General features: G+C 42.8%; 3 protein-coding genes and 1 long non-coding RNA gene across 6 annotated transcripts; 3 read left to right on the top strand and 1 right to left on the bottom strand.

Annotated features, from left to right (window-relative positions):
• The first annotated feature begins 10490 nt into the window (after positions 1 to 10490).
• FAM185A (family with sequence similarity 185 member A) lies at positions 10491 to 87600 on the top strand. Of its 2 annotated transcripts, XM_077835951.1 has the most exons (8): positions 10491 to 11240; positions 13261 to 13370; positions 18643 to 18735; positions 32838 to 32976; positions 45530 to 45571; positions 72769 to 72864; positions 75223 to 75357; positions 87121 to 87600. In XM_077835951.1, the coding sequence occupies exons 1-8, from the start codon at positions 10769 to 10771 to the stop codon at positions 87234 to 87236; spliced, it is 1203 nt and encodes a 400-aa protein (XP_077692077.1). In that variant the 5' UTR covers positions 10491 to 10768; the 3' UTR covers positions 87237 to 87600. The 2 variants fall into 2 exon arrangements, with proteins under 2 accessions (XP_077692077.1, XP_077692085.1); XM_077835959.1 differs by lacking the exons at positions 72769 to 72864; positions 75223 to 75357.
• A 111-nt stretch (positions 87601 to 87711) lies between these two features.
• Positions 87712 to 95976, top strand: LOC144259582 (uncharacterized). Of its 2 annotated transcripts, XR_013344862.1 has the most exons (4): positions 87712 to 88049; positions 93027 to 93173; positions 93315 to 93425; positions 93547 to 95976. It is a non-coding gene; the product is annotated as an uncharacterized LOC144259582 (long non-coding RNA). The 2 variants fall into 2 exon arrangements; XR_013344861.1 differs by having other exon boundaries at positions 93315 to 95976.
• An 11188-nt stretch (positions 95977 to 107164) lies between these two features.
• On the bottom strand, positions 107165 to 284651 carry FBXL13 (F-box and leucine rich repeat protein 13). Its single transcript, XM_077807867.1, has 21 exons — positions 284538 to 284651; positions 275689 to 275792; positions 267410 to 267503; positions 266222 to 266289; positions 261651 to 261805; positions 259799 to 259908; positions 258154 to 258273; positions 239677 to 239772; positions 228308 to 228440; positions 193655 to 193707; positions 190219 to 190319; positions 183476 to 183605; positions 165389 to 165487; positions 164408 to 164525; positions 164078 to 164240; positions 157102 to 157221; positions 155277 to 155403; positions 127907 to 127990; positions 117239 to 117373; positions 112456 to 112619; positions 107165 to 107378 (listed from the first exon to the last, which is right to left on the bottom strand). The coding sequence occupies exons 1-21, from the start codon at positions 284610 to 284612 to the stop codon at positions 107201 to 107203; spliced, it is 2427 nt and encodes an 808-aa protein (XP_077663993.1). The 5' UTR covers positions 284613 to 284651; the 3' UTR covers positions 107165 to 107200.
• On the top strand, positions 199241 to 207935 carry LRRC17 (leucine rich repeat containing 17). Its single transcript, XM_077807866.1, has 3 exons — positions 199241 to 200006; positions 205384 to 205539; positions 207532 to 207935. Exons 1-3 carry the CDS (start codon positions 199241 to 199243, stop codon positions 207933 to 207935), a joined length of 1326 nt encoding a protein of 441 aa, XP_077663992.1.
• Positions 284652 to 288358: the final 3707 nt, after the last annotated feature.

Raw genomic sequence — 288358 nt, 5'->3', positions numbered from 1 at the left:
GATCTAGGGTCAGGTTCAAGGACATATGCAAGAAGGACTTGAAAACTTTCAACGCTGACAGCACAATCTGGGAAGACGCTGCTAGTAATAGGCTATCCTGGAGGACTGTGCTGCACCAGGGAGTCAAAGAGGTTGAAGAGAGGTGGTGAAAAAAAGAGAAGAGAGCAAAGAAGAAGAGGCAGCAGGTCTCGAGAGCTAGTAGTAACTTGGCTTCAACCTCTGGCCCTGCACTTTACATGTGCATTATCTATGGCAAGGACTGTCACTTGGGTACTGGACTTTTTAGCCACTCATGATGCTGTAGCACAGGGGTGGCCAATCTGAGCCTGGGAAGGAGCCAGAATTTACCAGTGTACATTGCCAAAGAGCCACAGTAATATGTCAGCAGCTCCCCATCTGCTCCCACCATCCGCTCCCAGCGTCTCCCACCCACCAGCAGCCCCGCCAATCAGCGCCTCCCCCTCCCTCCTTGCACCTATCGATCAGCTGTTTTGTGGTGTCCAGGAGGCTCTGGGGGGGAGGGGAAGGAGCGAGGGCATGGCAGGCTCAGGGGAGGGGGTGGGAAGGGCTGGAGTGGGGGCAGGGCCTGTGGCAGAGCCAGGGGTCGAGCAGTGAGCGCCCCCCGGCACATTGGAAAGTTGGCGCCTGTAGCTCCAGCCCCGGAGTCGGTGCCTAGACAAGGAGCCGCAAATTAACGTCTGAAGAGCCGCATGTGGCTCCGGAGCCACAGGTTTGCCACCCCTGCTGTAGCATGACACACAGTAACTGAACTGCTTTGATGCTTACACCATCATCTTTTGAGATGAACAGTTAGCATTCAATTCAATGTAAGTGATCTTTTGTAACACAGTCAAACTTTATATGTAAACTATAATTTCATGTTTTCATGTTTTGTAACTAGCTACAGAATGTGGCTTTAGGATGCAGCTGCTGTTCTCCACACTCTCAATGACATAGCATATTATCTCAGCTGTTGACCCACTGATTGCCAGCCTGCTGTAGTTTTACCACCATTTTGTCTTTTATAGCGCCAAACATTCTCAAGGGCAGATTGTGGCCTTCTGTAAAGGTTCACTTTGTGCTCTGTCCTCTTGTACATCTTTCTGTGTTTTGTCAACAACAGAAGTAAATTCAGGTAAGACTATCTTTTCATCTGCTTCTCGATGGCAGTAATGGCTATGCAGAGTACTTAACATTCTGTTGCAGCACTGAGTACTAGTACAGGCCAAATTCGTTGTGCTAGGTGGAACCCACCCACAAATTAGCTGAGCTTGCCATCCCCTCAAACCTATATTGTAGTATGTAATGAATTTTTTCCCCCCTAACCTAAAACTGTTTATAATAAATGACAGAAGTCAGGATTAAATTGAAGTGAAATAGATAAACACACTTTTCTTTCAGAGTGGGTTCCAAATCAGTATTTGAAATAGCATAATTCAGATCTCTCAGATAAAAATTCCAGTATCTTCCAACTCAAAAACCAGAGTGCCAAGTCTTGAGATAATGGTCCCCGCCCTTTTTTTTAGAACTGTTGTCGGGGAAAAAAAACAAACACAAAAGTGTTGTATAATTTACATTTGGCTAATGAAAGGTATGGTGGTCTCTTAGGGCAGTGAAATCTTTGAATGGTAAAATTTAAGCCTGCTTTTAGTGCTGTTTGGAATTCCTTCAAGGATGTTTTGACATTTACAGATAGCTTTAAGCAGCTATATTTGCTAATGGAAAAAAACAATTTGCTTGCCTCCTAGAGGAGTCAAAACATTGTGAGCCCAATGTAAACAGCACAGATGCCAAGACTGAATCCAGGAAGTATTGTACATAAACATGTACACATATTGATAAATAAAATAATTTTCATCTACAAAATGTTAAAATTGCTAAAATATTTATTATCTTCAATGTTGCTGCTGTTCTGTTCAGGTCTCTAAGCCATGCTGAAAGATTTTAAGAAAAAGGAACAAAGGATACATGGAAGAAATTCTAAACAGAGGTGAAGTATCCATGTGTGTGGGAGTGTGTGTGGATATACGGCATTCACACTGTAGGTTGCAGTTACACTATCTATACCAGGGGTTCTCAACCGTTTTCTTTCTGAGGCCCCCTGAATATGCTATAAAAACTCCACAGCCTATCTGTGCCACAACAACTCTTTTTCTGCATATAAAAGCCAGGGCCAGTGTTAAGGGGTAGCAAGCAGGGCAGTTCCCTGGGGCCCCATGCCTGTGGAGCTAAGCTGCTCACGCTTCGGCTTCAGCTCTGGGTGACAAGGCTCGGGGCAGCGGGGCTTCAGCTTTCTGCCCCAGGCCCCAGTGAGTCGAATGCCAGCCCTGCTTGGTGGACCCCCTGAAATCTGCTTGCAGCCCCCCAGGGGGTGTCGGACCCCTGGTTGAGAACTGCTGATCTAAACTATTCAGGGGGGAAGAACATAACAAAGCTATGTTGTTCTTAAAATGGAAAAAGTTTGTACTGTAGTAAAGGCATATGCCATTCTCCATGGGCCTAATATAAATTTATAATTAATATATCAATTGCCTCCCAAATACCAGAATTAAAAAGTATCTTGGGAGATACTAGACTTTAAGGGTCACAATGCAAAGCAGAGGTCCAGCCAGTGGAGCAGTTTGCACTAGTGAGTCATAAGTGACTTACCCAAGGCCACATAGAAAGGTCTGTAGCAGTCAAGAACTGAACCCAGATCCTGAGTCCAAGTCCAGTGCCTTAATCACAAGACTTCTTTAGAAAAGAGTTCTGTGGATGAATCAGAATAGAATCAAGGTCTTTCTCTCCTAGCTGTGTTAATTTTTGCAGGACTAACAGGAGTGAAAAACAGTGAAATCTTATTGCAGTTACTCAAATAAGATAAGACCCTGTATATGCAGATGAAGCAGATCTGCTGCTTAAGAAGGTACCATATTTATACATTCTCTCTTCATAGAATTGCCAAATTAAATAGAATTGACAGTCCCTTTAAACTTTCATTCTTCAAATTTAGAAACTGAATTACAGAAAGATGTATGCTGAGAAGCACATTTTATTGAATTATTAATAACTGCCAGTCACCTGCACTTGTTGTCTCATAGTAGTAGGAACACAGATTCTTTGCCAGAGTAATACCACATTGTAAATTTTTAGTACTGAAGTAGCACACTAAAGAGATGTCCTCTTTTACTAACTTAAGCTTGTTTAACAATTATGCATTCAAGTTAAATTATATTTGCATAAATTGAGAACACAGAGCCAGATGGTGGAACCATTTACTCATAATGATAAGCAGTTACCATGCAAGCAATCCAGTGGATTTAAATGGGACTACTCATGCAAGTAACTAACTACTCACCAGTATGAGTAAGCAGAGGCGCCAAGGCCCAGGCCCCGCCCCCACTCCATCCCTTCCCCCAAGCCCCGAGCCCACCTCTTCCCAACCCCGCCACTTCCTGCCCCTCCCCCTGCCTCTTCCTGCCCTCGCTCTTCCCCCTCCCCCAAGCGCATCCTGCATGCCACTGAACAGCTGATTGTGATAGGCAGGAGGTGCTGGGAGGGAGGGGAAGGAGCTGATTGGCAAGGCCTGAAACATAGAAAGCAATCCAAATCACACAGATGGCAATACAACATCTAAAGACTTCAATCCTCAGTACACCAAGAGAATTTCCAAACACTTCTCAGTGAAAAACCGGCCATATGCACACCTGGAAATGACAACATAAGTGTCAAAGAAGACTGGGAAGCCCTAAAACAGACCATCCATGAGGTTTGCAAGGAATCCATTGGCCTTGCTACCCGCCACCATCAGGACTGGTTTGACAACAACACTGAGATTATAGCCCTTTTGGACCAGAAAAGAAGCTTTCTGTGACTGGCAAAACCAACCACTATCCAGTCAGAAGCAAAGCTTTTTCCATCAGTTCAAAGCTGAAGTTCAAAGAAGGATTCAAGAAATCAAAAAACAAATGGTAGGAAGACAAAGCAAAAGAATTCCAAACATTTGCTGACAGACATGATCTGCAGAGCTTTTTTTGTGAGACAAAGACCCTGTACAGATCAAGCTCATGTGGCCTCATACCTCTGATATCCGAAGATGGTAGTACTCATCTTAAAGATAATGAATCAATCAAAGAGCGCTGGAAGGAACACTACCAAAAGCTTCTAAATCGAGAATCGACTGTGACTGACGACACCATTGACTCCATCCCTCAACACCCAATCATGGAAACTCTTGCCAACCTCCCAACACCTGAGGAGGTCTGCAAAGCAATTAAACAAATTAACATAAGAATGGCCATACTGGGTCAGACCAAAGGTCCATCAAGCCCAGTATCCTGTCTACTGACAGTGGCCAATGCTAGGTGCCCCAGAGGAAGTGAACCTAACAGGTAATGATCAAGTGATCTCTCTCCTGCCATGCATCTCCACCCTCTGACAAACAAAGGCTAGGCACACCATTCCTTACCCATCCTGGCTAATAGCCATTAATGGACTTAACCTCATCTGTACGCAGTATTCAAGATGTGGGCATACCATGGATTTATATAAGGGCAATAAGTTATTCTCAGTCTTACGCTCTATCCCTTTTTTAATAATTTCTAACATCCTGTTTTGACTGCTGCTGCACACTGCGTGGATGTCTTCAGAGAACTATCCACGATGACTCCAAGATCTTTTTCCTGATTAGTTAGTTGTAGCTAAATTAGCCCCCATCATATTGTATGTATAGTTGAGGTTATTTTTTCCATTGTGCATTACTTTACATTTATCCACATTAAATTTCATTTGCCATTTTATTGCCCAATCACTTAGTTTTTTGAGATCTTTTTGAAGTTCTTCAGTCTGCTTTGGCCTTAACTATCTGGAGCAGTTTAGTGTCATCTGCAAACTTTGCCACCTCACTGTTTACCCCTTTCTCCAGATCACTTATGAATAAGTTGAATAGGATTGGTCCTAGGACTGACCCTTGGGGAACACTACTAGTTACCCCCAGTGCCAAAATCTTAACAACGGGTTCCCTCCTAACCCCACGAGGGGGTCATTGCCCACCCCTGCCCCGTGGGACTCCTGCCACATCTAACCCCCCACGTTCCTTGACGCCCCCCGCCAGGACCCCTGCCCCATCCACCCCCATCCCCTGACTGCCCCCAGAACCGTGCCCATCCCACCCCTAAGAGCCAGAGGCACCTGCTGGGGGGCGAGGTGGGGAGTCCCGGAGGTGCTTACCTGGGGCAGCTCCCAGGAAGCATCCAGCAGGTCCCTCTGGCTCCTAGGGGCAGGGGAGTGTAGCTGGGGGGGAGCAGAGGGAGCAGCCGTTCCCCCACAGATCACATCAAAAGTGGCGCCTTAGGCGCTGACTCCCTGGGTGCTCCAGGGCTGGAGCACCCACGGGGAAAATTTGGTGGGTGCAGAGCACCCACTGGCAGCTCCCCGCCCTGCGCCCGGCCCCAGCTCACCTCACCTCCGTTGGCTTCCCGCTCAGGCCCAGGGAGGCGGAGGTGAGCTGGGGCGGGGAGCGGTTCCCCTGCGTGCCCCCCCCAGGTTACCTGCTGCGTTGCGGGCGGCCCTCCTCGCACCCCCTCCCCTCCCGCCCCAGCTCACCTCCGCCTCCCTGGGCCTGAGCGGGAAACCACGGCCTGCTTCTCAGCCTGTCCCAGCTTCCCGCGCTGAACAGCTGATTGGGGAGCGGAGAAGCAGAATGGGGCAGCGCATTCAGGGGAGGAGGTGGTGGCGGAGTGGAGGTGAGCTGGGGGTGGGGCGGGGAGCTGCCGGTGGGTGCTCTGCACCCACCAAATTTTCCCCTTGGGCGCTCCAGCCCTGGAGCACCCATGGAGTTGGTTCTAAAAGGGCTTCTAAGTTTAACAACCGGTTCTAGCGAACCGGTGCGAACTGGCTCCAGTTCACCACTGGTTACCCCTCTCCATTCTGAAAATTTACCATTCACCCAGTTTTGTGAGATCACTTTGTAACTCTTCACAGTCTGCTTTCGACTTAACTGTCTTGCATAGTTTTGTATCACCTGTAAATTTTGCAACCTCATTGTTTACCCCTTTTTCCAGATCATTTATGAATATGTTGAATGGTACTGGTCCCAGTACAGACCCCTGGGGGACACCACTATTTATCTGTCTCCATTCTGAAACTGACCATTTATTCCTACCTTTTGTTCCCTGTCTTTTAACCAGTTCTCAATCCATGAAAGGATCTTCCCTCTTATCCCATGACAACTTAATTTACATAAGAGTCTTTGGTGAGGGACCTTGTCAAAGGCTTTCTGAAAATCTAAGTACACTATGTCCACTGGATCCCCCTTGTCCACATGTTTGTTAACCCCTTCAAAGAACTCTAATAGATTAGTAAGACATGATTTCCCTTTACAAAAACCATGTTGACTTTTGCCCAACAATTTATGTTCTTCTATGTGTCTGACAATCTTATTCTTTACTATTGTTTCAACTAATTTGCCTAGTACTGACATTCAACTTACTGGTCTGTAATTGGCAGGATCACCTCTAGAGCCCTTTTTAAATATTGGTGTTACATTAGCTATCTTCCAGTCACTGGGTACAGAAGCTGATTTAAAGGACAGGTTACAAACTATAGTTAACAGTTCCGCAATTTCACATTTGAGTTCTTTCAGAACTCTTGGGTGAATGCCATCTGGTCCTGGTGACTTGTTACTGTTAAGTTTCTCAATTAATTCCAAAACCTCCTCTACTGACACTTCAGTCTGTGACAATTCCTCAGAACTGTCACCTACAAAAGACGGCTCAGGTTGGGGAATCTCCCTAACATCCTCAGCCATGAAGACTGAAGCGAAGAATTCATTTTGTTTCTTTGCAATGACTTTATCGTCTTTAAGTGTTCCTTTTGTATCTTGATCGTCCAGGGGCCCCACTGGTTGTTTCACAGTCTTCCTGCTTCTGGTATACTTAAAAAACATTTTGTTATTACCTTTTGAGTTTTTGGCTAGCTGTTCTTCAGCTCCTTATTGGCTTTTCTTATTACATTTTTACACTTAATTTGGCAGTGTTTATGCTCCTTTCTATTTACCTCACTAGGATTTGACTTCCACTTTTTAAAAGATGCCTTTTTATCTCTCACTGCTTCTTTTACATGGTTGTTAAGCCACGGTGGCTCTTTTTTAGTTCTTTTACTGAGTTTTTTAATTTGGGGTAAACATTTAAGTTGAGACTCTATCATGGTGTCTTTGAAAAGTGTCCATGCAGCTTGCTGGGATTTCACTCTAGTCACTGTATCTTTTAATTTCTGTTTAACTAACCTCCTCATTTTTGCATAGTTCCCCTTTCTGAAATTAAATGCCACAGTGTTGGGCCATTGAGGTGTTCTTTCCACCACAGGAGTGTTAAATGTTATTATATTATGTCACTATTTCCAATCGGTCCTGCTATAGTTACCTTTTGGATCAGATCCTGCACTCCACTCAGGACTAAATCAAGAGCTGCCTCTCCCCTTGTGGGTTCCTATACCAGCTGCTCCAAGAAGCAGTCATTTAAAGTATCGAGAAATTTTGAAGAACAATGAAGAACAATAAAGCACCAGGTCCTGATGGCATACCAGCTGAAATACTGAAAGTGCGGGGAGAAACACTGACTAACAAGCTTCAGTTTCTGCTCCTCAAAATCTGGCGCACTGAAGAAATCCCTGCTGATTTACGTAATGCTAACATCATTGCCATTTTCAAAAAGGGAGACAGGGCTGACTGCACCAACTATGGAGGCATTGCCCTCCTCTCCATCGCTGTGAAGATTCTTGCTAGAATCTTACTGAGTCGCCTGCTCCCTCTTGCAGACGAAGTACTTCCAGAGTCCCAGTGTTGCTTCAGACCATCACGAGGCACAACCGACATGATTTTCGCAGAGAGGCAGGAAAAATGTCAAGAACAACACCAGGAGCTGTATACGGCCTTTATCAATCTGACCAAAGCCTTCGACTCTGTGAACCATGAGGCTCTATGGAAAATTATGTCAAAGTTTGGCAAATTTATCACCACTGTAAGCCTCCTCCATGACCAGATGACTGCCTCCATCCTGTGCAGTGGCTCTACCTCTGAGCCCTTTGTCATCCAAACTGGCGTAAAACAAGGTTGTGTACTGGCACCCCCCCTTTTCTCCATTTTCTTAGCAGCTATGAAAACATTAACCCAAGATCGTCTACCACAGGGCATTGGCATCCAACGCTGGATTCACAGCAACCTCTTCAACCTTTCTTATCTCCATGCCAGAACTAAAGTAATATTGGCAAAAATAACTGAACTCCAGTACGCAGATGACTGTGCTGTAGTTGCACACTCAAAGGAGGATCTTCAAACAGCCCTTAATTGCTTCTCTGAAGCTTACAAAAGCCTAGGGCTAACTCTGAACAATGGCCAAACAAAAATTCTCCACCTGCCAGTCCCCAGTCAATCATCAGACCCAGCAAGGAAGATCTATATCGACAAAGAAGAATTGGAAAATGTAGAATACTTTGCTTATCTTGGCAGCCATCTCTCAAAGAGGGCAGACATAGACGTCGAGATTCAGCACAGAATTCGCTGTGCCAGCCTTGCCTTTGGCAGACTGTCTCGCCAGGTGTTCAACAATCACAACATTAGAACACATATTAGAATTTGTTTATAAAGCAGTGGTAATCCCAACTCTCCTCTATGACTGTGAGACTTGGGTGACCTACACAAAACACCTGAAAAACCTGGAACACCAGCACTTTCTTTGGAAGATACTCAACATAAAGTGGGAGGAATCATTGCATTAATGTCGGTGTCCTCACAGAGGCCAACATCTTCAGTGCTGAGGCCCTGATTATCTAGCACCAGCTGAGGTGGAGCAAGCACTGTGTGCGCATGCCTGATGTACGCTTACCAAAACAACTGCTGTATGCCCAACTCATGAAAGGAAATGGGGAGGCCAAAAGAAATGTTTTAAAGACACCCTCAGGATAAACAGCAAGAGATGTGGCATCAACACCAAACACTGGGAGACAGCAGCCAAGGACAGGGATAATTGGCGAAGATTTGTCAGAGAGGGAATGTCCACTTTTGAGGAAAATCGCCTTGCCCTGGTCGCAGAAAAATGCCAGAAAAGAAAGGAAAGACAACTGTTACGCAGCAATCGTGGCCCAACCCTGTCTTCCAACACCACCTGCAATGTCTGCCAACGAGCCTGTGGCTCAAGAATCAGACTCCTCAGTCACCAAAGGACCCATGAAAAATAAACCTCTGAAAGAGGCAAAGAGTCCTATGGCACCTTATAGACTAACAGACGTATTGGAGCATGAGCTTTCGTGGGTGAATACCCACTTCGTCGGATGCATCTGTTAGTCTATAAGGTGCCACAGGACTCTTTGCTGCTTTTACAGATCCAGACTAACACGGCTACCCCTCTGAAGTTGTGAAAGAGATCATCCTCGATCTCGAGGGATCGCCTACGAATTTAAGTATCACTAACAATGGGTAAATCCAGAAGTTACACCTATACCTATTATTAATAGTATTAAGCCCCTTAACCCCCCAAAATAGAAGTCAAACGTGCCTCTGCTCCAGGCTGAGTAATGGTTTATCTCCCTACCACAACTCCAGCTCTGCCCCCTGATTTCGCTGCGGCATCTAGGACAGACTCCTGCTCTGACCACTAGTTGTCACTGTAATCCACACACCTTCGGGGTGTGCTGTTCTGCCCCATCTACTGGTACCGAGATCACTTAAAGAAAGAGATAAAATGAGTCTGCTACCAGCCACTTAACTTGCGGCTCATGCTTTAAGCTGCAGGTTCGATCCCGCCTGCCGACGACTGGGGTCTGTCAGTGTTACATCATGTATGTTGGCATGTAACACCACCCCCGGTGCGCCCCCCAGGAAATTCGTACCCTCACCGAGCTACCCATGGTGCCCACCCTATGCATCTCACCACACTGCCAGGGCGTGCGCCCCCTTGCACAGTGCACCTCTCCACGCGTGCCCCACACAGTGCGATCCCCCCCCGCAAATACCTCACGGCTCCCGCAGCCCAGCCCCCGCTTCTTTTTAGCCAGCGTCTCTCCCCCTCGCGGGCCCAGCCGCTGGGCTGAGGCGTCTGTGCCACCCGGGGCTCCTCTTGCCTGATGTTTCCTACCCAGTCAGGTTCCTCCTCCGGGGCGTTTTGTTCCCCCTAGCAGCTGCCTCGCAGCCTCGAGCCGCGTGTTCACCACCCCCAGAGCGTCTCGGGTCGCCATGGAGACACAGCCACCTCCCCCCCACACCCGCCGCACAGCCTCGCTACCTTCTTTCTCCCTCACTTCTGATTGGTGACAACGTCTCCCCCTCTGTCCAATAGGAGCAGAACACGGAAAGACCTCCCCCTCCCCCGTGGTTCGTGGACAGAGAACTAAGGGGCGCTGAGGGGTTGTGATGTAGCCCGCTGGGATTTGTAGTTCATCCTTCTTCCTTTCTCTATGAAGTTGCTGTGGCTCCGAACTACAAGTCCCAGCAGCCACATCGGCTAAAGGGAGGTGGGGAGCACCAGGCGGCGGCACCCACCACGCTGCCAGCCTAGACCCTGGCCGGGGACCTGTTCGCCACCCCCTCCGCCCGCTGCGAGTTATGTGCGGGAGCTGCGGGTGGGGTCCCCTCCTATGAGCTGTGCGCCCCAGCCCTCGGCCAGGGCGGGCCCCATAGCCCGTCCCTGCGGTGCCCGGTGGGGGGCAGACCCCACCCCCGCCCGCGGTGCCCCGTTCCCATAAGCCGCACCCCGCGCGGAGAAGGGCGCCATCGCCGGCATCAAAGCTGGGCAATATGCGGCCCCCCTGCCCGGGCTGGTGGCACCTGGGGGTGAGGGTGGCAGGTGTCCCGCGAGGGCTGTTGAGCAGCGGCGGCCCCTGGCGAGGGGCGAGGGGCGGCAGCTGGTCGCGCTCTGCCCTGTTCGTGACGGGCCCCTCCAGCGGCTGCGGGAGCCCGGCGGGCCCCGAGGCGGGCAAGAAGAGGGGCAATAAGCCCCTCAAGGAGTGGACGCTGATTGTCAGCCCGTTCGGCCAGCTGAAGGTGCGGCTGCCCTGCCACGTTACCGTGCGCCCCCTGGACCCGCTCCGCTACCCGGCCGCGGACAGAGCGCTGGTCACTGTCAGCGGGGTGGACAGCAGCCTGCCCCAGGGTGTGGACCTGGATCGCCTGCAGGTGAAGTACGACGAGGCGCTGAAGGAGATGACGATTGTCTCCGACCACGTGGACAGCAAGGCCGCTGTTGTTGTGAAGACACCTGTGAAGTTTGGTATGTGAGGTGTAGCTGGTTCAGATGTAGTATTCTGTTGTAGCTGAGGTGTGGGTATGTGCGCTGTGTGTCCAATCCCTGTTCTCCGCACAGTGAGACATGCACCTGTGTCTCCCTGGGTTCAGGCCTCTCCTGACCTCCCTTTTTGTAAGACTGACAGTGCTGTTGCAATAGTGCCAACCTCAGGCACTCAAAAACCATGAGTCAGGTTCTCCACAAAATCATGAAACTTTTTTTTTAAAGGGTTCCTTTTCTTTTCCTGTTGGTTTCATGGAATCACAGAATCATAGAAGATTAGGGTTGGAAGAGAGGCTTTAGGGTACACTGACTTCTTATTTTCAAACTTTTCTGTGCAACCATAGGGGCTAGAAATGTACATTTTTATTTGAATGAAAACGGAGATATACATGCCATCTTTTGATTCCAGCAGCTGAAGCTGTAAGAAAAACACCAGGTATTCTGAGAGTTGGCAACACATCAGCAGGGGTTGTTGTTGTTTTCTAGTTGAACTGGCGATACTACTGATAGTTGGCTGTGCACACTTGCAGTTCACGGATTTTTCGCACCAGATGTGGTACATGCAACCAACCCTCCAACACAACCTCCAATGGAGTCAGAGTCATGAGCTCTACTAGCTTGTGTTCTTTTGGGTGTCCCATCTCACCGGTTACAAAAACTGGAAGACAACAGTGTTTGCAGTCATAGAGACAGGAATGCCAGGAGAGGCCTCTTCTTTTCCAGTACAATTCCTATGTCATCCCTTAGCAGTGAGAAACTCCCTCTGAATCCAGACAGTGCTGTGAGTACAAATCCTACAGACAGCTCAGCTGTACTGCCCAGTCTTGCTGGAATATGTTTAATAGTGGTGGTGCTGAAAGCCAGATCCCTTACCCCCTGTCCGCGCCCCCTCCCCCAGAGCTGGGGCCGGGAGCAGGGCCGTGTCTCCGGGAAGGGGGGACCCGGACAGGGCTAAGGGGGCCAAGGCTGTGGTCACAGCAGAGGGGTGAGGGGGTGTGGTAGCTGCATGCAGGGCCAGAAGCAGAGGCGCGGGTCCAGTGGCCAGGACCCTCAGGCACAGGGCGAGTAGCTGTGTGCAGGGCCAGAAGCGGAGGCGCGGGGCCAGTGGCTGCATGGGGGGCCAGAAAAGGAGCCGTGGGGCCAGTGGCCAGGACCCCCGGGCATGGGGCCAGGACCCAGTGTGCGGGGCCAGGAGCGGAGCCCCATGTAAAACCTGGTGGGTGCTGCAGCACCCCCACCCCCCCCCGCCCGCACCTCTAGTGTCCGTGCCTATGGTACTACCACCAAATGTGGTAGTTGCTAACCAGGCTTGGGCCAATAGCCATATTATTCCTTAACTGCTTTGCACCAGAGATGAACCCCAAATTTCAGCTAGGCCCAAGGGCTGTTATGTGCCTAAATTCATAAATGTTTGAGGCGCTCACACTACTGAAATAAGTACCATAAATGCCTGTTAAACAATATGCAAACATCTTTTTCATAGGCTAATACCTTCTCCCTATACTTACTCTGCAGATACGTTAGTCAATGTACTGATTTCCCTGTGCCCCTTCTGCCGCACGTACACACACTGTATATATAGACAATATTTGTTATCTGAAATTTGAAGTGTACTTTTGAGATCATAGGAATGGCATATTTTGAGATGATTGAAAATTTCAGATGGAGGCATACTCTGTGGATTATTCCCTCTTCCCCAGGAGGCTATAATCCTGTATTGGCTATACTGCCTCTTTTAACAATCTCAGAAGTTGGAAGGTATTTAGGCTTGCAATATTATCAGTTTATCAAGGAAAATCATGTAAAATAACTCTGGGCTAACAGTGAAACAGAAAGTGACCGAGCTTTGGAAGATGTGGTTGTAGAGTATTTTCAGTGACTGCTCTGTTTTTCTTCTACGTGTAATTATTGTAGATTGAGACCAGATATTACAGTGTTTTAGAACTGTTATTTGTTTCTCTTTAGCACTAAGAGAGCCCCATTTTTGCTTTCACTATTCTAGATTTGGATATCAAGACATCAGGAACTGGCTGTGTGAAGATTCAGAAAATAGACTGTGATAGCTGCAGAGTAGAAACTGAGAAGGGGACTAGCATTTTACAGTCAATAAAGGTACAAAGAGCTCTTCTTCCTCTATACTCATTATTTTAAAGGCAACTGTTTATTATGGAATACAATATTATAAGGCCAGAATCTAGTCTTGAAGACATGGTATGCAGCGCACATGCAAGAACACTTGCAGATGATACAATAGCTGATTTCATTGTTTTTTAGTGCACTGATTACAATATGCAAGTTAATAATCATAGATTGCTTGAGATAATGAAGTGCTGAGCACCCTCAACAACAATTCAAGCCAGTAGGCCAAAATCTGTTCTCCCAAAAGTCAATGTCAAAATTGGCCTTGACTTCAGTGAGTGAAGGCTAAACCCGGTTGTGAGTTAAGGGTGTGCAGCATCTTCCAGGAGGAGCTTGGTCCCTCCCAGGATCAGCCTATGATGTTTTTGTTTAAATTAGTAACAAGGAGAGTTTTCTTTTGGATCCTTAGTTTTTGGTGTTGAGATCATTATATTTCTCTTGACTTTTCAAGTTAATTCAATTAATCACTATCACACACATGCCCTCTAGATAAGTTTTCAGCCATAGATTTGTATATAACTTTCCAGCTAAATTGCTGACATTAATATTACCGATAAATACCATACATTGTGTTGACCCCTTTTTACCCCAAAGATTTCAGACTTCTCTGCACAGTACGCTTTTGAACTCATAGTGGGTCCAACTCTGCTGTAAATCAGGATTAATTTCACTTAAATCAATTGAATAGTATAATTCATAGTATAAAATAGTATACAAATTAATGTAATTCAAGGGAGAATTGGTCCCAGAATGTGTTTTCAGACACATTCACTTCTACCTATTTTTGGTAGCCAAAAATGCAAAAAAGAGAGAGTTACTTTAATTTCAGTGGTAGACAGTCAGGCCCTTAATGGGAGATTTGTCATTAACTTCAAACGGGATCGGGTCCTACACTGACCAAGCTTTTTAAAAGCTGTGTACCATTTTCCCTCCAGATTCTGCACTATCAGTACTGGACCAGAACCCAATTGTGCTTGGTGCTATACAAACACAGAAAAAAGAGAAGGCCCCTGCCCCAAAGAGCTTATAATCTAACTATAAGACAAGAGACAACAGATGGGTACAAACAGACAGAGAGGGAACTACATGGAAACAACACAACAGTATTGGTCAGCGTGATGGGCAGTGGTCTCAGCATGCCAGCAGCCTAACAATTGTGAAGATTTTTGTAGGCATCATGGAAAAGAAGAGTTTTAAAGAAGGATAATGAGTTAATTTTGCGTATGTTTACAGGGAGCTTCTCCCAAGTGTGAGAGGCAGTATATGTCTAAAACAAACATTTCAGTTTACTAGAATACAGGAAAACTATAAAGCACTAAATAATATATGAAGCAGGATCTGAATGAGCGCTCCCCTTGATATCTAGTGATGCAATGGGGGAAAAGACTTTAGGAGCAAACCATGTTTGTGTAGACGTGCCTAGTCTGCCTAAGTGCGCAGCATGATGGAGCTGCTTTGCCAGAATGATCAATTTTGGCTGGTCTTGGATTACAAATTACTCAAGTATTTGAATGTAGGGGTAATGAAATCTTGTAATCCTTATTGTACAAGTAAAGGGTAGCAGAACTGTTCTTAGCATGCCCTGATTGAGGGTTTCCCCTAAACTGAACCTCACTCGCTAAGCAGAGGGTAGGGATGTCAAATCCCAGTGAAGAAGAAAATGGGTCGGGACAGATGTTCCTACTTGATGATATGGATGCTGCTCAAAGAGTGCTAATGACAGAGCTGATTAGACTCAATAGAGAGTCCTTGTTTCTGGTTGGTGATTCCTAGAGCTGTCAGGTCTGGGAGCTAAGCTTGAGGGCAGGTCTACACTACAGGCCGAATCCACACTCTGACCCGCCAAAATGACAGTAGATCACTCTCCAATCGACACCTGTACTCAACTCCCGACAAGAAGAGTAAGGTGCCGTCGACTCTCCATCATAGTTTAGAGTAGCCTTGGGATTTCTCTAATCTGTACCAGCTGACTGAATTCCCCTTGCCATACCTCCCTGGGGGCAAGATGACAATCACTGGAGTATAACACGGGATCCCTCCCCTCTGGACGTGCTTCTGGAATGCACCCTGTGCTAGGACCTCACTGGAAGAACCTTCAACTGGGGAGATCTGGCTCCTTCATACCACCGTAGCACAGATGGGCCACAGTAGGGGAGAGAACTTGACCTGGAATGTTTTGGTTTTTTTTGTTTTTTGGGGGTTTTTTTTTTGGTGGAGTTAATTTAGTAAGAACATAAGAAGGAATCCAAGGACTGGATTCAAACATTTGCTAGAATGAAATGTCACTGGACATTTTTATATGACTTTCCTTTTTTAAAAAAAACGTAGCACTAGTTGCATTTACTCTTGCACTACTATGTGTCAACATGGGCACACTCATGCAGACACTAAAGTCCATGGGGCTACTCATGTGAGTAAAATTATTCATGTAAGTGTATGCAGGATCGGGGCTTATGATCCTAGTAAAATTACAACATCTCATTACTTAGTCAAACCACGAATTTAGCTTTTAGCCAATTTTTTAAAGTAGTATTCTGGCAATTAGAAAAAACTTACAAAGTTATATAAGTCTACTGTATTTATGCTGCTGATTTAGAAAATGTCCTATTATAGCAGTTGGAAGAAAGATGATTAGAAGAGTGATAAAGCGATCTTAACTACTTAGAAGTGCATAGTCTACAAGTAACTGAAGTTTAAATTACATTCTAAGACCGCAGCCCTTCAAAATGATCTACAGAGTCTGAGCTGTATTCCTGCATAGTGTTCCCTTGACATATGTGGGACTTTGTATCCATGTTCTATTGCCCTCTACTGGATGGAATCGGGAAGTACTTGACTGTGCATTATAGAAATCTTCTGTCTCACTTCAGTGGTCACATCCTATCTACACACCATTGTGATCGTGGAGTGTCATGTTCCTGTTCTAGAAATGGACTAGTTACAGAGCTTGTTTATACACACCAGATATGTTCATCATAAGATCTTTTAATGCTTTGTGAGGTATGGTTGCGGTTTGTTTAAAAAAGATATTTTACACAAAATGTCACCTAGTGGCTAAACAGTATAATACAGGTTTCAGAGTAGCAGCCGTGTTAGTCTGTATTCGCAAAAAGAAAAGGAGTACTTGTGGCACCTTAGAGACTAACACATTTATTTGAGCATAAGCTTTCGTGAGCTACAGCTCACTTCATCGGATGTGCTCAAATAAATTTGTTAATCTCTAAGGTGCCACAAGTCCTCCTCTTCTTTTTGTAGTATAATACAGTTTAGCATTCCAGTTCAGGGAGGAAGGAGGCCCCTTCCCGCTAGATGAGAACAAAATATTATGCAGTCATTCCAAACCATTGATAGGGTGGTCTATTAGAGGAAATGATTGTGTGTGTATTCAAGAACACCAGCGAAGGCAGATTTTCACAGTCACTAGTTCTCAGATTCATAGTTATAGGTCTCAGCAAGTTATGCATTGTTCTTTTTAATCTTCTTCAGAAGATGAGCTGCTGCTCAGTGCTGTCACATCTGAAATATATAATGTCTTTAGAGCTCATTCTACATTCAGCAAGAAATAACGGCTGTTTTGATTTCTTCTTCTCCCAGTTTTTCTTTGGTCAGCAGAGTCCTTCCTGCATTGAGAAATAGGGCTCAAATCAGGAAAGATTAGACTTATGAATTTTTTTTGGAGTACAGTAACACTCTCAGTGTGTGATGCGATGCTCAGATACAGTGAGATTATACAGAGGTTGCTTACCCCTCTCATCAAGTGCACAGCCATACCTCAGGTTACCCTGCAGACTAATTGAACAAGAATTTTAAAATAGAATCTCATCTCCTGGGGTATGGTTTATTAATATAGGTTATAGCCCAATATGTGCTAAGGAAGCCATCTATACTCGTCAGTTTCCCACAGGTCTTCCTGTCAGTTTCTCACTAGGTTCTGCAAATAGTCCTTCATCCCTTGTGGCAGGGTTCACAATTGTTTTATATCTGGCTAAAATGCAGGAGAGTTTGATCTGAGTAAAAACTGCAGGATATACTCCCTATATAATAATCTGCATGTCCAAGCTAAAGTCCTATTTCATCTAGGTCCCAGGATGCAATGCAAACAAACCCCAAAGCCCATCCTCTTTTAAATATTACCTTTGTATATTCAGAACTCAATGCTTTTTTCATATTTTCTGCAGGTGATTCATTCATTCAACCATCCATTGGTTCTACCCTAAATAATGAAATAAGCATGGCATAATAGCCTGAATTTGTTAGCCAAACATCTTTACTTTCCTTCGCATGCCTTTAGTATGCGTTTCATCAACAGTTAACATATAAAGCTACCTTGTGGATATGATTTCTGATCAGGTTGGGAGCCAAAAATGCATGATTTGTAGAGAGGAGGGTAAGAAGTCTTGGTGGGTCTTTCACACGCCCGAGTAAGATATTACATAGTGACACTTCCATCTCGGGAGAAGCTGTGTGTCCTTAAAGCTGCTGAGTAAGTAGAGTGATCATATCAATTTCTGAGGAAGGGGTGAGAGAAAAGAGGGTCACAAATATGAATGATATTTACACTCACTTTTGCTGAAGACTTATTTGTTCTCAAGCTTTAGACCCTCAGCTGCCTCCGACCCTAATATGCTGAGCATTTTACTGGTCTCACTCTCCTGGCTAGTATTTACCAATAGAAAGTGAAATTGGTAAAACTTGGTAGTGGTAGATTTTAGGACTTGGGGCAAAAATTACCCAACTTCTATCAATGAAAATTACCAAGTGACTTTCTCATGCTTGATATCTGTACAACATAACATTTTAGCACAAGCTTGGTATTATTGGAAACCTCACATTACAGGCTTTCAAGGGACATGAACCACAAAATATTGCAAAATTATTGGCATTAAAATGGTATTTTTTGTTTTAAAAAAGAGAAATCATGTTGCCATGTATTATTTCCACATTTAAGTTAGTGTGACCATTTGGCTCCAAAATAGTTGCTTTCAGAAGAAGAGAGCTGGGCAGAGTGATCCATTTGTGTATATCTTGAATCATAAGAAAAAATGAATTTGTTTTTAGTCATAGTGGAAAGATGTTTACTTCAAAATTACTTAGCGCACTTGGCAGTTTTCCAGAAGAAGCTCAATAAGTGGAATTGCTGAGGTTTGCAGATCAAGAGTGATTTGAACAGTGGAGTTTGAAAGAACAAAGATAAACAGAATCTGAAACTAAACTATTTTGATACATACGTATAATTATTTTTCAGAGTCATAAAATCCATGTACGAACTAAAGGAGGCAAAGTGATCGGTCTGGGAACTCTTCATGGAAATGCAGATATTCATGCAGCAGAAAAAAGTGTAAGCAAAAAGTGAAGTCTTCGGTTTTGGGGATTGTTATATTTATAATTCAAGTTGTCTGATGTAAAGTAGTAAATGCTGAGGAATGTTTATGTACTGCAACTTGATTCTGATCAGCTAATCTTCATCTCATTCTTACCTTGTCTACCCTCCATCTGGTTGTTGAGTCTTTTTCATATACTTATGGCTTGTCCACGCAATGCATTAGTCCACACCAGAGGGATGTAAATTCTAATGCACACTAATATATTGCGCACTAATTGGCCTGTGAGGACCCAGCTGATGTGCACTAAAAGTTCCCTAGTGCATGTTAATGTACTGTAGTCCTGTTTGAAACACGATTACTTTAACACACACTAGGGAACTTTTAGTGAATGCTAGTAGTGTCCACCCTGGCCAGTTAGTGCACAGTATGCTTGTGCAGTGGTTCTCAACCAGGGGTACCATACCCCTGCGGGTGCACAGAGGTGTTCAATAAAATAAAACCCAGCAGGATCTTCTTAAAGGGGATAAGGCAAAATGCCACATTTATTGTGAATACAGAAAGAATCATAGTAAGCAGTTAGTTATAACTATAACATTCTATTCAAGTTCATATTTATTCACACATTCATTCATACACACACACACAGGTTCTGCAAGGTTGTTATCATAGTTACCAGCCTTACAGTTGCTCATGCCAAGCCACTGGCCAGGTGGCCTGGACACAAGGAGGGAACAGGGCCTTGTCAGAGGCACATCTGATGCTCCTGGAAGTTGGTTTGCAGAATCAGACCCCAAAGCTCTCACTTTCTAGAGTCCGTTTTTATAGGAATTTATTCCTATGCCAGTCTATGGGAATTGCTTCATCATGCTGTTGCTGAATCAATCAGCAGATGGCACATTCCTGACGGCTCCATGCTGCCAGATGTTATCTTGTTCTTCAGTTCTCCCATCCTTGAGGCTGTTGGGTGGATTCCAGTCTGTCCTCAGGGGGTCCTCTGGTTGTTTCCAGTTGACGCCTTCTTCAGCCAATCGACACTGGATTCTTAGGCTGGCACCTCCCTGGTCATTCATTTATTATCCACACCAAGCATCCATCCACATCCTCTATCTCTATTTTAATCCCAATTGTTAACAAAGCGAGATAAATACAACAAAAGGCGGGGGGGTCTCTGGGTGCTGGTTTCTGTTGTTACAAAGTATCGCTTTGAGTCTCTCTCTGTGTGAGTAGTTGTTATTACAAAGTATTGCTTTGAGAACAGACTCTGTTTTAGGGTGTACTAACACAATTAGCAGCTTGCAACATTCACGTAGAGGGAGAGAAACAGTAAACACAAGAGACCAAAAACCAAGAGACCTCTTAATTAGTAATACCCTGGAACTTAAACTATGGGGAATCAAACTCATTTGTGATTTTAATACAGAACTTCTTTAATATGATCCAACATAACAGAGGTTTTTCAGGGGGTACATAAACTCATCTAGATGTTTGCCTAGTTTTACAACAAGCCACATAAAAAGCACTAGCGAAGTCAATACAAATTAAAATTTCATACAGACAATGACTTTAGACTGCTCTATATACTGTACACTGAAATGTAAGTACAATATTCATATTCAACTTGATTTATGTTATAATTATATGGTAAGAATGAGAAAGTCAGCAATTTTTCAGTGAGTGTCCTGTGACGCTTTTGTATTTTGATGTCTGATTTTGTAAGCAAGTAGTTTTTAAGTGAGGTGTACCTTGGGTGTACATAAGACAAGTCAGGCTCCTGAGAGGGGTACAGTAGTCTGGAAAGGTTGAGAACTACTGTGCTAGTGCACATTAGAATTTATACTCCTCTGGTGTGGACTAATGCACCATGTAGACAAGCCCTTAGACTGTTAGCTCCTCAGGGCAAAGACTGTCTTTTTCTTATATATGTGTACACTGCCGAGCACAGTGGAGCACCAGTCCTGATTGGGGGCTCTAGTCACTACACCAGTACAAATAATAATAATAATGAATAAAGCCTCTCTCACTTGTGGAGAGATTAGAGGCTGGAACTCAAGATTTCTTATTTTGTCTTTTATAAAGTATGTCAGTTAAATTACTAAACTAAAATTCAAATCTGGTATCTTGCTGACAAGACTACTTTTTGTATCTTTTTAACTTGCTTCATTTTAAATTTTGCATGCGAGGTCAGTCTATAAATATGAATTCTACCATAGTAGATTTAATTTCTAGTTTTTGTTAATATTAAATAAAAATAGAAATCAATCTCCTTTTATTCTAACAGGAACAAATTAGCTATGGAATAAGTAGATGCAACTCTGTCAGTTCCAGCTTAGTTGTGACTCCTTTCATTAGGAGTAAATTGTCCAACATTTTCAAATATGGGTGCCTAAAATAGTCATCTGAATCCATATATAAGCACCCAGTTAAAAGTGGCTTGATATTCAAAAGTGCTGACCACCCACAGCTTCTATTGAAGTTAATGGGAGTTAAGCATCTCTGAAAATCAGTAGATTTATTTAGGTTCTTTAATATGGATTTAGGTGCCTAACTCTAGGCAACCAAGTTTGAACATGTTGACCATAACATTTTAACAAAAATTGTGTACGAGATAGTGTACAATGGATCATAATCATATCTAATAATTTCAGGGCTGTAAGGTCAACAAAACTAAAGCAGAAAATGGTTTGTGTATATCTGGGTAGTTGTTTAGGTAAAATGCTGAATGGGAGTATGTAATACTAATCATACAATGTGAACTGAAGAGAGTGGTTAATACAAACCTTTTTTAAAGTAGAAATAGTTCATATTTTCCAGCAGATGGCATCATAAGGCAAGTTTCATGCCACTGTGCTTTGTCTGTCTGTCTTAATGGTAAGAGAGATAAGAGTATTCTGTACAGCTGCCATTCCTTGGACCAGATCTGGACCCCTGCTTCAGTGGTGCAAAGGGACTTTAAAGCTGCCCTAACCAAACAGCTGAGAATTCCTCTGGCTATGCTGGCACTATGGTACCCCAGCCTGGCCTTTTAGCATACAGTCATCTGGAGGAAGGATGTGACTGGACCTTGCTGTGGTGCTGTCATCCTTGGCTGGTGTCATGATTCCTCTGAGGCCAGGTTAGAGCGCGCCAGGGACTGGGGGAGCACAAAGATGGTTTACAGCCACCATGGTGCCAGCTCTTCGTGTTCCTATGCTGAGCTCACCTGGGCCTGACCTGAGGATTGGGGCCCTTGTTTTTTCATATTGAGTAAGACTCAGAGTAGTGCAGGGGGCCATATGTCAAAGCAGATTCACTTGTTTTACAACATGCTAGCTTGGCTCTCTTCTCATATATGTTGGTGTAAATTAGGTTTAACATAAAGAAGTCATTTGTCATAATCTACTCTCATTTACATCCATTAATGTTACTCCAAATTTACACTGGTTTAACCAAGAGTAGAATTTAGCTATGGAGTTACAACAGTATAAAGCCAGTATCAGAGCAGAACTAGACACATAGGTATTTCATGTGTTAGAATGTGACAATTGTATTGTAAATACAAACTATAGCCTATCTAAAGATACTCTAATGTAGTGGATGCATTTAAACCTTGGAAATATTACTATTTTTTTACATAAATGTTCTGCTAAAATGGGATTTGGAAGCAATAAAACATTCAAATAAATTTCATACGTCTTTTAATATTTGGAAATGTACTTTTCTAAAAGCCCATAATAATTTACACAATATAGTTAAGGACTACTCTGCTCTCAGTAACACCTTTGTAAATCTACAGTAACTTTACATAGGTCAGTGGAGTAACTTTGAATTTACAGCCATGGCACTGGGAACAGAATTTGGCTGATCATGTTTATCTACAGAGTAAAATTTCTTAATGCAGTATTTGGGCAGCCAGTTTTTAGAGTGTGATATTCGGCTTTTCTCAAATAGCAGTTTCTGTTAGTAATCAGGCTGCATTATATCTGCCATGTGTGCTGTTGTTACACTTTTGTTCCATTAGTGGTAGTCATCATTATGTAGTTATGGGTTTGTCAGCATTTCCATTATAAACCAGGAATATGAGGGGTTTCTAGCTATGCTCTATAATTTCTTCTGGGCTGAAATTGGACACCCAAGATTTCAGCCGCAAAGGGAGTTGTTTTCTAAAACACTAGACAAAATGAAGAAAAATGAAGAAATGGTCAAGGTACTTATAAAACAAAGAATAAGAGCAAATAAATAAATAAGAAAGTGTGCTTTGCTTCTTACTTCAAGTATTTTTTATTGAGACTCAGAAATTAATGCTCTATTGCAAACTTGTCATGAAAACTTGCCAAGTCACAAAATCTACTCACTCCCATTTAATATACTGATGAATGAACTGATGATATTTTACTTGCCCACCTAAAGAAAATTAATGACCCTGTGCATGTAGGCGAAATGAGTTTTGCAAGGCTGAACTAATGCATCTAAAAAAGTATAACTGAGTTAAAAAAAGAATTAGATATGTTCATGGAGCATAAGTGCATAAGTGGCTACAAGCCAAGATGGAATGAGACACCCCCATGTTCCAGGTGTCCCTATATTTCTGACTGCCAGAAGCTGGGAATAGACAACAGGGGATGGATCTCTTGATAATTGCACTGTTCTGTTCATTCCCTCTGAAGCAAGTGGTACTAGCCACTGTCAAAAAACAGGATACTGGGCTAGATGGACCATTGGTCTAACCCAGTATGACCATTCTGATGTTCTGATCTTCACAGGAGGGAATGGAATTCCCCAAGAATTTCTGGCGGATAGATTGGTGAAAACATCCCACTTATTTCAGTGGGGAGTCATTAGCGAATCTACACTTGTAGGATCTTATATAACACTTACTTAACAAAACCAAACCATTCAGATTCTGCCAAAAATCCATAAAAGATAAACAATTCAACATGAAAAATAGTCACAGTTAGGAGCCACCCTGTTTTACCCATCTTCTTCTGTTTACAGTACGTGTCTTAACTGTGTATCCTGCACTTGTGGGTGAGATCTGAGGTGATTTTAGAATTCTGAGGTGCCTTGAAATGCTCATTCCTCACCTCAGTAACTTTCAGTAGTAACTAGCTGCCTCATTGCACTTCACCTCAATATCAACCCCTGCATCCAGTAACAAGTAAGCACATTAGCTGGATATCACTGTTAAAAATGTTAAGCAGTGAAATTATTAATAATGTTAATATTTAAATTGTCATCAGCAAGAGCCCGAGTTAATACCCCATGAGGATAAATGGGGTATTTCACACCTCTCAGAACTATTGTTTCAGGCTTTCTTTGCATATTCAGGAGAGCAGCTCTGCAGCTGTACACTTAGGGCTGTGTCTACGCTAGGATGTCTTTTTGCTAGAATTTTGCTGCCTATATTTCCATTGCACTGATAGTAACAGTGATGACTTCACTAATGTAGATGGGGCTCCAGGAGGTCACCACCATTTTAAACAACATGGCATCTAATCTTATGCTGAGTAGGTCTTGATAACCTGATGCTTAAAATGCCAAGCGCCACCAGTGCCATGGCTACACTAGCACTGCAACAAGAAGAAACTAAGGCCCTGTCTACTCTACAGAGTTAAGTTGACTTAAGTTAGATCAGTGATCATAAGCTGCTTTAATTACATCGGTTGTGCCCGACCACACAATTTTCCTTGCATTGGCGGAGCACGTGCACATTCAGTGCTCGTGATTGACTCAGAGAGCATTGCATTGTGGGAAGCTATCCCACGGTGCAACTCACTGAGCTCTGGGAGTGTGCTCACCATCCCATGATGCAGTTTGTTTTGTCCCATCATTTCGTGGGCTTCCCACTTCGTGTTGCACTGTTTTTTAGCAGCCCTTGTAAACTGTGTGCCCGCCATCATCTCTGCCTGAAAGCGTGGATCCTGCACTGCTGACCAGTCTAGTGATGAGCGTTATGAATACAACAGGACTGGTCCTGCTGTATTTCATAAGCTGTGAATCAGAAAATGAATCAGTGGTGCCTGCCCTGCTGTGTGCCATGTAAAGAAATAATTCAAGGTTGCTGCTGACATTCATGGAGCAGCTGCACATGGTGGACTGTCAGTACTGGGCTCGGGAAACAAGCACTGTGTGGTGGGATTGCGTTGTGATACACATAGGGGATGATGAGCAGTGGCTACAGAACTTTTGGATGCACAAATCCACCTTCCTGGAACTGTGTGGGGAGCTCGACCCAGCACTGCTGCACAAAGACACCAGAATGAGAGCTGCCCTCACTGTGGAAAAGCGAGTGGCAATCGCTGTGTGGAAGCTGTGGAAGCCAGACTGCTACCCGTCAGTCACGAATCCACCATGGGGGTTCTGGTGATGCATGTGTGCAGGGCTATGAATCGCCTCCTCCTACGAAGGACTGTGACTCTCGGTAATGTGCAAGAAATACTTGATGGCTTCAAGGCAATGGGATTCCCTAACTGCAGCAGGGCAATAGATGCTACACATATTCTTCTTTTGACCCCAGACCATCTTGAGAAGGAGTACATCAACTGAAAGGGCTACTTCTACATTGTCTTGCAGGCACTGGTGGATCACTGGGGCTGTTTCACTGACATCAGTGCGGGATGGTCCGGGAAGGTGCATGATGCACACTTCTTTAGGAGCACTGGACTGTATAGAAAGCTGCATGCTGGGACTTTCTTCCAGACCAGAAGCTTCCAGTGGGGGATGTGGAAGTGCCCAGAGTGATCCTGGGAGACCTGCCTATCCCTTGCTCCCATGGCTCATGAAGCCTTGCACCGGGAACCTAAACAGCAGCAAGTAGTGCTTCAACAACTAGGACCTCCCGGTGTACGTTAACAAACTTTTCTGCCGGGTCCCCACTGTATATCTGCATATACTGTTGTTAATTTCTTTCCCTTATCCGTCCCCTACCATATAACAAAATACATGAGAGCTCAATCTCCTCTCCCCATGAAGTATCAAAGCAAAATGCGTGCTTACCCATCCTCGTGTCCCCTGCTTCAGGCATGCCAGAGCCGGAGTGTTGGGACTGGCTTAGACCCCTCTGGAGTCAAAAAGACTCACTGTACTACCAGATGATCCTATTGTGTGTTCCACCTCCTCCTCCAATGCCATTTCCGTATCTACATTTCATCCTCTGAGTTGACTCCACTAGCCCCTGCCTCTAGTCCCCCCCGAAGTATCCACGCGGCTGTTGATGGTAGAGGTGAAGTTGCCACCAAGGATGGCGTGCAGCTCCTTGTAGAAGCAGCATGTCTTCAATGCTGCACCAGAGCAACGGTTGGCCTCCCTTGTCTTCTGGTACGCCTGCCTCAGCGCCTTGATTTTAGCACGGCACTGCTGCGTGTCCCTTTCGTGCCCCTTCTCCTGCATGCCACTAGCAATCAACCCATAGGTATCAAAGTTCCTAAGGCTAGAACAAAGCTGCAACTGCACAGCCTTCTCTCCCCACAGACCCAGTAGATCCAACAGCTCTGGTGTATTTTATGGGGGAGCACGTCTGTTGCAGAAAGCCGGCATGATCAGCTGGGAAGATGCTGTGTGAACTGTCTAGGCCGAGCAAACAGGAAGAGGAATTTCAAAAATTCCCAGGCCTTTAAAAGGGGGAGGGGTACATACATGTGTATCTTCAGGGCAGAGGAGTTCAAACTGATGACCAGACCGGTCAGGTCAGGGCATTGTGGGACACCTCCTGTAGGCCAGTTAGGGTGACATACAAAAGCGCAGTGTCTACATTGCAGCTATGTCACTCCAACTATGTCACAAAAAGCCCTATGTCTTTTGTCAAGGTGGTTTTATTATGTCAGCATAGCAGGGAAGTTACGTTGGTGGGAGGAGCATTTCAGTGTGTACACCTCCATTGTTTTGTCAGTGAAAGCTGACTTTTGTTGACAAAACTGTGTAGTGTACACAAGGCCTTAGAGGGAAAGTTTTCAGAGGCATAAAGAGCAGTTAGGCACCGAAATTCCATTCACTTTCCATCCTAACTGGAGTGCCTTTGAAAATCTCTCCCTCAACTTTTTTAAAAATGAAAGCTTAAATTCTGGAACATAATTTTGAGGGAAGTGCTGGTTTGTGTGGCGACTGCCACAGCTTTGGAATTGCTGAATACATGGAATCTTGATTGTAACAGAGAAGTTTAGTTTTAAATGAAATGATATTTAAATTACTTTTCAAAAGTTGGCAGCAATCCGTGAACATTATTGAATTATATGAGGTCTGAGACCAAATATCACTCTCGCTGTGCACTGTGTATGAAATATAGGGTTAGAGTCTGGACTGTGCTTCTAAAGGCTAAGCTATAAACCATCTTTGTGCCTTCCTGATCTTAGGCTGTCTGGGGGTTGGAGAGGCCCAGGTCTAAGGCAGCCTCCCCAGACTGCCCTATGGGTTGCAATGTTGCCCAAAATCTCTGTAGTGCTGTGACCCTGCCTCCAACATGCCTCTCCTTCCTTACACCATCTCTGCTCCCAGCATGCCCCTATGCCAGGGCTTGTAAGGATGTCCTCAAGAGCTGTCTTCCACTCTGCATGCACCAGTGCAGTACCCCCAGTGAGGTACAGGGCTCTTAAGGCCCCTTTATGCTGCATTGGCTGTTTTATGTGTTTTCTTCTTCGACCACGGGATGGTGTTCCAAGAAGAAGGAGTGCTAGGCAGAGATGGGCTCCACTTAACAAAGAGAGGGAAGAGCATCTTCGCAAGCAGGCTGGCTAACCTAGTGAGGAGGGCTTTAAACTAGGTTCACCGGGGGAAGGAGACCAAAGCCCTGAGGTAAGTGGGGAAGCTGGGTACCGGGAGGAAGCACGAGCAGGAGCGTGTGAGAGGGGAGGGCTCCTGCCTCATACTGAGAACAAGGGGCGATCAGCAGGTTGTCTCAAGTGCCTATATACAAATGCACAAAGCCTGGGAAACAAGCGGGGAGAACTGGAGGTCCTGGCAAAGTCAGGGAATTATGATGTGATTGGAATAATGGAGACTTGGTGGGATAACTCGCATGACTGGAGTACTGTCATGGATGGGTATAAACTGTTCAGGAAGGATAGGGAGGCCAGAAAAGGTGGGGGAGTTGCACTGTATGTAAGGGAGCAGTATGACTGCTCAGAGCTCAAGTATGAAACTGCAGAAAAACCTGAGAGTCTCTGGATTAAGTTTAGAAGCCTGAGCAACAAGGGTGATGTGGTGGTGGGAGTCTGCTATAGACCACCGGACCAGGGGGATGAGGTGGACAAGGCTTTCTTCCGGCAAGTTGCAGAAGCTACTAGATCGCACGCCCTGGTTCTCATGGGCAACTTCAATCATCCTGATATCTGCTTGGAGAGCAATACAGCAGTGCACAGTCAATCCAGGAAGATTTTGGAAACTGTAGGGGACGATTTCCTGGTGCAAGTGCTGGAGGAACCAACTAGGAGTGGAGTTCTTCTTGACCTGCTGCTCACAAACTGGGAAGAATTAGTAGGGGAAGCAAAAGTGGATGGGAACCTGGGAGGCAGTGACCATGAGATGGTCGAGTTCAGGATCCTGACACAAGGAAGAAAGGAAAGCAGCAGATTACGGACCCTGGACTTCAGAAAAGCAGACTTTGACTCCCTCAGGGAACTGATGGGCAAGATCCCCTGGGAGAATAACATGAGGGGGAAAGGAGTCCAGGAGAGCTGGCTGTATTTTAAAGAATCCTTATTGAGGTTACAGGGACAAACCATCCCGATGTGTCGAAAGAATAGTAAATATGGCAGGCGACCAGCTTGGCTTAACAGTGAAATCCTTGCTGATCTTAAACACAAAAAAGAGGCTTACAAGAAGTGGAAGATTGGACAGATGACCAGGGATGAGTATATAAATATTGCTCGGGCATGTAGGAATGGAATCAGGAAGGCTAAATCACACCTGGAGTTGCAGCTAGCGAGGGATGGTAAGAGTAACAAGAAGGGTTTCTTCAGGTTTGTTGGCAATAAGAAGAAAGCCAAGGAAAGTGTGGGCCCCTTACTAAATGAGGGAGGCAACCTAGTGACAGAGGATGTGGAAAAAGCTAATGTATTCAATGCTTTTTTTGCCTCTGTCTTCACGAACAAGGTCAGCTCCCAGACTACTGCACTGGGCAGCACAGCATGGGGAGGAGGTGGCCAGCCCTGTGTGAAGGAAGAAGTGATTCGGGACTATTTAGAAAAACTGGACGTGCACAAGTCCATGGGGCCGGATGCGTTGCATCCGAGAGTGCTAAAGGAATTGGCGGATGTGATTGCAGAGTCATTGGCCATTATCTTTGAAAACTCATGGCGATCGGGGGAAGTCCCGGAAGATTGGAAAAAGGCTAATGTAGTGCCCATCTTTAAAAAAGGGAAGAAGGATGATCCTGGGAACTACAGGCCGGTCAGCCTCACCTCAGTCCCCGGAAAAATCATGGAGCATGTCCTCAAGGAATCAATTCTGAAGCACTTAGAGGAGAGGAAAGTGATCAGGAACAGTCAGCATGGATTCACCAAGGGCAAGTCATGCCTGACTAATCTAATTGCCTTCTATGATGAGATAACTGGCTCTGTGGATGAAGGGAAGGGAAAGCAGTGTTATTCCTCGACTTTAGCAAAGCTTTTGACACGGTCTCCCACAGTATTCTTGTCAGCAAGTTAAAGAAATATGGGCTGGATGAATGGATTATAAGGTGGATAGAAAGCTGGCTAGATTGTCGGGCTCAACATGTAGAGATCAATGGCTCCGTGTCTAGTTGGCAGCCGGTATCTAGTGGAATGCCCCAAGGGTCGGTCCTGGGGCCGGTTTTGTTCAATATCTTCATTAATGATGTGGAGGATGGTGTGGATTGCACCCTCAGCAAGTTTGCGGATGACACTAAACTGGGAGGAGTGGTAGATACGCTGGAGGGTAGGGATAGGATACAGAGGGACCTAGACAAATTGGAGGATTGGGCCAAAAGAAATGTGATGAGGTTCAACAAGGACAAGTGCAGAGTCCTGCACTTAGGACGGAAGAATCCAGTGCACCGCTACAGACTAGGGACCGAATGGCTCGGCAGCAGTTTCTGCAGAGAAGGACCTAGGGGTGACAGTGGACGAGAAGCTGGATATGAGTCAACAGTGTGCCCTTCTTGACAAGAAGGCCAATGGCATTTTGGGGTGTATAAGTAGGGGCATTGCCAGCAGATCGAGGGACGTGATCGTTCCCCTCTATTCGTCACTGGTGAGGCCTCATCTGGAGTACTGTGTCCAGTTTTGGGCCCCACACTACAAGAAGGATGTGGATAAATTGGAGAGAGTCCAGTGAAGGGCAACAAAAATGATTAGGGGCCTGGAACACATGAGTTATGAGGAGAGGCTGAGGGAGCTGGGATTGTTTAGTCTACGGAAGAGAAGAATGAGGGGGGATTTGATAGCTGTTTTTAACTACCTGAAAGGTGGATCCAAAGAGGATGGATCTAGACTATTCTCAGTGATAGCAGATGACAGGACAAGGAGTAATGGTCTCAAGTTGCAGTGGGGGAGGTTTCGGTTGGATATTAGGAAAAACTTTTTCACTAGGAGGGTGGTGAAACACTGGAATGCGTTACCTAGGGAGATGGTGGAATCCCCTTCCTTAGAAGTTTTTAAGGTCAGGCTTGACAAAGCCCTGGCTGGGATGATTTAGTTGGGATTGGCCCTGCTCTGGGCAGGGGATTGGACTAGATGGCCTCCAGAGGTCCCTTCCAACTCTGTTATTCTATGATTCTATGAAAGGGGCTATAATGGGAGCACAGATTTCACTCCCAAACTTAGTTGACTGTAAACTCACATAGCAGGGTTGGAGAGAGAGAACCTTAGACAAAAGATTTTGATGACATATCCTTATATTTATAAGAACTTTTCTACATCACATCCTTTCCAGAGGATTGTATGAGATGGGAGATTGGTTTTTTCTCATGAATTTGTTCATCTTATAAGGCGAAGATAGAATTAAAATGCCAAAGTGGATTTTAAGATGACCTGATGTACACCCCAAGGCTGTAAATCATTTCATAGGGTGGATAATGATTTTGCACAATACATTTCATTAAGAACAAAGGCAAAGCTGGCAAATTTAAAACATGCTGGACAGGAGTGTAACTTGAATTATTATATAATTACAACACAGATCATGCTGAACTTGTAAGTATTGGATCATTTGGTAAATTGGGCCCAAGCAAACAATATGCATTTTAATATTGCCAAATGTAAAGTTATACTTCTAGGAACAAAAGATGTAGGCTATACTTATAGGATGGAGAACTCTTTCCTGGGAAGCAGCAATTTGTATAAAGTCTTGGGGGTCATGGTGGATAATCAGCTGAATGTGAGCTCCCAGTGTGATACACTGGCCAAAAAATCTAATGTGATCCTTGGATGTATAAAAACAGAGGAATATGTAGTAGGAGTAGGGAGCTTATATTACTTTTGTATTTAGCACTCGTGTGACTACTGGAATACTGTGTCCAGTTCTGATGTCAACAATACAGGAAGGATGCTGATAAATTGGAGAGGGTTCAGAGAAGAGCCATGATAATGATTAAAGGATAGGAAAACACAATTTATAACGATAGGCTTAAGGAAGCTCAATCTATTTAGAGTAGAACCTCAGAGTTATGAATACCAGAGTGATGAACTGGCCAGTCAACCACACACCTCATTTGGAACTGCAAGTACACAATCAGCAGCAGCAGAGACCAAAAAAAAAAAAAAAGAAAATACAGTACAGTACTGTGTTAAAAGTAAACTAGTAAAAAATAAAATAAAGGGAAAACAGCATTTTTCTTCTGCATAGTAAAGTTTCAAAGCTGTATTACATCAATGTTCAGTTGTAAACTTTTGAAAGAACAACCATAACATTTTGTTCAGAGTTACAAACATTTCAGAATTACAAACAACCTCCATTCCTGAGGTGTTCGTAACTCTGAGGTTCTACTGAAGTTTAACAAAGAGAAGGTTAAAAGGAGACTTGATCACAGTCTATAAGCACCCAGATCGGGAACAAAAATTTGATAATGGACACTTCAGTCTAGCAGAGAAAAGTATAACGTAATCCAATGGCTAGAGGTTGAAGTTAGAGCCATTCAGACTGGAAGTAAGGTACAAATTTTTAACAGTGAAGTAACTGTTGGAACAGTTTACCAAGGATTGTGGTGGATTTTCCATCACTGCCAATTTTAAAATCAAAATTGGATGTTTTTCTACAAGTTGTGCTCTAGTTCAAACAGGAATTAATTTAGGGAATCCTATGGTCTCTTTCATACAGGAGGTCAGTCGAGATGATCTTAGTGGTCCTTCTGATATTATAATCTATGAATCTATAAGAATTTAATTCTTTTCTGTGTAATCACATGAGAATGTATCTCCTCTGTGTATGTCCAAATCGTCATAAGTCTGACTATTTGCACAAAGGCCAAGTTCTACTTACCCCCACTCTGTACCCCTCCAGTCTGTCCAAGATGATACCTTCAAATTCCTTTCCTGTCTCTCCAGCCATATTGGATTTAAACCCCTTGCCTTCACCTTTAAGGCTCTGCTTAGCTTGGGGTCCTGGTCTATGGATTAGGCACGACAGTAATACAGTAAACTACTTCCTATCAAAGCACGCCATCTTAACTTCATCTCTTAAATATCTACAAAAGTCTGTCTCAAGATCACTAACCCTCAGTTATTAATTTTGATCATATTCAGTAACTTATTTTGAAACAGATTAAACTTCATTTTGTAGGTTCTGGCTGAGATCTTTAACTTCCCTTGTTTGGGATCATGTGAATAAAACACAGGACTGGAACCTTATTGTTGGATGTGCCAAAGACTCCATTGTGTTGCCTTTAAAAATCCTTTTAACCTCTTTGTTCCTCAGGTTCTCCACCTATAAAATGAGTATAATAATACTTCCTTTCCACATAGGGATGTTGTAAAGATTAATTCAGTTTGTACTTATAAAGTGCTTTAAAGTCCTTGAATGGAAGTGCAAAATATGATGATTTATTTTGTGTGTTACTTAGCTTCTAGCTGGGATCTGACACACCACTTGTGTTTTGCATCTGGGTAAATGTGTGCCATGTAGTTCTGTTGCCCCTCAAAGAGCCTGGGCATATTTCCATGGTTCTTATTTCAGCTTGTTTCTCTTACAGAGTGTGAATATAGAGAAACTACAGGGGACATCCATCAAAATTTCTACTGAAGATGGTTTGTTGAAAACCAAATATCTTTATGCAGAATCTTCATTTCTATCTTCAACAGCTGGTGATATTCTATTGGGAAGCATTCATGGTAAGACAGGAAAGGCAAAATACAGTCTGGAATTTAGCAGACGTGCAGGTATCTCTAGTGTTAATAATAAAAACAAAATGACTGCTCCCATGAGGCTGGGGCCCTAAATAATCAACTGCAGACGCAGCAGCTGAGCAAACCAGACTCAAACAGTTCAATACTGGCAAATACTAAAATGATGAGATCGCCATATATAAGACAAGTTAATTAATTCTTCCTCTGCTATAAATAATATTGTATTTTAAAGATACTTCCATAAGGAAGCTTGTTATAGTAAAGAAAAAGCATATAAGGAAGAAACATACCACATTTTTAGGGATATAAATTAACAATTTGCTATAGAGTTAAATAGTGGAAAATACAACAAATAAAAGGAACATCAGTGGTAAAACTATACTTTGTTTTTAAATATCTGTTTTTATCTCTTTACAGAAATCAAGGGGGTTAACCTGTTTAACAAGACTTCTGGGTAGAATTTGGTTATGATGACTTAGTGATACTATTTTTATTAGAAGTATTTTCTCTGTGTTTGTGCTGGCTCCCTGTATAGCTAGTACACTGCCAATTTACAATTTTCCAGGTCAAATGTCATATTTTTCCCCCAAATGTTTTTCATCCAGACTTGGAAGGATGGCTAACATGGGTCTCTTTCATATTAGTAGTAGTGGTGGTTGGAACCTGGTCCCCAGTAAGAATTCAGTAAGAATTCCCCTTGAGCACCTCCTCTCTGTTCTTGATGTGTTTATAGTGATTTTGAAGCTAAGTTAGGCAAACTGGAGCATGTACCAACAGTGAAAATTACTCACGTTGGCACAACTTCCAATCTTTAGCTATAGGCCACCAAAACAACTTGCTGCAATTTCATGAAGGCTGCAGATTTTTACCTCACTCCAGAAATACTGCGTCTCCCTTTAATCCTTATAAAAAAAGCACACCCCTTTGTCAATTATAGAAAACTGATTCATAAACTTCCTGGCTAAAGTTCTAGCCTTTAGAATGGAACCAGCCTCTCCAACAGATGAGGCATAAATAAATTTAATTACATAAATACTATATTTAGTTGCTGTTCAGTATGCTAAGCGAATATGCTGACTTTTACTAAGTAATCTTCTAAGAACTAAATTCTTAATGTGAAATGGGAGGTTGGGGAGGGGACGGGTCTCTGTGAAAAGCATATTTTGGCTTATTTCAACCCAAAAATCAAACAGTAACAATCGTACTTGAAGGTAAATCACTTTCATAATCCACATATCTACAGCTGTTTTGTAATTTCAGTCAGGGAACTGCATGAATGCAAATAGAGCTGTATCCAGATTAAACAAATAGTTCTTACCTTACTTCATGTTTATTTTCATAAAGCTCTACATTAAATGGTTCTGGAACTCTGTAACACTTGCTCTTTTAACATACGCTTCTTTTAAAAATGTTGCTTTTAAAAACAGAAGCAAAAGTAGATCTAAGTTTATTTAGTACTTTGAGTGCCTTTTTATGGAACAGTAATTCTTTGTAAACACAGCAGACAAGTATAAGGATCTATTCATGATTATATAGTGCACATGTTATAACACGTGTTTTTAACCTGATGGTGAAACTTTAAGGTAAATCTTATTTTAAAATCATATATTTCTCTATTTTAGTAATAACACCATCGATTATTAAAAATGACAATTTTTACATTTGAATTTACTCTTTTGCCATTCGTTTATTTTTGCATTTCCCTTAGCTTGAAAATTGAAATTATTTATTTTTATTTTTAGTTCTAGTGTATTTTACTTCCTGGGTCTCCTGAATGAGCACAAAGCTGCAACATTTAGATTGCAAACCCATCAGGAGAGTGTTTATTTGTTAATTAAACCCACTGATACCTTGTAGCTAACATATATGGCTAGGACCCTACCAAATTCATGGCCCTGAAAAACGCGTCATGGACCGTGAAATCTGGTCTTTGGTGTGCTTTTACCCTATACGATACAGATTTCATGGGGGAGACCAGTGTTTCTCAAATTGAGGGTCCTGACCCAAAAGGGAGTTGCAGGGGAGTCACAAGGTTATTTTAGGGGGATCACAGTATTGCCACCCTTACTTCTGTGCTGCCTTCAGAGCTGGGCAGCCGGAGGGCAGTGGCTGTTGGCCGGGCACCCAGTTCTGAAGGCAGCGCCCCACCAGCATCAGCACAGAAGTAAGGATGGAAATCCGTAGCATGCCACCCTTACTTCAGCGCTGCTGCCTTCAGAGCTGGGCGGCCAGAGAGCGGTGGCTGGTGACTGAGGGCCCAGCTCTGCAGGCAGCAGCACAGAAGTAAGGGTGGCAATACCATACCGTGCCAGTCTTTATTCTGCACTGCTGCTGGCAGTGGCTCTGCCTTCAGAACTGGGCTCCTGGTCAGCAGCCACCGCTCTCCAGCTGCGAAGCTCTGCAGGCGGCGCTGCCCCAGCAGCTGCGCAGAAGTGAGGGAAGCAGTATTACAACCCCGCCTACAGTAACCTTGCAACCCCCACACAACTCCTTTTTAGGTCAGAACCCCTACAGTTACATCACCGTGAGATTTCAGATTTAAATAGCTGAAATCATGAAATTTACAATTTTAAAATCCTATGACCATGAAATTGATCCAAATGGACTGTGAATTTGGTAGGGCCCTATATATGGCAAATACCTCCGGCCTGGCTCCAGCTAAGATGGCAAAGTTTACTCCTTCCAGGCCAAACCTAGGATCAAAGGGGATGCTAGCCTAGAGAAGAAGGGGGGCAGTGAGGGGTTTGAGTGAGTAGCCAGGGGCTCCCCAGGGAGTGTCAGTGAGCATTGATGGGGATTCAAAGAAAGAGAGAGCACACTGCAGCAAGGCACACTATTGCTCCCAACCCAGAGATGGAGGTAACTGGGCTGAATGGAACTTACTAAAGCTTGCAAGGAAAGATAAGGTTTTGGTAAGGGGAAATGTAAATAGGTCTTCTTTGTTATATACATTTGCTCTGCTTACTGAGTAGGTAGAGTGAATAAATAATGCTTTGTTTTGAAGAAGTTGTTTTTGAGTCACTTTAATCAGCTGCTGTCATAGGCTCCTGGAGGTAAAGAGCTTACAGGTGCTAAATGCAGTTGAGCCTGTTGGGTTAACACAGATGGTAAAGAGGGGGCCTGCAGCCCAGAAATCCAGTTTAGAACCACATTGTTGCTCCCAGAGAAGGAGGGGTGATGGTGGCAAAATCTGTCCCCAGAAAGGTACACCTGAGAGAGATTAAAAGGTATCTGAGTGCAGCTTGCCTTGTAACCATCTCACAAAGCCTCAACCTGATTTAAATAAATTATTTTTTTAAATCGAGTGATTTAAATTAATTATTTAAATTCCCTGAATATAAACCACAATGCCTTGGCCTGTTATTTGTTTACTTTATCTGATAGACTAGGACTACACTACGAAATTAGGTCGATTTTTAGAAATCGATTTTATACTGTCGATTGTGTATGTCCCCACTAAGCGCATTAAGTCGGCGGAGTGCGTCCTCACTACCGTGGCTAGCATCGACTCACGGAGTGGTGCACTGTGGAAAGCTATCCCACAGTTCCCACGGTCTCTGCTGCCCATTGGAATTCTGGGTTAAGCTCCCAATGCCTAATGGGGCAAAAAACATTGTCGTGGTTTGGGGTACATGTTGTCAGTCTCCGTTCCCTCCCTCCCTCTGTAAAAGCAATTGCAGACAATCATTTTGCGCCATTTTTCCTGGGTTACCCGTGGAGACGCCATAGCACGGCAAGCATGGAGTCCGCTCAGCTCTCTGCTGCTGTTGCGAGCATTGTAAACACCTCGCACATTATACTACAGAACCTGGCTAAGAGATGGCAGCGTGAGGACGATTGTGAAGAGGACATGGACACAGACATTCCTGAAAGCATGGGCTGTGGCAATTGGGACATCATGGCAGCAGTGGGGCTGGATGATACAGTGGAACACCGATTCTGGGCCAGGCAAACAAGCACAGACTGGTGGGACCGCATAGTCTTGCAGGTATGGGATGATTCCCAGTGGCTGCAAAACTTTCGCATACGTAAGGCCACTTTCCTGGAACTCTGTGAGTTGCTTTTCCTCATCCTGAAGCACAGGAATACCAAGATGAGAACTGCCCTGACAGTTGCGAGTGGCAATAGCCCTGTGGAAGCTTGCAACGCCTGACTGCTACCAGTCAGTCGGGAATCAATTTGGAGTGGGCAAATCTACTGTGGGGACTGCTGTGATCCAAGTAGCTAATGCAATCACTGAAGTTCTGCTATCAAGGGTAGTGACTCTGAGAAATGTGCAGGTCATAGTGGATGGCTTTACTGCAATGGGTTTCCCTAACTGTGGTGGGGTGATAGAAGGAACATATCCCTATCTTGGCACTGGACCACCTTGCCAACCAGTACATAAACTGCAAGGGGTACTTCTCAATGGTACTACAAGCAATGGTGGATCACAAGGGATGTTTCACCAACATCAATGTGGGATGGCCCAGAAAGGGGCATGATACTCACATCTTTAGGAACTCCTGGCTGTTTGAGCAGCTGCAAGAAGGGACTTACTTCCCAGACCAGAAAATTACTGTTGGGGATGTTAAAAAGTTAATAGTTATCCTTGGGGACTCAGCCTACCCCTTGTTCCCATGGCTCATGAAGCCATACACAGGTAGCCTGGACAGTAGTAAGGAGCAGTTCAACTATAGGCTGAGCAAGTGCAGAATGGTTGTAGAATGTGCCTTTGGACATTTAAAAGTTCACTGGTGCTGTTTGCTGACTAGGTTTGACCTCAGTGCAACCAATATTCCCAATGTTATTACTGCTTGCTGTGTGCTCCATAATATCTGTGAGAGTAAGGGGGAGATGTTTATGGTGTGGTGGGCATCTAGGTGAGGAAGATATGGAACTTGGGGAGGAGGACAGGGGGTTGTACAGTGGATGCAGTGGCAGTCTGTGCTCTTGTTGGCTTTCCTGCAGCTGCACCAGACTGCATGAGCTTGGAAAACATGTCATCGCGCGTGCGTTTTTTTTCGCCTTCTAATCTGCGGTAACCTCAGGGATGGAGATGATAGGGGGAGCATAGAAACATTTGCACCTGCGGGGAGATAAAAAGGGAGAGTAAAATTTAAGACGATACATTTCTGAGAACAAAAGGGAGACTCTTTCACAGTGAATCAAGCAATTCGCAGCAGACAGCACATGTGCTTTAGGTACAAGGTCGCATTTTGTCTTTTATATTGAGCGCCTGCCGGTATGGTGACACATCACAAACGGCTGGGCAACAGAATTTGGTTTCCAGGCAGCCATGGTAAGCCAAAGGGTACGCAGGTTTGGCTTCTAACACCTTCATAACATGTGGGAATGTTTTCAAACTGCAGCGTCCTCCTTTCCCATAGGAAGTAATGCCGGTTGGGTTTGCCATTTAAAAGGAGGGGCTGCGGTTTTCGGGTGGATGTGCAGCACACACCTCCCCCCTCTCCTCTGCATGGCTATTTGGGATGATCCCTTCACCCCTCCTTCTGCCACATGGCTATGGGATGATCCCTTGTAGCCAAGCACAAACAGCGCGGCATGAACGGGGTCCTTTTACTGTTTCCATACAAAAATTCCCCTATTTCAACCAGGTGACCATGAATGATATCACTCTCCTGAGGCTAACACAGAAAGATAAAGACTGAATGTGCTTGAATGCGACCAAAACCCAGGACCATTCGCTGCCATGCTTTGTGCTGCAGTGATTCCAGATTGCGTGCTCTTGGCTTGGCATGGTAAAGTGTCCTACCATGGAGGACAAAATAAGGCAGCCCTCCCCAGAAACCTGCAGAGTACTTTCAGGCTTTCAGAATACCTCCAGGAGAGCTTCATGGAGATGTCCATGGAGGGTTCCTGCTCCATCCCCAGACACATTAACAGACTTTTCCAGTAGCTGTACTGGCCGCAAATGCACCCCAAGTCTTCAGGGCAAATCAAACATTAAACACTATTGCTTTTAAACCCTATACTGTAGTTACAAATGTGCACTCACCAGAGGTGCCTTCGCCTTCAGGGTCGGGGATCCCACTTTGGGAGGGTATTGGCTCCAGGGTGATGAAAAGGTCCTGGCTAATGGGGAGAATAGATTCACCACTTGCCTGCTGCACATTCTCCTCCTGCTCCTGCTCCTCCTCCTCATCCACAAAATCCTCCTCCGTGTTGTGTTAGACTCCCCCCTTGCAGGTGTCCATGGACAGTGGTGGGGTAGTGGTAGGGTCCCCCACTAGAATGCCATGCAGCTGATCATAGAAGCAGCATGTATGGGGATCTGACCCTGAGCGACCGTTTGCCTCCTTTGTCTTTTGGCAGGCTTGCCTGAGCTCCTTGACTTTCACGTGGCACTGCTGTGTGTCCCTGTTGTAGCCTCTGTCCATCATGCCCTGTGCAATTTTGGCATATATATTAGCATTTCTTCTTTTTGACTGGAGTTCTGCCTGCACAGATTCTTCTCCCTATACAGAAGTCAGATCTAGTGTCTCCCATTCGCTCCATGCTGGAGCTTGTTTGCAATTCTGGGGGGACTGCATGGTCATCTGTGCTGCTGAGCTCACCATGCTCACCAAACAGGAAATGAAATTCAAAATCTCCCAGGGCTTTTCCTGTGTATCTGGTTAGTGCATCGGAGTTGAAAGTGCTGTCCAGAGCAGTCACATTAGAGCACTCTGGGATAGCTCCTGGGAGCCAATAATGTCGATTTGCATCCGCACTACCCCAAATTTGACCCAGCAAGGTCGATTTTAGCGCTACTCCCCTCGCCGGGGAGGAATACAGAAGTCGATTTTAAGAGCCCTTTAGGTCGATGGAATGGGGTTGCTTGTGTAGACACATTCATTATAAAATCAACCTAACACGGCTAAATTTGACCTAACCCTGTAGTGTAGACTAGGGCTTACTTACGTGACCACAATGCATTAAAAAGCAACTGGTATTAAATTATGTAAGAGTTACTACACTTGGTAGGAGTTAGCATGCAGAGTAGACTCATAGACTTTAAGGCCAGAAGGGACCATCATGATTATCTAGTTCAGGGATTGGCAACCTATGGCATGTGTGCCAAAGACGGCACACAAGCCCATTTTTAATGGCATGCTGCTGCCTGCTGGGGCAGCAGCAGCATGCCATTAAAAATCCTGCCCAGTCTGGCCTGCTCTTCTCCACCCCCCACTCCCTCCCGTGGGGGTAGGGAACAAGGGGCAGAAGCTTGGTCCTGCCGGCTCCCCTGCCTCTTCCCGCAGTATGCAGGGTTCCTGCCCCTCCTCCTCCTCTCCGTCCCTCCCTGCCAGCCGATCAGCTGATGGCCCTTGCAAGGGGGGGGGGGAGGAGCGGGGTCATCGTGCTTGCTGCTCCCGGCAGAGCCAAAGAAGATGCGGGGGCCAGGGCCTTGGAGAAGGGCGGGGTGGAAGCGGGGCATACCCCCTCCAGCCCCCTACCGTGAGCACCCCACGACCCCAGCCCACACCCTCAGCCCTCTTCCCTGACCCCCCCACACACACACCCAGCCCTCTGCTCCGAGCCCTGCACGCCCCCCAGGCCTCTGCCCTGTACCCCTCTCACACACATCCAGCACTCTGCTTGACTCCTTCACCCCCCCCACGACCCCAGCCCTGACTCTTGTACCCCCCTACATACCCAGCCCCCCCACACCCCATGCACCCCCCACATCACCACCCCCACCCTGAGCACTAAATGGGAGCTCCTGCACACACACACCCCCACATTCCCACCTGCACCCCTCCTACCAAATGGGAGCTCCCCAGGTAAGCGCTCCACACCCAAACCTCCTGCCCCAACCCTGAGCCCCCTCCCTCATTTTAGCTCCTGGCCAGACCCTACACCCCAACCCCCAGCCTGCTCCTTCACCCCCAGCCCTGTGCTTAGTGCACTCCCACCCCCAGCTCAGTGCAGACAGAGAGGAAGAGAAGGGGCTAGAACCAGGGAGAAGGTAGGTACCCAATGTATGTGGGCAGGGCCAGGACCCCAGACCGGCAGCGGGCTGAGTGGGTCCAGCAGCCGGGATCCCAGCTGGCAGGAGCCGGCAGATGGAACCCCTGAGTGGCAGCGGGCTGAGCCACTCAGCCCACTGCCGGTCTGGGGTCCCGGCTGCCGGCCCCGCACAGCCCACTGCCGGTCTGGGGTCCCGGCTGCTGGCCCCTTGCCAGCCGGAGTCCCGGCCGCAGGCCCCACTCAGCCTGCTGCTGGCCTAGGTGAACGGAACCCCAGACCAGCAGCGGGCTGAGCGGGCTGGCCGCATAAGATCAACATTTTAATTTAATTTTCAATGAAGCTTCTTAAACATTTTGAAAACCTTGTTTATTTTACATACAACAATAGTTTAGTTATATAATATATAGACTTTTATAGGGAGAGAGATCTTCTAAAAAAATATTAAGATGTATTACCGGCATGTGAACCTTAAATTAAAGTGAATAAATGAAGACTCGGCACACCACTTCTGAAAGGTTGCCAGCCCCTGATCTAGTTTGACCTCCTGCATATTGCAGGCCACAGAAACTTCCTGTAATAGTCCCTAACCTCTGACTGAATTACATGATTTAAAGACTTCAAGTTACAGAGGAGCCACCATTTACCCTAGTCTAAACCTGCAAGTCACCTGTGCCCCATACTGCAGAGGAAGGCGAAAGCCCCGCACTCCAGGGTCTGTGCAATCTGACCCAGAGGAAAATTCCTTCCCAACCCCAAACATGGCAGTAAGTTAGACCCTGAGCATGTGGGCAAGACCCACTAGCCAGACACCTAGGAAAGAATTCTCTGTAGTAACTCAGAGCCCTCCCCATCTAATGTCCCATCACTGGGTAGTGGAGATATTTGCTGTTAGCAGTCATAAATCAGCTACATGCCATTGTAGGCAGTGTCATCTTACCATCCCCTCCATAAAATTATCAAGATCAGTCTTAAAGCCAGTTAAGTTTTTTGCCTCCACTGCTCCCCTTATAAGACTGTTCCAAAACTTCACTTCTCTGATGGTTAGAAACCTTTGTCTAATTTCAGGCCTACGTTTGTTGATATCTATCTAGTTTATATCTATTTGTTCTTGTGTCCACATTGGTACTGAGCTTAAATAATTCCTCTCCCTCTCCGGTATTTATCCCTCTGATATATTTATAGAGAGCAATTATATCTCCCCTCAGCCTTCTTTTGGTTAGGCTAAACAAGCCAAGCTCTTTGAGTCTCCTCTCACAAGGTAGGTTTTCCATTTCTCGGATCATCTTAGTAGCCCTTCTCTACACCTGTTCCAGTTTGAATTTATCTTTCTTAAACATGGGAGACCAGAATTGCACACAGTATTCCAGATGAAGTCTCACCAGTGCCTTGTATAATGGTAACAGATATTTCCTGTCTCGATCGGAAATACCTCGCCTGTGCCAGCCTAGAACTGCATTAGCCTTTTTCACATCTGCATCATGTTGGCGTGATTCTGTGATCAACCAATACAGTCAGACCTTTGTCCTCCTCTGTCACATAATCTTTTGAAATGAACTTCTGATTTAAAAGATCTTGGCTATGTGCAGCGCGGAGAAAGGTTAAAATGGGAACTCTCTTATGCTATCATTAACTTATCACCTCGATATTATAAAGAAGCTATGACATGTGGAAAGGCTTGTTATTCCTTGAGCTTGGCACTGTAAAAGCACATGAAAACATGGTCCCTGCACAAAAATGAGTCTTTTACATTTTTAATGGCAGATTATGACTTCATTTCAAAAGTCTACGTATTTTAGCAGTCTGGTGTTAGCTCCTTCATAGGCATAGGTCTGAATAGCATCAACTTCACAATAGAAAACCAAAGCTAAGGAGAAGTGCAAGGATATGAACTCTATCCCTTCCCATGCATGCCTTGTCCCCTTATGGGCCTAAGTCAGGAATTCACAGGGAAAGCAATACAATACAAGAGAAATATGATGACACTGTTCACATCCCAGAAGCCACATCTTGAGTTTGGCCTCAAACTGACCTTGATGCTGAGACTTACAATATCTATAGATAAACAAAACTTAGGAAAGCAGGAAAAGGTTCTAATTAATGTTCAGAAAAAACAGAAAGCGACACAGTAAGCCACCACCATCAGTGATCTATTAAAGCTGCTAGGGTGCAGTATTTATAGTACTTCACCCCAGCATAACATCTAGTAGTGCAGAATAAACCAACCAATATTTAAATATAGTCAGCTCTCCTCTGTTCCACCCCTAATATATTTAGGCTGAAGGATTAGTTAGCTGAAAAATTGTAAGTTTAACTAACTATTGGTATTAATGGAATAATTGCATGACTTTAAAGTTAGTTTTATATATACTCTATGGACATTTCACAATACAGCACAGAAAAAATTCATCTCTGCCTTCCAAACAACTTGTCAAATTGGCTGAGTTAATGATCTCCAAATGTTTAATGTTCTTCAGGGATCTCTTTGATAATTTATAAACTAGGGGCTAATTTCAAAGCTGGTGTAAGTGGCTGAAGTTCTGTTTGAGTCACCTGATCACAACAGGTCTGAATCTGGCCCTATGTCTCTTTTTGTTGTGTTGAAATAAGTATTAATAACAAATTGGAGGAAAAGAGGAGACCTATATATAGGTTGTATATCTGAGGCTGGAAAGGGCAAGGGAGGGGAAACCTCTTTCAAGTCGATAGAACATATAAAAACGGCCTGATTCCGTCCTTAGTAATGCCTGTTGTCTTCGAAAATTGCTCAGTTTGACCTCTGATGTGAAAATTTTCAGTCTTGTTCTGAGGAGCTTGAAAATTGTAAATTTCTTTCATCATATTGTTGCCAACTTCCGAATCATGGAAACCATTTTTAAACTGTATTTTCCAGTATACTACTTTCCTGTGCAGTTCTACTTTGCATTTTGAATGTATTTTGTGTGTGAATGTTGCTCCATATATATGATGTATGTGTATAATACCTTCTACCAGCTATTGAGAGACTATTAATTGCATTTTTTTTTAATTAGGTAGATCGTAAGCCTTAGGCACTGACCTTGCAAACTCTGCAAGCTCTGTAATTGAACAGGAAGAGTACAGTACATGGATTTAGTATGTCTGAAGGTATCTGCGTATAATACGATGTGGTACTGTCTGATCAGAAATTGACAAGTACAACAAGAGATGATTTTACATGCTCCAGATCTCTTGCACTATTCTATACTTATTCTCTTTAATCTCTTGGGGCCAGATTGTGTGAGGTGTTTAGCACTATCAAATCCCAATAAAGTCCATGAAAATTGAGGATGTTTGGTATGTCTAGTGGGACCCGCCAAGCCACTGGTTCTCAACCTTTTTTCATTTGTGGACCCCTAAAAAATTTCTAATGGAAGTGCAGACCTCTTTGGAAATCTTAGACATAGTCTGAGGATCCCCAGGGGTTTGGGGACCACAGGTTAAGAACCACTGCTCTACACTTTGCAACACCAGCCCTTTCTTTGTCAAATAGATTGCTCTGGTGTCTATAAGAAATTAATATGATACAGTAGTACAGCTGAACAGAATCATGTTTTGCTAAACAAATTAAAAACTGATAAATTATTTACTACTTTCCACGATGTTGATATGTATCAATATTTTTGAGCAAGCATAAACTACATAAGGCAGTTTACAATAAACTGATTCCTTTAGCAGATTTATGACTTTGTCAAATCCTCATTTCATTGAATTCTTTCAAAACAGGGCTGCAGATGCTAATGTGATTACTTGCACAGATTGACATTGGAGTCTGACATGAAGAGAGGTTTGAAAGGAATAGCATGGTAATGTGCAATGACTCCACAGGAATTTTTTAAGAAGCAGCCTTGTAGAATGAAACAGAAAAACCCCTCCTGGAAAAAAATATTATTGTAATCCCCCACGCTCAGCTTGGAAAATATATCCCTGTTGGAAGATGGAAACTTTTTTTGGTTAGCTATCTGCATGCCATTTTTGTTACACATACAATTAAACCAGTTTAGTCAACCAAATGGCTGATGTAGTTAGCTGCACACTAAAAAAACAACTCTGGCACAAAGTAATAATAAAAAAGTATTGTTTGATACCCATGAAATGCTTTTGGCTTTTTTTGTTCGTCTATATGTTCATAAAGTTTTACACATGAAGTTTAGATTGTTTCCCATATCTACATATTTTTAAACTTTATTTCCACATTTGTTAAGAATTTTCATAGAATGAAACTCTGTGAATATAAAGTAATATATTTTGTATTGATTTATTTTGTTAATTTTTATGTGCAACCCAAATAAAAATATGTTTCCCATATCTACATATTTTTAAACTTTATTTCCACATTTGTTAAGAATTTTCATAGAATGAAACTCTGTGAATATAAAGTAATATATTTTGTATTGATTTATTTTGTTAATTTTTATGTGCAACCCAAATAAAAATATGTAGACTATCAGTTGTATTATGGTCATTGAAGCAGGACTCTCAGATATGCAGATAATCTGTGCAGTCTCTGAATGGACTGTATAAAATAAGTTTCTCTTATCATTAAAACATCGACTCTGTTTTTCTCTTATAGGTGACACAACCCTTCAGACTGAAACAGGGAACATCACAGTAGGTAGGTTCTATTTTCTCTTTAAATAGGATAGCATTCTTGTATTTTTTTCCAGATAGTATTTAGGTGAAATACATAGATTATTTGTAACTTCAGTAACATATTTTGTTTGTTTTACTGATGTGATTAAAATGTTTTCTAGGATTTGTAATAAAGAATTGGTTTAGTACAGGATCATTTCATTTTGGTTTTGCAAACTGCAAGGAAATATTATAATGCTGGGAAAGATAAAGCTATACATTTAGAAAGACATCCATTCTTGTTTTAAAAATTCCCAAGTAAGGAACATTTACCACAGCACTTGGTAATCTGTTCCAATGCTGAATTACGCTTGCTATAAAAAATTTACCTCTCTTTTCCAGTCTGAATTTTACTGACCTCAGCTTTCAGCCTTTGGATATTGTTATGCCTTTATCTGCTAGATAAAAGAGCTCTGAAGTATCTGATATCTTCTTTCTCTGTAGATAATTATAGAACATGATCAAGTGTCTTCTTAACCTTTTATTTTGTCTTATGTTTGATGATTAAAACTGAATGGCTGGGATTTTGTCACTTACAAGTAATATTAAATCATTGTTTTATTATTTTGTCATCCACAAAGATGCTAGGAGCTTCTCTAGAAAATAGAAGACAAAATGTTTACAGTCTAAGTGCCACTTTAATCAGCGTGCTCTTAAGTTAAAGAAAAAAGACCGGGGTTAGTCTTGTCTCTGTTTCAACAAAGTGATTTTTCTTTGTGAATGGTAAAACACTGCTGAATTATCTCAATGTTCTCTTGTGATTTTGTACTGAGTTCAGGGGTTGTTGTGACTCCCTCTTTTTTACTTCAAATCAAAATGTACTGGGCCTGATTCATCACTGAGTTACTCTAGTTTTTATGCCAATGTAATTCTAATAATTTCAGTGAAGTAAAACGGGAGTAACGCAGTGGTGAATCAGGTGGACTGTCTCTTTTGGAGGTACAATGTGAGCACTCAAGGAATTACATTTTTTCTAAAGAATACAATTATGGAGCTAATTCTGAAAGGTTCTGAGTGTTTTCTGGGAGCACCAGCTGACCTCAGTGATCCTACCACAGCAAGCTCCTTGCAGGATTGAGGCCTGTTAGAAATATCAAAACCTGAAAACAATAGTAACTAAAAAATCAACATAAACATTTCTTAAAAATAAATGCAACAAATCTCCTCAAAAAAGTCAGTCATGGAAACCACAAACCTAAACTCAGCTTTCCAGACTCTGCTTTTCCTTCTGTCAAATGAACTGATTGATGATGACGGTGTTGGAAGACTATAGTTTCTTAACCCAGGAGGTATCCCTGTCTACTAACACATGATGAATAGTTTCCATAATTAACTGGGCTCAGTTCTAAATGTTAAGAAGTGTCTGACAGTTGAGAGCCATTTTATCTTTCAGATTTATGTGCCTTAGTGATTAGTTACGTTTGACTTTTTCCTCAGGAGATCACAAAGCCATTTGTATTCATTTTCAGGTTTTTTTATGGACTTTTTCAAAGGAAAAAATAACTTTTTAAAGAATCATATACACTTAGGGAACACTGGGTCAGATATGATAATACCTTGCACTTTCATAGTTTCACCTCAAACTCTTAAAGTGCTTTACACAAGTGGATAAGTATTTTCTCCGTTTTGTAGATGGGGAAACTGAGGCACAAAGTTGTTAAGTGGATTGCTAGAGCTCATATAGCAACTCTGGTCTTCTAGTGCTTAGTGCCTTCTTATAACCACTGTGCTATGTTACCTGCCTGGAGGTACATATATTTTCAAATTTTAGCAACTGAATATTATTCCTGTTTATATAAAGTTAGTAATAGTAAATAATATGATTTTGCACAAACAGGAATGCCATTCATTAGGTAAAACTAGTTAATTGAATAATATACCCATTATATCTCTCAATGACTCTCTAGTGTCTTGCTACTTCGTATATCCTTATTTTTTATATCTATCTATCTATCTATCTATCTATCTATTGATATATCGATATATCGTAGGAGACCGGCTAACACAGAGGTGAGATGTTGAATTTATTTTCAAGGTATTAATCTGTGAGACAACAGGAAATCATGCTAATCAACGATTCCTTATTCTTGCAAAATTCTGCTTTAATAGTCAGTAGGAACCAAGCAACACTTGTATTGATTTATTTTCGCTCCCTTTGAATTCTTCTTATACTTCTATCTTCTTGCCTTCAGCCATTCTTTCCACTGTGTCTGGAATAATACCTGGCCATCCCTTCTGAGTTATGTTTGAAATATATTGTATACTTGGTGATCCAATCATAAATTCAACAGGAATTGAGGTGGTTCAACTATGTTCCCTGTAAGCTGCCCAGCCTGCTCTCAAGGGCCAAGCAGGCAGGTGGGGAGAGATGCCCCTTCTCCAGCCTGGTCCAGGCCCGCTGGAGCTGCTGGGGAGAGGAGTCCCTCCCTCAGCCTGCTCCCCAACCCTCTGCCCCAGCCCTGAACCCCCTCCCACACTCCGAACCCCTCATCTCCCCCCATGAATTTTGTTACGTGCAGTAATATGAGGTAATATGATGTGTCACACATCACCTCCATATTAGTGTACATATCAAAATTCATTCCGCACATGGATGTAAAAAATTAGAGGGAATGCTGGTGTTCAACTTCTTGCAGGACTGGGGGTTTAAAATAAGCATACTGAAGCAGGAAGCATGCTTTTCTCTACAGCAAGTGTTTATACATGCCAAGTACACTGTTAGCGATTAACAAATGTGAAATAATTTTGATGTGTTTTGAAAGTACTTTACTGGAAACTTTCAACGTGGACCAAATAATATGCAGCTTTTAAATGACCTGTTAATGTAGATCAACCCAGCCTTGTTTTATTTCTGATTTGATTAAATCACTGCTGAAATGGTCCCTAAGCTACTACCAGAATTCTTAACAGTTTCACAAAGGACAACGGAGATGGCTTTGTGTTCAGTACCAATCCTATCTTTCCAATTTATAGTTGTCATAGTCCTGCTAGTAATCACTCATTCCTTGCTGTTATTCCTTGTTCCCATGAGGTGTTCTCTGCTGCCAGGACAAATTTCTTTCTACCATCCTACAGATGTTTTAAAAATAACATTCAAGTCCTGCTTCCCTGCATGGTAATGTTTACATTTCAGCTTCAAAATGTTCTGAAATAGCAAATCTTTACTTTGAGTTTGGTCTGTTGGAAATGTGAGAAAAATGGGGAGTTCTGTGCCAGCCATGCTATTTCAAATAAGAGGGAATGACCCCAGATTTTTTGTGGGATTGAAGGCAGAGTTTATTTTCAACTGCCAGCTTTATGGATTGTATTTATAGGAAGTGGGTCCTGCTTGTGAAAGCAAGACTTGGCACACAGAGCACAAGGAAACTCGGGAAAGAACAGATTTGTCAGGCTCATTTTCTTACATGTTTCATTGCCAATTTTTTCACCATCCTCCAAATATTGAAAGACACAAAGTGATTCTGTCCCACTTCCTCACATCATGACCCTCTGTCTGTACAGGACCTGGAGTCACTTATTGCCTTGGATTTGTTGTACCTGAAATATTAATTTCCAGTTAAGTGTTAAACATCTGTCAAAACTCAGATATCTGTTACTCGAAATTGGGGTACAGTCCTAAAGTGAACTGAGCAATCTGCAGGTGTCCAAAGTGATGTGAGAAGGTTGCTATATGTGACCGTTGCTTGGAAGTTACCCAGGACTGAAAGACAATACCAAGAATTCGGGTGCAATTTCTCTCTCCTATGAAGTTTTGTTGTTTGTGGAAAACAAAAAAAAGATGCTCAAAATATTTTTAGCGTAATTGTGTGAGGAAACACCCCAGATGTAACCTGCATAGCTCCAACAACATACTCAGACTGTGTATGTGTCAGGATGCCCATTTCACTTCTGGGGGTTCAGATCAACATTTGGGTGCTTATGCACTGATATGAGTACCCAGGTGTAGAACTCGATGCCTATCTTAAGCTTTCAAGTGTTTAAAATTAGACCCAAGGTTTTTAATTTGGTATTTTCCCTCTAATAAGGATGGAAGTGCCTCCTCAGCAACTGTTCCTAAGTATTTTATATCATTCATGTCCACTCCTTCACTTCATCCAAATACTACTACCAAAATAGTCTTTATCACCTTCTTCCTCTTCCCTCCTTTGTCAGATACCCTCCCTTGTTGCGTCATGTTGAATTTAGACTGTGTGGTCTGGGCAGAGACCATGCATTGAAGAGCACAGCAATACCAAAAACAAATGTATCTGAAAGCAAAAACACAGCTTCTGCCATAGAAAAATAATAATAAACGCATGTAAGAACATAAGAATGGCAATATTGAGTCAGACCAATTGTCCTTCTAGCTCACTATCCTGTCTCTGACAGTGGCCGGTGCCAGATGCTTCAGGGAAATGAACAGAACAGGGCACTTTTGAATGATCCATCTCCTGTTGTCCAGTCCCAGTTTCTGGCAGTCAGAGGCAGTCTAGCAGTCTGACTGGAGCATGGGGTTGTGTCCCTTTCCATCTTGGCTAATAGCTATTGTTAGATGAGTTCATAGAGGATAGGTCTATTCTTTTTTGAACCCAGTTATACTTTTGGCCTTCAGAACATCCCTTGGCAACAAGTTCCACAGGTTGACTTTGCATTGTGTGAAGAAATACTTCCTCTTGTTTGTTTTTAATCTGCTGCCTATTAATTTCATTGGGTGACCTCTCGTTCTTGTGTTACATGAAGGGGTAAATAACACTTCCCTATGCACTTTGTTTATACCATTCATGAATTTATAAACCTTTATCATATCCCCCCTCAGTCATCTCTTTTCTAAACTGAACAGTTCCAGTTTTTTTAATCTCTCCTCTTATGAAAGCTGTTCCATACACCTAATCATTTTTGTTTCCTTTCTCTGTACTTTTTCCAATTCTAATATATCTTTTTTTGAGATGGGATGACCAGAACTCCACGCAGTATCCAAGATGTGGGCGTACCATGGATTTATATAGTGGCATTATGATATTTTCTGTCTTATTAGCTATCCCTTTCCAAATGGTTCCTAACATTCTGTCAGCGTTTTTGATCGCCATTGCACATTGAGTGGATGTTTTCAGAGAACTATCCATGATGATTCCAAGGTCTCTTTCTTGAGTGGTGTGATGGGGGTATACAAATAAGGAGTAGGGAATTACTCTGGGCTCAGCCAGCACCACCCCACCACACTTGTAAGAAATGCACCAACTGGAGAAGGAATTAAAAGGCAGGGAAACAGCTCACTTGCTGGGAGATCAGGGAAGAGAGCAGACCTGTATCCTGCAGCTCCAGCATAGAAGAGCTGAGGAAAGGCAGAATCTCTCCCTAAAACAACTGCCCAAAGGTCCCTCCCTGAGGGAAGGGAGGACCTGCTGCAGAGACCACCTTAGATGGAAGAATTCCCCTCTCCCCCTTATATGAATTCCCTATTTTGTTAATCCCCTTTGTTTTGTTTTGGACTACCCAGCAGGGGAAAGCATTAGGACTGACATGGCCCAGGAGGAGACAGTTGCCACCCTGAGAGAGAGGGAGCTATTATGCTGTGTGCAGCTGGCAGACGGTGCCTCATGTTGGGCAGACACCCTTCACACTGTCTTAACCCAGACAGCAACCTTGGGACAATTGTGGGGTGTGTGTTAGGAAGTGGCCCATGGAGGGCACCTTAGGTGCCCCAGCTGTCAGATCACTGATAGCCCTCAACGGGCCCTGGGATAGAGCTCAGTGGACTGGGAGGCCCGGACTCCTCTACCAACATCCACTGGCAAGTCACGGGTCAAAGCCCCTGACTAGTAGGTGCTGCTTCCCTACCAACCACCCCCGGAGCGAGGGACATCACAAAGGGTAACAGCTAATTTAGAACTAATTTAGAATCATTTTATGTATATAGTTGGGATTACTTTTTCCTTTGTGGATTAATTAACATTTATCAACACTGAATTTCATATGCCATATGGCTGCCCTGTCAGCCAGTGTTGTGAGATCCCTTGGTAACTCTTCACAGTCAGCTTTGGACTTAATGATATTGAGTAAATTTGTATCATCTGCAAACTTTGCCACCTCACTGTTCACACCTTTTTTTCTGATCATTTATGAATATGTTGAACAGCACAGGTCCCAGTACAGATCCTTGGGAAACTCTATGTATTTCTATTGTGAAAATTGACTGTTTATTCCTACCCTTTGTTTCTTGTCTTTCAACCAGTTACTGATCCATGAGAGGATCTTTCCTCTTATCTCATGACTCTATAGTTTGCTTAAGAGCCTTTGATGTGGAACGTCGTTAAAGGCTTTTTGAAAGTCCAGGTATGCTATATCTAGTGGATCACCCTTGTTCACACGCTTGTTGACACCCTCAAAGAACTCTAACAGATTGGTGAGGCATGAGTACCATTTACAAAAGCAGTGTTGAATCTTCCCCAGTATACTGTGTTTACCTATGTATCTGATAATTTTGTTCTTTACTATAGTTTTAAACAATTTGTCTGGTACTGACATTAGGCTTAATGGCCTGTAATTGCCAGGATCACCTCTGGAGCCTTTTACATTACATTAGCTATCCTCCAATCATTTGATACAGAGGCTGATTTAAGCTATAGATTACATAGCGCAGTTAGAAGTTCTGCAATTTCGTATTTGATTTCTGTCAGAACTCTTGGGTGAGTACCATCTGATCCTGGGGATTTATTTCTATTTAATTTATCAATTTGTTCCAAAACCTCCTCTAATGACATCTCAATCTGAGACAGTTCCTCAGATTTGTCACCTAAAAAGAATGGCACAGTTGTGGGTTTCTACCCCTAACTGTCTGCAGTGAAGAGGGATGCAAATTATTAATGTAGCTTCTTCACAACAGCCTTGTCTTCCTTGAGTACTCCTGTCATAAATATAAAGGGAAGGGTAAACACTTTTAAAATCCCTCCTGGCCAGAGGAAAAATCCTTTCACCTGTAAAGGGTTAAGAAACTAGGATAACCTCGCTGGCACCTGACCAAAATGACCAGTGAGGAGACAAGATACTTTCAAAAGCTGGGAGGAGGGAGAAAAACAAAGGGTCTGTGTCTGTCTGTGTGATGCTTTTGCCGGGGACAGAACAGGAATGGAGTCTTAGAACTTAGTAAGTAATCTAGCTAGATATGCGTTAGATTATGATTTCTTTAAATGGCTGAGAAATTAAGTTGTGCTGAGTAGAATGAATATTCCTATCTGTGAGTCTTTTTGTAACTTAAGGTTTTGCCTAGAGGGATTCTCTGTTTTGAATCTAATTACCCTGTAAGGTATTTACCATCCTGATTTTACATAGGTGATTCTTTTTACTGTTTCTTCTATTAAAATGTTTCTTTTCAAGAACTGAATGCTTTTTTCATTGTTCTAAGATCCAAGGGTTTGGGTCTGTGGTCACTTATGCAAATTGGTGAGGATTTTTACCAAACCTTCCCCAGGAGGTGGGGTGCAAAGGTTGGGAGGATTTTTGGGGGAAAGACGTTTCCAAACAACATTTTCCCAATAAACCCAGATAAATGTTTGGTGGTGGCAGTGAAAGTCCAAGGGCAAAGGGTAAAATAGTTTGTACCTTGGGGAAGTTTTAACCTAAACTGGTAAAAGTAAGCTTAGGAGGTTTTCATGCAGGTCCCCACATCTGTACCCCAGAGTTCAGAGTGGGGAAGGAACCTTGACAGCTACGTAATCACTTCAATTGTCCAGTGGCCCTGCTAACTTTTTGGCAGGCTTCCAGCTTCTGATGTACCAAAACATTTTTTGCTGTTAATTTTTGTGTCCTTGGCTAGTTGCAAATTCTGTCTTGGCCTGCCTTATTATACTTTACTTGCCAGAGTTTATACTCCTTTCTTTTCTTTTTATAATCCTTTTCTTAGGATTTGATTTCCAATTTTTAAAGGATGCTTTTTGCCTTCAATTGCCTCTTTTATTCTGCTGTTTAGTCATGGTGGTATTTTTTTGGTCCTCTTACTGTCTTTTTTTAATTGGGATATATATTTAGTCTGAACCTCTATTATGGTATTTTTAAATAGTCTCCATGCAGTTTGCAGGCATTTCTTCCTTGTGACTGTTTTTTTTTAATTTCTGTTTAACTAGCTTATTCATTTTTGTGTAGTTCCCCTTTTTGAAGTTAGATGCTACTGTGGTGGGTTTATCTGGCACTTTTCCTCCTACAAGGATGTTAAATTTAATTACATTATGTGCTATTACTGAGTGGTTCAGCTATATTCACCTTTTGGACCAGATCCTGTGCTCCACGTAGGACTAAATCAAGAATTGTCTCCCCACTTTGTGGGTTCTAGGACATGCTGCTCCAAGAAGCAGTCTTTAATGCTATCTAGAAATTTTCTCTCTGCATTCCTTCCTGAGGTGACATATACCCTGTAAATGTGAGAATAGTTGAAATCCTCCATTGTTATTGCATTTTTCTGCCTTTGTAACCTCTCTAATCTCCCTAAGCATTTCACAGTCACCATCCTGATGAGGGGGTTGGTAATATATTCCTACTGCTATACTCCTATTGTTCAAGCATGGATTATCTATCCATAGATATTCTGTGGTACAGTATAAGTCATTTAAGATATTTACTCTGTTTGACTCTGTGCTTGCTTTCACGTATAGTGCCACTTCCTCACCAGCGTGACCTGCTTTATCATTCCTATGTATTTTGTACCCTGATATTACTGTGTCCTATTGACTATCCTCTTTCCGCTAAGTTTCCATGATGCCTGTTATAGCCATATCCTCATTTAATACCAGGCACTCTAGTTCACCCTTCACTTGTACATTTTGTCAATATTCAGTTGCTTGCCTTCACATGTTTATATTTAAATGGGACTCTTTTACTTTTCACCATTGCTCACTAGTGCATTCTTGTACTTTACCAACTTCTTTCTTGTCCTCTTTACTATGATATAGAGTTCTTCCTTTAATAAATTCGTCGCTAAGGGATGTCTCTGCCCAAATCATGTGGTTCTTCATACCTGTCAGCTTTCTTTCAGCCCTGAGTCACAACATGAGTTTTCTTGCCACTCAAAAGGATAAATAGTTTTTTTCTTCTGTACATAATCTCATTCTTTTTATAGTACACATCTGTCCATTGTAAGGTTTTGATCTTATACAGTATGTGTTTTATAGTGCTTAGCATGACGGAGCCACTGTCCTGACTGAGACCTCTGCACATTACTGTTACTTAATAGCTGTATTACAGTAATCATTTAAAAAACTTTCACCTCTAGAAGTTTTTAATAGTTCTGTTCCTGTCCTAGAGATTTATAGACCTTTTAAAAACTGCCAACAGGCATTTTATAATGAGAAAGCAACAAATTCATGTAGATAAACATTTAATCCACAGACAGACCCTTCAGTTCTTCAGATCCAAAAAGTGAGAAAGTACTCCCACATAGTATACATTTCAGACAGTGGATATGTAATCAGACACTCAGATATAATCCTATCCAAATTAACTCCACCAGGCAATATTTCCATTCAAGGATGGTATACGAAAATGTTTTATCATACATGCTGCCTGAATCAAAAAATGTATTTTGGTTTCCATGTCTAGCGTAGTGGCTTGGATGAACCGATACCTGATAATAAAAGAGCATTTGGATTAATTTATGGTTCCTTAAATACCAACATTTAAACTACTGTTTAGCTCTACAAGACTGATATATTGTATTCAGAAAGCATGTTCATTATGTTTCAAACATAGAAACAAATTCTGCATTCCATTATATCAGTAAAAAGAAAAGGAGTGCTTGTGGCACCTTAGAGACTAACCAATTTATTTGAGCATGAGCTTTCGTGAGCTACAGCTCACTTCATCGGATGCATATCGTGGAAACTGCAGCAGACTTTATATACACACAGAGATCATATCATTATGATCTCTGTGTGTATATAAAGTCTGCTGCAGTTTCCACGGTATGCATCCGATGAAGTGAGCTGTAGCTCACGAAAGCTCATGCTCAAATAAATTGGTTAGTCTCTAAGGTGCCACAAGTACTCCTTTTCTTTTTGCGAATACAGACTAACACGGCTGTTACTCTGAAACCTGTCATTATATCAGTGTAAATCCAGAGTAACTACTGTTGTGAATTAAACTACTTTCAGAGAAGAATTTGATTCATAGAGTTGATCCAGATTAATTAATTCATCCTTCCTAGAAGGAAGAAGCTATGAAGTAAGAGAGAGCTGCATTTGTTCATTGTAAATACATGATAAAATGCAGGCTCACCTATAACTCTGTAAAGGATTAATTTCCTTTTAAAAATACACTATCAAGTTGTAAATAAAGATTACAGTTGTAAAGATGAAATTAAATCCTGAGAAGTTCAAAAGTTTAAAAAGAATACCAGAAGACGGTTGTGATGCAGCAGACTCCTTTATGCGTCATAATCTTATCTTTAGAACTTCCCTTGAATTAAAGAACATGTCATAGTGTTTAATGGTCCAGACTGCATAGACAAACCCTCTCACATAACTGTACCAGGGAGTCTTACATAACTCTTTACTTGCATTTAACTACTGACAGTAGCATCCCTGACAGAACGCTGTATATCTTCTTAAGAATCTGTCCCATGTTAAAAAAATGAGCCAGAAGTCTCTTCCTTCCCATTAATCTTCAGGGCTGGCAACCTCCCACATTTTAAGCAAGCCTATAGTGTTAAGCTGCTTGGGTCAGATGACTGGCTAAAGTGAAAAAGATTATAAAAGTCTGGACATCTAATAGCACCAGGACAATATTAGGTGAACATCTGTGGATAGGAGCTATAGTTATATGAGGCAACCCCTAAAATCCTTTCTCGAGTCCAGATCCTCCAGACTGGTTGAGCTGTGATTGGTACACAGCCAGGGAGAGGGGCAAATGCAGCCTCATTCTTGACCTGATGCCAGCAGATACCAGCCTGGTCCCTAGCACGAAGTAGAGCAGTTTTAGTGCTTCTCTGTGTTATGATTGCTGCAGACAAGGCTGTTCTGGTAGATGGGCACCCTGGCCATGCTCTCTCTCCATCCTCCATTTAGGTTCAACAGAATAGGTGGCATAAAAACTGCTACAGAGGCCCTATGCCACTGTAGGATTCCCTTACACCAGGGAAGTCTTCCACTGGCCAGTTAAGTAGGGCTTAAATCATCTGCTTTGCACCTCCAGAGTCATGACATTTAATTAATTTCCTTCCATCGTTGCTGTGTGTCCTTAACCAAATCTTAATCAAAGCATGATCTTCCTTCTATTGAAATCATAGAGAGTTTTGCCATTGATTTTAATGGGAACAGAATCCATTAGTGCTCCTGGGAAAACTAAAGTTTTGCTGGAAATACTCAGATTTAAGCCAAGAACAATTTCTGTCAACATTTTTCTTTATTATTTCCACTTGTTAAGTGTCAGTATGAAGAGAAATAATTGATTGTCAAGCTATGGAACTGTTCTACCCTATTCTGATGTGCTTAGTGTTTTACTGGGATATATCAAGTTCCAGTTTTTTTGTAAATATATTGTTGTAACTTATATTGGTATTTACTTGTGTATGTTTCCTGTAGCTGTGTGATTTATATGGGTCACTACTTTATACAATACTTTGCAAGTAAGAGAGAGTGAATTGTTTCGGAAAAATTCTGGTTGCTAGATCTCGGAGGTAAATCTTTGTGTGATGTCTTAATTTCTTTCATGTTTTTTAGTTTTCTGTGATACCTTCTGTTCCACACCTAGTTCAAAAATAGGAAAAAATGCCATGCAGCACCAACAAAAGTGAAGCTGTGTTTTGGTTGGTTTCAGAGTAACAGCCGTGTTAGTTTGTATTCGCAAAAAGAAAAGGAGTACTTGTGGCACCTTAGAGATTAACCAATTTATTTGAACATAAGCTTTCGTGAGCTACAGCTCACTTCATCGGATGCAATTTGTGATTACAATTACTTTTTTTTCCCGCTCTTATGATGGCAACTGTACCCAGTAAGTAGCTACAGCTCACTTCATTGGATGCAATTTGTGCTTTGTGATTACAATTACTTTTTTTTCCCGCTCTTACAGTTGCCATCATAAGAGCGGGAAAAAAAAGCAATTGTAATCACAAAGCACAAATTGCATCCGATGAAGTGAGCTGTAGCTCATGAAAGCTTATGCTCAAATAAATTGGTTAGTCTCTAAGGTGCCACAAGTACTCCTTTTCTTTTTGTGTTTTGGTTGTGATTGTCCTCCATCTTAACCTTGTTTCCTTTTGACCCTTACAAAGAACACCTTTTTAAGACTCCCCCTTCCTCCAGCTATCTATTTAATCTTAGGGTATGTCTACACTACAGAATAAGGTCGAATTTATAGAAGTCGGTTTTTTAGAAATCGGTTTTATATATTCGAGTGCGTGTGTCCCCACAGAAAATGCTCTAAGTGCATTAAGTGCATTAACTCAGCGGAGTGCTTCCACAGTACTGAGGCTAGAGTCGACTTCCGGAGCGTTGCACTGTGGGTAGCTATCCCACAGTTCCCGCAGTCTCCGCTGCCCATTGGAATTCTGGGTTGAGATCCCAATGCCTGATGGGGCTAAAACATTGTCGCGGGTGGTTCTGGGTACATATCGTCAGGCCCCCGTTCCCTCCCTCCCTCCGTGAAAGCAAGGGCAGACAATTGTTTCGCGCCTTTTTTTCATGAGTTACCTGTGCAGACGCCATACCACGGCAAGCATGGAGCCCGCTCAGGTAACCGTCACCGTATGTCTCCTGGGTGCTGGCAGACGCGGTACGGCATTGCTACACAGTAGCAGCAACCCACTGCCTTGTGGCAGCAGACGGTGCAGTACGACTGGTAGCCGTCCTCGTTGTGTCCGAGGTGCTCCTGGCCACATCGGCTGGGAGCGCCTGGGCAGACATGGGCGCAGGGACTAAATTTGGAGTGACTTGACCAGGTCATTCTCTTTAGTCCTGCAGTCAGTCCTATTGAACCATCTTATGGTGAGCAGGCAGGCAATACGGATTGCTAGCAGTCGTACTGTACCATCTTCTGCCAAGCAGCCATGAGATGCGGATGGCATGCAGTCCTTCTGCACCGTCTGCTGCCAGCCAAAGATGTAAAAGATAGATGGATTGGATCAAAACAAGAAATAGACCAGATTTGTTTTGTACTCATTTGCTTCCCGCCCTCCCCTGTCTAGGGGACTCATTCCTCTGGGTCACACTGCAGTCACTCCCAGAGAAGGTGCAGCGAGGTAAATCTAGCCATGTATCAATCAGAGGCCAGGCTAACCTCCTTGTTCCAATAAGAACAATAACTTAGGTGCACCATTTCTTATTGGAACTCTCCGTGAAGTCCTGTCTGAAATACTACTTGATGTAAAGCCACCCCCTTTGTTGATTTTAGCTCCCTGAAGCCAACCCTGTAAGCCGTGTCGTCAGTCGCCCCTCCCTCTGTCAGAGCAACGGCAGACAATCGTTCCGCGCCTTTTTTCTGTGCGGACGCCATACCAAGGCAAGCATGGAGGCCGGTCAGCTCACTTTGGCAATTAGGAGCACATTAAACACCACACGCATTATCCAGCAGTATATGCAGCACCAGAACCTGGCAAAGCGATACCAGGCGAGGAGGCGACGTCAGCGAAGTCACGTGAGTGATCAGGACATGGACACAGATTTCTCTGAAAGCATGGGCCCTGCCAATGCATGCATCATGGTGCTAATGGGGCAGGTTCATGCTGTGGAACGCCGATTCTGGGCTCGGGAAACAAGCACAGACTGGTGGGACAGCATAGTGTTGTAGGTCTGGGACGATTCCCAGTGGCTGCGAAACTTTTGCATGCGTAAGGGCACTTTCATGGAACTTTGTGACTTGCTTTGCCCTGCCCTGAGGCGCATGAATACCAAGATGAGAGCAGCCCTCACAGCTGAGAAGCGAGTGGTGATAGCCCTGTGGAAGCTTGCAACGCCAGACAGCTACCGGTCAGTTGGGAATCAATTTGGAGTGGGCAAATCTACTGTGGGGGCTGCTGTGATGCAAGTAGCCCATGCAATCAAAGATCTGCTGATATCAAGGAAATGTGCAGGTCATAGTGGATGGCTTTGCTGCAATAGGATTCCCTAACTGTGGTGGGGCCATAGACGGAACCCATATCCCTATCTTGGCACCGGAGCACCAAGCCGCCGAGTACATAAACCGCAAGGGGTACTTTTCGATAGTGCTGCAAGCTCTGGTGGATCACAAGGGACGTTTCACCAACATCAACGTAGGATGGCTGGGAAAGATACATGACACTCGCATCTTCAGGAACTCTGGTCTGTTTCAAAAGCTGCAGGAAAGGACTTTATTCCCAGACCAGAAAATAACTGTTGGGGATGTTGAAATGCCTATATGTATCCTTGGGGACCCAGCCTACCCCTTAATGCCATGGCTCATGAAGCCGTACACAGGCAGCCTGGACAGTAGTCAGGAGCTGTTCAACTACAGGCTGAGCAAGTGCAGAATGGTGGTAGAATGTGCATTTGGACGTTTAAAGGCGCGCTGGCGCAGTTTACTGACTCGCTTAGACCTCAGCGAAACCAATATTCCCACTGTTATTACTGCTTGCTGTGTGCTCCACAATATCTGTGAGAGTAAGGGGGAGACGTTTGTGGCGGGGTGGGAGGTTGAGGCAAATCGCCTGGCTGCTGGTTACGCGCAGCCAGACACCAGGGCGGTTAGGAGAGCACAGGAGGGCACGGTATGCATCAGAGAAGCTTTGAAAACCAGTTTCATGACTGACCAGGCTACAGTGTGAAAGTTCTGTTTGTTTCTCCTTGATGAACCCCCCCGCCCCTTGGTTCATTCTACTTCCCTGTAAGCTAACCACCCTCCTCTCCTCCCTTTGATCACCGCTTGCAGAGGCAATAAAGTCATTGTTGCTTCACATTCATGCATTCTTTATTCATTCATCACACAAATAGGGGGATGACTACCAAGGTAGCCCAGGAGGGGTGGTGGAGGAGGGAAGGAAAATGCCACACAGCACTTTAAAAGTTTACAACTTTAAAATTTATTGAATGCCAGCCTTCTTTTTTTTGGGCAATCCTCTGTGGCGGAGTGGCTGGTTGGCCGGTGGCCCCCCCACCGCGTTCTTGGGCGTCTGGGTGTGGAGGCTATGGAACTTGGGGAGGAGGGCAGTTGGTTACACAGGGGCTGTAGTGGCAGTCTGTGCTCCAGCTGCCTTTGCTGCAGCTCAACCATACACTGGAACATACTGGTTTGGTCCTCCAGCAGCCTCAGCATTGAATCCTGCCTCCTCTCATCATGCTGCCGCCACATTTGAGCTTCAGCCCTGTCTTCAGCCCGCCACTTACTCTCTTCAGCCCGCCACCTCTCCTCCCGGTCATTTTGTGCTTTCCTGCACTCTGACATTATTTGCCTCCACACTTTCGTCTGTTCTCTGTCAGTGTGGGAGGACAGCATGAGCTCGGAGAACATTTCATCTCGAGTGCGTTTTTTTTTCTTTCTAAGCTTCACTAGCCTCTGGGAAGAAGAAGATCCTGTGATCATTGAAACACATGCAGCTGGTGGAGAAAAAAAAAGGGACAGCGGTATTTAAAAAGACACATTTTATAAAACAGTGGCTACACTCTTTCAGGGTAAACCTTGCTGTTAACATTACATACATAGCACATGTGCTTTCGTTACAAGGTCGCATTTTGCCTCCTTCCACCGCATGGCTACCCCCTCAACCCTCCTCCCTCCCTGTGGCTAACAGCGGGGAACATTTCTGTTTAGCCACAGGCAAACAGCCCAGCAGGAATGGGCTCCTCTGAGTGTCCCCTGAAGAAAAGCACTCTATTTCAACCAGGTGACCATAATTATATCTCACTCTCCTGAGGATAACACAGAGAGATAAAGAATGGATGTTGTTTGAACGCCAGCAAACATACACTGCAATGCTTTGTTGTACAATGATTCCCGAGTACGTGTTACTGGCCTGGAGTGGTAAAGTGTCCTACCATGAAGGACGCAATAAGGCTGCCCTCCCCAGAAACCTTTTGCAAAGGCTTTGGGAGTACATCCAGGAGAGCCGCGAATGCCAGGGCAAAGTAATCCTTTCACATGCTTGCTTTTAAACCATGTATAGTATTTTAAAAGTTACACTCACCGGAGGTCCCTTCTCCGCCTGCTGGGTCCAGGAGGCAGCCTTGGGTGGGTTCGGGGGGTACTGGCTCCAGGTCCAGGGTGGGAAACAGTTTCTGGCTGTCGGGAAAACCGGTTTCTCCGCTTGCTTGCTGTGAGCTATCTACAACCTCATCATCATCATCATCGTCCCCAAAACCTGCTTCCGTATTGCCTCCATCTCCATTGAAGGAGTCAAACAACACGGCTGGGGTAGTGGTGGCTGAACCCCCTAAAATGGCATGCAGCTCATCATAGAAGCGGCATGTTTGGGGCTCTGACCCGGAGCAGCCATTTGCCTCTCTGGTTTTCTGGTAGGCTTGCCTCAGCTCCTTCAGTTTAACGTGGCACTGCTTCGGGTCCCTGTTATGGCCTCTGTCCTTCATGCCCTGGGAGATTTTGACAAAGGTTTTGGCATTTCAAAAACTGGAACGGAGTTCTGATAGCACGGATTCCTCTCCCCATACAGCGATCAGATCCCGTACCTCCCGTTCGGTCCATGCTGGAGCTCTTTTGCGATTCTGGGACTCCATCATGGTCACCTCTGCTGATGAGCTCTGCATGGTCACCTGCAGCTTGCCACGCTGGCCAAACAGGAAATGAGATTCAAAAGTTCGCGGTTCTTTTCCTGTCTACCTGGCCAGTGCATCTGAGTTGAGAGTGCTGTCCAGAGCGGTCACAATGGAGCACTTTGGGATAGCTCCCGGAGGCCATTACCGTCGAATTGTGTCCACAGTACCCCAAATTTGAGCCGGCAAGGCCGATTTAAGCACTAATCCACTTGTCAGGGGTGGAATAAGGAAATCGATTTTAAGAGCCCTTTAAGTCAAAATAAAGGGCTTCATTGTGTGGACGGGTGCAGGTTTACATCGATTTAATGCTGCTAAATTCGACCTAAAGTCCTAGTGTAGACCAGGGCTTAGGCCTGGTCTGTACTTAAAATTTACGTTGACAGAGCTACGGCACTCTGGAGTGTGAAAGTCCACAACCCTGAGCGCCATCGCTGTGCCGACTTAACCCCGTTTATATGCAGTTAGATCAACGGAAGAATTCTTCCATCAACCTAGTTCTGTCACTTGGGGAGGTGGAGTTCCTACAGCAGCAGATAAATCTCTTCCATGTCTGTGGCCTGCGGCAACATTACAGGGTTACAGGAGAATAGCTCCAGTGCCATAACTTTGCCTCCATAGCGCACATAGTGTAGACGTGACCTTAGGCATCTCTAGTGTACCCATTAACATAGTATCTTTGCACCAATTGATTCATATGTCAACCATATCTCATTTTCCCAGTCACTCTTTCAGTTTGACATTCTCTCTCACTGATACTTAATATCTCCAGGGCTTCTCCTCCTCCTCCAATTTGATCCTGATCAGTGGATTCCAGCGGCAAAGAGTCCTGTGGCACCTTATAGACTAACAGACGTATTGGAGCATAAGCTTTTGTGGGTGAATACCCACTATTCACCCATGAAAGCTTATGTTCCCATATGTCTGTTAGCCTATAAGGTGCCATAGGACTCTTTGCCGCTTTTACAGATCCAGAATAACACGGCTACCCCTCTGATAGTGGATTCCAGGTTTCACCATCTTTAGTATCCCCATCTGTCAAGGCTGAATCCCAGCTCTGGCACTTCGAGTGCAGAAGTGGGGCCCGCAAGGATTTTAAAAATTAATACTGGCCACTCCAGGCTTGTATTAAACTCCCAAGGTTACAGCTTCTCTCTGACCTTGGAGGGGTAGATGCTGCCACCACCCAAATGCAAAAAAAAAAAACACCTTTGAACCCAGGAAGGAGCACTTGGGAATTCCTCCCTGTGGGGTACCCTCAAGCCCTTTCATCCCCACTACGAGGAAGAGCTGAGAAAGAAAACAAAGGAAATTAGCTGTGGCTAGCAGCTAATCAAACAACATACACAAACCTTTTAGGACACCAAAAATCCAATCCTGTTCTTAAAAAAGGTAAATTTTATTAAAAACAAAAAGGAAAAATTACATCTGGAATTTAGGCTTTTTGCTAGATCTTAAAAGAAACAATTACAAAAATTAAGCACCCAAAATAGCTTTCTTGGGGGTTCAGTTTAAAGGTTACTAGCAAACAAAAGCATCTGGGGTTAGCACAGAGGAGTCCACAAGCCAATAAGAAATAAAAGAAATAACCCTAATCGTGTCTAGCTAAACATTCTGATCTACTTACACATTTAGAGTTCAGATAAGTAGTTCTAGGCATGATCTGCTAATTTATGATCAGACCTGGCTTAAGCTGCTGATAGCATGGCTGCTCTGTCCCTCCAGTCCAGAGAACAACCGACAAAGGGAAAGTTTATTTCCCAATTTTAAAAAGTTCTACCTTCCCATTGGCTCTTTTGGTCAGGTGCCCACTTTTTTTTTTCTATACCTGGGGGACTTTTTAACCCTTTACAGGTAAAGCAAGTAAAGAACAGCTACCAAGAGGGATTTTACAGCTAATTGGCTGGCTTGGTGTCCATCAAAGGGAGCTATTCCCTACTTTATTTATCACACCATCTTTCCATTTTCATTTCTGGTGAAGTATAAACTCTAACCAAGCTGGTCTCCCCACTGATTGCCTTTATTTCTAGAAAACTATTATCCATAAAATTAAACAAAGAACGTATCAAGGACATTTTGCATCACTGCATTTTTGTACTAGTAAATACCTAGATCATTGGAGTTACTCAAGAATACCAGTCATTTGTTCTAGCAATCTGTTCCATTTCCTTTAGAATGATTCATCTTTATTTCCCTTTCAGTTGTCTGTTCATAACAGATTCTGAATGTAAAATATCCTCTACTTTCTCTCTATCTTTTAACCTCAATAGTTCATTCATATTAGCACCATCTAGAACTAGGTAAGTATTTATATATAAAATAACCCCGTCCCATTTCATCTCCTTTTTTCTATTTTCTGTATAGGATGTATCTTCTCTATTAACATTTCAGTTGTGTACTTTGTCCCACCAAGCTTCATTAACTGTTGCAAGACCATACTTTTCCTGAAGCATTATTCATTTAAATTTCAGACCGTTTTGTTATCCAAGCTTTTCCAGCCTCTGTTTTTTAACCCATTGTTATATTTCCTTCTCTAACTTGTTTAAGAGAAATAGAAGACAAAAGAAGACTTAAACACAAATATCAACTTCAACAGCCTTTTCAAAAAGAAAGATGTTGACTTTTTAACTATTAACGTAGTACTGTATATGTTCTGTCTAATCTACCATTTAGGCATTTATATCTCATTCATTACCTAACATCAAAGATATAGTCTAATAATTATTACAGTATCATTTCCAAAAGCCCAATTCCACGGTTAAACATGGATTGTAGTGTTGTATTATTGTTTGTTTAAATCTGACAGAGTGCTCAGTGTTTTCCAAAATAGATATAATCTCTGTCCACCCCCAGGAGCATTTAGTGCCTGCCCTAACTCAATAAAGGTGTACTGTGCATGGGAAAGTGTGGAGAGGTAGAAGTCATGCAGAGGGTACAAAGGGGCAGGCCAGTACAACTGTGCATTGACTAGTACAACTGCTGATCAAAGCATGCACAGAGGAGGCTGGGGCCTGACCCTTTCAGTTGGAGGTATGGTACCTTTTCAGCATCATAGATGTCAAAAAAACACTAGATCCACATCGTTGGTCCAATAAAATATATTCCCTCACCCACCTTGTCTCTCAAGAGCCACAAAGGTATTCTGGCACTTAACTGCCACTTTAGGTGCCTCAGTTCAAAATTTAGATCCTAAAACTAGGGCTGTCAAGCAGTTAAAAAAATTAATTGCGTGATAAGTCGCGTGATTAAAAAATTAATTGCATGATTAATCATGCTGTTAAACAATAATAGAATACAATTTATTTAAATGTTTTTGGACGTTTTCTACATTTTCAAATATATTGATTTCAGTTACAACACAGAATACAAAGTCTACAGTGCTCACTTTATATTTATTTTTATTACAAATGTTTGCACTGTAAAAAAACAAAAGAAATAGTATTTTTCAATTCACCTAATACAAGTGCTGTAGTGAAATCTCTTTATCATTAAAGTTGAATTTAGAAATGTAGAATTATGTACCAAAAAAAACTGCATTAAAAAATAAAACAATGTAAAACTTCAGAGCCTACAAGTCCGCTCAGTCCTACTTCTTGTTCAGCCAATGCTAAGACAAACAAGTTTGTTTACATTTACAGGAGACACTGCTGCCTGCTTCTTATTTACAATGTCACCTGAAAGTGAGAACAGGCATTCACATGGCACTTTTGTAGCCGGTGTTGCAAGGTATTTAAGTACCAGATATGCTAAACATTTGTATGCCCCTTCATGCTTTGGCCACCATTCCAGAGGACATGCTTCCATGCTGATGATGCTTTTAAAAAAAATAATGTGTTAATTAAATTTGTGACTGAAGTCCTTGGGGGGAGAATTGTATGTCTCCTGTTCTGTTTTCCCTGCATTCTGCCATATATTTCATGTTCACAGCAGTCTCGGACGATGACCCAGCACATGTTTGTTTTAAGAACCTTTCACTGCAGATTTCACAAAACACAAAGAAAGTACCAATCTGAGATTTCTGAAAATAGCTACAGCACTCCACCCAAGGTCTAAGAATCTGAAGTGCCATCCCAAATCTTGAGAGGGACGGGGTGTGGAGCACAGTGGCGTAGCTAGGTGGAGCGAACAGGGGAGTGGACATAAAAAAAGGTGCCACCCGCTTGTACTCACCGGGCGGCGCTCCAGGTCCTCGGCGGCACTGAAGGCCCCCACCGCCAAAATGCCACCGAGAACCCAGAGCGCGCGAAGGCCCCCGCTGCCGAAGACCTGGAGCGCTGCCAGGTGAGTAAAAATTTAAAAAGGCACCTATAAATTAAAAAGGCACCACTTGTGCTCAGAGGGGGAGCGGCTGCTCCCCCCGCTTCCTCCCTGGCTAGGCTACTGGTGGAGCATGATTTCAGAAGTCTTCAAAGAACAACACTCAGGGGCAGAACCTACAGAACCCGAACCACCAAAAAGAAAATCAACCTTCTGCTGGTGGCATCTGACTCAGATTATGAAAATGAACATGAGTCGGTCTGCTCTGTTTTGGATCATTATCGAGCAGAACCCGTCATCAGCATGTCTTCTGGAATGGTGGTTGAAGCATGAAGGGACATATGAATCTTTAGTGCATCTGACACATAAATATCTTGTGACACCAGCTACAACAGTGCCATGCGAACACCTGTTCTTACTTTCAGGTGACCTTGTAAACAAGAAGCGTGCAGCATTATCTCCTGCAAATTGTAACCAAACTTGTTTATCTGAGTGATTAGCTGAAGTAGGAGTCAGTGGACAGGCAGGCTCTAAAGTTTTACATTGTTTTGTTTTTGAGTACAAGTATGTAACAAAAAAATCTACATTTGTAAGTTACACTTTCAGGATAGAGATTGCACTACAGTACTTGTATGAGGTGAATTGAAAAAATGCTATTTCTTTTATCACTTTTACAGTGCAAATATTTGTAATCAAAAATAATATAAAGTGAGCATTGTACACTTTGTATTCTGTGTTGTAATTGAAATCAATATATTTGAAAATGTAGATTAAAAAGCCAAAAATATTTAATAAATTTCAATTGGTATTCTATTGCTTATCAGTGCAATTAATCGTGATTAATTTTTTTGAGTTAATCGCGTGAGTTAACTGCGATTAATTGACAGCCCTACCTCACACCCATGCTTACCTGTTGCCTAAATTCCCACGTGCCTACATTTCTGCTAGTAAAGTTCCTAGGTACCTAAATTTCTGTCAGCAGGCATGTACAAAGCTGCCTAAGTCCTGACACCCTGATCTGCTCAGTTTCAAACTTGTGCTGGTCTCCTCAAACTAGGTATTCCCCCACTTATTGTCCATGATCTGACTGGCATTCTCAGAAGCCTCCTTAGAGCTGGCCTACTGTATTGGGTCCTGCATGAAACACCACAATGATGACAGCAACAGTGGGGCTGCCCTTATACCATGTACAGCAGTGGTTAGAGCACTCGTCTGGGACATGGGAGACCCATATTCATAGTCCCTACTCTGCCTGTTTCAGAGCAGCAACTTGAACCCAGGTCTCCCACTCCAGGTGAGTGCCCTAACCACCAGACTATGGGGTATTCTGGGGTGGATCTCTCTCTCTCTTCTATTGAAGCTGTTCCACTTTGTATGAAATACTGAGGTATTCACTGGAGCAGAGAGACCGCGAGAATCTATAGCCCAATAGTTAGGTCAGTTACCTGAGAGACCCATATTACAGTCCTGCTCCACTGAATATTTAAGTATTTTATGCAGAGTGGAACAGCTGAGTGCACTTGCATCACACAGGGTTTTGCCTCAAATATAGAATTATTTTTTAAATGGAGTGTCTCTATTTGAATTGGAAGCCTGGCAAATTTCTAACTGTCAGCCTTTTAAAATTTTTATTAAAGCTATTGTTAAAAAAACTATATAATACATAGGTTGAGAAAAGAGTATCTGTACATCTGGGTATAGTGCTTAGATTATCCACAAATACAAAGTTTGTTTTTAAAGTCATATGATACATGGAGTACATAATCAGCAATAACGCAAACATAGGTGAATAGATTTAACAATACAGTTTAGATATTAGAATCTGAATACTCGGGTATTGTCATGATAAGAGATTTGGTTGTGGAAAGCGAAATATAACAATGAGTGGAGATTGTCCCTCAGTAATTGAGAATTGGGTAGGTTGTCCATTTAGAAAATACAATCCACAAGGAAAGTATTTCAGTTACAATTGCTCTGATGTTAGGAAGAAGCAGCTGCCCATGGTGGAGAATCCCAGCAGAGCTTTTTTTCAAGAGCGTTTCACTGAAGAATTGGCCATAGAAACACTGTATTTGAGGACTGGGATTTACTGTACTATACAGGCTGTTAGTAGCGGTTCTCCTGAGCAGTCTGGTTAGTGTGTCACTCTCCCGTGAAGCATCCAGGCAGGTAAAAATGGACTTGTACTGAGCCAATTGTTTGTTTGATCATGGTCCAGTTCCAGCAAAATCCCTTTCAGAATTCTGTGGAGGCTACTGTTACTGCTGTTTTAAATGAGCCAAAAGATGCTGTCAGTTTCCCAGCTGACTACAGCTGGATTGGCCACACTTATTTTTCTTCCTAATATTTTCCCCTCTAAGAAAGCAGCTTTAGCTGTGAGAAAACATTCCCTTCCCATGTTGTTACTCTTAAAATTGGTGTGTTGGTCTGTCACATCTGTGGGTTGAGAGCCCAGTTAAAACAAAAAACTGCAGACCAGTTCAGAGTAGCAGCCGTGTTAGTCTGTATTCACAAAAAGAAAAGGAGTACTGTAGCTCACGAAAGCTTATGCTCAAATAAATTGGTTAGTCTCTAAGATGCCACAAGTACTCCTTTTCTTTTTGCAGACCAGTTCAGTAATTGCTTATTGCTAAAGACAACAGAAGAGCTTAGAGCATTATGCTTGGATTCTTCTTTTCTTCCCCATTACTAATCAAGCATGTTGTTCTCCAGAAATCTTCCCCATGTCAAATTGCCAGGTCAGCTCTAATTAGCTTCAGTCAGACTCATGTATGTAGTTTTAGACATTTCTGGCTGATTATCTTTTTTATGCACATGCAAAACATCAGAAAAAGGGAATGGTTTCTGTCAACCTTTCACATTCCTTGCCAATACATCCTTTGGATAAAAGAAATCCACAGTGGAAAGATTTGTTCATTCCAACCACTGTCTGGACAAAAGATTTTTAGTTCACTTACCATTGATCATGCTGCTTGATATTTTTTCAGATTTGTTCAAATCTCTGGCGTTTCTGTATACTTCTTAAATTAAGATTGGGATTTAGAATCTTTATCTACAGGGGAAAAATCTCTTAGTTTGTTCAACAGTTAATTCTGCAGACTTTCAGTATAACATTGTTGAAACTTGTTTATCTGAAGCCTGAATGAATTGCAAGTACAATGACAGGAAATGGAGACAATTGTAGAATGTGTTGTCTCCATCTCTGGTTTGCCCTTTTTGAAGCATTGTATTTGTGTAGTCATTCCTTTAGAGAGTCTTCAGTTGTCATAGATGAAAACTGATAATATATGAAGGAAAATATATGTATGCTGCTTTCTAAGCCAGTAGTGAGGTATCAGACAGTTATCTGTATGTGTCGGTTTTCTATAAATATCAAAATTCAGTAATTCTGTCTCCAGTTAAGTAAACTTCAAATGTAGGGAGAATATCCTGTCCCTCTATACTCTACAACAATGTTTCTCAACCCATTGGGTTGTACCCAAAATTGGGGCGCCAGATTGTTTCAAAGGGTCATGTGGTGGCTCCTGTCCCACGGGTTTGCTTGGCTCACCTCCCTGTTCCAGGCAGTGCAGCCTCTGGGGTCCCAGCGCCACTCACGATTGGCCCAGCCAACAGTATGATGGGAGTCTGGGTAGGTCAAATTTGAGTGAGTGGCACCTGCAACCCCATGAGCCAGGTCACAACTCCACTCACACAAATTTGTTCAGGTCACGGGTGCAAGGCCAAGTCTGAGCAGTGCTGCAACCCCGGAGGTTGCAACACCCAGAGTGGAGAGTAGGGTTACCACCTTTGAAATGCAAAAAACCTGGCACCTCCTTCCCTCAAGGCAAGCCTGCCACAACCCCAACCCCAAAGCAACTCCACAATCCCCCATTAACAGCCACTTATAGTATTTAGAGAGAGAACACACATAGATAAGACTAATAACATCATTTTCTTACTTAAACTTCAGAAGTGGGAACACTTTCAGCATCTTTAGCTGGACATAGAAACTTTTAACATTAGATATCCCAGTGTACTGTAATAATAATGCAAATCTTTAGACCCACATAAAAAATAATACTTGTCAGATTAAATTATCTTTCTGGCAACTGGTAAATCCATTAAAAAAACCCAGCCATGCCGGTCAAATACCAGCCAGGTGGCAACCCTAGTGGAGAGCCAAGCCCAGCCATCCTAACAGGAGCTGCAGGAGCTGATACTGTGGGGTGAGTGCCAGGCAGGGCCCAACCCCCTCAGAGGCAGGACCTGACTGAAACCATCCCAGGGCCTCCAGCCCCAGACTATTAACTGGGTTATGATAGTTCATAAACATTTACAAATGGGTTCTGAGCCCAAAAAGGTTGAGAAACACTGTTCTACAATGCCTAAAAATTAGTAAAATCATCTCAGTTGTGCTGTATGGGAGATGGGAGGTCGTTATGCTAAACTCCATACTGCCTATGTATGTAGGGTTACCAACTTTCTAATCACACAAAACCGAATGCCCCTGCCCCGCCCCTTCACTGAGGCCCTGCCCATGCCTCGCCCCTTCTCCAAGGCCCCGCCCCACTCATTCCATCCCCCTCCCTCTGTCACTTGCTCTTCCCTACCCTCACTCACTTGCACCTGGCTGGGTCAGGGGTTGGCGTGTGGGAGGGGGTATGGGCTGGGGATGAGGAGTTTGGCATGTGGGCTCTGGGGTGGGGCCAGGGATGAGGGGTTTGGGGTGTGGGAGAGGACTCCGGGCTGAGGCAGGGGGTTGGAGTGGATGTGGGGGGGGTGTAAGGGTCCGGCTGGGGGTGGGGCTGGGGATGAGGGGTTTGAGGTGCAGGAGGGGGCTTCGGGCTGGGCCAGGGGGTTGGTGTGCAGGGGGTGAGGGCTTTGGGGTGGGGCCAGGGATGGGGGTTTGCGGCAGGAGGGTACTCTGGGCTGGTGCAGAGGGTTGGAGTGCAGGGAGGCGAGGGCTCCGGCTGGGTGTGTGGGCTCTGGGGTGGGGGTTTGGGGTGTGGAAGAGGACTCCGGGCTGAGGCAGGGGGTTGGAGTGGGTGGGGGGGGGTGTAAGGGTCCGGCTGGGAATGAGGGGTTTGAGGTGCAGGAGGGGGCTTCGGGCTGGGCCAGGGGGTTGGTGTGCGGGGGGGTGAGGGCTCTGGGATGGGGCCAGGGATGGAGGTTTGGGGCAGTAGGGTACTCTGGGCTGGTGCAGAGGGTTGGAGTGCAGGGAGGCGAGGGCTCCGGCTGGGTGTGTGGGCTCTGGGATGTGGCTGGGGATGAGGAGTTTGGGGTGCAGGAGGGGACACTGGGCTGGGGCAGGGGGTTGGAGTGTGGGGGAGGGGCGAGAGAGGGTCCCAGCGGTGCTTACCGCCACTCTGAGAAAGCGGCCGCCAGATCCCTGCGGCCTCTAGGCGCATGGACAGCCAGGGAGGCTCTGTGTGCTTTCTCCGTGCTGGCAGATGCTGCCCCCCACAGCTCCCATTGGTTGTGGTTCCTGGCCAATGTGAGCTGCGGAACCGGCATTGGGGTGGGGGCAGCTCATGGAGCCTCCCAGTCCCTGGCCACCCCAGCGCCAAAGGGTCGCAGAGACCTGGCATCTGCTTATCAGAGCCATGTGGAGCTGGGGCAGGTAGGGAGCCTGCCTTAGCCCTGGCCCCCCACTGCGCCGCTGACCGGACTTCTAACGGCCCAGTCGGCGGTGCCAACCGGAGCCACCAGAGTCCCTTTTTGACTGGGCATTCTGGTCGAAAACTGGACACCTGGCAACCTTATATGTATAGTGGCTTTCTCTGAGTGAAATGTACCCCACAGAGAGGTTCAGTGCAGGCCTCATTTGAAGGCTTAAGTGGTGCTTAGGCCTTGTGCTGGCTGTCTGCACAGGGATGAAGTTCCCCCTCTATAGTGAGCTAGAGATGTTATGATTGGGCCAGCGAAGCAGTGATGTTAAGGGCAATGATGCAGAATGGTAAAACTTCCACCTCAGGAAGATGGAGTAGGCCATGGCCGCTTCCACAACCCCAGAAATAAGGTGGCAGCTCTGAGCTCAATCAAAGAGAAAGGTTTCCTGCATAAAGCCTGTGTACTCTGACACTGCACATAGGACAGGAGTCTGGTCCGAGCTAGATGAGGGAAAGCTATATCACAGAAAATACCAATTCATTATCCCAGTGGCTGAATCCAGCTCAGAGTTTAATATTTTGAAAATTACTTCAAAAATCCTAGAGCAAATGTCGTTCAGACTTAATCCTTTTATTCTCTCATTTTTCAGATTCCTCGGATGGATGTCTAAAAGCTTCTACACATCAGGGGGCAATAGATGTTTATGTTAGTCAAGTGAGAAAAGTGGATCTGAAAAGCCAGAAAGGTTAGCAAATTGCAACATTTTATGGCATCCTTTGATATAAGAGATGGTAAAACTACCCACTCTCTTATATTTAAATAATTACAGTAAAATAGTTATTCTTACCTAATTCATCATTAGAAAATGTATATTGGCTCTTAGCACAGTAGGCACTGCAGATGACAATGGTATTTAAAATAGACCCCACAAGATCATCTGGGGCTTTCATTTCAGTAAGAATCTTACACTTTCCACCTTTCTTCCAGTGATCTTCCGCACCAAACCAGTAGAATCCTGCAGAACTGACTAGGATTGTAATCCCCCTTTGCCTCATCAATGCAGTTTACTCCATGCTGTTGGCAGGCGTGTGGAACTGATGAGGCTTGTATTTCATTTCTCCATGCCCATTTCCCATGAAAAGAATTACTGTGTGTGGAGACCCTGCAATTAAAATGGCAAAGCAGCAACACAAGGGAAGGCAGAGCCAGAGAGATGACACATGCCCCAGCACATGGACATGTTGTTAAATGAGCTAATTACTCCCCTAACTTCTGCTATCTACTTATTTACTTATCACAGCTTTAGTTGTTAAAACATCATCCTTCAAAAGCTGGATTCACCCCTTTGCCATTTGAAAGAGCACAGACCTAAAGGTCCTGTTATAGTAAAAACATTCATGCCTTGCAGGTGTTTTGTGTTACAATATTGAGTAATGCATTTGCAAAAGCCATTATACAGTACTCTTCATTCTCATTTCTGTTATGCCTTTGCACTCTCCCAGTGTTTCTATGTGGTCATTTGTCTTTGGATAAACCTCCCCTGTTATCCCTGAAATGGGGAGTAGGTCCTGTAGGAATGCAGTGTTCAGCAAGAGAGGAAAGAAAGGTACTGAATTAATTCCTGTGTGCTATCTTTTATTGTCTTGCACTAGCCACTCCATCTCCTGTAGTGGGAAGAACTATCTTTACATTACTGTCTAACCAGGTGTGGAATTACTTCCAATAACTCACATTAATGTTTAACCATCAAGAGAGGGAAATGTGTTTCATAAGTGTTATAAAGAAAAAAAATATTAAACTGATGTTCAAAACATACTCTGACATCTGTACCAGTGAAGACAAAGATAAAACAGGACAAATTCTGCTCTCAGTTACACCAATGTAAATCCAGAATAACTGTTGACATCAGTGGAGCAGAACCTGGCCTGTAATGTCAAAATAACTGAGTGTTTGTCAGGTTTTATGGGCTAGATCATTGAATCTGACCAGCCAGGACATGACGATGGAGAAAAAGTGTCTGTGAGCCATCTTTCCATTCCCCTGATCTGGCTGGTTCTTCTGTGCCCATCATAATTTATGGCAGCCTGAATTATGCTGTTAGTTGTGGTCCTCTAGGGAGGGTGAGGAACCAAAGACATAGAGCTGAGGATATACCACCCCGGGATTCCCATGCACCAGGGGAATCCCCAGCAGCCTTATTAGGGTAGCTTTCTGACTGTCTTGTGCTGTGTGGAGTAGGGATAGTATCAGGCCCTATATGTCTATTGTTTGCGTTTTCTTGTACAGGTAGCATCATAGATATTACTTTGGAGGACTGATATATAAATAGTGTAGTAAAGTACTAGTTATGTTCTGAGTTGGACCTACAGTATATATGTAGCTATATAAAAATGAAAAATTTTGCTAAGCAAAAGCAGGAATCAGGCTGAAAATAAAAAACCTTTATTCAGAAAATGTGTGTGAGTTTTTTTGTTTTTTGCCATCATGCACAGAGCATAGGTACTGAAGATCCTTGATCTAACTAGTTCAAATATGTCTAAGACTGGTAACTGGATGGCTCAGCTATTAGCTGCAACCCAACAGGAGGCCCATATTTAGGGAAAGTACTTCAGGATTGCTGTTCCAGTAGAGGCCAGACTTCCAGTTTTTAATCTCAAGGTTGTGGTAGTGCAGATTACTGAAGCTGTTGTGATTTTGCTAACAGATCATCTGTAAAACGTAATTCACAATAGCTGTGGAGTAGACAGCAATTTATACCCCAAGCTAGAATCAACTGTGGGGCCACATCTTCTCAATGGATGTGAAGTGCTAGCTCTATGCTGTAAGGGGAACATATCTCAGAAAACAGCTGTTTGTATTGATGGTGTATACTGCTGCACAGTCTTCTGGTTGCAGTAAATGAGAGTCCGTGTGTCCACAGGAGTGCTCTTTATCCTCCTGGAGGCAAGAAAAGAAACCAGCATCTCTGAAGATTCTTGAGCAAAAATAGGACTCTCTCTCCCATCTAAGCTCAGAAAAGAGTAGAATAGCAGAGGCCCTCTCTCTGTTTGCATGCTTTGTCTTGGATAGTAACATTCATGTCTTTCATTTTAATTTATAACAGGCTCTATTACAGTCAAGGTACCTGCCTCTCTTAAAGCTTATTTACAGTTATCTGGAAGCAAGGTTGATGTGAGCTCAGAGATCCAGTTACAGGAAACCCAGTGTGCTCCTAAAGAGGGTCACATAACTATTACTGGTAAGACTTGCTTTTAATAAATTTATCTGGCCTAAATAAAATGTAGATATGTTTGATTATGGTTTTATTGTTCTTGGCTTCTTCCTGTTCCATCTGTTTCAACTTCAAATGTTTGCTTATGCCAATGGCCTCCACATCTGTTATTAGATGCCTTTTTTATTTCATGCCTTCGTAAATGACATGTGAATGCCAATCAGCTGATTCAGTAGTTAGAGTTGTAGGGCCAAATTCATCCCCAACGTAACTTCATTGACTTTTGTGGAGCTACACTGGGCAAGAATTTGGCCCACTGATTTTTAGAGAGAGAGAGAGTATGTTGTTGGTTTTTAGACAGCTGAGTATAATTAAATAGGTGACGAGCAAATATGTATTAAAATATAACACAAGAATCTTTACAAATGTGTTCTGAGTGCCTCTGATAACCAGGGTAAAAGGGGAATGCAGCGTATTTTCGAAAAATACATTTATATATTTTATATGTGATGCTCCCTCTGTTGGGGCCCAGCCAGTAAGAAAGGTAAGGATGTAGCAGGCACACTGGAATTCAGAGGGGTGAAAAATGGGGGGAGAGGGGGCGAAAGGATGTTGCAGGAGCCAAAGGGAAACAGGAACCAGGGTGGGCAGGAGCTAGGGGATAGTGGATAGGAACAGAAAGGGACAGTGTCAGGAGCCAGGGAGCAGGGATGCATACGGGAGGGTGGATAGGACTATGTGGGGAGGGGCTGGAGCTGGGATGAGGGAGTTGATAGGAGCAGAGGGGACAAAGACAAGCTCGGGGCACAAAGAAGCATCTGTAACCACTAGAGCACAGAACCTAGAACTGAACCTTGGAGTCCTGAGTCTCTACGTTCCTCTGCTATCAAGATATAGCTGTGAAATCCACTGGCAAAACATGTGTCTCATCCCCCCTTTAGTGACTGCTCCACATAGAGGATAACAGTCTATCATTGCTGCCAGTCACTCCGTTTAGCTTAGGTCTGTGTGATGGAACTGAAGGTTATCTACCCTGCTGATGATCCATGATGGAGTTTCTTTTTTTCATTTTGCTTTTTTAAAACCATAAGAAAACACACACACAAATCTATATTAAAAGAATATTAAGGTTGCAAAGTCAAGCACTCAAAATGCAAGGAATTAAGGGTGCCTGTGCAGTCTTAATTTGGCTGCCTTTTGCATGTGCATCATGATGCCGTCTTTAGTTACATGATCACCACCTACTATTTTTCCCTCCCTCATTCAGTGCACAGTGTGTGATAAGATATATAGAGGATATGAAATTAGAATTTTTAAAAAGCAATGTTAAAGGTCCTCAGAGTGACATAACCCCTGCAGGCAGACTCACTTCTCCAGCCTGGATTAAATTAAACAACATGTCACAATGAGTGGGGAGCTGGTGATTGGCCAGTGGTCTGGATCTCATGGACTTTAAAAACAACAAACCATACCCTTGCACTATAAAATGTACATGTGAGCTGAGTGGCCCCTCTTCTATCCTGGGGTTGATCCTTCTGATACCTGGATCAGGCCCATGGGCGGTTTTTTGTTTCTTTTAGGGGGAGGTGGTCAGCATCTGCTTCTAACATTCTGTGATTTTTGTGGGGGAGGGATGGGGGCGAATCATCTTTGAAACAGAAATGACCCACAAACCTACCATTCTGCATACAAACCGTTCAGCAGTTTAGACTGAAAGTGTCTCCTGATCAGTCAGCCCTCAAATGTACACATCCAGAGGCCACTGAAGGCAGCATTTAGCCACTAGTTTTCACTTCCCTTAAAGAGCCCATGGCATTCCAATAAGACACCCAATGACTATGGATATAAAATTCAGTAAGATTTTCGGATGATCTGTCCTTGCATCACATGTTGCTTTATTTCTATCCGTGTCACATTTAAATCATTTTAATATTGATTGACTTCAATAATCCTAATGCAGATAGTTTAGAGGAAATAACAGTTCATGTTTACAGGTAGGGTGGCCATCTCTACCTTATTTAGTGCCTAATATCCCACATTCTAGGAACAAATCAATATACTTTGTCCATATTTTAGCAGTAATTGGGTAAAGGATCATACCCTGTGATTCTGTACAAATGTATGATTCAAACAGTGTGTGACTTCATAGTCTGAATATAACATTTTGGGGAGCTGTGCTTTAAAAATAAACCTTATCCAATTCTGTATTTTTTATACAGTTTTCCTTTATTTCCTTTAAATGTAGGCTGGCTTCTTTTCACTTCAACTAATTTAACAATGTCTTATATTAAATGTCAAGATTCTCTTTGTAACAGAAAGTATTATTTTTCCAGTAAGATAGTTTTCTAATATAAATAGACTCTGAAATAATTACAAATAATTTAATAAAATTAACAGATAGGGTACATGGTGAAAAATGTTCCTCCCCTTGGGAACCTTAGGGACAGCGTGGCAGCAATTTCATTTGCGTTTTAGCTGAAGCACATATAAAGCAGATGAAAAAAGTCCCGGTGTTTGCCAAACCATAAAAAACCCCACATCACAAGGGGATATCAATTTAGACTTTTAAGTCTGTAAGCTAAGAGGTTAGTACAAAAATAGTTAACCCTTCAAAAGCTGGCTGGTTTCCAGGTGGTTAATGCTGGGAATGGTCTGTTTTGAATGGATTTTCCATATCTCTTGGGAATTCTAGTGTGAGAGGTCAATGAAGAGTTCTTCCAGGGCAGAGTGGGTGTATGTGATGTTCTGTACCTCGGGGGAATACCCAGCATCCCCATGTTCATCCTTATAATATGATTGTGTGGTATCCAATGCAAAGTTTGTCATGTCGGGTGTTTTCGGAAGGCTCATGATGCAGTGAGCATTGTTGTTATGGGAATGTTACAGTAATCGTTGTTATAGTAATGGTATAGGTTGTAATTTCATATATATAGTTAAGAGGCTGAAAATGTGTCCTCGTGACTTAAAGCAAGCCCAGGCAAAAACTCTCTAAGAGCAGAGAGGCAGTTCACAGCTCATCAGAGCATGTATGGGACAAACCCAGCCCAGCCTCACAGAAACAAAGGACACTGGCCTTGGCAACAACAAAGGATCTGTTGGACTCTCGAGTGAGTCACCCCCCTTCCTTTGGTCAGTTTGGGACTGCAATGAGGTAATGCTTACTTGACCCTGAAGGGGGAGGGGGAAAAGCCAAGAGGAAAGAAAGAACATGATAAAAGGGAGAGACATTTGCCATGCTCTTCCTCTCTCTTCCAACTCCATCTACAGACACCACACCAAGCGACTGAAGTGCTGAACAAAGGGGAGAGCCTGGCTGATGGCAGCCAGCCAGCCTGTGGTGAGAAGCATCTAAGTTTGTAAGGGCATTGAAAGTATTAAGATCGGTTTAGAATGCATTTTGCTTTTATTTCTTTTGACCAAATCCGACTTGTTATGCTTTGACTTATAATCACTTAAAATCTATCTTTGTAGTTAAGAACTCTGTTTGTTTATTCTACGTGAAACAGTGCATTTGGTTTGAAGGGTGACAGAGACTCCCCTTGGGATAACAAGGCTGTTATATATCAATTTCTTTGTTAAATTGACGAACTTATATAAGCTCGCAGCGACCAGCGGGCATAACTGGATACTGCAAGATGGAAGTTCCTAGGGTTCTGTCTGGGACCGGAGATATTGGTTAGTATCATTCGGTTGCACAATCCAAGCAGTGGCTGGCCAAAAGCGCCCGTTCATGTAGCTGGGAGCAGCTTACATGCCAAAGGCTGTGCATGAACATCCCGGGAGTGGGGGTTCTCACAGCAGATCAGGGTAAGGCCGGCTCCCAGAGCCGAGGATTGGAGTGGCCTGGCACATCACCAGTCCAGATAACACCAGGGGAATGTGAGAAAGTAGAATTCTTGCATCAAGTGAGTTCTGATCCAGTCCACCTCCAGCTACAGGAAACTCTCACTGAACCCTGAAGTTTGGTGTAACACTCATGGGACTAGTCCTCTCTCTGCTACTAGGTACAATATTGGTCAAGGGAGTAGCAGGATTGCGAGTTCATTGGTGATGCACATCCAGGGGAGTTGGGAGGCTACCAAAGAATGGAACTGATTTCGAACATAGCATGAAGACAAGAGGGAAACAGCCTAGGGTGAGTAGTAGGTGGCGCGTGCTGGGAGGAGAGGTGATGGGAAAGTTAGAGAAGTGGGAAGGCATTTGTTCTCTCCAGAAATAGAGGATCAGTTCAGAGGAATTGGGGCATTTGCTGTAGGAGGGAGGGAAATAGGAAACATGGAAGGAGAGTTTACTCTTGAGCGCTTCAGTGTAATTAACAAGGATGAGCCCTCAGTTCTCTAAGAAGTCAGTGGGTACTTTAAGGAAATCTAAAAATAGGTTTTAAGAGTTGATTTGCAAACTCTATGGCCCAATTTCCTTCTTAGTATTGTCAGGCTGCATAGCTGGAAAGTGCTAGTATAACTCCATCCCTGGTGCTGATCCTACTAGGCAGACACTCCTATCTTTTTCTTTGGCAATAGGGAAGAAGGGCCTGTGGCCTAACCCGTGGTCCATCCCCACTCACTCAAGATCAGGAGGTAAGATCAGGAGGTATCTGCGAACTGAACTCTGTGTGGAACTACATGGGCAATGGGAAGGGCACAGGACATACAGCAAGGACCATGTAATTAAAGTGAAGGATGCTTGGCAGAATTCTGGGAGGAGCCTGATTGGCCAAGAGCTTACCTGGCCACCTGCTCCTACCTGCTGTAAGGTGACTGAAAGGAAGATCATGAAGGTACAGGCAGGAACCATTTGGGAGCAAGACAGTCAATGGACAGGTTCCCCTACACTCGCATTACCTGCTCGTGTGCCAAAGAACACAGACTCAGTGAGAATAGAGGCTTGCTGTTGTGAAGAGATCTTCAAAGGGAAAGGGGGCTGGTCTCAGGGAACTGGCAGTTAGCCCAGCAATTTCCCAACACCCCAGCCATGAATTTTCTTTTGCTCATCTGGTCAGTTTTAGTGAAATAATCTATTATCATTAAGTGGTTTCTATGGCCTTTCTAACCCAACTCCACTTTGGGTCTTCACTCAAACTAGAGGATCCTGGGACATGAGAATAGCTCTTTCTAATCCATCTTTTGTATTTCCAGCATGCCCATCATTGCAATACCTAGCAGATGGCTAGTAAACAACCTTGAAGTTTAAGTCCTTCTGAAACAATACATCTTTAAGAGTTAGCAAGGAAGCATCATCTCCCTCACCAGCAGTATATGTGGGGAAAGTGAGGCTACTCGGTTTCCTATATATCAGCAAAGAGAAACAGCCACTGAGTTTTTGATTTGGAAAATAAAAGAAGCAAACTAGACAATAAACCTTTTGCAAGAGAAAATCCCAGTGACTGAAGTTTCTCAGGCGCAGAGACAAGAAATTAATCAGGCATTCTATATTCTATTTCCCAGCAGATCTCGGGTAGAGATACTGCATCTGAACGTGGAGACAGGCTGAGTAAATTGCATGCTTGGCAGCTTAGTTTGGAATGGGCAGAGAAAGCAATTTACAGCAGTTTTTATGGAGTCTTATAAACCATGGTGCCTTGTTTTAATCTCAAATTAAAAAAAAAAAGCCATATCTTTTGAGAAGCATCCTGCTCACCCATCCCAGAAGGGAGGAAAAGTTTCACCTAAGCAATCTATTTTCTGGAAGGTCAGAGTTATTGCTCATGTCCAAGGGGGAAGTAAAGTATTGGGGAATAATGAGAACCGGGCAGACTTTTATAAAATCATTCAGCATATGGCTCTCACTTTATTCACCAAATTGAATTATATGGTATTTTGGCTGGTGTGTGTCAAATGCTTTTAACTTTGCACATAATGTTTTCAGTATGTACTGCACCAGCTAATAGATCATATAACTCTCATATTTTGGGGTCAAATGGGCTCTTCTTTAGGTGTTATTTCGGGGGTTGCCTGTTAAAGATCAAGGGGTCAGTGCGTCATTTCTAGTCCCCAAGGCCATCTAGCCTCTAATTTGGTGGTGAGGTTTATGGGGAGGAAAAAAAGTATAGTAATCTTTTTTATAACTTCAAGGAAAACAAGTAACTGGAGAAACAAGGGAGCAGAGTGCCATCCCTGGTGGAGTTTGGCCCAGTACCACAGATTATGGTTCTGAAGACTGTAGGGGAAGCCACTTCTAAGACTTTTCACTGGTGGAACTTGGCACTGGTGATCCTTCCAGCTTCCATCCTGTCGTCAACCTCTCCTTCTGTGGCAAAAATCATTGAGAGTGGGATGGATGACATGGCCAGTAACACCCAACATCCTTCAGTATCCTGGAGCTTTTCCAGCCAGGTTTCAGGCTCCCTCTTGATGCAGAGACAGCCTTGGTAGCTTTTGGAGCCTGCTTCCTACTGGCCACATACAGTGGTGGCTCCTCCATGATAATACTGCTTGACCTGTCAGTGGTATTGACATGATCGACCATGAGGTGCTGCTGACTCACCTTTAAGAAATTTGCAAGGGCCAAAGCAATCTGTTTGTGCTCCGCTCTTCCCTCTCCAATAGGTCCCAGAGAGTCAGGGCTCATCTTAGAGGACTTTCTCTTCTCATAGCCCTCATTGCTCAGTGCCACTTCTCCCCCACATCTTGAAGGCAATTGGAAAGCCTCTGCTGCATTTTAAGTTTGAGCCCTGATCCCAACAAAGGAGATCAACCCAATAATTTTCTGTATTCTCAAGGTACTTCTTCAAGAATTTCCTTCTTTCCTAGAATCAAATGCTGCAAAAATCCATGTCACCCAACCTGAGTCGGAAGAGACTTTCTTACAGTTTCACAATGTCCATTTGCACATCTTGGTGAAGTTTTGTTCCTTAAAGCAAGAAGTTAATAAAAATCTGCAAAAGATTAAATTCCTTGGAGTCAAATAGAAAGTTAACCCAGCTTTTTAATAACACATTAGATCAGCTTGTGTCCAACAGATCGATTTTTGATTGGTTTCAGCTTGCATTTAACTCAAGAAAGTCAAAAACTTGTGAGACTCGTCAAGATTCATTTAAACTAGAGCCTTGCACTGTCAGCCAACCTTTGGTCATGTACTACTCACAAGGTGAGAATAAAAAGCTACCATTGGCATGGCATTTCTCCATCTGTTCTTGCCTTAACAGAGAGCAATCCAAGGTCTGGACTCTGACTGCAGAGATTGATTTCCTAATTTTCCACATCATCATATGAAAATGGTTTGGGTAGGGTGGCCATATTTCCCTAACTGAAAACAGGACACCGGCCCGAGCCACCAGTTGTCACTCAGGGAGATTCTCCCTGAGCTCTGCTTGGTGTCGCCATTGGCCCCAGCCCTGCCTGGCGCTGCGACAGGCTGTCTGAGCCTTTCCATACAGGGCTGCCCACCCAAGCTGCCTGGTGTCAGGCCTGAGCTATCTAGTGTCATTACTTGCCTGAGCTGCCTGGTGTCACTGTTCACCCCCCTCAACATTCCTCCATGCCCCCCTGGGGGCAATTTGAAAACTCAGCATTTGTCCCTAATGATCAGTTGGCAAAAGCAAATAGGACAAATGGCAAGTTTTGCCAAAAATGTCATGATATCCGGGACAGAGCTTAAAAAGAGGGACTGTCCTGGCCAAAACAGGTCATATGGTTACCTTAGGTTTGGGTTTTAATGTGAATCACAGCTCTCATTTTTATCCGTAGCTTGCATGCATATGATTTTTTTGTAGATTTTTTAGGTTTGGAATGGTTATTCTCCTATTAATTCACATTAAAATAAATAAGTAAATTCTGTGTCTTGTAACTTAGGAAGGGATCATTTTAGCTTCTCCATTCTCCGGGAAGGCTTGTGCATACTTGCCTTTGTCTAGAGAACAATTGTTTTGACTATCAAAACATGGAAAGTTACTATTTTCTAGGTGTTAAGTTGAAAGGGATGGCTAATGGTTAGATGCAGAATGTTTGGTGCATAGTCCTGATAGCGTGAATGGTGTGCTTTAAAAGTAAATCCCTGTCCACACTGACAAAAACCTGAATGGCTTTTGCTATCATAGTTTAAACGTTTTAGCAAAGCAGTCTTCAAAACCTACTTAGAGTCTCCTTATTCAGAGCACAAGCACAAGACAAAACTGTGTTCAAGAACTACTCCGGCAGGACTCCAACACGGTTTTATAAAATTATTTATAGCTTAGTTGGAAAGTTTTCATGTGCATTAAATTATGTTATGCTCCTGTGCCTGATTTAAACTGCTAATGGGGATGGGCTCGGGAATCTGTTCCCCCAGGAGCTCTTGGTGCCATGTCCCAGGGAAGTGGAACTTTAAACACTGGACTCTGGTTACAGGGAAGTTGGTCTTGTATTCCCCACCAGTGTGGCCGAGACAAAACTCCAAAGGAAGCAAAAGGAATTAATCGTTTTTGTTAATACAGCAAATACAAAACTAGAGGCTGAGGCCAGACAACTTTAGAACTTTGAAACATCTCAGATATTTTTTCTGTTAGTTTTGTTAAAAGATTTTCTCCAGCTCTATAGCAATAATTTAATAAGAGGTAAATGATGCATGAAATCTCATCAACGCATATGCAGTGGCGCTTACTGGAGACTATGAAAACACACCAGAGAGATTCACACTTGGCATAAAATGCTTATTACGGCCAGGCATCTTCAACTCTCACTTCCATCTCCTGGCATATATTTCTATGCCCCACCTATTTGCTCTGTCCCCTCTTCTTACAGCCTAGAAAAATGCCTGCATTCTAGATATCATACAACATTACTAAGGGAACAGCTGAAATCCTTCATATTTTTGTCAGCTCATTTTTTTGACACTTCGAGGTTATTTCCTGTTTAAAATTCAGTCCATTTTCATGTTTTAAGGGCTGTCTCTACTTAGAAGGTAGATTCCTTTTTCATTTCTATTCTTCATTCTCCTACACAGAGCTATGGCAAATGAAAAGTAATAGGGATTCCGATAAAATTTCTGAAGAACTTGAAACTTCAGCAATGACAAATATTCTGCACACCCCATCAGTCCTACATTGTCATGAACTCCACTTTTGTTCTTAAATGTTTTTCAAAGACAGACATTCGAAGTGTTTGGGCAGATGGAGTTGAGAAACCTGGGTTTTGGCCCAAATGCAGGAAGGGAACCAATAGGAGCAAAACTTCAGTGGGACCCATGTTGCAATGGGGACTGAGGAGTAAGCACTGGAGCATCTACATGAAGATCCCCAAAGCGTTTTCGCCATCTGTAGGTTAGGAAACTCACATCCCTGCCTGCTCTGTGGGAGAGCTGGGTAAACAAACTGTCTTCTTAGTTGCTTTGAAATAGTTTCCCAGCACTCTTGTGGGTTGACATGATTTTGTCCAGAGTCTCACAGTAGCCACCACTTATCAACATATAGAACTGCAGTAGCAGTGTCAGCCTCTTCTCAAGAAGACTTGGATTCTAGGGATGAAAACTGGCCAATTGAAGTCATGGCAGGGTTCGTCTTGGACTTCATTGGGGCCAGGACTTCACGTTCTGTGTGTTGCAGGTTTGAACCGAGGCGCATTTGCAAAGTTGTTCTAGAATGCTGATTCAGTACCTGCCCCAGGCCATGCCAGGCTCAGCGCTAAACTTACAAATTACACACTTACGTAAGCACTAAAGTCATCAAAAATTTAAACAAAACAAAAGGTTGTTTAGAAAAGAGTTCAAGATGAAAGCTGATCTTGTGACTGGCATGGGACTGGTACTCAGGAAATCTGGGTTTAATTCCTAGATGTGCCACGGATTATCTATGTAACCTTGGGCAAATCACTTAATCCCCCTGGGCTAGATTCACAAAGAAATTTAGGCACCAAGAAAATAACTGGCATTCACAAAGCCTGAGTTAGGTGCCTAGGCTCCTTGTACAATGAATGGGGAGAGACAGGCATAGGCGCAGGAACTAGGAGTGTGAGGGGTGCTGCAGCACCCTCGGGCTCCCAGCTGACAGTCCCATGCCCGGGGTCTCAGCTGCCAGCCCCACGCCCGGGGCTCTGCTGCCACCCTGCACCCAGGGCTTTGCTCCTGGCCTCGGCTGGGGGAGAGGGGTTGGACACGGGTAAGGGCGCTGGTTTTCAGCACTCCCACTATTAAAAATGTTCCAGCGCACTGGAGACGGATGCCTGAGAATGGGACTCATAACAGCCAGCATGGGAAGGGGCTCCTCACCTAAGCTAACCAATGGGAGATGCCAAATTGCGGGGGGTGTGCTAAACCCTGGTCCTTTCTCAGAGATAGGCACCTCCCTGCAGCCTGGATTTAGGTGCCTATCTCTGCATGGGATTCTCTGCTGCAAAACCTCTTTGGGGTTAGGTGCCTACACTGTTTTAGCAAGAAGCTGCAGGAGGGGGAGTGACAGTGCTTCCTCATTACTTCTGGCCCAGTGGTTGGAGCACTCACTTGGGAGACACCCCTCCCCTCCCCCCCGGTTCAGCTACCTCCCTCAGTCTCTCCTGTTGAAGCTTTTCCACTGTGGCTAAATCTTTTTTTTTTTTTAAATCGTTGATGCAGGGGGCTGGGTCCTGGGTCTCCCACCTGAGTGCTCTAGTCACCAGGCTACAGAATCATTCTCATGCTGGCACATTCTCTCTCTCTCTCGTCCAATAGTGGAACAGCTTCGACAGGAGAGATGGAGGGACTCTCCTCCCTCCATCAGACTATCCCATAGCCAACTGATTAGGGCACTCTTCAAAGAAGTGGCAGATCCCAGTTCAAATTCCTTTTCTCCCTCAGATGGAGAGGGACTTGAACTGGGAGGTCTCCTACATTCTAGGTGAGTACCCTGATCACTGGGCTAAAAGTTATAAAGGAGGTCCTAATTCTCCCTCCCCCTGATCCCCAGCCATTTTGTGTAAGATCATCTCTAGGGGCCTGATCCGGTAAGCAGGCTCTGAGCATGCCTCCCGGATCAGATCTTTCAGGTGACTTAGGCAGAATGCCTATCTTCCTTCCCCAGTTTGTGAATCACTCCAGGCTTCAGGCCGGTGGGGCTGCAGTGCGCTTGCTCAGAGGCAGAAACATAGGTACCTAGGAACTTCTTCAGCAAAAATTTAGGTACCAAGTGATTTTAGCAAGTTATTGAATTTGGGGGCAGCAGAGCGGGAGTTTTGTGAATCCCAGTGGGGCCTGATTTGGATTTAGGCACCTAAGGCTTTTTGTGACTCTAGTCCTCTGTGTCTCAGCCCCCCATCTGTAAAATGATATTGACTTTCTCCCTTGTTGTGTCCATTTAGACTGCAAGCTTTTCAGGGCAAGGACTGTTGCTTACCATGTGAATATAAAGCACCTAACATAACAGAGCCCCAGTCTCAGTCATGTTCTCTATGCACTGCTGTAATAAGAATAACATTTCCACAGGTAGCAAACTGGTCCCAGTAAATCAGCACTATAGTGCATGGCATTCACCCATGTTTCTTAGACTAGTTTGCAGCTGAGATGAAAGCTTCTTGCTTCCATGACAGATGCGTTTTGAAAACTTCTCTCTTTCACTAACAGAAGTTGGTCCAATGAAAGATATTACCTCATCCACCTTGTCTCTTTTCCCACTGCAATTCTAATCTACATGATTTTATGCAATAGAAAATATGATGAGTCTCCAGATTCATTCCACTGGCATATTACTAAAAGACTTAGAGAACAAATGATGTCATGTCAGCAAGGAAACACAAAGCATCAATCAAATCCTCTTGCAGAATGTTTCCAGGAAGCTCTGAATAAGCTTATACTGAAGAAACTTTTAATGTGTCAGAATAGCAAACTGAATGCAGTTTTGTTTTTCAGGTCATATGAATCAAATGAATGAAAGAGACAAATGGATAAAGGCTAACACACAGGATGGCACAGTGCATCTTAAAAGCCAAAGCTGGTTCCAGTCCATCAAGCTGCAGGTTCCTTGAGGATGGAATAGGCCAAAGGTATTCAAAATCAAGGAACAGTGAAGAAAGATTACTGTACAGTGGTGGTGAATGCTACTTATTAAAATACAGTAAACAATATATTAAGTGAGGACTTTTTTGCCCAACCTTTTTATATGTGAAATGACTGCTTTTATTTGACTACTGTATGAAACAGGTTTTACTGTTAGTGCCTTCTACAGTTGCACAATCCAGTGTAAAACTTGATTTGTGTAAAACTCGACCCGCACACCCTGCCTATTCTGAAAGCTAGTGAATTTCAAGTAAAAGTATAAAGCCACTGCAAAGAACATTTTCAACACAGGTTGATGCCTGAAAATACAAGAATTTGAGTTAAGCTTTGTGATGGTGCCATATTCTGTATGCTGCTTTTAAATGAATTGTTATCATTTGAAATTTGTGGTTTGTGCATAATGCTGAGCATTTCCTTTTACTGAATTATGTATATAATGTGTGGGATAAAACCACGTTTAGGGTTGCAGTTTACATTTGATCATAAGTAGGCATTTTGGCTGCTAAGTAATCAGTCTACAATTCACAGACAGCTGCCGCGGCACAGAAGCTAGCAAACAGAGCTGTAAACAGGGGAGTTTGAGTGGGAGTTTGAAAGGCGAGTTTGTCTTGTGGTGCTTGTTTGGGGTTTGTTTTTGCTCTGGGTGGTGGTGTTTTGGTGTGGTTTGTGTTTCCCAGATTAACAGGATTTCAGTGGGAAGGTGATGACAGATACAGAGGCAGCAGTGGGAGTGACCCATGTAGCAGAAGACACAATGAAGATGACTGGTTGTGGAAGCTGTGGTATGTACATGATCCTGGAGGGGGCACCTGGTAAGAGTTTTGTCTGTATGAAGTGCCGTCTGATAAAGCTGATGGAGGAAAAGATCCGAGGTTTGGAGATGCAGGTGGAAAGTCTGGTTGAGTTTAGGAAGGGGTTTGAGCAGATTATGGAGCAAAGACATGAGGTATCTGAAGGGAAAAGCTCAGACTTGCAGATGGAAGCAGGACGGGGGAATTCTGAGGGGAGACTGGGTGAGGAAAGTGGTCAGTGGAAACATGTGACTAAAAAAACCAGGCAGAGGAAAAGACGGGCTAGTGAAGCAGAAATAGAGCTCAAGAATAGGTTTGCAGAGTTGGAAAATGAAGAAGGGGCTCAGCAGGTAATCACTGAAGATGGAAGGGCAAGGAAGAGAAGAGTGGCTAGTCCTATAGGAAAAGGGGAAGAGTTAATGGAGACTACACCAAATATGAGCCCCAGGAGAATACAGGATGGGTTGAAGAGGATTACAAGGGAGAATAGGAATGGAAAGAACTTGCAGCCAGAGGGAACAGGGGATAGACTGGAGAATAGCACTGTCACCAGGAAAAGGCAGGTCTATGTGATCGGGCACTCTTTACTGAGAAGAATAGACAGACCTGTAACCAGAGCTGATCCAGAGAATAGGAGGGTGTGCTGTCTTCCAGGTGCTAAGATACGGGATGTAGACCTGAGGTTGAAAAGGATTCTAAAGGGAGCAGGAAAGAATCCCCTAATTATCTTTCATGTGGGAACCAATGATACGGCTAGATTCTCACTAGAAAGTATTAAGGAAGACTATGCTAGGCTGGGGAAGACGCTTAAGGAAATCGAGGCTCAGGTGATCTTTAGTGGGATTCTGCCTGTTCCTAGAGAAGGGCAACAAAGGTGTGACAAGATTATGACTATCAACAGATGGCTTAGGCAGTGGTGCTATAAGGAGGGCTTTGGGATGTATGGCTACTGGGAGGCATTTATGGACAGAGGACAGTTCTCTCGGGATGGACTTCATCTGAGTAGGGAAGGAAATAGACTTCTAGGATGGAGGCTGGCACAACTGATTAAGAGAGCTTTAAACTAGGAATTTGGGGGAGATGGTTGGGAGATGTCCAGGTAATCTCCACGCCAGATTTTAGCATTGAGAGGAAAGAAAACGAAGTAAGAGAGGATACAGCCGTGGGTAGGAGGAAGGGCAGTGTAGATACCAGTCTAATAGGTCATACTGGCTGTAGAATGACCGTGCCTAATAGGGTACAGAATGTGAGTGAGGCCAAACAGCAAAAATTAAGATGTTTGTACACCAGTGCAAGGAGCCTAGGTAACAAAATGGAGGAACTAGAGCTACTGATGCAGGAAGTGAAACCAGATATTTTAGGGATAACAGACACATGGTGGAACAGTAGTCATGACTGGACTACAGGTATTGAAGGGTATGTGCTGTTTAGGAAAGACCAAAATAAAGGTAAAGGTGGTGGAGTAGCATTATATATCAATGATGAGGTAGAATGTAAAGAAATAAGAAGCAATGAAATGGATAAGACAGAGTCCGTCTGGGCAAAAATTCCATTGGGGAAGAAAACTATTAGAGCCTCCCCTGGGATAGTGCTTGGGGTGTGCTATAGACCGCCAGGATCTAATTTGGATATGAATAGAGCCCTTTTTAATGTTTTTAATAAAGTAAATACTAATGGAAACTGTGTGATCATGGGAGATTTTAACTTCCCAGATATAGACTGGAGGATGAGTGCTAGTAATAATAATAGGGCTCAGATTTTCCTAGATGCGATAGCTGATGGATTCCTTCATCAAGTAGATGCTGAACCGACTAGAGGGGATGCCATTTTAGATTTGGTTTTGGTGAGTAGTGAGGACCTCATAGAAGAAATGGTTGTAGGGGATAATCTTGGCTCAAGTGATCATGAGCTAATTCAGTTCAAACTGAATGGAAGGATTAACAAAAATAGATCTGCAACTAGGGTTTTTGATTTCAAAAGGGCTGACTTTCAAAAATTAAGGAAATTAGTTAGGGAAGTGGATTGGACTGAAGAATTTATGGATCTAAAGGTAGAGGAGGCCTGGGATTATTTTAAATCAAAGCTGCAGAAGCTATTGGAAGCCTGCATCCCAAGAAAGGGGAAAAAATTCATAGGCAGGAGTTGTAGACCAAGCTGGATGAGCAAGCATCTCAGAGAGGTGATTAAGAAAAAGCAGAAAGCATACAGGGAGTGGAAGAAGGGAGTGATCAGAAAGGAAAGCTACCTTATTGAGGTCAGAACATGTAGGGATAAAGTGAGACAGGCTAAAAATCAAATAGAGTTGGACCTTGTAAAGGGAATTAAAACCAATAGTAAAAGGTTCTATAGCCATATAAATAAGAAGAAAACAAAGAAAGAAGAAGTGGGACCGCTAAACACTGAGGATGGAGTGGAGGTCAAGGATAATCTAGGCATGGCCCAATATCTAAACCAATACTTTGCCTCAGTCTTTAATAAGACTAAAGAGGATTTTAGGGATAATGGTAGCATGACAAATGGGAATGAGGATATGGAGGTAGACATTACCATATTTGAGGTAGAAGCAAAACTCAAACAGCTTAATGGGACTAAATCGGGGGGCCCAGATAATTTTCATCCAAGCATATTAAAGGAATTGGCACATGAAATTGGAAGCCCATTAGCAAAATTTTTTAATGAATCTGTAAACTCAGGTGTTGTACCGTATGATTGGAGAATTGCTAACATAGTTCCTATTTTTAAGAAAGGGGGAAAAAATGATCTGGGTAATTATAGGCCTGTTAGTTTGACATCTGTAGTATGCAAGTCTTGGAAAAAATTTTGAAGGAGAAGGTAGTTAAGGACATTGAAGTCAATGGTAAATGGGACAAAATACAACATGGTTTTACAAAAGGTAGATCGTGCCAAACCAACCTGATCTCCTTCTTTGAGAAAGTAACGGATTTTTTTAGACAAAGGAAACGCAGTGGATCTAATTTACCTAGATTTCAGTAAGGCATTTGATACCGTGCCACATGGGGAATTATTAGTTAAATTGGATAAGATGGGGATCAATAGGAAAATTGAAAGGTGGATAAGGAATTGGTTAAAGGGGAGACTACAACGGGTCCTACTGGAAGGTGAACTGTCAGGCTGGAGGGAGGTTACCAGTGGAGTTCCTCAAGGATCGGTTTTGGGACCAATCTTATTTATTTTTTATTTTTTATTGCTGACCTCGGCACAAAAAATGGGAGTGTGCTAATAAAGTTTGCGGATGATACAAAGCTGGGAGGTATTGCCAATTTAGAGAAGGACAGAGATATCCTACAGAAGGGTCTGGATGACCTTGTAAACAGGAGTAATAGTAATAGGATGAAATTTAATAGTGAGAAGTGTAAGGTCATGCATTTAGGGATTAATAACAAGAATTTTAGTTATAAGATAGGGACGCATCAATTAGAAGTAACGGAGGAGGAGAAGGACCTTGGAGTATTGGTTGATCATAGGATGACTATGAGCCGCCAATGTGATATGGCCATGAAAAAAGCTAATGCTGTCTTGGGATGCATCAGGAGAGGTATTTCCAGTAGGGTTAAGGAGGTTTTAGTACCGCTATACAAGGCACTGGGGAGATCTCATCTGGAATACTGTGTGCAGTTCTGGTCTCCTATGTTTAAGAAGGATGAATTCAAACTGGAACAGGTACAGAGAAGGGCCACTAGGATGATCCGAGGAATGGAAAACTTGTCTTATGAAAGGAGACTCAAGGAGCTTGGCTTGTTTAGCCTAACTAAAAGAAGGTTGAGGGGAGATATGATTGCTCTCTATAAATATATCAGAGGGATAAATACCGGAGAGGGAGAGGAATTATTTAAGCTCAGTACCAATGTGGACACAAGAACAAATGGATATAAACTGGCCACCAGGAAATTTAGACTAGAAATTAGACGAAGGTTTCTAACCATCAGAGGAGTGAAGTTTTGGAATGGCCTTCCAAGGGAAGCAGTGGGGGCAAAAGATCTATCTGGCTTTAAGATTAAACTTGATAAGTTTATGGAGGAGATGGTATGATGGGATAACATGATTTTGGTAATTAAATATTCATGGTAAATAGGCCCAATGGCCTGTGATGGGATATTAGATGGGGTGGGATCTGAGTTACCCAGGAAAGAATTTTCTGTAGTATCTGGCTGGTGAATCTTGCCCATATGCTCAGGGTTTAGCTGATCGCCACATTTGGGGTCAGGAAGGAATTTTCCTCCAGGGCAGATTGGAAGAGGGTTTTTCACCTTCCTCTGTAGCATGGGGCACGGGTCACTTGCTGGAGGATTCTCTGCTCCTTGAAGTCTTTAAACTACAATTTGAGGACTTCAATAGCACAGATATAGGTGTGAGGTTTTTTGCAGGAGTGGTGGGTGAAATTCTGTGGCCTGCGTTGTGCAGGAGCTCAGACTAGATGATCATTATGGTCCCTTCTGACCTAAATATCTATGAATCTATGACTTATTATACTGTGCTATGTGTAAAACTGGTCACCAAGCTCCTGCACATCGAAAGCTTGAGAGCTTATTTTATGCCCTCATGAACCTCTCTCATCTGTGGCTTCACTGTCGGTAGGGGCAGCAACCCCAGAGAACCCCTTCTTTATTATACCACTGGGGATGGTAGTAGGGTGCTACCAGAACATGCCCCCTTCAGTTTCCTCCTGGTCCTCCCACTAATTCACAGCCCAGAGAACTTAAAATAACATTCCTGCTCCAGGGGGTCTGGGTTATTAAGTCCCTACAGAATATGGTCTCCTTGGGCCCTTCAGCTTCAAATCTTCTTGAGGCTTCTAATTCACTTTTGTCCAGAACTTCAAGTCCCAGCTCTCCCTTAGTCCCCTCTGAGCCAGGGAGCCCTGCCAATCACTGGTCTCCCTGGATAATTTTTTTCCAGGTTTCCTTTTGCCCTGGTCCTTGGACTCAAACTTCTTCCTTTTGGTTCCAGGGGCTCCACAGCCTCCTTCCTGGGGCTGTGTTGCAATTCATGGCAGGCTTCCTCAGTCCAGCAGCATCCAGGGTCCGATCCCGGTCCAAGGAGCCTCCCTTGGTGCCTGCACTGCTACGTCTCCTCGGGACTGTGGTGTAATTCATGGTAAACTTCCTCAGCTCACCAAAGCCAGGTTTTGGTTCCATGCCACAGAGTCTCCCTCCTGACTCTGTGTTCCCTTCAGTTCTCACTTTCCAGACTACCTGCCTTGGAGCCACCTAACCATTGCACTCCTTCTCTCTGCAGTTACAACTCATCTGAGCTCTTCCTGGCTTTTATGAAGGCCATGTGTTCTTCACATTCTCACCTGAACCTGAGCCCCACAGCCTCAGGTGGGAGGCAGAGGGTCAGTCACAGGTAGGGACTGGATCCATCTCCCCTTAAAGGGCCAATCACCCTGTGATAGGCACTTTAGGACTAGTTATCTCTGCTTGTTCTCTTTCCCTACCATGGCAGTTTAAATTCTTTCATCTTCCAGGATGCCATCAGCACCACGTTAACAGCCAGCTCTGAGTTATACCTGCAGTTGAACAAGATATTATTTGTTTAAGAAAGAGTGAAGAAACACACACTCAGAAAAGCATCTGAACTTACATAGCCCACAGCTAGAAGAGTTTCTGAGGCTTACTTGCATAAAGGTTGGGAATTATGGATCTTACCTATCCGTGTACAGTCTCCTATTCTCTCCATCTGTAGCTTTAGCCTGTCAATGACAGAATCCCATGCATACTAAGTGTCACAATTCAGGACAACTGCCTCTGTATTCCCCTCCATGGTCGAGCAAGAGTCCCCATTCTTAGGCTCTCGGCTCCTTGGCCATCACCTCTCCTGGGCAGACACCCACGTCTCTCCCTCCTGACTGGGTTTTTTCTAGGCTGCATAGTTCCCTGCCTATACTTTGTTATTCCTAGCAAGCCAGACTGCCTAAACAGGCCGGTGGCTGCACTTTGCTCTCTCTTAGACGCTGTAAACAGCAAGATTGCGCACAGGTATACATCACCACACAGTCATTTCTAAACAAGCACATTTATTCTTAAGGTGAAAGCATTAGAGAGAAAACATGTTAAAAACAATAAAAGAATCTACATGCATGCTAATAAGCTTACCAGAGATCACACAGCAGGAGCTTTGGTAGGAGTCCTTCAGACCCTCTGCACAGAGGGGGGTTTCTGTGGTAACAAGTTCATAGCTCAGAACAAGCCCTCCCTATGAATAGCTTAGCTTTTCCTTTCTACAGCTTGGGCCTTTGATCTTCAGATTCCAGGATCAGGTAATCAGCTCATGCGGGTGTAGCTTTAAAAGGCTGGGTTTCTGCATAACTAGAGGTGGGGAATTTACATTCTCCTCCCACTAGAGATTTCTCAGGAGATACATGACACTGTTTGTCCAAAAGTCCATTCTTGTCTGATCCATTGTTCAATACAGTCCTCTGGCATTTATAACTTTTGCATTTAAACAATGGGCTCCAAAACTACTTAAAGGTAGTTCAGTAAGGTGTTTTTTCAAGAATATTGCAAGAAATTGCCATATCTGTCACTTTAAGCCTACACAATCCATGTCTATTCCTTGGCTTCCTGAGAGACACCTTTTCTGGACCCCCTCTTCTGACCTTCAAACAATCCCCTAATCTGTCCAACCTCATCATCAGAAGCAAGCTCCCCATAGACCGAGGGTATGTCTACACTACATTATTATGTCGATCTAAGTTACGTGGCTGCTCAGCCACCGCAGTAATTAAATCACTTTTGCATGTCCACATTATGCTTCTTGTGTCAGCGATGCGAGTCCTCGCCAGGTGCGCTTGCACCGATTTAACTGTCAGTGTGGGGCATTGTGGGATGGCTTCTGAGAACCAGCAACTGACACTCCACTACATCGAGCTAAGCATTCTCGTGGAAGTGGAGTTATTAAATTGGCAGAGCAGGTGAGGTATGTTGGCAGGAGCGACATTTTTGTGTCGATGGTTACAGAGTTAGGTCAATGTAAGCTGTCTTGCATTGACCCAACTCTGTAGTGTAGACGAGGGCCAAGACACAGCAACTCAGGCCAGCACCAGACCCTGCCAGAACAACAGATGCAAAACCTGCAGACATATCTCCACTGCTACAGTGATCAGCACTCCTCACAACACACCTTTCGAGATTGGCAAAAAGAAAAGGAGTACTTGTGGCACCTTAGAGACTAACAAATTTATTTGAGCATAAGCTTTCGTGAGCTACAGCTCACTTCATCAGATGCATTCAGTGGAAAATACAGTGGGGATCTTTATATACACAGAAAACATGAAACAATGGGTGTTAACATATACACTGTAAGGAGAGTGATCACTTAAGATGAGCTAATACCAGCAGGAGAGCGGGGGAGGGGGAAGAAAACCTTTTGTAGTGATAATCAAGATTGATGAGTCCTACACATGCCTATCATATGTAGTGTACCTCATCTAGTGCACTAAATGCCCCAATAGCAACTATCTGGGTGAAACCAGACAATCACTACTATCATAAATATAAAGGGAAGGGTAAACACCTTTAAAATCCCTCCTGGCCAGAGGAAAAATCCTCTCACCTGTAAGGGGTTAAGAAGCTAAAGGTAACCTCGCTGGCATCTGACCAAAATGACCAATGAGGAGACAAGATACTTTCAAAAGCTGGGGGGGAACAAAACTCTCTCTGTCTGGGTGATGTTTTTGCCAGGGACAGAACAGGAATGGAGTCTTAGAACTTAGTAAGTAATCTAGCTAGATATGCGTTACATTCTGATTTCTTTAAATGGCTGAGAAAATAAGCTGTTCTGAATGGAATGTAGATTCCTGTTTGTGTCTTTTTGTAACTTAAGGTTTTGCCTAGAGGGATTCTCTGTGTTTTGAATCTGATTACCCAGTAAGATATTTACCATCCTGATTTTACAAGAGGTGATTCTTTTTACTTTTTCTTCTATTAAAATTCTTCTTTAAAGAAACTGAATGCTTTTTCATTGTTCTTAAGATCTAAGGGTTTGGGTCTCTGTTCGCCTATGCAAATTGGTGAGGATTTTTATCAAACCTTCCCCAGGAAAGGGGGTGTAAGGTTTGGGAGGATTTTGGGGGGAAAGACGTTTCCAAACGGGCTCTTTCCCCGTTATATACCTGTTAGATGTTTGGTGGTGGCAGCGATAAAGTACAAGGGCAAAAGGTAAAATAGTTTGTACCTTGGGGAAGTTTTAACCTAAGCTGGTAAAAGTAAGCTTAGGAGGTGTTCATGCAGGTCCCCACATCTGTACCCTAGAGTTCAGAGTGGGGAAGGAACCTTGACAACTATGCTCTAGAATAAACTCTCACAGTAAAATTATAAAAGACAAACACACCATATCACCTGTGGGTGAACACTGTTCACAAAATGATCACTCTGTATCTACCCTATCAGTCCTCAGCCTCAAAGGAAAGGTTGCACAACACTTTCAAAAGATGAGCCTGGAAGCTTAAATTCATAACTCTGACAGACTCTAAAAATCATGGACTGAACAGAAACACTGGATTTATGGCTTATTGCAACAATCTGTAACTCACTAACTCCCCACCCCCAGCTGCTTCCCCCCCCCCTTCTTTCTTCATATAGCTGGAGTGGTGTTAATTGGCCACTTCACGTTCAATGGTCTCTTGAAATATCTGTTAACTACTTATGCTGAACAGTCTGTTCCATCTTGTATTGAACTGTGACACTCTGGCTCTGGGTATGTTTCCCAGACCTGAAGAAGAGCTCTATGTAAGCCTGAAAGCTTGTCTCTGGGGCAAGTCGACACTACAAAATTAAGTTGACCTAAGTTAAGTCAACATACACAGCTGCCACAGTAATTAAATCGCCTTTGCATGTCCACACTATGCTCCTTGTGTCCGCAATATGCATCCTCACTAGCAGCACTTGCATTGATTCAGAGAGCAGTGCATCGTCTAGTGCAGGGTGTTTTGGCAAGGGTTTCCAATGCCTCATGGGGGCAAACAAGTTATGCAGAGACAACTGGGAACATGGGTTCAATGTCCCAAGATGCAGTCTTCTCCATCCCATAATTTTATCTGCATCCCATAATGTTTCAAAAGCCCCCAAACCCATGCATCCACCATCTGTGTGAGAAGCATGGGTCCTGTACAGCTCTGCACGATCGTGATGAGCGTTGTGAGCATGGTGTGCCTCATCCTGCAGTATTTGCAGAACAGCCAGCGGAGCCTCGGAGAACTTGACTATTCCTTGGAGGCTAGCTTGCTGTGGGACATAAAAAGAAACAATTCAAGGTTGTTGTAGGCATTCACAGAACAGCTGCAGGTGATGGAGTGCCGGTTCTGGGGCTGAGAAACAAGCACTGATTGGTGGGATTGCATTGTTATGTAGGTACAGCCTGACAGGGACTGCAGAACTTTCAGCTGTGCAAGGCCACATTCCTGGGTGTATGTGCAGAGCTTGCTCTAGAGCTGTGACACCAAAATGAGAGCTGCACTGACAGTGGAGAAGCAAGTGACGATCGCGTGGAAGCTTGCAATGCCAGACTACTACCGGTCAGTGGGGAATCGATCTGGAGTTGGGAAATCCACCATGGGCATTGATGTGATGCAAGTGTGCAGGGCCATTAATCGCCTCCTGCTACACAGGACTGTGACTCTGGGCAATCTGCAGGACATACTGGATAGTTTTGCAGCAATGGGGTTCCCGAACTGCCTGAGGGCAATAGATGGCACACATATCCCTATTTTGGTACCAGACCACCTTGCCACAGAGTACATCAATAGAAAGGGCTACTTTTCTATGGTATATTGCAAGCGCTCGTGGATCACCAGAGATGTTTTACTGACATCAATCCGGGATGGTCAGGGAAGGTGCAAGACACGAGCATCTATAAGAACACAGGACTGTTCAGAAAGCTGCAAGCAGGGACTTTCTTTCCAGACCAGCAGATTATCATTGGGGATGTTGAAATGCCAGTAATGATCCGGGGCGACCCAGCCTATCCCCTTACTCCCATGGCTCATGAAGCCATACACTGGCCGCCTCAACAGCAGCAAAGAACACTTCAACCACAGGCTCAGCAGGTGCAGAATGACAGTTAAATGTGCCATTTGAAAGGCCGCTGGCTCTGTCTACTCATGAGATTAGACCTCAGTGAAAAAATATCCCAATGGTTATAGCTGCCTGCTGTGCACTTTGTAAAAGCTGTGAAGCAAAGGTGGGAAGTTTACGCCAGGGTGGAGGGCGGAGGTGGAATGGCTGTCCACTGATTTTGAGCAGCCAGATACCAGGGCTATAAGAAGAGCTCAGTGGGAAGCAATAAGTCTCAGGGGAGCTTTGAAAGACCACTTTAATAGCGAGCCAGAGTAGTATGTTGCTGTAGTGCACTCTGCCTGGCATTGGCTTTTTGCACCCCGGTACGAACCTTGTAATGAGTGCTGTGCGTAGTAATATAACATTGTAAATGCACCTCTTGCTGTTATTTCTGAATGATGTCAGCCCCAGCCTGCATATGTTGTGAACTAATAAAGATGAATTAATTTTCCATAAATAGACTTTTATTCCAAATCCAGGCAAACAGACGTATTTATAACTTAATGAAACTTTATAAATGCTTTATAAATGCTGTGATTGCAGAGCCATTGGCCATTATCTTTGAAAACTCGTGGCGAACGGGGGAAGTCCCGGATGACTGGAAAAAGGCTAATGTAGTGCCAATCTTTAAAAAAGGGAAGAAGGAGGATCCTGGGAACTACAGGCCAGTCAGCCTCACCTCAGTCCCTGGAAAAATCATGGAGCAGGTCCTCAAAGAATCAATCCTGAAGCACTTACATGAGAGGAAAGTGATCAGGAACAGTCAGCATGGATTCACCAAGGGAAGGTCATGCCTGAGTAATCTAATCGCCTTCTATGATGAGATTACTGGTTCTGTGGATGAAGGGAAAGCAGTGGATGTATTGTTTCTTGACTTTAGCAAAGCTTTTGACACGGTCTCCCACAGTATTCTTGTCAGCAAGTTAAAGAAGTATGGGCTGGATGAATGCACTATAAGGTGGGTAGAAAGTTGGCTAGATTGTCGGGCGCAATGGGTAGTGATCAATGGCTCCATGTCTAGTTGGCAGCCGGTGTCAAGTGGAGTGCCCCAGGGGTCGGTCCTTGGGCCGGTTTTGTTCAATATCTTCATAAATGATGTGGAGGATGGTGTGGATTGCACTCTCAGCAAATTTGCGGATGATACTAAACTGGGAGGAGTGGTAGATACGCTGGAGGGCAGGGATAGGATACAGAGGGACCTAGACAAATTGGAGGATTGGGCCAAAAGAAATCTGATGAGGTTCAATAAGGATAAGTGCAGGGTCCTGCACTTAGGACGGAAGAACCCAATGCACAGCTACAGACTAGGGACCAAATGGCTAGGCAGCAGTTCTGCGGAAAAGGACCTAGGGGTGACAGTGGACGAGAAGCTGGATATGAGTCAGCCATTGTTGCCAAGAAGGCCAATGGCATTTTGGGATGTATAAGCAGGGGCAGCGAGCAGATCGAGGGACGTGATTGTCCCCCTCTATTCGACATTGGTGAGGCCTCATCTGGAGTACTGTGTCCAGTTTTGGGCCCCACACTACAAGAAGGATGTGGATAAATTGGAGAGAGTCCAGCGAAGGGCAACAAAAATGATTAGGGGTCTGGAACACATGACTTATGAGGAGAGGCTGAGGGAAGTGGGATTGTTTAGTCTGCAGAAGAGAAGAATGAGGGGGGATTTGATAGCTGCTTTCAACTACCTGAGAGGTGGTTCCAGAGAGGATGGTTCTAGACTATTCTCAGTGGTAGAAGAGGACAGGACAAGGAGTAATGGTCTCAAGTTGCAGTGGGGGAGGTTTAGGTTGGATATTAGGAAAAACTTTTTCACTAGGAGGGTGGTGAAACACTGGAATGCGTTACCTAGGGAGGTGGTAGAATCTCCTTCCTTAGAAGTTTTTAAGATCAGGCTTGACAAAGCCCTGGCTGGGATGATTTAATTGGGGATTGGTCCTGCTTTGAGCAGGGGGTTGGACTAGATGACCTCCTGAGGTCCCTTCCAACCCTGATATTCTATAATTCTATGATTCTATAAATGCAGGGACAAGAACCTTTGAAGGGGAAAGAACAGTCATTTTCATTTCACAAACCCATACACCAATCATGTCTCTCAAATTTCAAAAATTTGTGGGGATTTAGAGGAGAGGGGCGTATACCTGTGTATCTTGCTGCCAGGCAGTGGAGTTCAAAATGGTGACCAGAGTGGTCACAGTGGGGCATTGTGGGACACCTCCTGGAGGCCATTAAAGTTGACATATGTGCAGCTGTGATTATCTATGATTGTCTCCCTTGGGGTGGAGTGGTAGTGCAATGGCTCTGGATGCCATGTGCAATGTGGGGAGTGAGTGTAGAGAGGTCCCGAAATGCAGTTCTCTATAGGCTATAGAGGGAGGCAAGCATGGGTCTTTTGAACCTGAAGGTGAACAAGAGTCTCCAGCACTTCTGTTTGCTGCTTGAGAAGCTCTAGCATCTCCTGCAGCACGTCTCTCTCCTTTTCCTGTGCTTTTCTCCTCTCCGCTCTATATCTGTCCATTCTGTCCATGAGTGTGATCCGCCAAGCCCTGTGCTTGGTATCCGAAGCACCAGAGACTTGCAGAATCTCTTGGAACATGTCATCCTGCATCCTCTTCCTTATCCTCCTTATCTGGCTGAGCCGCTCCGCTGGTGTGGATGAAGAGATCCTCAAGGCCACATTTCCAGCTGCAAAGGATACAATGCACAGAGGTACTATTGTGAGTGTATTCACAAGATAAATGGGAAGTTTGTATACTGAACTCACTCCCCTGGATCCACACAAGGTACAAGCACTACATTCTCACTTCTCCTTGGGATTCATAGAGCATGGTGGCACTCACAGCCATGGTGAGTATGGCCCGGGGGAGGGAGCGACTTGGGAAAATAATGGTGTGGGGGGAGGGGGGTAGCTCGTGGGCATGAGTATATGCGGATAGGGCAATTGAACTGAATGCTGGCACCATTTTCCACAGGCGGTGGTGATTGTAGCTGATATCTCACTTCTGAGGGTAATGGAGGCTGAAAGGGAACAGCTCCTGCCTGCGTCCAGCTGCAGACCGGGTCCACATGTTGCTAGCCTGTGTGCTGCAATGGTGCTTGCTGAACTAATTGCTGACCAGCGTGGGAAAGTGTTCTACTGCGGCGGAAGAAACAAGGCAATCCTCCCCAGAGACTTTCGGCAGACAATTGCAGAGCACCTCCTGGAACATTTTCTCAAGATCTGTATGGAGGATTCATAGGACATCCTGGTGCACATAAACAAGCTGCTCCGCATGTCTCCTTCTGCCTGACTGTACAGGGAAATGAGCAGCAGATAGCAACTCTGCCTCTATTGGTTATTTCACTACCTCTTCTACCTCGATTAAATGTATAGATGTGTCCCTGTAATATCAAAGCAAACGGCATACTGACCAGAGGTTCCTTCCCCTGCATCAGGCTCACCTGGGCTGGACTGTCGGGACTGGCTCAACTGCTCTGGAGTCAAAAACAGGTCCTGGCTCACTGTGCCACTATTCACCTGTCATTCCCCCCTCCCCCCACTTCCTTGTCCAACACCTGCTCCCCACTGTTCTCTGACTTCTCCTAAGCATCCACAGATAGCATGCAGATCTTCGTAAAAGCAACGTCTGTGGTTTTGCACTAGTGAGACTGTTGGACTCCCTGGCCTCCTTGGCTTTCATGCGTCACTGCTGCAGGTCCCTCTTGTAGCCCTTCTTCCCCATGCCATGAGTGATCTCCTCGTAGATATTGACGTTTCTATGCCTGGATTGGAGCTGTGCCTGCCCAGCCTCTTCTCCCCACAGCGATCCACCACCTCCTGTATACTCCAGGCAGGAGCGCGTCTGCAGTGTGAAGCAGGCATGGTCAGCTGGGCAGTTGCTAGGTGAGCTCTCCATGCCAAGCAAACAGGAAATGGAATTTCAAAAATTTGTGGGGATTTAGAGGAGGGGCTGTATACCTGTGTATCTTGCTGCTGGGCAGTAGAGTTCAAAATGGTGACCAGAGTGGTCACAGTGGGGCATTGTGGGACACCTCCTGGAGGCTATTAAAGTTGACTTAAGTAATGCAGTGTTTATACTGATGTAACTCTTCTGCCCATCAGAGTTGGCAGCAACAAGGGCTGGGTTCAGTATCTTGGGGTTCCATTCAAATAACACAATGCAAAACCGGCTCAAGCCCCCCCACCCCCCCATGACCTGGGACAAATATATACCACCCCCGCTAGGCGCCTCTAAGAGGCAATACTTCCGCTCTCGCAAGCACAGAGTCTGAGTGTAGCAAAAGCCTTTTCATAACAGAGAGAAACAATGTGGCGTTACGTTGGGGAAACACCACCAACAGGATTCATAACACAACCCATGAGCAAAAAATCAACCCCAAGCAAATTGGGGCGTGTCCTTTCTCTTTGGTTCTTGAGTCCAGCAACCCGAAGTCACCCAAAGTCCAACAACCCCAAAGTCTCTGTCCCTGGTCAGTGCAGCACCAGAGTTTGAAAGTCTATCTGCAGAGTTTTACCTCCCGAGATGGGGGGAGGAGTTAAGGGGCACCTTATGTGGCCCAAAGCTGATTGCCCCACCTCTCCATGGGGCTCTGCTCTGCTCCACCAGCCATCCCACAAATCGCTCCCCTCTGCCAGCTGTCCCATGAGCTGCTCCAGCCATCCTGTGAACTGTTCTGTTCCAAGAGTCTCTCTATTCTGCTCCAGCTGTCCCACAAACTGCTCCACAATATATCTTTAGGCTCCCCTAGTACTTAACACAACACTCAGTGATTTCAGCTCTTAGTAAGATTAGCTCTTTTGTGATTTCAGCTTGTAGTAGGGGAGCCTCGGTGCTGGTGCACCATTAGACAAAGTGAATTCAGCTCAGCAGTCTGTAACTAGACTGCTAATAGAATCAAAATTAACTCCAATATTCTACAGTAGCGAGAGAAGAAAATGCAATTAGCACATAAGACCCTCAGGGGGGATACCACCAGATATTAATACCCATCCCCAACCTCTCTCCCTTCACTGTGTTTTGGAACCCATGTCCCTTGCCTAGCGGGTGCTACTTAGTTGATGGCGAGTCCCTCCATCATAACCAAAGGCCAAGTACAGTTCCACTGTCCTTGATTCACATAATCAGGATAATAACAATTTGTTTTTCCTGCCCCAATAACAGAGACACTGGGGATCCCACAGCAGCCAAAGTGACAATTTGGGCAGCTATGGGCTCATGCTAGGCAGGGTGGGTGTGCCTATGCAAATGAGATCAGCCCCTGAAGTTCTTTTCTACAACTTGCCACACCTCACCACCAGATGTCAGGGTGGCGCTCATCTTGACTCTGCTTACATCGACACTGCGTCAACCTGACTATGTTGACTAAACGCTACGCCTCTCATGGCGGTGGAGTTAAGTCAGTGTATTTGGTGAGTTACATCAGTGGGTGCAACATTTTAGTGTAGACAGTTACGGAGCTAGGTTGACGTAAACTGCCTTATGTCAATCTAACTCTGTAGTGTAGACCTGGCCTCTCTCACCAAGAGCAGTTGGTCCAATAAACGATGTGACCTCACCCATCGTGTCTCGCTAATATCCTGGACCAACATGGCTACACCAACACTGTATACGTGTTCCTTGGCTTGTCTTTGCTCTCCCGCTCCCTCAAGTTCAGTGTCCTGATGTGTAAAGACAGGACTTTCTTTGCTCTTAGCAGAGGCAAGTGGGCAAAGTTTCATTAGCATTAGGAACCATAACGTCCCATTATGCCATTGCCACCAATATATAATCTTCAAATTTCCTTCACATTAACCTGGTTGTCTGTGACCCACTTCAAAGCGTTATTTTCTACCAGGGTGCGGTTAGATACCTGGTGAAAGGAAATGCCTTCCTTGCTGTAACCCAGGCAAAAGGCCCTTCTTTGGCAAGAGTCTTTTCACGTGTAAATTGACTTACACCTCGGGAGGCGTTAGTCAGAGCCAAGGTGGGCTTGCTGGTTCAGGCTGGCTTATCTTGTAGGCAGTTATATTTAGATTGCAGATGCACTAAAACCACACAAAGGTAGGCCTCAGTGAACAGGCAGTCACTTGTCATGTCACCATTAATGTGACACTGTACCTTCTTTTCTGTTGTTTCTTATAAGGTTCTTAGTAGCCTAGTAGGAGGCAATGATGCTGTGTCTTGTCCCTGGAGCCCTCCCCAGGGCTGGGGAGCAGCAAGAGGAACGCTTCACTATGTGGGGCGCAGGCATGGAGAAGCAACAGCATACCTGGGAGTGGGTACCGTAAAACAGAGGCAGGCACAGGCATGCCAGGTAGAGAGGGGGAGACTTGGCCCTCAGCACATCTCTTCATGGTGCTTTCAGGTCTGCATGTGCTGCCTTGCTTATGTGCCCTACACAGTCAGCAGCGGTGGAACAGAAAAAAAACTTTAAAAATTGACTAAAGGATTTACCACGTCATTGCGTCTGTAGGTGGAGCTGGACACTCAATGAAAGAGCAGCAGCTGAAGCTGCTGCCTGGAGTATGTGTAGGCAGCACAAGGGGATGCCAGAGATTCCTCTGCCTTCAGCAGTTTGGTGGGGAAAGTGCTATACAGGGAGTGGGGAGGGGTTACAGGGACTAGGAGTGGCTAGAGATGGGGATCATGGCAGTTACAGATACCCCAGTGCCTGCACTCAGAGCTGTTTAGTCCTTCCCCCTGCCCCCATCCCCTTCCCACCTGACCTCAGAAGTTCACACCCTTCCCCCCACCAAACCTTCCTTTACCCTGTCAAGCCTTGGCTGGGAATCACTCCCCTACCCAACCAGGGCCCTGCTTCTTCTCGAGTCAATAGTTGCAGAGGTGGCACTGGTAAAGCCAAGGTTGGTTACAATCCCTGCTCCCGCCACCCCATCTCTACTCCCCTGCTGCATCCTTGCTTCCACATCATCCTCCCACCCCCAGGGCCCTGCTTCCTTCATCAACATGATGCCTCCCCATCCCCATGGATCCCTGCTTCCTCCCCAGCATTACAACCTTTCCTCCCTTCCAAGTCCCTGCTTCCAGTCCCCACCATGCCCGCCCCTTGGGGGGCCCAGCTTAGTGCAACTACGGGTGCATCTAGGCGCCCTAGTTGTGGAACAGGACCCCAAAGCCAATCCTTGGCCTGAATAATAAAAAGGAGGTGGTAACAGCTAACTGGCCAGTCAGAAACTAATTTCAAAAATCTGTGTTGTCAGCATCCCTTTAACAAGTAACTGTTCCCCTGCAGTGTGTGCTCCTCAGGTACTGCAGTGTTGGGCTAGTGCATGGAAAACTTTATTCTGGTTGTATTGTTAAGCGTGAGGGACATGAGATGTAAACAAAGCCCAACATAAAAAAATAAATTATGTACAGTCTGCGGTGGCTGTTTAGACTGTAAGCTCTTTGGAGCAAAGATTCGTTCTTACGGTTTATCGATCACCTAATACAACAGGGCTCTGCTTTTGGTTGAGGTCTCTATGTGCTGCCACAATACAAATGCAAAATAATAAAGTAAATTAAAATTTTAAAATCCTTTATCTGACTACAGAACAGTGGTGTTTGTACGAGAGGTACACAAGTTTGGGTCTCAAAACTGAAATTTAATCTGAGGCCATCAAACCACATATTGAGTGCAGCCAGTGGAGAAAGGAAAAGGAGAGTTCTCAGCCCCACTGCTGTTCATAATTCACGATGCTCTGTCTGCGTGGGCATGTGCACTCTAAAGCACCAGGATACGTTGTAAAGCCAGCCCCTGGTCTACTGCTTCCCCTTGTAAGTGCCATTGCTGATGCACAACAGGGTGACAATAGAGGGCCTGCATATTATCACCCTGCATAGCACTTAATTAAAACCACATCAGTCACTGGTTTCCCCTTAATCTATGTATTTTTTTTGTCTGGGAACAAGGGGTGTTGAGGTGGAGCAACACTGATAGTTTGAAATGGCAGGTGTAAAAAATTAACTAAAATTAACAAAAGCATGCGATGGGGTTCAAATTCCTGAAGAAATTGTCAAAGCCCAGGCTTTCGTTAACTGTTTTAGTCAAAGGGAACACCTATTGTTTTGAGTCCCACTGCTTTGTTCCTTGATTGGTACTGTTCTAGGACCAGTCTTACAATTAGCTCCACACAGACCTATACTACCACAGGGATTTGCACTGACTTAAATGGCACGCCATGCAGCAGCAGACGTGTATGGTATGTTTTGCAGGATTGACTCCATAGATTTTTCTGCTAATTTTTCAGTCTCTTTGGTTCCCTCTATCTTCCATTGCACAGGCTCTCTCAACTCTGTAATTTTATATCACTGAAGGTAAAAATCTCGCCCTTCATGTTTAAAATTATTTAGCCTCCTAAAGATCCAGCTAGGTGTCCAGAAGGATTTTCAAAAGTGTCTGTGCACATAACTCCCATCAGTGGTAGTTAGGCATCAAGGTGCCAAGTAGGATTTTCAAAAGCCCCAAGCTGTAGCTTTAATGATCTGGCCTTAAGTAACATGGAGAACTACATTTTTAGAATGAGAGGCCTGAATGTGCAATTACTTCAATGTATGTGCAAGTGACCATTTGAAGATACAAATACGTTATTTGCATATGCAGTTGAGCGGGGGGGGTGCTCATACCAATATTTGGCCTTGATATGAACTAATTCTGTGGGGTGCTGAATTCCCAAATTTTTGTGAGAGCTCAGGATGCTTCTCCCCCCATGGGGGCAAGCCCTAGTCAGACCCTCTCGATAAATAAGACCACCGCACAGCTTCTCTGTTAGTTACATATCATGAAAGTATAAATACTGCTTTGCAAGCTGTACAAATGCTGCTCAGGCCTGGAAGATGATGAACACATCTGAAATTTCACTAGATTGATTTAGCACCTGAAAGCCTCACTAAACAAGCTAGCAATTTCATTTCTTTGCACAGTATTTGTGAATGTGGGCAGCAGTACTGCTGCTAAGAAGATTTGGAATAAACTCTTCACAATTCAACTTGAAAATCTGCTTTATTAAATGACTATTTTAGAAACAGGAACTTGCCATTTCATTTTTACACTCTCTGCTGAAGAAAACTTGAAACACAGAAAATGTTATGCAGCTTCTTTGTTTTCATTCCGGTACAAGGCTTTAGCTTTTTCAGGTCCTGTTTTGGGTTTCTTGTTGTGGGGGAGTACACCTCCACCGCGATCATACCCAAGCCATGAAGGCGGGTCGGCATCATTATATTCGTGCTTCTCTAGCTTGGCTGAATATTTCAAAACAGCTTGTCTGAAACAAAAATGAAAATGAATACCGTTGCACAAGCAATTTCTACCAAGAACATTTGTAAAAAATATGAACCCTCAGGGCCAGATTCCCAGGGTGACCATATTTCCTACCCCACTATGCCTTTTGAGAAGCAGCAGTTGATACAATAATGGTCTTAGCCTCAAATTCTGTCTCAGGACAAAGTAACTGTTTCACTCTGTATGAAACATGCAGTACAGTGGGTGGCTCTATGGTTCATGCTGTCATTTGGACATCTCCAGATGAGTTGGGGGTGTTACTGGGAGGTCACAGTCTCAGCTGCTAGTGGGGAGCAGACCTGGGGTAGTGCCGTCACGCGACAGCTCTAGCGGATGCTGAGCTAGCCTGGATGGTTCCTTTCCTTGGCCACAGCGAAAATTCCAAGGACATGGCCTTTGGTTTGGGGTTATGGAAGGGGGGTGGGGGGTGGGAGGGAAAGGAATATGACATGCACCACTACATTTTTCAGTACAGAGTATAGACAGTTAGTCTGTATAGAAGGGTTGGCCAAACTTACTGACTCTCTGAACTGCATATGACATTCTTCAGACGTTTGAGAGCCAGGTCGCACCTGCCGCAGCTAGGAGCTTCAGCCTCGCAGGAGGTGCCTGCCGGGGCTCAGGGCTCCAGCCCTGCTCCTGCTGAAGTCCCGAGCCCTGGCAAGTGCACCCCACTGGGCAGAAGCCCCAAGACCCCCTGTCCCCAACCCACTGGGCAGAAGCCCCAAGACCCCCCACCCCATTGGGGAGAAGCCTCTATCCCACCACCCGCTGCAAGGCAGAGGTCCCAAGCAGGGATTGTCTCCTTGTAGAACGCCTTGCACATGGGGCCCCCAATATGATTGGGGTCTCTGAGTGCTCTCCCCATATTAAGATGTTTAACACAGAAGGCAGAACCATCTATGCCCAAAAGAGCATTGACTCTAAAGGGACAAACACAGGGAAATGTTTACGCCCTAGAGGCAAAGAGATCAGGGCGGTGGTAGGCGGATTACATTATTTTGTTTGGTTTTCAGTTGAATACAGTAACCCCTCTCTCCTGCCCCATTCCTCACAACCACCTCCAGCTTTACATCCAGGATCCTTATGCCTTCGCCCACCATTTACATTTCTTCCCTCCCATATAAAAGAGCCATTCTCTCATACGATAAACAAGTATAATAAATAAGATGGTGATGTAGGTGCATGTTTTTGTGTTAGGTTTTGGCTTCAGGCAGGATTTGAATGTGGAGAGGGCCAATGGGTTTCTTCACCAGCTCAGGGAAGGAATCCCATACATGGGGGGAAACATGGAAGGAAGTGGGAAGATGGCTGTGGAAGAAACAGGCAAATGCAGAATCGTGAGTGGTATCATTAGCAGCAGAAAAGGGAATGGGTGGCTGATGCAATAAGAGACGAGGTTGGCTAAGCAGGAAGAATTCCTTTCTGACCACAAAAGCAGATTTTAAAGATCCAACATTACATCATTTAGTTGTTAACACATTCCTGTTAACAAGATGAACACAATAGTTTACAAGTGTTTTTATACAAGCAAACCTATGATACAGATGAACCCATGTGCAGATGTATATGGTGGGTGATCGGCTATAGCTATCTAGTACAAATGCCACTTGTCCAGGTCTACTTTCCCTTTGCTTATGGAAAATTGCTTTCAATGGATAATGTCTAAAAAGTGGGTCTTATTGCACTATAGTAGCTATTACTACTTTTTTGGAGGCTTATGCTGCTCTGTGACTGGAGCCAAAATCGACCAGATTGCCAGAAGTGGCCATTATTTATCTGTCAGCATGTAAAAAACATATGGGTTAAGGAACGCTGCATTATATTACATTGTAGTTATATATCTAGAGCCTTGGAGCCAACACTCTGGGGAGGGGTAAGAGGACACTGCAATAAAACAAATAATCAGCATTAATGCAATTAATGCATTAATGCAATTAAAACAACTGGTATTCCTCAGTCAGAACGAAGCTTTTGACCTTAAGAAATGGGAGTGTGCAGCAAGGAGAGGGAGAGAAAGGGAAAGGTAAGAAGGAACCTAACCCAGCACACTGCAAACCTCCTCTATGATGTAAGAGCATTTGGGTTATATAAGCTCTCATCTTTTCTGAGCCTTGTCAGCTGCAAAGCTGTATTATTTTATGACTCTACAGCTCCTGCAAACATAGTCCCTGTGGGCTGAAACTTGGTGCTCAAGGAGCATCAGTCCAGAAATAAGCTTCTGTGTGCATCACATTTGAAAAACAGCAGTGTACAGTGGCTAGAAACAGATTTGTATGTTAGATATTTTTAATTGCTTCTGAAACTGCAGACTTCTGCTTAATCCTTAATCCAGTTTATGTGATCACTTTGTGCTGCCTTGATTTTTGAGCCTCATGAATGTGTGGGAGGCCCAGGCCCCTCGTCCTGTCACTCATATGTACTAAACACACGGAAAATATTAATGAATGTTTCCTTTATACAAAACAGCATTAGTCCTAAGTGAATCACAGCTAATATCCCTATGCCGCCTATGCTGCCATACACTGAGGACTATTCCTCCTCTTTCACGTCCAGTAGTTGAAGCAGGCTGTACCAGTGTCACGCCTACATGGGGATTCTCTGGGGCACTCAGATGTGATTAGTTAACTGGTTGTTAATCTCTATATATGGCCCTATGTAGCAGGCCATATTTATTCCAAATTATGGGTTTTTTTATTTTAACATTTGCAGAAACCTGCAGCTTGTTATTAGACTGACAAATGTCATCTCTAACCGTATCTGAGATTGGAAAGGATGGACCCTCTATTTGCTTGTAACTGCTTACCAGAGAGCTCTACGGGTTTGTAGCTGTCAAGATTTCATGATTGGTTTGTTTTTTTTTAAATCTAACAATAAAAATAAAATTGTAAAAAGGATGTAACCTAGTGTCATGAAATGTGCCTGAATGTTTATATGGCTGGGTCTGACTGCTAAGTGAAGTCTGGTAGGCCCGGGCAGTGTTTAATAAATAACAGAGGAATTCTTTTAGCAGCATGAAGTGCACATGGCTTATAGATGTCCCTGGCATCTTTAAACTAAAACCATATTTCTTCTATTATTTATTTAATATTTGTAGAGTGTGCAGGAATAGCCTGTTTTGTTCTGTAGACTAATCTCACTTTACACAGACTCCATCCTCTCAAACGCTACTAATAGTCTCTGAAATGTGAACGTATCTAGGAAATGTAGAAAACAGACATCGCACACTTTGAAAAACAGCCAGGCTTTGCCCCTGTTTTTGTAAACATTGGGGTTGAATAAGCTCCTTAATGATAACAGTTGGTTAGTATGGAGAAAGAGAATTTGGGGCTATTTGTGAGTGGTATATTATGTATGACAAGTCTCTGCTTATTATTCCTTAGCTGAAATTATGGAAGTGGTGAATGAAATGCATGGAACCCTAAAAATAGTCCATGAAATTCAACGATAACACTATCATTCTTCCTACTGTCACTGCTGAAAATCTAAATCACGATTAATAAATGTAGAATCGTTGTTATATTGTGACTTCAACCCTGATGAAGCTTGGAAAGCCGAATGGAGTTCACAAGAAGTCACAAACAAACACCTTGTGAAAGATCCACCACAGAAAATCCCTGGCTACAATCTTTTGCAAAGCTTATTTGCAACCCTAAACCACATTGGCACACGCCATGGCAGATGCGGATACTTGCTGCAAAAATGGAAATTAAAAACTCTCCAGTGTGTGACTGTGGTCACCCAGAACAGACCAGGGAAAATATAACAACTCAATGCCCAATTCACAAATACAAAGAATGCATCACAGCAAATACACTCAGCTACTCCAGATGCAATTATCTGGCATAACCATCTAAATGTCAAATTATAGTAGTTGATCTACATCTACATCAGCCGTATGAAGAATTGTTGTATACTCTAATGATGATTTTGCTGTGATTATTGCCTAGAAACTGACTGTAGCTTTTTGTCAACTTCCCAGTACAGGTATTGAAATACAACATTAAGTTTAAAAAAAAAGTGGAACTATATTGTGACAGAGTGGGATATGTCTGTACCAAACTGTGAACTCAGTTTTGTTTTACTTCCATTTTTATACTCTGTCCTCTATCCTGTCTTCCATTTTGTGTTCTGTGTTGAATAAATAAAACAACCTGACTTGGACAAGGTCATTCTCTTCCAGACCCTATCTTGCTAAGGGGTGTGTGGGACTCCTCAAAGAGGACTATCAAGATATGTCGTAAGGGCCATCAACTTGAGTGACTCTCAATGACTGGTCAATCTCAGGGGACAATAGTTATCTTCATGTGGGGCTTGCATGACAGGGGCTAGAATTTCCCAGCCTGCATATGGCAAAACAGGGTCAAAGACTAGAATAAAAAGGGGGCTTATCTGAGAAGGGAGGCCATCCACCACCACAAGCCAGAAGACCAGGCTGAAGAGAAAGCAGGAAGGCCTGCCTTGCCTGAAACGTTGATGAGACCTCTGAGTCACAGATGGGGTAAAATCAGACTAAGGGTGGACGCAGCAAAAAACTAACTCTCTAGTGGGTTCTTCAGCATAAAAATGACTGTGGTTACGAAATTCCTTGGCTAAGCCTGTATTCCTTGCTAGGCTGTCATGTTGTCCCTGAAAGTGTTAATCAAGAAGCTCAGAGTGCCCACAGTGAGGTGGGACTCTAAAGGAACATGTATACACACCTTGAGGTCTGAATCATTGGTTTCAGGGTTGAAGGTGTCCGGGTTGTGGAGCCCCATGTTCCAAGGAAGAGTGGCAGACATGAGGTCTGGATCTGGGAGTGTGCTTCTGAGGCCTCAGAGCTAGGAACAAAGACATGGCTCTTCCCACGAGTGGTTGGGGCCACTCACACCAAACTGGTGTCCATCCAGAGGGGGAGTGGACCAGGTTGTAACATAGATCGCTTTACATTTCAATTCCAATTTCATAAAACAACCCATGTTTTGGCCTACACTTAATTAAACTAGAGGTGACAATGATATTTGTACTCATTCAAAGTTTACACTGATCTCTCAAGTTTGGCCCAGGAAGCAACATCTTACTTGGTAATATTTCTGCAGTACAGCATCTTAAGAATCCGGAGTTGCGTACAACCTTTCGAAAGGTATTTTAGTGTTTTGTCAGTAAGACGTACACAGCCTGAGATATCCAAGAAGTGGAGATAATGGCAGACTCCAGACAAATACTGAATACATAAATCCGTCATCTGTAAATCCAGCAAAAGAAATACACATACAGAAGTTAGAAGATTGCTGGAGATTCCAAAGAAAAACCAAAACACAACAGCCTAACTCAAAATTTTGAAGTGTATCATTTCAGGAAGATTATATTGAAAAGTACCACATAGGACATGAAATATATGGAACAGATGAATTCTGAATATCCGAAATAGGAGACGAAAAAGACTATAAGTAACAGTTAAATGTTGGGAGTATATTTGGTGTCAGTCAAATATGATTCCAGTACATTCCAAAGCATGTAGGGATGTTTCAGCTAATCATAAGTCTGAAATAGCTCAATACTCCCAACCCCATAATTTTGCATATAACATATCTCATGTGGTAGGATTAACTGTTCTCAGATTATTCTATTTAAACTGTTAGACTGATCCATTTTAGAGTTAACTACAGGGAGAAAGAATTTTAATTTTAATAACACCTATTTCATATTTCGGTACTGTATCATAAATGTGTGTTGTCTTGTGACTGCTTTTGTTTATAGCCTAAGGTGTCTTTCAGTTTGTCCAAGACAGAACTATTCAGCATCACTTTACAGTTCTATAGTCTGATCTGGAACTGATCACCAGTAATGCAAACTGAAGTTTGCTTTGGGCACCATATAAGGCCTCATTTCTGCAAGGTACTTAAGTGTGTGTGTAATTTTAAATATGTGAGTAGCCCCATTGACTTCAAAGGGAATACTTATGCCTAAAGTTATGTATGTGGCTAAGAACCTTGTTTAATTGGGGCCTAAAATCTAAAGGAAACTTGATGAACGCAAAAAAATCCTATAATAGGTATTCAATCAAGCCCAGATTATCCATGGCCCGAATGGAATGGAATGAGGAGTAGCCTTCCCCACCCTTGTACTTCCTGTGCAAGGGCCAGGAACAATCTCAGTCCCTGTGATCATGGGAGTCTAACAGGGGCAAGGAGGAGACGAGGTTGTAACTGTCTCCCCTTCACATTGACAGTAGCCCACAAAGCTGGACAGCCAGTGCACTATCCCTTCGCACAGTCCCTCCTGGAGCTCCACCTGGGGAGATGCAGTTCTATAACACCTTTCCTCAGGGCTGTCATCAAGTCCTGTCATCAAGACTCAGAATAGGCCTGCTTCTGTATTGAAGTAAACAGAAGTTTGGCTAAATAGATGCAGGATCAGGCCCTATTCAGGGAAATCTATTTTAGTCACATACACCAATCCTGTTCATGTCAGAGGTCATCTTTCCATTGAATTGTATCTTTAGAAATTCATCATTTAATTGGATTAGTCATTCAATCAGGGATTCATTTTCAGCCCTCACTATTTTCTCTCATTCATGTGGTTTGCTGCCCACAACAATTACATTATTTCTTTCTTCAAATAAAACTATTTAACAATTATTTCTTGAATTGGCTTTATGAACTCACAAATTACACAGGAGGTGTGGTTGTGCTATATGCAAACTGCATGCTGAGGTTTTTTGTGAAATGAGCAATGTTTGGAAGATGATTGTTCTACATGTCCTAGAAGTGTATGTATGGAGATATAGATGACAGGGAGCCCAACTGTGCTCTCACTAAAGTCTATGGTTTTTCAATATGAAAAGGATTACAGTGGTCAGCTGTGCTCGTTTTCTGGGAATGTCCGAATTTCCAGAGCACATCTCACAACACTTTTACTGGGAAGTGAATTTCCTAAATTATAGTTCCTATGTTTTCTCTTTATGGCCTTTTTGTTTATTCAGTTATTTTTATATAGCTGATATTGCAGGCCAAGACTCTGCCAGGCATACTAACTTGTCCCTTTTAGAACAGGAGATTAGATCTTGCTTTAGTCTTTTTCTGATCATTTTTAAATAGTCTCTGAGTGGAAAATATTTCCTACTTGGCAGCTAGATACACTGTATTTATGCTGAAGATTGCCAAAGGCCCCCCCAACTGATAGGACTTTATAGAGTTTCAAACTGGGTTAAAGCCAACAGAAGCGCTTGCAAGATCCAGGATGGGTTTGTCTGAAAGATTCTTGATGCTGGAGACCAAATATTTTAGACTGTGAACAGTTAGCAGATTTACTTCATAATCTTTTTAAGGAGATATATAGACACAGGGTGGGGAGAGGAGAAATGTGGTGGGATGCAAGTGTTTATCTTCACTTAGTATGGAAAGATCTCTTTGCCTGTAGATTGCCCTGTATAGCATTATTGTTTATTATTATTATTGAAAAGTTAATTGAACATTTAAAAGCAGGAAAGAAATGTGAGAGACCTCTGGAACTGACATTTTGGCCATTGCATTTAATTGCTAATGGCTGAGGGTGGCTTTTAAAAGGATTCAGCATCAACCATTGACTTCAGTGGGAGCAAAATTAGGCCAACATGAGTACTCTTAAAAATCTCACCCATAGAAGCAGGACTCTTTCTGCAGAGGGAAATATTTGCGGACACAAACTTTTTTTAAAATTTACATTTGCTAGAATGCAGTAAATAGTTATTGTTATTACTCAAGCAAGCAAGCAAGCATATGTGATTGAATAGACACAGGGAGCAGATGTGCTAAGTAAGTAAGTACTGGGACTAATGAAAATGACCTAGGCATTTGTGTTAGCAGTAAAATGGAAACGGAGCCCATGTTCAGTTGGTGCAAAACAGACAACTGCGATGCTAGGGTCTAACTAAAGAGGTACTATGTAAAAGATATGGAAGATTGTCACAACACCGTACAAGGTAATGGTGAGGCTGAATGGCGTTACATCAGTGATGAGTCTTTATTTATTTAAACAAATTAGTAACTGGAAATAATTTTCATTAAAATGTGTAAATAACTAGAAATACAGAACAAAAGTAATTCAGCAACTTCACTGAAGCAAACGTCGATATCGGAGTACGTGTAACAACACACAACATTCCATTGTCAATGGATCAGATGCAACGGAGCCCACAACTGTAACACCTGTGACTCCGGGGGGGTTCTGCGGGACTGTGTGCTCGCAGAACACGACTCCCCCGCAGATTTCCTGGGTTGCCCTACGGAAAATGGCAGGGAGGCCCAGGGAAGCCGTGAGTGGGGTGGTGGTGATGGAGGGAGGGCCAGGGGTGACCATGGATGCAGTTTTTTGGGGGGAGGGATTGCCCCCCTCCAAACAGAGGTGAGGCATGGGGGCACACGGGGTTACATGCCACTGCCCCCCCAATTCTGCAAGGGCAGAGCTGCCCAGCTGAAGGAGGCTGTCTCCACTCCGCTGACTCTGCAGCTGAACGCTGCCTCCTGGGTCCTAGTGCCAGTCGTGCTCCCCTTCTGCGTGCTGGGAACCTTCCAGTTTTCTATCCTGTGCAACACACAGTGGAGCTGGGTATGGGGGGGGGAGATGAGGAAAATGAGGGAACGGGGGATGAGGGGGGAAGAGGCAGTGGGGAAGGAAGGGAGGTGGAATAGGGCAGGGGGAGGGGAATGTGGGAGTGAGGGGAGGGGAATGGAGAAGAAAAGGGGATAGGGGAATTGCGGGAGGAAGCAGGAGCCCAGCATGCGGCTTCCCCTCAGCAGCAGCTGGGGCTCCCCTGTTAAGCAGGCACATTGAGCTCTCACCCTGACAAGCCCTACCCCCCCTACACCTGGACCTCTGATGAGCCCCCCACACCAAGACCCCCACCCCACTGATCCCCAACCAGCTGCACCTGGACCCCCACCCCATCAAGCCCCACTCCCCCAGTACCTGTACCCAGCATCCAGCCCCCCACCCGAGCCCCAACCACCTTCCTGCATCCCCTGCAGAGTCCCATTGTCCCTGAACCCGGAATATCCCAGTTAGTCTCTGTGCATCCAGATCTCCCACTGAGCTGCCCACACTAAGACTGCCCCACACAGAAACCTCTTACCTCACACCTGGATCCCCCCACACTAAGTCCCTTCACACTTGGATCCTGCTGGGATGAGCCTGTCCACCCACACCTGGTACACCTGGTGCTGAGGGACAGCACCCAGGGCATTTCTGGGGCAGGCCCAGCCCTTGCATTGTGTTAGGGTCAGGTGCAGCCTCACTGCCGAGTCTCTGTATCGGGGGAGGTGTGGGCTTCAGGGTGATCTCCCACCTCAATGCAGCCAGTGGCCTGTGCTCCCCACTGCCAAGCTTGAGCCACACTTATTTATTGACAAATAAAATTTGCAGAATTTTGCAGAATTTTAAAATATTGTGTGCATAATTGAAAATGTTTTGGCACAGAATTCCCTCACAAGTAACATATGCACACACAGATAATAATATACTAACTATACGTACATTTTTCAAAATGTTTAAGTGACTTAGGTGCCTATGTCCCATTTACAAATGTGACTTGGGCACTTGGGAGCTTAATTCGTATGGAAAATCAATGGGACCATGGCTCCTAAATCATTTAGGTGCATTTGAAAGTTTGTGACCAGATCAATATTCCAAAGGTCAATGTTAGTTCACTGGTTTTAATTATTGGTGATTATTATATATAACATAGTTAATTTTTTTAATGTTGAAGAATAAGCTATAGGATGGTTGCAAAATGTGGACATCAGCAAGTCAAATGTCTCAATGATACATTATTTCATTTTATGTAATAGAATTTCTGGAACTACCCTTCCCAGCTCTTGTACCTACCTTGTGGCAACCAGCTATGTTGAGGGATGTAAGTTGGTGGCAGTTAAAGGCAAAAGCTTTGACAGTTTCATTTGTCAGCTGAAAGCAGTAAGAGACATCACAGTATTGTAGATCTTTTGCATCCTGGCAGAACTTCTGAAACACAGTTACAAACACCCAAATCAATCTCATGTACCTTTTTGGATGCTTACAGTTCTATAATACATTCACACTAATCTTCTGATTTACTTCAGTCACTGTAACTAATTAATTTATTATTTTTCTCATATTGAACATGTGGAATAAGATACATATTATCAATGAGATTACTCAGTTGCATTCCATAACTCCCAACAAAAAAGGAGGAAATGCACCAGGTGACTATTTTTCATTTCTGACACTGGTAGATCACGAAGTGTGTTCTTCAGATCACACATAGCCTCTTTCATTTCATTTAAGTTTCATCGCACTTACTAAGATAGAAAAAAGACTGAGTTTGTGTCTTTTGCAATGAACATATCCAAACATTAAGGGTTACATTTCCAAGTGGGCCACAAAAATACTCTGTTCTCTATTGTGGCTTCAGATATCCTTGCTGTACATATTAAAAGGCATTTGGCAAGCAAAATAGGCAACTGTGTCTGGGCAGATTAATTGGAAGGGAGTATGGTCTAGGTGTTTGATCTGAAAACTGCAACTAAGGAGGTCTAGCTTCTTGCCCCAATTCTGCCACTAACCTGCGGTGTGACCTTGGGCAAGTCATGTAAAATCCAGCTTTTCAAAAGGCCCTCTTATTATGGGTGCCTTAGTTTTTTGAGGGTTCAACAAACTTACAGTCTGGTTTTCAGAGCTAGTGAACACCTGAAGATCCCATTCACTTCAATTTCAGCACCTCTGAAATTCAGATCTAGTTGTTTAAAGATGGACACCCATAAAAGGAAATATCCAAACTTAGAGGCCATTTTTTTAACATTTGGATGTTAGCCTCTCTGTGCCTTAGCTTTCTTAACTCAAAAATGAAAATGATGGTTGTGAGCCTATTAATTAATATTTAAGAACAGAAGAACACAACATAAGAACATAAGAATGGCCATACTGGGACAGACCAAAGGTCCATCCAGCCCACTATCCTGTCTATCGACAGTGGCCAATGCCAGGTGCCCCAGAGGGAGTGAACCTAACAGGTAATGATCAAGTGATCTCTCTCCTGCCATCCATCTCCACCCTCTGACAAACAGAGGCTATGGGCACCATTCCTTACCCATCCTGGCTAATAGCCATTATTGGACTTAACTTCCATGAATTTATCTAGTCCTCTTTTAAACCCTTTTATAGTCCTAGCCTTCACAACCTCCTCAGGCAAGGAGATCCACAGGTTGACCGTACACTGGGTGAAGAAGAACTTCCTTTTGTTTTAAATCTGCTGCGCATTAATTTCATTTGGTGGCCCCTAGTTCTTATATTATGGGAACAAGTAAATAGCATTTCCTTATTCACTTTTTCCACACCACTCATGATTTTATATACCTCTATCATATCCCCCCTTAATCTCCTCTTTTCCAAGCTGAAAAGTCCTAGCCTCTTTAATCTCTCTTCATATGGGACCCGTTTCAAACCCCTAATCATTTTAGTTGCCCTTTTCTGAACCTTTTCTAGTGCCAGTATATCTTTTTTGAGATGAGGAGACCACATCTGTACGCAGTATTCAAGATGTGGGCGTACCATGGATTTATATAAGGGCAATAAGATATTCTCCATCTTGTTCTCTATCCCTTTTTTAATGATTCCTAACATCCTGTTTGCTTTTTTGACTGCCGCTGCACACTGCATGGACGTCTTCAGAGAACTATCCACGATGACTTCAAGATCTTTTTCCTGATTAGTTGTAGCTAAATTAGCCCCCATTATATTGTATGTACAGTTGGGGTTATTATTTCCAATATGCATTACTTTACATTTATCCACATTAAATTTCATTTGCCATTTTGTTGCCCAATCACTTAGTTTTGTGAGATCTTTTTGAAGTTCTTCACAGTCTGTTTTGGTCTTAATTATCTTGAGCAGTTTAGTATCATCTGCAAACTTTGCCACCTCACTGTTTACCCCTTTCTCCACATCATTTATGAATAAGTTGAATAGGATGGGTCCTAGGACTGACCCTTGGGGAACACCACTAGTTAACCCTCTCCATTCCGAAAATGTACCATTTATTCCTACCCTTTGTTCCCTGTCTTTTAACCAGTTCTCAATCCATGAAAGGATCTTCCCTCTTATCCCATGACAACTTAAATTACGTAAGAGCCTTTGGTGAGGGATCTTGTCAGAGGCTTTCTGGAAATCTAAGTACACTATGTCCACTGGATCCCCCTTGTCCACATGTTTGTTGACCCCTTCAAAGAACTCTAATAGATTAGTGAGACATGATTTCCCTTTACAGAAACCATGTTGACTTTTGTCCAACAGTTTATGTTCTTCTATGTGTCTGACAATTTTATTCTTTACTATTGTTTCAACTAATTTTCCCGGTACTGACATTAGACTTACCAGTCTGTAATTGCCAGGATCACCTCTAGAGCCCTTTTTAAATATTGGCGTTACATTCCAGTCATTGGGTACAGTGCTTTGCAAAGTACTTTGGAGACTCCCAGATGGAACGTGGTATAGAAGTACAAAGTATTATTATTACTAATAATATAGTCTAGTTTGCTCGCAGGTTCTTGCAGTATCTGGACATTTTTGCAGGTACATGTGTTGCACTCTCCTTTGAAAATGGGGTCTGAAGAGACCAAAGAAAGAAACCTGACTAATTTAATTAGTGTATACTACACCTTACATTTAACCTTTGCATCTACGATGGCCAAGAATGTGAACCAGAATGTCTGACAAGCTGCAGGTTAAATAATTAATTTAAAATAGACTGTGCTTCACAGCTGCCCAATTCACATAAAACCTTACTTTGCATGAAACAAGGTAAGATGGATCTACATACTGTGGCATGTTTGAGTCTTTGCAATGAAGCTGCTATAAACAGACAAACCAATTCAGAACCACAATATGACACTTTCCACCTTCCCCCTCTGCATCTTCAGAAATCCTTTGGCTTGAATCTTTTTCAGGGGTTAAAGCTGTTTATTTCAGAACCTCTCTCTCTCTCTAAAGGGAGATGGAGGATGTCCCAGCACCTCTATCAGTGCAGGCAACCAACTGGACGTTGCCAGCTTTTCTCCACCATTCAAGCCCCCAGCCCAACTCCTTTTTGGGATAGCTCATTGTGGAGCTAGTGTCCTCTCTGCAGGGCCCACAATACAAATGTAAATGACCTAAAATAATATTTTATACATCAAAATATCATGATTTTCATTTCCAGACAAGTGTCTCTGAATCTTTCATGGCTAGAAGAAAGTGCTTGGCCCTATTGGGAATCTCCCCTTTACAATGATTTGTAGCCCTGAAGGGTGGTAAGACATCAAATCTTAAACTTGTCACTGGTCCAGCCTTCCAGGACTGTTCAGCGTGGGCCTATCGCAAGTGTAATTTAGCATGGGATAGAGTGGCAATTCTACCTGTGTGAGGGAAAGAAGAAAACATTTATATGGCAGACTGAGTTAAAAAATGGTGGCTGCTTGAAGCTGCTCAAAGGTTTCTAGTAATAGAAATAGTCCTGAAATACAGGGATTAGTGAAAAGAGTGGCAGGTAAAGGTGCATGATGAATGCAATTAATCACAGAGATACCACCTCTATATATGTGGTACATACTATCAGTAATAAAACATATCACATATACAGCTGTCACCCTAAAAAACAGTATTTACCAATAATTTACCTGATTATTGTATCTGAGACACAGCAGTATTCTGCTTAACTTAAAATATGAATTCACTGTAGTATCTCAGATGCTTTGATGTGGTAATTGCTGGTAAATGCTGACTTTTGGATGACCAATGTATGTAAGTGTGAACTGCATGTGTGTGTGGGTATATATACAGCCAGACCTGCACACACTTTATAATTTCAACTTTATTTCATTAACCAGCTTTTAAATCTTACCATCTGTGTCTAGCGCTGCAGTTTGCTTTTTGGATCAGTACGGTTATGATAGGTCAGCAACTGCTGTTTTTAAGTACAGTATATATCTGGCTGTGAATGTTTTACTTTAAGACACTTTTGTTTTACTTTAAGAATGGAAATACAGAAATTATAAATGTTAGCTAGTATGGCTTTCATATTTTAATGCCAGTTTTGCAGGGTGTTAACTGCAGTGCAGAAAAATTCTAAACCCCCAGTGACTAAATTTTTTTCTCCTCATGTAAGAGAAGCCTAATTATCTTCAGCATTAGATCCCCACATGTGATTAAGTCATTACTACATTCCCAGTGAGGGTATGTAGTACAGGCTGCAGCCAGGATTTCAGTGTTTGTGTGATATGCTTAGATCATTTTTACTGGAATTGTCAAGCTGCTACAGTCTGTCATATGTACAGATTTAAAATATCCATAAAAAATTAGGTACTGAAGCTGCTCCTACCATTAAAACTCCCCACTAACTGTGAATACCACCATTAGCCCAAACATAGCTTTTTACAAGTTATCAGCTTAAGTCCTGAAAAATCATACAACAAAGTATTTTTATAACCTGTTGAGGAGTGCTGGGGAACTTAGTGCTGCCAAGAATTATTTTCTTTAATGAAAACAATAACTGGCATATAACATGAAAAATGGCATATAACAGAACATCTGAATATTTTGTTATGCGGTATCCTTTGTGTAAATTACATTTTACTTTAATAGACTGAATCTTTTTTGGGAGATAATCTATACAAGGCCTCCAAGTCAACACAAAAGGCAAAACAACCTTGCCAGCATGCAATTCCCATTGAATTTCATGTTCAGTGACAGGACAAAAATAACTGATAATGATTAAAGCAAATTAGATGTGAGCTTGAAAGGTAATGTTGTGACAAAAAAATGCAGTTTTGGGTTGTATACACAGAGTTATCACGCCACAAACAAGGAAGGGGACAGTCCCATTTTAAATAGCACTGGTTGGATTGCAACTTGACTGAATTTTTTCTGGGCACTTCAGTGCAAACACCGTGTTAATACTAGAGCTGTACGAATCATCAATTTTTTAGTTTGCTGGCTGAACTGAAAAAAAATGTGCTTCACATCAAATGAAATGAAAACTTGTTGGGTTTCTTAGTGAAAGAAAAAATGATTTGGGTAAAATAAAATATTTTGTTTTGAGTGGGGGGATTTTAGCTGCTTTTTTATTAAAATAAAAGGAAATGTGGAATGCCATTCACAAAAACCACCGGACGAGGAGGTGATAGTGCCCCCCCCATGCCCCTGTGGTAGAGCACTTTCATGGGATATGGGAAGAGTCCTCACTCTGCCTAATTTGGAGCAGGAGTTTGAACAGAGATCTCCCATACTGCAAATGAGTGCCGGGCTATAGGGTATCCTTGGTGGATCTTTCTCAGTCTCGCCTCTTGAAGCTGTTCCTCTTCGTATAAATAATTAAATATTCACTGCACCATGGAGAGCACTCTAACATGGGGTTAGGACACTTGCCAAGGCGGGGGTGCCAGTCCCTGTGTCAAATGAATATTTAATTATTTATACAAAGTGGAACAGCTTCAACAGGAAATACTGAGAGAAAGCCACCCCACAACACCACATAACCCAAAACTGCAGCTTTCAGCAAATAAACTATTATTCTGAAAACATTTGCCCAGCTCTAGTCAGCACATTGGAGGGAATTCAGAGAAGAGGAATGGTCTTAGGTGGAAAAGTACTATATATATAGTTTAGCACTAAGGAATGGGTAGGAAGGGGGAAATAGAATAACTGTCTACAAGTCAGTGATGAGCTGCCAAAACCTTAACAACCGGTTCCCTCCTCACCCCACGAGGGGGTTGTGGCTCACCCCGGCCCCCCGGGACTCTTGCCCCATCCAACCCCCCCACGTTCCTTGATGCCCCCCCGGGACCTTTGCCCCAACTACCCCCCTCCTCTGTCCCCTGACTGCCCCCAAAACCAGGCAGGAGGGGCTCGTGGGCCACTGTAGTGGCTGCCCACCCCACCCCTAAGAGCCAGAGGCACCTGCCGGGGTGAGGTGGGGAGTCCTGGCGGTGCTTACCTGGGGCAGCTCCCAGGAAGCATCCGGCAGGTCCCTCTGGCTCCTAGGGGCAGGGGATCGTAGCTGGGGGGGAGCAACGGGAGCGGCCACTCCCCCCACTGATCACATCAAAAGTGGCGCCTTAGGTGCCGACTCCCTGGGTGCTCCAGGGTTGGAGCACCCATGGGGAAAATTTGGTGGGTGCAGAGCACCCACCGGCGGCTCCCCGCCCCGCGCCAGGCCCCAGCTCACCTCCACTCCGCCTCCTCCCCTGAACGCGCCACCCCACTCTGCTTCTCTGCCCCTCCCTCCGGTTTCCCGCGAATCAGCTGTTCATGCAGGAAGCCAGGGAGGGCTGAGACACAGGCTGCGGCTTCGTGCTCAGGCCCAGGGAGGTGGAAGTGAGCTGGGGTGGGGAGCGGTCCTCCTGGGCCCCCCGCCGGGTTACCTGCTGTGGCGTGGGCGGCCCTCCTTGTGGACCCCCGCCCCAGCTCACCTCTGCTCCGCCTCCTTGGGCCTGAGCGCGAAGCCGCCACCTGCTTCTCAGCCCCCCGGCTTCCTGCGCAAACAGCTGATTCGTGGGAAGCTGGGCCGGGGGGGAGGACAGAGAAGCAGAGCGGGGCGGCGCGTTCAGGGGAGGAGGCGGAGGCGGAGTGGAGGTTAGATGGGGCTGGGCGCGGGGTGGGGAGCTGCCGGTGGGTGCTCTGTATCCACCAAATTTTCCCCATGGGTGCTCCAACCCCAGAGCACCGATGGAGTCGGCGCCTCGCAGGACAACCGGTTCTAAAAGGGCTTCTAAATTTAACAACCGGTTCTAGCGAACTGGTGCGAACCGGCTCCAGCTCACCACTGCTACAAGTATTTCATAATATGATAGGTCTAGATTCCCTAGATAGGAAAATCCTCTAACGGGGACAGGAAATTTCAATCTCTGCAATAATTTCTAGCCTGTCCACTTCACAATCATTCCTTTTTTCTTACCCCTCCAGCTTTCTTGGCAACATGGCTCCTATAGTTGCTATGTACCCAGGAGCTCCCTACTGGCAGCTGACCTACAGGGGAGTTTCTCATGGCATAATTGCAGAGGTAGTGAGACAGTTTTTATTTTGAGACAAGACACTGATTTATCTTGTGAGCCATGTTCAATTTTAGGGAGCTGACTTTATACAGATGAGAAACTGAATATTTTGCACTGAAGACAAGCTTTGCGTCTAAACATCATGTGACAGTCCTCTTGATCCTTATATAAAAACCCAGATGGCTATATACTGGCTTTCATAAATTAGAAGAGATATTTCTGTTCTGACATTGTTTATGTTTCAATTACATGGAACATGTAAGGAAGTCCAATCAGAATTGTTCTCTAAGGCATCAGTTCTGCCAGTGGCTTGTCTGTAGATCTTTGTGTGTATGCAGAGTAAAAAAATTAAATCCAGATGCGTCTCCTGGGGTGTAGTAGGGACTGACTCATTCCTATAATATATGGCTTTAAAGTTATGGATGTGGAGTCCTATAATGGAAAAAGCTGTGGGAGTCAAAGACTGGGGTCACACAATGGCAATGCCAACACCTGCAGCCATGGGGTCCCCCGCTGCTTATGGCATGAGTGTGATGATCGCCAGTGAATAGGAGATCTCAGCATTTCTCTGTCACGTAGTCAGGAGTGTTTATCAGGTGCAGTTTAAAGTATAAACTGCAGCTGCTGTTTATATCCTACTCCAACTATTGTTCTCATTTGAAGTAAGATATAAATCCCACCTCATTGCCCACTGGCAATGAGAACAATCTTAAGTTCCTGATTAGTGTTGATTTATGTCATTGTGATATGGAAAGGAAATGTATGTCTCCATACTGATTTTTAGAAAATGTGGAGAAGGTAAATAACATGACATCTTTATAGTGTCAGCAAATCAAATATTATAGTAATCACATCACCTTCTTTATGATAAATGAATAAAACACAGGCCATTTTCTTTCCAATACAGGTGTTTGCTCGTTAACTAAATCTGGGATAGAGGTGAGCATGGGAGTTTGTCTTATTAAGAATTAAGGTCAATTTCAGAAGATCTCTATTTTCAAGCATCTCAATCCTGACACTCATCTCATCTGCACACCCAATGGCCAAATTTCTGTTGCAAATCCAGACACTTTCTCTCTATTGTCTCTTTCATCAAATTCAAGCTCCTTCAAGACCTTCCACAAACAAGCTTCTTCCTACCTCTCTGGCCTTGTCACCTTTCGCCTCCCCAAACTCTCTCTTTGCTTGATGCTCATCTAACTAACCTCTCTATTTCCTTCTCCCACACTCACATCAATACTACTGCTGGTCAAAAAAAATGGATTCCAATTATTTTTTGTAGAAAAATGCAGTGTTATTGAAATTGAAATGTTTCAGAAAATGTTTGATTTCAATGACATTTGATTTTTCAATAGTTTTTTTAAACAAAACAAAATTTTCAATTCAAATTGAAACACATTTTTATTTCATTTCAATTTTTTTTATAGGAAAACTGAAATTTTCTGTGAAAATTTTCAAATGAAATCATTGGCAATTTTTCACACAGGTAAAACTTGAGTTTTCAACCAGTCCTACTAGATAGCTTCTTTTATGCCTATCTGACTTGTCTGCCACACTTCCCCCCATCCTTCTTTAAATCCCGTCTCAAAATCATTTCTTCAGGGAAGCTTATCATCTTTAGATAGTTATATTAATAAATATATCAATACGGGGAAGAGGGATAACTCAGTGGTTTGAGCATTGGCCTGCTAAACCCAGGGTTGTGAGTTCAATCCTTGAGGGGGCCATTTAGGGATCTGGGGAAAAAATTGGGGATTGGTCCTGCTTTGAGCAGAGAGTTGGACTAGATGAGGTCCCTTCCAACCCTAATATTCTATGAAATCAATACAGCAACTCCATAATCTTATTGTCTTTGCCATTGTTCTCTCAGAATTTGTCATTTCCTCCTGTTTCTCTTGTCTTAATTTAGGGCCCAATTCAGCACATGATTAACCTTCAGAACAGTAATCCCATCCTACTCAGAAAAGCAGGTAAGCATGTTCTTGAAGTAAATAACATTTACTCATGTAATTAAGTATTTTGCAGAATTAGAGTGTTAGAGTCTACAGGCAGAGACTTAGGTGGAAACGTTTAAAGGTCTTTGTGGAAAAGTGTGATGCACTTTTGCATGTGCAAAATGCTCAGTGTGCACATGTAAATCATGCTTGAACATGTACAAAGATATTTGCTTGCACAAGTTATCCTCTATTTGTAATCATACTTTAGGCGCTCTTCATGCACAACTTGTGAATGCATAAAAGTGTATGCACATATATAAAGTCGAGGCCTTAGTTGTGTATTGTTTCCAAAAGCACCATGAAGATCTACGATGCTATATCAATGACAATTAAAACAATAAAGACAGAAACAAAATGATAAATCAGAATTTCAATATGCAAGTAACCTTTACAGTCATACTGTCAATGTGACAAATCTTCAGCTGGGAAATAACATCACTGATAATAATTAAAAACAGATGCTGCATGCGTCAGTAAATCCGAAACTTAAAACAATTCATCAAACGTGCTGTTCCAGTGAAATACTGAGCTGAAATAAAGTATTTTTATGACAATTGCTAGACACTTTGAAGTAAAAATGTTTAATTACTGTATAACTTTATTTAGAGGTCAGAGTTTCCAATGAATGCAAATAGTTCCCTCTTTAGTAACTTCAAACTGCGGGTGGCTTCAAAACAAAGGTTGTTTCTATACCATGTAATTACTTTCCCTTTCTGATCGCATTGTAAAGATATAGCTGCTGTTAGATTGGTTGTTAACTGAGGACACCTTCTAAACAAAGATATTGGATATGTTTTCTTTCTAAACTACCACTACACAGAAACATATAAAGCAATATCTTAAAGAACACATCTCATGGTCACAACTGTAACCAAACAGCATCTTTATGTTGTATACAGCCCAACATTACAACTTCAAAAGTGCAGAATAAATCAATCATTTTAGAAAGGAAAACATTTATGACATAAAAATGTTTATGATGAAATTCACTAAGGTCGGATTGAGATGGAGAATAGGTGGAAATAGAGACAAGTTATAAGCAGGAGCAGAGTGATGAAGGTTTTTTGAAAGTGAGGCTTATGAATTTAAGACTGATACATAAAAGCCAGTGAAGGGACTCCATGAGTGGAGGAGAGTCACAGTTAATGCAATGTTACAGGAAGATATTTAGCCGCCGTATTTTGGACTGACAGAAGAGGAGAGTGGGGAGGCTAGAAAGGAGAAGGTTAGAATAATTGATATTTAGGAAGGTGAGTATTTTAGAGATAATATAGAGGGAGAAAATTTAAAATTCACTGATGGCCATAATATGCTGGGAAAAGGAAAGAGAAAAATCAGTGATATCACCAATGCTGCAGGATTGGGTGATGGATAGTGATTGAGAGGGTTTTAAAGCAAAATAAGATCAGTTTTTGACATTGTTAATTTGAGAAAGCAGAGGGACTTCTAGGAGGACATCTGTCTATATCCCTATAAAAGGGTCTGGTTGATCTTACCTGAATTCCCATATCAGTGATCTTCCTACATTCAGATACAGAAAGTTCCTTCATTCTTCTAGTGTGGGCCAGGGCTGCCAAGCTCTGAAAACACGTCAAATAAATTTCAACTTTATATTATAATAACACATCTGTGAAATAACATTTTGTTAAGATAGATGATAATAATGTCCTAAATTTACAGCATCTCGCACCTTCCATCTGAGGATTACACCTTTTAAAGACATTAACTAACTTACCCAAACAATACCTCTGTGAGATATTATCTCAGTTCTACAGAGTAAAGTGAGGCCCAGAGATGTTGAATTAGTGAGCTGCCTGAAGTCATATAAAGAGTTCAAGATAGAGTGAGGTCTCCTTCCTCTGTTCTATCCTCCAGAAAATGATCCCTTTATGTAGCCATCCTCACATGGTCCAAAGTAACATCATGTTGATTTGTACTCTTTTCTTTAGAGCTAGAAATAATTTTCATTACATACCAGCTCCTTAAATTAATTAAATTCAATTAATACTTCTGAGTTCCTTAGGGAGAACTGCCATCTGATGTGGATTTCCTATCTGTATCCACTCATGTTTGGAAATCAACAAATGTATGGCTTTTCTGCAGATCTCTTCACTCCAGCCAAGTTAGATAAAAATTGCTGTGTGGTCTTTTAAAAAATTGTTTGTTGAAAAAACAACAACCATGAACTTTTTCATATAAGTGAGAAAAGGAAGTAGAGAAAGCAGAGATGCATGGTATGTTTTCACTTCCAGTAAACAAATTAGCATTTTCATAAAGTGAACAATTTCACCGACTTGCTTCAAATTTTTGGACTGAAACAAGAGCTTTTCACGAACAAGTCTACATTAACTATGTGGGCAAAAACCAAATATTAGTTGCAGTTCTTCAACCAAGCTTTATATTCAATTATTTTACATTTAAATTATGCCTCAAATCAAGGGCCAAATGGTTCCTGTTAAGCACAAGCCAGAGGTAGTATACAGTCAGACTACCCTAGCAGGAGCTCCAGGGGACATTGTGCCTGCAGGGAGCAGTTCCTGTTTTCAGGAGTGCAACTATGGCAAGTCCCAATGTTGGGAATAGAAGATAGTTTGAATTTTCTTTTCCTTGTGCACTGGGGCAAGGACCAGCACAAACTGACCATCGTTCTCAAGCCCTAAGGAGAATGAGAGTTTTGATGTTTAAAAGTTTATACTGATGCCAAATGTCTGGGGACTTGCACGCTTTACAGTAGTAAAACCAAAACAAAGTACAAAGTGAGCCTTCAGAAAACAAATTTTTCATTTTCTTCTATATGAGTGGTGTGTGAACATTTTGACCAGCAAATTATCTGCTATCTTTCAGAACAGCCATGCTGCTCAAGAAGGAAACGTGATAAAGAAAAATAAGAATGTGTAAAAATAGTCTGGGATCCAGATGTGGATACTATTGTGCTGATGACAGAAGCGTAGATTTTGCCAATTCTGGAAACCTAGACCACTGAAAAAAATAGGGTTGGCAGAATTCTTTTTGTGTGTGGTAAATTCGACAATTAATATTGATTATTATTTTTAATCTTTTTTTCTGGTTTTTATCGTTTAGAATAAATTTTCAGAGTTTCACAACGGGACTGCTGGATGCTTTCAGGTACAAGAGGCGGCAAAGGACGCGGTCCTGGCAGGGTACAGCAGATACTTCTAGCCAGAACCGCAAAGAGGAAGACTAGGCCTGGCTGCCTGGCCTGCTGAACAGTTCCTACCTGGAGGCAGCCCCTCACTCCCAACTGGTGAGTGAGCCTGCAGAGAGCTCCCTACACTGCCACGGAGCCAGTGACACTGGATCCTGCAAGCACAAGGTGCAGGCCGGGCTGCGCTTGCCCACTGTTACTGATGTATTTTTTTTTGTTGATTTCAGTGTGTCAGGTGAAATCAACATTTACTGAGTAACTATTTAAATCAAATCCTGCCACACCTAAAAATAGTAATGAAAAATATAAGATCCTTCATCCTGACCCCAGCTGAAAATAAAGAACATTTAAAACAAACAAAGGGAAGTATTTCTTCACACAACGCACAGTCAACCTGTGGAACTCTTTGCCAGAGGATGTTGTGAAGGCCAAGACTATAACAGCGTTCAAAAAAGAACTGGATAAGTTCATAAAGGATAGGTCCATCTGTGGCTATTAGCCAGGATGGGCAGGGATACAAACCCATGCTCTGAAGTGTCCCTCACCTCTGTTTCCCAGAAGCTGGAAATGGATGACGGGGGATGAATCACTTGATGATTACCTGTTCTGTTCATTCTCTCTGAAGCATTGGCCACTGTAAGAAGAAGGCCTGGGTAGGGACCGTCGAATCGTGGAAGTCAATGAATGGCTACGCAGGTGGTGTCGGAGAGAAGGCTTTGGATTCTTTGACCACGGGATGGTGTTCCATGAAGGAGGAGTGCTAGGCAGAGACGGGCTCCACATTACGAAGAGAGGGAAGAGCATCTTTGCGAGCAAGCTGGCTAACCTAGTGAGGAGGGCTTTAAACTAGGTTCACCAGGGGAAGGAGACCAAAGCCCTGAGGTAAGTGGGAAAGCGGGGTACCGGGAGGAAGCACAGGCAGGAATGTCTGTGAGGGGAGGGCTCCTGCCTCATACTGAGAATGAGGGGCGACCAGCCGGTTATCTCAAGTGCTTATATACGAATGCACAAAGCCTTGGAAACAAGCAGGGAGAACTGGAGGTCCTGGTGATGTCACGGAATTATGACGTGATTGGAATAACAGAGAATTGGTGGGATAACTCACATGACTGGAGTACTGTCATGGATGGTTATAAACTGTTCAGGAAGGACAGGCAGGGCAGAAAAGGTGGGGGAGTAGCACTGTATGTAAGGGAGCAGTATGACTGCTCAGAGCTCCGGTACGAAACTGCAGAAAAACCTGAGTGTCTCTGGATTAAGTTTAGAAGTGTGAGCAACAAGAGTGATGTAGTGGTGGGAGTCTGCTATAGACCACCAGACCAGGGGGTTGAGGTGGATGAGGCTTTCTTCTGGCAGCTCGCAGAAGCTACTAGATCGCACGCCCTGGTTCTCATGGGTGACTTTAATTTTCCTGATATCTGCTGGGAGAGCAATACAGCGGTGCATAGACAATCCAGGAAGTTTTTGGAAAGCGTAGGGGACAATTTCCTGGTGCAAGTGCTAGAGGAGCCAACTAGGGGGGGAGCTTTTCTTGACCTGCTGCTCACAAACTGGGAAGAATTAGTAGGGGAAGCAAAAGTGGATGGGAATCTGGGAGGCAGTGACCATGAGTTGGTTGAGTTCAGGATCCTGACACAGGGAAGAAAGGTAAGCAGCAGGATACGGACCCTGGACTTCAGGAAAGCAGACTTCGACTCCCTCAGGGAACGGATGGGTAGGATCCCCTGGGGGACTAACATGGAGGGGAAAGGAGTCCAGGAGAGCTGGCTGTATTTCAAGGAATCCCTGTTGAGGTTACAGGGACAAACCATCCCGATGTGTCGAAAGAATAGTAAATATGGCAGGCGACCAGCTTGGCTTAACGGTGAAATCCTAGCGGATCTTAAACATAAAAAAGAAGCTTACAAGAAGTGGAAGGTTGGACATATGACCAGGGAAGAGTATAAAAATATTGCTCGGGCATGTAGGAATGAAATCAGGAGGGCCAAATCGCACCTGGAGCTGCAGCTAGCGAGAGATGTTAAGAGTAACAAGAAGGGTTTCTTTAGGTATGTTGGCAACAAGAAGAAAGCCAAGGAAAGTGTGGGCCCCTTAATGAATGAGAGAGGCAACCTAGTGACAGAGTATGTGGAAAAAGCTAATGTACTCAATGCTTTTTTTGCCTCTGTCTTCACTAACAAGGTCAGCTCCCAGACTGCTGTGCTGGGCATCACAACATGGGGAATAGATGGCCAGCCCTCTGTGGAGAAAGAGGTGGTTAGGGACTATTTAGAAAAGCTGGACGTGCACATGTCCATGGGGTCGGACGTGTTGCATCTGAGAGTGCTAAAGGAACTGGCGGCTGTGATTGCAGAGCCATTGGCCATTATCTTTGAAAACTCGTGGCGAATGGGGGAAGACCCGGATGACTGGAAAAAGGCTAATGTAGTGCCAATCTTTAAAAAAGGGAAGAAGGAGGATCCTGGGAACTACAGGCCAGTCAGCCTCACTTCAGTCCCCAGAAAAATCATGGAGCAGGTCCTCAAAGAATCAATCCTGAAGCACTTACATGAGAGGAAAGTGATCAGGAACAGTCAGCATGGATTCACCAAGGGAAGGTCATGCCTGACTAATCTAATCGCCTTCTATGATGAGATTACTGGTTCTGTGGATGAAGGGAAAGCAGTGGATGTTTTGTTTCTTGACTTTAGCAAAGCTTTTGACATGGTCTCCCACAGTATTCTTGTCAGCAAGTTAAAGAAGTACGGGCTGGATGAATGCACTATAAGGTGGGTAGAAAGTTGGCTAGATTGTCGGGCTCAACGGGTAGTGATCAATGGCTCCATGTCTAGTTGGCAGCCGGTGTCAAGTGGAGTGCCCCAGGGGTCGGTCCTTGGGCCGGTTTTGTTCAATATCTTCATAAATGATCTGGAGGATGGTGTGGATTGCACTCTCAGCAAATTTGCGGATGATACTAAACTGGGAGGAGTGGTAGATACGCTGGAGGGCAGGGATAGGATACAGAGGGACCTAGACAAATTGGAGGATTGGGCCAAAAGAAATCTGATGAGGTTCAATAAGGATAAGTGCAGGGTCCTGCACTTAGGACGGAAGAACCCAATGCACAGCTACAGACTAGGGACCGAATGGCTAGGCAGCAGTTGTGCAGAAAAGGACCTAGAGGTGACAGTGGACGAGAAGCTGGATATGAGTCAGCAGTGTGCCCTTGTTGCCAAGAAGGCCAATGGCATTTTGGGATGTATAAGTAGGGGCATAGCGAGCAGATCGAGGGATCTATCTAACGTCCCCCTCTATTTGACATTGGTGAGGCCTCATCTGGAGTACTGTGTCCAGTTTTGGGCCCCACACTACAAGAAGGATGTGGATAAATTGGAAAGAGTCCAGCGAAGGGCAACAAAAATGATTAGGGGTCTGGAACACATGACTTATGAGGAGAGGCTGAGGGAACTGGGATTGTTTAGTCTGCAGAAGAAAAGAATGAGGGGGGATTTGATAGCTGCTTTCAACTACCTGAGAGGTGGTTCCAGAGAGGATGGTTCTAGACTATTCTCAGTGGTAGAAGAGGACAGGACAAGGAGTAATGGTCTCAAGTTGCAGTGGGGGAGGTTTAGGTTGGATATTAGGAAAAACTTTTTCACTAGGAGGGTGTGAAACACTGGAATGTGTTGCCTAGGGAGGTGGTGGAATCTCCTTCCTTAGAAGTTTTTAAGGTCAGGCTTGACAAAGCCCTGGCTGGGATGATTTAATTGGGGATTGGTCCTGCTTTTGAGCAGGGGGTTGGACTAGATGACCTCCTGAGGTCCCTTCCAACCCTGATATTCTATGATTCTATGATTCTATGATAAGACAGGATACTGGGGTAGATGGACTATTGGTCTGACCCAGTATGGCCATTCTTATGTTATGTAAAGAAATTGAGTTTTCCCCAGTGGACATATCTATCTTTGAGGGCCAATCATTACTTTCAAGGGAGTCACAAACAGCTAGAAGGTTTCTCATTTTTGCTCACCAAAGCATCCCTTTTCAGGTCAGCACATAAGCATGTGCTTAAGGCCCAAGTGGACATAAGCTTGTGCTTAAAGTTAAGGATATGTTAAGTGTTCTCCTGAAAAGGGGTGGCTTTAAGCATGTGCTTAAATGCTATCCTGAATCAGAGCCCAGGCGTTTGGTGGTAGGTGCAGACTTGTGGAGTGGCCTTTTTTTCAGTACCATTTCTATACTGCCATTTAGAACCAACATTAATCTACTTTACCCTGTAGTGAATTACTAACGTTCGTTAAAGATTTTTTACTAAACTATAACTAAAATTGGCATTACTTCATATCTAAACTACAACTATTTTGTACAACTACAGTAATATTGGGTCCTAGTATATAAACCACCCATTTACAAAATGAACACCAAAGTCTCAGGTACTATTCCTTATTGGGTTTTTTTTACATCTGAAAACTTTATAATCCCTTCTAAAAATGTTACAAGTACCCATTAATCTAGAAGAGATCATCCAAGATGCTCTGGATCTGAAATCTGATGAACACATCAGAGTCCACTGTGTAAGAACTATTCTCTATTATTATTTTCACTACAATAGAGCCTAGGGATTGACAAGAATGAAGCCCCATTGTGCTAGGCACTTCATTAATAATATGTTTGGCAAAACAAGGAGCGCAGGTTATTTAGGGGGAAAGAATTTTGAGAGGCACTAAATCTCATAGTTACATAGCAAGACTATTATGCCTTCAGTTTGTAAGAAACAAGACTGTACAGCCAAGTTCCACTAGAGTAGCAATGCAGCAAGTCTAATCCACCTGAAGTGGTCCAAGAAGTCATTGGGAGTCACAGTTATTCTTACCACAATGTATAAAATAGCCTATACTCATAGGAATTTTTACATCTATTGGTAGATTTTGATTTTGTGGATGATTTGATTCTATAATATCACCTGGTGAGCAACTTGGAATAATTGGGAATATGATGAACCGGCTCCAGTCATACATGACAGAATGGTCCGTTAGTATCACTTGGTGAATCTTCATTGGTATAGTCTGGAATCATATATGGTGCTGTGCTCCCCAGAATTCTCTCCTGGCTCTGAATCTCCTCATTCTCTATATCAGGGCCCTGGAGATTTGTGGAAAATATGATCTAAACTATCATTGTCACGATGACAGAATCTACTCATCCACTTGTCGATATTTATCACAGTTCAATCACAATGCCTTGCTGCCATATGCATTTGAAAGAAATGCTATTCTACATTGAAGTTGCTGCTTAGCATCTGCTTATCTTTTAATGGTGCCCACTATCCAACATGCTTATCTCATTCATAACTCTGAAGGGGATATGCGATTTCAGAGCACCTTACTAAAAATACCTAACATGAAACTGGCTGAGATTAAACCTCAGTAAAACTAAAGCTGTGTTGATTGTATCAGGTAGGAGGTGTGAAAAGAACAACATATACTTTCACCTCCTAATCAATACTAGGGAACTCCTTAAGAGAGCTGCATTAGCCCGTTCTTCCAGCACCTCCATTCTACAAGGGGCAACAGTCTATGCATCTGTACTGGTGGATCTCCCAGTTTTCCCTTCCCCCAAACTCCACTGTGCAAGTCCAAGCAGGAATCTGCTGCAAAGTAGTGCTAGGCAGCATGCAGAGCATGTGCACCCACTGCCTGGGCTCTCGAAATTCTATCTGTCTTCTTACACAGCGAAATCATATCAGTTCCATTGTGTCTGGGAACCCCAATGGCCACAGAGAAGGGGCAGAATGTGTCCCCAAGTCTTTGGCACAGCATACGTATTAGTTAGCTCCCTTAGAGTTCATCTTTAAATCCTTCTTATTCTGTTCCAATCTATCACTGTGACCTAGATTTATTTTTTTAACCAATTTATTTTAGAAGGTTTTAAAAGAGTGTTTCATTTACTTTATTATTGGGATGGACAAGCATCTATTGAACACAGTTTATTATTGTTGTTTTGCACAGGCTTCTAGCAGAATAGAAAGTGACCATTTACTCTGATTATTGAGAGAGGATCTTCACTTGCTAGAGCCAAAAGTCATCTGAGGCTATAGCAGGAGGCAATACCAAAGGACAACTTTTTATTATGTATGCCCACACACTGGAAGTCTATGCCCTCAAATCCTTCAAATACAGGCTGATATGAGTTTACTGTTTCTCACTAATAATAACCATGTGCCACTTTATTTTCAACTTGTGCTGAGACTTTGATCCACATATCTCTTTATACGCTTAAAGGTCAACAGCTATAACGTATGTTGGTTTGCTTTTGTACAAATAGTATCTCTCATTTAGAATTTTGCTTTCCTACATTTTCTGGTGTGCTTTAAAATAAGTCAAAATATGTTCTGATTAGTCCAGAATTTCTACTGTTGCACAAAGCATTACTGTTAAAGTTCTAGAGCTTGATCTTGCAAATCCTTACTCCTAAGAGTACCCCCATCAAAATCACACACACTGCCTGTGTGACTGAACAAGCCACTTAGACCAAAATTTTCCAACTGAAGTCAGATACCAAATTCCATATTTAAATAGTGACATGGCTTTTCAGAGATGCTGAAGTCAATGGAGATTGCAGGGGCTCAGCAATTCTAAAAGTCAGGCCACGTGTAATCCCTAAACATCGATTCAGGTGCCTAACAATAGGAAATGAAGTTTGAAATGTTTGGCCATTGTGTGATTAGCCTGAGGTTACAAAAAACATCTATTCTTTTATGTAGGTATAAACAAGTGTCAGAGTAGTTTTCCTCTAGTCGAAACCAGACTTACGAGCATGTCAACTATGTGATGATAAATTACTAAATAAAGGTAATTCCTTTCCTGCTCTTGATGTTTTCTTTCTTTAGAATACCTAGGGAAAGTTATATTTTTTGCCTTAAATTATTATAGAAAATTTATACAATTAACTTTCATTGTACAATGCTCATGGTAATTGCTGCATTACAGAATCTCTGCTAATAATGAACCTGTTTAGAGATGGTTGCAGTCTAACTATCTGCATATCATGCCAAAAAATAATCCTATTAGAATCATAGAATATCAGGGTTGGAAGGGACCTCAGGAGGTCATCTAGTCCAACCCCCTGCTCAAAGCAGGACCAATCACCAACTAAATCATCCCAGCCAGGGCTTTGTCAAGTCTGACCTTAAAAATATCTAAGGAAGGAGATTCCACCACCTCCCCAGGTAACGCATTCCAGTGTTTCACCACCCTCCTAATATTTTTTTAATTTAAATAAGTTTTTCCTAATATCCAACCTAAACCTCCCCCACTGCAACTTGAGACTCCTCGTTCAGTCATCAGCTACCACTGAGAACAGTCTAGATCCATCCTCTTTGCAACCCCCTTTCAGGTAGTTGAAAGCAGCTATCAAATCCCCCCTCATTCTTCTCTTCTGCAGACTAAACAATCCCAGTTCCCTCAGCCTCTCCTCATAAATCATATGTTCCAGTCCCCTAATCATTTTTGTTGCCCTCCACTGGATGTTTTCCAATTTTTCCACATCCTTCTTGTAGTGTGGGGCCCAAAACTGGACACAGTACTCCAGGTGAGGCCTCATCAATGTTGAATAGAGGGGAACGATCACGTCCCTCGATCTGCTGGCAATGCCCCTACTTATACATCCCAAAATGCCATTGGCCTTCTTGGCAACAAAGGCACACTGTTGACTCATATCCAGCTTCTTGTCCACTGTAACCCCTAGGTCCTTTTCTGGAGAACGGCTGCCGAGCCATTCGGTCCGTAGTCTGTAGCGGTGCATTGGGTTCTTCCGTCCTAAGTGCAGGACTCTGCACTTGTCCTTGTTGAACCTCATCAGATTTCTTTTGGCCCAATCCTCTAATTTGTCTAGGTCCCTCTGTATGCTATCCCTACCCTCCAGCGTATCTACCTCTCCTCCCAGTTTAGTGTCATCTGCAAACTTGCTGAGGGTGCAATCCACACCATCCTCCAGATCATTTATGAAGATAGTGAACAAAACCGGCCCGAGGACCGACCTTGGGGCACTCCACTTGATACCGGCTGCCAACTAGACATGAAGCCATTGATCACTATTAATAGAGCCTAAATCTGAACCGTTACTAAATTACTCCCTTTTTCATACATTATCTAAATAAAAAATAATGATTAAACAACACATACAGGACTCAGTCAGTTATTACAGAGTGGTTGTTTATAACTTTTTTTTAAAGTAAAGGTTGTTTCATCTTTTCTATTCTCAGCTCCATTTTTAATAGATTTAAACTTCATCTGCAATAGTTTGCTCTGGGCAGAAAATTGGAAAACTAGGATTAATCACAAATTTTTATGAATATTAAGGTCAACAGGGACTGTAATGATTAGATAGTCTGCCCTCCTGTATATCACAGAGCAGAGACTGTCTCTCAATAATACCAGCACTAAATCCAATAAGTTATGGTTGGACTAAGCACAATTTGAGAAACACATTTATTCTTGATGTCTAGTTGAGACAGCACAGTGTCTGTTGTAACAAAAAATTCTTGAAAAATCAAAACAAAAAAACTGGGCCTGACTTTCCAAGTTACTGAGTAACGGCAATGCTCATTGACTTCAGTAGGAATTGTAGGTGTTCAGCACTTCTGGAAATAGTAAAAAACAGTTATGCACCTTTTCATAACTGTTCTTCTTTAAGATGTGTTATGTATGTCCATTACATAGCTGGGTGTGTGTGCGGCCTGTACACCAGTGCCAAAGAGTTTTCCCTAGCGGTACCTGTAGGGGTGGCCCTGCCCACCTCCTATCTTCATGCTTCAAACAAGACCTTAAATGGTAAAGCTGCCCTGACCCTCCTTCAGCTCCTGTGCCTCAGAAGGGGAGGGATAGCTTAGTGGTTTGAGCATTGGCCTGCTAAACCCAGGGTTGTGAGCTCAATCCTTGAGGGGGCGATTTAGGGATCTGCGGCAAAAATTGGGGATTGGTCCTGCTTTGAGCAGAGGGTTGGACTAGATGACATCCTGAAGTTCCTTCCAACTCTGATATTCTATGATTCTAAGTCAATGATAGACTATGATGCACTGGGTCATGTAGTGGACATATGCAATACATCTCAAAGAACAATAGTTGTAAGATGAGTAACCATTTTTCTTCTTCAAGTGCTTGCCTGTGTCCAAGCTATTACCCCAGGCAGTGGGGCTCAGAGTTCACCAGAAGTGCGACTGTAAGACTGCTTTTCCTGCATTTGCATCCTCCCTTGCTTCAGCAGTCCATGTATAATATCTGGCGAATGTATGAACTGAAGACCATGTCACTGCCCCGCATATGTCCACAATAGGGACATGTGCCACAAACACTACCTAGGCTGAAAGGGCTCTGGTCAAGTGCACTATCAGCTTGTCTAGAGGCTTTATTCCTTTTAGCAGCATAAATCATAGCGATACAGCTGGAGATCCATTTTGAGAGTCTCTGCCCTGGTCTATACTTAAAACTTAGGGCAACCTAGCTACATTGCTCAGGTGTGTGAAAATGAGTTAAGTTAAACCAAAGCCCTGGTGTAGACAGTGCTGGGTTGACAGAAGAATAATTATGTTGATCTACCTACCCCCTCTCGAGGGGGTGAATTTACTACAGCAACAGAAAAACCCCTTATATCGCTGTACTGAGCGTCTAGCACTGTAGGACTTTTAGGGCAGACATACCCTCTGTGTTATAACGGACTGTCCTCTCATACACTCTGCAAATGAAACAAAAAGAAACCCAAATGTCCTGTGCAAGTAAAACGCCAAAGCTAGGGTATCGAGCCCTTGCTCATACACATGAGCATGCAGCTTCAGAAGGAAAATCGGTAAGTATATAGACTGATTCAGGTGAAAAATCAGACACCCCATTTGAAAGACAAATTCAGACTGGAAATAAGGTGTAACTTTTTAATGGTGAGAGTAAACAATCGGAACAATTTACCAAGGGTTGTAGTGGACTCCATCACTGACAATTTTAAAATCAAGAATGGATGTTTTCCTAACATATGCCTTAAGAATTATTCTGAGGAAGTTCTATGGCCCATGTTATACAGGAGGTCAGACTAGATGATCACAATGGTCTCTTCTGGCCTTGGACTGTATAAATCCATGACTCATCCACCAGCTCAGAGATGATAACACTCCATCTGGGATACACACAAATTTGTTCTGATGGTAACTATGAGGATGACATACTGATTTCAGCCACATCTGCAGATGCAGTACTCTCAGGTGCAGCCTGGCATGAGGGCTCCCGTGCAGCCATGTGTGACCTAAGTGCCTCAGGCAATTCCTCACAGTGGTTTGTGGGTGATCCTTGAGGGACACACACAGATCTTGTACAGCCTGGAACTTGTAAAGAGGCAGAAATTCTGTCAGAGGTTGAATGCAGGACTTCCCCAATGAACTCTGCTCTTAGTAGAGGTGATAACATTGACTTTTCTTTGTTTATTTTCAGGCCCAGAAAGCTGAGCAGATGGAGAGTTTGATGGAAAGAAGCCTCCACCTGATGTCTGGATTGACCCTGAACTGACCAGTCACCCAGGTAAGGTGGACACCTCTTTGGCGGAGGTAGGCTACCATCACCACCATGTACTTGGTGAAAACTTTGTGCAAATGAAAAACCTAAGGGTGAATTGATAACCATCTTTTCCAATCATGAACCTTAGAAACTTCCTGTGACCAGGATGGATCTCCACATGGTAGTGTGCGTCCTGTAAGTTGAGGACAGCATACCAGTCCCCTAGACCTAGGGCAGGGATGATCATAGCAAGGGGCACCATATGGAACTTTATCTTCTTGATGTACTTGTTCAAGTTCCAACAGTCGAGGATGAGCACCAGTCTGAGACCACCTCTGGCTCTGGGTATCTGGTAGTATCAGGAATAAAAACCTGTCTTGATGAAGAGATGGCACCTCTTCTATAGCTCATAAATAATATAGAGTCTACACTTCTCATCTTAGTGCAGACTCGTGAGAGGGGTCCTTGAAGAGGAACTGAGTAGAGAAGGGGAAGGGGGTGAGACAGAAAATGTGGGGTATATCCTGATTCCACCATGCTAAGCACTCATTTCTCCAAAGTAATAGACTGCCACACATGTAGGAAATGGGATTACTTGTCCTAAAAAGGGGGAAAAGGCCAATGAGATCATAGCTGGACTGCATACTGTCCTTGACATAAGAGTCAAATGGACTGCTTCAAAGCCTGGAGACACCTAGATGAAGGGCCTGAGGAAGTACAAGGCATAGGTCTCCCACTCTGTGATCTCTACTTTCTCATATACTGGTCAGGCTGCCAGAAGGGCTAATATTGCTGCCTAGTCTGGTAATGAGGGTGATATTTTGTTCTCTTCGTAGCTGGAGTATAGAAGCCCAAGGACTTTAGAACCACTCTCAAGTCCTTTAGGGTGTGTAAAGTCTCATCAGTTTTGGATGAAAATAATTTACATACTTCAAAGGAAAGGTTCTCAATAGTCCGTTGCATCTCCATAGGAATCCCTGAATACCACAACCAGGAGGAAGGAGTGCATACTAACAGCCATCACCATAGCCCTGGCTGCAGAGTCCACTGCATCCAAGGAGGCCTGCAGAACCAAATGAGAGATGATGAAGTCGAAGAAGGTGGTACCTGGCTTATAGTTGATGGGTCCAGAATAGAGAGTCCCAGTGCAGACAATCTCAACACCTGCCAGTGCCAGATGACAATCTTCACCCAGCCTCCATCAAGTTGTAACAAAGGTGCTCTTCCCTCAGCCTTTTTGTCCTGGTCTGGAAGCTGAGACAAATGGAGCTCCTGTCTCTATGTCACTCTCACCTAAGCACTTGAGGCAGCATGAACAAGGGCCACTGACAGTCATGGGCTTCTGACAACCCAAGTAAGGTTTGAAACCCAGGAAACTTGGCATAGGCTACCTGGTACCAGGCAAGGCCCAAAGGTCCATCTGACTGGAAAAAATGCAAACTTAAACAAAATGTAAAAAATAAAATATGAAACAAAGAAAAAAAATAAAAGGAAAATTTTAATAGAAAATGATGAAAAAGAATATTACTAGGTGAATAACCAAGGAGTAATAAGATGGTTCACAGAGAACAAAGACACTGCAACTGCCAGCCACACAAGGAAAGAAGGAACTGAAGGAGGGGCAGGACGGCTCTGCCCTTTATATCCTCTTTGGAGCACAAGGAGCGAGGAGCTGGCCAGGGTCAACTCAATGGGCACTGCTAAGGAAAACTGTCTGGCACCAGAGCACAGGACACACACACACCCACACAGTGTAATGGACATATGCAAGCACTCTAAGAAGAACTGTCAGTTCTCTCTCTCCATCTGGATCTGGCATTCATTTAATTTCTTTTAACATTTCATCTTCTTGGAAATACATGTCTGTTGTGTAATCTGTCACGCACTTTCCTTTGAGATCACAGGGCCAAATGATTCATGTACATTTCTGATAATGTTTACTGGTTCTGTTAATAAAATTCTCTTCTCATCCCTTACAAGCCATGCTCTCTCTTTGGCCCCATTTTCTAACAGACTTTAAAAATGCAGCACCAGATCCTGATTTCAAATCATCATAAATTTAGAGTAACACCACTAAAGCCAAGGGAGTTGCTCTGGATAGAAACCTATGTAAATGAAATCAGAATCTGGCCTGTATTTTTTATCATAACCTCTTTAGCAATTTATTGTCACATTATTATTTATATTGTAGTAGGATCTTGTAGCCCCAGTCTGTTGTGTACAGACAATAGCAAGAGAAAGGAAGATTATATGATTACATGGGCAAGCTACTGTAATGCTCCTGATGGATACAAATCATCCTAGATTTGTAGGTGTTTTTATTTTTTAAATTGGCTACCCCTGACTGATACAATAAATTTGTCATCGGCTGGCTGACCAGCCAATTGGTAGGTACCACAGGAAAGGTGGCTCTTGTGGTGCAATTTGAAGGAGGAGAGAGTAGTAGCCTTACGGATTAGGTCAGGGAGTGTGTTCCATGCATAAGGGAATATGTGGGAGAAGTTGTGGAGACAACTGTAAGAGAAGGCTTCTTTTTATTCTCCATTTTGCTTTTATCTTTATTCTTTACAATAGACTACAGTTCTTTTGTTCCAAGTCTTGAGGCACTTTACCTGTTTTGTACTCCAGATTGCTTTCTTGCCTTTCATCACCATACTACATGTATTTGGTCCTATCCATTGGAATTATTTTAAGTTTCACAGAGTCTAAGTTGGGACATTCTTTGGTCCTATTGTTTTTATTGATAGATGGCATGTGTAACCCAGGAACAAATTAATTTCCTGTTGGATATTCCAGCTATTTTCCTTATATGCTTTTTCCCTCTGCCTGAATCCCACTTGCTTTCAGAAACGTCCTTCATTCTACCAAATCTTGGTGCACTGAATCTTAATAGCTTTATTTTTATGTTCCCTTAAGATGGGTGGTTCTGCACATATGCAGTAGCGCCCTGTGTAAGAATGATGAAAATCACGCAGCTGCATGTTTTCAGACTCTTAGACTTAGAACAGAGCTCCCAGAAGTACATTGAAGAGACATCAAAAAAAAAATTGAGTCATTTTAACAAACTTGTGGGGAGCATGAGAGTGATGCTTAGGGCCAAATACTACTCATCTAACTCACATGAGCAGTTGCATTGACATCATTAGGACAGTTTGGGGGAGTTAGGTATGCCTATGCAACAGTGGCTACAGCAGCCACTCTTGCACCATAGCATACATGCTTCCTATATTGATGGAAGTGGTTTTCCCATCAATGTAGTTAATACACATCTCTGAGAGGTGGTAGTTAGGTCAACAGAAGTATTCTTCCATCAACCTAGCTGTGTCTACAGTAGGGGTTAAGTTAACCTAACTACAGACCTGATTGAGGTAGCTAGGTCAATCTAATTTTTAGGTGTGTAGTCCAGGACTTTTAGGCAAGTAGATTTTGGCCCTAAGTACACATGCTTCAGCTCAATAATGGAAGCTTGAAAGGCCTACAAATATTTTTCAAATGTATTTACAATCTTATCAAAAAGTATTTATTATTTTATCATCTTTGCAGTGCCAGAGGTGTGCATGATACTTTGCAAACATACAAAGAACAAGACCATCACTGCCCTGAAGACCTTATGAGAGCAAAAACACATGGAAGCTGATCAGTAGCAGAAGGCTAGCCCCCCAAAAGGAGTTTTTAAGGAAGATTTTTAAGATCATATTTTCAAGGACCGTGTATTTTTACAATATTGTTGTGTTTATCCATGTTTTAGAGGAATTAATGGCCACTGCCATAGTAAAGGCTGAATAACCATTTCCATTTTAATCCCCTGGTTTCAGTTGTTTAAAAAAGATGGTTACTTACCTGTACTGTAACTGCGGTTCTTCAAGTTGTGGGTGCAGACATATTCCACTCAGGTGTGCGTGCACCAAAGCCAGAGAACCTTTCTTAGCAGTACCCATCAGGATGGTGCTCATGCCCTCTGATAGCCCCTCCCATAAGGGTGGCACCTCCCCAACCCCCCTTAGTTCCTTCGCACCAGAATCAGAAACTGAAGACTCCCATGTAGAGGGACACAGGGTGGATCATAGAATACCTGTCTGCACCCACATCTAAAAGAACAATCATTATTGTACAGATAAGTAACCGTCTTATCTTCTTTGAGTGGTTGCAGAGATGTATTCCCTCACTCAGGTGATCCACAGGCAGTACTGGTAGGAGGTGGAACTCAGAGCCTGCTTAAATAATGACTGAAGAGCTGCTTCCCAAAAATTGTATCTGACCTAGCTACTGTGGCGAACACACAATTTTTGGCAAAAGTTTGTACAGAAGCCCATATAGCAGCCCTACAAATGTCCAAAACTGCAACATCGCTGAGAAATGTGATCAATATTGCTTGAGCCCTTGTTGAATGAGCCCATAAAGTCTGTGGGGGTGTGGTCTGAACTACTCCATAACCTGTGGTAATGCAGGAAATTATCCACCTAAAGATTGTTTGTGCAGATACTAGCTGACCTTTCATAAAAGACAAAAAGCTGAGAACAAAATGATTTAGTTCTTTTCAGACAGAAAGCCGGGCACCACCTCACATCTAATGTCCGATGTTCCCGTTCATCTGCATTTAAGTGTGGCTTAGGAAAGAATACAGGTAAGTAAATAACCTGGTTAAGGTGAAACTGTAGCCTCAAGGACACTTTTTCTTTGAACAGCTGAGTAAGGGGAGGCCCTGCCATAAGGTTCTTCACTTCGCTGACACTTTTTGTGGAAATTATAGCAACAAAAAAGGCTGTGTTTTGGGAAAGTAGAGACAACGAGCAAGTTGCTAGTGACTCAAACAGAAAACCCATGAGGGCAGCCAGTACAGTATTAAGGTCCCACAATTACAAGTGGAAGCAAGCAGACAATACCGTTCAGAAATCTCACTACCACAGAGTTTGGGAAAACTGATTGCCCTTGGACTGAAGGATGGAACACTGAGATTGCTGCCAAGTGAACCCTCGATCAGCTATGAGGCAGACCCAAGGACTTCAAATGTAACAATCTAAAATGTCCTGAACATAAGATAACATCAGTGGAATTACCTTAGATATTGACCAAATTGAAAAGCTTCCATTTGGCCTAACAGGTAGTCCTAGCAGATGGCTTCCGACTGTTAAATAGGACACTCCTATCTACTCCCAAACATTAACCTTCCTCTTCATCTAGCCACACACTATCCATGCCATGAGATATAGACTGCTCAGATCTGGATGTGCAACTTGGCTGTGGTGCTGAGTCAGTAGTTCGGGAAATAGAGGAAGAGATCTGGGAGGTCAAATAGACAAATTGAGAAGCTAAGAGAACCAACACTGTCTTGGCCTAGCCAGCGCAACAAGAACCAATTTGGCATGGTCCAACTTCTGCTTGAGGATAACCTGAAAGATGAGAGGAATAGGAGAAAAAGCATATATCCAATTCAGATGAGTGAGCACGTTCTTTCCATTTCTGGCCAAAGAGTTTTGTCATGGGATCGGCGCAGCGCATTTTCGGTCTGCCCAGCAGTCGCTTGTGGTCTCTGGGGATCCAGTCACTGAATGTGCTTTCCACCTATTGTCTTGCCCGCGGACTACTTGACCCGTCCATCTTCGCTTTGCATCGTACATCACCCGCACTACATTGGTCACCTCTGTACGGCTTCTGATCTCCTCATTCGGGATATGATCACAGAGCGATATCTTATACATTCGCCTTTCCATTGCTCTCTGGGTGACAGCAAATGGGTTCACGGTGTTAAGGAAAAGTTAGCACATGTGACTCCATTTTGGTTTGGGGCCCACCATTGTTTAAATGCCAGCACATCATACACCAGGAGGAGTGATCCTTAGATACTGAATCCCTGTGAAAATCCTCCTCCTTGTCTCCAGCCTGCCTTGACTCCCAGTATCTGGTTTTTGTCAGTCTCTAACTCCATGTCTCTTGGCCTTGATGTGAGGCCTCCCATCCTGATAATAAAGGTTACTGATGCATGGCTTTAGGACCATGCTGTGTAATTAACATACTGGTATAGCACGAGGAATGCACCAAGCAGGGATAGGTGGTAGATAAGACAAGGGTTTGTTTATTGGCTAAGGTTTCCGATGCACGAAGGCAACATGCTTTGCTAAAAAGTATATAACCTTTGTATAATCTGTATTCAGGGTCCCCTCCTGGCTAGCAGGGGGGCACCACACTCGAGCGTAATAAACTTAGTGTCTTTTGGGAACTCTGCAGTTGTGGACTTTGTTTATGTGCCTCAGCCTAGATTCAAACTGTGTGTGACCTATCAGGTATAATTCGCAGCATTTGTGTGCATGTCCTACCAGGTGTAATTCGTAGCATTTGTGTGCGTGTCCTATCAGGTATAATTCTCAGCATTGGTGTGCGTGTCCTACCAGGTGTAATTCGTAGCATTGGAGTGCGTGTCCTACCAGGTGTAATTCGTAGCATTGGTGTGCGTGTCCTACCAGGTGTAATTCGTAGCATTGGAGTGCGTGTCCTATCAGGTATAATTCGCAGCATTGGTGTGCGTGTCCTACCAGGTGTAATTCGTAGCATTGGTGTGCGTGTCCTATCAGGTATAATTCTCAGCATTGGTGTGCGTGTCCTACCAGGTGTAATTCGTAGCATTGGAGTGCGTGTCCTATCAGGTATAATTCGCAGCATTGGTGTGCGTGTCCTACCAGGTGTAATTCGTAGCATTGGTGTGCGTGTCCTACCAGGTATAATTCGCAGCAGTTGTGTGCGTGTCCTCTCAGGTGTAATTCGTAACAATGGTCACCTTTTAACTGTTGGGATATAAATCCTAAGGAGTGTAACGTGGCCCTGGAGTCCTTAAAAGAATGTAATGTCTCATCTGTCTTTTTAGAAAACAAAGACCATCCATCAAACAGTAAGTCTTCTATGGTCTGTTGCATATCTGGAGCAATGCCAGAGTTCTGCAGCCAAGAAGCCCTCCTCATTGTTACTGCCAAGGCCATAATCTGAAATGAGGTGTCCACCACATGGAGCGCTGACTGCACCGATGTCTATGCCACTAGACAGCCCTCTGCCAGGAAAGCCTTGAAGTCTTCCCTGAGATCCCCAGGTAACTTACCAAGTTATATTTAGAAAAGAGTGCCTTCTGATCAGCAATGCACATCTGGAGGGAAGATGTAGAATAAACCTTCCTCCCCCTTAAATCCGATTTCTTGGCTTCTTTATCTTTAGGCGTGGATTTATATCTACCTTGATACATTCTCTCATTAGCAGCAGTCACCACAAGCGAATTGGGAGTTGGATGTGAGTAGAAACACTTAAATCCTTGAACGGGGATATAGTAACATTTGTCAGTACATTTCAGTGTAGCAGGCACAGACACTGGTATATGCCACAGGAACCTTGCCAGCTCCAAGACAACTTTATATATAGGGAAGGCTGCTCTTCCCGGGGCTGAAATCTGCAGAATGTCCAGCAATCCATGGGTGTTCTCTCAGACAAACTCAGTGTGGATACCCTATGCTGCAGACATCCTCCTTAGAAAGTCCTGATAAGCCTTAAAGTCTTCCAGAACCAGGAAGGATGAGTCTGGGGCTGGGGAATCATCTGGTGAAGAGGATGACAGAGGTGGAGGAGCAAGAACCTCCTTCTGAGGCAAAAGTTGTTCCTCTTGCTGTACTGGAAATTCAGCAGGGGCAATATGGGTTGGGCCTCCCATCGAGGCCGGGCAGGAGATGAAGCAACCAGACAATTCAGTGATCTCGGCCTAGAACGAGCAGTTGACTGGGCTCTTGAAGAATGTGAGACAGTCCACGGATCACAAGGAGGCCAATTTGGAAATGAGTAGGGTTCCAGAGGCCAATGAGCCAAGAACTCCTATCCTCCAGTCACTCTCATTATCAATAATGCTCCTTCATAGAAGATCTAAAAGATTTGCAACACCAGATCCTGGAAGGAGATGGGGAAGAAGCAGCTGATCCTGACCTCAAGTATGAAGAGTCCCCTGAATAGCTGCCAGTAATGAAGGGGCCAAATCTGCTAGGGCTACCAAACACTCTGCTCTGACTAAAGTCCAGTGCTGCATTGAGATCTCAGCCAGAACTGTAGCCACTGCCATCATATACTGGCAACTCGAAGCTGCAATAACATTCGTTATCAGGAAGCCCATCGTTACCAGAGTCACAGCTGGTACCGAGGAAGAGGTTGGTGCTGGATCAGGAATTGATCCCAGGTTAGCAAAGTCTTGGGCTATGAAAATGGTATTGGTACTAAAAAAGGATGTTTCAGTCTGAATAACGGGACTGGGTTCACCTTTCTGGCACATCTCAATGAAGTAACTGAAACAGAGGAGAGTCCAGGACCAAAAGGGAGAGTAAATCAGATGCTTTCTGGTAAGCCAGTGGGTTCAAGACTGTCAGTGTAAAAAGCAACGTCAGTACTGAATTCAGTGGCTCTTCAGCGGATGGTGCTGGAGTCGACGGTATAGTGCCAATCTGATCTTGCCTTGGTACTGGAAAGTTAGTCTCCTTTTTAAGCCCTTTCCGAACATCCTGACTGTTTTGGCAAACCTGGGCATTTGTCGTGTTTGGGCATAGTCCAATAGTTTCACCTCTGGTTCTGAGCCAAAAGTACTCACACACACTTGCACCCTCACACCTTGCTTTGCTGTCCAGATCGCAGCCCATACCCATTCCTTTTCCTCCCTGCCCTATCTCTGCTACTTGGCTCAATTGGGAGCGTGGCAAACATTCAGAGGAAGCTTGGGCCAGCCCCATGTGTCCTGTTTTAGGTTTAGGGAAATATGGTCACCTAACGGAAAGTGGATAGACAACCTGGCTCTATCTAAGGCATTGAGAGAAACATGGTGGTGTTCCACCTTCCTCCTAGAAGAGAAGGGAGAGTCTCTCTGAGCTCTGGAATGGCTCCAATTAGTTTTATGAGTCCTCGTCCTTGGGGAACCAGAGGAAGGGAACAGTCTGAATCTGGCAGCCTATCTGGGGTCAGCATCAGCTCCAAAGACTGATGGACCTGGCAATCTGCAGAGAGCCCCAGGGCTCAATCCAACCTCATGGCAGTTCCATGAGGTGCTGTATTAAATGTAAGCCCCTGAGTCCTTTTCTTAAAGGAGCAGAAAATGGAGCACTTTTCTTTAATGTGCTCCTCTCTTAGACATAACAAACACCACGTGTGGAGGTCATTATTGGGGATACCCACCCCACAAAAAGGACTGTACTTAAACCCTAGTGAGGGCATATCCATGTTACACTATAAAGAGAACTAATTTCTAAACTAAGTACTAACTACAAAGGTACTACTTACTAACTTTACAGACAGTCTCACTGTTGTCATCAGAAACCGTGAGGTAAAATCTGTACAGGAAGTTCGGACCCAAGCTGCAAGCAGTGAGAAGGAATGAATCATAGAATCATAGAATATCAGCGTTGGAAGGGACCTCAGGAGGTCATCTAGTTCAACCCCCTGCTCAAAGCAGGACCAATCCCCAATTAAATCATCCCAGCCAGGGCTTTGTCAAGCCTGACCTTAAAAACTTCTAAGGAATGCAGGGGAGTCAGGGCAGCACCGCACTTATACGGACCAGCATGGCCCTTATATAGCCAGGGGAAGGGCTATGAGAGCCAGAGGGCACAAGTGCCACCCTGATGGGTACTACTCAGCAATGTTCTCCAGCTTCAGCCCACACACACCTGAGTGGAATACATGTCTGCAAACACTCAAAGAAGAACATTCCAAAACTTTAATCTTTAGGCTGAAATTTCTCAGACTTGCTTGCAGCCAGAAACTGCTGGAGAAATTTTTTGGAGAAATTATGAGCAACCATTTTGGAGTATGAGGGGAAGAACAACAACATCTTTGTTACAAAAACATTTTGTGACTTTTTAATACATGTTATTTATCAAAATCATTTTGATTATTAATAAATAAGGAAATTTATTCTGGAATGTAAAATTGAAAAGAGAAAGATTCCCCTCGGAGAGGTACTAGAATATAGGCTATGTCCTTGCTCATATCCCATTATTTTCAGAAGATTGTACAGTATATGTCTTTGGGCTGAGATATGTCTGAAACTTGCTTGTTCCTAGACAGATCAAAAATCGTTATATCCTTTTTAATGAAAACATTAGACACAAGAATGTTAGGTTATAGCTTATGTTTCCATTAAGTGTAGTTATGACCTGTGTATCAAGGCAATAAAAAGGTAGCATAGACATAATACTGGATCCCATCTCCCATGGATGGAAGGCAGGAGTAACAGAAATGAAGGGATTTACATTTTTAAAGTACAGCAGATGTACTTTGGAAATACTGCAGACAGGAAATTGCTTGAAAATGTGAGTATCAGGTACTTCCTTGCTACTATCATAGTACGTTTTAAGTCTTGTAAAAGGGGGAAAAAACAATTTCCCAAAAGTAACATACACTGTAACTGAATGGAAAGTGTATTAAACATTAGTAAACTTGATGGTCTTCTATTAAATGAAAATAAGTGAATACACTCAAATTTTCCTTTGACATTAACAATATTTTTTGATGTTCCCAGTTTGGTGCCTGATCCTGCAAACCTTTATTCCTGCGCTAGGTTCCACTGCAGTCGGTGGCTCTATGGGAAAGAGTAAACACTATGGGCCTGATCCAATGTCCACTGAAGTCAATGGAAAGACTCCTATTGACTTAACTGAGCATTGGATTAGGCCCCATGAGAAAGCAAGGGCTTGTAGGATCAGGCTCACAAAAACACAATAGGTACAGGGAATAGAAATTTCTCCTATCTGCTTTTTAGAATCAAAACTGTAGTAAACCATCAGGAAATCTCAATTATTTCAGTTAAGTTTTTAATCACAAAATTATCTGGAGCTAGGTTCTGTCATTCTGTCTCAGGCTAACTAGAACTTCAAAAGTAATCCTATTGATTTCAATGGACCCAACTGCACCGTCCTTATTCATGTTAGTGAATACTTACTCATGCAGGTGGTCCCAACTGGACTACTCTTGTAAGTGCTCCATACTGTGACCAAGAGTAATACAGTTGGGCCTCAGGTGAGTGAGAGCAACAGTCTGAAACCTACTGAGCAAATTAAGATAAGTTCCATAGGAATGGTGCCACAATATCATTATGAAATGTAACAAAGCAAGCAAAGGTATCATATCAGCTTCTTGTATTCATAAATCCCATGTCCTCTTAATGGGAACAGGCTTGGGTTTTGTTCATCATGAATCTTGAGCCCTGATTCAGCAAGATACTTAAGCAAGGGTGAAACTGTAAGCATGTGTGGAATCAGGGCCCTATTCATGAGTTTACTTGCTGAGTTTTGTAACAAATTAAGTATTGTTTCCCTGCATAGAATACACATACATTTGCTAAGAATAATACTGCTGCTTGAATATTTGCAATGATTATTTTTTGTTATATTTCCATTGGCACTCTTCTTTTGTTTTGACTAACTGGCCTAACATCTGGAAAGAAAAGCTTAGAAAGAAGCTTAGCCCCTTCAAGCACTACAAGGCAATGATTCTAAAACTGTCACAGGCATGGGACAGAGTGGAAATGAATTTGCTATGAGCACTACAATATTCATTACAGTTGGTCCAATGGGGATCCTGAAATATTCTTCTATATAAAATCTAATTCCAAGGGTCAACAAATTTATCCATACAAGCAACAGGTCAAGTGTCCTCTTTATCCAGAATGGCAATTTTTTTCTCTTAAAATTATGCTTCTATATCTATATTTAGGCAATGGAAGCTGTTGGGTGTTGCCAGTTTTGAAAACCAGGCAAATCCCTAAATATGGCAGTTGGTGTTTGAATTTAGGCTCCTATTTATGAAATCTCAGCCCAGTAATCCAATCAAAACATTTTGAGAGATTGCATATGATTTTTAACAACTATATAAAATGTATTATGTATGTATGCAGTGGAGCAACTCTAACCTCCATCATTAGGACAGCTAATGGCTCAGGCCCCAACTTTAAAACAAAATTCTCTTCTGCAGTGCAAAAGCATGTTGCATATTCGGCATGTTTCAAACCTACTGAACTCCCTCTGACAGAATACTTGAAAAATATGCAATAGAGATCCGCTGTGCAGAGTGCAGAAAAGAATTTGGCCTTCATGGTTTCTACTTGTTAGCACCATTTAATGGTGTTGGATCCACTGGGCTTGAAACCTGATGACCTTAACTACGGTATTCAAAACTAACTTCCGCACAGTACTTACAAAGTCTAAATTACAAGTGTAAATATCTATCTTCTTTGAACTTCATTTAAATTATTATAAAAAGTGCATAAAATAAGTTTATATTAATCCCTCTTTCATCAAAAACTCAAAGCACATACAAATTAAATAATAGATGGTTAGATGACTTTTCATATCATGTCTCAAGATGTAAGGATATGATGTATACTGTAGGTACAGTATATAGCACAGAGAATGACAGTGTAATGGCCACTGTTAGCCGTTAGTTCAGAAATTACTACAATGATGAATGACAAGATGGGTGAGATAATATATTTTATTAGCCCGATTTTTGTTGGTGAGAGAGACAAACTTTCAAGTTTGAACTCTGAAGAGTAGTGCTTTACCGTGGCTGTGTAGCTGCGGCACCAGCGCTGAGAGAGAGCTCTCTCAACACTGTAAAAACATCCACCCCCACAAGGGGAGTAGCTACCAGCGCTGGGAGCATGGCTACACTGCCACTTTACAGCACTGAAACTTGCACCACTCAGGGGGGTGTTTTTTCACACCCCTGAGTGAGAAAGTTTCAGCGCTGTAAAGTGGCAATGTAGACAAGGCCTGATTACATTTTCCAGACCTAAAGAAGGTCTGTGTAAGCTGAAAAGCTTGTGTCTCATCAACAGAAGTTGGTCTAATAAAAGTTATTACATCGCCCACCTTGTCTCTCTAATATTCTGAGACCAATGCAGCTACAATAACACTGTATACTACAATGATGAATGGTAAATTTCAGGGATAACTTATCTGTCTTGTGGGAGGAGGGAAAACTGAATGTCTGAAAAAAATACATGTCTGAATGCTGTTGTGTCAGCAACAGAGTTTGGATGATTGCCTGCAGCATGGGGCTCTGCTGCACGTAAATGAGAATAAGAAGCAACATACAGTATCTTAACTGGCTAACTGTGGTCAAAAAACAGGAGAAAATCTAAAGAAAATTCTTATACTTACATTCTTGGCCACTGTCAGAGGACAGGATACTAGGCTTGATGGACCTTTGGTCTGACCCTGTATGGTCGTTCTTATGTTCTATTATAAAACTTTACAGTTTACAGTTCCAAGAATTCCAAATCTCACATAAAATATACTAAAATAATACCAACAGTGATTAAATTATATTTTAAATTAAAATCCCTTGTTTCTCCCCCATTTGTGTTATCTGGGTTACTCTTTTCTTTTCTAGGCCTCCATCAAGGATAAGGAGTTTTTAATTGCTTTTGAACAAATACTGCTTTAGAGCCAAACACTGATTTTCTTGCTCACAGGTTTGCATAAGCAGGATCTGAGTCAACACTGAAGAGCATATCTCCTATACTAAAACACACAGTAAGGAGTCCAGGGGAAAGAAATTGCTGCAGAGGTTTCTCTCGCAGTTTCTTCCAGACTTCTCTTTCAGGAGAGCAGGGTTTGGACTCCTATTGAAGAAGCAAATGACCTGGCTCCTAGTACTGTGGATCTTGGAGGATCTGCCAAGAGCCATGAACATCTGTGTCGAAGACCCACGTATCTAACTTGGCTCCAAGGCCCTCTACGGTTGTTTCCTGCTCCTGGCAACTTGACATCTTTGAAGCTACCTTGCCAGAGCTTCTTTCATTAGCAGCTATACCCTGGAGCACAATGTAAGGGGGCCTCTCTATTATAGCTGTTACAAATTTTTGTACTTAAATGTGTTTTCAATGGAAAATGCAGTGTTCACACATTCAAAATTTCCTTTGGCAAATTTTGATTCTGTCTAATTTTTCAATTTTCCCTCAAGCTTAATCAACCTGAGTCAAAACATTTCCATTTGCCAAACCGTACTGAAACATTTTTGTTTTGGATCAGTTCAACATAAATCTGTGTGAGTTTGAGCTGCAGCCAAGCCTCATGGGAGTTGTATGTAGTTTGAGTGTCTCATGTCTCCATTCTCCTTCATGGGCTGGGTTCCCTGACTGGACTACATCTCCCATGATGCACCACAGTTTCCTCCACTGGTTGAACAACCATTAGTGCAGCATAGGAGCCATCTGATCATGTGTATCTTGGGGAACACACTATGCCTGGGAAGCCTGGCAACTTAAGACATAACAGTTTAAATCAGTTCAACAATCAAAAATTAAATATTTTGATTTGGGAATATCAAAACTTTTCATTTCAATATGCAATGTCAAAATGAAATGTTCCAAATTGAAATTTTTTTGGCAACTTTCCATTCCATAAAACATTTCAACATTTCAACTTTTTGTCTTGATTCAGGATGAAAAGAATTTTTACAATATTAGAATTTTCCACAGGATGAAGGATGAAAAGAATTTTTACAATATTAGAATTTTGCACAGGATGAAAATTTTGATTTGCAGCCAGCTTAATTCTCCCTGGAAAAGGGCTACAGAATGAGATATTCAACCCTGGTCTGTATTACCTTTACAGCAGAATTCCCTCCAGACCCTGGGCAATGTGTATATCCCTCATCCAGCTCCTGGCCTTCCCCTGGATGCTCCAGGGTCTGAATCAAAGAGGGATGGGTGCTGAAGGGAGAAGGTCACTGCACAGCCCCTTAATAAGGCAGTTTGGGGGCAGGGCCACTGAGTTCACAATTATGTGGATCCAATGTCCCAGAAATCCTGCATGGCAGCTGCAGAGAGGCATGGCATGGAACAATGAATGTCAAGGGTCTGAATTACAACGCCTTGGCTTGCCTGCAAGTCAGGGGATTGAATTCCAAACCCCCACAGAGATCCCTTCACAAAGCCCAATTACTACACTGCCCTTTCTTAAGCTAAAACACTACTGCGGTTATGAAACTGTTTTTGAAATGTATCAAATTCATCAGTACAAAATAGTCTGCAAAGCTTTACGGAATATTTTAAAGATATGGTAACTTCACTACTTAATATTTGTGTGATTTTTTTAAATGGGGGTGTGGGTTACAAAGGAAAAATATCTAGGTAAGAAACATATTGATTTTCTTTTATGGGGTTTTTACCATATCTGAGACAGTGGTTCCAGAAATATCAATAGACATCAATGAGGTCATGTTTCCCAGTGCCTCAATCCCAGCATCAGTCACACTTTCACAGTAACGAATATTCAGGTAGGTCAGATTATGGCACCTAAATTAAAACACAGAAATGTGAGCTTTCCGCTTCTTTATGGAAATGTTTTATGTTATGTACATTTTTTGTAATACGTTTGGCTGGGATTTTCAAGGTAGCCTAAGAAATCAGGCACCCAGCTCCCATTCAGTTTCAGTAAGATTTGGGGACATGACTTGCTGAAAAATACAAAATTATGTATAAGCTACAAAAATTAGAAACCAACAAATACTACAACCAAAATATGAAGAACAAACAGCAATCAAACAACTACCCAAAATCAGAAACTTGGACTGCAATTTATCTACTTACACTTGCTTACACGTCCAAATAAGAAATAGGACCTAATTCTGAAACACTTAATGCCAGGAATAGTGTTCAGTACTGTAAGTAGCTATTTTGTCCAATGGGGCTACTCACAATTCTAAAAATTTACACAGAGAGTATGTTTGAAGATGAAATCTAATTATAGAATACACTGCCAATTTGGGGCACCTGCCCTGTTTTTGACAGCGTGCCCTGAGGTAGGCATTCAAGGTTATGAGCTACTCCAGCCAGTGGCAATAAGATCATGTAATCAAGACATAAGATTATGTAATAATAGCCTCAAAATATCCAAAGTCTACAGAATATTTACTATTCTACATAGTGTAGGTTTTTAATAAAAACATTGATCCAATGCAAAGGTTAAACTACCGACAATATCTGTTTCAAAACATATATTCTTAAATAACACTGTAGCCAAGTTTTCCTTATATTTGAACATCAAAACTACATGTCAGTTCTTTTGGGCCTAGCTCATCCTGATTCTGCACTATGGATGAAATCTACTATTTCATGCATGGTTTTTTTTGGAAAAATAATTCTGTACATTTTAAACACATTAAATAAGAATAATCCAATAATTCTCTTTTTGAATAGACTATGTTGTGCTAGACCCCCTCTTTGCTTGGTAGGTGCATTACAAGAGAGAAAAGTATTAAGAGCTTCTTCCTCATATACAGTCAGCAGATAGGAACCCTTCTAGTGCTCAAAAGAGCAGTAGGGGTACACCCAGCTAGTGCCCTAGCCCACACTCCATGGCCTCAAAGGAGTCTCGTCTGCCAGCTAAAAGACACAGGCATCCCCCAGTCTGCTAACATGCATGCTACTGTTAGCAGCAAACACTGTCAAATCATGAATGTTGCTCCTGCTCAGAGGAGTAACTAACAGTGGCCTGCATCATGCCATCTTGTCCTGCAACTGCAAGATGACTTTTTGGTAGATATACAGCAGGCACTCCTCCAGTCCCCTTCCCGGTGTTCCTATTGAAGGTTAGATTTATAACTTGATGTGGACGGGGTTTGCCATGCAGCTCTCATTAGTTTGTGCAACCATGGTTATGCATATTTATTGAGTTAAGAAAAATTAAAGACAGCTCTGCCACCTGGCAACAAGCTTTTAAGCAGTTATACTTTGCTGAACTTCACTTTCCAGTTTTTTGAATGAGTAGAGATGAACTCTCAGTCATAGCGATCATTTTCATAGATTTTGAAGGCCAGAAGGTACCAATAGATTAGTCTGACCCCTGTAAAAACACAAGCTACAGAATTTCACCCAGTTACCCTTGTGTTGAGCCCTATAACTTGCCAAATTAAATTTTCTAAAAAATAATATTTTAAGAGAATAATTGCTAATTACCACCAGATTAATACTGGTGTCACAATAATACAGTACCTTTGGGCTATTTTCATGAGAGAGGCATCAGTGACATGGATACAGTTAGTGAAGTTCAGTTCTCTTAGCTTTGTCCCTGAAGATCCTTCTAAAAATGGACGTAAACCTGCATCACTGATTCTAAAATATAAATACAAAAACATATTCACACACACACACACTTTCATAATCCACATGATTCAATATATAATTTGCATCTGATGACTGGCATTACAGACGAACAGTGACTGAAACTGGTAGTTGCCCAACATCATTTATTTTAGCCGAATTTGAATAAGTAGCCAGGGGAAGAATTTGACAGTTTGGCTTATGAAAAAGAAGCCCTCTAATGGCACAGGTGCAATGGTAGAATGTATGAGTGGATACTGCATTACCTATACCAGCAAAATAGTCCTCCAGCAACAGTCCCACAGTGCCACTATTCCAGCAACAATGACCGCTCTAAACTTTGCTGCCCAGGCATCAAACAGACTGGAAAGCTGACCCTCTTCCCCTCCTCCCTTTGGAAGACCCAAGCATATTTTTGAAGTGCCTCCCTTCCGGTTCGCCCCCACTGGCAAGCACACCTTTGTGACCACATAGTTATGGTTCCCCACAAAACTCCAGCTAAACTTCAAGCTGCTGCCTGGTTCAGGAAAGAAGTCCTGGATTTCCTCAGCTTTTGAAGAGAAGGAACAATGCAGAAGCTCCAGTCCCCCTGGGCAGTGGCCCCAGCTTGGGCTGCAGCCATGTGCTGCCTGCCATCCCGGTGCTCTGGGACTGTGGGAGAGGCTGTGGCTGTGCACCGCCTGCCCTCCCAGCATTTCAGGGCTGGGGGCAGGGTGTGTGGCCATGCACCGCCTGCCCTTCTGGTGCTCCAGAACTGGGGGGGGCTAAGGCTGCGCTGCCAGCACTCTAGGGCTTGGGGAGCTAGCCTGGGGCGGGGACCGGTGGTTGCGGATGAGGGGATCTCTGGCGGAGGGGGAATACGGAAGGGGTGTGGCCTCAGGTGGAAGGGGCGGGGCTGGGAGCTAGCCTTCCCCAGTCAATGGTTCATGTGCCACCCATGGTGGAGGGGACGGAAATGCATCTGTTGCACCGAAAGTCAAGGGAGACCAATAAAAAATCTAGGGCTAGCCCCTACATCTATCACTTCTATGCAGAACTGGATGCCATACTTGATGGGGACACCACCTCCATCACCCCAGAAATTACCATGGACACCTCACAAGACCTGAAGGAAAGAACCCCAACAGTGACCAGCGATGGAGAGCTTGTTGAGGAGGGTGCATGTGAAGAATGCAGACAATGTGGAGAGCCAGGAGTGTAAACCAAATCTAACCCAGATGAGCCTGGAGGAAAAATTCACTGCTACCACTTGTTTCATGGCTTAAAAAATAAATTGCTCACATCTCGCAAAAATCCTTCCTACGCACACTCAAAATAGCATCCAAAAGTGCATGGGGAGGAACCAAAGGAATTGCATTTCAAAAAAGTTGGTTTATTTTAACAACATGCACTGGCAGTCATATGCAAAAAGAGAGCAATGTCAATAAAAGCATTGCAAGCAGAAAAAGAAAAACACTGATCCTGAAATCTGAGCATTCAAATAAAAACACATAGAAAATTTCAAATAATTCTTGCAAGCAATCCAGGAACTGCTCATTCAGACTACCTGATTTTCTATGGCTAACAGTATACAGTAAACATGTATTTTAAACATCAAAACATGCAGAGCTTTGGTTTTCCAATCCAAGAGTCTAAGCCCAAAACTAATTATTTGCATGCTGTAATTGGATCCGGAGGTAGAAAGAGTTTGTTTTTGGCTCTGTGGATCTTGGCCTTTAATTGACCTGCACGGCTAAGGAGCAGTAACCACTCTCCTCCTCTTTTGGAGTGTTGTGTTGATCTTGTCACAGATCTCCCTGTTATCATCTGGCACAACCTTGATAAAGTTTTAAAGGAGTTATTTTTTAAGTTTTGCCTTGAGATTTCTTGGAAGGGTTGCTTTTGTTCTTCCCTGGTATAGGAAACTTTCCCATGCCACTCTTCAATGAATTCTTGCAGCACCATCACTGCGAAGAGGCTAGCAGCATAAGGGCCCAATGGCTTTGTGTTGCCTTGAGCAGTTGCCTTCTCTTGGCCTTTGACTACTTCATGAGTGATATTTTCAGCGAGAATCACCATTGCCTGTAATAAATGTTGCAATATTTACTGCACTATCTCTATATTTATTACCAAGACCATCACCCTCTCACTGCTATAGGCTCTGAAAAGTGCCCACATTATATTAATCATACTGGGAGCTGCTGAATTGTTCTAATACAAGCAGCCTGGAAAGTATGACCCTGTTCGTATTTTTATGAATTTTTAGGGGAACTTTTGAGGGAATTTTCTCATTTATCTTTTTCTGGAGGCCAAGCCTTTAATTCTAACAATGTCTGTCTGTCTTGTTGTTTATCAGTGACCTTACCTAAGGTTTCCTTGAGAGGCACCCACACACACACCTGTTGAAAAGACTAACTTTGATCAAAAGGAAAAAGAAACAGTCACTGGAGGACATGTTCTCAGATCTCTTCAGGACCTCCAGGTTCAAGATCCACAAAACAAGGGAGTTTAGAGAAATCACTTGCTGGAGGAGAGGCAGAAGGACTAGGAGGTGCATAGTGAAGTCCACCAAGACATCATGCAGCTCCTGGAACAGCATATTCAGATAAAAAGCTCCCAAAAACTTTCACTCCAGCAGCCATTGCAATGCTTGGACAATTGTAGGGTTCCAGGACCTGGCCCATAGGCCCCCCCCAGTCTCCCAGCATAGTGTGTCACTTCCACTCAACCCCAGTGAGTGAACCTACTCTGATAGGTGATTCATACAGGAAAACTCAGCACCTTTTTTTTAAATGGTTTTAAATGGGGTTTTGTTGAAGTGTTATTGTTTATAACGGTTCAGTAAAGTTTGGTTTGTGAAAATCAAGATTTATTTTGTCTTATAAGACATCCATGTGACCCGCAAACCAATATCCTCTCTCCAGATTCAAACAGTATATTAACAATTCATTTCTAATTATTCAGATACAAGCAAACTACAATTGAATTACAAAGTGATACAAATAAACACAAAGCAAAATACTGGCTTACTACAGAACACCATCTAAAATGTGCTCTTAAAGCCTCCTTCAACTTTCCAGCACTTTGGTGTGCTCTTGTAATTGCCCCTGGGTTTGGATGTTCAAAATCAGACAGATTTTCCAGTTCCCCTCCTCCATCTTGTTTGTAATGTTTCTCCATTTGCCTCACAAATATGATGTGTCACACATTGCAGCAATAATAGGAATATTTGGCTCACTGAGATCCAGTGTAGTTATGAGACAATTCCATCATCCTTTCCATCTACCAGATGCACATTCAACAATCATCTTGCACCCAGCTCAGAGGATAGTTATATCTTTTCTTACTGTTGTCCATGAGCCCAACATGTGGCTTCATAAGCCAGGGAAGCAAAGGGTAGATTGGGACCCCCAAGAATCACAGCTGGGATTGCAGTCTCGCCACTGTGAAGGTGCTGGTCCAGGAAAAATCTCTGTGAATGCAGCTTGTCATCAAAGTTGTGTGTTCCTGAAAATGCAAGTATCATGCACCTTGCCAGACAGCCCAATGTTAATGTCAGTGAAGCATCCCCAGGGATCCACCAGTGTTTGCATAACCTGGAAAAGTATTCCTTTCTGTTTATATATTCAGAAGCAAGACAGAATCAGGATATGTCTCTCATAGTGCAGCCTGGGAAGCACACAGCACTCAATCCATCTATTATTTCCTGCACATTGCGCAGAGTCACAATCCTGCGTAGCAGGACATTTTTAATGGTATTCCACACCTGGATGACAACAGCCCCTACTGCGGACTTCCCAACATGGAATTGATTGTCTATAAATGGATAGCAATCCAGTATTGCTAGCTTCCACAGCATGATTGCCACCTGTTTCCCCACTGTCAAAGCAGCTCTCATTTTGGTGTCTCTGTGCAGGAGGACTGGGATAAGATCTGCACACAATTCCAAAAATGTGGCCTTCTGCATTACACACTTACACTGGTACCCCAGATTTGCATCATGATGTGATCCCACAATTCAGTGCTCATTTCACGGGCCCAGAAGCACTACTCCACCATGTGCAACTGGTGAATGTCTGCAGTACCTGGCGATTTTTGTTCCCTGTCTGCAGCATCCACTCCTGCTCAAATTTCTCATTTTCACTGCTGCATGCCTGGCCACTGTAGTAGCTCTGGGGTTCTGCAAATACAGAAGAATCAGGCCCAGCTGCCCTATTCCTACAACAGACACAAGAACTCCAGCATTCTGTTCACCATTTATGCTTCTGCCAGTGAGATGGCAGAGAGATCGAAAACTGGTGCAAATAATTGTGGGAATTTTAAAAAATACAGCACAAAAATATAAGATCATGGGATGGAGACTGGAGTAGAGCAAATTGTGGGAACTTGAATCTAAGTTCCCATACGCTTTCTTGACAGGAATGCTGACATCCCACAATGCACTTTCTAAACGTCCCACAAGGCAATGTGCCAGATCATGCAGTGCACACTGGGAAACCTACCCACAGCGATGTGTGTCTTGCCAATACAACTTCTCACAGTGTAGACAGGAAGCACCAGCAAAGTGTGCACACAGCGCAGCAACGTTACAATGTCAACAGCCCTATGTAGGTAAAAATGTTACTGGTAAATCCTTCTAGTGTAGACATGGCCTAAATGTTAAAGCAGAAAATTCAGGCAGCTGTCTCCACTATCATAATGTCATGCCACTACAGTAGCACATCTCAACACAACATAAATTATATTTACATGCATTGTTATCACATTGTGATGCAGCATCAACAAGCCCAAAAGTGATTTAATTGCTTGTGAATCATCATCACCATCATCATCATGTTCCCATTGTTTAGGGCCGTGATGAAGCTCTTCCACTCCTGTCTGTTTCTGGCAAGTCTTTCAATGGTTCCCCAGCAGTGCCCCAGGTTTTTCAGCTCAGCTTCCACAGTTCTTTGCCATGTTGTTTTCAGGTGGCTTTGTTTTCGCTTGCCTTCAGATGTCCATCTTATTGATATTCTGGTGATGGAATCAGTTTCCATCTGAAACACAAGGCCAATCCATCTCCAACGCCTCCTGGCAATGATGGTACTCAGATCCTCTTGGCTGCCCTGTGTCGATAGATCTTGGTTTGAGATTGTTCTGGGCCAAAAGATACGGAGGATTTTTCTGAAATGAAGACAGTTTGGACATGTCATACTTTCTCATTCCCCAGCATTCTGCACTATAAAGTAGTGTTGAAAGTACGCAACTCTGATAGGTCTTGAGTTTGGTTTTGGTGTTGTATTTTGATGATTTCCAGACTGTATTTAACCTCCTAAAGGTGTTCCTGGTTTTACTAATTCTGTTCCGGATGTCCTGGCTTATTCCACCATCCTGGCTGATGGTGCTGCCCAAGTATGTGAACATTTCTACATTGGTGAAAACATGATCCTCTATCTGTACTGGTGATGAGGCAGTATTAAAGGTAATGATATCTGTCTTATTGTGGTTGATCTTGTCCTCTGGTGTCCGTGCCTTGTCGTGGCAGGACAGCTTGCATGCTCTAACGATCCCCAGAGTCTGTGTTGGCGGGGGCTTTTTGCTCCTGGCAGGTTCAACCATGCTGGACTGGTCTGTGGGGGAGGGGCCAGACAAAACAGACACTCTGGTCCTCCAGGTTGGGGATTAGGCACAGGGCTAACAACCCTATCCCGTAAAAAACAAAATATGTTACGAAAACAGCAGCGGAGAAATCGACCATTCCTGTGTGTGATGGCCTTCAGGAGTCAATGACCTATATGATTGCCAGTGGTGAAAGCCGAAAGGAAGCCAGTGGCATGAAGACTGACGTGCTCAACACTAAGACAAAAAACAAACTCATTTTTTGGAACATATGGACAATGTACGAAACAGGGAAGCTAGCTCAGGTCACAGCAGAGACGAGATGCTCCAGCTTACACATCCTGGGTGTCAGCGAGAGCAGATGGACAGGATCAGGAAGATTAACAACAGCCTTGGGAGAAACTTTACTGTATTCTGGACGGGATGATGGACAATACCATGAGAGCGTTGCCATCCTTTTGCTTGTGAATGTAGCCCCTTAAAATTAGGATGTCCCTAGAAATCTCAAGATAAGTAGCAATCCAATTGCATGGCACTATTTAATGGGCCACTGCCAAGATTTAAATAATTTTTTGCACTCATCCCTCCTGACACATCCACTACACCACAAAACCTAGAATGGGGACAGTTTTAGGGTTCTTTTGTGCTGTTCTGGAGCATGGGCCAGGATCTGGTCCATAATCTATTTGTTATTTGGCTTTGTTTCTAATAACGTAATACAAATTTAAATTTGAAAACAGATTTTACATCAAATCTATATTTCTGCAGTAACGCAACTTGCTGCTTTTATGCTGATAACTGTGAAAAAGAAGGTAATTTTGTTAATGTCCTAGTACTTCCTAGTCCGAATACATTATCTCCACCTTCAAGAAGCTAATAAAACAAGCTTAATCTCTAATTTCCCTGTCCCACTGTACATTCTATTCTGTTTCGTACTATCCTCACTATGGCCTGAATCCAGCAAAGTACTTAAGTACATGCCTGGGACTACTCATGTGCTTAGAGTTACATGCGTGCTTAAGTGCTTTGCTAGATATGGGTACTAATCAATATTTATATCCAATGTATTTTTCAAAACATGCTACAGAAAAAAACCCTATTTTTATTTGGTACATATTTGGTATATTTGGAACAAAAATGTACCAAATATGCAATACTTTAAAAAATAAATTAATACTATATTTATTAGCACAGTCAGAGCATTTAAATCTGAAAGCAATTCACCTTAAGAGGAATATAAATGATTTAACTAAAATAAATAGATCACAGAAAACTGGATGTAATTTATTACCTTACACAGTCTCCTAAATTCAATACAAGAATATACTTCAACGGAGAAATTGTCTTAAGACTGACATCTGTAATCTTCTGGCAATCAGCCATATAAATGTGCTTAATTTGTGGGCAGGATTTGCTCATCAACTGGAAACTTAAATCAGTAATCCGATTATTCCCTGTTGAATTACATGAAGGTATAAATCACATATTAGCCATGCATTAAGGACTTGATCCAAATCCCCACTGAAATTAATTGAAATGCTCCTACTGATTTCAAATGAGCCAGATCAGACTCTAAAAGCATAAATTAATAATTCTACTGAAATACTGTAAAGTCACTGACCTTCAATTCTGACCTTGACAAGTTTACATTCAGCAAGGGCTTTAAAAGCTACATCAGAAAGATGTGGAGAGTCCAGAAAAACAACAGACATAATCTGTTGGCATTTTTCAACTAAAGCCTTTGAAAAGAAAACAAAAAAGGATGATTAAACAGAACATCCACATTTGTGGTATGTCACATAGCCAAAAACTAACTAATATTTTGTTCACTGATCTAATAACAACCATTGTGTTTTCTGTAGCTCACGAAAGCTTATGCTCAAATAAATTGGTTAGTCTCTAAGGTGCCACAAGTACTCCTTTTCTTTTTGCGAATACAGACTAACACAGCTGTTACTCTGAAACCAATGGTACAGATATTCAACTTAAAATCTTGTATTTTTTTATTATAATTTAAAACATAAGGGGGAAAAAATCAGTGACCTGAGGGAGGCTGGGAGGGCGGGGGGCAGAAACACAAGAGTATACATCTAGTATAACAATTAGATTTGCAGAAGCTTGAATTTTTTTTTACCATATCTGTGGCCCTATTGTACCTTCAGTTTTAATGCAGAACTCTTCATTGAAGTCAACAGGAAGTTCTCTGCAAAAAATCAGCAGCACAATATTGGCTTGATATTCTATACTAATGGCCAGCTAAACTTTGATTTAATACAAAATAAAGCCAAATAGGTCTTATTTATAAGATAGGAGATTATGCTTTGATTGTGCCAATGCACAGGTGGGAAAAGATGGAACAACTGTTGAAAGTTTCTGAGAGTAATCAAGTGTTAAAAGGACTTGTAAATCTGGTCTGGAATAAAATTGATCTAATTTGTTTGGTGATTTTTAAAAATATATATTCTTGTAAAAAGTGTTTAAAGGGTAAAATTCTCCTATCAGACTGCATGTGCGTAACTCCCTTTGAAGTCAATATGAAAGGTACACATGTATTCAATGGCAGAAATTTCCCCTAAATGCAAGGTTGTTTTCAATTTCTTACTTGAATACATTTGTCTGTAAGAGTTGGCATATCATTGATTACCAAGTGCTTAATCCCACTGCAGCTGTTAGCAATATATCTGAAGCCATCAACAGAGATCTAATTAAAAAAAAAAGAAATCAGATTTTATAAAGCATTTACAGGAAACTCAACAAAGAAAAAACAGTTACTAACCTTTCTGTAACTGTTGTTCTTCAAGATGTGTTGCACATGTCCATTCCAACGTAGGTGTATGCGCGCCCCAAGCACACTTGCTGGAATTTTTTCCCTAGTGCAGTGATTCCCAAACTTGTTCTGTCGCTTGTGCAGGGAAAGCCCCTGGCGGGCCGGGCCGGTTTGTTTACCTGCCGCGTCTGCAGGTTCGGCTGACTGTGGCTCCCACTGGCCACAGTTCGCTACTCCAGGCCAATGGGAGCTGCTGGAAGCGGCAGCCAGTACGTCCCTCCACCCACGCCGCTTCCAGCAGCTCCCTTTGGCCTGGAGCAGCGAACCGCGGCCAGTGGGAGCCGCGATCGGCCAAACCTGCGGACGCGGCAGGTAAACAAACCAGCCCGGCCCACCAGGGACTTTCCCTGCACAAGCAGCGGAACACGTTTGGGAACCACTGCCCTAGTGGTATCCATCAGGTCAGCTCTGACACCCTCTGGTGCTGCACTCATAGGGCCCTGCCAACCCCACTCCCCTTCAGTTTCTTCTTACTGACTGACTCAAAGAAGATGGGTTTTGGCATGGACATGTGCAACACATCTCAAAGAACAACAGTTAAGAATGGTTAGTAACTGTTTTTTGTTCTTCAAGTGGTTGCACATGTCCATTCCAATGTAGGTGACTCACAAGCAGTTGTACAGGAGGTGGGCTTGGAGTTCATACAGGCTGGCTATAAGACTGCGTGGCTGAAATTGGCATCATCTCTAGCTTGCTGGGTGATGGCATAGTGCAGGGATAGCAAAACGTACTGACCCTCCAAGCCGCATATGACAATCTTCAGAAGTTCGAGAGCTGGGCGCACCTTCCAGGGCTTGGGGCTTCTGCCTGAGGTAGGGTGGTGGGGGTAGGGGCTTCAGCTGGCGCCTCCCCTGGGGCTGAAGCCCTGGAGACCCAGCAGGCACCTCTGTGGGGCTGAATCCCCTAGACCAGGAGATGGCAAACTTTTTGGCCCAAGGGCCACATCTGGGTGGGGAAACTGTATGCAGAGCCATGAATGTAGGGCTGGGGCAGGAGGTTGGGGTGCGGGAGGGAGTACGGGGTGTGGGAGGGGGTGCAGTGTGCAGGAAGGGACTCAGGGCAAGGGGTTGAGGTGCAGGAAGGGTGTGTGGTGTGGCAGGGGGCTCAGGGCAGGGGATTGGGGTGCGGGGTGCAGCAGGGGGTCGGGGTGCGAGCTCCAGCCTGGCACCGCTTACCTCAAGTGGCTCCAGGGTGGCAACAGCACGCAGCAGAGCTAAGGCAGGCTCCCTGCCTGCCCTGGCCCCATGCCGCTCCCGGAAGTGGCCAGCATGTCCGGCAGTGGCTCCTAGGGGTGGGTGGGTTGCCACTTGCCTGAGGTTACCACTCCCATGCGCTGCCCTTGCCTGAGGATACCACCCCCGAAGCTCCCATTGGCCATGGTTCCCCATTCCCAGCCAATGGGCGCTGCGGGGGGCAGTGCCTGCAGGTGAAGGCAGTGCATGGAGCCCTCTGCCCCTCCCTCCCCCAGGGGCCGCAGGGACGTGGTGCAATCCCGTGGGCCGAACTGAAAAACCTGACTGGCTGGATCCAGCCTGCGGGCCGTAGTTTGCCCTCCCCTGCCCTAGACCCCCATCCCTGCTGGACAGAAGCCCCTTGCCCCACCATCTTGCTGCAGGGCAGAAGCCCTGAGTTCCCCTCCTCCCCCGTCACAATCTGGTAGGTGGAGAATGGGGAGACCTGGGGAGCTACATGAGCCACACTTTAACTGTAAAAGAGCCGCATTTGGCTTGCAAGCTGCTGTTTGGCCATTCCTGGCATAGTTCATTGAGAATGTGTGCACGGATGACCAGGTCACTGCTCTGCAGATGTCCTGAATAGGGACTTGCACTAGGAAAGCAGCCAAGGAGGCCTGCAATCTTGTGGAATGAGCAGCCAGGTTAGCTGGGGGAAGAACACCTGCAAGTTCATAACACGCCTGAATGCATGAAGTAATCCAGGATGAAATTCTCCGGGTGAAGATGGAAAGGCCCTCGTCAAGGTTCCTCCCCCACTCTGAACTCTAGGGTACAGATGTGGGGACCTGCATGAAAAACCTCCTAAACTTATCTTTACCAGCTTAGGTCAAAACTTCCTCAAGGTACAAAATATTCCACCTTTTGTCCTTGGATTGGCCGCTACCACCACCAAACTAATACTGGTTACTGGGGAAGAGCTGTTTGGACGCATCTTTCCCCAAAAAATACTTCCCAAAACCTTGCACCCCACTTCCTGGACAAGGTTTGGTAAAAAGCCTCACCAATTTGCCTAGGTGACTACAGACCCAGACCCTTGGATCTTAAGAACAATGAACAATCCTCCCAACACTTGCACCCCCCCTTTCCTGGGAAATGTTGGATAAAAAGCCTCACCAATTTGCATAGGTGACCACAGACCCAAACCCTTGGATCTGAGAACAATGAAAAAGCATTCAGTTTTCTTACAAGAAGACTTTTAATAAAAATAGAAGTAAATAGAAATAAAGAAATCCCCCCTGTAAAATCAGGATGGTAGATACCTTACAGGGTAATTAGATTCAAAACATAAAGAACCCCTCTAGGCAAAACCTTAAGTTACAAAAAAGATACACAGACAGAAATAGTTATTCTATTCAGCACAGTTCTTTTCTCAGCCATTTAAAGAAATCATAATCTAACACGTACCTAGCTAGATTACTTACTAAAAGTTCTAAGACTCCATTCCTGGTCTATCCCCGGCAAAGACAGAATATAGACAGACACACAGACCCTTTGTTTCTCTCCCTCCTCCCAGCTTTTGAAAGTATCTTGTCTCCTCACTGGTCATTTTGGTCAGGTGCCAGCGAGGTTACCTTTAGCTTCTTAACCCTTTACAGGTGAGAGGAGCTTTCCCCTGGCCAGGAGGGATTTCCAAGGGGTTTACCCCTTCCCTTTATATTTATGACAGCCCTTCATTCTCTCTGCTATCGCTATGAACAGCTGAGTTGATCTGCAGAATGGTTTGGCCCTTTGTACATAGAAAGCTAGAGAAAGAGTGTAGGCACTGTTCCTCTCTGTTTGTATGTGATTTAGGGTAGAATACAAGCAGGAAGATTGGCACCCGCCCCCAAGGTCCCTGGTTGTGGTGGCCACCAATGAAAGAGATCAACAAGGTCAAGTGGGATCCATGCCCAAGGCGAAAGATCCAAAGAAATTGGACCTTTTCGGCAGAAAGGCCTACTCCATGGCGGGTGTGTGGGGGGCGACGACACTACAGCTCCACATAGCGAACCAGCAAGCCTTGCTAGGCCGCTATGATTTTAGTATGTGGGAGTCCATGCTAAAATGTAAGGACTTGCTCCTCCAGGAGTCTAGACATGAGTTCTCTTCTTTAGTTGAGAAAGGGAAAACAGTGGCAAGGGCCTCCCTACAGGCAGCTCTGGATGCCGCTGATTCCATGGCCACACCAATGGCCACAGCTGGTAACCATGCACAGTAACTCGTGGTTGCAATCCTCGGTATTTCCTCATGAGGTGCAACCAATCTTCCACGTCCTCCCCTTTGAAGGGTCCTTGCTCTTTTCAGAGAAAACAGATGCTAGGCTCCATGTTTTTAAAGACTCTATGACGACTTTGAAATCTCCAGGTTTGTATACCCCTGCAGTATCCAGAAAACACTAGAGGTCCCAACAGATTGGCTGCTACTTTGCCCAGCCAGCCAGGCAAGATCAACAGAGGAGGAAGATCGGGGGTTCAGGTGTAGCCTCCTCTGCCAACCTCTTCAACAGAACCATGCAAACTGATCCCAGACACTCGGGGAGCTCAAAGCACTCATTTTGACAAGATGCATGAGGTCGACCTTACAGTCCCCTCAACACCTGATCCTGCTGCTCCCTTGTTTTCCAACTGACATTCCCGCTTCCTCAATGCCTGGACCCACATTACCTCAGATCATTGGGTTGTAAGTACAGTAGAAGTGGGATACACCATCCAATTTTTGTCTACCCCAACTTCCCACCTGCTCTGTATGCTTCGCTGTAGGAGAGAGGGAGGCAGGGGTTTGCCACAGTGCCCTGGCTGGGTCAATAATGGTCTCACTGAGTGGTAAAGCCACCGGAGAGGGAACCGCTGCTGACAAAATATCTAGGAATCTATGAGTTGTCTCCTTGACAACCTCTGCCTGTATACCCAAGTTCAAAGCCACCCACTTTAACAAGTCCCAGTAGTCCTTGTGGTCAGGCTATGACTGGCTGAGGAGCTTCTGCCACTTCCTCTGTATCAGCAGAGACCTGCAGGACTTATTCCAGAGACTCAGTACCGGGTTCGGTACCAGAGTCTGGGTCAGTGGTCCCTCGACACGGTACGGGGGGTGCTACTTTCCAAGGCCACAGAGTATGGTCACCTTGAGAGGGTGCCATGGGCCAGCAGAAACCCCCATTGGTTCCAAAATGGCAACTGCATAGGAGCCGGTCCCCATGCACCTGGTGACCAAGCATTCAGCAGCTCCCCTATATTTGGGGTCACAGTAGTATAGGAATGGCCTGTGGAACAGTGCAGGCAGCTATGATGACAGGAAGAATAAGACCCCATTTTGGACTCTGATGAAGAAGACGACCTGTGACGGGGAAACCAAGGCAGTGCCGCTCCCCTCCGTGCCGGTTCTTGGCATCATGGAGAAGATTGTGCAGATGCTACCAAAGTGGGTTTTCACCTTGAGGGCGGTTGCGGTGCCAGGCAAAGTCCTGGAGATGGCTCTCTGCCACTCAGCGGTACCAGCGGTGCTGAGTCTTGAATCTCCGGGGACACAGGTACTGGTAGGGAAAGTAGGTCCCTGGCCACTGTAAATGTCTCCAGAGTCAACAGTACTGCAAACTGACCTGTATGCTGTCTGCCCGAAAAAGATGCCTTCTGTGCTGGCATCAGTGGAACTTGAGGAGGTACCGAAGCTGAAGGCAGCTGCTCTTGCAGTCCCAGGGAGGAAGAGTGGCTCAATGCAGGCTCTATCATGGTCCCCATGCCTACTTGTCTTTGGCACTGGAGATTAACTCTTCTGCTGCTGCTTTCTATGTTTCTTCTTTGGCACCGGAGATGAAGATCAGTGCCAGGAATCATGACCGTTATGAGGAGGGCTCCGCACAGAAGCTGAGGTGCTTGGTGCCGAGTCCAAGAAACACAGTTCTGAAGTGGGACTTAGGGCTGCCTCCATGAAAAGGACCTTCAATCTTGCTCTCCGATCCTTCTTGGTACAGGGTTTGAAGATCTTGCAAATCTGGCAGCAGTCTTTCCTGTGAGATTCCCCAAGCACTTGAGACAACTCGAGTGCAAGTGACTTAATGGCATTGACTTGCCACAGAAAGTGCAAGGCTTGATGCCCAATGACTGAGGCATGCCCTGGCTCTGGGAAGGCAAACAACCTTGCTAACGAAGAGCGGAGGCGTCCGAAACAATCTATTAAAACTATTCAACTGTTTGAACTAACTACTAACTATCAAACTACAGTAACTATTTACACTGAAGAAATAGAAAAAGCCACTAGGAGGAATTGCCTAAGCAATGAAAGGAGTTCCAGCCACTGTCCTGGGCGATAAGAAGGAAATGAAGGGGAACGGGTTCAGCAGAGCCCTTTATACCAGTGCTATGAATGCACAGCACCAGACAGTGCTGGAGCCGACCTGACAGATATCACTAGAGTAGAAAATTCCAGCGTCTGTGCTTGGGGCATGCAAAACCCTATACTGGAATGGACATGTGCAAGCACTCAAAGAAGAACAGTACGGTAAGAGCTAGAGGTATGTTCCAATATTGCAGAATTGCTTGTACCTCCATACTGAGTGAACTATAAAACATATCAATTCAAACTACTAAACAAGTAAAGAACATGTATATAGTATTAGTGTAACAGACTACTTATAACTGTAAAGGCTTGAGATGCTTGACTTGGCACTTTAAAGAACTAAACAGTGGTTCATCTAGCACAGGGGTGGGCAAATTTTTTGGCCCAAGGGCCACATCTGGGTACGGAAATTGTATGGTAGGCAATGATCGCTCATGAAATTGGGGTGTGGGGTGCGGGAGGGGGTGAGGGCTCTGGGGTGGGGCCAGAAATTAGGAGTTCAGGGTGTGGGAAGGGGCTTCGGTCTAAGGCAGGGGGCTGGGGTGCGGGGGATGGGGGTGAGAGTTGCAGCTGGGGGTATGGGCTCTGGGGTGGGGCTGGGGGTGCAGGAGGGTGCTCTGGGCTGGGACCAAGGGGCTCAGAGGGCAGGCGGGGGATCAGGGCTATGGCAGGGGATTGGGGTGCAGGCGGGGGTCAGGGGTGCAGGCTCCAGGCGGTGCTTCCCTCAAGCAGCTCCCCAAAGCAGCAGCATGTCCCTCCTCTGGCTCCTACGTGTAGGGACAGCCAGGGGGCTCCACACGCTGCCCCGTCCGCAGGTGCTGCCCCTGCTGCTCCCACTGGCCGCGGTTCCTGGCCAATGGGAGCTGCGGGGATGGCGCTTGGGGCAGGGGCAGTGTGCAGAGCCCCTGGCTGCCCCTACACATAGGAGCCAGAGGTGGAACATAGAATCATAGAATATCAGGGTTGAAAGAGACCTCAGGAGGTCATCTAGTCCAACCCCCTGCTCAAAGCAGGACCAAACCCCAACTAAATCATCCCAGCCAGGGCTTTGTCAAGCCTGACCTTAAAAACTTCTAAGGAAGGAGATTCCACCACCTCCCTAGGTAACGCATTCCAGTACTTCACCAACCTCCTAGTGAAAAAGTTTCTCTTAATATCCAACCTAAACCTCCCCCACTGCAACTTGAGACCACTACTCCTTGTTCTGTCATCTGCTACTAATGAGAACAGTCTAGATCCATCCTCTTTGGAACCCCCTTTCAGGTAGTTGAAAGCAGCTATCAAATCCCCCCTCATTCTTCTCTTTTGCAGACTAAATAATCCCAGTTCCCTCAGCCTCTCCTCATAAATCATGTGCTCCAGCCCCCTAATCATTTTTGTTGCCCTTCACTGGATTCTTTCCAATTTTTCCACATCCTTCTTGTAGTGTGGGGCCCAAAACTGGACACAGTACTCCAGATGAGGCCTCACCAATGCCGAATAGAGGGGAATGATCACATCCCTCGATCTGCTGGCAATGCTCCTACTTATACAGCCCAAAATGCTGTTAGCCTTCTTGGCAACAAAGGCACACTGTTGACTCATATCCAGCTTCTCATCCACTGTAACCCCTAGGTCCTTTTCTGCAGAATTGCTGCCTAGCCACTTGGTCCCTAGTCTGTAGCCGTGCATGGGATTCTTCCATCCTAAGTGCAGGACTCTGCACTGTCCTTGTTGAACCTCATCAGATTTCTTTTGGCCCGATCCTCTAATTTGTCTAGGTCCCTCTGTATCCTATCCCTACCCTCTAGCATATCTACCACTCCTCCCAATTTAGTGTCATCTGCAAACTTGCTGAGGGTGCAACCCACGCCATCCTCCGATCATTAATGAAGATATTGAACAAAACCGGCCCCAGGACCAACCCTTGGGGCACTCCGCTTGATATCGGCTGCCAACTAGACATGGAGCCATTGATCACTACCCACTGAGCCCGATGATGACATACCGCTGCTTCCAGGAGCTGTGCCGAGCCACGGCACGGGGCGGGGCAAGCCCCGGATTCCGCTCCCCAGCAGGAGCTTGAGGGCCGGATTAAAACATCTGAAGGGCTGGATGTGGCCCCTGGGCCGTAGTTTGCTCACCCCTGATCTAGCTCTTCAGCGGAGGGGTATTTCAAAATCTAAATCCTGGTATGAATTTTACAGCCTTCTCTTATCTCTACAATGGACCTAACCCAAGCCCTGAGATGCTTGGAATCCAGATCAAAATTTTATGGCTCAAGCCCATTTTTAAAATAAATATTTTTGAACAACATAAACCATTGTATAATAAACATGTTTTCAGTTTCTTCTGAATTTAAGTGCTGTCTTCTGAGAACTGGTTCATCTAATATTATAAATTAGAGAACTTCAAAAGAATTTGTAGTAGTGATGATAATAATACCTAGGTCTTATAGTGCTTTACATCAGTAGATCTCAAAGTGCTTCACATTCTTTTTAATATATTAATCCTCACAACACCCCTGAGGCAGGGCAGTGCTATTATCACCATTTTCACACATGGCGAACTCAGGCACAGAGAGGCTAAGTGACTTGCCCAAAATCACACAGGAAGCCAGTGGTGGAGCAGGGAATTGAACTGTACTTTATTAGTTCATGTAATTTCCAATGATGCTGGTTTTTCAGCCTGATGAGATTCTATCAAGGTAAAGTTAAAGTCATACATAATGATAAATCATGCCTTCCATGGGTACATCTACACAGCAAAGAAAAACCTGTGATGAGATCGCCCTCTCACTCATGATTCCGTAAGAGCAATGAAGAGTCTGGGTGATTTCCTAAAGAGTTTTGTTCTCTGAAGAAAGAACTCCAATGCTCAATGCACAGCCAATGAATGGAGTCTCTGTTCCTTCACGGTGCTCTGAGGCTTAAGAAAAAACACAGGCAAGCTTATGGACTGATTTATGTGGAAATAGGAATGTACAATGGGGACAAATTTAGGGTGGATATATAAAAAAATCTGATCCTTATGAAATACAGTTTATGGTGGGTCAGAATGATGCATTGTGCCTCAAAGTAGCACCCTGTAACCCCCATATTCATCATTTGTATATGGTTGTGATATTTCATACAAAGCATGTCTTGTAAGGTACCACATGAAAGGTCATGATTTGCTGAAACTCATTGTTCTGTCAAAATGTGTATGTCGTTATTGTGTATGAAGTTATGAGCTTTTGTCATGTGATTGTTATTGAAATATGTTGTGATTCTGGGCGATGCCCACTCTCCAGTGGCAACAAAGGTGGTGACCCACACCCTGGTGGGCGTTAAATGACCACTGACCAGCAGGGGAATTGTAAATGAGATTTACAATTCAATAAGAGAGAGTTGAGCAAGCACCACACAAGGGGAATTGCTCAACTCTGTGATTGAGCAAGGTCCACCAGGACATGTCTGGGACAATATTTTTTCAGGCACATGGACTGAGGGTTTAATATAAGGGACAGTGGCACCATAAGAGCACCTCTCTCCTCCCACACCTACTCTGAAGGCAACAAGAACTAGGGAGATTGGTCCCAGGCTGAGAAGGAAATTCAGCCTGTGTATTAAGAACTGTAACCTGCCTGTAACATCCAGTAGGGTGAGAAAAGCTGTTTGATTCAAATCTTGCTTAGTCTGAAAGTTGAGGATTTAGAATGTGTGTTTAGTTTTTATTTTCTTAGGTAACTATCTCTGACCTTTATGTTTACTGCTTATAATCACTTAAAATCTATCTTTCTGTAGTTAATAAACTTATTTTAATGTTTTATCCTTACCAATGAATTTGCCTAAAGTGCTTGGAAAATCTACTCAGATTACAAAAATTGATGCATGTCCACTATCCTTTGACGAAGTGGCGAACTAATTAATGAGGTTGCATTGTTCAAGAGAAGGTCTTGAGCAGTGTAAGACAGTACATTTCTGGGATGACAGGCTGTGGGCTACAGAGATTTGCTGGTGTTTCCCTGTGTATGGTTCATGAATGTCTTAAAGAGCATTCATGCCACTTAGCATTTTGTTGACATAGGCTGATTGCTGCTAAATGAACCCAAGAGCGAAATACCTGATGATTTCAAGGTAAGTGAACAGTTTAAGATGGTAGGGATTCCTGTTTTCTCCTAGGACATTCAGTGAAGTCTAGCCCAATACTCCTGGGGCAATTCTGTGCCAGAATTTGCACAGAATTAATGTTCTGCACAGAATTTCATTTTCCCCCGCAGAATTGGACCTGACAGAGCCCGGCTCCCCAGCTCGCAGTGCGCATGTGTGGGAGGCATGGGAGAGCTGCAGTTCTCGGATTTGCCAGCCCTGCTCGGTCACATGGTGTGGCTAGGCTGCCAGAGCTGGCAGGTTGTGCCCCGCAGGGAAAGGCAGGAGAAACAGCTGGGAGCTGTAGGGCGGGGAGACTGAGGGTAAGAGGGGGCTCTTGCCAGGGGGCGTTAATTGAGCTTTTCTGAGGGCAGCCAAATCTTTAATTTGCACGCCCCCAATATCAGCAGGTATGAATCATCTCTGCCCGGCGGGAAAGTAATGAAGCTGTGTGGAGCTTGGGGGGGCCCTCGGGGCCTGGGGGTACCCCGTGATTGGGCTGTGGGGAAAGGAGGTGCAGGTGTCTGGTCCCATAGCTGGGCTCTGGGGAAGAGGGGATGTAGGTGGCTGAGCCGGGTAGGCCTCACAGCTCCCTCCAGTATTCCCCCAAATATCCCCTCCAATACCCACCAACGGTACTCCCCATCCAGCCCCTCCTCCCCTTCCCCACCCCCAGCAGTGTCATCTGTTTGGAAACTTTAAATTTGGTAACCCTACAGGGGCAGGACAAAAAAACAAGAATCAACTAAAAGACCAGCGGAGCAGAGTTTTTCCCCAAGATGTGCCCAGCTGGCAACTGTGACACACCCAGACTGCAGCGCCCCCCAAAAGCATAATAGAGAAACAAGAACTGGGTTGTCATAGGGGTTTCTTTAACTCTCTACACAGGGAATCTTTTTATTGTCAATATTGTTACACATATAGAATCACAGGACTGGAAGGGACCTCAAGACGTCATCTCCTCCTGTCCTCTGCATTCATGGCAGGGAAGGGAAGAACACCAACAGGGAAGGGAAGAATACTTGCTGACAGGTATTTAGAAATAAATTACCAAAATAATTGAAACTGGCATGATTCTACTGGGTTATTTTGACAAATAAAATATGCAGAATTTTGCAGAATTTTAAAATACACTGTATTGTGCGCAGAATTTTGGTGCAGAATTCCCACAGAAGTAGACCACATCAGGAGCCAGTGACAGACTGGGACAGGTATGGCCCAGATGAACAGTCAGAGGAAGCTGAAGAACACATACATGACCCAGATCTCCTGCACACCTTTCACCATGCTTACTCTGAGAAATCAGGCCCCTACGCAGCACCCTTGAGGTAGGGGTTCCTGTGAGGAATCAGGCCCCAGAGCAGAACTAATCTCCAGGCAGCCTGGTCTGTATCGCGGGCCTGCAGTAGGCTGCCTAATTGGCCATACCACCTGATTAGCTGTGGGGGCCAGCAGCAGTTCACTGGCTGCTCAATGCTAACATCCACCTCTGTGCCTGCTTTCTGTGCTACCTTGTTCTGGCTGCCCCTGCCTTGCTCCCGGACTTGCATCTGTCCTGCCCTTACTCTGAACCCCTGCTAGCCTGCTATCTTCTGTTACTGCTCTCTGGTTTGACCCTAGGCTTCAGCTTCTGACTACCGATTTCAGCTCGGACTCTAGTTGTCAATTCTTGATGCCCCTTCTCACCACTAGGCTAGACTGCTTTCAGCCAGATCAGCTGACACCCCCACATTAAAACAGAGATGGAATTTTCACCAATTACTGCCCTTCAGCAAAGAACTTCCACCTGCATGGAAGATATGAGCAGCGAAGGAAAGGGCCGGTGTCTGCCTTCATCCGTCACTGGCAGGAAGGGGGAAAGAGGATATTAGGAGAGGTGAACCTATTGTAGAGAAGTCAGAAAATCAGCTGGGCAATGAAGGTTTCGTAAGGACAGCAAAGGCTGATTTGGGGAAGAGCTGGAAAAGTGGTAAACTGACAAGCAGTCTCCCTTAAAGGATGAAAAGAGGCTATAGGTGATGGACATAAGGACTGAAAACTCATACAGTACTGATGAAAACAGCAAGTGGAGAGGGTTGTAGCAACAAGGGGTGTGCAGCAGCTGGGAAGGGACTGTGATTCAGAACAGGGTATGAAGGAGTGGAGAAAGTGCTGACCTGAGAAGTGGACACTAATGGTAAAGAGACACAAAAAGGATTGCAGAAATTAGGCATAGTCATAAGGGGCATTCAAATTTAGTTGTGCAGATGGGTAGGAGCAGCATGGATGTAGCCCACAAATTTCTGGAGTTCAACAAACTTTTCACTAAATTAAACTATTACTGAAAAGACTTTTAATCTATTTCTCTGGAAAAACATTGTTTTCTGAACAAGGGCAAACTGATACTACAAATAGCAGCAGTTGAGTATACTACTCAATACAAAGCCAAAAACAATTATACTGAGCCAGCCAATAAGATCACTGTCCAGAACTTTTTTTCTTTTTTTTTTTGTGGGGGGGGGCAAAATCTGACAAACTATTTTTTTAACTGTGGAATAACAGCTCTAAGGCACAAAGCTGAGGAAATTCAGCTGTGAAACGGGCTTTAAAAGGAGATTAGAATAATTTAGTTAGTCCACGTTTAGGGCCTGCTGCAATATTATAATATATACTCCTTTTGCCTTATTTTCATAAATAAGTATGTCAGATTAAGCTTATTTTTGGACAGTATCTGCCAACTATGTAGTGAAAAGGTACCTTTTATTGCAGAAGAACCAAAATCTGGTGGTCACTCTTTAGAGACAGACCACTATGTGTGGGAAATGTTGTATAAAGAGTCACAGAACAATTGCATAGTCAATTTATTTTGAATTTCAATGTCTTTAATAGACCCCCTTATGTTGAAGATTCTTCAAGAGCCTGTAACTGGAACTTAATACTGCATTTCTTAGCTGCAGCTGCCATGCTGAGAATTCCCTTGTGGAAATGGTGGGAGTAGTAGAGGGGGAACTTGTGCAGCCAACTCTTAAGCCAACACGCTCACCCCCACCTTAGTGTGCAGCACAGCATGCTGAGGAAGGAAAGGATGATGTTGACTAATTCTCAGATGGCATATGATCTCTTAGGAACTACAGCCAACCACTGTAAGTTAAAACAACCCCTAGGCTGTTCTAACTTTCACTATGGATAAGGTAGTTGCAGTTTGAGAATCAATGAGTTATTCCTTGACATGCCACCTTCTTTTCCCCACATGCTGACCAGATCTTGGCAATTTCTTGAAAATCTTCTTGCCTCTTATTTAACTGAAAATATTTTTTCTGAGTTGGCTAGCTAAATCAATCTAATATGATAATTAATGACTTTCAGATCTTTTGTACATTGCCATTTCTGCAATACTGAGCCTGATAGTGAAAAATCTTCCTACCAAAAAACCACTGATTGGTTTGTGGGAGCAGCAGGGAGAAGAAATCTTTAGCTTCATGGACTCCTCATTTCTTGCTTTCTAAGCTCCAAAATACAGCTGTCAGCCACATGGAAGTCTTTGGACTGTGCCAAAACTATCCCAGGGTGACTGATCATCAGTCAGCCAGAAAAGAAATGTGTCCAGTATTGCCCTGAGACTCAGTGAGTTTTCTGACATCTTTTTCCATGACTTTATATATGACAACTGGCCTGTATGGAATCTGTAATTTTGCTTGTGGGACAGGAGTAGTTTTGGGCAGTCACACAGTGCCTAAAACAGCAAAACAATACACTGCCAAGGGCATGTATCCCTAAGGAATGGGTGTATAATCCACAACTGCATAGCCAAGAGGCCCCAAAATGTTTTATAGGCTAGCAGCCATTGAGTATGCTTTCTGTTAGCTCTCCCTTTTCTTAAACAACAAATGTTCTGTATTGTAGCAAGAATTTGCTCTGTGATTTTTATGAAAGTGTAAAGATCCTCTGACGAAGATTTTTGTGTTATTTTGGATAGCTATTGAGAAACAATACATATTCCACTTATTATTCCCTCCCAAAAATAATTTGCTGTAGGATATTTCCATATCTTGTACAACAGATTTCCATTCTCTTCTCTATTTTTTTTTTCATTTACAGTACTGCTGCTTTTTTAAGCTAACAGGTATCCAGTATGCGGTACATGCCATTTTGTAATGAATGAGTTTAACTTTTAGGTCAGTGGTAGATCTATTGGTGTTCTGCACAACTTGTTCCACAGTTTGCTGTTAGCAAGGCAGTCTTACTCTTTACTCCACGCTTCCCTTAATTTGCTTGGTGGACATTAGCTGATATAAGGAGAAAGCAACAGACTGTTATCTTTGTTAATATAGCAACATATACCATTAACAAAGTTTGGCTGGGAATGTCAGTTCATTAATTAGTGATGATCTGTTCTATTATTTGCCTTACTTGCAGATATTATTCTGGCTTCTTTCCCAACTGTGTCTTTTTGAACTTTGAAAATGAAAGAAAGCTTATTCTATGGAATAATTGATTTGTATACTTCATTCCTTTTATTATTTAACTGAGTGACAAGATTTTTCTCAAAGGACATCAATTATATTTTATATTTATGTAAAGCCTCTTATCCCAAAGCAATTTATCAACTATATACATACAGGAACCTCTGGAGTGGGAGTCAGTGGAAACACAGAACAATGGGATGGAAGGACAAGTATTAATCAGGACACAACAACAAAATCCCTAAGCTTTTATTAAAAATACCATGAAATCTTTAAGATCCATATACAGGAGACAGGACCTTAGTTTTTAAGGTCTCATGCAGACACTCAGCTAGTAAACTGCAAGGAACTCAATTAATCCACCTCAGAAAGATGAAGGCCTCCATAAATCTTTCCAGATTTCATGGATTCCAGAGTTAAGAAGCGACTATGTGAATGGATCAAATAAAGAGTCTCTAATTCATCAAAAAGAAAAGGAGTACTTGTGGCACCTTAGAGACTAACCAATTTATTTGAGCATGAGCTTTCGTGAGCTACAGCTCACTTCATCGGATGCATACCGTGGAAACTGCAGCAGACTTTATATACACACAGAGAATATGAAACAATACCTCCTCCCACCCCACTGTCCTGCTGGTAATAGCTTATCTAAAGTGATCATCAAGTTGGGCCATTTCCAGCACAAATCCAGGTTTTCTCACCCTCCACCCCCCCACACAAATTCACTCTCCTGCTGGTGATAGCCCATCCAAAGTGACAACTCTCTACACAATGTGCATGATAATCAAGTTGGGCCATTTCCTGCACAAATCCAGGTTCTCTCACCCCCTCTTGATTTGTGCTGGAAATGGCCCAACTTGATGATCACTTTAGATAAGCTATTACCAGCAGGACAGTGGGGTGGGAGGAGGTATTGTTTCATATTCTCTGTGTGTATATAAAGTCTGCTGCAGTTTCCACGGTATGCATCCGATGAAGTGAGCTGTAGCTCACGAAAGCTCATGCTCAAATTGGTTAGTCTCTAAGGTGCCACAAGTACTCCTTTTCTTTTTGCGAATACAGACTAACACAGCTGTTACTCTGAAACCTGTCTAATTCATCAGTATCATTAAAAAAATACATTTTATTCTTGCCTAGAGAAAAGCAAGCAGTATTCCGTAATTAACTATTTAGCAAAATATCCAAGCCCCCTTCCTCAATTCATAATCCTGGAATATCTGAGGTCTACAGCCACAACCTTCACGTTTTTTCTAAGAGAGCAGGCTTTCTATAGAATTCTACTATCCCCTCACCAAATTTTCTTATAGTGTAACAGCAACCCACTGCAGTTTCTCCTAATAACAAACCACAATCTCCAATATGTCTAATCTGTTATGTCTTCATTTAGGTCTGTATCAAAAAGATCTCATCTCAGGTTAAACATAATACACATTTGGGCTGATGCCACGTATAGCAGGAGCACCTCACACTAACCTCAGGAGGCCCATTTTACACTGCAAATGAGAAGGCCTATTTATGCCTCCAAATGAGGAGAAGAAAGAGAGAACTCTCCATACTCATACATGCTCACATAGGGAAGGTGGTTAGCACTCCTGTTTTCTTAAGCAAAACAAAACCAAATCCTCATAGTAATATGACTTTCCAGCTACCCTAGGGGAGGGAGAGAAAAGCAGGTCTCCTCCTCCTCCTATCCCTCTCCAGGACTTCACTTTCAGGGATTCACCAACATCACCACAGTTCGTAATTACAAAGTATACCAAAGCGCAGTCCACAGATTCAATTCAACTGTCCCTAAAAGTAAACTTCTGCTCCATCTTTTATCCCATAATCAGATAAAAGTTGTGAGAAAGAGGAATGTATCCCTTCACATTTGGAATCTATGTATTTCAAACCTGTTGTTTAGACTGCCCTGCAGTTCTAAAGACACTGAGTTCACAGTTTTCCCTAAAATGTTAAGGAAGGTGCAGGCAAGCCAATAAACAGTTTCTATGTGCACCCTGAGAGTAGATAAAATCTGGAATTGTTAAATTATTACTTTTGGTATTAATTTGGATGAAGTTAAGGTGAGTAGATAGATGCTTTCAGAGAAGGGAATATATAGGTGCAGAAATAAAAAATGTACACCATTCTTTTTAAGGTAATCCTGGAATTATCCCTAGTTGTGGTATTCCCAAGAAGAAATGAGTTAATTAGTTCTTCAGAAAGTGCTTTCCAAGTTTTCATAGTGCTTTTGATTAGGGTTACCACGCATCCGGTTTTTGACTGGAACGTCTGGTCAAAAATGGACCCTGGGGGCTCCGGTCAGCACTGCCGACCAGGTCATTAAAAGTCCGCTCGGCAGTGCTGCGGGTCTAAGGCAGGTTAGTCCCTACCTGTCCTGGCTCTGCACTGTGCCCTCAAAGTGGCCAGCAGGTCCGGCTCCTAGGCAGGGGGGGCCAGGAGCACTGCCCCCACCCTGAGCACCAGGTCTGCACTCCCATTGGCCGGGAACCGCGTCCAGTGGGAACTGGGGGGCGGGAGGGGCAGTGCCTGAGGGCGAGAGCAGCGCACAGAAATTTAAAATGCATTGATGGATCAGGGTCTGTGGTCTTTGGCACATTAAAAGTTTCAATCTGATAAATACAATCTATAGCGATATTTTGATATGGGTATTAATTCTGATTCAATGTAAGAATTTTACATTTTCTAAATCTAACTTTTTTTAATAGTGCCTACTGCTTCAAGGCATATCATCTCCATTACCTACCTTTTTAATTAATTTTTCCCATCCTATAATTCCTTTGATATTACTATCTTGCCTTAAAGCTATGCCTGAGAGAACAGACAGTCTGGCTGTTATGGCAGTAGACTGGAAGATGTGGGTTTAATTCCTGGCACAAGCATCCTGTGTAATCTTGGACAAGTTACTTTCTGTCCCTCAGTTCTCCATTTGTAAAATGGGGACAATAATCTCCTGATTCACAAGCACATTATTTCTTAGACGCTACAGTGACGACGGCAATTTAAGTACCCAGATGGATAGATAGGATGGTTCTATTAAAATATCGAGCCATGAAGGAAAGAGTAGGCAACCACATCATATAGGGGAGAATTTATGTGAAGGCCCTTTGTTAAAATATTGGTGGTATATTACTGCTCCATCATCTAGCATTTTACCATGCTTTAAGAAAAGATACATCAGGATATAGCATAAATTTGAAAGTGTTCGTAATACTCAGCACTTGGTACTAAAAATTTTAGTAGGAAAATAAAATAAACTCTCCAAGTTATTAGCCATTTTTAGATTGCAGAATTACACATTATTTTAATTTTCATTTGAAACTTACTTTGTAACAGTATTAGAAAGCTCACTGGTAGATTGATTTCCTTTTCAGGAAATTCTGTGCAAGCTCTCCCATAAAGATTTTTGTTTGTTGATATCTTGGTATAAACTGTATTTTCAAGGCTCTGGATTTTCAATTTCACATTGTATACATAGTAACACAACACAAATTAGTCTATTTTAAGTCTGCAAAAAACAATGCTTGTTTTCATTATGCAATTAAGTACTTTTTGTTTATAGACATGACACTATGCTGGACATGAGCCAAAGCCTATATTGCTAGTCCTCAGTAAAAATGTAAGCAGCTGTGGTCATGTAATTTAAAACCTCTGAAAAGTTTGCTGCAGAGCTTCTACTACTTTAGTATACCATGCGTGCTGGATGCAGCCAGTCATCGAAAGGATTCCTTTCCTCACAGCATGAAAGAGAAGTGAAATACAAACCTGAATGCAACCTGAAAGGTCTAAATAGATGAGCTTGTGACATCCTTTCCCAGATCCCAGGTACTGTAAACCTTTGTCTGTGAATTTTCTGCAGTAAGCTAAACTCAGATATTGTAAATTGGAGAAGCTCCTTTACAAAAGAGGGAGAAAAAACAGTTACTACAACAATAGGCTACAGAACACAGATGCAATCAGATTCCATAGCTAACATCTTTCTAAAAATTCTGTGAAGAAGGGATGCTAGATTTTAACTGAGATTCTCTCCTTGTTGAAATTTAAAAGAATTTCATTTCCTTGTTTCAAGTATTGTAACTTGTTTGGAAATAGTACTATAGTACAGTATATCATGTCATCCTTAACTATATTCAAATAAATATTAATTTATGGATAATTTACTTAACTGCAAAAGCACACATTTTTGTAATAAGTTGGGACAGAATGTGTATATTTTGGAAGCCAAGAGACCTTTGAGGGCAAGGTTACAGGATTTACTTTGCCATTGATTTTACAAGCTGTCTCTCTTGGAAATGAAAACCAGAACTCTATCAAAGAATATTAAAAGCATATAGGGATTAAACATACTGTTAAACCTTCTGTGGTCATGTAATTGTTTCTATTCACATTTTTAAAACATGCTATTAAAACAAATTTAAAGTGGAAAGAGATACAAAACTAATGCATATCATAGAATTCAATCTTCTCTAAATGAAGTTTAAATCAGTTATTTTTTGAAAATACTTGATTATTTACACCAAATATTAGATAAAGGAACAGTGGCAAACTATGTACATGGAAAATTGAAAGTGTATTGTATGAATTTGTACTCTCTAAATCTATTCAAGTTTTTATTATGCAAACTTAGGCATATAATATATCAAAGACTCTAAATTATAGTGAACTAAATTTCTAACGGAAATAAATAAGTATTGCAATACCATAATTACCAGAAGTGAAAGCTTACAGAAAAAAACAAAACATATAATTAGGATTAGGGCATACTGCTCTGTAAGAGATTTAGATTTAGGGATATACTCAGGCCAGTTTGGCAAATCAGCAAAAACTAGGCATTTTGAAGGGAGGCAGGAATACCCACTCTGGAAGTGATTACTTAAGGAGTGGTTCACAGCATTGTTGTGGGAATTCACTTTATGCTTTGAATGTCTATTGAGAAAACATACTGTTAAATCAAACTGGGCAGAAAAAAGGGGGATAGGAAGTTGGAAAGCAACAGGAAAAATGATAATGTAATTGTTCAAAAACATTAAATACATGCTAAAATTAAATTTCATATTAAGAAAAAAGGCAAATAAAACAATCAAAAAGAGACAATAGATATAAATTCAGAGATCTTTTTAAATGGAAGATATTTCTTTCTATATTTAATAAAGAAATGTAAGCATTGCCAAGTTACTTTCTAGAAGCACAAGCCTTTCTGCATTATATTGGAGTAATCTGCATCAGCAAGTAGATTAGATATGCTCAACATTGTTGATCAGCTTTTCAGAGGATACACTCCTAGGCATAGTCTTTATGAAACACACTGCAAGAAGAGAATGTTTTTGAAGTTTTCTGACAGTTTTGTTTTGATCCATCTATAGCGTTGGTTGCCTAAGGCAGAATGAGCTCGGACAGGCACAGAGAAAGCTTCCGCTCCATTGTATTTTGAAGACTGGGAATCAATGTCTTCAATGAGCAAGTAGCAGCTCAACACTTCTTGTAGGCACCCTAACTTTCTTTACAGATTGCTAGGTAACGCTTTCTCTGCCCTCTATTTTTATGATCTCTGTGTTTCCTGCTCTCTTCTGACATTTTCAAGGTGACAACTTTCTTAACAGCACAAAACTAAATCACAGATCTTTAACTTATAGCAGGGATTTACAGTTGCCTGTGTGCTGGATCCTATTTTATGGCTGAATCTGACATGGATCCTAAAATCTTGGCTTTTGTGACTTTGAGTCTATCATTTGGCATCAAGAACTTAACACAGTGATGTTTTAAAACAATTTGCCAGAATAATCCTCCATAGTTATTCTTGATAAACAGGCTTCATGTATATTGCAAGGTCTGTAAATAACTTCATCGAAGGAGAAATACCAAGTGGAATTCCATCTTGTCACAACATCTTAAATCAGCTGTGTAACTCAGAGGCTGAATTCTCTTGATAGAGTGAAAGAGTGGAAGAGGAACATGTGAAATGGCCAACCAGCTTCCAGCTCATCAAGAAAACAGTCCCTTTTGATGTTTTTTCCAATAATGGATCCTTGATATGGAGCAGTAAGATGTATGGGAAGCACTGCAAGATGCATATATTTCCATCGCTAACAGCGCTTATGTTAGCTACATTGTCTCAGAGAACTACAAAGAAAGTATCTGTTGTGAGCTGCCACTTTTTGAGCATCCCTAGAAACACTGCTGAAATTTGAGTGCTATCAAAAGCCTCATGCTGTTAATCTCAGAAAGAACTATAGTATGCTTTACGTCCACATGTCTTCAGCAAAAAAGTGTTGCATTTAGTAGTTTCATTCAGAATGATCATTTGCTACTGACATTTTTCAAACATTTTTGGAAAAAACACTGTAAGCAAGGCAAGAGAAAGCCATTAATGAAACTCTAGTATTTTATTGACTCGAACAAAGAGGAAATTTTACCTTATTTGTAAATTTTGTTTCTCATATTGGAGACATCCACCAATTTGGCTGACCCATTCCTGTGTAGGTCTTGCCTACACATTAACAGAAGCAGTTGGCTCTAATTTTTTGGTGGCAACAGGAAACCAGGGTAGCCAGGATAACGTAGGCTGGCAGGCACTCCAGAAAAACCATTCCAAATTTAAACATGAAGAAATTGAAACTAGAAGAAGGCAAAAATTATGCCAATATGGAGAAAAAAACACACGCTTTTCCATAAATGATAGAAAGAATAACACTGGTGCAGGGATGCAGGATGGAAGACTACCTGAAGCAAGACTAGAATCTGGCACTGGACTGGTACATTCCCAAGACATCACTCTACTGCAGGGCAAATCCAAATGTCCAACATATACTATGCGAACAACAGAAAAAAACACACTCCAGGAATATGTGGCACTGCTGTGAAAAGTCTAATTTTGTTTTCTCAAGGGGGAGAAAAGTAGTGTACAACTACCATCAAAGAAGGAGACAGCTCTGTTGGAATAACTCAGCTTTCTTTTACTGCTTCTTTTGATAAGTGGACTGGACCTATCCAACAGTAGGTCCTCCAGCCCTCCAGTTTGGTGGATGAACACACATCTCCCACAACAGGAATGGATGTTCATCTAGAACTATTACAACACAGTTCACCTGGATAGTATGAATTCTTTGCATTTGCTTTCAAACCATCCTTTGGGCAGCTCTTTTTTTTTTTTTTTTTGGTAGTTCTCCAAGAAATATTTGGTTCAGGAAATATGGCTACTTTAAATACACAATTCTCTGTGGTTTTTTGCGTATTGTCAGACAAAGTGCCTTATTTCTACATGTGTCTGCATGACTGTTGTAGACTAACGAGACCCAGAGTATGCTCAAGAGATCAATGGGAATTTGCAAACTTTGCTGGATTCAAGTCAAAAACTGAAAAAACCCCTCCCTCTGAACTTCTTTAAACCCACTACTATGCCATAAAGAAAGTCAAAACGGATAGCTTCAAGCAAAACCATGCCTTACTGACTGTTTTGAGGAAATATAGGACAAAACAGGAACTTGGTAGAGTAGGCAGGACAAATAATCACAACATTGCTTGACTGTGTATCTACTTTTTAAACCACTATCCAAGCAATTCTGAATACATCTCATTCAATAGATATGCATGTAGGGTGACCAGATGTCCTGATTTTATAGGGACAGTCCCAATTTCGGGCTCCTATTACCCCCCACTCCCATCCCGATTTTTCATATTTGCTGTCTGGTCACCCTATATACATACAGAACACATCTAAACTAAATATTAGTCCTCTGCCTAATTATAACTATCAACACTAGACTACAATGCTACTGAGGTATCGGAAACTTTACCCGCAAAAAATCTGTACCAAAAAAAAAAAAAATCTCTCCTCAGTGAATAGATAATTATAAAGAAAATGGTAGTCAGTATAATAAATTCACTTATAGTTCCTTCTTTTCTCCAGGAGTCTGTCATACATATTCAGAGCAGATAATCACCCCCTTTCAAAGCCACTGATACCCAAGACCTTACACCACAGTCATTAACCTTCCTGCTGAAGTGACAAGGCTGCTTTCAGAACCTGTCAACAACATAATCATCCAAAGTGGCTGGTGATATGCTACACGAAGGGCTGAATGCCTTTTGTCAGGAGGTGTGCATCTAATGCATTCACATTTGGCCTGGGAGGTGACAGCCCAAGATGAAAGCTTAAACTTTATTCTTCTACTTGCCATTGCAGTGCATCACCACTAAGCCATTGAGATGGGTGAAAAAACCGACTCCACACGGTGTACTGACAAATTCCTCTTTCATACACTGTCGGCAACTTTACCAGTTACTAGACTGCAAAGCACAAATCAGGGCTTATGCTTTAGCTCAAAACTGCACATTCAGTTTTGTGAGTTTTCCTCTCCAGCCAAAGAAAGCAAAGGCTTACTGTACTTTATAAACCAGAAAGTTGCTGCTTTTCTGATTAGTGATCTACAGAGGGTGACCATATTTCCCTATGCTGAATACGGGACACATGGTAAAATTACTCATATTCAAGCAAGTTCAATGGCAATCCATCAGAACGATGCAGTACAAATGTTAAAATTAACATCAAGTTGACTGAGCCCCTCTTAAAAATAAATACTGTGTGGCTGAATTCTTTTTATTTACCTTCTTATCTTTAAGGTTTTAGTGTTCACATAGGGAGGGGTCACACACACACACACACACACTCGCGTACACCTCTCTCACACAGGGGGTGTGACCGACCGAGCCGACCGTTCCTGCCTGGTGCTCTCTGCCCTCCTTGCCTAGCTGGGCCCCTGAGATGGACCTGCCTCTCCTGGTACCTGGCACTGCAACTTCCTGAGGCAATACATGGGGAGGCACGCAGGGTCACATGCCCCCCTCCCCAGATTCCTGTCAGGGTTCACACCAGAATGTGGCTAGCAGCAGCCTTTTGGCGCTGTGCAGGAGGGAAGGGACGGGAGCTGCTTCCAATCACAGAGGAGGTGGTGGAAGAGGGATGACCTGGCCCATGTCTTTGCAGAGCTCATCTCTTCTCCCCTACTCCCCAGTGGCTGGAAGAAGCTTGTCCCTTCCTGCCCACACAGCGTCAAAAGACAGCTAACACCTCCAGGCTGTTCCTGGCCACTGACATAACCCAGCTGTCTCCTGTCTCCCGGCTACAGTGCGGGCAGGAAGGGGTTAAGTTCTAAGCATGCATTGTGCCCAGGGAACCTGACTGCAGGGGCTTCAGCAAACCTGGCCAGAAATGTGGCTCAGCAGGGGAGGGTGCCTACAGGATGGAGCAGCCCTGCGCTCCCTGGGGGCAGGACCCAGGTGGGGGAGGGTGGGTGAAGAGGGTGCTAAGCCCCTGCCCGGGAGGCTGCTGTGGAGCCTGCAGGGTCGGGATACAAACCAGCTGGAAATCGCTCCCCTCTGCTGCCACCCCAGAGCTTAACTGACAGGCAGAGAGGCTTCCCCATGCCAGCGCTGCATGGGGCTTTGGCACATGCAGGGCTTAGCTCCTCCTGGCCACTGCCCCAGGCCGAAGGGTCTTGGCCTTTCCCAGGGCACTGGCCCAGCCAGAGGCAGTGGGGGAAGGAAGGAGACTGCCAGCCAGGCTGTTGGTGAGCTGAGCACTCCGACCAGGGGCTGGTTCTCTGCACAGCGCTGGGAGTGGGACGTGCCCTGCCGGGGGAGATACAGAGGAGCAGTAGGGCTGGGGCGATGGAGTGAAGGGGCAAAGCAGGGAGAGGACAGTGAGAGGGGGAGCACGTAAAGAACCAATGGGTGGGGAGCAGAGGAGATGTAACCAGCCGCTGCCCATATACACCGGTCTTCACAGCTCACAACACGCAGACAGTGCTGGCTGGAAATGGGATCGGGGGGTGGGGCCCTGCTGGCACACAGCCAGCACACAGCGGGAGCTGCACTCAGCACCAGCAGGGGGAACGGCTGGCTCCACATGCTGCATCTTCACCCTGCCACTAGCCTTGCATACCCACCCCCACTGTCAGCCACTGGACCCCACACTCACTGCTGGTGGGCAGGTGGCTGGAGAGCAGGGATCCAGTCAGCAGCAAGACCTGCCAGTACTGATGCAGGGGAGACAGCAAATATGGGACAATTCGCCTGTTTTTAAGAAAAAGTCGAGACACCTGTGGGAGGGCTTAAATACGGGACTGTCCCTTTAAAAGCAGGATGTGTGGTCACCCTAGATCTACATAATCATCGCAAACTTGCAAGTTAGTTGCACAACAATGAGCAACTGTGCTGCTTGTCCAAAGGAACTTTGTTTGACTAGCAAACTCACAAGTTTCTGTAAACTTAGCAAGACCTATAAACTAACCCAGTATAAATGTTTTACAACACTAAAAGACAAACAAAGGAGAAAAATCTTAAGAACAATATATATTGATTTTTTCAGTTCTTTACAAAATAAAAGGAATCCTGTAAAATACTCAGAGAAAGTTATATTTTCTTGCAATGATAACTAAAACTCATATTTTCGTAGAGCACATATGACTTCTGTTCCTTACTAATCTAAATGTAGGAGGAGATATTTTTACCTTGATAACAGTTTTAGTGTTCCATTAGTAATATCTGTGTATGACAGATTTAAATAGAGAAGAGCTGGACAACCTTCTGATATAAGTCTCATTGATTCATCCTGAATAATAATAAAAAAATCACTTGTCAAAGTATGTCAAATTAGAATTTGTTTGTATTTTAGTGTACCTAAAGTCTCCTCTATACTATAGCAGAAAAACTGAATTAATTTCGTAAAAGTATTAAACACAAAAGTATTGATCAAAAACATTTTCTCTTAAAATGCTCTAAAGAAAATATTATATTATAATGTTTACGGAACTATTTTTGTTGATTGTAAACATGACTATTTCTATGCCCCCACTTCAGGAAGGCACTAAGAATCAAGTAGTTCTAATGAAGTCAATGGGACTATTCACATGCTTAAGTGCTTTGCTGAATTAAGACCTAAATTAGCAGATCTATAGACTATAATTTAAGACAACTCTCTAAAATCCACGGAGTTTGCTTTATTAATTAGTCATACCAGTCCATCAATTATAGAATGCTCACTGTCCACAAAATTTCTTTTTAATTTGAGTCAGTTCCTTTCTTTAATATTCTTTGACAGTGGCACTATCTATCTTGTTCTATGTATCTATATGATAACTACATTAGAATAGACATATGGAGGCAAATCTTGAAACATTGGTGCAAGGGGCTGTTCCCGAAAAAGTATATGTAAATCCATTCGAGATGCAAAAACCTGCACTTTTGTATGCAAATCAAATAACTGTGTGGAAATCAGTATCTTATATTTTTGCCCAGATCCTCACCAGGTGTAAATTGGCATAACTCAACTAACTTCAAAGGAGCTATACCAATTCACACCTGCTGAGGAGCTGACCATTTTTGTTTACAAATGTCCATTTCCTTAGTCAAATGCAATGGACATGCTCACTCACATCGTTAGTTCTTACATCGTCATGAGAGTCTCCTGGTAGGGTTAAAAGGTGTTTTATAACTATTGCAGACACCAGGTTATCAAAATATTGATATTAATTTACATTTAAATCCAACAGCAGTGAAACTGAGAGAAGTCTGTAAAACTTATCACGTGCTTTTAAAATACATGATTACACCATATAATTTGAAAAATAGTAACAACAACAGTCTAGCCAGAGACTGTTCCACCACTGGAGACAACCACCCAGTTCAGTATTAGAGGGCTAGGAATGTTATCAAGTGTAATCAAGCAGTTCAATTAGCTGAATATTCCTTCATTGATCTCATTGTTTTATTATTCTATTCATATCTCTGCTATTCAGCTCACTTAAGAAATAGCTAGAATAAAATGAATATTTGCTTTTCCATCTCAAAGTATGTCTTAATGCAGCTGAGAGGTAACGATAGCAGTGTGCGCACATCTGAACTATTAGACTACACTGGTTTTCACCACTCTCAGATCCTCATTTTTCAGTGGAAATCTTTTAAAATAACTATTAAAGAGTAAAAAGATAAAAGTAAGCATCTTTACAACTCATGTCTTTAAAAAAAGGAAAATCAGAGCTAAAGAAATTTTAAACCCTGAACTCCTAAAAAGAAGTAATTTTCATTGTTCTGTCAAGGTATTATACCTCATAGATTCACACTAACTAATATGTTGAGTAAGTACTTTCTCAAAGTTTCCAGAAATTTCTTCTTGTTGGAGTCAGGATTTCTCATAAATTATTACTTGTTAGTTACAAAATATCTGATGTTTTCGATCTAAGCCATCAGGAGGTACTCTAACTTTATAACCATAGTAAAAACAAACCTCTTGAGAGAAAACAGGTAGGTGAGTAAACACGAAACTAAAATGTTTTTACCACTAGGCTGCTCCTTTTGAAGAACACCAATTATACATTTCATACTAGTTTTCCAAAGGTAAATAATCCTGCATAAAATCCCTTCTCCTGAGTCTAATATTCCAAAACCAGAAAGATAATTCAATCTGACAAGATGTCAGGTTAGGTAAGGACCTGAATGTGCAATTGCATATTAAAGATAATAGTGTCAGTATGATTCTCTTACATGCAGCATGATCAGATATGCCATTGTCACAGGAAACTAAACCTAAGTGATATTTTTATGCTCCAACCAGTTAGTGTAACGAGACCTCTGCAGGATATTCTTAAAAGCAGGAGGAAGAGACTTCTCATATCACGTGGTAGACTTCTCATACCATGTCAGAGAGGAATTTTGGAAGAATATACAAAATTAACTTATAAAATTAAGAATTGAGGGGTTAAATTGCAAGAGCTCATATTTAATTCTAAAAATTAAGATTATTGATAGAAGAATAGGACCTTTTCAATGACAGACTTTGTACCACTGGTGATGATCAGTAAAGGATATTTTATAGTTGCAATCAGACCACTTCTAAGCGGTTCTTGTTTATAAATAAGACCAGATCCTCAGCTGCTGTACACAGGCATAGTTCCATGTAAATCAACTGAGCTACACCAATTCACACCATCTGTGGATGATGTGGCCCACAGATTACTTTATCCAATGCAAATGAAGTACTATAAGAAAACTTCACCTACTCATACTAAAATATCTGTATAATACAGTATTAATAAACTATGCAATATACAGAAAATATTGGCCTTGTTTTCAAGATAAGAAAATACACACTGGCATAAAAATAATCTTGTTTCAAACTCAATCTTATGCAGAAAGTATTTTTCCTCAGAATGGGGTATTGAAAATGTCTAACAGGAGCCAATTAGATTTGAAAATGATTTAGGAAAACTAAAAGACAAAATGTATTTCCCATGAACCACAAGGAATGCTCCTCCTCCAGACAACAGGAAAAAGAAGGGATTGCCTGGAGGCTAAGTAGTGTTTATATAATACACACACCTTTCCACTGGAGGGTTTCAGAAATGTTTAGAAACTTTAAGAGGACACTTCCAACTCCATGCAATAATGGAATAAGAATCTTAGAGAGAGTATCTATTCAGGATTACTTAATTTTGAAGAATATTAACTGTACTTATCTTGTCAATTTAGGCAAAACAATTATAAAAAATACCCACATGCATTATCCCGTAAATTATTAGAAAGCGTAGTTGTAAGTAAATATTTGGATACTACAAAACGGCTTGGCATTTCTTGCCAACTTTAAACACACAGTAAACCATGAACCTTTCCCATAACTGATGAAGATTTAAAAGCCATTGTTAAAAATAATCCATGTCTGATAAACCATTTTTTCTGGCACTGTATAAAACAAAATTAGAACCCTAATTTAGTCTGACTAAAATCTGACTATTATTGAAGTCCACAGTTGCATTTTCAAATGCACCTAAGTAAATTAGGAGCATAAGTCCCACAAAACTTGTATTCCTAATTCATTTAAGCACTTTTTTGAAAATCCCATCCCCACCTCTATATAATTTGAATTTTGTGACAAAAATTGGTAGTACTTACATTTAATCCCTGGCATTCAGAGACATTCAAGTCTTGCAAATTTTTACATTCACCTAAAATAAAAAATAAACTTAATATTAGAGTTAAAGATTAACAGTTGGAATTGTCTGGATCAGACCAGCAGTCCATCTACCTCAGTGTCCTGTCCCTGACAATGGCCAGTACCAGATAATTCAGGGGAAAGTCCAAGAAACCAGGCAGAAGACATTTATGGAATAACTTACTCATCAGAAAAGTTGTTTTCAGCCCCCTATCAGTTAGTGGCTGGCTTATGTCCTGAGGCATGATGATTCATGTCCCATACTACATTAAAATATCATGTTAAAAAAATGATAAGCTTATAAAGTCAAGGACTCAAAAGTTAGGAAATGCCAGAATTAAGGTTGCCTATCCAATCTTAATTCAGCTCTCTTGTGCATATGCATTATGATGCAATATTTAAATACATGATTATATACTACGTTTTCCACAGGAACATTGAGAGCACATGGAAATAGTCTCCCTGATCTCAGATCCTCAGACCGCAGCGGCCCCTGGCAGCCAAAAGGAGGAACTGCAGAAAAAGTCCTCCTCATCCCCTAAGGCATGTAATCTTCAGAAAATTTAGCTGCCAAACTCTAACAAATCTCTTCTAAGAATGTGTGAACTATGATTTTTTCAGAGGCTTAAAATTTGGCCAAAATCAGGTTGATTTTCACAGGAACAGCAAAAGGCACATCTCTGATACAAAGACAACTCTCCTGCCAAATTTCAAGTCCCTGCTCCAAAGCATGGAGTTGCTGGAGCTTCTCAATTAAATAGTTGTAAGATTTTTTTCAACAAGGGCAAACGATGTATTTTTCCTTGTTCTCATTCTCAGAAATGGCTGATCTGATTCTGATTTTTAAAATACATAAATAAATAAATTCAGCCTGAGGCAGACACTTGATGTGGGAGATTCAATATGAGATGTTTATATTGACCACAAAAAATATTTTGAAAATCTTTTAAATAATTCTCACATAACACAACTGAAAAAGGGGCTACCAAACATATGCTTTTACCTGCAGTCAAAAATTAATCCAACATTACGTCTCTACATTCCTCTCTAGGAAAACAATGACTTCAACTAAAGTCTTGGTATACTATCTTACTCAAAGCCCTTTGAAAGAATAAAACACAATGCTGTTAAGAGGGACCTGCCAACTCAAAAAATTCCATCCAGTTAAAATTAGCTCCATGATTGCTAAGCTACAGGAATGTCATGCCACCTGTATGCCCCCCTATATTCCAATCCTAAAACCACAATACACCTCGCCTCTACAGATGGCCGGGGGAAAACAGAACCTGAACTAAGGTATGCTGATACTTCATATTAGTTGCCATCATTGGCTACAGAATCTATGCCTATATTTTAAAAATTAAATCTCTAGACTTTATGGTTGCAAAGAACCTTTTAAATGGGAATTGAGTGTAAACTGATGCAGTGACATCTCCTTGCGTCTGCAGACAGTCTGAAAAAAATAGCTCTGAGCAGTGTGAACTGCTCCATTTCATCTAAACAGAGTGTTAACTCCAGAGCCTAATTAAAACAATTAAAATGTCAACATTTGATATACAGGCCAAGAAAGATAAAACATCATGTCAGGAAGAGCTGCACAATCTATTGAGAATAGGATCTCATGTTGGTGCCATAACAGAGTGAAGTTTAGTATGTAGGCAGAGCTTAGTACCACTACAGACACTCTCCGACTTACGCAATCGTTCTGATTCAGAAAGTTTTGCATTACTCAAATTTTGCGTAAGTCAAAAACGTATACCTGAACGTTACGCAAAAAACAAAAACAAAAAAACCCTCCAACTTCTAGCTTACAGAACTTTTTCCATAAGTGTGAATTTGCATAAGTCGGGTCTTGCGTAACCCGGGGAGAGTCTGTGCTGTTTTTCCCCAATTCAGTCCTAGGGGACTGAAGGGAAATAGACAGAGTACTCAGATAAATCACATTTCTTAGCTATCTTCTCCCAGATTCCTCTTTTGTCCATTTAGGACTTCCCTTGGATTTGCCAGTATCAGAGACCTTCTGGAGCTTGTGTAGCTCAGTTCCAAATAATACAGAGCATCCCAGTTGTAATAGCCATGATTAGAACAATCAGTCAGAGTTAGGGTTGCCAATATTATATTTAAAAATACAGGACAGACTTCAGATGTCCCCAATCTTGACTTGAACCTCTGGGGACAAGTCCCTTTTCCTCCACCCCCAGGCTTCCTAGGGTTTCTCTCTCTCCAGCTCTGGATGCAGCAGAGAACCCAGGGCCTCCGGTGCTGAGCCAGCAGCTGCTGTGACTCCTGTTCAGGATCTGCTTGGGTGCCAGGAGCCGAGTTGGAGGCTGCAATTGCTGGTTTTTGCCTGCTACAGTGCTGTGCATCCTGTTGGGGACATTGGCAGAGACCCTGCCAGACAGAGCCCCTTCCTGATCCTGATTCCTGATCCTTCAGTACAGGTCCAGGGCACATATCCCCATCCACTTGCCCTGCCGGAGCTTGCACAGGGAAAGTAGATGGGGCTGCGCTCAAGAGCTGGAGTTGACAGAGGAACCTGTCCAGAAGGGGGCAGTACTCACGGTGCATCTTTCCACTCCCCTCCCAATCCTGGCCCTTGAGCATGGCCCCATCTGCTTTCCCCATGCAGCACTGAAGGGCCAGGGAGGAAAGTGGAAAGATGCACCCATGAGTACTGGTTCACCGCTGTTGAAATGTGGGATAAAAAGCGTTCCATACTGACTTAGTATGGGCAGGCAACTTTCTATTTAAATTAGGGACGTACCTTGTAATATGGGACTGCTGGCAACCCTAGTCAGAGTGAACAACATCTGATTCCCAAAAACTAATAAATAAAATTCCTTTTATTTTTCACAGAATGTAATGGACAAAAGCAGTAATAATAATTGGAGCCCTATGTATTTCGCAAATGCAAAATAAAGAAATAAAACAAAAATGAACATAAAAATGACATAAAATGAAACTCAGCCTGCAGTGGCAGCTCCTCCCCTATAGGGTTGCACCCAGCTCCCTCCTCCAGGTGCTGTGACCTGGCACACGGGGTCACAACGCTGCTCAGCTTTGGCCTGGCCACCCCTCCATCATAATGGGAGGGCAGGTTGGTCAGATTTGGAATTGCAGTGCCACTCACTCAAATTTGGCCCAGTTGCCCCTCTCTCATCAAGACAGAGGAGCCAAACGTGAGTGTACTGTAACCTCAAGGGCCAGCTGGAGTGGGGAGCCAGGTCCTGCCCTGCAGGATAGGAGCTGCTGTTCCAGTGTGAATGTGGGGCTGGCTTACTCTATAGCTTCCCCCCCAGGGCCTCCCACCCCTCAGGGGCAGGACCCTGACTTTCTCATGGAAGAGGCTAATGGGGGGAGGGTTGGGGCTCAGTGTGGGAGGAGAATAGGAGAGGTGTCCCTGGGACCAATGGGGGATGGGGTTATGGTGCACAATGGGTGAGGAGGAATATTTAAGGGATAATGGGGAGGGGTTTCTGGAGCTTGGGGAGATTGCGGTTCAATGGGAGAGGCGAAATATATAAGGGGCCATAGAGAATCCTGGGGATACAGAGGGGGATTGGGGTGGGGGGACTGGTGAAGGAAGTCATAGGGGTTGGGAAGATCCGGGGTGTTCCATGAGGTTTGTTTCAGTGAGTGGGCATGGAGAAATTGGGTTATTTAGAAGCTGTAGTACTAGGTAAATTTCAAGAGAGGAACCCTAAGGAGCTGTCTGGGATATTTTGGGGTGGCTAGCTGTCATGGGGGTTGGTGAGTGTCTCAAGGCATGGAATAACGAGTAATGTTAATAAAATGTGTTGTATAGATAAACTGTGATTTATAAACTGTTTTGATTTATATATGGGTATGTGACTTTTTTATTAATGTAAATGTAATAAGAAATAAAACAAAATTTTTATTGGATAAAACAAAACAAGAAATTCACAAAAAATGATAAAAAATAAAAAGAATGTCACAGGGATCTAGTTATAATGTTCATTTGTTAAAGATATTTATGTGTTTTACTAGAATGTTGATACGAGGAGTGAGCTGTCAGGTGCAGAAATAAAATAGAGAAGCTATTCAGAGGCTTTGCCAACAAAACAATTATATCCAGGAGCAACATAAATCTTTTTTATTTTAGCAAGAAACAACTAAATTATACTTTTAAAGACAACCTTTTTCATTTTCTATTATAAAACTAAGTTTTAAACTTTGGATTTCTGATCTAAATAAAGAAAAATTACAAATAAGTCAGTGATAATGGAACAGCGATTTATTCTACCCTTCAAAGATTGTACTTTTTAGGTGCATCCTCATTAGCAAAAAAGGAGAGTTCTTCACTCGAGTTAACTAGCACAAGGTAAAATCTTATTGAAGACCAGACTGTTTGTAGTTTTAACATGAGTTAGCAGGTCAAGGTACATTACAGGCTTTCCCATAGTCTTTATCTTCACCTGCTAACTCATGTATAAACTACAAACTGCCTTCAATAGAATTTTACCTCATGTTAGGTAACTTGTGTTAAGAACACTCCTTTTTCCTAGTGAAGACAAGGCCTTTGAGACCACAATGATGGATTGGTGGTACACAAAACTACTATACAATGGTATGTGTTGAAAACTGGGATTTGTTCAAAGTTCTCAGACCAAAAAGAACTCTGCATCCTGCAGAGACACCGTGCACAGGCCAAGGGAATCATGCATTGCCCTGCAGCTGACTCATAAACAATACTGAACAGGATCCAGAGGAAGTCACATCCGGCCCTCTTTGGCCAGCAAACAGCTGGAATCATGTAAGAGGAGTAAACGGCAGATTTTGATAGAACCTCAGGGTTTAATGGGTCCCTGCCAAAACAGGATTTTACGACATTGTATACTCAGTACACAGCCCTGAGTAGGGACCATACAAAGCTGCATCACCCCAAAGGGAACTCTAGGAGGGATTATGCCTCCACAGAACACATGGGAAGTTCACATGCTTTACCATCCCTTAAGAATGAGGGCATTCTCCACTCTCCCCAGCTGGCCAGTTCCTCTGGGATGATTTGCACTCCTTGTGTGCTAGGAGGGGAGAGTCCTTGCATGCCCATGACACCCGGGACTGGGACTGTGCTTTATTCTTCTGCAGAGGGCAAATGGGGCAAAGGAATCCTTGTGCCCTTCCCCTGAATCTGTATTGTGCACCTAAACGAAAGCCAGCTAGAATCTAGCCTTGTATTTTGAAAGCTTGCTAAATTTAATCAAAGTGAATGAAAGTGGATCATAGAGAGCATGAAAACAATTAAACCATAAGAAGTGACCTTAATGTCCCTGTCTGAGAAATTTTCAAGTTCTGAGTGAATCTAGTGTAATGGTTTTGTAATGGTTCATTTTAAGTACCAGTGTCTGTGAAAATATCTATTTTACACTTTCTAATATTCCTCTTTTCTTCCAACACAGGGATTCCACATACACCAGCTGTACCTCCTCGATTCGGAACAGTTTAGCTCCAAACTCAGATTTCAAAGGAATACTGTGACTGTTCCAGCTGTCACAGAAAGTAATTAGGGCCAGCTGGATGTCAGAATGAAAGTGGCTACTATTATACTACTCCTTTTATTTTGTAAAGCAGCCTACTTTAGGAAGACAAGGAACGGGAGTTTGAGAAACAAAGCAAATAATGGAAGGACAAACAGCTTAAGAAAAGCATCGAGTACCGTTAAGCGTTATGCCCCAGGCCTCCCCTGTGATGTGTATACTTATCTTCATGAGAAATACTTAGATTGCCAAGAAAGAAAACTGACTTTTGCGTCTCCTGATTGGCCTGAGGATTTAAGACACATGCTGCTAGCAAGAAACAGGATTCGCAAACTGAAGAATAATATGTTTTCCAAGTATAAAACACTAAAAAGTCTGGATTTACAACAGAATGATATATCAAAAATTGAAAGTGAGGCTTTTTTTGGTTTAAACAAACTTACCACACTCTTACTTCAGCATAACCAGATTCAGATTTTATCAGAGGAAGTTTTTATTTATATGCCCCTTCTAAACTACCTGCGTCTTTACGATAATCCTTGGCATTGCACTTGTGAGATGGAAACTCTTATTATAATGTTGCAGGTTCCAACAAACAGGAATTTGGGAAATTATGCCAAGTGTGTACACCCAATAGAACTGAAAGATCAAAAGCTAAAGCAGATAAAAGCTGAACGTCTATGTAGTGAAGAGGAAAGACTGGACCCCAAAAATATAGCAGCAGCAAAGCCTGAAGTTGTCAAACCAGAATTTGATTCCTCTCTCTGTCATATTTATGTATTTCCCAAACAAACATTGGATTGCAAAAGAAAAGGTTTGTTTATTTATTTTTAATTCAGTGACAAAGTTTAATGTTCTTGCTCCTTTGCTGTTATACTTCTTCTATAGTTAAGTAGGTTATAGAAAATCAGTACGGTTCTAGAAAGTTTTTGCTTTAATGTCCTTTAAATAGTACTAACAACTTCTTTGTTCTTGTGATTATAAAAAGAGTGTAATTAGAATTCTTGCAGTATTTCACCTCCATTTTATAGCCCAATTCTGCAAAAACTCCTGCATGTATTTAATTTTATCAGCATGAATACTCCAATTGAAATCAATAGGAGTGCTCCTAGTAACAAAGTTAAGCACATACTTAAATTATTGTAGCAGCAGAGCCTAGTTTTGACTGATTTTACTCCAGTAAAGCTACTTTTACATATGCCAATAAATCTATAAACAAAATTAGAGTGGTTTCAAAGCGACTGCACTGACAGAGGGAAGAGCACAGGGAGCTCTTCCCCCTCTTCCAGTGCACAAGGGTAGCCATAATTTGACAGCAGGGAACCTCCAGCAGCACTCAGAGGCCCCAGAAAGGGCCCGACTGAATGGAAAGGCATTGGCGTCCCACCCTCTGTGTACCAGCTTTCCTGCATAATGGAAAGTACCAGCTGTTCCTTTTGAACAGCTGTAGCAAGGGTACTCTCCCTGTTCTTCCTCCTAGTGCCCAGGAGGCATTTCAAAGTCATAATGCTTCCAGTTACTGCTACTCGAAAGAGTGCTTCCTCCCTTCCCCAAATGCATCTTAGGAGCCATAAGTGAACCCTAAGAATAAATAATAGCCCATCTGGGAGATGCGAACATACAAGTCCAGGTTTGTCTATGCTTTTTATTTCCCATATTTTATCCCAAGAGAACTACCAAAGAAAAACTAAAAAAAGAAAAAATTCTGATGAGAACTGTTCTCTGGTTACACCCATTGCAAACTGCATTCAGTTCATACTTCAACTTTACAAAACATAAAACAAAAAACAGTACAAAGATGTGGAAGTATTCTACTTAGAGAGGATTTTGCCCAATTCTTGCAAATTACAACCTGTAGTGTGACCGTTGTACTATGTTAGCTATTTTTATCTTGTAACATGCTTGCCAAACTGCTGTGCTATTTTCTTCCATTTACCTTACTGTGACTGTACATTTATATAACTGCTTTTATTGTGTTCCTGTCCCCTACCCTTGATTCCAGGGAGGCTCTGTCTTTGCTGCTCTCTGTGTCATCTAAAAGGAGGATAGACAAGCTCAGAAGTTAGTATAAGGAGACACGAAATGTACATAAATTAAAGGCTTCAGCCTGTGACCACATGGTGTACCCAATCTGTATGTCATGTGAGAAATCCTCTGTCCTCCCACCTCCTTTTCCTCAGTGCTCATTCCTGTTCTTCTTCCTCCTCCCTCCCCCACTCTTTCCCTATAAAGCTACTTCCTCCTTTTGATTTTCCCTATTACCCTTTCTTCCTGGCTCATTTTTATTCATTCTCACTTGCCCTTGCAGTATAAGATATCACAGAGTCTTAACTGTGCTATCATTACTCTTTATGGCTCCAGAAAACGTTACTACTGAACAAAGACAGGCACCTGGTATAAATATACAAATATGAGGAAATCAGAGTGAATGCTGAACTTCCAGGCTGATACTTTAGGCCATAGCATCCTCTCTGTATAAGTCATGCAGAGGGGAGCAAATTTGATTTGAGATGATTTTATCTGAGTTGAGTATCTGCTTGAATGGACTCAAAATTCTTAGGAACAGGAGAATACAGGCACCATGGCACTGTGACTTCTTCCTTCAAGCTGCTTGAAGCCTCGCAGTATGGTCAACTCTTGGTTGGGGTTTTGTGGGCTTTTTTGGCTATTTAAAAATGTGTGTTATTATATCCGCCCCTCCATAAGCATGTAGCAGAAGTACACGGAGCCGCTACCCCCACATACCCTCTAAGAGGCGACCACAAAGTTCTGTGGATTTCTACCCAAATGGTTAGTCAAATTCAGGGTTGTTCCAGTTAGGATGAGAAATTGCTAATAGAGTCAGGTATTTCTTTAATGCAGTCTTGTTTATTTATAAAGACTGTACATAGCCCTGCTTCTCTGGACACAGGAGGAACTAAACGATAAGGGTCAGTTTCTTTGCTGACGGTTCCAAGCCTCTTTACTCAGCACTTGACTCAGAAGCCGCCTCTGTAGGCTTCTTTCAGATTCAGACACATTGCTCGTCTAGGCTCCAGCTGTGTCCTTCTCTGTGTAATGTTTCCTGCTTCTCTTATTTAAACACACACTTATACCTCTGGTCAGGCAATACCTAGCAAGCCCCTCTGCCCAGTTCATTGAAATTTCTGGGCAGCCATGCATTTCTCTTTATTTTAGTAGCAGACACCTGCCTATGATTTGGGTTTGGAGGCTGCTATTATTTCAGTCACTTTCTTACATTCATCCTAAATGAAAGACCGAAGTTATGCACAAACCCTAACAAGGTTTAACCCAAACAACTTACAACAGGTGGGTAGGCTGACTAGCAATGCCAGGAGTGCTCCACACCCCAAAGAAGGCATGAATACATTAGATGAGGGCCTGGACAGGTCTCTGCCCCTTAGAAAAGTGCCTTAAGGCCAATGATGGAGGAAGCGCACGATGAAGACTTTGTAAAATGTGTATATAGTCAGGGTCTTTTTTCCTAAACAGACACTCACCAAATCAGTGATATACTGGATTTGTCAACTTTTCAGAGTATAAAACTGAGATTCCTCCTGGTTGCAGCAACATGTCATCCTATGTGATTTTGCATTATGTTATTGTAAAATAATCATGAGGTTCTTAGCTATCTAAGTATTTAAGTGGCCAGTATTACCCAAGTCTTTCCTTTAAAAAACAACAACAAACACAACAAAACCCTTTGATGCATCAAGTCTCCAAATAAATTCTGTCTGTGGCTTCACATGAAAATCAGGAGTCTCCAGACTAAATTGGGAGTGTTTGTTTCTATATGCTGACCTACTAGATTATAAAGGCTCCAGGTTGTGTCTTGCTTACTGTCTTTAGTGTAGGTCATTTCACAAGAGAAGGAGTTGTGATATCACGCATAGACAAATTACTGGTATCTGAAAGGTACTGTCTTCAGGCAGCTTTTCAAACAATAAGAGAAAGGACCTCATTATCCTGCTATACCAGATGGAAATGGGCCTACTTCATTCTTAACATCCCAACACATTTTGGGTGCTTTTTGCAATACACAAACGGCTAGAAAGTCCAGACCCCTCCCTTTCTAACCTCCCTTCTTGCTGTTATATCCTCCTCTCCAAATTTCCCCCGACTCCATGCAAGGCTACTAGTGGGAGCAATATATTACTTTTTATCCTTAATTTTCATATTTAAAGTTGAAATTTCCCTCACAGGTATTGAGAAAAGGCTATATCATTACTTCACCCAAAGATCACAGAAAATAGCAGTCAGAGAAGGATTGACAGAGTCATATAAAAAAGGACTCTGAGGTTTACTTCAGATCAAATGGGTGTAGGTCACATCTGCAATAAATATACACAATGCTGTTAGGGTTTTGTTTTTTTTTTCACTCTCTTTATCTCACTGATTTTAAAGTTAGTGCTGTTGAACTCAGACACAAACTGGTTCAGTGTCAAAGTATGATAAGAAAACATTTTTCCATGTAGATGATCAAATTTCAGTGGAAATTTTGGAGATATTACAAAAACCCACTATAATATGGATCTTAAAATGTTGTTAGAAATAATGATACTACAGTATCTCAATAGAACTAGATAAATAAGTCTGATATGATACAGTTCTTCCATTAAACACTCAAAAACAGTCTCTGGGAAACCATAAGAAGTAAGCTGAACCTCTGGGTTGATAAACCATTAAGAAAAGTAAGGACACTGGAGCAGATCCTTAGCTAGTTATACTGTCAGAGCTCCAAAGTCAATGGAACTCTAACAATTTACATCTGCTAAGGATCTGCCCCTAGGCATGCACAGTGGCTACTTCTTAAACAACGTCATCATGTCCGCCGAAATAAAATGTTTTTTCCCCAAAAATATATACAGAACCAGCTTTTGATAAAAAAAAAAATCCAAAGTGCCTGCCAACAAAGGTATATATTTTAAAAGTGCATCCTCTAGCACTACTAGTTGTCTATGCCTCAAAGGCACATTGCTAAATCTTTTCTTGGGACACATTATTTCCTTCTCACTCTATGTAGTGTATTAGGTGTTAAAGCTATAGCTTTGGATCTTCCTTGCACAGCCTCCCCACAATTTTTTGGGGTACCATGTAGCCAGCCTATACTCCTTTGAAAGCAGGGTTTGAAATTCCACCTGCTCATTACGTGGGCTATGCAACAGCTCTTAAAAGAAGTCAGGGAGTAAGAAGTCTGTCTAAGCAGAATTTAGCTCATTGAAGAAAGGACACTCTAGTGCCTAGGGCACTAGCCCTGGACTTGGTAAATCCAAGTCCAATGTCCTTTTCTGACACAGCCTTTCTATGTGCCTTTGGGTAAATCACTTGGACTCTTTGTCACTTAGTTCCCAATCTGTAAAACAAGATTAATAGTACTTTCCTACCGCATAGTGGTGTTATGAGGATAAATGTATTAAAGATTGTGAGATGCTCAGGTAACATAGTAATGGTGAGCCATATATTTTGCATAGATAGATATAAAAAGCCTAGAAATGCCTCAGCACTTTACATAAGGGTAGTAACTACAGTATTTTCACTGCTGTTAATACTTAGAACACATCTACTTTTGGTAGCGTGGAACAAATGGTACAATACAGTATACTAGGGTCTGATTCTGGAACACTTTCTCACAGTGGTGAACACCTACTCACACAAGTAGCCCCACTGGTTTAATTTAGGTGAGGAAGTGCACTACAATCAAGGCCTTAGTTTGTATGGCATTGTAACTGCATTATTTAGCTGTATACAAGTTAAAATAAAAATTTAAAGCATAGGAAGAGATATTACTATGTACTAGCATAAAGAAGAGAAATTATTTCAGATGAAATGTAAAATAGACAGTCATGTTAGGCTCTTCCAGTCAACAGGAGCTGCATGAGAAATAATTTTCACATTAACAGTGTGAAAAGACTGAGAATGGATCTGGGGTGGTCAGTGCTAGATGAACAGAAGGAGCAGAAAAGGAAGTAGAAAGATGCAAGATATATGAGGTATTTCTGTTTTCCCAGATGCTTAGTAGGTACTTTCCAAATTTTATTCTTCTGAGAGTTACACCCCGATCTATCTTTAAATGCAAGGAACACAGGTCATCTTTACATCCTGGCACAAATTGCTCTTACAGTGACCTGCAAGCGGTAGAAATAATCTACAGATGATAAAACATCCATCTTTTAATTTTTTTTTTTTTTAAGAGTTAAAGAAAGTTCCAGGTAACATACCTCCAGATATTGTTAAACTCGATTTATCTAACAACAAAATCAACCAACTACAAGCCAAGGAGTTTGAAGATGTTAATGAACTGAAGATATTAAACCTTAGCAGTAATGGAATAGTTTACATAGATCCTGGTAAGAACAACTTTATATATTTATACAAATAGTAAACTGTGTGCTTTATTAATTATTAGCTTTGGCTACGTCTTTATCTTATATATAGATTTTTCTCATTTAGAAAAATCTAGAAGATCAGAAAACTTAACAGGTTGGGCCAAATTCTGCCCTCAGATGCATTGATTTTATAGAGCCAAACTGTGCGGACATGCATCTTGGGCAACCCCAATGAAGTCAATGTAGCGAGCATGGTTTTTGGTGTACTCTTAATTTTAAGCAGAAAAGGGGCAAAAAATAGAATTTTTGGGACTGAAGACTAATCAGTCCCCAAATGTTATGTAATTAAATATATCTTTAAACACTACTTGCCAAATCTGACCAAATTTGACTTAAGTTTATATGGCTGCTTTTAAATTATAGGAGTCACTAAAATATAGAAACTGAAAAAGTTAATGAAATTTGATACTTTGTTATATTATTAGATCTCAAAATGGGTTTGATATAATGCAAAATATTGTAGGCTATTTGTTCAGTATGTGTGTATATTTTTATATGATGAAAACAGTCAGAATCAGGCAGGAGACAGAAGTAAGGAACACAAACAAAGAGTAGGCTGCTGTAGCATTCTGGAAGCTTAGTAAGAGTGAACAATAGTGACATCAATAAAATAGTGTTTAAGAGGTCAAAAATAATACATTGCTAGACTCCTTAAACTAAGACCTGTGCTATATAATGACCACAAAGTCGGTTTATTTAAAGGGTGGGCTTTTCTCTGAAATGTGACTCTATAAAAACGGCCATGTTTATTGTCTCTAATTGGCTCCCTATCAAATTTACTCAGTTTATAAATAGTTTTTTTTTCCTAACTAGCAGCCTTGCAGACTTAACCTGGGTGGGAATTAGCAGTGAAATTAGATGATCTTTCTCATAATTATTACCAGTAATAGATAGGCCAAATCAGGCATTTACTGATATCTCCACAACTCTACTATTTTGCCTGCCTACACACAAAAGTTGTACAGCTCTACTGGTATAAAGTGGTACAACTCCCCCTAGTGTGGGCAGAGTTATACCAGTATAAAAGTGTTTTGCTTATTCCCTTATGAAAAGGGGCATAAATTATACCAGCATAAAGCACCTTTATACCAGAACAACTGTGTCCACATTAGGAATGCTATTATAACCAGTATAGCTATTTCAGCCCCCAAAATATCATACCCCTAGCCAAAATAAGAACAGGAGTACTTGTGGCACATTAGAGACTAACAAATTTATTAAAGCATAAGCTTTCATGGGCTACAGCTTATGCTCTAATAAATTTGTTAGTCTCTAAAGTGCCACCAGTACTCCTGTTCTTTTTGCGGATACAGACTAACACAGCTGCTACTCTGAAACCTAGCCAAAATAGTTATACCAGCACAAAATCTGTGTACAGACCAGTCTCCATTTCACTTGGGCAGCCCTGTTGCCAGTATAGTTAAAGCTGTACAACCTTGTGCGTAGTCAAGGCCTGAGTACAAATTGAAGACAATGGAGTTGCAGAGATGTCAGTGAATTTCTGATTTGGCCTGCAGAACCTATATTACTGGTAATAATGGATGTGGCACCGATCTAACTGATTACTGGAACAATTCTCTCATGATGCACAATTAGATTCCAGCTCACCGGCTCTTTGCTGTGTTATCTCTACTGTGCTAACAGGAGCAAACAAGCAGAGAAAATTTATATTTCTCAGTAAATTAAGTGCAAGTGACTTTGAATACACCAGAACCGTTGTGAAGGTTTACATGCCACTTCTCAGAGTGAATCCACACTTTTATGTTTCAATTTACAAGAAGCCTTTATTGTAGCCTTTTAATAAAAAATATAAACCAGTGATTTTTGACCAACGTATATAAGAATACTGTTTAATCCACATTAATATGAGAATGTTTTCCCTGTTACAAGCATATTTTTCTCTTTTATTCTATCAATTCTACATTTCAATAACTTGTTTTTTTAATTGACCAGCTGCTTTTTCAGGACTCTTTAACTTAGAGGAGCTTGATTTATCAAACAACACACTGCAAAATTTTGAATATGGAGTATTAGAAGACCTATACTTTTTGAAAATATTATGGCTGAGAGAGAACCCTTGGAGATGTGATTACAACATTCATTACCTTTTCTACTGGTTAGAGCATCACTACAATGTTCACTACACGGGCCTAGAATGCAAAATGCCCGAGGAATACAAAGGGTGGTATGTTGGAAAATATGTCCGAAGTTATTATGAGGAATGCCCAAAAGACAAGCTGCCAATTTATCCAGAAACATTTGAGCAGGACAAAGATGATGAGGAATGGGAACGACACAAAGAACAATCAGTTCAAACAGTAAAGAAGCACGGTGTAATTGTCACTGTAATAGGTTAATTTGGGAATTTTTTTTATTACTAGATTCAAATTTTTCATATTTTTATGTCAGAAAAAATCCTGTTTACATTTTTGTTACTTGTGTTGTTTGTCTATAAGGAAATATCTGCCTACATAGATTTTTTTAATTAAAGTTACTAACTACATGATGGTATCAGTTATACATCATCTTTTATAAAAGAATTTACTGTTTCTTACCATTTGTTTTGGGTCCCCCTTGCTATGTGTTTGGGTAACTATTTGAACCTACAAAATATAAATGGATAGATATATATATAGATCTATAATGGAAACAAGTCATCTTATGTACAGCAAGGCATGATCCTGCAGTTTGCTCAGCATGGGCAGACCCTGCATCTGCATGGAACTCAATGTGGGACTGGGCCCAAAGCTCCTCTGTATTGAATGTATTGCAATTTCTTTATATTTATTGGCTCCTTGAATTGTTCCCAGAAAAAGTTCTGTACATTTTATGCAGCAGTTTTCTTGTGTGCGATACTTATACCAAATAATCAAATTGCAAACTGAACTAGAACAGGGTACAAAGTCAATGGGAATTGCACATGGAGTAGAAAGAAAGGACACTCCAGTGATCAGGGTGCTAGCCTGGGCCTTAGGAGACCCAAGTCCAATATCCTGTTCTGACACAGACTTCTTGTGTGACATTGGGCAAGGACCACTTAGTCTCTCTGTGCCGCAGTTCCCCGTCTGTAATAGGAATAGTAGCACTTCCCTACCTCACATGGATGTTATGAGGAAAAATACATTAAAGGCTGTGAGGTGTTCATATACTCTGGGAACAGCGGCCATATATGAACCTCAGATATATGGTCAGTACCCCTCAGGGCAAGGATCCTTACTGCCCAATATTCCCAATAAAGGGAATGATCCAACACTCATTTACATAGCAATACTCCCACTGACTGATAACATTTAGCATCTATCCAGTATTTCCTTTTTTAAAGTTTTCATCAGTTAATATTAGCCAGTCTGAACACTTCCCCTTTGAGGTAGACATTAGCATCCTTTCTGGGGAAATGATGACAAAGAAGGGTTAAGTGAGTTGCCCAAGACCACACACCAGATTGGTGGCAGATCTGAGATCAGACTCAGAGGTCCCAGCTCAAACTCCAGATCACTCTTTCTCTCATACATCACTGACAGTTGTGTAGGAAGCAGAATCAGCCTCTGCATTTGAAATGTCTGACAACACATGCAAGCAACTGACCATGGGAGAAGATCTGGAAGGCTGTATGGAGGAAAAAAAAATGTAGCTTTCAAACTTTACACAGCATTCTAGTGGCTGTGGATCCCTCCCTCCTGCCCAAAAGCTCACATATGTTGTTTTGCATTAAAAATGTAATCCAGAGCATTTGGTAACAGTTTTTTCTAATATAAAACATTAAATCAGAGAGAAATTCGGGACATGGTAAGAGTGTGAGGAAGTGCCAAAGAATCCTTTAGGAGAAAATGTGCTGTGATTGAAGGCATTCTTTCACACCCCAATTACTGTAATAAGTAATGACAGGTTTCAGAGTAACAGCCGTGTTAGTCTGTATTCGCAAAAAGAAAAGGAATACTTGTGGCACCTTAGAGACTAACCAATTTATTTGAGCATGAGCTTTTGTGAGCAGTGAGCTGTAGCTCACGAAAGCTCATGCTCAAATAAATTGGTTAGTCTCTAAGGTGCCACAAGTACTCCTTTTCTTTTTGTAATAAGTAACTCACTTACAGCTGCTATATTGCCACACTGAAGAACTTAGACAGTTTTGCACACCCTCTGAAGAGTTGTGTAGCAAACCCACTGTTGCATTACTCATCACTATCCCCAGGCCCAGAATTATCTTAAACATTAAAGGTTAGCTTGGGAGGTTGGAAGACCTTCTCACTGGGCCAACAAAATATATTTTATCAGGTGGTACCTCTTAGAACATTTAAAAGCTCCAGAAAGAAAAAATCTCTTGCAGACAGTAGCCAGCATCAACTGAACTACCCCCTCTTCTCCAAATCTTGGGGCTTTTGCCAGCACAGAGATCCTCAGTATGGTAGGGAAGAGGACAACTAAGAACAGCAGAACTAATGAGAAGGGATGAAAAGGACAGATAATGGACCCATAAGAGAACAGCTGTTTTGGGCAGTAGAGCTAGTGAAGAAAAGCTGAGGAGGAAAAAGTGAGTTTATAAGCCACCCCGTATCAACTGTTATGGACAAAAAGCCAGCACTGCACCTAGAGAGGCAGTATTTTAAAAAGAGCAGCTGGGAAAAGCCAGAATCGGGTCCAGAAGAGACAACTTACCAGCCAGGAGCAGAGCATAGGTGGGAGGCTGTGTGGAAGGTCTGTAACCACTAAGAGTTAGCATCTAAAGGAGCTGAGTGGGTGAGGTTAGAATCTGAGAAGTGGCTGAGTTGCTGCAGGTGACAAATCTAAAGGTTACAGTGATACTGAATCATCGAACTGTCACTCAAGTAATCACACCAGGGCCAAGGTCCTTGGGAGTAGCAGTGATACATGGAAAACAACTGATTAAGAGGCATTAACAGTTAGGTGGACCAGCCCTTCATGCTCTTCAAAGAAATAGTGGCATGAGAGTATGCTGCTGCTACAAAAGAGTTCCAGAGACTGGAAACTATCATAGAAGACAATTAAGAGTAAGAACTTCTTAAAGAGACAAAGCTGAATACACTGCCTATCCTTGAACACAGGAAGTAGAGCCCAGTAAAAAGAGGACATAACAAACTGAGGTTCAGGGGGATGTGGTTTGATAATTGCCCTGCAGGAGGAGACTTCAAGCACAGACACCGCTACTTTGAAGGAGATAAGAAAGACTCCTGAAACAGTACCAAAAGAAAGAAAGGAAACTTGCGGTGGAATCTATCCCGATCTCAGATACTGAAGGGGGGAGAAAAAGACTTTGCCCTCAAAAGAGGGATGGACTGGAAGGTGCACCCCAGGCCTGAAGAGTTTCTAAGAGCAGCATTAACAGTGCGCCTTTTCTTGGACTGCTTCAAGGGGTTTAAACTAGTAATTACAGCATGTATAACTAACTACAATAAGCTGTAATCCTTCATGCCTAGGGTAACTGCATTATTTTCCTTATGCCAATGGCACTAAAGAACCTTTATATAACAGACATGTGTGCAAGTGGTTATTGTGAACCCACAAGGTTCTAGACCTCTGGAAAAACTGACAATCTACCAGGAACATGTCAGAGTTTGATGTACCTTAATGTTTGTAGTGACCCAAAAAGGGAGGTGGTGGGAAATAAAGGTTTGTTACAATAGTAAGAATAGAAATGGGGCTGGGGCTAAAAGGATCACAACAGTGTGGAACCAAACAACAGAAGAGGGCAGCCAAATTAAAAAGCGAGAGAAAGAAATGTATAGAAAAGAGAAAGGGATATACAAAAATGGAAGAGAAGAAATAGCAGATCAGGAAAAAAAAGAAAAGCTGTAGAATTATAGGGGAGTTGTTTATTTATTAAAAGAGTTGATCTGCCATTTGCTATAAATCAGAACATGTCCTCCATTGAAACACCACAACCAGAAACCAAACTTGCATTTTGAAATTTCTTCTTCTGTACAATTTAATTACAAATGCCCCCAAGAGTATTTCTGAATCCAAATGATGTTAGAAAATTTTGGGCCAACCCTCCTAACTCCTACAGCCCCCTTACTCTCTTTTTTCCCCCTATAACCTCTCCCTTTTTATTACATTCCTTTCTCCTCCAACTCCAACAAACAGTTGTATCTGAGAGCTTTTCTCTTCCTCTTAATGAGTGTAGCGCTGGGGGGTCCCTAAAAACTGTAATTATTATTAAAAACAACACTGTCACAACATGTGGATGCCTTCTAAAATGCATTGACCTCAGGAATCAGCAGAACACTCCTTGCCAAATCTTCAGTTCCAGTGCTGTGAATACTAATAGCAGCAAGCTCTACATGCAACTCCCAGGCACATTTGGAGGTCAAATAGTTCTCCAGGATCTCTCCCCTGTTACAGATCACTGGATGGGTGGACTAATACCACAAACAGTGAGTTGTATTTTATCCCTCCAACATGCTTATTTTCCTTTTGGCACAAAGTCAGTTTGAGTTTGTCAGTTTGGAAGAATATTATAACTGCAGAAACAAAAACAAACTGCTACAATATACATATCATGCACATACCTTACCCACCAAAGTAGTAATACATGAATGCATAAACGCAATTAAAACCCCAACATTTTGCAACTGATTCATTCAAGATAGCAAATACAAAACTTATTTAGCCAGCCAACAAGCCCTAAAAAACAGCCAAGGTCAATGCTGTTCTATTAACAATAAAAAAAAAAAAAAAGGTTGCCAGAAATCTATTAATCTTGGATTCATCTTGAATGAGATCAGAACTGTGGTTCATGGCAGTTAGAGTGGAAAGCTCATAACATCTTTAGGCCAGTGGTTTTCAAACTGCAGGTCATGACCCAGTACTGGGTCATGGATTGTAAGGCTCTAGGTCACGGCAGCTCTGATCAGCAGCACTGACAGGGCCGTTAAAAATCCCGTTGGCAGTGCTGCCCGGCTAATGCAAGCTAGTCCCTACCAGTTCTGTCACCGCACTGCACCCCAGAAGCAGCCAGCAGCAGGTCCGGCTCCTAGGTGGTGGGACCACAGGGCTCTGCACGCTGCCCCCACCCTGAGCACTGGCTCTGCACTCGCATTGGCTGAGAACCGGCCAATGGGAGCTTGGGGGCAGTGCCTGCAGGCGAAAGCCACACGGAGCCGCTTGCACACCTCTGCCTAGGAGCCAGACCTCCTACTGGCTGCTTCCGGGGCGCAGCACGGTCTGTGGTGTCAAGACAGGCAGGAAGCCTGCCTTAGCACCCCTGCTGTGCCGCTGACCAGGCGCTGCCTGAGGTAAGCCTGCACCCCAACCCCATGTCCCAATCCCCTGCCCCAGCCCTGAGCCCTCCCCCACAAACCCAGAGCCTCTTCTTGCACCCCACCCTCCTCATCCCCAGCCCCACCCAAGAGCCTGCACCCCTAGCCCAGAGCCCTGACCCCCTCCAGCACCCAACCTCCTGCCTGAGCCCTGAGCCCCCTCCAAACCCAGAGCCCCCTCCTGCACCACAAACCCCTCATCACCAGCCCCACCCACAGTCCTCACCCCAACCCGCCTCAGCCCTGAGCCCCTCCCAAACCCCTCATCCCCGGCTCCGTTTAGTCGCAGGTATCAACAATTTTCTTCAACTGGGTCACCAGAAAAAAAGTTTGTAAACCACTGCTTTAAGCTATACTTGAACAGACAATTCAATTCAGTTTGTTCAATTCAATTCAAGAAAAACCTCTGAGTGGCGGCGCTCTGATATGATCTTCAGCAATCTGAAAACAGCAGGATGGAAAAATAGGCCTGCAGTAATTTTAAAACCATTGTATCTTACTCTCTGCTTCAATCAAGCTTCCATAACAGTTCAAAGGTCATGCACAGGCAGGCTGCATGCCCAATATCAGTGGATTTGTAACAGAATAAATTATTGCTACTAATTTGAATAGCAAAAAAACACTGATTGAAATGTCTTTCACTCTTAAAGTGGATCACTGAATATCCATAATTAGAACAAGCTGTTTCAGATATACACTTCTTTAAGATTCTTTGCAATCACACAGACAGTACTACCATGAATCACTTTTAACAAATGACAGTGAACAGTTAAAAATGGTTATAATCTTTGATTTTGAGCCCGCTCAAGATACAGAATTTCAGCAATTATAGAGAGATATATAGTTTGTAGATATAATGTGCGGTCATATAGAATAATATTTAGTGTCTTTGATGTGCAGGTTTAAGATAAACAAAAGTGCATTTTAACTTACAAGTTGCATTGATCTAGTTCTAGGTAATCAACACTATACATTAGTGGAAAATAGTATTTTTACAAAGAAGGTGAGTAAAAACAAAGACATACAACTTTATGGGTAGGGGTAGCAGTAAGTATTCTTCATAAGGTTTCAGAGTGGTAGCCGTGTTAGTCTGTATCAGCAAAAAAAATGAGGAGTCCTTGTCGCACACCTTAGAGACTAACAAATTTATTTGGGCATAAGCTTTCATGGGCTAGAACCCACTTCATCAGATGCATGGAATGGAAAATACAGTAGCAGGTAAATATATATGTAAGCAGTGTCAGGATGAGCTCCACCCTGACATCTGGTGGTGAGGTGTGGCAAGTTGTGGAAAAGAACTTCAGGGGCCAATCTCATTTGCATAGGCACACCCAACCCGCCTAGAATGAGGCCACAGCTGCCCAAATGGTCACTTTGGCTGCTGTGGGATCCCCAGTGTCTCTGTTATTGGGGCAGAAAAAATAAATTGTTATTACCCTGATTATGGGAACTGTGCTTGGAACTGTACTTGGCCTTTTGTTATGATGGAGGGACTCACCATCAACTAAGCAGCACTCGCTAGCAAAGGGTCATGGGTTCCAAAACTCTGAATTGAGAGAGGCTGGGGACAAGTATTAATACTTGGTGGCTTGGGCCCCTGGGTGAGGGCCTTACATGCTAATTGCACTTCCTCCTCTCTCCACTGTGGAATATCAGAGCTAATTTTGATTCCATTAGGAGTCTAGTTACAGGCTGCTGAGCTCACTTTGGGCTAATGGTGCACCAGCACTGAGGCTCCCCTACTACAAGCTGAAGTCACCAAAGAGCTGAACTGATTAAGAACTGAAATCACTGAGCATTCTGTTAAGTAGTGGGGGGAGCCTGAAGATATATTGTGGAGCAGTTTGTGGGATGGCTGGAGTGCCTTGTGGACAGGCTGGTGGAGCAGTTCATAGGACAGCGGGAGCAGCTTGTGGGACGTGGAGCAGTTAGTGGACCAGCTGGTGGAGCAGTTTGTGGGATGGCGGGAGCTGCTTGTGGGGAGCGCAGCGGAGCGGAGCAAAGCAGTTCATGGGGCGGCTGGCAGAGTGGAGCGAAGGCCTATGGAGTGGTCAGCTTCAGATCATGTAAGGTGCCCCTTACCTCTCTTCCCCCCCACCCCCCATCTCCACCTGGGTTGGGAGGTAAAGCTCTGCAGATAAACTTTTGAACTCTAGGGCTGCCCTGACCAGGGATAGAGACTTTTGGGACTTTGGGTGATTTTGGGTTGCTGAACTCAAGAACCAAAGGGAAAGGGCATGCCCCAATTTGCTTGGGGTGGGTTTTTTGCTCATGGGTTGTGTTACGAATCCTGTTGGTGGTGTTTCCCCAACATAATGACACATTGTTTCTCTCTGTTATTAAAAGGCTTTTTGCTACACTCAGACTATGTGCTTGCGAGAGGGGAAGAATTGCCTCTTGGAGGCGCCCAGCAGAGGTGGTATATATTTGTCCCAGGTCACTGGGTGGGGGCTCGAGCCAGTTTGCATTGTGTTATTGGAATGAATCCCCTAGATATTGAACCCGGCCCTTGTTGCTGCCAACTCTGATGAGCAGAAGGGTTACATATACCTAGTACGTGAAAAGATGGGAGTTGCCTTATGCATCTGATGAAGTGGGTCCTAGCCCAGGGAAGCTTATACCAAATAAATTTGTTAGTCTCCAAGGTGCCACAAGGACTCCTTGTTGTTTTTATTCTTCATAAATATACTATTCAAAAAGGGCTCTCATTATTACTAAACAGGGAAGAACTGTTATAAATGATATAATGCTTAACAGAGATATAAAGTTGCTTATTTGCCTGCAGAGCTGGATTTGGAATATAGCTTTTTAATATCACAAGGAAACAGTGCCCCAGTACCAAGGATAGCAATGGATGGCACCCCCAAAATGGAAATATTGCAGAGGCTAATCTATGTTTTCACCCATGCTCAGCTCTGTTTCCCCTCCAATTTCACCCACACCATCCACTTCCAGTTACTGCCTCCCCCAGTGGGTGGGGCGGGGCACACCTCCGCCAAAGGGAAGGCAGTAACTGTGTGCAAGTGGAGGGGAAGAGGTGAGAGCAGGACTCAGAAGGGCTAGCACAGCTGCTGTGGTGCCTAGGACAGGGCACTCCTACCCCTCTACTCCCACCTTCAAGGTGCACCTCTGCTGCAACCAAAAAGAAAAGGAGGACTTGTGGCACCTTAGAGACTAACCAATTTATTTGAGCATAAGCTTTCGTGAGCTACAGCTCACTTCATCAGATGCATAAAAGTGGAAAAGGCCGTGAGGATGTTTTTATACACACAAACCATGAAAAAAATGGGTGTTTAACTTCAAAAGGTTTTCTCCCCCCACCCCACTCTCCTGCTGGTAATAGCTTATCTAAAGTGATCACTCTCCTTACAATGTGTATGATAATCAAGGTAGGCCATTTCCAGCACAAATCCAGGATTTAAACAAGAACATCTGAGGAACGGGGGGAGCAGTAGGAAAAAACAAGGGGAAATAGGCTTGAATAGAGACTGGGAGTGGCTAAGTCATTATGCAAGGTTACCTAAGTTAATTGTATCCAATTTGCAAATTAATTCCAATTCAGCAGTTTCTCACTGGAGTCTGGTTTTGAAGTTTGTTGTAAATATCAACTTTCATGTCTGTAATCGCGTGACCAGAGAAATTGAAGTGAAGTGTTCTCCAACTGGTTTATGAATGTTATAATTCTTGACATCTGATTTGTGTCCATTTATTCTTTTACAGAGAGACTGTCCAGTTTGACCAATGTACATGGCAGAGGGGCATTGCTGGAACATGATGGCATATCACATTGGTAGATGTGCAGGTGAACAAGCCTCTGATAGGGTGGCTGATGTTATTAGGCCCTGTGATGGTGTCCCCTGAATAGATGTGTGGGCACAGTTGGCAACAGGCTTTGTTGCAAGGATAGGTTCCTGGGTTAGTGGTTCTGTTGTGTGGTATGTAGTTGCTGGTGAGTATTTGCTTCAGGTTGGGGGGCTGTCTGTAGGCAAGGACTGGCCTGTCTCCCAAGATCTGTAAGAGTGATGGGTTGTCCTTCAGGATAGGTTGTAGATCCTTGATAATGCGTTGGAGAGGTTTTAGTTGGGGGCTGAAGGTGACGGCTAGTGGCGTTCTGTTATTTTCTTTGTTGGGCCTGTCCTGTAGTAGGTGACTTCTGGGTACTCTTCTGGCTCTATCAATCCGTTTCTTCACTTCCACAGGTGGGTATTGTAGTTGTAAGAATGCTTGATAGAGATCTTGTAGGTGTTTGTCTCTGTCGGAGGGGTTGGAGCAAATGCGGTTGTATCGTAGAGCTTAGCTGTAGACAATGGACTGTGCGGTGTGATCTGGGTGAAAGCTGGAGGCATGTAGGTAGGAATAGCGGTCAGTAGGTTTCCAGTATAGGGTGGTGTTTATGTGACCATCGCTTATTAGCACCATAGTGTCCAGGAAGTGGATCTTTTGTGTGGACTGGTCCAGGCTGAGGTTGCTGGTGAGATGGAAATTGTTGAAATCATGGTGGAATTCCTCAAGGGCTTCTTTTCCATGGGTCCAGATGAGGAAGATGTCATCAATATAGCGCAAGTAGAGTAGGGGTATTAGGGGACGAGAGCTGAAGAAGCATTGTTCTAAGTCAGCCATAAAAATGTTGGCATACTGTGGGGCCATGCGGGGACCCATAGCAGTGCTGCTGATTTGAAGGTATACATTGTCTCCCAATGTGAAATAGTTATGGGTGAGGACAAAGTCAAAGTTCAGCCACCAGGTTTGCCATGACATTATTGGGGATAGTGTTCCTGATGGCTTGTAGTCAATCTTTGTGTGGAACGTTGGTGTAGAGGGCTTCTACATCCATAGTGGCCAGGATGGTATTTTCAGGAAGATCACCGATGGATTGTAGTTTCCTCACAAAGTCAGCGGTGTCTCGAAGATAGGTGGGAGTGCTGGTAGAGTAGGGCCTGAGGAGGGAGTCTACATAGCCAGACAATCCTGCTGTCAGGGTGCCAATGCTTGAGATGATGGGCGCCCAGGATTTCCAGGTTTATGGATCTTGGGTAGTAGATAGACTATCCCAGGTCGGGGTTCCAGGGGTGTGTCTGTGTGGATTTGATCTTGTGCTTTTTCAGGGAGTTTCTTGAGCGAATTCTGTAGTTTCTTTTGGTAACCCTCAGTGGGATCAGACTCTGAAGTCTGCTGCGACCACATATTTTAAAACTGTACCAAAACTAGAGAAATTTATATTAAAAGCTATGCACAGATAAAGACCCACAAAATATAGAAGTTGCTACTGTACTATGATTGACTGTAGGTGAAGCAATTGGCACTGTTAATGGGAAGTGTGGGGAACCTTCATAATAATCAGACCCTGTTTTCACTTGCTTATAAAACTTTGACAAACTAACCATTTAGGCTGAAATTTTCCATGCCAGGTGTCTGTCTCAGGCTTTTTTTTTTTTTAATTTAAGTCAAAATGGTTCCGCTAATTCCGAGAACAAAGCCAGGGGAAAACACATTGGTATTTACTTATTATTATTAGGGCTGTCGATTAATTGCAGTTAACTCACGCGATTAACTCAAAAAATCGAATTGCAATTAAGATTAAATTGCAGTCTTAATTGCACTGTTAAACAATGGAATACCAATTGAAATTTATTAAGTACTTTGAATTTTTCTGTACATTTTCATATATATTGTATTTCGGTGTTGTAATTGAAATCAAAGGGTATATTATTTTTGCTTATAAATATTTGCACTGTAAAAATGATAAGAAATAGTATTTTTCAATTTACCTCATACAAGTACTGTAGTGTAATCTGTCATAAAAGTGCAACTGACAAATGTAGATTGTTACATAACTGCACTCAAAAACAAAACAATGTAAAAAACTTTAGAGCCTACAAGTCCACTCAGTCCTACTTCTTGTTCAGCCAATCTCTAAGACAAACATGTTTGTTTATATTTACAAGAGATAATGCTGCCCTCCTTATTTACAATGTCAATGTCACACACACACACACACACACACACACACACACACACACACCCCAGACGTTCTTGTTAAACCCTGGATTTGTGCTGGAGATGGCCCACCTTGATTATCATACACATTGTAAGGAGAGAGTGATCACTTTAGATAAGCTATTACCAGCAGGAGAGTGGGGGGGGGGAGAAAACCTTTTGTAGTAGTAAACACCCATTTTTTCCATGGTTTGTGTGTATAAAAAGATCTTCTTCTGTACTTTCCACAGTATGCATCCGATGAAGTGAGTTGTAGCTCACGAAAGCTTATGCTCAAATAAATTGGTTAGTCTCTAAGGTGCCACAAGTACTCCTTTTCTTTTTACCAGAAAGTGAGAACAGGCATTTGCATGTTACTTTTATAGCTGGTATTGGAAGGTATTTACATGCCAGATATGCTAAACATTCGTATGCTCCTTCATGTTTCAGCCACCATTCCAGAGGACATGCTTCCATGCTGATGACGCTCGTTAAAAAAATAATGCATTAATTATATTTGTGACTGACCTCCTTGGGAGAGATTGTATGTCCCCTGCTCTGTTTTAGCCGCATTCTGCCATATATTTCATGTTATAGCAGTCTTGGATGATGACCCAGAACATGATGTTCATTTAAAGAACACTTTCACTGCAGATTTCACAAAACAAAGAATGTACCAATGTGAGATTTCTAAAGAAAGCTACTGCACTCTACCCAAGGTTTAAGAATTTGAAATGCCTTCCAAAATCTGAGAGGAACAAGGTGTGGAGCATGCTTTCAGATGTCTTAAAAGAGCAACACTCTGATGCACAAACTACAGAACCCGAACCACCAAAAAAGAAAATCAACCTTCTGCTGGTGGCATCTGACTCAGATAATGAAAATGAACATGCATCGATCTGTACTGCTTTGGATTGTTATCAAACAGAACCTGTCATCAGCACGGGCACATGTCCCCTGGAATGGTGGTTGAAGCATGAAGGGACATATGAATCTTTAGCGCATCTAGTGCATAAATATCTTGTGATGCTGACTACAATGGTGCCATGAGAATGCCTGTTCTCACTTTCAGGTGACATTGTAAACAAGAAGCCGACAACATTATCTCCTACAAATGTAAACAAACTTGTTTGTCTGAGCAATTGGCTGAACAAGAAGGAGGACAGAACTTGCAGGCTCTAAAATTTTAGATTGTTTTATTTTTGAATGCAGGTTTTGTTGTACGTAATTCTACATTTGTAAGTTCAACTTTCATGATAAAGAGATTGCACTACAGTACTTGTATGAGGTGAATTGAAAAATACTATCTCTTTTGCTCTTTTACAGTGAAAATACTTGTAATCAAAAATATAAAGTGAGCACTGTACACTTTGTATTCTGTGTTGTAACTGAAATCAATATTTGAAAATGTAGAAAACATCCAAAAATATTTAAATGAATAGTATTCTATCATTGTTTAACCGTGCAATTAATCACAATTTTTTAAATTGCTGGACAGCCCTAATCATCATCATTATTGTTACTGAGCTGCGAAAAATGTTTCTCTGCAGTCTGGACCTTGACCATATCTTGACCAAGAAATTTGGACCTTGACAAAAAATAATTGACTACCCCTGATCTAAAGGTTCCAACCCTGCAGTTGACTCATGTAGGTGTCAATATGATGTCACATGCAGGAATTTGTTTTTTCAGTTTTTTTTTTTTTTTAAAAACTGAAAAATTACACAAAGGTTAGGAAATGCCAGAATTCAGGTTTCCCAGGCAACCTTAATTCAGTCCCCTTGTGTGTTCTTTAATTACATGATCACCCATTATCAGGGCTGGCTTTAGGCCGATTCCCCCAAATCGGGCCCCTGTTAAGTTTTACTCACCTGGTGGCGCTCTGGATCTTTGGCAGCATGCAGTATTCAAGGTATGGGTATACTATATGGATTTATATGGTAGCATTATGATATTTTCTGTCTTATTATCTATCCCTTTTCAAATGGTTCCTAACATTGTTAGCTTTTTTGACTGCTGCTGTACACTGAGCAGATGTACTCAGAGAACTATCCATGACGACTCCAAGTTCTCTCTCAAGTGGTAACAGCTAAATTAAAACTCCATCGTTTCGTATGTACAGTTGGGATTAGTTTTCCAATGTGCAATACTTTGCACTTAATGAATTTCATCTGCCATTTTGTTGCCTAATCACCCAGTTGTGTGAGATCCCTTTGAAACTTAGTCAGTTTTGGACTTAACTATAAGTAATTGTGTATCATCTGCAAATTTTTCCACCTCATTGTTCACCTCTTTTCCAGATCATTTATGAAAAATTAAACTGCACAGGTCCCAGTACATATCTTTGGGGATCCCTGCTATTTACTTTTCTCCATTGTGAAAACTGACAATTTATTCCTACCCTTTGTTTCCCATCTTTTAACCAGTTACTAATCCATGCGAGGACCTTTCCCTCTTCTGCCATGACTCCTTACTTTGCTTAAGAACCTTTGGTATAAGACCTTGTCAAAGGCTTTCTGAAAGTCCAGGTACACTATTTCAACTGGATCACCCTTGACCACATGCTTGTTAACACACTTGGACAATTCTAATCTATTGGTGAGGCATGGTTTCCCCTCTACAAAAGCCATGTTGAATTTTGATTCAACCTATTGTGTTCATCCTATGTATCTGATAATTCTATTCTTTACTACAGTTTCAACCAATTTGCCTTGTACTGAAGTTAGGCTTACTGGCCTGTAACTGCCAGGATTGCCTCTGGAACACTTTTTTTTTTAAATCACCACATTAGCTATCCACCAGTCTGATACAGAAGCTGATTTAAGCAACAGTTTACATACCACAGTTAGTTGTGCAATTTCATATCTGAGTTCTTTCAGAACTCTTGGGTAAATACCATCTGGTTCTGGGATCTTATTACTGTTTCATTTTGTTCCAAAACATCCTCTACTGACACCTCAATCTGGGACAGTTCCTTAGATCTGTCACCTAAAAAGTCTTGCTCAGATATGCAAATCTCCCTCACATCATCTATAGAATTTACTTAGCTTCTCTGCAATGGATTTTTCTTCCATGAATGCTCCTTTAGCATCTTGAGCACCCAGTGGCACCACTGATTGCTTGTCAGTCTTCCTGCTTCTGATGTATTTTTAAAAACATTGCTGTTAGTTTTTGTGCCTTTTGCTATTTGCTCTTCAAAATTCTTTTTTGGCCTGCCTAATTATACTTTTTACACTTGACTAGCCAGAGTTTATGCTTCTTTCTATTTTCCTCACTAGGATTTGACTTCCAATTTTTAAAGGATGCCTTTTTACCTCTGTCTCTTTTACTCTGTTTAAACATAATGGCACTTTTTTGGTCCTCTTTTTTTATTTGGGGTATACATTTAGTTTGAGCCACTATTATGGTGTTTTTAAATAGTTTCCACGCAGCTTGCAGACATTTCACTCTTGTGACTGTTCCTTTTAATTTCTGTTTAACTAGCTTCCTCAATTTTGTTCTCCTTTTTGAAGTTAAATGCTACTACAGAGGGTTTCTTTGGTATTTTCCCCCCTATAGGATGTTAAATTTAATTACATTATGGTTGCTATTACTGAGCAGTTCAGCTATATTCCCCTCTTGGGCCACATCCTGTGATGCACTTAGAACTAAACCAAGAACTGCCCCTCCCTTTGTGGGTTCCAGGACTAGCTGCTCCAAGAAGCAGCCTTTAATGGTATTTAGAAATTTTAACTCTGCATCCCTTCCTGAGGTGACGTATACCTGGTCAATATGGGGCTGGCTGAAATCCCACATTGTTATTGGGTTTTTTGTTTTTGTAGCCTCTTTAATCTCCCTGACCATTTCACAATCACCATTCTGGTCAATAGTATATTCCTACTGCTATATTCTTATTATTCAAGCATGGAATTTCTATCCACAGAGATTCTATGGTACAGTTTGATTCATTTAAGATTTTTATTGTATTTGACTATATACTTTCTTTTAAATGCCACACCCATGAACACAACCTACTCTGTCATTCCTATATAGTTCGTATTACTATGTCCATTGATTATTATCATTCCACCAAGTTTCAGTGATACCTATTATATCAAAATTCTCATTTAATATCAAGCAATCAAGTTCACCCATCTTAGTATTTAGACTTCTAGCACTTGTATGCAAACACTTATAAAATGAGTATTTAGTAAGTATTTAGTTGTGACGTAACTGAATGGGGCTGTTTTTTGTTCAACTGTTTCTCTTCAGTTCCTACCTGTACATCAACTTCTATCCTATCTTCTTTACTAATATACAGAGTCCCCCCTTCAGCAAATTCATCCCTATAAGATGTTTCCACCCAAACTGCATGCTCTTCCACATCTGTTGGCTTTCCCCCAGCCCTTAGTTTAAAATCTTCTCCGCAACCTTTAATTTTACATGTCAGTAATCTGATTCTGTTTTGGTTTAGGTGGAGCCCATCCTTTCTGTATAGGCTCTTCCTTTCCCAAAAGTTTCCCCAGTTCCTAATAAGCCTAAATTCCTCCTCCCAATACCATTGTCTCATCCATGCATTGAGACCCACACACAGAGTCAGACAGGCAGAACTGCAGGAACTGGAAGCATTTCATAGGATGCTACCATGGAGGACCTGGATTTTAATCTCTTACCTAACAGCCTAAATTTGGCCTCCGGGCCCCATGTCATTGTTACCTACATGTACCATGATCACGGGCTCTTCCTCAGCACTGCACATAAGATAATGTATGTATATAACTAATGCTGCAGTAACTACTGTAGCATAATTGCTTGAGGTTTATAAGTATTAACTTGGTAATAATTGTACTTTGGGCTTATAAACAGAAACCAACCTTCAAGTTACCATCTATCTAGTTCTTAAGGGGAAACCAGTTCCCAATTATCAAAACTCCAGTGGAATCCCTAGCTTCATTATACCTAAGGTTGCAGGAGACTGTGTCAAGTTTGGGAACTAAAGCTTTGGAACTATTTAAAAACTAATATTCTATATAGCACCAATGACTTCACTAGCTCCTATTACTTGCTCTGCAGGGGAAACAGCCAGTGGAACTGCATAAAGACATTCCCAATAGCTAAGCCCCAATCCATGCTTGTCCCCCAAATCACACTGCACAGCAGCCCCCCACAGAACTAAATTCAGTGGCATGAATGGGTGTGGCTCCTATTTACAAGCTCCTCACCTCCTGCCCCCAGTACAATGGAACCACAATATTAAGCTGCTAATGAGGCCTTCCACAAATACGGATTAAGAGACAGGATCTAGATTCCCAGCATGAACAGGTTGGAGACAATTTATTGAAAATGTTCACTCAAATTGTATTATTAATTGTAAATACAGATCATACTTGATATTTAATAATATCTTATTTTGTATATCAGGTAATTACAATTGTTGCCCCCTTTTACCCAAGCAGTTAGCCATTAGTCAGAGTCTCGTGGGCTGTTTCCACTAGGAGGAGAAATTAATGAAATGTCAAATATTTCCTTGACACAATCCTGTTTATTTACAAAGAATGTAGATAAAGTCCTGTTTCCCTGAACATAGTTGGAAACACACACGATACAGTTTCCTTGTTCAATAGTCTTACTCTTTTTCCAGCCACTACTCTACCCCAAAATCTCTGTCTTGTAGCTTTCTCAGGGTCAGGCTACAAGTGTTTCTCTGAGGGCTTGTCTTTACTGTAACCGTAGCTTAAGTTAGTACACTCAAGGTAGACTAAGTCTACACTAGACATCTTACTGTGGCACAGCTGTATCACTGCAGATGCACTGCTGTAAGGACTCCTGTGTAGCCACTCTACGGCAATTGACATAATTAAACCACCCCCAATGAGCAGTGGTAGCTATGTCGGCAAGAGAGCATCTCCTGCTAACATAGCACTGTCCACACAAGCACTTCTGTCAATATAACTTATGTCAGTCAGGGGTGTGTTATTTTTCACACCCCTGACCAACAAAAGTTTTACAGACAAAGTTGATAGTGATTATTTCACTCGAAACAGCCTAGCATGAGTGAGAGCAACTGCACATCGAAACAACACTGGATTTACACAGAGTGATTTGATTAGCAATGCAGAGTGCTTGGATTAATTGCTGATGGGTTGTAACATGAGCTGCTGTATGTACCAGAAAAAGATAACAAAATCTTAAATAATGTGTTCTTTTAAGGACACTGATGTAAAGAGGAAAGATTCAGCTACTGTTGTACAAAACTAAATCACTTAAAATGCTGCCCAAAAGTTCCTAATGCAAGTGCTGACTACTAAGTTCAGGAGTTACTTACATCAGTCTACTCCCAGAGGCTTCAGGACACCTCCACGCACTTGTCTACACTCTGAGCTTCTAAAGACAAAGTAATCTTCATTCTAAATACTAAGTGTCATTATTATATCTTAAGCAGCACCCTCTATTCACTTTTTTTCTTATTGGGGCCATACAGTATCCTTTATTTCCTCTTAGATATAAAAACTATAAATATAAAAATGACCCAAAAGGCTTGAGAAGCTCAAAGGTTCCTGCCAAGTTGGTTTGGGCTCTATAGCATTTCACAGTCCCTTAATCATAGCAACAATACCTGGACATATAGCAGTGACCCTGGCTTCAGTTACTGATGGGCTCTAAGATACCATATGATCATCAGACAAGTAATTTACATTGCAGTAATGTCTAGATGCCCCAGTCAGTGATTGGTTACTCAATGTTTGTTGCTAGGCACTGTATACAGATATGCAATAAATAAATAAAATAAATGAGAAAAGAACATTAAGATTGCAAAGTCAAGCACTCAAAGGTTAGGAAATACAAAACTTAAGGGTGCCTGTCCATATCCATCATGATTAAGGGTACATATTATTCACGGGTATTTTTAGTAAGAGTCATGGACAGGTCACGGGCAGTAAACAAAAATTCACGACCTGTGACCTGTCCATGACTCTTACTATATACCACTGAATAAATCTTGGGGGGAGGGAGGGGTGGCCCAGGGTGCCGCAGGTACTTGGGGGTGGGGGATGGCCTGGGGGGGGGCACTTTAGGTGCTCAGGGGGAGGTGGGCAGTGGCATGCAGCCCAGGACCCCCGCTGGTGCTGGGAGTGTGGGTTGGCAGGCTCCCTACCTGGCTCTGCACCTCCCCAGAAGCAGCAACACCCCCTCCCTCAGCTCCTAGGCAGAGGTGCGGCCAGCAGCTCAGTGCACTGCCTTCGCCCTGAGTGCTGGCTCCACAGCTCCCATTGGCTGGGTACCACAGCCAATGGGAGCTGCGGGGGTGGTGCCTGCAGTCAGAGGCAGTGTGCAGAGCTGCCTGGGCACGCCTCCAGAGCTGAGGGAGAGGGATATCACCACTTCCGGGGAGCCCCCCGAGGTAAGGGTTCTGGGCAGCACTTACCCCCTCCTGTGCCCCAACCCCCAGCCTTGAGCCCCCTCCCACACCCAAACTCCTGCTGCTGCTGAGGGAGAGGGGCATGGTGGCCCAAGACTGACCCAGCAGTGGCTGGCTCAGGGACTGCCTGAAATGCTCAGGCAACCTCTGGGCCAACCGCACCAGCTGCTGCAGAAGTCACGGAGGTCCCGGAAAGTCATGGAATCCATGACCTCCATGACAAACTTGCAGCCTTAATCATGATACAAAACTTTAATTACAAGATCGCATACTAATTTTTCCACAGAATCCTACCTTATTCAGTGCATGGATACTTATTCATTACTTACTGTGACCTTAGACCATATGCCATCCAAACCCTACACTGAATAAAGAACTAATAATTTCCTTCTGGGCATTCCTGTGGTGCTTTCACCATAGTATCCAAGTACTTCACAAACAAATTCATTAATGTTCACAATACCCCTGTGAGAATAGGTGGCATTTTTATCCCCGTTTTACAGATGTGGAGCTGATTAAAGCCCAAATTGTCAAAAATGTCCACTAATTTTGGGTGTCCAACTCAAGTCACCTAGGACCTCATTTTTCAGAGTACCTAGCACTTTAAAGAGTGGCTCCAGTTGACTTCCATTGCAGTTGTGAGTGCTCAGCACTTCCGCAAATCAGAAGAACATACAATTAGTGGCCATCACTGAAAGTACTGGTTTAAGCAACTTGCCTAGCATCTCACAGGAACTCTGATGCAGAGGAAGAAATAGAATCCATTTTCCAGCCTGACATTCAACTTCCTTAAACAAAAGATAATCCTTTCTCTTTCTGTAATCCCCTCCTTAACCAATTACACACCTTCCAAATTCCTCAACAAATGAGACCATGATGCTATGGACAACAGCTTCATTCACTACACAGTCCTGATTTCTAGCTCTTCACAGTAGACAAAAGCACATACAATTTCCACTTTCCTAACTGAAGCTCCTCAATCCAGGTGGGGACTGTGTGCTCAATTTTATTTTGGTCCCCCAGAAGGAGCTCCTGCAACTGAGGCCAAAATTACCTCACTCACTATAAAATTTGAAAGATGGCAACTAAGTGTCATACAGACATTGGAGGTGGGCAAGGGGAATTCAAAAATCAAAAGAAATAATATTTTGTTTCTTGATCTACTTTTATCATGATTTTTGAGGGTCACTCATGATTTTTGCACTTTTGCAGTTAGCAATATTATACGTGGCCTGATTCAATTTTTCAAAATCTGTTCAGCAGAACAAAAACTGAAGCCCACCTTAAACTCAGAACATTGTTTTCATGGTCTTTTGTGGGTTTCTATATGTATCAGATATGGCAGTTTCCTGCTTATCCTTGGAAGACTTTACTGAATTAAGTTTAAGTATCTTGGTGGGCCATGAGGGGGAATGCAGGTGCAGTTGCCCTGCACTGTGGCACTGAAGAGCACCATAGCAAGAAATATTTGAACAGGCACTAAGGAAGTTATGGTTTTATTTTGCATTATTGGCAGGCGTGCATGGTTATAATTTTCCTTACAGTGTCCTAAACATAAAAAAAGTGGACAAGTCTTTATTAGTGTGCTCCCTGCCTCCATTTTTAACTGTTTGATGCTAGAAATCAGGATTTCTCAGACATTGAATATTGTGACTTCAACTTTAAATGATAATACATCACAGTATTGTGTACATCTGAGTTTTGTTTTAATTACCTCAGTGCAGTTGGTTCTGGCATGTACATTTAAGCACAAGTTTGCATTCCAGCCTCATTTGTCAGACTATACTCACAGTATCTCAAAACATAATAAAAGTTATTCTATACAACTCTAGTACTGCTAAGCTATAAGGCTATTACAGTGCCTAGAAACTGGGAGTAGTGGCGAAAAGCAATTTAAAGGAGCCTACTGATCCCATATTCATTCTGCTTTGCCATGGCTGTAGTTGTAGGGAAGCTCATATGCTGCAAAGCAGAAAAAAAAAAAAAACAACCTAGTGACAGAGTGAGGCATCTGATAAAAAGAAAAAGATGCAAGAGAGGGAAAAGAAGAGATAGAAATAAAAAATATTAAAATACTTACTAATACTTTTAAAGCTTGGCCAGTGAAGAGAACAACCACGAAGATTCAAACGTACCACATAAGGACGCCATTTCTTCAGAATATTTATTACTGTTCTGTCCTGCATCTTGTGCTTTACTGAAGAAAAATCAATCTAAAGAAATTCAACAATTCAGATATCAGGTATCAAAGTTGTTATACAAACAAAATAGACAAAATTATTAAAAAGTACTAAGTGTTAGAAATTTGCTGTACAATCTAAGACTTTGACTATGCAAATGCTGAAACACATTCTCATCTTTATATACAAACTGTACTAGACTACTTAGTAAGAATACTCACATGCATGAAGTTAAATATGCGCATAAGTGTTTGCAGGATTGAGGCCTAAACTTTATTATGCACAGGCTGTCATACTAACCAATCCACAGGGAGGAAACATACATAAGTGACCAACAAAGAAAAAAAAAAAAACCACACAGTATTGGCTTTTTCCATTTTTGATTTTTCCTTTATGTTGTCTAAAGACCTAAATTATTGTAAAGGATTTTTAAGATTATTTTTAACCTTAGATATATCAGGAATATAAAGTTTTTGTCTTCCCTCTTTTGCTGAATGATTAGAGACCTGGACCCAAGTTAAGCTAAAGAACTAGGCATGGATGAATCTTTAAACTTCCTTCCCTCCCATTCCCTGCAGAGTTAAAACTCTGAGTTAAATATCTGTTAACAAAAAGAAGAAAAAAAAAGTTTCAAAAACAGTCTAAGAAGTTTTCTAGCAAACATGGGAAAGTCAAGACCTGATATCTCTAACAAAAAAAAAAAAACACAACAACAAAAACACAAAACAAAAAACCCCCATCTAAAAATCCCTCCTTTTTTAAGATAAAAAATGAGCATGCAAGCCTTCTTTAAACTGGTTCTTCATAAAAAAACAAGAAAGATCACAAACATATCTTTCCTTCGTAGGTCACCTTTAAAAGGGTAACTTATGTTACATCCACCATACTAAATCTATCCATTTTATGCCATATGTGCTCTACTTCAAATCATTATGAAGTGCAATCACCATTATTTTAATTCAGAAGGAGGGTGAGAGTAGGTTAGTCATTAGAGCACAAGATTGGGATTCTCACGGAGGGCCTGGTGATTCCTACACTGAAGTCAACTGAAGTTTTGCCACTAACTTCATTAAGAGCAGGATTTCACCCTAAGCAATCATGCTCAAGTCACTTAATTTTTCTGTGCATCAGTATAAAAGTAAACGCTACCACCTTACAGGGGTTTTGAGAGACTTTAATGTTTGGATGAAATGAAATGTGCAATACAGCATCAGTGCAAAAGTACTGTAACACATGTAGTAAATATATCATTGCATAGACTTCAAACTCAGAAGGAACCATTAGATCATTTAGTCTGACCTTCTGCATAACACAGATCACAGAATTTCATCCACTTATTCCTGTATTGAGCCCAATAACTTGTGTTAAAGAACATCTTCAAGAAAAGCACCCAGCCTTGATTTGAAACACATGTATTGCTATAAACTATATTTGAGATGGAGAAGGGACTCCCAACAAAAGGGAGTCACAACCAGTGCAGAACCTGTCAACTCATTAACAATTTAGGCTAACAGCACAATTAATAAAGTGATAACAACAGGTTTCTTCAAATTTGATGGGCAGTTAAAAACAAACATCTTCTTTTGGGATCTCCACATTTGACTATACTCCTACCTGGAGCAGTATGTTCATGTACTGGAGGCTCTCCTTCCAGTTAGGGCTGTTTTTTAAAAAACAAAGTTGACAAAGCCTATTCTAGCCACTATTTTACCAGGGAGTGCTCTAAAAATCTTCACACTTCTACCATTTTTGAAGACTGCAAAGCTACAGAAATATCTTTATTGTAACATTTTAAATACATTTAAAATTAAAAGGTTAAAAAAAATTTCCACTGTTGCTCCCACCAGTGCAGTTCCACCAGTGGTAGTTACATAAGGAGCACTAGTATATAGACTAGCTTTCTGCAATTTACCCGCCATGTCATCTACCTACCCCTGGTCAAGGCAGGTCCAGACAACATGGTGACTAAAACTCCATCAGCCATTTGTGCTATGTCCACAGCATGTCTGACTATTGTTTCCACCAGTGGAGATACAACAGTGGGAAATTTTAAGTCTAATGCAGACAAGGCCACAGGCTCAAGACAAGCTACATATTTTGTTCCTTTTCAATTTATGAAAGTATTAACCATACCAAAATAAAAAAACAACTGAACATTAAACAAACGTTAACAGGTAAACCACATCAAAGGGGTTCCAAGAAACTACCCCCTTGGACTCTCCTCGCCCACGCATATAAGCTTTGCATGAGACAACCAAGGTTATATTGAAAACTGGATTATGAGCAGTTGCTATCATTGGCCTGGCATTGCTTCCTGTGGTAGTGTTGCCACCACTCCCAGAGGACATGACCCTCTTACTGCTAGATGCTGCTGAAGTGGTCTTGCCATGTACATCTTGGAGACAGCTTGCCTCTGCAGCCCAGTCAAAGGTGGTGTAGATGTAAGCCACTCCTCCTGTTGTCATGTAAACCCTAATTCTCCTTTTCTCTAGAGAATCCTTGCTTCTGCCCTAGATGGGCATCCTCCTCCTCCACTGAGCATATTGATAAAATGAGTCTTCTTTCTTCTATCACAGCAAGACCTGTGTAACTGGCTAACTTAGGTTCTTATTCACAATGTGTGCCCACATTTCCACACATATCCTCCATAGGATGCCAGTAGTAAAGGCCTTGATAGTACTCATCACCATGCATTTTTCACAGGTTTCCACACCCCTTTAGGATTTATGTCCCGCATTCCCACCCCGTTTCCATTGGTGCCAAAGTTTGGTGCCGTCGGCCATTTTGAAAAAAATTTTGTGCGTGTTTGAATGGGGGAAGTGTGTTTGGATACATTGAGAGCGGTTTAAAGTTTCGGTAAGGTTTATTGAAAAAAGGTGTGTGTAAGGAGAGCTGTTGTTAAAGGGAAGGTTATTAAAGAAAAGAGAGAGGCTGGTAAAGGTATGCTATAAAAGAATAGAAAATGTGATACACTGAAAGATTAGAGTGAGAGACGTTTGGGTAAGGTTATTGGAAGTGATTGAGTAAGGAGATCTGTCAAACAATAGAGAATCATAGAATATCAGGGTTGGAAGGGACCTCAGGAGGTCATCTAGTCCAACCCCCTGCTCAAAAGCAGGACCCATACCCAATTAAATCATCCCAGCCAGGGCTTTGTCAAGCCTGACCTTAAAAACTTCTAAGGAAGGAGATTCCACCACCTCCCTAGGCAACACATTCCAGTATTTCACCACCCTCCTAGTGAAAAAGTTTTTCCTAATATCCAACCTAAACCTCCCCCACTGCAACTTGAAACCATTACTCCTTGTCCTGTCCTCTTCTACCACTGAGAATAGTCTAGATCCATCCTCTCTGGAACCACCTCTCAGGTAGCTGAAAGCAGCTATCAAATCCCCCCTCATTCTTCTCTTCTGCAGACTAAACAATCCCAGTTCCCTCAGCCTCTCCTCATAAGTCATGTGTTCCAGACCCCTAATCATTTTTGTTGCCCTTCGCTGGACTCTCTCCAATTTATCCACATCCTTCTTGTAGCGTGAGGCCCAAAACTGGACACAGTACTCCAGATGAGGCCTCACCAATGTCGAAAAGAGGGGGACGATCACGTCCCTCGATCTGCTCGCTATTCCCCTACTTATACATCCCAAAATGCCATTGGCCTTCTTGGCAACAAGGGCACACTGCTGACTCATATCCAGCTTCTCGTCCACTGTCACCCCTAGGTCCTTTTCTGCAGAACTGCTGCCGAGCCATTCGGTCCCTAGTCTGTAGCGGTGCATGGGGTTCTTCCGTCCTAAGTGCAGGACTCTGCACTTGTCCTTATTGAACCTCATCAGATTTCTTTTGGCCCAATCCTCTAGTTTGTCTAGGTCCCTCTGTATCCTACCCCTACGCTCCAGCGTATCTACCTCTCCTCCCAGTTTAGTGTCATCTGCAAACTTGCTGAGGGTGCAATCCACACCATCCTCCAGATCATTTATGAAGATATTGAACAAAACCGGCCCCAGGACCGACCCCTGGGGCACTTCACTTGACACCAGCTGCCAACTAGACATGGAGCTATTGATCATTACCCGTTGAGCCCGACAATCTAGCCAACTTTCTACCCACCTTATAGTGCATTCATCCAGCCCATACTTCCTTAACTTGCTGACAAGAATACTGTGGGAGACCGTGTCAAAAGCTTTGCTCAAGTCAAGATACAATACATCCACTGCTTTCCCTTCATCCACAGAACCAGTAATCTCATCATAGAAGGCGATTAGATTACTCAGGCATGACCTTCCCTTGGTGAATCCATGCTGACTGTTCCTGATCACTTTCCTCTCATGTAAGTGCTTCAGGATTGATTCTTTGAGGACCTGCTCCATGATTTTTCTGGGGACTGAAGTGAGGCTGACTGGCCTGTAGTTCCCAGGATCCTTCTTCTTCCCTTTTTTAAAGATTGGCACTACATTAGCCTTTTTCCAGTCATCCGGGACTTCCCCCGTTCACCACGAGTTTTCAAAGATAATGGCCAATGGCTCTGCAATCACAGCCACCAGTTCCTTTAGCACTCTCGGATGCAACTCGTCCGGCCCCATGGACTTGTGCACGTCCAGTTTTTTCTAAATAGTCCCTAACCACCTCTTTCTCCACAGAGGGCTGGCCATCTATTCCCCATGTTGTGATGCCCAGCGCAGCAGTCTGGGAGCTGACCTTGTTCGTGAAGACAGAGGCAAAAAAAGCATTGAGTACATTAGCTTTTTCCACATCCTCCGTCACTAGGTTGCCTCCCTCATTCATTAAGGGGCCCACACTTTCCTTGGCTTTCTTCTTGTTGCCAACATACCTGAAGAAACCCTTCTTGTTACTCTTAACATCTCTCACTAGCTGCAGCTCCAGGTGCTATTTGGCCCTCCTAATTTCATTCCTACATGCCCGAGCAATATTTTTATACTCGTCCCTGGTCATATGTCCAACCTTCCACTTCTTGTGAGCTTCTTTTTTATGCTTAAGATCTGCTAGGATTTCACCGTTAAGCCAAGCTGGTCGCCTGCCATATTTACTATTCTTTCGACACATCGGGATGGTTTGTCCCTGTGACCTCAACAGGGATTCCTTGAAATACAGCCAGCTCTCCTGGACTCCTTTCCCCTTCATGTTAGTCCCCCAGGGGATCCTACCCATCCGTTCCCTGAGGGAGTCGAAGTCTAGAGTGTTTATGTTACTGAACACATGCAGAGCAAAACATCCTACCCCACTGACTGTTGGTATTGAAATGACAGCTGTTCTGGACAGCGCTCCTGGGAGCTAGCCCCTCCTTTTGGTGGGCCAATCAGAGGCTGTTTTACAGCTAGGTCACAGAATGCACTTGTTGAACCAATCCTGTAGTCTCAAAATTTAGAGAGAGGATCTTTACCTTACATTAAAAGCTATAAAAACAGGATTAAGAAGGAAATTTAGGAAGCACATGATAAAAAAGTGAATTAAAGCATTAAACAATATTAAAAACTAAGGCAAAACCTGTTGAGTAAGCACATGGCCAAAACCTGGCTTAAAAACATTAAAATCTAGGTTTAAAAAGTAAATTTAGTAAGCACATGATAAAAAAAAGTGAATAAAAAACATTCAGTATCAGGATAGGTTGAGAAAAAAGGTTAAAAAAAAAAAAAGGGCAAGAAAAGGGAATTTAGTAATCACATAAAAAAAGTGAATAAAAAAGCATTCAGTAATGGGAAAAATAGAAAGCACATGGCTGAATTGGAGAGAGAAAGATCTTTACCTTCCCTAAAAACAGGGCAAGAAAAGGGGGGAAAATAGAGAGCACATGGCTGCAGAGCCTGTTTAGTAAGCACATGATAAAAAAAAGCATTCAGTAAGAGTGTAGATTAAAAGAAAGAACAGAGGAAAGACAGAGCACATGGTTTAATTGAAGACCAAGAGAGATTTTTACCTTGCCTATCTTTCTGTAGAATGAGGCAACTACACAGAAAGTTTAGTCCAAAACTTTCAGACTTGTTATTCCCACCTTTGGATTGGGCCAATCAGAGGTTGTTCTACAACGGTGTTAGAGTTTATTTTCCTGAACCGATTTTACAGGTTCAACACCTCCTCCCCTTTAACTGCCTTATTCTGATCTAAAGAAACAGACCCCCAGCATTTTACCCACCATGTAGCTTTTTAGAAGGGGGTTTTCATAAAAGTTAAAACCATAAGCTTTTAGTAACAAACAATTTTTAAAAGTTTTTTTTTCCTAGGTTTTAGGCTAGCACTGGTTATTTTTTTCAGTAAGCCCAATATAAAACAGGCTTTCAGCTGATAGCTGTGATTAGAAAGAAGGTTGCTTTTTTTACCTGCTTTAACAAACACAAGTTAGTTACATTAAGCTTTGTAATGGAATAAAGCTCTGCTTTATATTGACTTGAAAAGACACAGCCCTTTATTTACAGGGGTGTTTCAATAAACTAGAGCAGGCAGAATTACCCCAGGTTTCTAGTAACAGTTTATATATTTCCCTTATTCTGTTAACTCCTGGATCAGAGAGAAGAAGCTTGTTTCTTTTTTCACTTTTTAACAAAAAGAGAGGTGAAAGTCTTGTAAAGGAATAAACCCTTGAAAAGATACCTTTTATTAAAACACTTATGCCAATGGGACTAAATAAAGGAGTGTAAGCCTGCAGAAACAGTTCAGGAATTAAAAACAAAAAGTCTTAGACTAACATGGTCAGTAATAACAAATGTGAAAAAAGAAGCCATTGTGATCAGAAATAAGAAAGCCCAAGGTCTGCTTTTAAAACAAAATAATACCAAAGACTTGTACTAAAAAGAGTAACTTTAACTGTAAATAAGCTTACTATATAAAATAAAAACTTTTTAACCATTAAAGCTAAAGAATGTAGCTCCGAATTCCTGCCCCCCCCTTCCCCCCCCTCTTTAAAAAAAAGGCCGCTTGCTCTGCTCTCATCGAAACAAACAGTACCCTGTAACAAAAGGTGACCGGCACACACTATAAACAATTTAAAAAATGTGTTTATTTGTAAAGTAATGCCTAAAATCCCCTCTTTTCTAACTTATTAAACAAACACTTTAAAAAGAAAAACCCACCTAAAGACACATCCCTTTACTTACAGGGGTGTTCCAATAAAAAAGCATCCCAGAGCCTAAACCTTGACTAAGAAAGTTTTTCCCCCAATGTTTTTAGTGAGAAAAACTTGCAACAGCCTTTTGAAGGTAGTGGATTAGAAAAGACAGCCTTGTTTTTCAAAGAGGTCATCTGAAGACAATTTTTCATTTAACCCCCTTGGCATAGGTGTTTCAACAACACGTGAGTCTGCAGAAACAATCCAGGGTTAAAAAACACAGAAAACCTGTTATAAAAGTAACGTATAGCGATAAAAATGTTTTCCCCCTATGTTTTAGGCTAGCACCGGTCATTTTTTTTAGTAAGGACAGTTTGAAACAGCATGCTTTTGCAGCTGTTAACAAAACCAGCCTCTGTAAACCAGTGGATCAGAGATAAGAAGGCTGCGTCTTCACCTGCTTTTTAACAAATACAAGTGACAGTTATATTAAGTTTTGTAAATGAATAAACACTTTAAATAAAGGGATCTGTCTTCATATAGGTTTGTCTTTTAAACATTTTTATACAGACTTTTTCCTAGCTTTTTAAACACAGCTAAAGTTTTAAAAATGGTGAGACTGCATTGAAAGATACTTTTGTGAAAGTTTTAACAAGTATTTTATTCCATTTACTGATTGTAAAAGACAAAAACCGTCACTTTGTGACTGCATGAAGCTTAGAGATGGCCTATCTGAAGCCCTCCCCTTCCCCCCCCCCCATTCTTTTCTATTGTTTTTTAAAACCTAAACCAAGGACAAACAAATTTTAAAAAAAGCCACAGAGATCAGACCATGGAGGTAAGAAAGCAGTCCTGAGTTTTAGGGGGCATGTTGATAACTCTTTTAGTGAAACGGTATTGTAGGCAGCCATTCTGTGTTAGTTGTTATGCTTTAGCATGGGCAAGCGTTTCTCATTCGGAAGCACTTTTCCACTTTATGAGGTATTATCTCCCCTATCCTACGGCCTATTAGAAATATTAACAACAACAAAAAAAATGTAAAGATACTTTGTAGCAGTGCCTGCAAAGCAACAATTACAATTTTGTTGATCGTTATTTTGTCTAAGCCCCTAGAGAATATATTTTTGTAAAAACAACACTTATGCAAACTGTAACCCTAGATGATGTACATCATTAAATAATATGAAGCAGTAGACAAGAGACCTGAGACATTGTTGAAATCAGAGAGGCTATGATTAATTCCTAATGCAGAGGGCTTGGGGTGGAAAATGAAAAGGTACAGCCAAAGTGGAAGATGGTATGATTTAAGAGGGGTTCTGGGGCTGCTCTGCAATGGTCCATAGGGAGCCTATAACCCTCATGCATAAGTGCCAGGGCTAGGTGAGGTGGGTGGGCCTTTGTTAGAGGAACAGGCTGCTCATATACCTCTTGTTGTTGTTAAACTGTACTCTGAAACCAGTTAGATTAACAGCCCTGTTAGTCTGTATTTGCAAAAAAAAAAGGAGTACTTGTGGCACCTTAGAGACTAACCAATTTATTTAAGCATAAGCTTTCATGAGCGATGAAGTGAGCTGTAGCTCACGAAAGCTTATGCTCAAATCAATTGGTTAGTCTCTAAGGTGCCACAAGTACTCCTTTTCTTTTTGTAATCTAACTGCATGTATACTACGGAGGCAACCTACTGACCCTTTGACAAACTCCACACCCCTTGAACTCCATAAAAAACACGCTTTACACAGTTATTTTCAACTGACATTTTATTTTACAACACACCCTGTTTAGTTCCCAAAACATGCTCTAACTGTTAGTGTGGTTTTGTAGCAAGATTTTGTAATTTGCTGAACAAAAAAAGGCGTTCAACATTTTGCATTAAACATTCATCTGTCGGTTTGATGATTTCGTTTAAAACGCTATTTGGGTCCTCGGCCTCTGTCACTTTGTCCACCACTTCTGCCCCTACAGCTAAATGCAGGCATCACGGCTATTTGCTAAGAGTATCATGCACCCTCCCTCTCTAAGTAAAGAGGAGCTTCTATTTAAACTGTCTGATAATTAAAGTTTGCTTTTTTTATTCACTTTTTTATCATGTGCTTCCTAAATTTCCTTCTTAATCCTGTTTTTATAGCTTTTAATGTAAAGTAAAGATCCTCTCTAAATCTTGAGACTACAGGATTGGTTCAACAAGTGCATTCTGTGACCTAGCTGTCAAACAACCTCTGACTGATCCATCAAAAGGCGGGGCTAGCTCCCAGGAGCATTGCCCAGAACAACTATCGTTTCACTACTAACAGTCGGTGGGGTAGGATGTTTTGCTCTGCATGTGTTCAGTAACATAAACACTCTATTCTTTAATGACAGATCTCCTTACTCAATCACTTCCAATAACCTTACCCAAACGTCTCTCACTCTAATCTTTCAGTGTATCACATTTTCTATTCTTTTATAGCATATCTTTACCAGCCTCTCTTTTCTTTAATAACCTGCCTTTAACAGCTCTCATTACTCAGTCACCTTTTTTCAAAAAGCCTTACCCAAACTTTAAACTGCTCTCAATGTATCCAAACACAACACTTCCCCCATTCAAACACACACAAAATTTTTTTCAAAATGGCCGATGGCGCGAAACTTCGGCGCCAACGGAAACAGGGTGGGAAGGCGGGACATAAGCCCTAAAGGGGTGTGGAAACCTGTCAAAATGCATGGTGATGAGTACTATCACGGCCTTTACTACTGATGCTATTTAAATTGATTGCCAATCGTGAAAGGGGAAAAGTCTAGACAAGGAAGAGAGAAATGGAAGGGCAACATGTACTTTGAACCCTTCATTCCACATGTCTATTGCAGGGAGTTCTGTAAGTTGTGACTCCTAAAGGAACAAGTAGAACATTTTGTAAAAACAAATGGAGCCAAGTGCCACCCAAAAGAGTCCCCTACTCCATACACTAGACCTGAACTCCCATAAGAAATTCAATACACTCTGGTCACAGTAAAATGTGTTCTTGTTGCATAACATAATGTTCTTGTAGCTATCTTTAAGTTTCACAAAAAGAAAGTCTAGTCCTCTTAAGTGGAATAATAACCTCAGTGAAATTTTCTTGAATTTTCTACGGAAGTGCTTGCTTCTGGACATAAGAGCAGTAATCAGTGAGACCTCCTAATGTTTCTGATACTAAGATACAGCTTCACTAAAATTCTTCCTACAGTACTTATTATCTTACAGAAAGAAGAGATGCTAATGATGATTGTTTCTTAACTTTGATAGTTTGCTAACAATTAGACAAAATGAAACACACACATTACAAACATATTATCCCCATGTATTTTGTCAGACAATGACACTAAATACTCTTTGAAATAAATAACCTGATGTTCCTGAAATAACCAGAAGGTTCAGAATTGTGTGAGACAGTACATGTGACTTTAGAGTTTATTACAAATTCTCTATTTTGCAGTTTCCAGAATGTAGTAAGTGGTGTTTTACTGAAGAATAATGAAATCAGACTTCAGAGTTTGTTATTACTGTCAGTGTTCTACTGGCAGACAAGCAAAACTTTAAATTGTAATTTTCATCTAATTTTCAACAACAACAAACACACTGTGCATCATGTTCATAACTTGACTATTCTTTTAGTTATGATAGTAACATACTTGATATATTTTATTATTTGGATTTTAGCCTTCAGTTTCTGGATTATTATTTTGGATTTCAGTGTTTAGTTTTCTTAAATCATACTTATTATATTTTGATAGTCAGTAGTAGATGACTATTGCCGATTTTAAAATGATAAGTGTATAGATCAATGTCCTGAATGTAAGAAATTCAGACAAACTCACTGAATGAATACAAATTGTACAAGAAAGTATAAGGATCTGATATTTGTATACCTACTATGAATTCAAGTTGTAAATATATACATAGTGTGATTCTCCTTTCACTTATACCAGTTTTATAGTGATGTAACACAATTGATTTCACTGGAGTTACTCCTAATTTATATTTATATAATTGAGAAAAGACAGGTGAAATCCTGGGTACATTGAAATTAAACGGACTTTTGCCATTTACTTCAGTGGCATTAGGATTTCACCCCAAGTTCTTATAACTTTTTAAAAAGTAACCTACTGGCTTGGTTTATCCTTTTTTTTAAAAATAAAGTTGAAGTAAAACATTAAACCTCTTATTATGTCATAGTTGCAAGCAGTCTTACTTACATCAGTCCATATTGAACTAGCCTGTGTTAGCAACATCCAGGTTCGGCTAACTTGAGCACATCTTGCCAGATCAATTAAGTTGATATAATGGAAGATCTAGGATAGAAAAACAGAATGTATGAAAATAGAAACTATTGCTTAATAAATACCACTAGACTAAAAAAAACCCACAAAACAAAAACGACAAAATACATTCAAACCCAAAACAGACTTAAAATGCTTCTGTCAGCTATTTTATATGACAGAAGTATGTTATGCTGAAGTAGGATCTACTTTCCCCTCTAGAGCCATGTGATGTCAGATAAGGCATTATACACCCACTTATGATCAAGTGCCTGATATAGCAATCAAGGGATCAGTTTTCTCAGCTAACAGAGTCATGAGAGGAAGATTTTTAAAGGAGGAGTCACAGGAATGAGGATATCAGATCACCTTGTCTGTAGCACCTTTCACAGGACTAGCTCAGCTAGGGCAAAGTTTGCTATGAAATTTACCCCACAGATCTCTGTAAAGAGCCTGATATTGCTTGATGCACTGTGTTAGTAGGCTCCACAAGCTAAGTGATTTGGTCGCAATCTGTATCCTAGAGATATAATTGTAAGAGGGATGTGGAAAAGAAAATTCACATTATTGCTTCCCAAAAATTACATCTCCACAAACATTTTGGGAGTAGCAACTTAGAATAATCTTTCAAGAAGCAGCTTGTCCTCTGCCTACAGTTAGTTACTTCTCCTAGAACATAAGGGAAATGGGATTAAACTGAATATATATTTCAGCCCTCGCATATTCTATTTTTAAATATGAAATGACATACTAGAACTGAAAACTTAAAGATTCCATATATACATAGATGGATTCATTACATTTCCCAGATCAATAGAGAGCTTTTTTCCTTTGATGGATTTTAAAATCCATCGCTAGGCACCCACTGTAGCAAATTAGTTTATTTTATCATCTGTTTATTCATGTGCTGTCTGTCCTGACCACTGGCTACATGTTGTGCATAAATCCTGAGAAGTACAAGAGGAACTACAAACAACCTATGAAAAATGGGGCACGCCAATATTCATGGGGTCTGGAAATACAGATAAGGGAAAAGAGGGTCGATATCTTCATGCACATACGCAGAATGTTAAGTGTAGTCAGAATCACAAAATAAAAGAGGGCTCCCTGGTTGGGTAAAATGGAATGCCTAGGGGCAAAACCCCAACAGGAATCATCCCTTTATTGATGATCAATAGGTGAGGAATCCATCAGGAACGAAGAATATTTTTGAGAATGTGAGTATGACTATGTTTATAATTTGTGCATTGGTATTTGTAGGATTTATGTGCGCTTAGGTAATCATAATCTTGCTTGTGATTAATAAAACTTGTAAAACAGACTAGATGTACTTGTGAATGTACGTGTGGTCACTATTATTGGTCTTCGTGTGTTCCTAGAGTCTCTGCTACTTGTCTCAGATTTAGAGGTGACTTTCACTCTGTTGAATACTGAGGGAACTCCTGCTTGAGCCCCTCTGTTGATCTTTACGGTAACAGTAAATCACGGAGAAAGAGGTGATCCCTCAGGTAACCCTGGTCCAAACCATTAAGGACTTCATTGATAAAGTCAACTCCTTGAATCCTACTTTGAATTACCTTTATAGCAGTTTTTCAATTAATTCTTTATAATCCCTTGAATTTAACAAGTTAGAAATCAAATCCTATTGTATTAAGGGCCTGATCCTGAGCACTTCCAACTCCCATTGATGTTAAAATGGGAGTTGAAAGTGGTCAGCATCTAGGAGAATCTAAAAACCTATTAAAACCCTAAAGAGATAACATTTCAAAAGAGCAAACAAAGAAACCCAGACAAGCAGTTCTGTATCTGAGACAATCATTAGTAAACTATAGACTGCAGGCATGGATCTTTCCAGCCCACCAAGTTTGCCCACAGTCCACTTAGAGCCAGATCTATCAAGCTTCAATTCAGGAAAACACTTAAGAATGTACTTAAGTCTATCCCCCATTCAGGGCAGTACTTATATGTATCGGGGGTAGCTGTGTTAGTCTGTATCCACAAAAACAAGGAATCCAGTGGTACCTTAATAAATTGCCCTGTTCTGTTCACTACCTCTGAAACATTTGGCACTGGCCATTGTCAGAAGACAGGACACTGGGTTAGATGGACCGTTGGTCTGACTCAGTATAGCCATTCTTACATTATGATTGTCTTTGTAGGTGATGTGGGCATGGTAAGAACCCCTACATAAACTTTCTCTCTTACTCCCAACAGATAAGTGATGTCAGGACATTCTAGGGAAGCAAGACCCATTTGTCCTGAGAGTGCCTGCTTGGAGAGTAGGCCTTACACAACTAGGCTTGCAGGCACTGCAAGTGAAGCCTTGCAAATGGGTTATGCAGGTACATGTGGCCGTATGACCTAGCAGTACCAGGTCATCACCTGAGGGCTGAGTCAAACCTGGCTGATAAGGTCACTCATTGCAAGGAACCTGTTTTCATGTAAGTAAGCTCTTATCTTCATTGAGTTCAGATTCATTCCAATAAATTCCATAATTTGTGTGTGGGTTAAAGTGAACTTTTCTGATTTTACCTGAAGTCCCAAAGCATGAAATAGGTCAAGTGAGGAGGTGACCAGTGCTTGTACTTCCTGATACTACCATCCTGTGACCAACCAATCATCTAGGTAGAGAAATATGGGGCTGCCATGTCTGCAGAGGTATGCTGCTATCATGGACAATACGCTCATAAAAACCCTCAGGGCCATTGAGAGGCTGACAGGGAGCACTTTGTATTGAAAATGCTCTGGGCCCACCGTAAAATGTGGAAGTCTCCTGTCCACCGAGTGAATGTCTATATGAAAATAGAAAAGGAGTACTTGTGGCACCTTAGAGACTAACCAATTTATTTGAGCATGAGCTTTCGTGAGCTACAGCTCACAAGTGAGCTGTAGCTCACGAAAGCTCATGCTCAAATAAATTGGTTAGTCTCTAAGGTGCCACAAGTACTCCTTTTCTTTTTGCGAATACAGACTAACACGGCTGTTACTCTGAAACCTGTCTATATGAAAATAGGCATCCTTCAAATTGAGGGACGTAAACCAGTCACCTTCCTTCAGGGAAGGGATTTTTGAGGCAAGGGTGGTCATCTTTGTGGCATTATACTTCATAGTAATATTATTATGATAGGAGTATGGCATAATTATGATGTATTTTGTGCAAAATAAGGCATGTGAGATATCACTGAAAAGTTTATGATTTACTGAATATGATTATCCTACCTGTAAGCATGTATCATTTTGGTATCTGAAGTTAGGAATATTGTCTATGCATCTATTAGAAGTGTTTACACACCTGGGGAATGCCCACTAGAGAGAATGCAATCAGTCTAGATGGCTGGCTGGGAAGGCCCATTAAGGAAAACAATAGGTCTTTGAAGTTGCTAATCTCCCACTGGGGAGCCTTCCTGGGAAGCCTTCTTGGGGCTGCTGCAAACAGCCTCTGAGTCATGGCTGCAGTGGCCCTACAGGGACATGGGACCAACTCACCTGTACTGGAGTCCATGATAATACTAGTGTTTCTCCACTGACCAGGTGTGGGAATCAAACTGAGACACAAAGGATTCCTGACATATGCAAAAGCTATTTAAGGCAGGGGAGTGACATCATCATGGTTCATTCCTCACTGACTCCCTGTCCAAGAAAGGAGACTGCTGGAAACACCTGAGAAACAAAAGACTGAACTAGGGTAGAAGGGCTGAACCCAGGCTAGAGGGTTGTCTAGTCTGTGAAAAGACTAACTGGAGTTTTAAGCTGCAAGCAAGTGCAGTTTGCCTTCAAGAATTTCTGCAATCTGCTTAAAACAACATTTAGGGTGAGAATTTGCTACTTATAACTAATTTATTTAATATATTAAGCTTAGATAGCATTTTGTTTTTATTTGCTAGGTAATCCTCTTAGATTTTAAGTGATTATAAGGGATAGCAAATAGATCAATCTTTTGTAGTTAATAAACTTGTTTTGTCTTGTCTAAGACCAGTGTGTGGAAATCATTACCGGGGCGGGGGGGGCAAAAAGCTGTTGCCTATCTTCCTCCACATTGAGAGAGGTGGCAAATTTCATTAGCTTACGCTGTACAGATCTGTGTGCAGCGCAAGACCTTATAATTGTAGGTTTACACTCCGGGGTGGGGGTTCTTAGGAACCGGAAAGTGCCTTAGCCGAGCTTTCCCATGCAGAGTTGATCTCAGCACGTGTGTGTGTAGCTGCAGCTGGGTGTGTCCCTACCTGTATGTGTGCTGGTGGGGGCCTGAGGGCCTGTCACACCAGCACAGCGTAAAGGGAGCACAGGCTGGTGGGTCAGGTGGGCTCAGTGGTATCCCAGTTCCAAGTGGCACCCCAGGGGGGAACCCGTCACAGTGATCAGGGCGATTTGCACAGCTTGTTGCTATGAGACACTTGTGGTGATTTTAAGCAAGTTTTAAGTGTGTTCGCTAGAGATCAGTCAAAATGGTTACCAGTTTGTTATTTTCTGTTTGCTTATTTCAGGTAAGGAAAGTAGGGACAGAAAAGTAACAAGATGAGTGAAAACAGTGAAACAATTGTGAAACTGAAGCTTTTGAGAATTCAGGCAGAAGAAAAAAGAAAAAAAAAAGACAGAATTAAAACAAATGGAGATTAATGCGCAAGAAGCTGCACACCGAAGAACCATGGAAGCAGAGAATGCCAGGCAAGAAGCTGCATGCCAGAGAGCTATGGAATTAAAACAGATAGGGGCTGACAAAGAAATTAAGATCCAGAAGTTAGCCATGTAGGAGAGAGAGAGAGAGCGAGCACACCAACTGGGCTTGCTAGAGAAGCAGAACCAGATGAAAGATCTAATGGGAAAAAGGATTGAAAGCTTTAAAGAAATGTTTGACCTTGTTGAGTACTATGCTGGCATTTGCTCCAGGGGGGAAGGGAACATTTTGCCTGTCTGAGAAAACTGTCCAGGTTCCTGGCTGACAGCAGCTTGCAGTTAAGCAAGGGACAGACCTCACTCTAGAATGTATAGGAGGATGTGTCCTAGATGGAAGCCCAAAGGAGGGGGATGGAATCCGAGAGAGACTGAGGTGGGTGAGGGTTCCTTGGGCTCTGTAGCTGGAGACAAGCCCAATTCAAAGAGGGACGAGGGTGTAGCGCTTACCAGTGACAGGACTGTTCTAGCTGTTAGCTGTGAGCCCATGGCCAAACAGGGTGTGTCTTAGAGGGGGGCCCAGAGAAGGAAGTTCAGAAGGAATTTGGGAGAGTACAGGAATGTCTCCTCACTGATTACAGAGAAGGGTTTGCCCAGAACTGAGCAGCTGTTCCAGCATCTGTGCTCCCAGGCACCCAACCTGTGACTCAGGTTTTAAGAGGGAACTGTGCAACTGACGTCCCGGAGGGGAGCAGTCATACAACTGACCTCTTGGGAACAGGGAGAGGGGTGGCAGAGGATGCCCCAATCCAGGTCCCACTTTTGCAAAATGCTGTTCCTAATGTACTTGTGAAAACTAATTCTGTCTCTTTAAGACAGAATGTGAATCCTAAAGATATGAGTGTCATTGATAATACTAATGACATGCATAATTTTTGAAAAAAATTTGTACATGCTAGGAGTGATATTCCTATAAGAATACTGCTTCTCAGCGAATACCTGTAAACGGGCTTAGAGCTTGGCACAGCAGAAAAAGCATAATAAACCTAGACTGCTGTGTGGAAGGGGAAACTGAGGTACTTCATCTCATGGCATTGGTGGCTACACTCTAGAGGATACTGATATTGGCACTGTGTTAACAATGCTGCACACTAGAATGCTTTCAGACAACTTGGAAAAAGAAACACAGAACTTCGCAAAAAAGCCTATGAGCAACACTCACCTTACCACTCTCGTTACAGTGTGTATGTTAACACCCATTGTTTCATGTTCTGTGTATATAAATCTCCCCACTGTATTTTCCACTGAATGCATCCGATGAAGTGAGCTGTAGCTCACGAAAGCTTATGCTCAAATAAATTTGTTAGTCTCTGAGGTGCCACAAGTCCTCTTTTCTTACTACAGTGTTTGTTAACACTTGGAAGTTGTGTAACCAAGACCTATGGAGGACATTAGGCACACCGACTTTGAATTAGTCGGTGAGTAACCCTCTGGCTGTAATCTAAGGGGAGAGGTGTGGCATTGTGCCCCATATTCTCCACAGTAATATTATGAGTATTGCCTAATTATGATTTTGTGCAAGATAAGGCATTTGAGATATCATTGGAAAGGTTATGATTTACTGAACATGATTATCCTACTTGTAGGCATGTATCATTTTTGTATCTGAAGTTGTCATACTGTCTATGCATCCATTACAAGTGTGTTTACACCTGGGGAACACTCACCGGACAGAATGTAATCAGTCTAAATGGCTGGCCGGGAAGGGGCATTAGGAAAAATAGGTCTTTGAAGATGCTAATCTCCCACCAGGGAGCCTTCCTGGCAACTCTGCGAAACAGCCTTTGAGTTATGGCTGCAGGATCATGTGATCAACTCACTGATACTGCACACCATGATAATACTAGTATTTTTCCACTGACTGGGGTGGGAATCACCCTGGAATACAAAGGATTCCCGCCATATGTAAAACCTATTTAAGGCATGGGAGTGACATAATCAGGGTTGGTTCTTCACAGAATCCTCACCGAAGAGGACAGCTGTAAACATCTAAGAAAAAAGACTGAATGAGGGGAGAACTAGGCTGGAAGATTGTCTAGCCTGTGAATGAAGTATCTGAAGTTTTAAGCTGCGGGCAAGTGCAGCTGGCCTTCAAGAATCTCTGCCACCTGCCTAAAACATTTAGGGTGAGAAATTACTTCTTGTAACCAGTTTCTTTAGTATTTTAAGTTTAGATTGAGCTTTCTTTTATTTGCTGGATAATCTGCTTTGCGCTGTTTGCTATCCCTTATAATCACTTAAAATCTCTCTTTTGAAGTTAATAAACTTTTTTGTTTGGTCTAAAACCCAGTGTGTGGAATTCATAACTGGGAGGCAAAAAGCTGTTGCAGATCTTTCTCCACATTGAGGGAGGAGGCTGTAGGGGCAAGGTTGCGGAAGACTGGCGAGGAGCTAAGTGGTGGACTGAGTATGTGACTGGATGTAAGCGGAGGATGCAGGCAATTTTAATGAACTTTGTCCGACAGACCCTGCCAAAAGATATTGTAGCACAGCTCAGCATATTTTTGCCTGTAAACAAGTTAATGTAATAAGCATTAATCATACATATAAGAATGTAACCAGCTGTTGACCCCATGTAACCCCAAGATAAGCACAGAGAATATAGCACTGCAGAGGACTCCCCCCAGCATAGTCCTGCCTGGTCAAATGTCCCAAATGGCCAGAGTCCCCTGCAGCCCTTCCACATGTCCTAGGGGCTCCCCACAAAGATTGGAGCATAAGTTCTTCCTTCCTTCAGTAAAGCACAGTTTACTATTCTTAGGCCTGAGTGTCCTCCTTTCGCTTGTATCTCCTCCCCAGCCCTTGCAGGCACAGAGGCAAATTTCATGAGCTTACATTATATAGTTCTGTGTGCAGCACAAGACAGTAGAATTATGGGTCTACCCTCTAGAGGCATGGACTTGAGTCCTAGGCAATTCCTTAGCTGAATCTTCCCATGCAGAGCTGATCGCAGCATCTCTGTATGTTTCTGCAGCTGCATGTCCCCCTACTTGTATGTGTGCTGGTAAAGTGCAGTCTGAAGCCTGAGGGAAGGCTTGGCTGGCTTCCCTCAGCAATAGTGTGAAGGGAACCCAGGCTGGTGTGTCAAAGGGCTCAGTGGTACCCCAGTTCCAAGTGGCACCCCAGGGGTGAGAAGGCCATTTCACACACCCATAAGCATTTGTAGGCATGAGTCCTTAGATAATATGCTAAAATATATAGGCACTTACATATATAGGGTGGCAAAATACCTTGTTCACCTCAGTAGGCTCAGTCCTTTTTAGCCTTGGAGATTCAGGTTTGGGGCAAGGTGAATCCTTATAGGCGGCACAGGGTCCTGCTACTCCTCTCCTCAGTCAGTCCCTTGTGCTTGTTTTCCTTTCCTTCCCTTCTGGGGAGCAAGTGCAGCCTCCCTACTAGGAAGGTTTGGTGTCTTGCTGTAAACAGCCTACTGGTAACTTCCCTACTCCCCTCACTCCTACCAACCAGGGGAGGGTTTAAAATGGTCCCAAGTAGTTGGAGTCAGCTGAACCCAATTGGTTCCCTAGCAACCCCTTTTCCAGCTGAACCTTATTGCCCCATGGTTGTCTCTCCTCAGTGGATAGGGAGGGGCCTTTTAATCCCCTGGGACTAATTACTACCCCCCTTTTGTAGCTGTTTGTCCTGGGTTTACCACAATAGGTATAAAAAACTAAAACACCCGCTACAAACCTGAAGACTTTTTTGAAGCACATGTAAATGAGACACAAAAACAGTCTAAAAGAACTAGACCACTAGTCCAAAAAGTCTTCGAGTCTCCTAAAGCAACTAGCACATGAGGAAGAGATAATGCCTGTTATGCACCTACTGTAATTGTGCAAAAATATACTAGATGCAAAAAATGCATTCTAATTTCAACCAGAAGTATGCAATTACACCTAGAAGTATGATAATTGATAGGATAAATTAGAAAAGCTATCTATTGTAATGAAATATTCTGCTGTTATTTATATAAATGCCTCAGAAACCTATTACGGTATTCATCTCAATAATAAGCTCTGGGAGTGAATTCCAAAGACTAGTTATATGTTTCATAGAAAAATATTTCCATTTTATTCATACACAATACACTGTTTCATTAAGTATGACAAAGCGAGTGAGGTAATATCTTTTATCGGACCAATTTCTGTTGGTGAGAGAGACCAGCTTTCAAACTTACACAGAACTCTTCTGCAGGTCTGGGGAACATACTCAGAGTGTCACACCTAAATACAAGGAGGAAGAGCTTGTTTTTCAGCATAAGTAGTTAACACACATTTCAAGGGACCATTCCAGGTAACATGGCATCAGTCAGAGGGGGGGACGGGAGAAAGGGTGGGGAGGCAGCTGGCAGGGGGTTGTTAGTGGGTTATACAGATTGTTATAAAAAGCCATAAATACAGTGGCTCTATTCAGTCCATGATTTTTAGTGTCTTGCAAAGTTATGAATTTAAGCTCCCAGATTTATTTTCTCAAAGTGTTGTGTACGTTTCCTTTGAGGATAAAGACTGATCAATCACTCTATACCTGATCTCTTTGTGAAAAATGTTCACCCACAGATGATATGGTGTTTTTGTTTTTTATCGTTTTCCTGTATGAGTTCATTTGAGAGCATAGAGATTGTCTAGTTTCACCCATATACTGTAGTTGTTATCGGGGCATTTAGTGCACTGGATGAAGTCACCACATGTTGTGATGAGCATGTGTAGGACCCATGGATCTTGAAAGGTGTATTGTGTGGGGTATTGATCATTGTAGCAGTGGAGATACATCTGCAGGTTTTGCATCTGTTGTTCTGGCAGAGTCTGGTGCTGCTTGGAGTTGGTATGTCCTGGTCTGTGCGGAGCTTGCTTCTGATGCTTGGAGATGCTTCTCAGCTTGGAGATCACTCTATATCTGACCAATCAGTGCTCATCCTCAAAGGAAAGTTGCACAACACTTTCAAAAGTCAAGCCTGGCTGCTTAAATTCATAACTTTGCAAGACATTAAAAATCATGGACTGAATTGAGACACTGGATTTATGGCTTTTTATAACAATCTATTACTCACTAATAACCCAGCCAGCTGCCTTCCCCCACTCCACCCCACACTTCCCTTCCCTCCTATGACCGAATGGATATTAATGCACCACTTCACCATAAATGGTCCCTTGAAATATTTGTTAACAACTTATGCTAAACAATCTGTTCTACCTTGTATTTTGCTCTGACACTTTGAGTACGTTTCCCAAATCTGAAGAAGAGCGCTATGTAAAATCAAAAGCTTGTCTCTCTCACCAACAGAAGTAGGTCCAATAAAATGTATGACCTCACCTACCTTGTCTCTCTAATATCCTGCGATAGACAATAACTATAACAGTATTGCATTAAGTATGTCATTATATGAAGTATGATTTCAGTTTGATATTAAGTATGTTCCAACAAGGTGTATGCATCCCCAAGTATTATAATTACATCTATACAGGCAAGCATTCATAGAAGATAATTAACAAACTTATTAACATAATTTTTAAACTTGTGCCCCATTTTGATGTGAACACAGTGTGAACCCTAAAAAGGTTTGAAATCTGTCTTATTTTAAGACAGATTTTTGATCTGTTATAGCCAAATGAAATTGACATAAAACAGGCATAAAGATTAACAAGTCCTTGCTTGAGCAACTATTCCAAAAGTTCTCAATGCTGATTTGATTTGTGTGTTACCACCTAATAGACACAACCATTTAAAATTACTTAATCAGAAAATAAAATACACTCCTTAAATCAGTGGTCCCCAAACTGTGGGGCGTGCCTACCTAGGGGGGTATGGAGGAACATTTATGGATGGGTGCATGGCGGGGCCCAGGCCAGCCCCCACGGAGGGCAGGGAGGGAGCACCACCCAGCCCCACTCTGCCCCCAGCCACAGCTCCACTCTGCCCCCTGCTCTGCTCCCAGCCCAGCTTCAGCCCTAGCTCCGCTCCTCTCCCCAGCCACAGCTCCACTCCACCCCCGCTCTGCCCCCAACCCAGCTCCAGTGTTAGCTCTGCTCTGCCCCAGAGCCAAAGCTCCACTCCTCAGCCCTCATTCCCTCTCCACACCAGGCCAGCTCCACCTCTAGCCCCAGCTCCATTACTGGTAAGGCAGGGCATGACAGGAAAAGTTTGGGCACCAATGCCTTAAATTGAATTTTGATAACTTGTTCATCACCAACTCCAGTGTTTGACACTTCTATATCATTTTAGTTATTGAAAATACAACATAATAGAGAAAAGATCTTTAATACATTTTGCCAAAGAAACTAATATCAAACTGCATTCAAACTCTGCTATCAAACGTTTGATCAGAAAGTGTACAGAGAATACTTTATTTGTGAGAATAGGAAGTGTGTGGATTAGCAAAATGCAGATTAGCCAGGCTCTACTGTACTTTCTTTTATGGTAAAAGTAATAAAAGTCTAACAACAACAAAATAGAGAACTAGAATCAACTAGGCATGATTTAGCAATATGAGCTAGCTGTTCTTGTGGGGGCAAAATCCATCCACTAAACTATAATTTTGCTTTTACAGCATAGGAAATTGTAAGATTAGTAGTTAGTGGTTGTGGAGCTTTTCACATCAGAAAAATTTATGTAACATAATTATTTAATACTTTATGGGAAAAAGAAGTGATATTCCTACTAAAGAGTAACATTGTACTTCCTACGGTATTAAACAATATAACAACTTTAAGTCTTCTTAATACAGCTGTATTTTTCATCCAGAAGAGAGTGCACGCTTGCCAAATTCATCAACACATGATTTCCTTCCGTTGTGTTTCCTGCCAGGACTACATGGAACAAAATCAATATTTCCAAGTTATCTGGCAGGGAACCTGAGTATCACACTTATTGCAAAGACCTTTGTCTGTGACTGCTAAGCTGATTATCTGTACCAGCTGGTAACTAAGAAGGCTTTGAAATTTACATATTACTTAACAGATACAATATACCCACTTAATTAGCCTGTTAAATAACGCCCTAATACTTTGTTTTCACAAGCTGATGTAACAATATAAAAATGCAGTAAATACAAACCTATAATTATATATATATTTATCTAGTAAATTATGCCTAACATCAAATTGTCTCAATTTCCAAACTGCTGTTTCTAATTATATCTCTTGAAAACATTAGTCTACTGAATTGTATAAATCTCAATATATTGCAAAGTAATTATTTTCAGGGTTCAAAAAATGAAAATCTAGTAACATGTTGAAAAGTTAATCTAACATTTGCCTTCCTTTAAAAACATCAGTAAATTCAGAAAAATAGTTAGACAGATAGGTTACTTCTGTATTTCCTATCTGATGCATGATTTAATTGCATAAAAATATGCTATTAGCCATTTGAGTCAATAAACAGACATTCATATTTCAGAGTAATATAGGGTCTCAGGCTGGAAGAAGACCCAGCCTATGAAATTGCCTACAGATTATGGTGAGACAGACCCTTTTGCTTTTAACCCTATTCGCTTGTTAAAGTTAGGAACTAGCTTGCAATTTTACCTTTTTATTTCTTTTGTAACCAATTCTGACTTTTATGCCTTATCACTTGTACCACTTAAAATCACAGAATATCAGGGTTGGAAGGGACCTCAGGAGGTCATCTAGCCCAACCCATTAACTACAGAAATCTCTCTTTCTGTAGTTAATAAACATGTTTTATTGTTTTACATAAACCAGTGTATGCGTTGACTGAAGTGTTTGGGAGTCTCTACTTGAGAAAACAAGGCTGGTGCACAATCATTTTCCTTTGATGGAATGATGGACTTTCTATGACCTTGTACTGTCCAGGAGGGTATTGAGCAGTATAAGATGCACATTTCTGGAAAGCAAGGCTGGGACTAAGAATATGCTGGTGTTACTCTGTATGTAATTCATGAGTGGCTAGCGAGGAGCACTCATACTGGGAGCAAGTTACGTACTAGAGGCTGTGTGCGGACAGGACCTGGAGGGGTGGTTGTTCACAATCAAAGTAGCGTAAAGGGCATCCCAGGCTGGAGAGCTGAGGGGACACAGCTGTTCAACAGTCCAGATGCTACCCTGGGGAATATCACAGGGGGACATGAAAAATCCTAGTTCCACTGATGAAACCATAAGAAATCGCTTAGACACTAGCCTCCTTCAAGGAGGCATAGATGCTATATTGTATGTTCAATGCTCTTTATCTTACAACTGCATAGCCTGGGGAAAAGAGAAAGCCACAGCTCTCTACTACAGGAAAACAAAGACTGTTTATGGATGGTACTGTATTTTCAGTTAATTGCCATAGATCACTGAGGAAGGGAAGGTGAAATAAAGATTCAGTTTATTAAGTAGATGTGAATCTGTTAGAAGATCAAATCCCAAAAAACAGAATCAAAAGAACTGTAACCTCCTATGAAAATCTTGCTGGCAAATTGTGCTCACAATCTGATAAGGGGCTGACTTTAGGTAATATGTGATAAAAAGATGTAACTATATAAAATAAGGATAAATACATGAAACTGATCATTTTTCTCACTATGGTATCATATTTGTATGTACCATGTTTCAGCAATAGGACCTGAAAGTTCCGTGAATCACCCAAGTTTCTATTTTTTTAGTTCATCAGTCTATTGACTCCAACCTAGCAACAGAATCCTCACTTTGCACTCCATTCTTTCCATAAAAAGACAACATTTACAAAGTGATGTAAGCAGACTCTGTGCCAAGCCATCTCATGTCCCAGCTCCAGACCTCAGAGTTGGTATTTCTCTATAAATGGATGCATTCAGTAGCTGCTAAGTGTTAACTGTATTGGTGATCTATATATGCTATAAAATCAACAAAAACTGAATAAAGAGAAAAATTATACAATGGCTTTGTTTTATAACCAATGTACAATGAGAACTAAAACAAAAAGAACAATTATTTACCTTAAATTAACGGTGGTTCTTTGAGAGGTGTTGTCCACATGGATTCCTCTCTTGATGTGCATGCGTACCATTTACATGATCTTAGATCTTTTGGCCAGCAATATCCATTGGAGCCATGCCTGCACTCTAAACATCCTCCCCAGCCCCACCACATACACACACCTGATCGGATAAAAGGCAGACTGATCCAAGTCTTCCACAGTTCCTTCACCAAAACAGAATTTCAGAGAAGCAAGACTCCACAGTACGGGGAAGAAGAGTGGGTCCTGGAATCTATGTGGACAACACCTCTCAAAGAACTTTAGTGACTGTAAGGTAAGTGACCATACTCTCTTCAAGACATGGGAGACGCTCTTGGGACACGGCTGACAAGAGAGAAGGAAAGGGAGAGACAGTTGTACTGGAATACCAAGTTCAGAGGGCTCCCCAAAATGTCTAACAACTCTGTAAATAAAGTGAAATGGGAGGGGATGGAGGTGCAGAGCCTCCATTGGTGTGGTTTGATCTGGAAAGGACACTTCCAGAGCCAAATTACATCCTGACAAAGTGGAGATCATCTTGTTGACACAATATATAGCTTTGGTGTTCTGTCGTCACTTATGCTGTGAACCCCTGGAGAAGATGTAGACTGCTTTGCATGTCAAGCAGATGGCTATGTACTCTAGGATGTTTATGTGACATCAAGCTTCCATCATTCCTGAAACTGGAGGTGACCTAAAGTAGCCCCCATTCCTGAGTGGAGGCATCTCTCACTCGAGTTTTGGTAGGAAGAAGTGCAGAGAATAGTACTCTGTTGCATACCTGAAGAGTCTTTCCAGCAGGAGAGGACTTTTTGTGGGACTCTGAGCAACATGTCCAGGCACTGTCTGCTGCGTAGATGCAAATTTCAATACCCTTGCTGTCATGTACTCTTTGTACACAGTAGGTTATAGGGATACCGTAAGGAAGTGCAAGCAAATCAACTGTTCCTCTATCAGTTCCTCTTGATGTTCCTTTGGTAACTTGTTCACAAACTGAGACAACTTATCCCCCTGTTTAAGTAATCATACCTGGAGATGTTGGCCTGAGAATTAATCACCTGCATTTAGAGAGTGGCAAAGGAGTACACCTTACATGCAAAGAGATCTAATTTCTTTGGGTTCTTCTCTCTGGTTAAGGATTTGTGAGTTCCTTGTTATTTTGACCTTTCCTGGACAGAAGCCACTAAAATCAAACAAGTGGGAATTAAGGTATTAAAATTTCCTGGAGGGGACCTAGTACATCCTGTCAACTTGTTTGGATGTGGCTGGAATACATGTTGGTGTGTACCACAGGTCTTTCACAGGCTCCGACAGTCCCTCATTTATAGGCAAAGCAAACCTGCCAGGTATGGAAGGCTATAAGTTGTGCAGGAGTTTATGGTTTCTTCTTCCAGTCATATATCCAGGGTCTCTGCCATGTGCTTGACTAGGTCCTTCCTGGGACACTTTAATCCACTGAGGAAGGAATGGCAAAGTTCATGGAAAGGTATCCTCTGGGAAGGATAAGGAGATTGCACCAGGGACCAGGTGTTCTTCCCCCCGCAGCAGTTGGATCTTTTCCTCATTTTCCTCTTCCTGCCTTTCCAGGATCTGAGGCTGCATCAGCTGACACAGCTGCAATGGCCTATACTGCCTCTTTGGGGAGAGGCACATAGATCTGAAGGCAGTTGATTATGCAGTACAATTCATCCAAGGGTGAGGCCATGTTATCTGGAGTGCCCTGCCTCTGAGTGGGAGAGGATAGTACTGGAGATACCCCCTTAATTTCTGGTACTGACAGTTCAGAAATTAGTAGCTTGGATATTACCACTTTCAGCCTCGCTAGGAGATATGACTCAAGTACTAGGCCCACAATTATAGTAATTTGGTACCATAAATCATTTGGATACTAATATAGCCAGTGCAGAGTTTACTGGATATGAAGGAACATGGGTCTGAGATGTCCAGTACACAGATGGCAGATACCAAGAACTGAGGTACTTAGTACCAAGGCTCTAGGTACCAAGGCACTTGGTGCAAAGTTCAGTACCAATATATGTGTTGGCCGTCAATTTTAGTGGGTCCAGTGGCATTCTTACTAATCGGTACCAGGGTACTTGAAGGGGTCTTGTCAGTCTTTTGACCCTTAGGAGACTGAGCCCAAGATGAGCCAGAAGTCTGACTCATGCCTTGACTTACTAGATATTGGAGAAAGTGACCTATGTCTTGGCCCATCCCTGGAGTAGTTGTCCTTTTTCCCCCCATCATGTCATTGACATTGGAATACAGGTAGACAACTGTAAGCCTCTTAGAAGGAGGGGTCTGGGTGCTCAGGCTGAAATCTTGGCTCACTGGAGAAATAACAGAGGGACCGACTAGTGACATGGCCTAGCTCTGACCTTCCTCTCAATGTCTGAGGAGGCAAGCATTGAATCTTTGAGGAGGACAGGTTTCATGCAGGCTCTCTAGCTCATGAGTTCACTTAGAGAAGGAACAATACATGGAGCATAGCTCAGAAAAAAGTGTCCCTCTCCTAGGCTGGGCAAGCAGTGGAAGTGCAGCTCACAGGCATCAATCATTCATCTGAGGGTCAGGTCTTGATTCCTGGAGATTTAGCTTCTGCCATGTTGCTAACACAGCTGTACAGGAGTGGGAGTCTAGCCTAAATTGCAACTAAGAATTTATTCTTTTAGCCAATGGGGAATAACTATCTAACTATACAAAATAATAACTACCAAGTACTAAGACTACTAACTACACTAGCACAATATGCAGAGAAAGCAAACATAGTCAACTTTCCATCTCACTGCCTTGGGCCTAAGAAGGAAATGGATCTCCTCTGCTCTTTATGCCCTTGAGTGGGGAAGGACGGCACAAGGATATCTAGGATCAGACATGGCCCCAACAGACAGTGCAGGCCAAGAGCATCCAGTCTCCCATGCAGGGGAACCAAGAGTGAAATCCGTGTGGACAGTCACTCAAACAGGAACTAAATGTTTGTTGTAGTTTTGATGGACAGGATCTAGAAATTAAGACCAGATCTAGCAAAGGCTTGCAGATGTGACTTCAGTGGGACTACTGCATAAATCTTTACAGGATTAGACGTTAAAATTGAAAACATGGTTACACTGTGAACTTTATTTATGTTTAAATGAGTGGACAACTGCATGCAAGAGAGAAAACAAGTTGTCCTACAAAAATACATGTTTATTTTTTTGTTGCGTAAAATGAGTGGATTCTGTACAGCAAAGCGAAACTAAAACTTGTAAATGTGTCAGGGAAGGTCAAAACATTTTCAGCATCAGTTCAAGGGGATCCCTTGATGATAACCGTTTATAGCAGTGGGTCAATTTCTTAGTGTAAATTGGGTGTGACAGGTAGGGTTGCCAGATGTTCAGTTTTAGACCAGAAAGTCCAGTCAAAAAGGAGATTTGGAAGTGTTCAGTCTGCCCTCCAGTATGCCCTCCATCCTCTGCCTCAATTTTCCTGCCCCAGCCCCTTATTCCGGGGACTGACACCCCCCCCCCCACAAACCCCACTGTGCCCCCACCCCAGCCTCCTACTCTGGGGACTAATCCCCCCTCCACCCTGCTGTGCCCTGATTGTCCCCGCCGTGGCCCCTCACTCTGGGGACTGATTCCCCTCTTCTGCCCCACTGTGCCCCCAATACCTCTCCCCATCCCCTTGCTGCAGGGACCGACCCCCCTCTCTGCTCCACGGTCTTCCAATGAGAGGAAGGTTCAAAGAAAAAAAATCACATTGCTCTTATGGGGTTCCCAAGTAGGGGCAACAATTAGAGGTTGGTTCATGCCCCAAACTAAGGTTCATAGCCTTTTAGATATCCCCTCCACCAGGCTCCCAGAGACTTGCCACTCCACCAAGATGACCATGTCACTCATCTCCAACATGGCCATATCCCCCGCATGATGCAGGAGCGTGGAGCATGCTTTGAAGATGCAACTGAGAATGTCATTACAGCAATAAACCTAAGAAACTACAAAATCCAAAAAAATAACCCCCACAATGCATTTCTCCTACTAATTTGATCTGGAATATTTAATACAAGTTTGACTTTTCAGACAATGCCCAACTGCATTTTATTAATCCTCCTGATTTTTTAACCCAATTTAAAACCAGCTATCCTTACAGAATATGTAGAATTGTACTGAACTATGCATTGTGGTGCTCCCATTGTGCCAGATGAATACAAAGGCTGAGCAGGGGGCACAGTCTTGGAGAAAGAGGCAGACCAGGAGCAGGGCCTCAGGGGGAAGAGGTCGGGCAAGGGGTGGGGGCAAGGATGTCCGATTTTCAGCAGTTAGAGAGTTGACAACCCTAGATCACTCCTGGGCTCATAGCCAACATTTGCTGGGTCCCCAGTTATGTAAACAAAACAAAAGGTTTTCATTTGGCTGTCACCGCTTCAGATGGGCCACCACCTGCTGCCGTCTTACCCAGCAACAACAAGCAACGCATTGGTAGCAAATCACCACAATAGTCTTGCATCCTGCCTACCTTTCCTCAGGGAGGCCCTGACAGGCATAGGTCTCTCAAGCAGGCTTCTCTCATGAAGTGAGAGCTGGAGTTCTGCTCCCCTTCCCTGCAGGCTGAGCTGGGCTCTCCATCTTTAACCCCTCCCTCCAATCCTGATGCCTCCTGCAGACTCAGCCCACAGCAGTTCATTAACCCTTTCCTAGTCAGTGTGAGGTTTGTATCTGCATCACGCTGGGTTTTACTGGCAAAAAGTGCCACAATCACTAACAGATAATTCAGTCCTTTTCTTTAAACACTGTATCAAATAAAACACCATCAAGTACACAAATTTTTACCAACCTGTAGGATTGCTCTTTCAGGTATATTTGATATTTCATCTTTGACTGTTTCTGAGGTAGAAGAATATTGTACATCATCCTGTTTATCAAAATATTCTTCCTGGTCTCCTTTTACCAAACGCTGAAAAAAATAACACAACAGAAGTATCTTTATCCAGATTAAAGTGTCATCTTTTCTTGTAAACTGAATATGTTCTGAGATATATTAAAAAGACCCAACTAATATATCAACATTTCTAAATTAAATTAGTTTTTTTAATTCATGTAGATTTATAAATCTACTTAATAAAATAACAACAATGCATATTACTCCAACAATATCATGATGAAGTTCATGAAGTATTTTACAAATACGTGTACTGTGCATTTTAGAACACCTGTTTTACAATAGTTTGTACATACAGTTCAGTAGAAATATCGTTATTTGCTGTGTAAAAAAGAAGAAGAAGGGGAAGATGGAAGCAAGAGAAAGAGAAGGAAAATGGGAAAGGGAGATTAGGAAGAAGGAAAGAACAGGTGAAGAAAAGCGGCAGTTTTAGATTGTGCCTTTCCGCCATGAGCACAGTTATTTTTCAGGCAGCAGTTTGTGTATCTCTGGCTTTTTTAAATGATTTCCTATTATAATTTAAGACTTAAAGGAGCCCAGACTTACCAAAAGTGTGGTCTGAAAAAGGCTCCTGGCTAGGGCAGCCAAGAAGTCAGTTAACGAAGTATCTCACCCCAGGGATTCCCATCAGTGGAGCTACAATGGAAACTAACGGTGCCCACAAAGGATTCACACCTTCTGTCAATATTAACTAATGTTTGAACAAGACTGTCAAAAATTGAGTTAGCTGACATAATGCTGACCACAATTTAGCAGTCAGTGAAGACTGGGACAAATCACATTCAGCATTGTATCATGGCTTAATTACGGTTAACTGATACAATGTCTGAGCATGATTTGTCCTGGTCTACAGTGACTGCTAAGTCATGTTTCAGAGTAACAGCTGTGTTAGTCTATTCGCAAAAAGAAAAGGAGCCACAAGTAGTCTTTTTCTTTTTGCTAAGTCATGGTCAGCATCATGTCAGTTAACTTGTATCTTCAGAATCGTGTTCAAACACAATAAAATATTGTAATGCAGACAAACATACTAAAACAGAGACAGAAACACTGTCTGTCCCTCTTGAAGTAATGGGTTTTGCTGGCAAAGAGGGGAGTACTTGACACCTCCCTGACCCTGCTTTGCTTAAATTGGCCTATACTTTTTAAAAAATATTAAGTTACCTTTTAATTGCAGTTGAAAAGTATTCTGTTGATGGAAAATTTCCCTTATGTTTATAATATCACAAACAATGGAAGCACTCAGAATATATTTTTAGAGCGGTGAAAGTCTGAGAACATAATTTTTAAGAATCATAAAAACTGCAACCCTGGAAAGCAACTCCAGCATTAACAGGGTTTCATGTTTAACAACTTTGCACAGTGCTCTGAAAATGCACAGTGTTACCTAAGTACTAAGTAACCACAGTGGTAGCAGTAGCATGGTAGAATGACTCATTTTAATTTTATGTACCTAGGACTGCTTTCCCACCGCAGCTTCAGTTCATGGAGATCTATTGTTTAATCATTCAGCATGTAATATTTACAATTCTGTGTTCTGTACCTCAAAATATGCTTTTGTTTTTGCCGAACTCTGAGCCTCTGCATGCCACGCCCTTAGGATAGTTCTGCACAAATTGTCATTAAAGACCTTTTGTATCCTCATTGCTGCCACTAGAAAAAATTTATTCGATTACAAAAGTTATGAAAGCAAGGACCTCATTTCTGAATAAATGTTTCAGTTAAATGCCTCTGATGAAATGCAATTCTGTATACAACCAGCTCTACAGATTTATAACTGTCCACAACTATGTTCTTTATAATGAAACAAGCAGCAACAACACTCTCACAGTATATGTACTGGTTCATACAAATACACTAAGTTACCAGGAAAAGCAAAAAAGTGTTATATGATTTTATTTTAATAGCTATCTATAAAGGCATGATTAATCTGCAAGTTGGATCTGCCAAAAACCAGTAAGTTCACCAATTCTTAAATTCCAGAACAAGTAGCAAGTTTGAAGAGGCTGTCAGAGTGGAGAAAAAAATGTACGCTGTCCTCAGTGAAATGGAACAGGACATAACTCACTCGCTCATTTTACATGTAACATTTTGAGAGCGGGAAGGTTCAAGAATAATAAAGGCAAATTAGTGTTTTCAATATACCGGTAATTCAAAAATTTAGTCTTAACTTAATCTCTATGAAAGTTTTGTTTTATATTTCATATTTTAAATGCTATAGTTCCTTGTCCAGTATGTCTGGTCTGTATTTTTGATTTAAAAGATCTGATTTTTAATAACTTGAACTAGTTTCAGAATGGAAATGGTTTAAAAAGGACTGTAGAACTACACATTATTATAAAACTGGTAGATTCTATCTCTGTATCATCGTGATTACCCGCCAAAGAATTTTCTTAAAAGCTGTCACTTTCATTTCCAACAAAAATTCTTGTATCTTTTATACTGGGTTTATATGCAGCTTGTTATTTGGTGTATTTTTCCTTTAAAATTACATATTTTTCAACGGATTTTAAATAATTTTTATACTTCACATACAGAAGACACTGTACAAATATATGAGCCAAATTCTGTTCTCTGGTTGGTATGGGTACCAACATAAGTTCCACCTGTATCTGAGAGCAGAATTTGGTATTTGATTTCCAACCCTGCAAACTCTAACTCACCCCAGTAGTTCTTGCTCACATGAGCAGTCACATTTAACTCAACAGGAGTATTTGTTTTAAGTAAAGACTAATCCTGCAAGAAGAATTCTCAATTGTACATTTTGATATTTTAAATATATCCTAAAAATGTCCACACTAAATTTATGTCACTGTTTTACACATACAAACTAAATAGTCTTGAAAAGCAAAATGAATAAACTGAACAATTTAGAATACCTTTAAACTATTTACCCAGTCTTTGGGTCACAAGAACTCTTACAAATTAAACGTTTATAAATAGCTCAATGACCTTTCAAAAGTCATGCAGATGTCACACAGCAGAATTTGATATGGACCTAAATTATACCAGCTCTGCAACCAGGATTTTGACGTTACTGTTTAAAAACAGATCTTCTATTATAGCAGTCCTGACACTAGACCTTAGAATTATATCTTTACGAAACAATTTCATGTCTTATTTTTCACCAAACTCAAAACTCCAAAAATAATTTTATACAAGAAAAAACTTATTTTCTCTGCATTAAGACATACAAGATCTATTTTTGTCCTGAGAAAATTGCAAATACTTACAATAATCTAAAACCCTGTGAATAACTGAGTATGCAAAGTTATTAATGAGCTGCACGCACAAAAGAGTTCAAAGACTCACCGCTCCTGTGTTGCTCAAATACTATTAAGCTTATAGTATATAAATTGTATTTTTGTTTATGCAAAGCAGCTTGCAAGACTTACATACTATTTGTTCCTTGCGAAACTGTGCCCAAGCTCTCCACTTCTGTACTATTACTCTCGTTATTCTGGTGTCATAATGGTCTGCTGCAACAGCCATCTTCTGCTTTATAAGTTCTCTACTGTTTTTTTGCAACAGACAATATTGCATCCATTCACTGCAATGTTAAGGCAAAGTTAATAACTGTATTAATGTGGTTTCTGACTTGGATGGAATAAAATGCATAAAACTCTGCAACTTAATACAAAGCACATGGAAGATAGTTTGAGCCTTTAAGTTTATGTTGATCAGTTTAAGTCACAGGATGGTGGTCATTTCAATGGTGATATATTTCAATAATAGTTCCTCCTAGCCATACCAATTGGAATAAAGTTTCTGCCTTCGATTAATAGGTTACATCATCAGTTTATAAAATATCTCACTGATCTGATTCTATTCATTACTTGCTCCAGCTAGTATGTGATTATTGAGGTCCTGATTCAAGAAAGTATCTAGTTCAAGAAAGGCACTTAAGCACATGAAAGCAATGGAACTTAAACACATGCTTAATGTTAAGCATGTGTATAAGCAATTTCCCAAATAGTGATGGACTTAAGCACATGCTTAAGTGCTTTCCTGAACTCGGGTTTAAAAATGTTATTTAAGTTTCTTTGGCAATGTGAATAAAAACTAAAATGAAAGAAGAATATAAAATCAACATTTTAAATCTAAACCATTTTATCCTTCCACAAAAATATATTAAACATTGTTTTTGCTCTCTTAAGTGACACAGAAGTATTCAGAGCCCAAAGAGAAATATTTTCTCAAAGAATCACACATTGTTTATTACAGGGTAACAAGGTAATCACCGGGTAACAAGCCTTGTGGATGTGGGGAAGCCGTAGATGTGGTATATCTTGACTTTAGAAAGGCTTTTGATATTGTCTCGCATAACCTTCTCATAAACAAACTAAGGAAATACTACCTAGATGGAGCTACTATAAAGGTGGATGCATAACTCGTTGGAAAATCATTCCCAGAGAGTAGTTATCGGTGGTTCACAGTCATGCTAGAAGGACCTAATGAGTGGGGTCCCACAGGGATCAGTTCTGTTCAATATCTTCATCAATGATTTAGATAATGGCATAGAGAGTACACTTATAAAGTTTGCGGATGATACCAAGCTGGGAGGGGTTGCAAGTGCTTGGGAGGATAGAATTAACATTCAAAATGATCTGGACAAACTGGAGAAATGGTCTGAAGTAAATAGGATGAAATTCAATATGGACAAATGCAAAGTACTCCACTTAGGAAGGAACAATCAGCTGCACACATACAAAATGGGAAATGACTGCTTAAGAAGGAAAACTGTGGAAAGGGATCTGGGGGTCATACAAGCTAAATACAAGTCAACAGCGTAATGCTATTGCAAAAAAAGCAAACATCATTGTGGGATGTATTAGCAGGAGTATTGTAAGCAAGACACGAAAAGTAATTCTTCCGCTCTACACCATGCTGATTAGGCCTCAACTGGAGGATTGTGTCCACTTCTGGGTGCCACATTTCAGGAAAGATGTGGACAAATTGGAGAAAGACCAGAGAAGAGCAACAAAAATGATTAAAGGGCTAGAACACATGACCTATGAGGGAAGATGGAAAAAATTGGGTTTGTTTAGTCTGGAGAAGAAAAGACACAGGGGATATGATAACAGTTTTCAAGTACATAAAAGGTTATTACAAGGAGGAGGGAGAAAAATTGTTCTTCTTAACCTCTGAGGATAGAGCAAGAAGCAGTGGGCTTAAATTGCAGCAAGGGAGGTTTAGGTTGGACATTAGGAAAAACTTCCTAACTGTCAGAGTGTTTAAGCACTGGAACAAATTGCCTAGGGAGGTGGTGGAATCTCCATCATTGGGGATTTTTAAGAGCGGGTTGGACAAACACCCATCAGGGATGGTCTACATAATAATTAGTCCTGCCTTGAGTGCAGGAGACTGGACTAGATGACCTCTCACGGTCCCTTCGAGTTCTATGATTCTATATTGTTTATTAATTATAGTACAGTATTTTTCTTTGTCAGAGCAACAAGAAAGATAACCACTTAAATGAGGCTTTCTGACAGCCCTTTTATTTGCCAAAAAATCCCCAATTTGGAAGCAAAATGTAATTTAATTGAACAGAGCTGAGAGCAACTGTAAATGTAACATTTTATGGTTCTAATCCAACTCCCATTGTAAAGTCAGATAACAGTGAAACCTGAAATAATGGAGCAGCCTTATGATTTTTCCTAAGATGTTTAACCATTTTGATTATCATAATTATACATCAGACACATGCACTATTCTCCACTCAAAAAGTAATAGCTTTTTTTTGGACCTCTAACCTTACCTCCCCTAAATGTTAGTTCCAATGGAAATCTTGGACATTTGAGATTCCTGGCCACAGTGAAGTGATTTTTGATTAACGACTAATTCATTCAGAATGCAGGTACCGTACATACTCGTTCATAAGCCAAATATTTTTGGTAAAAAAATGACGCATCAAAGAGCGGCGGTCAGCTTATAAAAGGGTCTACACCAACATTTGATCATTTTAAATTCTATGGAACCATTGAATTGAATATCTAATACACTGTCGTTTTGTTTACCTGGAGCGTCTGCAGGCATGGAGCCCCTCAGCTCCCTGTGGCCGTGGTTCGCCCTTCCCAGCCAATGGGAGCTGCGGGAAGTGGCGTGCCACTGTTGTTCTTCTCTTCATTGGCAGGGAACGGCGAACCGCAGCCACTGGAAGCTGAGGGGATCCGTGCCTATGAACGTTCCAGGTAAACAAAACGTCCAGGCCCACTAGCGGCTTACCCTAATGGGCTTACCCTCATGGGCCAGGAACCAAAAAGTTTGCCAACCCCCGAAATATAGGGTTGGCTTATGAAAGGGTCATAGAGTTTTGCTATTTTTACCTATCCATCTTGGGGGGTCGGCTTCTAAACAACGGGCTAATGAACGAGTATATATGGTAAATATTTATATATATCTCCCTTTTACAGAGAGAGAATGAACCATGGAGAGAATGAGCGAACTGCCCGAAGTCACAAAGGAAATCTGAATAAGAGCCAGGAAGGGAACCCAGATCCTTGACTTAACCCTATCCCAAAATATCCTGTCTCCACTGGGATTTAAGTACTCTGGCAAGATTAAGCTGTATGAGAGGCTGTTCAGGGAAGGCCTGGTCCAAAACCCACTGAAGTCAAAAGACTTCCACTGATTTCAATTAACTTTGGATTGGGCCTGGAATTTACAGGCACTCTGAGCTCACTACAATTTGAATACAAAACAACATTGCTAAAAAAGAGAAAAACCAAATAATTTAATTTGGTCATCTTGCTTCTGTTTGTGACGCTGGCAGTCCAGGTGCCAGCTCATGCCAAGGCCCCAGGCCTCACTGATTGTTGACAAATGCATAGCTGGAAACCAGTCTGGTTTACCTGTGGGTTAGTATCGTTAAAACAGATATTAGTGTTATAAAAATGCGTTTAGTGCTCAGACTTTACAAAATTCTTGTAGAATGCTGCATGCATTAATCCTACTTATATCTGTATCCCATGCTAAAAGGAAATACTTAAGTATTTGCTCTATAACTGTAAAATGTTTGTTCTAAAACTATGTAACTCACCAACCAGGAAAAAAATTTCAAATAATGCAAAATCCTGGATTCCTGTAGAAGATGTTATCTCCCGCTCATCAGCAAGGACTATTGAATCCATACGAGCCACTGTGGAACAGACTTTGTTGATTGCTCCTCCCACCCACCCATGAAGAGGTTACGTGCAGAAGCGCTCGGCCCATCAGCCTGCACTCTAGAGAAATGGGGATAAAAGTCCCTGACCAGAAGGAATTAGGGTCTCTTTATGCTTTCTGGACTCTGAGGGGCAAGAAAATTCCTAAACATAAACAAGAGATCCCCAAGATGCTTGTCTTGAATTAGCCCCAAAGGACATAAAATCTTGCTTATTATAAAAGCTTCTATTCCCTTTTGAATTTAAGATTGTATCTCATTTGTGGGTGTATGCTTAAATGCTTTAGCCTTGTAAATAACTCTCATTTCTTTTTCATAGTTAATAAACTTTTAGTTATTTTTTTACAGGACTGCCTACAAGTGTTGTCTCTGGCATGAGACCGAAGGTGCAAACTGACCTGGAATAAGTGACTGGTCCTTTGGGACTGAGAGTAAACTGAATATGTTGTGATCTTTGATGTAAAGTGACTATCTGTCACAGAGTCAAGCTTGTCTGGGTGGCAAGATAGATCAGAATGCCCAAGGGGTCTGTGACTCCACGTTAAGGCTGTATAGTGCCTGAGGAGTTTACAATTGTTATTTGGTTGGTGAAATCTAAGTATAGAACTCACAACCAGTTTGGGATGTGTGCCCTGCTTACCAGTCTGCCCTGAGGTTGGTATTCTTAGTCGTGAACCACTCCAGACAATGTTCAAGCTAATTACAATGAAAACCACCTTTTTCTGCAATAACACTAAATATTCTAGACAAAAAGGATTTTTTCCTAAAAATTCAGTATTCTCCATGTACAGTATGTATACTTACTGAAAGTACAGTTTCTTTAAGTTTTTGCTGTAAAAGTTCCATGCTTTGCCACATAACTCTTCAGTCATCTAAACAAATAATTTATTATATTAATACACAAATTTAAAAATGGTGTTGCATAGTGAATGCTTAAAAAATAGCCAAAAAAACCTGGCAGTTTTATTTTCCATATTGATCAATGCAAATTAAATGGTACAGTCCAAAGAAATGCATGTTCAGATACACAGAAAAATTTAATAGACAGAAAATTGTATCTTTCTTCCCCTATCAACTTTTTTCAATATAAACCTGCTTTTACAGGCATAAAATCTGAAGGTAAAAACTAAATATAGAACTGAACTGTATGTACGAAGAAGGCATTAATCAAGCTCATTGTCAGCACTTCTTCCCCAAAATTCACTGTTTTACTGATAAAATATATTAAATTGCTAGAAACATTCTATCTTTTCTTTTAAATTCTTCTCTTTTACTTTGTGGCTTGCTAGAATTTAATAACCTTATTAGGGCTGTCAAGTGATTAAAAAAATTAATAGTGATTAATCATGCCGTTAAACAATAACAGAATACCGTTTATTTAAATATTTGTTGATGTTTTCTACGTTTTCAAATAGATTTCAATTACAACACAGAATTCAAAGTGTACAGTGCTCATTTTATACTTATTATTGATATTTTTATGGATCTATTTAAAATGCACTCTTCCAAAATCTTGGGTACATGTAAAGATTTTTTCTGTAATTTCATAAATTATACAGGACGACAGCCCAATTCTAAAAAACGTTCTTCATTTCCTTTGCCAATTACCTTAATGTTCTTATTTAGTAGAATCAGTCAAACCAAATAATACACAGAAAATCATGAAACTGAAACTGGGTCCAGATGCACTTGGAAAGATTGTAACATAGAAGTAAGTTCATTATATTGGTAATTCTGTCCAATTTTGATAAAGATGCTACCATTTTTGGTGATCTACCATATGCATGGACAACATGCCAATATGAAGATGTACATTTTGAAAGATCATAAAACTAGCATATAGAAACAAATGCAAGGTACCAACATTCCTTCACATAAACTACAACAGAAATGGCAGAATCATGAAATAAACTTGAAGGCACAATTAAACCCTTCTGTAGTGAAAGATATTTTTAAAGTAAAGATTCAGTGAACTTGCTCAGTGATGGTTACCAGCTGTTCATCATTTAGTCCAAAAAGGAGGTGCAAATATGTTTCTGAAATCCTCTTTAATTTTGGCCTGAAGGATGAATCAATACATGTATCCCTGCAAAACAAATAAACAAAAAAGCAAATCATGTAAACCACATTACTAACACTGAAGGAAAATTAATCTCCTCTCTACAGCTAAAAGAAAAGGAGTACTTGTGGCACCTTAGAGACTAACCAATTTATTTGAGCATAAGCTTTTGTGAGCTTTAAGCTTTCGTACTCCTTTTCTTTCTGCAAATACAGACTAACACGGCTGTTACTCTGAAACCTGTCTCTACAGCTAATGAATTATTACATCATTACACATATCCCTTAGTTAATACCCTTACTACCTTCATTCCAACTGTGTTAACGAGCCAAAATTTTAAAATTATGTTCACCTACTACCTGTATATCAAAACAGATTACGTATGGTACTATGTTCAGAGATACACCTGAGTCATTTGGGGTCAAAATGTAAGCCATCTTTAAAAAGATATAACCTGATGGAAAATGCTCAAGTTACAAAATATTTTTCCACTCTTAATGCTGACTTTATTTTCAAACAGCCACTATTTATGTATGATTTACAGAACTTCATGCAATGTTTTCTGCTGCTGCAGAGCAGTCTGTGAGCATTCATAGGAAGTAAAAGTAATTTAAAAAAGCGTAATCCCATAGCCAAATGAACAAAACACAGCCATGTTGATTTATACTTCCATGACAAACGCAGGAAAAAAAAATAGGGTTTGTCAGAAGATAAAATCAATTGAAAAAGAAATTCTATTTTCAACCTTTTAAGAAGACATTAAAAATAACAGAAAGTAAACACAGAAGACCCCATAATTATGGGCCAACTGTTACATTTAGCTTCCAGTGAACATTAGGGGTGTGCAGAGTCCTATAACCCCATAAAGCAGTGGTCCCCGAACTGTGGGGGGTGGAAGAACTTTCGGGAGGGCGCGGCAGGGCCTGGGCCAGTCCACACGGGGGGTAGGGAAGAGAGCGCCACCCAGCCCTGCTCTGCCACCTGCTCCACTTTGACCCTGGTTCCAGCCCCAGCCACAGGCTCCTGGCCCTATTACCAGCTGTGGCTCCATACCTGGCACCAGCTGCAGTTCTGGCCCCAAACACGGGCCCGCTCTCGGATGTGGCCCCCGGCCCTGACCGTGGCCAGGTAAGGGGGAGCACGAACCAGGTAAGGGGAGGTACAGACAAAAGAGTTTGGGGACCACTGTCATAGAGAGCTCCAGGAGGGGGTTTAGTATGCAGAGAGACTGCACAAACAGCACCATCCATTGGTATGGTGCAATCTGCTCTATAGGTCAACTGGCCCATTCCACGGGCTGGTACAGATGGAGGTACGGACACGGCCCCATCTCCTCCTCACGTCTCATCCCTTCAGGGTGAGGTGGGACCCTGATAGCATAGGGAAGCAGCAACTACTCCACGTGCTACTCCTGAGGGCATTCTGCTCCAAAAAATTAAAAATTCTGCACACAGTATTTTAAAATTCTGCAAGTTCTATTTGTCAATAAATACATGCAGAGGTTCCAGCATGGCAGTGAGGAGCACAGGCCACTGGCTGCACCCTGCAGTCCCCACACCCTCACCCCAGGACACGGACTCAGCAATGAGGCTGCACCAGACCCTGACACAGCACAAGGCCTGGGCTGCCCAGAAACACCCTGGGGCCCTGCCCCTCTGTGCCAGGTGCACTAGATGTGGAGCAGGCAGGCTCAACCAGGCAGGATCCAACTGTGAAGGGGTTCGATGTGGGGGGATCCAGGTGTGAGTGAGAGGGTTCTGTGTGGGACAATCTGGGTGCAGGCAGCTCAGTGGGGGGGTCTAGGTGTGAGGGGATCTGGATGCACAGAGGCTCGTTGGGGGGTGGGGGGGGTTCCAGATGCAGGGGCAATGGGACTTTGCAGGGGCTTCCTGGTGAAGGTGGTTGGGGCTCAGTGGAGGGGTCTGGGTGTGGGGGTCTCAGCTAGGGGAGTGGGTGTTGGTGGGGTGGGGTCTGGGTGCAGGTAGTTGGGGGTCAGAGGTGTGGGTGTTTGGATGTGGGGTGGGGGTCTGGAGGCAGGGGGTCTGGGTGCAAGGGGCTCCAGATGCAGGAGTTGAGGTTCAGTGGGGTGGGGTTTGGGTATGGAGGGCTGGGGGGGGGTTGGATGTATCGGGTGAGGCTTGGCAGGGGTGTCTAGGTATGGAAGGTCTGGATGCAGAGCCATTGGCCATTATCTTTGAAAACTCGTGGCGAACCGGGGAAGTCCCGGATGACTGGAAAAAGGCTAATGTAGTGCCAATCTTTAAAAAAGGGAAGAAGGAGGATCCTGGGAACTACAGGCCAGTCAGCCTCACCTCAGTCCCTGGAAAAATCATGGAGCAGGTCCTCAAAGAATCAATCCTGAAGCACTTGCATGAGAGGAAAGTGATCAGGAACAGTCAGCATGGATTCACCAAGGGAAGGTCATGCCTGACTAATCTAATCGCCTTTTATGATGAGATTACTGGTTCTGTGGATGAAGGGAAAGCAGTGGATGTATTGTTCCTTGACTTTAGCAAAGCTTTTGACACGGTCTCCCACAGTATTCTTGTCAGCAAGTTAAGGAAGTATGGGCTGGATGAATGCACTATAAGGTGGGTAGAAAGCTGGCTAGATTGTCGGGCTCAACGGGTAGTGATCAATGGCTCCATGTCTAGTTGGCAGCTGGTATCAAGTGGAGTGACCCAGGGGTCGGTCCTGGGGCCGGTTTTGTTCAATATCTTCATAAATGATCTGGAGGATGGTGTGGATTGCACCCTCAGCAAATTTGCGGATGATACTAAACTGGGAGGAGTGGTAGGTACGCTGGAGGGGAGGGATAGGATACAGAAGGACCTAGACAAATTGGAGGATTGGGCCAAAAGAAATCTGATGAGGTTCAATAAGGATAAGTGCAGGGTCCTGCACTTAGGATGGAAGAATCCAATGCACCGCTACAGACTAGGGACCGAATGGCTAGGCAGCAGTTCTGTGGAAAAGGACCTAGGGGTGACAGTGGACGAGAAGCTGGATATGAGTCAGCAGTGTGCCCTTGTTGCCAAGAAGGCCAATGGCATTTTGGGATGTATAAGTAGGGGCATAGCGAGCAGATCGAGGGACGTGATCGTTCCCCTCTATTCGACATTGGTGAGGCCTCATCTGGAGTACTGTGTCCAGTTTTGGGCCCCACACTACAAGAAGGATGTGGATAAATTGGAGAGAGTCCAGCGAAGGGCAACAACAATGATTAGGGGTCTAGAACACATGACTTATGAGGAGAGGCTGAGGGAGCTGGGATTGTTTAGTCTGCAGAAGAGAAGAATGAGGGGGGATTTGATAGCTGCTTTCAACTACCTGAAAGGGGGTTCCAAAGAGGATGGATCTAGACTGTTCTCAAAGGTAGCAGATGACAGAACGAGGAGTAATGGTCTCAAGTTGCAGTGGGGGAGGTTTAGATTGGATATTAGGAAAAACTTTTTCACTAAGAGGGTGGTGAAATACTGGAATGCGTTACCTAGGGAGGTGGTAGAAGCTCCGTCCTTAGAGGTTTTTAAGGTCAGGCTTGACAAAGCCCTGGCTGGGATGATTTAACTGGGAATTGGTCCTGCTTCGAGCAGGGGGTTGGACTAGATGACCTTCAGGGGTCCCTTCCAACCCTGATATTCTATGATTCTATGATTCTATGTACAGGGGTTGGGAAGATGGGGGAGAAGCTCCCCATGCAGTGACCCCTCCCCCACCACAACTGAGGAGTGATGGAGGCAGGAAGCAGGGGAGGATGCTGAGCTTCCTGCAGCTGGGGGAAGTCCCGTCCTCTCCTGCCTCCAGCCCAGCCAGGACTAGCAGCCAATCCTGGCTCAGGGTAGGAGCCACTGGCTGGGGGTATCTCCAGCCCCACAGTGATTTACCTCTCTGCCAGCTGCCTGAAATGTGGTACCTGTGCTGCTAGGGAGTGGTGTGTGACTGCTCTTGCAGCTTCCCTTTGCTTCCCTGTCAGAAATTCATTTTTTTGCAGGGAAACAAAGAAATCTGTGAGGGACATGAATTCTGTACACGTGCAGTGACAAAGAATTCCCCCAGCAGTAATGTGCAAAGACTACAATTGTGCATGACCCTTGCACAGGGAATGTAAGGGAGAGAGGTTCCATTAATATTTCCCCTCCCGACTGTGTACCTGCACATGGGCCAGTCGCAGCCTGGCCCTATGAAATCAAAGCCACTTTTCTCCATTATCTTCTGCTCCCCCCTCTCCTTTTGTCATCTTTAGTCCCCTAACTTCCCTAGCTGCTGTCTAAATATGAGCACCAACGTTGTCTTTTTTGGCCTGATATGCTGAGGTGCTGGACACCTCCATTTCCCACTGACTTCACTGGGTGTTAGCATGCTCAGCACTTCACAGGAACAGTCCTTTAGTAAATAGGATGCATCAGTGACAGCAGATGCATTGAAGCAGAATCCTGAGAAACTGCATGTTATAGAGTCATCCAATCTGTCTACATAAGATAAACTTTAATACAAACTGATTTAAAACCAATCCAGCTCTCCTTCTTCAATAAAATTCCCACTGGCCTCCAGAATGTAAGCCTTTGTAGAGAGTGTTACTAACATCTTACTCAACAAAAATGCTCATTTTTTCTCTTTTTTTCCCTACATCTGTTCTTTCTTTACATTATCATCTTAGGAGAGGGATATAATATCTGAGGCTTTCCTACAGATTATTTTATAGCTCAATTTAATCATTATGGTAGTTTAACATTCCAGGTTTCATTATTGCACTCATTATCTCAAGGAATGAAGCTGTACACCTGGAAAAGCTCTACTTGGTATAAAACACAGCAGCCCAGCTGCTCAGAAACACAGGTCACCAAGAGCACATCAGACTGCTTCTCTGCTCTCTGAATTGGCTCCCCAAAGAAAAGAGTCTAGTTGAACATCTGTCCTAATATTCAAAGCCCATATAGATTGGACTTAAGTACCTCAGAGATCACCTCTTCACAAGCATGACTTCACATGAATTATACTGGAACCATGAAAAAATTCACCTATAAGTGAAGGATCTTGAATGAGGAGACAGGACTTTCATAGGAGCTGGACCTACATTATGAATTTATTTTCACAAAAGGTAAGTACAGCTCTGGGGCCTCACCATGTTCAAAACTGAATACAAAACTCATCTTGTCGACTTGGCTTTCCCACAACAAGCTAATCATACACACATACACTCTCTGTCTCTCACACCACAAACTATATAAACTAATCAAGATATTTCGCCTACACACTGGGAAGGAGAAAAGTAAAAGAGAGCAAGTCGGACTGTAATTGTGATTTCTATTTTGAAGTACTTGGAAGGCACTCAAATACTATAGTGACAGCTCCAATATATATTTAGATAGTTAGTTATTAGGGCCCAATCCCACCTCCAACAAAGTCAGTAGAAAAATTCCCTTTGGCTGCAGGGTGAATGAGATTAGCCCCTTAGCATGTAGTTTCTTTTCCCTTACTGTGATGCCTAAGTTTCAAAGAGAGAGAGAGGTGAGAAATAAAAAATGGAAAATAATTCTATGAGTAATTCAATACATTGAGAGCCACTTCCTTAGGTGGTGTAAATCAACACTGACTTCAATGAAGCTATGCCAATTTACACCAGCTGGGGATATAGCCCATAATAACAATGAGGAGTCCAGTGGCACCTTAAAGACTAGCAGATTTATTTGGGCATAAGCTTTTGTGGGTAAAAAACCCCACTTCTTCAGATACATGGAGTGAAAAATTACAGACACAGGCATAAATATACTGGCACAAGAAGAGAAGGGAGTTACCTTACAAGTCGAGCACCAATGCTGACAAGGCAAATTCAGTCAGGGTGGATGTGGTCCACTCCCAATAATTGATGAGGAGGTGTCAATACCAAAAGAGGGAAAATTGCTTTTGTAGTGAGCCAGCCACTCCCAATCCCTATTCAAGCCCAAATTAATGGTGTTAAGTTTGCAACTGAATTGTAGCTCTGAAGTTTCTCTTTGAAGTCTGTTTCTGAAGTTTTTTTTGTTGAAGGAAGGCTACTTTTAAATCTGTTATTGAATGTCCAGGGAGACTGAAGTGTTCTCCTACTGGCTTTTGTATGTTACCATTCCTGATGTGGGATTTTGTCAATTTATTCTTTTAGGTAGAGACTGTCTGGTTTGGCCAAGGTACATGGCAGAGGAGCATTGCTGGCACATGATGGCATATATCACATTAGTAGATGTGCCCGTGAATCATAGAATATCAGGGTTGGAAGAGACCTCAGGAGGTCATCTAGTCCAACCCCCTGCTCAAAGCAGGACCAATCACCAACTAAATCGCCCCAGCCAGGGCTTTATCAAGTCTGACCTTAAAAATATCTAAAGAAGGAGATTCCACCACTTCCCTAAGTAACGCATTCCAGTATTTCACCACCCTCCTTGTGAAAAAGTTTTTCCTAATATCCAATCTAAACCTCCCCCACTGCAACTTGAGACTCCTCATTCAGTCATCAGCTACCACTGAGAACAGTCTAGATCCATCCTCTTTGGAACCCCCTTTCAGGTAGTTGAAAGCAGCTATCAAATCCCCCCTCATTCTTCTCTTCTGCAGACTAAACAATCCCAGTTCCCTCAGCCTCTCCTCATAAGTCATGTGTTCCAGTCCCCTAATCATTTTTGTTGCCCTCCGCTGGATGTTTTCCAATTTTTCCACATCCTTCTTGTAGTGTGGGGCCCAAAACTGGACACAGTACTCCAGGTGAGGCCTCACCAATGTTAAATAGAGGGCAACGATCACGTCCCTCGATCTGCTGGCAATGCCCCTACGTATACATCCCAAAATGCCATTGGCCTTGGCAACAAGGGCACACTGCTGACTCATATCCAGCTTCTTGTCCACTGTAACGCCTAGGTCCTTTTCTGCAGAACTGCTGCCGAGCCATTCGATCCCCAGTCTGTAGCGGTGCATTGGGTTCTTCCGTCCTAAGTGCAGGACTCTGCACTTGTCCTTGTTGAACCTCATCAGATTTCTTTTGGCCCAATCCTCTAGTTTGTCTAGGTCCCTCTGTATCCTATCCCTACCCTCCAGCGTATCTACCTCTCCTCCCAGTTTAGTGTCATCTGCAAACTTGCTGAGGGTGCAATCCACACCATCCTCCAGATCATTTATGAAGATATTGAACAAAACCGGCCCCAAGACCGACCCTTGGGGCACTCCACTTGATACCAGCTGCCAACTAGACATGGAGCCATTGATCACTACTCGTTGAGCCCGACAATCTAGCCAACTTTCTATCCACCTTATAGTCCATTCATCCAGCCCATACTTCTTTAACTTGCTGGCAAGAATACTGTGGGAGACAGTGTCAAAAGCTTTGCTAAAGTCAAGGAACAACACATCCACCACTTTCCCCTCATCCACAGAGCCAGTTATCTCGTCATAGAAGGCAATGAGATTAGTCAGGCATGACTTGCCCTTGGTGAATCCATGCTGACTGCGCCCCTGATGGGGTGGCTGATGTGGTTGGGTCCTCTAATGGTGTTGCTAGAGTAGATATGGGGACAGAGTAGGCAACAGGATTGGTTCCTGGGTTAGTGCTTCTGTGGTGTGTAGTTCTGGTGAGTATTTGCTTCAGGTTGGGCGGCTGCCTGTAAGTGAGGACTGGCCTGCCTCCCAAGGTCTGTGAGAGTGAGGGATCATTTTCCAGGATAGGTTGTAGATTGTTGATGATGTGCTGGAGAGGTATTAGCTGGGGGCTGTACGTGATGACTAGTGGTGTTTTGTTATTTTCCTTGCTGGGCACAAGAAGTGGGGTTTTTTACCCACAAAAGCTTATGCTCAAATAAATCTGCTAGTCTTTAACGTGCCACTGGACTCCTCGTTGTTTTTGTGAATACAGACTAACACGGCTACCCCTCTGATACATAGCCCATAATGTTTATTTCAAAATAAAGAGCTCACTAAATATATATTATAAACAGAAATATAATATTAAATACATTTAGTAAATACTCTGTGGACAATTCAAATAAAAATAGACAAAGGAAAAATATCTTGTATGTTTTTAGTACAAAAATCTCAATATTAATCAGTCCATTTGTAATGTGCTATTAATCTCTGGGCATGAGAGATATTTATTTTGCAGGTGATAGTAAATGCAACATAAGTGCTGTTTTAAAATTGACATTTCAATATTTTACAGCACATAGAACACACAAAAACATTTGATAAGTACCATAAAATACCATCCAGTTCCTTCTCCATTATTTCTCTGATCTTTTCTTCTAAAAACTTAAGTGGATCCTCTGGACACATAATAAATACACCACATAGTAGAGTCTGCAAAAAAGAAAGGACTAAATGAACATCTTTCATATGTCTGAAATTGTTATGCTAAACACAACTACCAAATCAACTTTAAATAACATAACATTTATACAATTCTTCTCTTTCTTTTATTTAATTCTTATTTTAAATGCCATAATGTATGTAACAGTATATTTCAAGTGGTAGCCCTCATGCCTCTGGTCATATCATAACAATAAAACATATGGCACTTCAATAGTACTTTCCACCCAAGGATCTCAAATTTCTTTAAAAGCATTACAAAATTATATCTCACAAATAACCTTGTAGGGTAGAGAAGATGTGGATTTGGGTCCTTTACCAGCAACTGATCCTATCATCAAATAGTTATAATGTTGCATTGCATTGAGGGGTGGGGGCGGTTGCTTTTCAGCAGTGAGTTATAGGACTGGCTAGTTCGTTTCTCACTTATGAATAATGAACATTTTTCATATGGCTGATGTAAATGTAGAACAACAACTATAATTTGACATTTAGATGGTTAAGCCAGATAATTGCGTCTGCAGTAACAGAGTGTATTGCTGTGATGCCTCCTTCGTATTTGTGAATGGGGCATTGAGTTATTTTGGTTCTACGGTCTATTCTGGGTGACCACAGTTGCACACTGGAGAGTCTTTAATTTTCCATTTGTGCAGCAAGTATCTGCATCTGCCATGGTTTGTGTGGATGCAGTTTAGGGTGGCCAATGAGCTTCGTTGGAGATCAAAGCCAGGGATCTTCTGCATTGAATCTTTCACAAGGTGTTTATTTGTGACTTCTTGTGAACGCCGTTCAGCTTTCCAAGCTTCATCAGGGTTGAAGTTGCATTGTTGAATGTTATATGCATGGGTCCAAAAGGGCTTCCATGATTTCAAGTGATAGTGAGAGACGTTTTTAAGCTCCTGGTGGATGGGAAGACGTTCATTTTCCATGATCCCCTGGAATTCTCAAAGGAACTAATTAATTATTCATTTTTTCACAGATTAAAAATGAACAAGGTTTTCTCAGTAGCACAGCCAAACAAGTACCTGATGAAGCAATGTATAGTTATCTGCCAAAATAAAGACATATTAGAGGATATACTAATGGACTCTGTCTTTAAGTATGGCATTGGCAAGAAAGATTAAATCAAACTCTATGAACTGGTTACATTACACACATGAGGACAAATTATGGCTATATGTACATAGCAATATCCCAGAACACCCATGAAAAGAGAGGAGCCCAGGGTAGAAATTTTCCATCATAACTGCACTCCTAAAACTGTAGGAGAGACCACCCTTCTGCAGATGACTATCCTAGGGCACAGTCTGCTCTTTATACAAATAATTCCCCAAGCCTGGCAGTGGAAAATATAGCTTTTGCCATTAAGAGGACAGGATTTGTCAACAGTCATCACACAGCAATAGCTGAAATACCAGAGATTTTTCTATGCTGAAAAATGGATACCCGGGTTTCCTAAGCTCTCCTCCTCTTTCCACTTGCTCCATCCACAACCATTCTCCACGTTATACAGGACTGTAATATGGATGTCATCTTTGACTCAACCCTGTCTCCATGTATAAATCTTGCCGCTTCATCCTATATAACATCTCTAAGAACTGACCTACCACCAAAACTCTCACTCAGGCTCTGCTAGTTTTGCATCCTGATTATTGCAGACCTCTGGCCTTGACCCCTGCAATCTCAGCTCCTTCAAGTCCATTCAAAATGCTATTGTTTAAATAATCTTTCTAGCTTGTCACTCTGATACCTCAAGCGCTTCTCCAGGCCCTTCTACTTACTTTCACTTAATCAGCACATCAGATACACATTTCTTGTCTTTACCTTTAAGAACCTTCCCCTTACATAGCTTCTCTGGTAACTTATCACAATGCCAGACACTGATATTCTCTGCCAATGTTCCTATTCTTTACTGCCCACCAGTCAGCTTCTTTCTCAAAGTTTCCTTCAAACATTTTCTTCCTTGTGAATGGGGAAAACTCAAAACAGCAAACAAACTTAAGGATTGTTTCTGTCACAATGCCTACAAAAGGCTGCCAGCTGACCAAAGATAGGCAGGTCATAAGCTGTGATTCTCTCTTTACTTTACTTTCATTTCCTATTTTATTCTTATATCTCATTCCTGCCATTCCTCTCACTCCAAAATAAAAAATAATAAAAACCCAACAAAACATGTAACTAACAAAACTGTGTCAATCATCACTATATTCACTTGCCTATATGCTATACCCAATCCTCACTATTTTGTCTTCTGGATTCTAAACTCTCCTGACCAGGGACTGTCTCCATCTGCCAGCACCCAGCACAATAGAGTCCTGATCCTGAGTGCAGCCTTTTGCTCACTATCATAACATAAATAACTAAAAATAAAATATCAATAATACTTAAAACAGGAAATAACTCTGGTAATGGTGATATTTGCTGACCAATGTCAATAGACAAACACACTATTCATTCATTCTCAAAATCAAAATAATCTTTACCAGGGAGGAGCAGGGTTGTATAAAGGGTCATTGCCAGTCAGAAAATGGGTGTGCGATAAGACTGTTTTGTCAGCATAGATATAGTCTGCTTTTTAAGACATTTCCATAGGGAAGCAGAACTAAGGAATACAAGAAACAAAAGATAAGTAATGAAATATCTTTTTCTTTAATATGTGAAACAACAAACAACGAACAACTTAAATTTACCCTGTTTGAATATTTTAGTAAAATAAATTATAAACTGATTCTAACTTAAGCTGCTACTGAACCTCACTAGTAAAAAGACAATCTCCAAGATGTATCCAGATGACAATAACTGGGTGCATGCAGCAATATCAACAAGTATTATAAATCCATCATTTATTATAATAATTACAATATAAATAATACGCTGTTAAGCAGAGTACTACATATGCGGACAATATAGTGACTCTCTTCATGTGTGATTTCACCTTAATACATTTTCCAAAAAGGACTTAAGGCTGTTCAAATACTCCCTCTGCTGGACTGAGCCAACAACAGTCTGCTAAACCAATTGCATTTTTCATAGATTTGGAGCTCTTTTATAGCTTTGCTTTTTACTTGAATGTGCACTCCTTTTCTTTCAGTGGATCTTCTAGGCATAGTATATGTACAAAAATTTGACTAAAGAAAATGCAAAATATCTCACCAAAAATTTAGAGCTGGGAATTCTTTTTTAAAAAACTGTACAAGAAATAACCAATTTATTTGAGCATAAGCTTTCGTGAGCTACAGCTCACTTCATCGGATGCATACTGTGGAAACTGCAGAGGACATTATATACACAGAGACCATGAAACAATACCTCCTCCCACCCCACTCTCCTGCTGGTAATTTCTTATTGTAAGGAGAGTGATCACTTTAGATAAGCTAAAGAGGACTTGTGGCACCTTAGAGACTAACCAATTTATTTGAGCATGAGCTTTCGTGAGCTACAGCTACAGCTCACGAAAGCTCATGCTCAAATAAATTGGTTAGTCTCTAAGGTGCCACAAGTACTCCTTTTCTTTTTGCGAATACAGACTAACACGGCTGTTACTCTGAAACCTGTACAAGAAATGGTGTTTTACGGACTGATCCTGCAACCCTTACTCATGTGAGTAATCCTTAATGATGATAATGCCCAACACAGATGTGAGAAAAACTGGGCCTAAACAGTACAAAGGTTGGCTGGTTCTCGTTAACTTCCCCAAGGTTCCAAGTAATTCAGGGGAGACCCATTACTTAACCTAAAAAAATAAGACTCAAGATATTAATAAAGTTTATAAATTAGGAAAGTTATCCCTAACTTTCAACAACTCAAATGAAAGCACAGTTACACATCATAAAACAGCTATCTCTCACTTAACATAACATTACCTAGCTAACAACAAAACAATCCAAAAGAATTCAAATTACCAAATTAAAATCAAGACAATGTCAAATAATCAGGCTAATTCTTATATGAACTCTATCTATTCAATAACCTAGAAAGGTGCCCATCTGTTGTTTAACTTACAGTTCCACAAATTAAAGGTCTTTATTAATACCATCTAAACCTACGTTTTGTACATAGGGAAAAAGCCAGGAAAGAACAGCTGTTTTGCACGTGGCAAGCCTGGGAGGGAGGGGAGAGAAGCGGAGCAGCGGTGGCGCGCTCAGGGGAGCAGGCGGAGGCGGAGTGGAGGCAAGCTGGGGCGGCGGGGGCACATTTCTAGGGGTGGCATGGCCGGCGCCGGAATGCCGCCCCTAGAAACGTGCCACCCCAAGCACCTGCTTGTTTTGCTGGTGCCTAGAGCCGGCTCTGCCCATAGTGTAGACAAGCCCCCAGATTCAAGCCATTAACATTTATACTACAATTCCAGCATCAGTTAACCAAGGCCTCTTTTTTAAACTTCAGTTATAGTGTGGTGGATGATACTTTTCTTCACCCAAAATATACTCAGACAATACATATTACCAATACAATTAATAATAGACCCTTTACAATTACCTAACCTTAGGTAACAATTAATTTGTGCTTTTTTAGGATTACAACATTTGTTTTTAACATCTTGAAACAGTATAACAGTCATTCATCTTTAAAGATGTTTGTGTAGGAACAGAGGAACCATTTCTCTAGGCTCCGTTTCTGTGTGTTCAGTAATTGTTCAAAAATTGCACACACACACTTATTCACTCATTTACATTTGTTAAATAGAATGATATTATTAATCAGCCAGGTCACCACCTGAACTGATAAAAAAAAAAAAAAAAAGATTTTATACTTATGACCAGGCAGTTTGCTTGCAAACTCTTCAGCTCTAACCGTCTTCCAGATCATTGGGAAGACTAGTACTACAGACAGAGAAATAGCTAGTGAGGGTTTTGCTAATGCTGAGGGAAATTTCTAAGGCACAAAAAAATAGTGCCTAGGGTGACCAGACAGCAAATGTGAAAAAAGGACAGGGGTGGGGGGTAATGGGAGCCTATATAAGAAAAAGACCCAAAAATTGGGACTGTCCCTATAAAATCCGGACATCTGGTCACCTTACTAGTGCCTAACTCCCATTTACTTTCCATGGGAATTAGAGGGCCTAATTTCCATTTTAGCCTTTGAAAATCTCTCTCTGCTAGCAGGTTCTGGCCAATAGGATACCAACTGTGTGCTTGTCTAGCCGGACAAGTCTTTTGTTCGCCCTTCTTGAAGGTAATGGATCTCAGGGTTCCGGAACTTCAGTCTGTCCTTCAGATATCAGGTAGTTCAAAAGCAATGTTAACAGTTGCATGTCTCCATCATTCCACCCAATGGCATCATTTGACACAGTTCTAATGAGATTTGAATTCAGTAACAGTCCCAAACATCATGAGCATTCTAGAATTAATACGTGCCATCTGGGGACCATGTTAGTGATGCCTATTCTCAAAATTGTAGTCTTGTGATAGTTGATGTTCTACTTCAAGCCCCAGCTGCTGGAATCAAGAGATCATTTTAAATAATGAAAGCCGAGATTCTAATGCATGTTTCTAGCCCTTAGGGCTACAGAGAAAAGCTTGAAAATGTGAACCAATTGTACCCTAAAATGTGTGTGTTTAAGAAACCAAGGGTATCATCAAATATAGCAGTTATATTAGGTCACTTCTTACAACCTGCCTCAGAAAAATCCTCCGTACCTTTTGGCCCAGAACAATCTCAAACCAAGATCTATTGACACAGTGCAGCCAAGGGGATCTGAGCACCATCATTACCAGGAGGCGTTGGAGATGGATTGGTCATGTGCTTCGGATGGAAACTGATTCCATCACCAGAGTAGCAATAAGATGGACACCTGAAGGCAAGCGAAAATGAGGACGCCTGAAAACAAAATGGCGAAGAGCTGTGGAAGCCGAGCTGAAAAACCTGGGGCACAGCTGGGGAACCCCTGACAGATGTGCCAGAAACAGACAAGAGTGGAGGAGCTTCATCACTGCCCTAAATGCCAGAGGTGTAATAGGAACATGATGATGGTGATGCCAAAGTTAGTGGGCTAGGGGAGTAGCTGCTCTACAGTTACTCTGATTGCTCAAAACCTCTTTACTAAAGTTTCCATGGCAATCCTGGCTACAAGTTTGGTTTGAAGTAGATTATGAATACCCAGAAAAAGTGTCTCTCACTTTTATCATACATGGTGTCATTATTTTGTTTCTATTAAGGAAATTGAAATATGGCTTCTGCATAGTTTCAAATGATTTTCATAGGGAAAAAACTAACCAAAATAAAAAGGGTAGGAGAAAATCAGGTAACAATTCTAAAGCTAAAATTATATATTCATTTGACTATCCTTACAACATTCAAGACTTCAGATAAGTTTTCTCTCCCCTGCAATTCTTAGCACTATTATATGCAATTTCATTCACTAACACTAGGGATGGTGTCCCTAGCCTCTGTTTGCCAGAAGCTGGGAATGAGCAACAGCGCTTGGATCACTTGATGATTACCTGTTCTGTTCATTCTCACTGGGGTACCTGGCATTGGCCACTGTGGAAGACAGTATACTGGGCTAGATGGACCTTTGGTCTGACCCAGTATGGCCATTCTTATGTTCTTATCTCACCAGTTTAATAAAAGACCTCAAGTCCCTGTTTACTGTTGGGATGTCCAACAGATGACCCACCAAATTCTAACATGGTCAATGGTCACCTTCATCTTTGATATAACTATGTATGTGCCATACAAATATTACAGGACAGGGCATGCATTGCCCCAACTTGAGATAAGCACTAGGCTGCCCAGCATGCTATACTCTTACACCTGAAATCTTTAACAACTGCATTTCTATATTACAGATGTAGGAGCCTGCAATCTTCTCCATTTTATGCAAATTAGGGATGGTGCCAATGAAGTCTACAACTAGGTAAAGGTTGGACACCATTGGGTTTGGTCTAAATACAGATAATGTAATTCAATTATCTATTCTTCTTCTTTGAAGTATTAAAATTCACAAACTGTTTGAAATTTGCTACTTTAGTGCAGTGGTTCTCACCCAGGGGTTTGGGGCCCCCTGGGGGCCATGAGCAGGTTTCATGGGGTCCGCTGAAAAGGGTCAGTGGTAGACTCACTGGGGCCCAGGGCAGAAAGTGCGGGGATGAAGCCCGGGGCACAGGGCTGGAGCACCCACAGGGAAAAATTAGTGGGTGCTCTGCACCCACCGGGAGCTAAGCTCCCTGCCCCGCCCCACCTTACCTCCTCCTCGGCCTCCTCCCCTGAGCACGCCGCGTCCCTGCTCCTCCGCCTACCTCCCAGCGCTTGCCGCCGCCAAACAGCTGTAGCAAGCTCCGGGAGGGAGGGGGGAGGAGCGGGAACGTGGCGCACTCGGGGGAGGAGGCGGGGAAGAGGTGGGGCCAGAGCGGGGATTTGGGGAAGGAGTCAGAATAAGAGCAGGGAGGAGGCAGAGTTGGGGCGCGGACTTTGGGGAAGGGGTTGGAATGGGGGCAGAGGGGGGGTCAAACACACACCGGCGCCAATAGAAGTTGGCGCCTATGGTCCAAGGCCCTGAACCCCGCCACCCAGGGTTCAAGCCAAAGCAATTGCCCTGCTTGCTATCCCGTAATGCTGGCCGACCCTGGATTTTATATGCAGAAAAACAGTTGTGGCAGTGGTGGGCTGTGGGATTTTTATAGCATGTTGGCGGAGGGAAAAAGGTTGAGAACCCCTGCTTTAGTGGAAGGGGCAGAAATGTTTATGGCTTTCCATGAATGCAGACACAGCACAACAAGAGGCCACAAATACCCTCCAGTTTTGGACAGAAAAACAAGTTAGTCAAATGCAAGGCCCAGTCTACACAGATTTTGGAGTGGTATAAGAATTGCTGTTCAGGGTATGTCAGGGATCTGCAACCTTTGGCATGTGGCCCGCCAGAGGAAGCCTGCAGGCCCAGGCTGTTTACTTGCGGCCTCTGCAGGTTCGGTCGATCACGGCTCCCACTGGCCGCGGTTCGCCACTCCAGGCCAATGGGGGCTGCGGAAAGCGGCGGCCAGCACGTCCCTCAGCCCACGCTGCTTCCCGCAGCCCCCATTGGCCTGGAGCGGCGGACCATGGCCAGTGGGAGCTGCGACTGGCCGAACCTGTGGACGCAGCAGGTAAACAAACCAGCCCTGCCCGCCAGGGGGGCTTACCCTGGCGGGCCAAGTCTGCCAATTCCTGGGGTACGTTTTTCAACCAGAGTAGTTATAATGGGACAACCCCTAAGGTGGATGTAATTACAGGTAAGCACCCTCAAGTCCCACTGAAGGCAATGGGTGAGCCCCGGGCCCCGCTGGTGAACAGCCAAGTTCCCATCCCAATGATTTCAGAGGGCCCAGAACGGTAGCCTGGGTGAGCTGAAGTGGGCCAGCCCCGCTCCGGCCTGCGTTCGTGGCGGGACGTTACTGCTCCAGGGCCGGCGACTTCATCCCCTCCCGTGTCACCCTGCAAGCGGCAAACTCCGGCAGGCGGCGCCAGCGTGTCGGTCCCGCCCTGTGACAGACTCTGGGCGCTGCTGCAGGCCCAGCCGGCGCCAACGCGGGCTCAGCCCCACGCGGGTGCCGGCATCAGCGCTGCCCTGGGCCCGGCCCCACGCGGGCCTCGGCCCCCCATCACATTCAGCCAACACTGCTGCAGACCCCAGCGCCCGTCGGCAGGGCGGGGCCGGAAGGCAATGGAGGGGCAGCTCCGCCCTCCCCAACTCAGCCGGGAGCTGGAACCCCTAGCTCCGCGCCCAGCCGCGCCGCCATCTGCGCAGCGCGGCCCCTTTACCTCGTAGACATCGAGGAGCCTGTGGCGCTTGAAGTACGCCCGGAGCGCGGGGTCCGCGCTGCGCAGCGAGGCCATGGTCGAGCCGGGCCCTGCCGGGGCCTCGCAGTTCGCGGCCTCCTAAGGCCAAGGCAGCGGCGCTCCCGGTCGCCTAGCAACCCGCTGCCACAGATCCGGCCACGCACCGCCCGCCCTCATTGGGCGCCTCAGCTCAGAGTACGGCGGGGTCCCACGGGGAGGGGAGTGTCCCGTCCCGCCCCCCACTCACCCCATCCCGACTCTGTACCCGCGCCCCGGTCACCCCCATCCCGACTCTACACCCCACGACCCCCACCACAAGTCCCACTCAGCCCATCCCAACTTTGTACCGCCCTGCCCAGCGTCCCATTCACCCATCCCAATTCCATTAATACGCGCTGCTCCGAGCCCCCCTCACCCATCCCACTCTATATCCCCTGCCCTACCCCAAACCCCATTCATCCCCAGCCCAACTCCATTCATCCCTCCAACCCCCATCCCAATTCCATTCATACCCGCTGCTCCGAGCCCCCCTCACCCATCCCACTCTATATCCCCTGCCCTACCCCAAACCCCATTCATCCCCAGCCCAGCTCCATTCATCCATCCAACCCCCATCCCAATTCCATTCATACCCGCTGCTCTGAGCCCCCCTCACCCATCAAACTCTATATCCCCTGCCCTACCTCAAACCCCATTCATCCCCAGCCCAACTCCATTCATCCCTCCAACCCCCATCCCAATTCCATTCATACCCGCTGCTCCGAGCCCCCCTCACCCATCCCACTCTATATCCCCTGCCCTACCCCAAACCCCATTCATCCCCAGCCCAACTCCATTCATCCATCCAACCCCCATCCCAATTCCATTCATACCCGCTGCTCTGAGCCCCCCTCACCCATCAAACTCTATATCCCCTGCCCTACCTCAAACCCCATTCATCCCCAGCCCAACTCCATTCATCCCTCCAACCCCCATCCCAATTCCATTCATACCCGCTGCTCCGAGCCCCCCTCACCCATCCCACTCTATATCCCCTGCCCTACCCCAAACCCCATTCATCCCCAGCCCAGCTCCATTCATCCATCCAACCCCCATCCCAATTCCATTCATACCCGCTGCTCTGAGCCCCCCTCACCCATCAAACTCTATATCCCCTGCCCTACCCCAAACCCCATTCATCCCCAGCCCAACTCCATTCATCCCTCCAACCCCCATCCCAATTCCATTAATACGCGCTGATCTGAGCGCCCCTCACCCATCAAACTATATCCCCTGCCCTACCTCAAACCCCATTCATCCCCATCCCAACTCCATTCATTCCCCCACTCCCCCATCCCAATTCCATTCACACTCGCTGCTCTGAGCCCCCACTCACCCATCCAAAGTCTATATCCCCTGCCCCAAACCCAGCTCATTCCCATCTCAACTCCATTCATTACCCCACCCCATCCCAATTCCATTCATACCCACTGCTCAAAGCCCCCACTCACCGATCCCAACTCTATATGCCCTGTCCCAAACCCAACTCATTCCCATCCCAATTCCATTCATACCCACTGCTCCGAGCACCCCTCACCCATCCCAACTCTATATCTCCTGCTCTGCCCCGCCCCAAACTCAACTCATTCCCATCTCAACTCCATCCCTTCACCCCATCCCAATTCCATTCATACCCGCTGCTCCGAGCCCCCCCTCACCCATCCAACTCTATATCCCCTGCCCTACCCCAAACCCCATTCATCCCCATCCCAACTCCATTCATCCCTCCAACCCCCATCGCAATTCCATTCATACCTGCTGCTCTGAACCCCCACTCACCCCTCCCAACTCTATATCCCTGCCCTGCCCCAAACCCCATTCATCCCCATCCCAACTCCATTCATTCCCCCACTCCTCCATCCCAATTCCATTCATACCTGCAGCTCCGAGCCCCCACTCCTCCATCCCAGCTCTATATTCACTGCCCAGCTCCAAAGCCAACTCATTCCCCCCTCAACTCCATTCATCCCCCCTGCCCCAGGCTGCTCCACACCAAGCCCCCACTCATTCAACCCCCATCCCAACTCCATTCATAGCACCTGACCTCCTCTCACACCAAGCCCTGAATTTATAGCCATTCTAAATTATTTCATGCCCCCTGTCCATACCAGCCTCTCAAATTGCCCCATTTCAACTCCATTCATACACCCAGCCTTGCACTACACCACACCCACCACTCACACGTCCATACCTACTCCCATCTATACCCCCAGCCCCACACCACACTAAGCTCCCCACCCAGACCCTCCCAAACACCATTCATACACCCAGTCCTGCACCTACACTGAGCCCCCTACCTCACCACACAGGCACCATTTATACTTCCTCAACAAGCCTATCCATACGTTCATCACTAGCCCCCAGTTGAGCCCCATTATTCCTCCATCTGTTCCCCCATGAGTAAGGCTATCTTTTAGTCACAGGTATTTTTAGTAAAAGTCATGGACAGGTCATGGGCAATTAACAAAAAGTCACGGCCCTGTGACCTGTCCATGACTTTTACTAAAAATACCTGTGACTAAATCTTACCTGCTGGGAGGTAAAGACTGAAGACTGCTGCTGATGGGGGGACGGGCAGCGTGGGGCAATGCTTCTGCTGGAGGGGTGCAGACCGGGGCCCTGCTGCAGCTGGAGGCGGCCCAGGGACCCCTGCTGCTGGAGGGAGGAGCAGCTCGGGCCCCCCCTGCCGCTGCTGTGTGGGGCGACAGCCCACGGTCCTGCCACTGCTGGTCTGGGTAGGGGGCAGTCCAGGGCCGCCCTGCCGCTGCCGGTCTGGGCACAGGACAGCCCATGGCCCCACTGCTGCTCCGGGGGTGGAGGGGCAGCCAGGTCCCCCATTCGTCCAGGTTGGAGACAGCCCAGGGCCCCACCACCACCACTGCTGGTCTGCGTAGGCACAGCGCAGGGCCCCTCCACTACTGATCTGGGTTGGGGAGCGGCCCGTGGCCCTGCTGCTTGTCTGGGAGGGGGGGCAGCCAGGGCACCCCCCAACCACCGCCGCTGGTCTGGATGGGGGATGGTCCAGGGCCCCACTGCCACCGCCGCCAGTCCAGGCGGGGAAGGCTCAGGGCCCTGCCATTGCCGGTCTGGGCAGGGCCCGCCACCACTACCACTGGTCCCAGACTGCTGCTCCAGGGCAGCCCCAGGGACCAGCTGCTGGGGTGGTCCTGGGGTCAGCTGCACCAGCACTGCAAAATTCACTGAGGTCATGGAAAGTCATGGAAGCTGTGACTTCTGTGACCTCCGTGAATGATTCACAGCCTTACCCATGAGCCTCCATACAGCTTTCATCCATACAGATCATTTCTACGCACCACTGAATTCCTCATCCATACCACATTGCTAGGGCCCTACCAAATTCACGGCCATGAAAAAGGCATCATGGACCAGGAAATCTGGTCTCCCCTGTGGGGAAATCTGGTCTTTTGTGTGCATTTACCCTATACTATACAGATTTCACAGGGGGAAACCAGCATTTCTCAAATTAGAGATCCTGACCCAAAAGGAAGTTGCAATGGGAATCGCGGTATTGCCACCCTTACTTCTGCACTGCCATTACAGATGTAGGAGCTGATGGTTTTAAATTTTCTGAAAGCAGACACGTCTAACCATTTTTTGAAAAGCTATGGACAGAATTTTAATAGAAATACTCATAAAATTGCATCAGGTGTATGTGTAACTGCTGCCCACATCCTTGCTTTGCCTCTGACTTCAACTTATCTTTACTTATTAATTAATTACTATTGCTGTAAAAAAGTTGTGAT

This window comes from Eretmochelys imbricata, chromosome 1 (assembly GCF_965152235.1).
Source record: "Eretmochelys imbricata isolate rEreImb1 chromosome 1, rEreImb1.hap1, whole genome shotgun sequence".
NCBI lineage: Eukaryota > Metazoa > Chordata > Testudines > Cheloniidae > Eretmochelys > Eretmochelys imbricata.
The sequence above is the reverse complement of the archived record's forward strand: the minus strand, read 5'-3'. Positions and strand labels throughout refer to the sequence as shown.

What these genes read in the sequence shown, in the direction of transcription:
- FAM185A (XM_077835951.1), top strand. Translation starts at nt 10,769, where the DNA reads ATGCGGCCCCCCTGCCCGGGCTGGTGGCACCTGGGGGTGAGGGTGGCA. An exon ending in GAAGACACCTGTGAAGTTTG is followed by an intron (nt 11,241 to 13,260) that starts GTATGTGAGGTG and finishes TCACTATTCTAG; the next exon opens with ATTTGGATATCAAGACATCA. An exon ending in GGGTCACATAACTATTACTG is followed by an intron (nt 75,358 to 87,120) that starts GTAAGACTTGCT and finishes TTTGTTTTTCAG; the next exon opens with GTCATATGAATCAAATGAAT.
- LRRC17 (XM_077807866.1), top strand. Translation starts at nt 199,241, where the DNA reads ATGAAAGTGGCTACTATTATACTACTCCTTTTATTTTGTAAAGCAGCC. An exon ending in ATTGGATTGCAAAAGAAAAG is followed by an intron (nt 200,007 to 205,383) that starts GTTTGTTTATTT and finishes TTTTTTTTTAAG; the next exon opens with AGTTAAAGAAAGTTCCAGGT. An exon ending in AATAGTTTACATAGATCCTG is followed by an intron (nt 205,540 to 207,531) that starts GTAAGAACAACT and finishes TTAATTGACCAG; the next exon opens with CTGCTTTTTCAGGACTCTTT.
- FBXL13 (XM_077807867.1), bottom strand. Translation starts at nt 284,612, where the DNA reads ATGGCCTCGCTGCGCAGCGCGGACCCCGCGCTCCGGGCGTACTTCAAG. An exon ending in CTGAAAGAGCAATCCTACAG is followed by an intron (nt 239,773 to 258,153) that starts GTTGGTAAAAAT and finishes TTTCTATCCTAG; the next exon opens with ATCTTCCATTATATCAACTT. An exon ending in ACACTAAAACTGTTATCAAG is followed by an intron (nt 183,606 to 190,218) that starts GTAAAAATATCT and finishes TCTTTTGTAAAG; the next exon opens with GAGCTTCTCCAATTTACAAT.